The sequence below is a fragment of the Cyprinus carpio genome, chromosome B5, assembly GCF_018340385.1.
Source record: "Cyprinus carpio isolate SPL01 chromosome B5, ASM1834038v1, whole genome shotgun sequence".
Classification (NCBI taxonomy): Eukaryota; Metazoa; Chordata; class Actinopteri; order Cypriniformes; family Cyprinidae; genus Cyprinus; species Cyprinus carpio.
In genome coordinates, this window is record NC_056601.1 from 19,060,367 (window position 1) to 19,310,379 (window position 250,013).

Consider the following 250,013-nt stretch of genomic DNA (forward strand, 5'->3'; position numbering starts at 1 on the left):
CGTCCCACATCTCAGTTTGTGTCACTGATCACACACTCATTCAGTCATATACTGGAAGCCAAGTCCACGATTCCACTGACATTTGGACTAAATCCGTTTTTTTTTAAGTGCGTATTTTATATGGTAGGCTAATAACAATTTTATAGGTGGCAAATATGAATTTGAACTTTCATCTAACAGCTGCACTGGATTATGTAAGAATTATTTGATTGTGTAAGATTAGTATTTTATTAGTGGAGAAAATATCTTTAAAATCTGTACTACTTTTTAATTTTTTTTCTATATAATTTTATTCAGATGCCCTCTTAAGATCTAATTTTGACAGACACTGTAGCTAAACAGTGGCATCATAAGTTATTACAGTGATTCTAGCATGATTCAAGCTGTGTGCAAAGTGTAAAAAATGTAGTTCATTTTTATAAGTTAATTGCAAGTGACCTAAAAAGATTATTTCTGCAAGATGTGCAGCTACTCCCTCTTTCTGTCTCTCTCTCTCTCAAACACACACACACACACACACACACACACACACACACACACACACACACACACACACACACACACACACACACACACACACACACCATTCACTTATACTTTTAGTCCCACTTTAAACTCTTTCTTCCCGTTCCTCCTGTTGGACCACTTTGAGTGCTGCTAAGAGGAGATAGTTGGAAAAGTGGAGAAAAACATATCTTAGTATATGAAATATTAAACTTTCAAATATTAAAGGAGGCTGAGATTCCAGTGTATTGTACAGAAATGGTCATGATAAATTTATAAGTAAGATGCAGTGTAAGGCAAGGTTATTTTTCTCTGTTCCCTCTCTTCTTTTTCCTCTGTCAAAAGCTGCTCTCAGAATTCCCATCGGAGCATCTATGCCTTTCTGTCCACTGGAATATTTGGGGTAAAAGGTTGACAAAACTGACTGCATTAATACAGGTTACACAGAGTGTGTAAGTTTGTATTGACATGTATATAAAGTGACACAACAGTTTATTTCAATTGTTTATTTGTTGTATAACAAATATCATTGTATGGAAGACAAAATTGGATGATATTACAAATGGGACATCTATCACTGCCAGATTGATCAGACACCATAACGGATGTTAGAATGTCAGTGTCTCAGTCTCAATGTAGTCAAAACTCAAGCGTGTTCTTCAGTACATGTCAAGCTGATTGAATTAACTGTATGAGCCAGAGGGACGCAGAGCCCCACTGCTCAGAGAAACACAGTCAGAATGTGACTCAAGTTACATGAAAAGTAGAGAAAAGCAGTTTAGATAATGAATAATAATAATGATGCTGCTTAAAAATAAAATTTCTTCATGTAGGTTTGTCAAGGGCTTTTATATGAATGGAATCAGCGGTAGTTAATACATTTCATTAATGTAAACAAGATAATACACTCAGCATTTAGAGGATCTGTCATGTACACAATGTCTGTTGTGATTATATGAAAAACATAATTTTCATGGTCATTAATGAAATGCTGACATCATCTTTGAGATGGAAAAGGGAGAAAAACTGTTGTAAGGATCTGTGCTTTATGACTGAAACATTTCATTAAATCGCTTTATGCCTAGTGAGCTTCAGGACATCCTTCAGGAAGAAGAACAGCGAGAGAATTTTGAAACATGATGTGCTTTCCTGGTAAAACTGAGTGATGTCATTTGCTCTGGCAGCTGAGCAAATTCTGTGGGACAGGGATTATGCGGTCCGCTCATTTTGACTGCCCCCCAAGAACACAAATGGACAGAGAAAGGTATTTTTGCGGCTTCACTATGCAAATGTGTTAGAAGACAAAGTGCATGTATATTTGATGAGGAACAAGGCAGCCTTGTCACATTTCGGTGTGAGAGACAGAGCTTGAAGTGCAGTGAAGAAGAAGAACCGACCTCCAGCCACACTGAAAGTAATACGGCATGTCTGCAGACAGAGTTTTTGGAGTTGAGATCAAATCTTCTTGTTATTCCAAAATTCATGAATTAAATACTGGGCCTAATTGTAATCTTAGGGCAACTCAATTCTTTATCACTTGATACTGTGACAGTGTAATAAATGGTCAGGTGTTTACTTATACTATAAGGCCATGCCTGCCCTGGATGGCCACTGCCCCGGGGAATTTACTTCCATCATGAATCATCGCAAAAAACACACCTGTCTGTAACCATGAAGACCTTGATTAAATAGTTCAGATAAAGTTCCAATGTAATTCGAGCAGCTGAGTCTTTAGCCATTTTAAAAAAATGTAAAGACACATCTTTTTCGTGAGTACCTGACCAAGTAAAACTAGCACACCTATTATTTGAATAGCTATTCTATTCAAAATGTGAAAAAAATAAATAAATTAGCTATGTGTACTGTGCTACTAAACCTAATAATAATTTCCCTGCCCACCTTGTTTAACTTGTGGGGTTCCTGGTCAAAAATGACCGGCCTACAAAAACCTGAGTATCAATTTGCTATGCTATAGACAGAGCTGGGCAGATTACTTATGAATTGTAATCAGTTACTGATTACAGATTACATGACAAAATTTGTAGTCAGTAATATAATCTCTTAGATTACACATTTTTGGTAACGTAATCTGATTACTTTGGATTACATTTAGATTACATTTGTGCTAACCCTTATTTGATATCATATATATTGAATTAGTCTAATCTTGTACTATTTTGACATATACAAAAAAAAAATATATATATTCCACAAAATATATTTAATTCACCAACAAGGGCCTCAATAGCTTCTTTTTCAAATGCAATGTATGGACAGTTAATATTTAAAAAATACTAACACTAATGTACCTTGCTGTTAGTGTTTGCTAGTAACACTGAATAAAACAAAATCACATCTAATGATTTTAAAGGAATTTACTTATAATTAAGTAAATTTAGAAAACAGCTACATTACAAAAACCAATATTGAAAAACATGAAATTCACAGCAATAACACTGCCAGGTCAAATATTTAATCTAATAAAACACTAGAAGTGTATATGAATGTATCAATTAAAAACATAAAAAAATAGCTACATTGCAAACATGAATTTTGAAAAAGACTAAATTCACACAGCAATGGATTTTCTATCCATCTCAAAACATTTTAAGTGCAAAGTAACAATGAGGAAAAGACAAACAATATTACAAAAATGAATATTAAAGAACATGAAACTCACAACAATAACATTGCTTATATATATATATATATATATATATATATATATATATTAAGACCATATCGAAGTTAAATATTTCATCTCAAAAACACTTGACGTGCATAAGGTAGTAATAATAAAGAAAAATCAACATTACAAAAAATATATTAAAGAAAATATTAAAGGCTGTGTTCCCCTCCATTTTCCATTATCTTGTTACTGATTTCTTTTGAGCGCGATTCTGACATCCCTCCCCCTCTCCGCCGGAAAAACTTGAAGAATCACGAACGTATATATGTTTAATAGGAAAAAATATAAACATTAAAAAATGAGGAAATTTAGGAGAATCAGTGAATTGTGAACAACTTATTACCATTGTGTAAATTAAATGTAATCATGTAATCCATAAAAAAGTAACTGTAGTCTGATTACGAGTATTTTAAAAAGTAGTTTACTCTAATTACAAGTACTTGAGTTTTGGAATCTGATTACGTAATCCAGATTACATGTAATCAGTTACTACCCAGCTCTGGCTATAGACCTTTTGTAGTTCCGCTCCTTTTCAGAGCTGTGCTTGTTGTCTTCAATTGTATTTCCACAGCTACCACTAGTTTAAAATCTTCCCGCTCTACTGACATTTGTTTTGACAAACACTTGTTTCTCTGGAGCATTAGGTCTAAACTATTACTAAATATTGGTAACCTAATTTTTGACCGGGAACATTAGGATTTTCAGCACAACACAAAAAAATCTAGAAAATATTTTTTGCTTCATGGGCATAATTATTAGATTTGATTTCATTGTTTAATCAGCATATAAATGTGACTCATAAGACTCATAAACATTAGCCCATAGTACCTATAGCTACAGTATGATACTGAGTTCAGATAAGAGAGGAGGAGAGTGTAACTGAGCACACCTTTACCATTATTCCACATGAGGGACAATTTACTGAGGCATTTCATATCTGTAAGAAGCATAAGACCCATCTTTTATTTATTTTGTCAGAAACACTGCAGGTATAGCATCATTTGCTGAAAAAGCACTCATGGCTTTTCATCTCATCTCAGTGACCAGATCATCCATCAGCCATACAGTAGTACTTAAAACATCTCTTAATGCTCAGTAGGTCAGGATGAGTTTCTATATATGACATTGAGACAGGAGCATAGTATCTGGGTATGCAGGGCATACAGGACCAGGCTGATTGGGGGCCCGCGGAGGGGGTGGAAAGGTATTCTTAATTTGTGGCCACAATATATTGTCTGCATGTCATGTGCAGGTAATTGGTAATTGTTCATTTCTTGTGTGCATTTGTTATATTGCTGCCGTTAAAAAAAAATATCTATATATATCTAAGTGCAAACGGTGCATTGCCATGGCCAAATAAAATAATAAAATAATAATCATTAATTAATAATAATAAAAAAAAAAAACCTGTGTGAGGTTGGTAGCCAGCTAGTTGGAAAGACTGTATCACATCTAGCTTCAGCAACACCTGCACCATTTTGATTCTCTTTCTTTCATTTTAATTCTCTTTTGTTGAAAGTCATTCTTTCCATAAAGAATACACAAAGTCTTAAATTAAATACCAAGGACACTGTGGATGAATTTGCCGAAAAGAAGGCCCAGAGAGTTAAATTAAACATTTATTGTTTGTATTTCATGATAAAATTGACAGAATTTAAAGGATATTATTTGTGTTATATTGAAAGTAACAAAACGCTTATTGTGATTATTTTGTTGCTAGCATGCTACAAATAATGAATAGACTTTAAAATGTTAAATATCATATCCATGCATTTATTTGTCAATAAAACAGCTTGTGAATAGTCATGTAATGTGATTTATTTTGAAAAGACAACAATAAGGAGCCTTGGAGCCCACATTAACTTTTTGCAGATGACAAAAGATTGTTCTGGTCATTTTGAATGCAGCTCAGTCACATTAAGTTGCTCAGGAAAGGAAAAAATAGGACTGTTAGTGGTGTTCTGAATTTTGTTATGTCTCATTAACTGAGCTCTGTGTTCTTGGGAAACTGGGTTACAGGCTCTAGTATCCCTCTTTTTCTCTGATTCATGGTCTCTTTATTCCCAGTGGCTTTTTTGAAGCTTTCAAGCTTCCAAAAGGACACAAACCATAAATGTATCATAAAAATAGTCTGTCTGAACCCTGGCCTTCCTCTGCCATATGATAGTTTTGTGTAAGGAGTCGCCATTTAAGTCATTATTCACCGAGAATCTTGACATCCACTCGAGCTCTCCTTGGCACAGTTATATCAACTATAAGAGGAGCTGATGTCTGATTCATGAATGACATTACTTTGAGTCAGATCTTTGAAATAAATCTGTGGGTCTGATTCACTGTAAATACATGGAAACAGTGTCCATGATCCAGCTTTAATGTTTCAAATAAATATGAACAACATGAGGTAAATAAAGGCAGAATGGTCACATCTAGCAATTCTCATCCACACTACTGCTAGGCTAATAATCTGATATGACTTGTGTATTAGGCTATATGTGTTTTATATCATGATTTTGCTATCATTTAGTCATTTCAGCTCTACATAACTGCAGTGAAAGCCACTTTATAATATAGCTGAAAGCATGAAACATAATAGAGGTATGCAAAATGCAGAACACCAGGCCATATTTAGGTGCTTTGGGTCTTTATTTACCTTAAACCACACACAGCATTAATATTTTGTGTTTAAAATTGAGCTTCAAACTTGAGTTCAATGTGGAATTTCGCGATCGCACTCTGTTGATGAGATGAGATACTAATGAACGTGCTGGCTATTTAAGTGATTAGCATTACATAGGCTATAAAAAGCCTTTCACAGATCTTCAAATGAAAGGTGGTAACAAGGCTTCAGTCTTCAAGACAAATTTGATTTATTTATTTATTAGGTTTTTGGTGTAATTTATACAATAATCCTTTTAAAAAAGATAATAGATACATTGCAGGTACACTATACTATCATCCCATCATTACACAATACACTAGCTTACAGTACATTAATAAAAAAAAATAATTATTTTGAAGTTTTTTTCCTGTTTGATGTGTAATTGTGTACATACTGGCACAGTTAATGTTATGTTTATTTGCAGTACTTCATTGCCTGCATTAAGTAGCTGTTCATTGGTCATTGCCATGTGACTTCACGCCAGACGATGGCGCCATCCTCCATAAATCCATATCTGCTAGCACCAGCCTGATGTATGTTCACTGCAAACTCACCTACGCACTCAAACTTCACGGTTTAATTTTGAGTTTAAAACCGGAAATTACATTTTAGCTGCATAGTATGACAATCACTTATATTTAATAGACTAACTGTAAGTACGGCCTGTAATGGTGTATGATAACGACGATGTAAAAAAAATATAGGCCTAATCATTCTAAAGCTCCGAGTCATTAGGATTTTTTATGTATTTGATATTTTATGTATGTTTCTTATTTTCACGAAGGCTGCATTTATTTGAGATACAATACAGCCTAAAATTGCAAAATATTATAACAAGTTATTTTTTTTTTTAAATATAACAAAGATGATTTTCCCGGTCTTCAGTGTCAACATGATCCTTCAGAAATCCTTCTAATATACTGATTTGGTGCTCAGTAAACATTTCTTCTTTTTCTTAATGTTAACAGTTTAGCTGTTTTTTTTTTTTTTTTTTTTTTGTGAAAACCATGATACCTTTCATCCCATTATTCTTTAATAAACAGAAAGTTCATAAGGAATGTATTATTTGAAATATGAAATCTACTATCACTTTTGATTCATCTGATGCATCATTGCTGAATAAAATACATTCATGACCCCATTCTTTTGAAAGAGTAGTGTAATTATCAAAAGCCAGTTGCCATAATATTTATTTTCATTAAACAGCTTAATAAAAACAGACCAAAAATATAGGTTCACTATATCACTTTGTGTCACTGAACCATTAAAAAAAAAAAAAAAGTCAAACACTCTCACTTAATACCTCAGAGAAGATACAAACTCTGTGAGCCAGAGAGACATGTTTTACCATTAAGAGCAATATGGAGCACGAGTGAAGGCCTGTCCCAACCTGCACTGAGCTCCCCGCAGCCTTAACTCAGCTAGCATGTAAGAACAGGTCTCAGGGCCTGCCTGAGGTGAGAAGTAAAGGGTGCACATGGGACTCCTCCTTCATCTCTTGCCATACGGCATATCTGTTATTACTATGCGTTCTGGCAGGCAGCTCATACTATCTTAACAGTTAATCATTCGCACTATCCTGTCCACCCGTCTCCTTATGCAAACACATGCAAACTACCAGCAGATTCCATCTGCAGTGAATCATAACTGTTCCTGAAGGGTAAATCTAGTTCCTCTGTGATTTTGGCCTGTTTCAGACATTTCCTGGTTGATCAGAATGGAGTTTTGTCTGCAAAAATCAACCCAAATATTGTTATTATGACCCTGATGAAGGGCATGTAAACACAAGTATAAGTGATAATCACTTGAACGTGAAGTTACCACCTCTGGGATTTGCTTGTAGTGTGTGAGGTAAATATTGACTTAAGGGACTGAATGGCTTGTCCAACTCCTGGGCACCAGTCTTCCTTTGTGTGCTTGTCTCATTTTGGCCGAGATAAGGGACAACCGATCTGTAAATATATCCCAGCAGACCATTTGGTCTCATCATGTTACTGTAAAACCCTCATTTTCCCATCACACACACTGTAAATTGACATAAATCTGGCAATTGTACTGCAAAAGAGCCTTCTCAATCAGTATGTTTGAGTATGTATTTGCAAAAATCTGGGTCACACTTTATTTTAAGGTCCAATTCTCGCTTTTAACAAACCATTAACTACAACTTTTGTCTCAGTAAACTCCTAATTTGCTGCTTATTAGTTAGTAATTTAGTTGTTAAGTTTAGGTATTGGATAGGATTAGGGATGTAGAATATGGTCATGCAAAATATGTGCTTTAATTATAATAAAAAGCCAATATGTTAATAATAGGCATGCTAGTAAGCAACTAACAGTGAGAGTTTCTCCATATACTAAAGTGTTATCAAAAACTGTGAAATTATTATTATTATTATGACATTTCTGAAATACCTAAATCAATAGTTGAAAAATAATAAAGCCAAATAATAAGCCATAAATAAATAAATAAATAAATAAATAAATAAATAAATAAATAAATAAATAAATAAATAAATAAGTAAGTAAGTAAGTAAGTAAGTAAGTAAGTAAGTAAGTAAATAAATAAATAAATAAAATAATTACAATTGTAATTCATAAAGAAAATATAAAAGAAGAATAATCCAACCTATATATCTCCAACCAATATATGTGCAGCCTAACTATATTGCTTGCTATATATTAGTAAAAAGTGTGTGTTCTTTATTTTATTTTATTATTTTATTTATTTATTTATTTATTTATTTATTTATTTTTACAGCATATAAAAACATAAAATGAAGGACTTGTACAGTGATGATGAAACAGGTCACTTGGTTTCGGTCTCTGACTTATTAGTGAACCGATTTTCGCTAACAGACTCCTTATTCTGAGCCCATTTCATTCTGGTGAACTGATTCTTTGGGACAGTTCACCAGTATCTGACTCCATTATATTATGTATCTACTGTATGCATGTATATACTTATTAGTTTTTAGTTAAAATTTATAATTTCAAGTTTAATGTTGTCATTCTAAATGCAGTTGTCTATTCATTCAAAAACCAATTAATATACAGTGACAAATTAGGATGGCCCTGTTGATAGAATTGTAAATAATGCACAGATTCCCTCACCACTGGTACAGAATATGGTGCACAAGCTGCATAGACCACTGTTGTGGACTTTTTAAAATCATTTTTCAGAGCTCGACTTCCTTTATATGGACAATAACAGTGTGAACATTCCATAGTATTTCGTTTTGTGTTCAATGGAATGAAAACATACTGTATGGGTTATAACAACATGAGGGTAAGAAAATGATGGTAAACCATTCCCTATCTGAAAAGCATAACTGTGTCAAAAGAATTTTCAAAAAGTTGTTTATTTTTTTTTTACTGTATGAAATGATTTATTTACTAATGCTATGTTTAGCAAATCCCAAACAGATTGTCAAAAAAAGAACCACATTATGAAACTTCTTCTTTGCACAGTTACCCAAATGTTCTCTCTCTCTCTCTCTCTCTCTCTCTCTCTCTCTCTCTCTCTCTCTCTCTCTCTTCTATGTCTGTGAGTAAGAGGGGAAATCGATCCTCTGACATTAGAGGCCGTCTAACAAGGATAAGAAATATCTTAATAAAGAATCATAATCCCTCCCTAATCCCTCATTACAGCAGGAGCAGCATTCACGACTCCTGCCTCCATCATGACAGCAGCTTCTCTCACTCTCTCGCCATTGTTCGGATTCCTAAGCTCATCTCTCCATGGCTCCAAGCTCTTTGTCTTTCCTCACTGTCAGCTTTATTTCATCTGCTCAATGCTCTTTGAGACCAGATATACATTTAGAGGGAAATATTGAGCTTTTGTGTTGAATTGGGTATAAGATGATTAAAATGAAGCATAAGACATATGTTTAATGACTGCTCACCAGTAGGGATCTTTCAAAATGTCTGGCTATAATGGCGAGTGTATTGAGTTTGGTTTTAGGGTGAGAATGGTTAAACCCTTAAAGAGAGGGTTAAAAAAATGTCTTCTGAAAGTGAAAGTGCACAATTAGCTAGTTAACCATTGTTCTTTCCCAATGAAACAGATTATGAAGAGTTGGTGTCTAATCACTGCTATTGCTCTCAGATGCATACAGCATCTGGGTTTCTTTGATTTATTATTTGGTAAGAGTTTTAAGTGTAGCACATTTTCTCTGTTTTATATGAAATGAGAAACAATGAATGAATGAATGAATGAATGAATGTAAACCAGATATTTAAGCCTGATAAACCAGACACAATATTTTAATTAAACTAAATAAATAAGAAATAATTACAGAAGAATAAATACAAAAAGTATCTAAATTAATAAAATAAAATAAATTTTTTTTTGAATAAATGGAATGACACTACAGATGCATTTGGGAAAAAAAGTGTTTTTGCCTGGGTTTACACTGGTCTCTCTTTATCTCAATGTAGAGCATACAAATAAACCATTGAACATTTCTCAGTATGGAGGCCCGCTGAACTTTCAATATAAAAGATAAAATCTGAGTAAAGCCAGAAATATACCTTAGTTAATTATAAGAAGAGTGATTATTGCTGGAACAGACAACGGAAAAGAGCTTATGAAAAGAAAGTTAGAATTATTACTGCTGAACAAAGGTTTGGAAAATTGCCTCTATTCTTGAATTTAAAGAAAAAAAATGAGTGGAGGAGTTAGTAAACAGTCCATTGGGAAACCACTCAACCCAAGCATATGCATAGCCAAGCGTTTAATTAAGATTAGTCAATAAGTATCTTGTGTTTCATCTTCCTCCCTCCTTCTGAGTGTGTATTCATGTGTAATATCAAAAAGAGCTGAATGGATTCAGACCTTGGGAAATCTAAAATATCCTTTGAGAAAATTTTATTTGTTTTGTGTCTAATGTTATGCTTTGTCAGCCAGCTTTCATTCAGAAAACTATTCAGAAGCCTACTTTGTTATGTATTAAATGTATGAAATTAAATGTTTTCAGATTTACATGTCATGAACAGTCTTATGGACTGATATTGTCACTCAAGTATTATATTATTAATTCAAACGGACTCGTTTGAATCAGCAAAGTCATCATTTACTCACCCTCATTTCATTCCAAATGTGATTTTCCTCAAAAATAGGATATTTTGCAGAAGTTCCTGAGTGTATTATCCATTTAATGTCATCACATTGAGAGCCAATATAAAAACTGCATGACTGCATTTTTTAAAAATCCTCTCCCACCACCCAAACAGTGTTAAGTCACAATTAATCTTTACCCTTATGTCTTAAATTCCATTCTTTTGGCCATATAATCATCAACTGGTCTTGTCAAAATATGGTGTTGTCAATTAAGACAACTAATCTTCAGTCTGTGTGTTAGAGCGCAGCAGATCTGACAGATGTTGTTTGACATTTACTGAACAGTTAAAGCTAATGTGACAGTTGCCTCTGAGGCATATGCTGAAGCCGCTGTAACCATGCCTTCAAAAGAGAGTAGAGAATTGATTATAGATAGCAGAGGGCCATAACCGTCTAAGACAGTCTGGTTGAGTGAGATCTGTTCAAGCACCGTTGACTCTCCAATAACACCAAACACAGCCATTAGAAACTAAATTTCAACAGCAAAACTATGTGAAAATCACAGCTAGTGGAGTTCAGAAGGATAGTTAGAAAGTGTGTGACAGCCCACGTCACACCTGTCTTTATCTCTCTGCACTGGTGACCGGTTACAGTTCGCATCAAGTTCAAGACATTGATGCTTGTATAGTGTAGTTGTGTACACACACTGCCAACACACATTTATGTTCAAACACCATGTAAAAGTAATAATAGTAATAAAAGACATTCACCACAACATTTTATAATTATTAATAGGCCTATTAAAAGCCAAACCATTGTTCTTTTTTTGTCTATTCTTTTTCACATTCCACAGCTGCAGACTAAAAAAATGACTAAAAATCAATCACTAGTCAGTCATATCATTGCATTGTCCATTTAACCAGGTGTATTGAATTAAGGGAAAGTAACCCTCCTCCTTGATACTCTTTCTATTCATCCGTATCTCCTGAACTCTCCAACCTCCTGTCCTCCCGTAGGTGTTTGCCTTGGGTAAAGAGAAGAGCAGGTGCAGATCAGGCTCCTTTAGGCTATTTGTGTGTGTAACCGTGAAGAGTTAACTGCAATCACCGTCTGCATGTGGCAGGGAACTCTGTGTAGTCTAATCAGAGATGATAGCGGCGGCAGCAGACGCCAGGCGCACGTTACACCCCGAGGCTTTGATTATTCTTGTAATGAGACGTGGCGAAGAAACCTCACTGAGTTATGCCTTGCATTTTCTGTCTTCTGAAGGAAGAAAGGAAGCAGTGTGTACAGATACAATAAACTTTGCTCTGTTTAAATTATGTCAAAGATTGTTTTTGTTTTTTAATTTCAGTAGCTCAAGGTTATTTGATTGAAATCAAGTACAGACCAAGTAAATCAAGTAAATGTCTGAATGAATGTGTGGCATTTGGTTCCAGTTCTGCACATATCAAATGTGAAGAGGGTTAGACCTTGAAAACAAGCCAGACCAAAACATCCAATACAATTGCATCATCCAATTGTTTGGTGTTCATCAGCACAGTTTTACTTTCACCATCTTTGTTCCTCCTGTTGATTAATATCCCACATCTTGCTCAACAAAATAACTTTACAAAGCAAAACCCCTTTTGCTTCTCTTACTGGAAAGCGTTTCTGCTGATTTTGATGGTTTTCAATGATTCATTTTTCTTGGTTATCAAGATTATTATAGGAATCTGTGTTCTGCGGTTTAACCTTTTCCACTGCAGATGTAAATGAAAGGCTGAACATCCTGCACAGTGTGTCCATTACAATTAAACTTTCTCACTAACTGATTGTATCATTTTAAAGATAAAATATAAGTGATTTCATAACCTGTAACACTAGAATACTTTTTTTTGACACTTTTTATGGTTCAAACCCATCAAATGTAAAGACACCAAGTCAAGCTTATTACTGTATCTAGTTGAACTACTCAGCATAACCAAAAACAGTTTCTTGATGTTGAAATCATTCTAAATTCTTCTTTGTTTCATCATGGCAGTGGGTTCGTGTTAACTTGTGCCTCAATGATCTAAATACACTGTATGACAGTTTCTTGTCAAAATGCTGCTCCTCCACATATTACACAACTTTCTTCAGAAATCATCAGTTTTTGATTTCCTATAATAAAGCAAAAGAAAAACACAGTGAAATCGATTATTTTATATCTTTACAATGATACCAACATCATGCAGTGAGAAAGTCTGTCTAAAGGTTAAAGGTCTGGGTTAAGATGAAATGGATTGATCAACAGTGTAATTATTAATGTAATTACAGAAATTAATTACAGATGTAATTACATGCAGGCATTTTTAAAAAAAAAAATATATATATAAACAATGTAAAAACATGTATGTACACAATTAGTGCATTGTACCAAGCAATTAATTTAAATGTAAGTACATAGTAGGCCACTTAATATTTTAAGCATATGATTTGGGATGCAGCAAGTTTTTGTTTTCCACTGTGCTGCTTTTTTATTGGTTTTCGATGCAAACTTACACTTGAGTGCCAAAAACCTGGTAAAACTGGTAAAATTGAAAGTGCTTCTATTCTTTGTAATTTCTTTCCTCTAGAAACTCAAACTGAAAATGGCATTTAAAACATGAATTCTGTAACACCTGGTAGAGTTACCATGTAATATTACTCTTGCTGCTATTGTGTATGTTGCTTTGTTCAGTGTTCCTATAGTGAAGAGAAGTGTAATGTGGTTGTAGAAAGTAGCTGACTGAGTCAGAAATCCTCTCCCGGTATATACAGAATATTAACATCACATTGAGCTACATTTCCTCACCCAAAAGTTTAGCTGTCTTTGACTGGAGTAGGGTGCAGTGCTGCAACCTCCAACATTAGCCACTGCCTGTCCTCAGGAGCAGCCAAGGTCTATAATACCCAGAGGAAGTTATCCATTAGCATTCCCATTTGTCTCAATGAAGTAAATGATTTGATATCTGACATCTTTGCTCATGAGAACACAGAACATTTTGAGCCAATCACACAATCCATAAAAATCTTGTAGCTAAAAATCTGCTTCTGTTTCTACTATCAGCGGGGTGGAGTAAAGTCAAGGAAACTCAATCTCACTGGTTTACTAAAGGATAGAGGTCTGGTGGAAGTCTCTTTGTCTCTGTGAGTTTTGCCTGACGATTCTTCTTTGCCAAAAAAACAATAGCGTCAGATTGCAGAGTGTAACTCGCCCTTTGATAAACCATTTTCAACTTGTATGTGCCCCAAATGTTCTTCTCCGAAGGCATTGGTGGCTGTCTGAGGAAGAATGAAAACTGGAGTGACTTCCACTTAATTCAGAGGTGTTGCTGCTTTTTTTCCCAGTTGGATTTACTGAGAATGAATCCCACATTGGTGGGATTTACCAATTCCCTCACAGAAGACTGTAGGCCATAGTTCTTACCTGCTGAACACTCGCTAAAACCATATTTATTTCAAAGGCATCTTGTGAAATCGGCTCACTCAAGTGTTCAGCTATTTTTTGTTTGACTATATTGTAAGCCTCTTTAAGCCATTCAGTAAAGGTCTGATGTCTAGCAAGTTAAAAGAAAGAGAAAGGAAAGGGACAATAGCCTGAAAGGTGACACTGTAACAGAAGCTTAGGAATTTATTTAATAATTCACAGAAGTCCATAACAATAACCACAGTGTTTTTTTGTTTGCAGTTGATTTCAAGTATTTATGAGTTTATATGAGTTCAACAAAGATCTGTCACCAAGATGTCATAATTCCAAGTGGAGTTTTCTTTAAGTACCAATTTTTAAAAAATCTTTAAAGATGCTAATTGGTTGTAATTCTAAGTAGCACACACGACAAAGAACAAAAATCATGGCATAACATTAAAATATTAATGTTTACACATAAATATAGCCATCCCAGGCTCATTTGAGAGATGTGCCTGTGGCAACATTTCTGCTAAACAATATTATGTTGCTTCCTGCACGATTTGTGACACTTTTAAAGTGAAATGTATAGGGAGTGATACTAAATGCTCATTCTGTTTTATCCACGACAGATGAATGTGAATCAGGCAAAGCTTTAGTATGTTGGTTGCTGTATGTAACGTGGCAATTCGCAAGTTGAAATGTCAAGAGTGGTGCTGAAAAGTTAATGGTTCATCACAACTGAAAATAATGTACCACTCACACTAAACCTAACTGATAATGTTAACAAAAGTAAACGTTGGATAAAAACATTTTCTAAAGCAGCCGTTTAGCTTGCTTCTACAAGTCTTTCAGCTCTTGTGATTCAGGTTTCATTGAATTCTGAAAACCTGACCCCCTGCAGTTTGCTTACAGAGCAAACAGGTCCGTGGATGATGCAATCAACATGAGATTGCACTTCATCCTGCAACATCTGAACAAAACAGGGACTTATGTGATGATCCTGTTTGTGGACATTAGTTCGGCTTTCAACACCATCATCCCGACAGCCCTCCAGACCAAACTGACCCTGCTCTCTGTTCCTAGCTCTATCTGTCAGTGGATCACCAGCTTTCTGACAGATAGGCAACAGCTAGTGCGACTGGGGAAATTCATGTTAAACAGCCACTCCACCAACACTGGTGCCCCTCAGGGATGTGTTCTCTCCCCACTGCTCTTCTCACTGTACACCATCGACTGCACCTCTAAAGACCCTTCTGTCAAGCTCCTGAAGTTTGCAGACGACACTACAGTCATCGGCCTCATCCAGGACAGTGACGAGTCTGCTTACAGACAAGAGGTTGAGCAGCTGGCCGTCTGGTGCAGTCTTAACAACCTGGAGCTGAACATGCTCAAAACAGTGGAGATGATCGTGGACTTCAGAAGAAACCCCCCTGCACTCCCCCCACTCACCATAATGAACAGCACTGTGGCTGCAGTGGTTCAGTCATTGCAGTCATCAGGTGCAAAATTCAGATTCCTGGGAACCACCATCTCTCAGGACCTGAAGTGGGACAATCACATTGACTCCATTGTGAAAAAGGCCCAACAAAGGTTGTACTTCCTTCGCCAGCTGAGGAAGTTTAACCTGCTACAGGAGCTGCTGAAACAGTTCTACTCAGCCGTCATTGAGTCTGTACTGTGCACTTCAATAACTGTCTGGTTTGGGTCAGCTACAAAATCAGACATCAGAAGACTACAGGGAACGGTTCAGACTGCTGAAAGGATTATTGGTACTCCCCTGCCCACCCTTCAAGAACTGTATATATCCAGAGCGAGGAAAAGGGCTCAGAAAGTCACTCTGGATCCCTCACATTCAAGTTACCCCATCTTTGAACTTTTGCCATCTGGCCAGCGCTTCAGAGCCGCAAATACCGGGACAGTCAGGCACAAGAACAGTTTCTTCCCCCAGGCAATCTACCTAATAAAGAGTTAAATGTTCCCCACTTATGCAATATCCTTATGTTTATTTCCAAGTACATACTTACTCAATCCTATTCCATTATGATTTATAGCACAAATGTTTATACACATTTATTTGCAAAGGTTTTTTTTTTTTTCCTTTTGGACTGTGTGTTGTTGTCTCTGTGTACTGGAAGCTTATGTCACTAAAACAAATTCCTTGTATGCGCAAGCATACTTGGCAATAAAGCTCTTTCTGATTCTGATTCTGAATTCAGACACATCACGAGTAACATGCTGTGATCAAACTACTTTTTCCACCATTCTTCTAGGTAGCATGAGAATGATAAAATACATAGATAAAACATTCATTTTCCATAGACCTATACTATATATTCTTCTCTCTTAATTTTGGTGAAATGGCACTAAAAAGAACCAGTGTTTTTCAGGAAGTGGAAAAAAGCAAGATCAAAATTAATATATTGCAATTAATTCGGAACCTTTACATAAGAAACTAAAAAAGACTTATAAGTATTGATTTGTAAATAAATTTCAAACACAATCTCCATTTTCTTTTTTTCCCACTTTCTCACAAGCATTTCTGATCTCCCAACTCCAGAGTCTGCTTCCTATGACACCATGGAAAATGTCTGGGTTGCAGTTTTTTTGACCTCTCATAGATTCCACACACTTATAGTTCAGTGACACACTTATTAGATTCAGAGGTTTATTACTCAATCCCTGTTTGTCAATCAGCCCATCACCTATGGATATACATTGTAAGGCCTTGGCCTGGCATCTCAGCAGACATGCAGTCTGATAGTGTTTGATGACTGTCAAAAGCTTCTCTCAGGCTTCAAAGGAAATGTGATGGCTAAAGATGTGTGACTGCACACAACACGATCTGTTTAAAGAAAGAGCCAGTCCAAATCTTTTTCATCCACCCTCGCAGGAATGAAGCATTTTCCAAGGACTCTGTAATATAGTGCATTAGAAGATAAAGGCTTTTTCTACACAGCTGCATTATGCTGACAGCTTCTTGGAAAACTTTTCTCCCACTCTTTCCATCTGTCATTCTCTCTTGCCTTAAAACTTAAAATAATAGTGCACTCAAAAATGATGTGCTCAGTCTAATGTCATTCCAATCCCATATGATATATTTGTTTCTGTTCAGCACAAAATAAGATGTTTAGCAAAATGTTAAAGGGGTCATGAGAAATCAAAATTCCCTTGATCTTTTGACATATAAGAGGTCATCATACTATAAAAACATCCTGTAAGTTTCAGAGCTCCAAACTCTCTCGTTAGTCTAAAAACAGCTTATATTGAAGACAATCTGCCAAAACGACAGGTTGTGGAATGTGCCAATAGTGTGGATAAGCACCACCTCCTCAGAAGAAGATCAACGCCTGCTTCTACATCACTGCCTGTTTAGCCCCGCCCACCGATTCATGCATGTAGTGTAAATAACAAGAGAGGCAAACGCAGGTCTACACAGAAATCAAATAAATCAAATAAACGTGGCTCCGAAGACAACAAGACACTGTTCATTGCCAAGTTGTGGAAAAACACAGTCTTTGCATCACCTTTCTTCCGATCCAAACATTAGGAAAGAGTGGATCAACTTCATTTAGAATGAAGTGCCAGACCATGTCAGTAAGAACTTGATTCTTTGTACACTTCAATTTACTGTGGATTCATTTGTAAACATGACACAATTCGACAGGATTTTCAGAAAGATTGAAACTAAAAGACGATGCTGTGTTGATTATATTGGATCCAACAGTAAAGTCGCACAACACAAGTGTGAGTAACTGTCTTTATTATGCTGTCACTATTGCTTTGTCTGTTATTACAGATCGCTTGATATGTACTGAGTATTTATTCACAGTATTCACAGCAGTGTCCATCTAAGAAGGATGTATGCTGTCAAACATGCTAACAACTGCTCTACAATCCACCACACCTTTTCAAACCGAGTGTTCTGATGAGGGGACCCAAAAACAGGACAGAAAACAGCCTATTACTTCTAAATTATGTTTCTTGATGTAGAACTCTGGTTAACATTATAAGGGGACCCCAGAGAACAGTACAAAATAATAAAAAAGGCAGTTTATGAGCCTTTTAATGCTGCTCTTTTCCATACAGTGAAAGTGGAAGAAGGCTGTGCCTGGTAAGGCTTCTGAAGTCATATAATGGCACACGGTGACAAACGGGCTTGAATTTAAGCATTTATTTCAGCAAACAAAATCTGTCAGTGAAGCCAAACATTATTTCACATCCCATTTTGTGATGCGATTAATTTAAATGTTTTACATGAGGTTTGAAGCCTACATTGTATTGTATGAGCATGGTTTTCAGTAAAAAAAGAAAAAAAAAAAAAAAAAAAAAAAAGACTTTGGATCTTTAGAAATTTATAACTATTTTTAACACAAAGCTATTATAAGACTTAGTGCATAAATCTTACAAAATACTTTTATTGTATTTTTATAGTGTGTTTTTCTTCTTTTTGGAGCTTGGCGATCTCACTGACCATGTATTTTCATTGTATGAAAAGAGCAGCTTGGACATTATGCTAAATTTCTTTTTTGTGTTTCACTCAATAAAGTAAGTCATAGATATTTGGAACAAAATGAGGGCAAATAGTTGAAAGAATTGACAATAACGTAAATACTGACCAGATCTATTGTAGATTGCTGTGGGTGTTGCATGTGCAATGTTAAGCTGAGAATAAAATACTTTTGTTTTCATAGACTCACTGCATGGATATTCATTTGATCATAAATTTGATAAAGCATGAAATCTTTTCTATGGTTTGGAGTCAAATGGGCACAAGTGTATCAAAACACATTTGCTCTTATGCCCTTTTGGCTCTAAACTCTTGATCTGATACTTTCAACCTGAACTTTTCACCTTTTCATGTTTTTTCCACCCCCAAATTCCCAGAATTGTGGGTTCTAAACATAGATGGGTCTTTTTATGGTATGTTTATGCTCTGAGATGATAACGGGACTTTTTATTTGTATATGTGTGTAGATTTAACTGTTGATTTGTTGGACCCGTGGTTGATGGATAATGTCTTTTCCATACTGGTCCTTGCAGGATGGGGACCCAGACGTCACATCTGCCATTGCTGCTCTCAAGAGGCCCCCAGGGCATGGGAACCTCCGTCCTCCCTGTGTTCTGGGTCCCTGCTCTGTCCCTCCCACCCGCACTAACTCAACATGTTTCTCTCTTTCTCAGTCTTCCTGTCTTTGCCACCACATTGCTCTGCCATTCCTACATCATTCACTCTTCTCTCTCTCACTATTCATCGCTCCTCCTTTTCCCTCTTCTGCTCTCTTTCCCACCCTCTACCCCCACGATGGTTATTTTATAAACATTTATTTGAGGCTGTGAAGTGAAAAATTGGCATGAGAAAGACAAGGGTTGCTGTGGGGCAGTGATGATTCTCTCACAGGCTCCATGATGACTACAGGTGAAAATTGTTTTGTAAATTGCCCTATTTCAATGACGAGTGTCAACACCTGGGCAAAGAAAACCAACATCCTGTTGAATACAATAACCATGCAACTTCCACTTAATGCTCTTCTGTTCCCTGTCACATTTCTCTTCCTGCATTTGACCAGGCAAACAGAAGGGCAAATAAATGTATACACAGAGTCCAAAATTAACACTCGGCAAACTAAAAACAAATCCAGCCTTTGCTGAATAAATAAATTGGAATAACCTTTATAATAAGTTAATAAGTTTTATTTCATTTATTTTTTTAAAGTTGCAATCATTTTATTTATTTATTTATTTATTTATTTATTCATTTATGTTTGTAATTTCTTAAATTATAATTATGAACATATTTTTTAAACCAATAGAAAATAACATCTAACAATTACATACATCACTCCTCCAAAGATTCTTCAAACCTGTCCTTTATGCTTTCTCTGTACTTTTCTTTCACTTTTAAATTTGCATTACCTGCTTTAGTAATAACCACACACTTCTCTTTCAGCAACTGCAGGGAATTTGTTCTTCTCTATTTCTCAGAAATCTTGCAACATATTTCTTCCTCAGATTGATTATTCAGGTCATTATTAGTGGTTCAGGTCCTTTTTTCATTATGGCATTTTTTATTATTATTATTATTATTATTTTTTTTTATTATTATACTTTTTATTAGGCAGATATTGTATTGAGTAGCAGAGAACTATTGAGGAAAAGTGGGAAAATTATATTTATAATTATAATTACATTTTGGCTTATGTTTAAAGAAAATATACTAATAACATATATCTTTAAAGGGGTCGTATGATGTTGCTACAAAGAACATTATTTTGTATATTCGGTGTAATGAAATGTGTCTATGCGGTTTAAGGTAAAAAAAAAAACACATTATTTCCCACATAATGTACATTATTGTTGCTCCTCTATGCTTCACCTTTCTGAAATGCATTAATTTTTAAAAAGCTCATCGGTCTGAAAAGCTAGGTGTGCTCTGATTGGCCAGCTATTCAGTGCATTGTGATTGGCTGAATACCTCAAGTGTGTGACGGAAATGTTATGCCCCTTAACATACTGTGATGCCGTGTGTCCTGGCACGACAAGACAAAAACAATAAAACCCATTATAAACAATTCATTCATCCAATCCAGACATAATAAAATAACATAATAAAATGACTAATACGGTCTTTTTATGCATTGCATTGCGTATCACACTGCATAAACATAAAATCATGTCTGGAGTAACGAAAAAAACAATAAGCGCTACTCTACATTACTCAAAACTCGCATTTGAATCATCAGTGGCAAATTCTTTAAATGTGAAAATGTACTTACAGGCTGTGAGTCAGAAGCGCCAGACTGTCCTTGCAAAGTTGGAATTGCCCCACAGACACCGGCATTGTAGGCTACTCTCACAGGAAACAATCCTCGTCCTCCGTAAAATGCGCTGCATGCATCTGAATATTTGAGTTCTAGAACAGTGTTGTAAATTCAACTTAACCACTGATTTCTAGTTGTGTCCTCATTTGGAAGTCCAAACAAAGTAGTTTTGCTTTCACAACGAAACACATAGTGTTTCCACGACAAGGCGGCGGCTGCAACAGCGAGAATAAAAGTTATGCCTTGTTTCTTTTTGCAACAATTGGGGCGGTGTTATGCAAATCTTACCACATCCTGACAGAGATGTGGGGGTGTGTTAGAACGAACCATTTTAGGTAGGAGTGGTTGACTCTTAACTTTTATCAAGAATATTTATTTGGATTTGAATCTTTGCAACTTTACAGATCTTTATGCACTAAGAGCTTGTAGCTCTCCAAAGAGAAAGGAAAAACTGAAATTGCATCATATGACACCTTTAAAATAAATAACATTTGTACTTTTTAATTGTTTTTGGGAAAAATATTCTTTATTAATATTAAATTAAAATCATGAATGACATAAATATAATTGGAGAAAAACTATCTATATATCTATATACACATACACACACACACACAGACTTGCATTTGTGGTTTACACCCACCTACTCCCATTCTAATGCTTGGAAGAGCAAGGAAATTTTTTAATATAACTCCGATTGGATTTGTCCGAAAGAAGAAAGTCACATACACATATGATGCTTTGATAGTGAGTAAAACATGGCTAATTTACATTTTTGGGTGAACTAACCCTTTAAACAGAGCAGGCAGTGGACTCCACCACAATAAATGCCTTTAGGAGACACTGTGCCCTCAAATTAGTAGATAATGCACATTCTTGGGGACAGAGGGGTTGAAGCTTTTACCAGAAATGTGACCCTTCAGTTCCTGCCTTTAGTTTTATTCATGACTAGTGTGTCATGCAATTTTGTATGAGTTAATTCTCCTGTTACCATGTTGTATTTCCCAGACATCCTTTGTGATTTCCTTTTGGACAGATGGAAAACAATAAAACATTAGTCTAAGTTTTAAAATTTAAATGTCAATGCACTATACTCAAGCCACTTCCAGCTTATCATTGAAGAGAACAATATGCTTATTCAGGAGCAATTCATCCGGTGAACAAAAACAAGCAGGAAATCAGCCTAGTACAGACGAGAATACAAGATCCAGACCTCTGTCTGTCACGCCAAAAACTTTCATTCATTCATTAATTAGTAAATAAAAAAATAATAACTGAATTAAGTAAATGAATTTCCCTGAGTCCCCTGCCTGTATTTCATGTAAATTATCTCAAAGTAAACACCTGATACTCTTTTTATTAGGCCATAGAAAGATGCTTGACTTTAAGTGACGCACTAAAGCTCCCAGCTCAAGCCCTGCTCACCTGGCTCTCATATGTTAAAGACAACAACTGGATGTTCATCTAAGGGCACAACAATCTCTCACAGTCTGTCAAGACTGCTCCTCAAGGGCCTCTGAATGAGGTTAAACACATGGCCCTCCATGCACAACCACCCTTATCTGTCAGCAAACACATACATGGCTTAGCCTGTGCTTTTATCCAAAGCTTCTACAGATGCTGTCATCTAACAAAATATCCTTCCCCGGCCTTTTAAACTCTACAGGCGCAGAAGCATGAAGAGACAGTAAACATTATGAAAACTTGAATAGTTACTGATTGCAATTCCTTAACTAATAAAATGAATGTTCAAAGTTAAATAGAAGTTATAGAATATAACTGTTCATCAGTAATTGCTACTGGCTTTTATATTGCCATTTTACGGAAGCCAAAGCAGATTCAATTTAATGTAGAAATACATATATATAAAAATGAAATATCTATCAAGAAAAGATTTACTATATTACGTTGGCACCCACTATTAGAGTACAGTAAGTTAAATATAAATTTTGCAAGATCGTAAGAAAAATGGTTTCAGTTCAGTTGATATTTTAATGCTTTATGTGTACATATATATATATATATATATATATATATATATATATATATAAAATAGTACTATTCTTTCAGGTATCTACAGATGCATATAATCCAATGTCGAGAAATAACATCCCTTGAAAGATACAACAAAACAATTAAAAATATATAAATTTTCCACAAGATTTATTATTAAAAACTCTGACTGCCAATAGAGAAATAGGTAAATGTGTTCAGATCATTAGTCCCTGTGTGACACATTACATGAGATTTTATTTGATAAACAAATGTGTTTCTGATTATTTCTTATATTTTTGTTTCTTATCAATAACACAAAACACTTTAATATAGATTACACAAGGGTGTTTTGTGTTGCAAATTTGGTAATTTAGTAAATGTTCATTGCATTAATTTAGTGTTGTGTGTGTCACCCTGATGGTGTTTTGTCATGTCTGTATGACCTGTGCAGCAGCATCTACATACAGTACATAATTATATTCATATGTATGAATATAGGCTATGTTTTATGGTGCGCCGGTAACTCTTTCTGCATTGACACCATGATTATCATTACACTTTAAATTAAAAAGCAGATTTGGTTGCTTGAAATATTGATATATTAACATCATACAGGCACCAATAATATAAAGTCATCAACATGCCATCCTGTAACACCTAAAACATTGCCGCTGTATTTTTTACTGTTAATTTTTGGCAACCACAACAGCTTTTTTAACCATATATTTAACCATTTTTTCCAGTGATATGTACGTTAACATGTAAACAATGCAAAATATAAATGTGTGAATTCTCTGCAGACGCTTAGCATTCCACTGCTAATGTTCATAAAAGCCTCAGAATTAATATTCAGAAATGCCACCAGCAATTTTTCATACAAAAGTTGCTGCAGCATAAGGCACTCTAACTTCCCTGGTACATGTTTTTCTCCATGAATTTGCATTTCACAAGGTCCGTTCCGATGAGACCGTTTTTAACCACAAACAGAGTTTTACATATAGTTTGACACTTGACTTTTGAAACCACAACATGCATTCACAGAAAATACATCTCCGGGCTTCTGGGTGTTTACTGTAAATAGAAAGGTTTGGCTAGTTGTAATTTTCCGCTAATGCCTATTAGTTCCCAGGCTCTGGAGGAATTTGGCTCAGTTGCAGAACTAGTTGAACTAAGCTGGGAAAAGAGATATCAAGTTGGATAATAAACACTGTTTGCTGCCTCTAGCTTGCTTTCTTTCTTTGTTTCACAGGCCAGCCGTTTGCTGTAATGATGTATGTGGGCAGGTGACAGGTGAGGAAAATCTGAGAGCAGTTCACACACACACACACACACACACACACACACACACACACACACACACACACACACACACACACACACACACACACACACACACACACACTCACTCACATCTGCTAATGCAGATGTCGTTTCTCTCTATTAGTAACGTCATTACAATTATGCTCAGGTTATTAAGATTATGTTACCTGAAAGGAGCTGATATGTCACACATTAGGAATTTTCTATTAAATCTTTAAAATTTGGATCCAAAAGTGACTTAAACTGATTAGACTGGATGTGTTTTTTCTTTCTTTCTTCAAATTATATTATCAGCATAACAATCTGAGTGAAAAGTGGAACTGAAAAAACAACATGAACATCATGATTTCTTAGTACTTGATTTATCTATCTTTTGCTTTAATAACAGCAGCATTCAAGCAGAAACTCCACAGATTTGTTTTTTAAACTTGATGATCAGGTTCCCCGGCATAATTTGAGATACTCAAAAGAGTATATTGAGCTTTAATTAAAGAATATTTGAACATCTGTACAAAGAGTCACATGAGCAATATATTTTAATTAGGAATCTAGAAATACAGTAGTCCAGAATTTGGAATCCTTCATGTTAATCCTACATAATATATACATTTTGTTTATATTTATTTGTTTACAAATTTTTGTCTATTTCACTGTTTAAATAATAATAAAATGTATAAGACATTTTTAATAGAACCTATTCTTTTATGCGTTATTAAAAAAAAAATATATATATATATATGTTATTAAAAAAAAAATATATATATATATATACAGTATATATACTGTATGTATATATATTATATATGATACATATATATATATATATATATTGTTTCAGTTAAATAATATTTAATAGATATTAATAATTAATATCAATAGATATTTTATAATTAATTAATGTAACATTTTGAGAACTCTTTTATACAGATAAGCTTCTTTTATTTTTATATAGAACTTTGTGGCATAAAGAATTCTCCTTGAGTTGAGCAAAGGACCCTAATAAACTTTTTTCCTAAGGGGGACTGTATGTATAATGAGAAAGTGAAAGACAATCGCAAACAGAGGAGTCTCTTTACGGACAGCTAACAGAAGATTTGTAAAACAGAATGATTACACAGGATTAGCGAACGTAAATTAGCCTTTGTCTCTGTCCACCATTCTCACAGTCACACTTCCTCCCTCTTTCTTTATTAAAGATTTTCCTTTGTGGTTTCCCATCTCAACGACATTTCCTTCACAAGACTTCACACCACTCCCCGGCTGAACAAGAACTGGCCTGAAAGGTGTCAGAAAATAAAACTGACATTGTTTGTCCAGCATCTTCATGGACATTTGAGGAGCCTGTGAAAACTGCTGCACCACCTTTCGAATATCTGAGAAAGGTGGCTCACGTGCGATAAGACCAATTAGATAACATGGACTTAAGTAAACAGAGAAGACTTCAAAGAAAATTCAACAAGAACATTTAACGTACGCTGTGCTTTTTTTGAACCATGACATCAGTCTTATCATCTAGTGAGATATGGGCATCTTTGATCCCGCCACACTGACTGATAATAGTCTCTAGAGAAAGAAAGAAGTGGAAGTTATGTCATTGATTCCTCATGGACCAGTGAAATGTTTTAAACAAAACAGATATGATTGATCCTGTTCAGCTAGGCTAACATAGAGGCTAAATTCATTAAACTAACACCTCATATTCCCTGCCCAAACCTCTGGAGAACCATGACCTCAGATGTCAACAGCGAAGTACATCAACTACATTTGAATTGCAGTAACATTATCTTGCATAATAACACACAGAGGTCGGCAAAGTTTATAGACAACTGTGTATGCTGACATCTGTTATTTGTTATTTATACAAAAAGAGCAATAAATCAGACTGCATAAATTACAGTGAAATCAAATTCAGCAGAAGTCAATAGGGAAAAGAAGCTAAAGATAGGGTCATATGAATATCATCTCTCTTATGGGGCCATGTGTCACAGTCCCAGCGGTGGAACTTTATTCCCATGAATGAACTTTGGTTATTTACCCAGAGTTCCAGACTGTATGGAGCCAATGTGTTTTCTCTGATCAGTGGTCCTTCAGGCTGACATACAAACATCAGACTGACTTGCCACTTAATTCAGTTCTAAAATTATGTAGAATTTACGATGTCCAGGGAATTTAAAAAAGTAATGAAGAATTTGGGTATAATTGTAAACTGGATTATTATATATTAATTGTCTCTAATGACAGTGAACTAACATTTAAAATAATTAAATACAATATGTTTATTGTGTACGTTTTTACATTGTACTTACATTTAAAATTATCTCCATGTAATTACAATATCTACATCTGTATTTAATTTCTATAATTATACAGACTGTTGACTCACCCCTACAATTCAAATTTGCTGAAAACCTGGACCCTGCCTGATCCTGGACAACAAGATGTAGATCAGTTTGTTTCTCTATCATAATAGATTTAGAGAAACTACATGCATTACAAGCATCACTTGCTCACCAATGGTTCCTCTGCAGTGAATGGGTGCCGTCAGAATGAGAGTCCAAACAGCTGATAAAAACATCATCATAATACATTTTTTGCTTGTAAATGGTGCTTGATTTGTGTCTATTTCTTTCCAGATTCAGACGAGATGACTTTTGCACTGGAGAAAGCAATATTAAAATTAGAGGACTCATATGTTAGCAAGAGGCAACATTTGAAGTTAAAAACATCTTAATTATGGATTTGTTTATTAATGCAATTCACCACGTTCTCCCAGCTGGTTCGGTGCCAAGACCTTTATTTATTCAAACATACCAAAATTTGGTCTGCACTCTAAAATCTTTTATTTGAATTAAAGCAGGGGATAAAAGACATCTGCCTTACTCAGTGACACAGTGACAAATAAAAGATTTTAGAGTGCAGACCAAACCATGTTTGGATTTATTTATTACAAACACACCACTTTTCACTTCACAAGATGTTAACTGATGGACTGGAGTCATTTGAATTACTTGTGGATTATTGTGATGTTTTTATCAGCTGTTTGAACTTTCATTCTGACGGCACCCATTCACTGCAGAGGATGCATTGGTGAGCAAGTGATATAATGCTAAATTTCTCCCAATCTGTTTTAGTGAAGAAGCAAACTCATCTACACATTGGATGGCCTAATGGTGAGTAAATTTTCAGAAAATTCTAATTTTTGGGTGGACTATTATTTTAATCTACCCTTATACCACAAAGCCTGGCCTTAACTTTATCAATATCCCACCTCAATAGCAGCAAAAGTGTTTAGCAATACAACATAAATACAATAACTACACTGTATTATTACCTAAAGACACAGTATAAAGTGTGACCTCACTGCTTGTTTTAAGTTTTAAGAAACAACAAGCTGTGTGTGTGTGTGCATTTGACATTTCATGTTGTCTTCTCAGGACTTGGCAGGGAATAAGTTGACAGAGAAATGTTTTCTTTTTAACTGCTTCTTTCTCTATTATAATTTATAGTTAAGCAGATGTTTTGGTTTCAGTTTACATCAGAGCCAGAGTGATTTTAATTCTCCCGAGTTACTGCACCCATCATTTCTGTGCTGCTCCTGGAGATCTACCTGCCTGCAGGCTTAAGATCTCTAATCAAACACACCTGAGTCAGATCATAAGGGTTTTGGAGTTTATCTGATACAGCAGGCAGAACATTACCAGTACTTTCTTAAAGGAACAGCTCACCTGAAAATGAAAATTAGCTAAAATTGTATTGAACCTCAGGTCATCCGAGATGTAGATGAGTTTGTTAGTTCATTTGAAACAGATTTGGAGAAATTTAGCATTACATCATTTGCTCACAAGTGGATGCTCTGCAGTGAATGGGTGCCGTCAGAATGAGAGTCCAAACAGCTGATAAACACATTACAATAATTCATAAGTAATTGAAATGACTCCAGTCCATCGATTAATGTCTTGTGAAGTGATAATATGTGTTTGTAAGAAACAAATCCATCATTAAAAGACTCAAGAAGCAAATCTGTCAAAACCTACAAATATACTGCAAATATCCAACAAATAAACTGCAGAAAAAAACAATACAATGTGCATAATGAAAGAAAGAAGAAAACTTTTTAAGTTCAGGAAGAAACTTTTAAAAATAAAATATGAACAAATTCGATGCTTTCACATAAGTTGTCATTTTAACGATATTTTCCTCTATATAAACATACTAATTAAATGTAATTCTCCTAAATTGTAAGGCAATTAATATATTTTACTTCTACAAATATTTTTTTAGAATATTTGTCATAAAAATACGTGTTGTCTTTTAAAATATAATATCATTATTTATATGGTATTATTTGTTTAATGGTTAAACATTAAACAAAAGAGGCTTTTAATGTAGCATTTATTCCATTATTTTTTGTTAAAATAAATAACTGTATACTGTATTTTTTACAATTTATTTTGTGTAATAGTAGACATCATTGTAGCTTGACCACAGTCATAATACACTTGTCTCGTGGTGTTAGCATTAAAACAGACAGTCTAAACAGATTTCTCAGAATATGCTGGTTTTACATGCAATCAGGTCGGTCTTATAACAAAAGAAAAAGCTTATCCAAGCCATGTATAGTGTTCACAGTCAAGAAACAGTTAAAACCAATCTTCTGAACTACTGATAGTGAACTACTGGCAACAGGTTTAAATCTAACAGAAAAGATTACCATTGGACATTTACAGATCAAATGTGAGACACATTGGCTTCACATTTGGGTCTTTAAATGATCAAGGATGCACACAGAGATTGTTGAGAATTAAGAGAAATGGGGCGACATGGGGTCTGTACCACAAACTTTCACACAACCTCCAACAAACAAAAGGGGGAAGTACCTCTGTGTGACTGGCCCAAAGAAACTTCCTGTTTGTGATTATGTAGCCAAAAACAAAGCCTGTAAGGGAACTGTCCTGCAGTTACAGCTCTATGGTGCATTACATGCGCGCTGGGTGTCTGTCCACATGCTGTATCTCTGTACAATGCTGGGAAGCAGCTGTGGACTTGCTAAAACAGACAAGATAACAGACAGCCAGTCAGTAAACATGTCATGAAATTTTTAGCTTTTGTATTCTAAATTAGAATTTTACCATTTACTTCACTCATATTTTGCCCTTTGCAACACATGAGCTCAATATCTACAAGAAGCCAATGTCTTAAAATGTTCTCATATTTCAAACAGTAAGAAGGCAGACATCTATTGTTAGAAGAATCCGCAGGAGCAGGATGCATAAATCAATCGCTGATTCACTAAGGAAGCTATTAGACTACAATAGAACCACAATAGGACATTGTAGTAATTTTTGGTGGGCTGTCCTCCAGCAACACGAAATCCTCATATGCAGATCCCACAGACAGCCTTGAAGTTACAATGGCAGGATTCATTCAGTAAAACAGGAGACATCAGATAATAAACATCAGCCATAAACCACTAATCTCACACACTACTACTAACAAGCTGCTGAACTGAATCAGGTGTGCTAGAGCTTCAGGAATGCACAAGACCAAACACTAAATCCTTTCTAGTCTGTTTATGGGGTTTACTTCTAATCACCCACTGCAGCTACAGCATGCACATGTACAAGCATGTCTGCTAAAAATAAACAATTATCAGTTTATCCATGAAAGTATAGAGGTGACATGAATTGTAAACTGGTATGATATTTTTATCCCTGTGTTTTCTTTATGCAGGACATTCACACTTTCAGTCTTGGTCTTTTACCATTTCAGTGGCTTCCCAGCAACACTTTTGCCTCCTTAGTGCTTAAGTTCATAGTGTTTGCCTCCTCAGTGCTTAAGTTCATAGACATTCAAGTGTTTTACAGTTTTATGTCTATTTCTAGTTTGCTATATCTTCCATTAAATAATTTCAAATGTGTCAGTAAACAATAAACTTATTTTTGAAGATTTTTTTTTCTGTGCTATTAATAGCCTATATGAAAATATTCAGTAACAGTTTAGTATGGGACCAATTCTCACTATAAACTTATTATTAATATATTGGCTGTTCATTAGTACTTACAATGCACATATTCTGCATGACTATATTCTACAACCGTAATTCTACCCAATACCTAAATTTAATAATGACCTTAATAACTGTTAATATGCAGCAAATTAGGAGTTTACTGAGGCAAAGTCATATTAATGCTTTGTTAATAGCGAGAATTGGACCTTAAAATAAAGTGTGACAAAATTCTCACAATCAGCCTAATGTTGCTCCAAACCTGTATGGATTGTGGAACACAAAAGAGAATATTTAAAAGAATGCTGGTAAACAAACCGTTTTTGTTACTACTGACTTCAATTGCATAGTACATTTTTTTTAATAACTTTTCCTTCAATACCATTATTTGCATGGTTAAGGCATAGCATTGTTTATCAACACAACAATACGTGTTTTCACAGATTTTTAGATGATAGATTTTTAAACAATCAAGTTTATACATCAAAGGGACAGAAAAAAGGTACAACATCTGTCACTGGGGCGGTACCTCTTCAGTAGGTACACATTTGTACCTAAAAAGTCCATATTGGTACTTTAAAGGTACATATTAGTACCTAAAGTGTACATATTAGTATCTAAAAGGTACAAAAGTCACAGTGAGAGATTTTGTACCTTTTTTCTGCGAGTGTATTACCTCTAACATTACTTTTATTGTATAAAACTTGTCAGATTGTCAAATGTTTTTATTATTGATATATCATTGTTGCTAATAAACCATATGAGTCCCAAAACAATTGTGGGAAACAATGATTTCTATCTCTGATGTGCCTCTTATGAACTGTACTCCACACAAGAGTTTTCTTTCCATTACAATACGATAATTACTTTGCAGTATGTTACTTCCATGTTCACTTGTTCATTAATAAAGACCAGTAGTGTGAATAAGAATGTACATCCATAGAATAAAACCTGTACTGGTTAAGGGGTGCGTGCTGATACATATCTTCATATGTTTACAAATAATTATTCTAAGTCGTGAAGTATGCTGTCAGATATTTATGGAGTTCTGTTGTGAGGGAAAATATTTTGAATGTTTTCAAGTGGGCCATTTAGTACTATTTGAGCTGCTTGCTAGTGTCACTTTCACATCTAAAAGCCTTGATTTTATCCTGACACATAACACCTCTATAAATATCCAGTTAGAGGGTCTTTAGTCATAGAAAACTGTAGTAGCACACAGTGCCTCCTGGAATGTTGTGGTTTGTGGGTTCCACTCGATCCCCCACAGATATGCACAGAAGTCCACAATAAGAGCCTCTACTCACAAACCCACTGTTCTTTTTAGTGTGACATACCTGTTGTGAAAAACACCACAAATGCACAATTTTTTTAATGGAAAATTCTGTTTTCATGCACTACTCAACCTCAAGTTGTTCCAAAGCTGTATGAATATCTTACTTCTGCTGAACACAAAATAAAATATTTTGAATAATGTTGATGATAGTCATTGTTTTCCACAGTATGGAAGTCAATAGCTACTATTAATTGTTACCAAATGTTTTTATTTGTGTCAAACTCATACAGGTTTGGAACAACTTGTGGGTGAGTAAATGATGACAGAATTTAATTTTTTGGGTGAATTATGTCCTTTAACTGTTCACCGAATTCATTTCACCATGTCAGGCTTGTCTCCGTTCTCTAAAGTGATTCATCAAATTTCACTTATGAAATGGATTCTTTGGCTGGTGTAGGAGTCATGGTGTAGAAACACATGGAATTAAGACAAGCTGCTTACTTGACCAAACAGAATACACAAACTGAAATGCAAACAAAGGTCAAACATTGCAAGCACATGCAGGTGCCGGATAGGATGTCAGTTCTCACGCTTCTGATGCCAGCTTTGAGTGTGGGAAGTGTTTCTGCATGTCCACACACAACTCCAATTATCTCCTTATCGTGAACACCTCCTCTACAGTCTCTTAGTTTTCCCTGGCCCTCAGGTCACAGTACATCTTGAGACATTGCCTGCACACCCTCACCTTACCTGAAGCCTTTTGACTTACAGACACAAATATGCAAACACACACATACAAAGGTTTATAGGATACCGTAAGGATTTGAAACACAAAACTCTGCCTGCGGGTGCTAAAATATACAAGTCACACCCTTTGCTTACTAATTCCCCTTACCAAAAAGTAGTATACTTCAAGTTTATTTTACTAAGTATACTTAAGTAAAGTTCAAGTATATTTTTAAGTAAACTTTATGTAGCAAGTATAAAAATATCAGTGTTCTAGTAGTATACTTGTAAGTGTACTTAGTCCTTGGGACTAAACTGGCCCACTTTTTAGTATATAAAAGTATACTTTTAAGTATACCTTAAGTATAACTGTAGCAAATTTTTGAGTACACAACTAGTTTACCTCTATGTTTGTAGTTTGTACTGCAATTATACTAAAAGTGAACTTATAGGTATACTGATAGTTACTAAATAAATACTTTGTACACTTTGAAGTATAGTCTCAGTAAACTACTAGTTTAGTAGTTTTATACTGCAAGTATACTCATGAGTTTTCTTTAAGTGAACTTTACATCATACTTTAAGTATACTACTATGTCCCTATTTAGGTTTGAATTTGTATATATTTTGTTATATGAATATCTGAACATACAAAACATCCAAAGAACAGGGTATCTGCTTGTTAACAAAAACATTTTATTCTAGCTTCATGCATTCTTTTTTAAAACACTTTAATGAGGGTAAGTTTCATAAAAAATTAAGAAATAACATTTTGAACAGAAAGCGGAAAAAAGAATGATAATCAAAACGTAGATGGAGTTGATCAACACCCCAAAGCTTGACTTTAATATTACCTCTTCATCGGTCGACGTTTTATTCCATAACGTTACAGTTTTGATGTGGTTTCATGTCAGATGATTCTGTTAGATTACATGTGTCAGTATCTGTTGTTTCTTTTTTTCTTCTTCACTTGTGTTTTTTTTTTTACAATTCTGTGCAGAAGATGTGTACCAGCACCCTCTACCATATAATAATGAAAACGTGGATTCTAGGAGTATAGCTCAAATAATATTTAGAATTTTTGCAAGTATAAGTCAAGTATACTTAAATGTCATTTTAAGTATATTTCTGAGGAGTACATACAGTAAAACCCATTTCTGAGAAGTACATAAAAAGTAAACCAAAAGCATACTTTCCTATTTTTAGTTTAAAAGAAGTATACTAATAGCACACTTGAATAAACTTCTTTTTCGAAAGGGTCTACAAATACATCAGTCCTTTTGTGTGTGATTACACCCAGGTAGGCACAATTATTAAAAAAAAAATTCTTAATACAACTTTAGAACAATTTATGAGTCTTTCATGCCAGTGATTTCTTTATGCAGGTCATTCACAATAAGTGGCTTTTCTATTATCTGTCTTTGACCATTACAATGGCTTTCCAACCACACTAGTTTTGTGTCCTTAGTGCTTAAGTTTCCTAAAAAGTTTGAAGCGATTTACAATTTTATTTGTCTATCTCTACTTTTACTGTGCTATTAATAAGCCAACAGTTCACACAAAAATAAATATAGGGTCAAAATATACTCACTGTTATGTTGTTCTTTCTTCTGCGTAACACCTAAGATTGGTGATTTCAGTGTAAATGTATGCATTCTTCCATCAAAACTCCTGCTTCTAGTGTCTTTTCCCAAGATTAAATGTAGTTAACTCAGATGTGCTTAATACTGTATGTGGTCTCAAGCAGGCTTACTACAAGCCTAGATCATTCACTGTCTAAATAGTGTTGCTTTCATCACTGTCAGGATATGATTCTGTCACATATAATTGCAGCCTAACTTCAAAGCATGTCTGTTTTCTCTGCCTGATACTCCAAAGATCTGCTATATTCCTCTTGTGGTTCACAGCTATGGAGCACAGGGACTTTCCAGTTGTGTTCAGAGAAAGTGAGAACGTGAATAACCTCTGTGTGATTCATCACTGCATGTTCTGACTTTGCATTGCACAATTCCATAAAAAATAGATAGCAGCTGCCTAATTTTGTAGGTCTGTGGAGATGTAATTAGGACCTGACTAGAATTCTCACCTCTTAATGAAATTAAGAACTTTTCCCTTTTGAGTTTTGCTGTTTTTTTTTTTCATGTTTACAATACTGGACAGTGTCAAAAACTAACTTTATTTTTATTTTTAGGGGCATTATTTGAGCCATGAACTGATATTCACAAGCATTTATACTTGTAATAAGGGCATGTAAACCATGGCACACTGCATTTATGTTAAACACTTTAACTGAAGAAGTTCAATCAGTAGAATTATTGCTGTTATTAATAACATAATAACGGGTAACTAGGTTATTTTATATACATTTTAAACCATTGGAGCATTTTTGACCCTAAATTAAATAATAACTTTATGAACATAACAGTCTGACTCAAAATAGAATAAAATGTACAGTTTGAGAATTAAAAATGTCAACCCCCAAACCACAGCATGCTGCATATTGTATATGTAACTATTTTCAACCCCTAAGCACACTTTATCAGCAACCAGCATCACTCATGCAAATCAGAGAAAATTTGTAGCCTTAAACTGTATCTGCACTTGATAATAATTATGTTATGCATGTTACTGTGGAAACTGTTACTGTTTTATACTAAAAGTCAAAATGATATTATCTTAAAAAAGCACTTGAACTTTTTTGCATTTACTTTGCACTATTGATAAATCAAGCAGAAAAAAATCTCTGGTGTATATGGAGGAAAAAAATCACCCATAATAATAATAATAATAAATAATTACAAGAATAATAATGCTTAAATAATAATTGGCATAAACAAATAAATAAATTATGTGAAAAAATGAATTAGCATAATCTTTTTATTCATTTATTTGTCTTTATTTTGGCAGATTGGTTCCCCTTGTGTACATTGTAAAAAATCCAATTAACAAAATGTTGGAAGGGCTAGTTTATTTGCTTGGGCTTAGCTGAGACAAATTATATTATGTCTGCACAAATATATTTTAAACACATTAGATGAAGGGTTATTTTCAAATCCAGTCAAGATTTCAGAATATCAATTACTTAACTTAGACTGAATTTATCAAAACATATAGAGTATATTGAAAAGGTATAAACGTTATCACTGGTATTTATCAACAACAGGCAGGACCGTTTTATTTAAAACATATGTATTTATACACAAACATTGGGGACAAGACCACGAGTACCAGACGAGTCCTCTGCTCAATCTGACCCGTGTTGCAGCCTGTAATTAAACCACATCATGCTGGTTTCTGTTAAACTATAAAAATACGTGACCTTGGACCACAAAACCAGTCTTAAGTCGCTGGGGTATATTTGTGGCAATAGCCATAAAATGCATTGTATGGGTTAAAATTATTGATTTTTCTTTTATGCCAAAACTCATTTGGACATTAAGTAAAGATCATGTTCCATGAAGATATTTTGTAAATTTCCCACTGTAAATATATCAAAACTTAATATTTTATTAGTAATATGCATTGCTAAGAACTTCATTTGGACAACTTTAAAGGTGATTTTCTAAAAACTTTGATTTTTTTGCACCCTCAGATTCCAGATATTCAAACAGTTGTATCTCAGCCAAATATTATTCTATCCTAACAAACCATACATCAATGAAAGGCTTATTCATTCAAATCTCAATTTCAAAAAATGTGGTCCAGGGTCATATATATAAAATGTAATAACTAGTTCAACAGCAACTTCTTATGATGCCCAAATAATAAATCTTAGTTGAGTCAATGGTTACATTTTAATTGACATAACTTGTTGTAGTTTTCTAAATGATTGACCAATTTAAACATTTTAGCTTAATGGAGTATAACAGTAAAGATTGAGCCTACAAAACAGGCTTACTACAAAACAACAGCAACAAAAACTACTAAATAACAATTCAGATAACACTTGAAGAGAGAAATTGATTGAACTTAAAATTAATGTGGATCTAGTTACTAAATAATTAGTTGAAGCAGCTTGAAAATTTTACAGTGTAGGCTTTAAGCAGGATCCATATAAAACTTGACGTCACGTGTCGTCTTTCGATAATGATTTATTAAAAAAAAGTATGAGTTTAAACAGCATCGAGTGATTTGGCTCTGAGATTTTCCCGCTTACATGTTTTGAAATCCCCAACCGAGTTTAAGGGAGGGCGTGTTTTTCCCACTGCCATTTCAGAACGTTTGTCAAGTAAATGAATAGCTAAGGCTACAGCTCGTGAAGTGGTGCGGCGGAAGGAGCCTCTGGATGAGAGCAGGGGAATGAAGCCTTGAATACATGATCTCTCTCATTCACTCAGCTCAGACTGCACGAGCACGAGCAGCACCGGAGTTCGCGAGCACAAGCCACAAGTGCTGTTTTTGGATCTATTTTTTATACATACGTGATTCATTTCCTTTTCTTGAACATACCAATGTTGGATATAAGTTAAGCCTGCGTGGAATCCCACAACTATCCATAAGAAGGAATGCATCTTTTCCTCGTGAAACTTATTCTTCTGATATCACTCTTTACTTTGACGCATGGTACGTTGCATAAGATGCTTTCTTCATTAGCCGCCAGTCGCAATTTCTATTCTTACATTATGCTTAACATGATTTCTAATAAATAGTCTACGTTTATTTCTGACATTTGTAAAATTAAACACCTTGTCCGAGAAGAATTCACTTGTTGCGCACTGATGTCAGTACTCAGCCTATTCACTTGTTTCAGACGGCATAAAGAGCAGACATGATAAATCGTTTGATATTCTGTAGACTGAACTTTAACTTTGTTACCTGTAACGGTATTAATTAGTATCTATCAAAACTATGTTGGACTAACACTGCTAACTTGTCGCTAGTTTTTCTCTAACGCAAAATACACATATCCAACTTTTTAGTTGCCTATATTAAAAGTTTCGTACGCCGTAATGATACAGATTTGAACGCATTCAAATGTGTTTTTGAATCAGTTACATCACATGGCGGTTTCGATACTACAGTTCATACTGCACTAGCGCAGTTTGAAGTTTCAACACTTTTGGACTTAGATGCAACCCAACGTATATTATGGCAAGCCATTTGTATTGCTTGCAGCTATTATCTATTTTTATGTTACTAGTAGCCTGATTATTTTTTATTATTTTCTTATTAAATATTAATAAGAAATGTTGATATAATTAGGCTAAGCAGTGTATTTTGTAATTTCTTTAGTTACTACTGATAGGTAAAAGTATATAGGTTACTTATTCAGTTGCTTTTAGTCACATTTCATTAATTTCATTTTTACTCACAACTATTCACTTCTTACTAGTTTGCATTCCAACCGTTTCTAGTACCTACATATTTTATTCTAGTATCTATTCAAGTAGCTATATATTGAAGTTTCCCAATATATTCAGTAAAATCAATTTATTAGAATTAGTATATTCCAGCCATACTAGTATATATTTTTTTTAAAATCTTCATGATAAGTCCTGATTAGGCATTGTATGTTACACATAAAAAAGCTAACATAAAAAAAAAGTTATAGTGGCCAATTAAATAGACAGTCACTGTAGGAACATATACTAGCATATAATGAATAGGTATTAGTGGAAAAAAGATACTAGTCACTTTGGATTGCTTACTTGTAATTAAATACAAGTACTAGTATAGGCAATAAGTAAAAGTAACAGATATTAATTGGTTTTAAAGAATAAATGTTAAAACAGCTTGCCATAATACATTCCCCAGAACAGCTGCAGAATGAAGAATGCTCACAGTAGTGTGCTGTCAAGTCCCTCTGTCCACAAACATCACTTTAAGGTGTTAGGAGTCACACTTTCTTTTGGGTTTTTTCCCAGTATTTTACCAACTTTTGCATAGTTTGGAACCAAACTTAAAATTTAAGAACGTGTAATAAATATTCTTATTAATATTAAAAAAATTAAGGATGATACCACCTTTGGCAGTATATATGGATTGAATCATGCAATACTCAATAGAAATTTATAACCCTGTTTCTATATTTTCAGGCCTGGAATGCTCAGAAAAATGCCAAAATGGTGGTACATGTGGACCTACTGCAGACGGAAGGGGAGAATGCAAGTAAGTAATTGAACTCAATTACATAAAATTACAGTTTCTGAACCACATCAATACCCTGTGGAAGAATTTAATACATTGTTTTAGAATTGCACACATCACTGATATGAAATTTCATTGTGATCCGGTTCCAAAAGTTTACAATTTTCAGCGAAGCATTAAAAACTGTTGTATACCAGAACACAAGAGATCAATTTGAATCCCAAACTTCTAAACAAAAGCAAAGTGTGCTTCTCTCCTTGAAAAACATGGCCTCAGCTAATGAACGACATACACAACCTCTGATGAAGAGGGCCTAGGGCATCACCCCCCTCCGGCTGGTCGTGAGTACGGGCCACTTCTTCAGCCCAAGTCTCGGAGACACCCAGAGCCCTAAATCTTATTTCGCTTTTCTTTTATGGAATGACAGCTGGGGTTTGCTAGAAGCTCGGCGACCATTGTTCTCCAGTCTAGATTAATTCTGTGTGACTAATCTGTTTGAGGCTTCCCAGAATGCCTGAGGCCCCCCCTTGCGCACCCTGCCTCTGCTCGGGTGTTTTGTCCTATTTTGAATACCCATTCACTCTCTGTGATTTACATTAGAAGGACAGATGGCAGTAGAGTGTAATTGGACTGGATGTTTTCATAATTGGTAGCATTGCACCACTGGAAAATCAAGAGCAAACAGGTCGCCTCAGCTCGCATAGCATCACATAACTCTCATTTCTCTACTGCGACCGAACACAACGGTCGACTGCTTCTTTGCATTAATTGCGTTGGTCGATTTTCTAATAGGGTTAACTCTCTTTGGCCCTCTGTACTTTTTACTTCAGCAGTGATGTGAATGCAGGATCGGGTTGCAAGCATTTGGCCATGGTTACATTGTCTTTCTCCGGCTATCAATGAGTTTATCAGGGCTCATCTGAAGCGGGATGGTGGCGGCTTTGTTTTTGGCCTCCCTCAGTGGACTGTGAGCACATGGAGCCATGCTGGCGGTGGGCCACATCTTAATTCTGTCTGGCAGCCTCCCTGCCTCAGTCGGGCCACAAAGCCACCATTGTGCCCTATCATACTCAGACTCCTCTAATTAAACATGGAGATACAAACGAAGGCTGCTCTCCCGCTCAGGATGGCACGTTACTATGTCTAGTACCTTTTATCTATTGTTCAAATGCAACTGGTGGATAAACAAATGTAGACTGGTGGTCCTGCAAAATGTCTGACAAACTTTGGCAAAAAGTGAGTTCGTAGGTCAGTTTTGGCCATGCTGTCCCTCTAATCAAACGGATCCATTGTGAATGTCCTCAAATGCTTTGTGAGATATTTTTCGCTTTCAGTCGCCGCACTGTAAATACTGAAAATGTGCAGTTGTTTTCTTAAAGAGGTAGCTCTTCCAAAAAATTTTGTTCTGTCATTATTTATTCCCCCTCATGTTGTTCCAAACCTGTATGACTTTTTGATATTTTGAAAAATGTCTCAATGTTTGTTTGTGCATAAATGAAAGTCAGAGGGGTTTGCAAACCTTTTGACTTTGAGTTGAAATATTCTTCAAAACATCTTCTTAAAATTGACTGAATGTGGTTTCAGCTGATTCAGTCATATTAAATAACATTTATAAATAACATAAAAAGATACACATTATTTTTTAATAATTAATAATAGTATTAAATATGTTTTACATAACATGTAACTAGTTAATTGTTTCATAAGAGACACATTTTTTTATATTACCTGACCAAATATTATTAACTGTGAACGCAAGGCTCCTAAAACACACTTGTTAAACTTTAAAATGTTTAGTTCACCCCATTTTATCCAGACAAAAATAAAGTAAGAAAATAAGTAAAAACAAACACATTATAAAAAGTGAAAATGTACAACTTTATTTAATTTATATTTATTTATTTTAAATTTGAACCCTAAAATTAATTCAGTTGGTTTGATTTAGTCAGGCTGAATATTTTTTTTTTTTTTACTTTATTAAAAGAAGTTCATTTAAATATAAAGTATATTGTATTCACTGACAAAACATTCACATTGCATTAATTTAATATGTCACATGAAGAGTAAAATCTATGTAGAAACATATAAAATGTAACTGCAGGTAGATCATTTTAAATCAAGTTTTATTCAGCTAGTCTTATATTGTTTTAGGAAGATGTGTTGAATCTACTTGACATTCCATGCCAGGAATACCTAACACTCATATCTGGCACTCTGACAGGCTCATAAAGGAATGAGTGAGTCGTTATCTTTGACGCTTTGGCAAGGCCAGAAGACCAACTGACAGTAATACAAACCAGCTTCCACATCTGAATTCCTTGTATGTATGAGGGACGGCAGATTTGAATCAAAAGGATTAGTGTTCAACAAGGAGATGAGAGATGCAAGACTGGAGGGAGATGAGGAGAAGTTCACATGCGAACTTCAGACCTTCCGACTATGTCTTTGATGGGTGGCTGTTGATGTAATGTGCAAAAAGAGCTCAGCGTCTTCCGATTGGGTCCCAGTAGATTCATAAAGATTTGAATACAGAGCTGACAAACTGATGTCGGTGGGATAAACCTTGCTTTAATTCATCACTAACATGTATCCATCTAATTATTCATAAAAACGGTAATATTGTAAAATATTACAACAATTTAACATTTTTCTATATTAATACATTTTTAAATTATTGTTATAAGCAATGTATAAAACAGTTGCTTCTTAATATTTTTGTGGAAACAGTGATACATTCTTTAATAAATAAAAAGTAAAAAAAAAAACAACAGCATTTATTTGAAGTAGAAATCTTTTGTAGCATCATAAATGTATTTACTACCACTGATCAGTTATTCAGTTTAATGCATACTTGCTGGATGAAAGTATTGATATATTAAAAAAAAAGACTTGTTATTGACATACGAGTTTGAATAATCTCTTATATATATTTAAAGTCAGTTTATGCAGGATACATTTTAATTTGCGTTTGTATTAATACAGAGTGTCACTGTATATTTATGATCCCTAGTTTGTAAATTTGAGACAAAATGGTTGTAATTCACACCCTGGGCCATGTGTGGTGTTTCTAAAGCAGTAATCCAGAATGACCACTTGATTGTGTGGGACAGTTTCAGTAAAAGCTCAGTTTGCTTTCTAGAGATGAGTTCCTTGCTGTATTTTGATACAGGAAATGGACACCAGTGCCAAAGGAGGAGAAGTTGTAGTCTTTTATCTTATTATCATATCACCGCAGATGCTGAGTGTCCAATTCTCGGCAGCTTTATGGTACAGCATAATGTCTTGAGTGACCAAAGTGACTTGTGTTGGGTTGAAATCTGATTCTGCCCTATTTCTATCAGGAATTCAGCAAACTTTGATTGTCCATTCTGTTATTGCCAGATTGTGTTCTGTATGTACAGCTGGCCAAGTACAAAAAAAAAAAAAAAAAAAAGCCAGCAAAACACACCAGGCGTGTGTTGTTTTTGTTTGATGCTTTTGACCTGAACCATCTGCCTGTGGAACACAGCATTACAAGTGATCAGTATCAAGGTAAATAATTCACAATGTACAATGGCTGCTACTTACAGCATAATACCAGCTAATGCCGGTGGTTTTTCTATTCAGCCGTGGCAGTGGCAGATATTTAAAAGTTTCCTCTCACATTGTCACACTGTCAGAGGGGTTGACAAGGATATCTTTAATGAATAAATCCTCTTCCTGTTAAGTGTCCGGCGTCATACCACTCAATAATGATTATTTATTTAGTGACGTGAAGGACATCTGAAAACATGAACCTTCTCCCTAGCCTCATAAAACCACCAGGAGCAACACATTAGAAAAGTACTGGGTCTGTTAATAGCTGCTCCCTGTCCCTCAGCGGAACTATCGTTCCCATAGGGTCCCTCAGTACTAGGGACAAATAAACACAAGCGTAATGAACACTAACAGATGTGGGCCTGGAGGATCATGTCTCCTCTGGTGATTACAGAGAGAGTGCGAAGAGCCCAGGTCCATTGTTTCATAAAGAACAGACAAGACTGCAAAGACTCCTTAGAGTTAAACTCCCGACTCCAGGATATTAGGGTTTAAAAGTGAGTAGATTTTGCATCATTGTCGCACTGCCCAAGGGGATAAAACAGGCCAGTGGTGCAACGACCTTCTTAACAAAACCTAACAACTATCTTACAGATAGCCTCATCACTCAAACAACTAATGCTAGATAATTTCCTTTAGGAATGTTCTGGGCAACTAATTAACTAAGCTCTATTAAAGGCATTCAAGACATAATGCTGACAAGAAAGTAAGTCATTTCAGCTTGTCAAATTCACAGCAAAATCACAGTTAGTAAGTTACTTATAATACAAATAAACAGGCCACAAAATATTAAAATAAACTTAATATTAAATAATATTTTAAATATATGTTAAGTAAATATGGTTTGAACTATAGTTTAAAATAAAATTGTTTCAATAATGTACTGGTTGTAATAGGACACAAACGCACCATAAATGTATCATAAAAATGGTCCATACAGCTTGTGTTGTCTTCTGAAGTCATATGATAGCTTTGCATTAAATTGTTACCGATAATCTTCCCCTCCAGTGAGCTGTTAACTCGAGAAGCTTTGCAATCGGATCAGTCTGATTTATGAAAGAATCATTCAGGCCAGTTTTGTGAACTGGATCATGGCTATTTGCATGGCTATGAGCTAGGGCAGATGTTAAGATTTTCTGTGAATAACGTGTGTAATTTTTGTAAAATTGTGCAAAAATGGTATCAATTAAATTACCATCACTTTTGATCAATTTAATGTGTCCTTGCTGGATAAAAAGTATTTATTTGTTCAAAAGAAATGGCTCTTATGCTTATCAAAGATGCATTTATTTGATCAAAGATACAGTAAAAACGGTAACATTTTAAAATATTACTGTAAAATATTACTGTAAAATATTACTGTTAACATGAGAAGCTCTGCAACCGGGTCAGTCTGATTTATGAAAGAATCATTTAGGCCAGATTTTTTTAACTGAATCATGGCTATTAGCATGGCTCTGAACTAGGGCAGACGTTAAGATTTTTTGTGAATAAAGTGTGTAATTTTTGTAAACTTTTGCAAAAATGATATCAACTTCAGATAGACATGGGATCTATTGCATGAGTAATATGGATTAACTTTATATTTTATACATTATACATTTATGGGGTTTTTGTGTCCTTTTTGAATAAATTGAAATGACTTTATATAGGGAAAACTTAGCAGTATCCCCACCCAAATTGTTTGCTTAAATAATAAACATTTAAGCAAGAATTAATGTAAGTGCTTTAAGAAAAACACTAGCTTAATTTCTAGTTGCCCTACTTTAATTGTGGTATTTGCTTTTTGTAAGAAAGAAAGAAGGAATAATAGATCTGTGGTAATTAACGTTGTGCACAAACACTGTAGTAATAAAATATTATTTAATTACACGTAGAATGATGTTCAAAGAACTTCAAACGTCACAGTGCTGTTTTGGACGTTAATTCATTGTCTTTACAGCCACTATTTACAGTATTCTGTATTCAGTCCTGTAGTTCAACCATGAAAGGGCTTTCAAGTTAGACTTTAACTTTTTGTTGTGAGAGACAACCCCCTTCACTTTGTGACCTTTCAATGGCAGATGGCAGATTGGAGCGCAGTGGGTGGAAACCCCCTGTGTTTCATCTGGCTGAGGGTCAGGTGTCAACAAAACATCTGCTCTGGCCTTTGCCAGCATTGCAGTGCTAGTAAAATCCTGTTGTTATGGGCTACTGGTGGCCACAGAATGAATCCCATCACTTTTGGAGGACAAAGGGATTTCTGAGAGGATGGTGAAGGTAGAATAACAGTATGGGGTCATTCTCTGGTCACAGAATCAAACACGAACTAGGTATGTTTACAGAACCTGTGATTTATTTTTATGGGAATTTTCTGTCTGAGTTAAGGATGGAGATTTGTAAATGGAGATTGTTTTTTTTAACTTAAAAGGATTTGGGGAATTCTGTAGTTTTTAATATGCATAATTATAAATTTGGCAAGAAATGTCAAGAAATGCACTGATGGTTTTATAGGACACAAGCAAAACAACAAAACGTTTTTTTTTTTCGTTCATTTTCTGTTTGGGCAAGAGATTTGAGATGAGAAGGTTAAATACACTTTTTAATCATCATATTTTATAGATTTGTAGAGATTTGGACAATACACTGAAATATTTTTCAGTTAATTAAAAAGGAACAGCAAGCAACACATGGAAAATTTAAATTAAAAGCCTCATTCCTTTTGTTCTCTTTAATGTATTTTTATCTTAGTAGGCTACCTCTTTGTGGCCTAATGCCACTTTAAGTAGCTTGATTGCTAACGTGACAAGCATTTGCCAAGTTAAAGAGCAAACTGGCAGATTTTCCTGTGGGGGTCCACAGTGTACTCACTGTAATTCCCTAGTGTGTGCTTTACTAGCAGGAGCCAAGGCTGACTAAGTCCCCTATGTATTTACCCCCTCAAAAAGTGGGACTGTTTGCCAGGACGGGCAGGTCTAGTAGACTTTCAAAGGGTGCCGTTAAGTGCGGCTGCCAGGCCTCTCCATTGAGGAGTGCTTTCAGGGATGGGGACACAGAATGGGGTGAATTTTTAATGTAAACGATTACATTCCAGCAAGGCCATGGATTCCTCCCTCAGGCAATGCAAAAATCCTGTAAACCAGGTTCATATTCTTTGTCTCAGAAAGCTTGCGAGTTAAAGGTCCATCCATCATGGAATCCTACTAGATATGTTTTGGGAAATTAAACTGAAGAACAACACAAGAATTTGGGTTTTTAGTGAGCCAGTCTTGTCAGACTGCTGTGTACTTTTGAAAGTGTTTGGAAAATTTTCTTCATTCCACATAATATAGGGACTGGGCTAGATAGATGTTTGTAGTTATGTTAAACATCTCTTCCCCAAAGATAGTAACCACTTACTCTAAATATTATATCCGCCAATGAAAATAGTGTTGTTGGTTGAAAAGATATATGCTATTACTTTTCCAACTCATCCAAATACTGATTTTTGTCTACCACACAATAAAACAGAAAACGGGTCAATTTCTTCAGGAAATGTACAAATCTTGTAGACTGTTGCTCTACTGTTGTCCACTGCTAAAAGGACATGCTATCATAAAATTAACAATTTGTCTAACTCTCACAAGCTCTCTAAAACATTTTCCTCCCTCCTTTGTCCTCCTCCTCCCCCTCCTTCATCAACTCTAACAGCTGACAGCTTTTGACACGGTTAACCACCAGATCCTCCTGTCAACCCTATTGGCAAAGGGCATCTCAGGAACTGCACTCCAGTGGTTTGAGTCTTACCTCTCAGATAGGTCCTTCAAGGTATCCTGGATCCTCACAACACAAAAGTCGCAATATCTAACTACTGGGGTGCCTCAGGGCTCAGTTCTTGGACCATTTCTCTTCTCTGTCTACATGGCATCACTAGGTTCTGTCATTCAGAAACATGGCTTTTCATATCACTGATGTGATAACTCAACCTCTCATTCCATCCTGATGATCCGATGATAGCTGCTCGCATCTTAGCTTGTCTAACAGACATTTCTTGCTGGATGAAGGACCATCACCTTCAGCTCAACCTTAACAAGATTGTACCAATACTAATACTGATTTTGTATATTTCTGTAGTATTTTACTGAATGTAAAATAATTTGTAGTTTAATTTCAGCAATGTTATTTATGTCTCATTGGCCTTCACAAAAACATTGTTTATGTAATATCATATATATTATATTTTACTGACACTACAGTTTTATAACGAACTTTTGAACTGTGGTGTATATGTATATTTTATATAATATATAAAATATTATAATCTAAGTAGTATGCAAATAGATATCAACACAGGCCATTAAAGAACCCTTAAACCCTTTATAACTTTTAAAAGCAGGAAAGGGAGTTGTTTGTGCTGATGTGTATGATTCAAAAATGACCTCATCATCCAGATATACCAGGAACTGCTGAAGATGAGAGGAGAAGGTGAAAGGCAAACATGGAGGAGTGTGAATACAGCTCTAGCCCAGCCAAGTAGGAAGGAAGTGAAGAGGAGGCTGGAAAATTAAAAAGGGAGGCCATGATGAGAACAAGAGGGATAGCGAGGTGACCGAGGGATGGGATGGAAGGGAGGGGAAAGAAGAGGAGGTTTAACAGCTGAATGCACTCTCAGAGGGGTTAGGGGCACCCAGACTGCGGTCAGCTCTGCTCTGAATGGCGGCAGGAACAATGGGCCTTCTCATGGAGCCTGTCTGCTCTGCTCTGTGGTGGGCAAACCATTCAACTGCCTGCTGCCTTGGCCCTCTTATTCTCTTTGGGAAAGTGTGAGGGGAGTTTATGAGTAGGGAGTCGGGTGCACTGTGACCAGCAGCTGCTGCTCCCTCATTAGCATGCGCACCTGCTCCCTGAGGCCTTTCTGGAAGGCCGACACAGGCCCTCATAACTGCACACAGTGATGTGTTGTCTGGGTTAAATCAGCGTAATTTTTCTGTATCAGATCTCAATTCTCATTGAAGGCGTGATATCATCTTTTTTTTAACGTTTTGGATACAAGAGCATTATAAACTAAAAAACCAACTACAGCCAAATACATAACTTCCTCTCTACATTTATTTCAAAAAACATTTATTACAACCAAGCTGTAAAAGACTTGGGGAAAAATAACAATATCATGAGAAAACTATTAAGATAAGTCATTATAAGTTAATTCTTCTGTTCCTGGCTGTTTGGCACCTGCTGCTCTGCATTTCCTTCTGAGAGAAGTTAGAAATTATAAAAGTTAGAAATGACAGAAGTTAGAAAGTTTATTTTAACAATGTCCCTGATCATTTCAATCTGACTTTCAGCAGCACATTCAGCACACACCGAATCTGTCATTTTGCAATGAGGCTGTATTGGAAAGATGGGGATGTCAAACGTAATCAGATTCCAAAAATTAAGTACTTGTTAATGGATTTCATTACATTGTAAAATGCTTCTATTTATATTACAGTTACTTATTTATAGATTACATGGTTACATATTATTCATACATTACTTTATTCTAAAATATTCTCTTGAAAACCTCTCAAGATTTTAAGTAAATTTTTTAATAAATTGACAACACATTCGCATGTTTACGGTAATCTGATATCGGTTAATGGTCATGCAGGTCAACAAGGTCAACAAGTAAAATATTTCTGTTTATAATGTTCAAGTATTGTTTTTATTTTAAAAGTATTTACTTTTTAAGTTTACATTTTTATGTTTTTTTTTTTTTTTGCATTTGCATTTGCTTTTCATTAACTCACAAACCCCAAATTACAGTTTTTTTCCTCCAAATTACAGTTTTTTTTTCTTAGATAATCTGTCTAATTTAGATGTACAGAAGAAAGGATTTTTTTTTTTTTTTTTTTTTTTTTTGCTGCTTACATTTCAGTGCAACTTTAAAGTCATAGCAGCAAAAAACAGACTATTTAATTCTCAGGGTCAGGTGGAAATCAAAAATATGCAGGTTGCTGGTGCAAAACATTTAATAAATGGACCCCAGTGAAGAGAATTAAACAATAAAAATGTACGCTACATGCTGGAAACCTTCTCTTCTATGGAATTCTTTTACAATGTCAAGCTTGATGACACTTACATAACTTCAGAGTTTGACGTTGTGCTAGTGATGCATAAGATGTTTGTGTAATAATCACAAAACCCTAAACAAACCTCCAGAAATGTGCCAGGGTGGCCATAGGACAATGGGAGGAAAGGTAGCATTGTGGGCAACAGTGCAGTTCCCACCGTGCACTTAATGGTTTTGTCGTGCCTGGCTCTCAGTCCCCTGTGTTTTCTTTTCTTGGTTGAAGTTATTGGCCATCATAATCCTGGGAGAGACACAGTAAAAACATCCAACCCACCGAGGGGGGCCCTGTTTGGATCAGAGAACAGTGCACTGGGAATGTGTTGAGATATTCCGGCTGCCCCCCGAGGCCAAAAACATGGCTTCGGTATTCCAAAGGCTCTGGATGGCTTTAGCTTTTTGCAAAAGGTTATTTCAGCATAGTCATGTTGAGGGAGGGCCCCTTTTGTGTCGCCGAGTAAAATCGGCAAAAGATTACTTTCAAGCCAACCCAGGAAAAACCTGTTATGAGGTCTGTACGGCTCTTTTACAAAGTTTTTGCTGTGGCATCTCTGTATTCCCAAGGTCCTGATTGATGCTGTGGAGACTCTGTACTGTAGAAGAATAGCAGGCATTGAGGTGGAGGAAGACAGCTTTGAAGTCCTGATAATGTTAGGCCTGGGTTCAAAGACCCTTGTATAGACACTGCTTTGTCTTTGGAGTGAATGAATTCAGATTCATTCAGAAAGGCTGAGGTGCTTGTTTTTTTCTCCTAAGATCCGCTGATGGAAGGCTGACTTTCATAAATCCGTTTGAAACAGGATTAAACCTGTGAAGCACAACCTCAATCTGTGAGAATACCTTAAACATTCAAAAAAGCACCACCAGTAATAAAGCACATATGATCATATTCTACATCCCTAATCGTACCCAATACCTAAACTTGATAACTTCCTTACTAACTATTAATAAGCAGCTAATTAGACGTTTACTGAGGCAAAAGTCATAGTTATTGGTTTGTTAATAGTGAGAAGTGGACCTTACAATAAAGTGTGACTGCACAATCTTTTTACATTTTGTATTTCTTACACTTTTGGCTTAGCTGTGTATGTCTGGATTTCTCAGGCATACATTATATGTTAGTATGCATGATGTTAAAATTCTGGCCATTACAGATAAGGTGATAATTATTTTCATTTTATGTCTGATAATGATAACTGATAAATGGCCAATATTAAAACTGTATACTAGTTTATCTAAATAATGTAAAAATAAAAACTAACATCAATCATTGCAGAAATAGTGCAGAGCCAGCAAAGTTATACGTATATCCCATATATATATATATATAAAACTGTAATAGATAACTAATATGTTACCTATATTCCATATTCGTAATTATATGATGGTTCAGTTGTGGACTAAATTTTACTATAGTTGTAAACCTATAAAACCTGTGAGGTCATCATACAGAACCCGTTTTTGCATTCCACTGTGCTGCTGTTCCATTGTTTTTCTATGTAAACATGCTCTGTATTGATACAGTATGTTTGACTGTTAAATTTGTGACAGTAACTCGAACGTGACAGCTAAGTTAACAGTGCTCAAGGTAAAATAAGTTAAACTTTAAAAATGCTTGTTTTCCCATTCCATTACCCTCCGTCTCAATCTCGAACGCATTCAGTGTTAAAAGCTGTTTTGTGTAATAGTTTTGGCATTAAAATGTTTACTCCTATACCAGATTTTTATGCAACTATTAACAAGCTGTTTGTAGGCTGATTTGGACAAAAAAAGAAAAGACTTACACTTTATCCATTTGTATGAGCAACAAATCTGACACAGTAAAATTACTATTACTAGTTTGTTAAAGGGGCATAACACACACAGTTTCACCCAATCTCAGGTTAATCTTGAGTACCTATAGAGTAGTATTGCATCCTTTATATCTTCAAAAAGTCTTTAGTTTTATCATATTTATAAAAGAAAGATACAGCTTTACAATTCTCTCTGGAAAAAGCCAAGCTCCTGGAGGCGCGCCGTGGGCAGAGCTAAAGAGCAGTTGAGTGCCGAATACCAACAAAACAGACATTTGATGCCGTTTCACTTACCGTCTGCAGTTCTGAATCATGACCGGGATCTTTTATTGCTGGGACCGCTCCATCTTTCAGTATCAATTGATGTGCAAATCCAGCGTCGAACTGGGCCTTGTTTATAAACCGTCTGTTGACAAACACACTTGTGAAACTCTGTTGCTGCCCTGGAAAAACAAACTGCATCCACTGTTTACATAACGCTGGGTTCTTTAGGAAGCTGAACAAAGTTATTTTTCCCTTATAAGGAGTTTCACCCTCGTCTACATCATCAAGAGCCACGATTGAAAAAAAAAATCCGAAACTTGTATGAACCCGGAAGTAAGATTTTTGGCACAGAAATACTCCGTCATACATCCAAACAGTTTTTTTAAACTTTGTCCATGCTTAGCATGAGAATCCAACTCTTTAAAAGTGTAAACAGCTCTGCATGCATGAAACAGCATTGTACCCCCCCCACCCCCTTAAGAGAAGTTGAAAACTTAATAACAATGCAGTGGTTTCATTACAGTCCAGTTACATTGATTTATACTGACATTTTATCCAGTGCTAGGCTAATGCCATTGAAAGTGGCTTTATGACTATGAAGCCTAAATCATATACTAAGTGCAGTATATACAGTACTAATTCTCCCTGTGCTTGCTTTCCACTCTACAGGTGTCCTGAGCCATTTGCCGGCACAGCGTGCCAGTTCCGCAACCCTTGCTTCCAGTCCCCGTGCAGAAATGGCGGTGTGTGCCGTTTGATTACTTCTGTCAATACGGTGGACTTTGTGTGCAACTGCAGCCTGGGATACTCGGACCGACTGTGTCTCACTCCCACCAATAATGTGTGCCTTAGCTCTCCTTGTCGAAATGGAGGCACGTGTGAACTCACCAGCATTCACAGTTACAAGTGTAAATGCCCACCAGGCTGGTCAGGTAAGACCACAATCCAGTTAGAAACTATGTATATGAGGAGTATGAACTAACATCTCAAATCCAGACAGTGGTGAGCATATTCTGATTGTAAACATTCTTTATCACTAGGTAAGAACTGCCATCAAGCTGATCCTTGTGCCTCAAATCCATGTGCCAATGGCGGTAAGTGTAGTCCCTTTGATTCCGACTACATCTGCCACTGCACGCCCTTCTTCTCAGGCCAAACCTGCAAACAAGACGTCAACGAGTGTGCACAGAGTCCCTCTCCATGCAAGAACGGTGGCGTGTGTGAGAATGAGGTGGGCACGTATCACTGCAACTGCCCTGCAGAGTACACTGGGAGACAATGCGAGACCCTCTATCAGCCCTGTAACCCTTCACCATGCTACCACGGAGGCACCTGCGTACAGAAGGGAGAGACGAGCTATGAGTGCTCCTGTTTGCCAGGTAGGCATCCTTAACCTGTTAACCTGCACGAGGACTAAAGGTTTCTTTGTTTGCATAAGTTCAAAGTTACTGTTCACTGCTATACAGTAAAACAATTACCATTACCAACAAACACCATAACTGTTAAAATTGTTACACTGAACTATGCTGAACTAAGTCTTGTGTAAAATCCTGTATTTGATTAAAATGATTTCTTGATTTTTTTTATCCTTATTAGAGCAAAATAGCTGAAAAATCTTAGTATTCCTCAGTCTTTTGATTATATTCATTTTTTAATACTACATGCTCTGAAATCATTTAATTCAAGATGTAAATTACTGTAGCAAAATTTAGTTCAACATGTTAAAGATTTGTACTAAATGTTTATATATACATACTGTACATATATACATGTGTATGTGTAAGTATGTAAGTACAGTACATATATATATATATATATATATCATAAGTGGGGGAAAAATCTATTCACCCAACTATCGCTATTCTTTTAAAAACAATTTATACTGTATATATAGACATGCATAAACTAAGCACCAAACTATCTGGCAATACAATACAATTACAGAATTATAAATAAAATCACAAATACGTAGAGTAATAGTTTCATTGATTGAAATTGACAGATTGAACTGATTTTTGGAAATGAATAAACCCTACCAAATCTAAAACAGTTTGGATCAAGACAAAAAGTAGTCATGAAAAACTTTCAAATCAACACACTATTCACAATGCTGCCATAATTTAGCCAGCTAAATCACCATGAATATGTGAATATCTGATATATTGCCTGTGTCTGAAGCTTATGTGATTATGTACTTTGCTGACTTGTTCAAACATATACCCTTTCCTGGCTTGAGAGCTGTTAAGCATGCTAACATTCAAAGACTTGTCTTAAATACCCCTCATGATTATGGGGTCTATGACTCTTTTTAATCATGATGAGGGCTTTAACTGACATTAGTTACGTAACAAATTAGTTCATTAAATGACGGATCAATGGCAGCCTCTTAACTTTGATCACTCAGAGGAAATCCACTCGGCTTATTTTGACTCACAAGTGTCCTGTTGACGACATCGGTTCCAGCAGTAAGACAAATGATATCGGCCCTCTATCCGGGTCAACACTGAATGTAGAGATTTCAGATGAGCTCAGTGAGTTTGCAATAACAATGCAGTATCAGTGTTTCCCACAACTTTGGAACATGGGATAGGCTACCTCTCCCACAATGCCCTTCTAACAGCCTCATTTAATCCCGGCCTAGTCATAGTATCTGCGCTCCCGCTGCAGCTCTGTCTGTGTGTATGTGTGTGTGTGTGTGTGTGAACATGCCGGCAGGAAAATATTTGCGCTTATCATGAGGAAATGTCTGAACGACAACATCCTTATGCTGGTGTCCCTAGGTTAGAGTCAGTGTTGGGAGAATGAGAATGTGTGTGTGTGTGTCTGTGTGTTCGCCACCTAAACCTCTGCACTGAGGAAACATCACTAAAGTTATTTCTTTCACTTGTATTCTGTGCATTCATGGACTTTGAAGAAAGAATTAATAATATATGATGTGATCAGTTATGAAATATACCATAACTGCATTTTTTGGAGTTAAATTGTAGGAAATTGTGGTTAGTCAGTTGAGTCGTTGTCGTTGGTGCCTCTAACAGAATCCTGTTACTGCCAGTCTTCTCAGAAAAGCAAGACTGTTGACCGCAACAAAAGTAACGACTTTTTTCAAATATTTCAGAACATTCTATCCCTCTGTTTATACCGGGAATTTGCATGTATGTGGTAAAGGATCTGTGCTGTGCAATCTGATATAAATATTTAGTACTTGAAAAAACATGAATTCTGTCAGCAAACAGTTGCTCAAATATTTATCCATGTCTAGAAAATTTGATATTATGGGTAATGTATTAAGTGCTGATTTTTTTTATTTCACACTGCTCAAAAGATACAGGATATGTTTATGTTTTTTGGATGAACAGCAGAAATCTAAAATTTATGGAAATACTTTGGACAGGTACACTACAATTCAAGGTTTGAAATCATGAAGATTTTTAAATATGTTTTTGAAAGTAAGGCTATATTGATTATATATGATCAAATATACAGCAAAAAGTTACACAATTGAAAAAAACTGTTTTCTTTTTCAATATATTTTAAAATGTGTTGGCAAAGCTGAATTCTCAGCAGTTATTACTACAGTCTTCAGTGTCACATGACCCCTCAGAAATTATTCTGTTAGGCTGTTTTGGTGCTTTTCTTATTATTATCAGTGTTATCAACAGTTGTACTGCTTAATATTTTTGGGAACTGTGAGCCATTTCTTTCCATATTCTTTGATAGATTTTGAATTTGATTTGAATAGAAAGTTCTAAGGAACAGCATTTATCTGAAATAGAAATCTTTTGTAACAATGTAAAAGTCTTTACTGTCACTTTTGATCACTTCAATGCATTCTTCCTGAATAAAAGTATTCATTTTGTAAAAATAAATAAATAATAAAAATGACCCCAAACTTTTGAGCAGTTTTTAGGAGTGTAATCTTGAACAGGCAGTGTCTGAAATGGGTATGTGAACAATCTTGTTGTTTTTTAGACTTTTTAAGAATTTTTTTTTCTTTTCAGGCTTCAGTGGTCAGAACTGCGAAGAGAACATTGATGACTGTCCAGACCACCGTTGCCTTAATGGAGGAACCTGTGTGGATGGAGTAAACACCTACAATTGCCAATGCAAGCCAGAGTGGACAGGTACCAACTGCCTACTCAAACCCCACATTTCACTTATAGATACAAAAAAAAAACAAATTGAATCAGTAAGACTAACTGGACTTCAATGAGTAAAAAATGTTTTTGGCATTTCATCTGTGTCTGGAAAATAAATGTGTAGAAATTAATGCGTATATACATCGATGACTGTGCAAATTCAAAATCTATAAATATAAATATATATTAATTCCTCAGGTCAGTTCTGTACCGAAGACGTCAATGAGTGTGATTTGATGCCCAATTCCTGCCAGAATGGTGGTACATGCTTGAACACACAGGGTGGATACAACTGTGTGTGTGTAAATGGCTGGACAGGGGACGACTGCAGCGAAAACATCGATGACTGCGCAGATGCAGCCTGCCACGCAGGAGCCACATGCCATGATCGGGTGGCCTCCTTCCTCTGTGAATGCCCTCATGGGCGCACAGGTGTGCATTTTTTTTTTCTCGTGAATCATGCATCATGGTTTGAAACACTCATTCTGTTATTTGAGCATTAGGTTTTTAGTGAGTTTTGAGCAAATCCACTGAAGAAAATCTCCCATTTTCTTCTGGATTTTTTACACTATTTAGGAGAACTGAGTGGCATAAAACACGTTTTGATTTCATAGGGTCTATAAAATCTGCCATACTGTTTAAAAAGGAGATGTTCAATAAAGTTAATTCTCATTGTGTGTCTCTATGTTTTAGGTCTGCTGTGTCACCTGGATGATGCTTGTATTAGTAACCCATGCCAGAAAGGCTCCAACTGTGACACCAATCCAGTCAATGGCAAGGCCATCTGTACCTGTCCTCTGGGTTATGTTGGCCCATCCTGTGACCAAGACGTTGACGAATGTTCCCTGGGTAAAGAATGGCTGTATTGTGTTGAATACATAAATACATACTGATGGTGCTTGATAAGCACACTAGTCATGTTTAAAAAGGTAGCTATTACAATAAAATATTTTAATTATAAATAAATGTTTAAAAGGTGTTTTTTGTACCCTTTTAGGTGCAAACCCCTGCGAACATGCTGGAAAGTGTATAAACACAAAAGGTTCCTTCCAGTGTAAATGTCTGCGGGGATATTTGGGAGCTCGATGTGAACTGGACATTAACGAATGCATGTCCAACCCATGCCATAATGACGCTACCTGTTTGGATCAAATCGGAGGCTTCCATTGCATCTGTATGCCAGGTAACCAAAAGATCTGCAGCACTTGGTTTAAATGCTCTCTACAGGTGCATCTCAATAAATTAGAATGTCGTGGAAAAGTTAATTTATTTCAGTAATTCAACTCAAATTGTGAAACTTGTGTATTAAATAAATTCAATGCACACAGACTGAAGTAGTTTAAGTCTTTGGTTCTTTTGATTGTGATGGTTTTGGCTCACATTTAACAAAAACCCACCAATTCACTCAAACAATAAGAATACTTCATAAGACCAATAAAAAGAAAAAAAATTTTTTGTGAATTGTTGGCCTTCTGGAAAGTATGTTCATTTACTGTACATGTACTCAATACTTGGTAGGGGCTCCTTTTGCTTTAATTACTGCCTCAATTTCGGCGTGGCATAGAGGTGATCGGTTTGTGGCACTGCTGAGGTGGTATGGAAGCCCAGGTTTCTTTGACACTGGCCTTCAGCTCATCTGCATTTTTTGGTCTCTTGTTTCCTAATTTTCCTCTTGACAATACCCCATAGATTCTCTATGGGGTTCAGGTCTGGTGAGTTTGCTGGCCAGTCAGTACACCAAAACCATGGTCATTTAACCAACTTTTGGTGCCTTTGGCAGTGTGGGCAGGTGCCAAATCCTGCTGGAAAATGAAATCAGCATCTTCAAAAAGCTGGTCAGCAGAAGGAAGCATGAAGTGCTCCAATATTTCTTGGTAAACGGGTGCATTGACTTTGGTTTTCAAAAAACACAATGACCAACACCAGCAGATGACATTGCACCCCAAATCATCACAGACTGTGGAAACTTAACACTAGACTTCAAGCATCTTGGGCTATGAGCTTCTCCACCCTTCCTCCAGACTCTAGGACCGTGATTTCAAAATGAAATACAAAACTTGCTCTCATCTGAAAAGAGGACTTTGGACCACTGGGCAACAGTCCAGTTCTTCTTCACCTTTAGCCCAGGTAAGACGCCTTTGACGTTGTCTGTGGTTCAGGAGTGGCTTATGAGGAATACGACAACTGTAGCCAAACTCCTCGACACGTCTGTGTGTGGTGGCGTCTTGATGCCTTGACCCCAGCCTCAGTCCATTCCTTGTGAAGTTCACTCAAATTCTTGAATTGATTTGCTTGACAATCCTCATAAGGCTGTGGTTCTCTCGGTTGGTTGTGCATCTTTTTCTTCCACACTTTTTCCTTCCACTCAACTTTCTGTTAACATGCTTGGATACAGCACTCTGTGAACAGCCAGCTTCTTTGGCAATGAATGTTTGTGGCTTACCCTCCTTGTGGAGGGTATCAATGATTGTCCTCTGGACAACTGTCAGATCAGAAGTCTTCCCCATGATTGTGTAGCCTAGTTAACCAAACTGTGAGACCATTTTGAAGGCTCAGGAAACCTTTCAAGGTGTTTTGAGTTGATTAGCTGACTGGCATGTCACCATATTCTAATTTGTTGAGATAGTGAATTGGTGGGTTTTTGTTAAATGTGAACCAAAATCATCACAATTAAAAGAACCAAAGACTTAAACTACTTTAGTCTGTGTGCACTGAAATCATTTAATACACGAGTTTCACAATTTGAGTTGAATTGCTGAAATAAATTAACTTTTCCATGACATTTCTAATTTATTGAGATGCACCTGTATATATCACCCCCCACACTGGTGATGTCATTACCTCACATGACCAATCTGTGATCCAATAATTGCTTCTTTTGGCAGTAAACACAAATGATACTGATGCCTGACTACACCCAATTAATATATTTTGTTTATTACACACAAAAGAATCACTAAAAGCATTGTTAACACTTGCTAAGTCTGAAGCTTACTCCCCTATGTTAATTGGCAGGGTACGAGGGACTCTTCTGTCAGATCAATACTAATGAGTGCGACAGCATGCCTTGCCTCAACAATGGGAAGTGCATCGACAAGATCAACAACTACCAATGCGAGTGCCCTACAGGTGAGCGTGCAGGGGTCAATCACCTCCCAGGACAGAACAGAGTGGAGAACACTAATCCCTGCCCTGAGGCAGGCTTACACAGCCCGGCTAAAATGCTTCAAATAATCCATATGAAAGCTTCTGGAAAGTTACGATTTCAGACAGTTTTTGCTTGAGTAAGATGATGCATATCATTTATGCACAGCAAAAACTTGTTAGTGTTTTTAACCAAAAATAATATTTTTTCTAGTGCACAAATATTTCTGTTAAAGAATATTTTAAATAAATATTTATACAATTTATATTATAATATTATATAATATTCTATTATACATTATATATGATTGATGATGGTATATAATGGTAATTTAAATTAATTATTGTTTACCTAAGAAATTTTTTGTTTAGAAATTCTAAGTATATTTTAATACATATTCAAATGTTTAGTAGAGATCTAACATTTTTATTGTAAGAATACTTTTTGACCCTACTTTGATCCTTTGACATGAAACTAAATTTGTTGAAAATGCAAGTTTGTGAAAGGCTCTTTTTGTTGAAAAACAGCACTTCTAGGATGCAGAGGAATTCATGCATAAGTGAAGGAGGGTAGAGCGAAGGTACAATATTAGGCATGATGAGGTTGTGTAAGGAGAAGGGCCTACGGGGATCCCCAAGAGTGGTGTAAAGGAGTTTTGGGAGATAGTTAGGCGAAGAAGTGGAAGCTAGGTGCCTTCACTGTTTCAGATGGAAATCAGAGCTCCCTTTTCAGCATGCGGCACAGGGATCCTTTTCAGGTTTGGTAGGGGCTCCTTTTGCTTTAATTACTGCCTCAATTCGGCGTGGCATAGAGGTGATCGGTTTGTGGCACTGCTGAGGTGGTATGGAAGCCCAGGTTTCTTTGACACTGGCCTTCAGCTCATCTGCATTTTTTGGTCTCTTGTTTCTCATTTTCCTCTTGACAATACCCCATAGATTCTCTATGGCGTTCATGTCTGGTGAGTTTGCTGGCCAGTCAAGCACACCAACACCATGGTCATTTAACCAACTTTTGGTGCCTTTTGGCAGTGTGGGCAGGTGCCAAATCCTGCTGGAAAATGAAATCAGCATCTTCAAAAAGCTGGTCAGCAGAAGGAAGCATGAAGTGCTCCAATATTTCTTGGTAAACGGGTGCATTGACTTTGGTTTTCAAAAAAACACAATGACCAACACCAGCAGATGACATTGCACCCCAAATCATCACAGACTGTGGAAACTTAACACTAGACTTCAAGCATCTTGGGCTATGAGCTTCTCCCCCCTTCCTCCAGACTGTAGGACCGTGATTTCAAAATGAAATACAAAACTTGCTCTCATCTGAAAAGAGGACTTTGGACCACTGGGCAACAGTCCAGTTCTTCTTCTCCTTAGCCCAGGTAAGACGCCTTTGACGTTGTCTGTGGTTCAGGAGTGGCTTATGAGGAATACGACAACTGTAGCCAAATTCCTTGACACGTCTGTGTGTGGTGGCTCTTGATGCCTTGACCCCAGCCTCAGTCCATTCCTTGTGAAGTTCACTCAAATTCTTGAATTGATTTGCTTGACAATCCTCATAAGGCTGTGGTTCTCTCGGTTGGTTTGTGCATCTGTGAACAGCCAGCTTCTTTGGCAATGAATGTTTGTGGCTTACCCTCCTGGTTACAGCACTCTGTGAACAGCCAGCTTCTTTGGCAATGAATGTTTGTGGCTTACCCTCCTTGTGGAGGGTATCAATGATTGTCCTCTGGACAACTGTCAGATCAGAAGTCTTCCCCATGATTGTGTAGCCTAGTTAACCAAACTGTGAGACCATTTTGAACGCTCAGGAAACCTTTGCAGGTGTTTTGAGTTGATTAGCTGACTGGCATGTCACCATATTCTAATTTGTTGAGATAGTGAATTGGTGGGTTTTTGTTAAATGTGAACCAAAATCATCATCACAATTAAAAGAACCAAATACTTAAACTACTTTAGTCTGTGTGCACTGAAATCATTTAATACACGAGTTTCACAATTTGAGTTGAATTGCTGAAATAAATTAACTTTTCCATGACATTTCTAATTTATTGAGATGCACCTGTATATATCACCCCCACACTGGTGATGTCATTACCTCACATGACCAATCTGTGATCCAATAAATTGCTTCTTTTGGCAGTAACACAAATGATACTGATGCCTGACTACACCCAATTAATATATTTTGTTTATTACACACAAAAGAATCACTAAAAGCATTGTTAACACTTGCTAAGTCTGAAGCTTACTCCCCTATGTTAATTGGCAGGGTACGAGGGACTCTTCTGTCAGATCAATACTAATGAGTGCGACAGCATGCCTTGCCTCAACAATGGGAAGTGCATCGACAAGATCAACAACTACCAATGCGAGTGCCCTACAGGTGAGCGTGCAGAGGTCAATCACCTCCCAGGACAGAACAGAGTGGAGAACACTAATCCCTGCCCTGAGGCAGGCTTACACAGCCCGGCTAAAATGCTTCAAATAATCCATATGAAAGCTTCTGGAAAGTTACGATTTCAGACAGTTTTTGCTTGAGTAAGATGATGCATATCATTTATGCACAGCAAAAACTTGTTAGTGTTTTTAACCAAAAAATAATATTTTTTCTAGTGCACAAATATTTCTGTTAAAGAATATTTTAAATAAATATTTATACAATTTATATTATAATATTATATAATATTCTATTATACATTATATATAATTGATGATGGTATATAATGGTAATTTAATTAATTATTGTTTACCTAAGAAATTATTGTTTAGAAATTCTAAATATATTTTAATACATATTCAAATGTTTAGTAGAGATCTAACATTTTTATTGTAAGAATACTTTTTGACCCTACTTTGATCCTTTGACATGAAACTAAATTTGTTGAAAATGCAAGTTTGTGAAAGGCTCTTTTTGTTGAAAAACAGCACTTCTAGGATGCAGAGGAATTCATGCATAAGTGAAGGAGGGTAGAGCGAAGGTACAATATTAGGCATGATGAGGTTGTGTAAGGAGAAGGGCCTACGGGGATCCCCAAGAGTGGTGTAAAGGAGTTTTGGGAGATAGTTAGGCGAAGAAGTGGAAGCTAGGTGCCTTCACTGTTTCAGATGGAAATCAGAGCTCCTTTTCAGCATGCGGCACAGGGATCCTTTTCAGTAGTGTACACACTGAATCCATAGCAACCACAATAGGCGCTTTTTAAAATGTGGCATTTTAGAGGCTCAGAAGAAATTCCTGTTCTGAAGATGCATGGGACACTCCTTGTTTTCCGATGCCAGCGGCTCTCAGGGAATGGCATAAGCAAGTTTGGAATTTGTTATCAGGATTATCACTGTAATAATACAAGATGTGTAATTACTTTTCTAAGTGATCAGACTTGATGATTAAAAAGGACAGAAAAATCCCATAGATTTACACTAAAGCCATATCTAGAGACCAGATTGTCATAGAGTCTGAAGGTAGGCTATGAAGACTAACACACAGCACCTTAAGAACTGCATACCAACAATTTTGTTTTAGTGTTGCTTTTACTATGATAAATGTCCCATAAATCTCCACACTGATGGATTTGTAGCCCTTGATGTGTTCAGACTGTATATTTGAACAGCAGACGTCTCTAGCGAAGGATTAAAATAACTGAGGGAGAAAGCACAAATGTTGGGGGTTGCTGAATAGCATGAGGTCAGGGGTTGCGTGGGGCTCTTTTGGTGAGACAGACTCAGAGACGGGGGCAAAGGCTGGATGGGAGAATGCACATTGTGATGGAAAACTTCTACGGGACAAAGGAGGCAACTGGCATGGCTTGGCGTGCCACTGAATAGACAGTTCCTCTTTGTCTGGTGCCCTTGGTCAGGAGGCCTTGGAAGGTTTTTACCGCCATTTTACACCCTTCTCCCCCTCTCACTCTGATGGTTGGTTGAAAAGCAGCTTGAAAACCTGAGAGAGAGGGGGAAAGCTTGCAGCCGAGTATTAATGAATGCTGGCCATGTTGTATAGACGGGTGTGGAGGAATGAAGCGGGTGCAAACCAGAGGAATCTTTGTATTTACCCCCTCCCCTTTCCTCTGGTCTCCCTCTCAGGATTCTCGGGGAGTCAGTGCCAGTTCGACATCGATGAGTGCGCTAGCACCCCCTGTAAAAATGGGGCCAAGTGTATCGATGGGCCCAACATGTACACCTGCCAGTGTGCTGAAGGTATGAAGACGCCGCCTGCTTGTTTCAGCTTTAATAAAAGTCACAAAAATACATAAAACATGATATTTCTGTTATGAATATACATTTTTACAGCTCTAAAATATTTATTTGGCTATACATTTCTCTCTGAGTCATGGAAAAACATGGAAATCCAGGGCGGGCATACCTGTACATGTGAGGAAATGTGTGTCATAATAAATATAATAAATTAATCTTTTTCCTTTTTAGGATACACAGGGCAGCATTGTGAAACAGATGTAGATGAGTGTCTATCCAACCCGTGTCACTACGGCACTTGTAAAGACGGCCTGGCGTCCTTCACCTGTATGTGCCGTGCTGGTTTTACAGGCCGTCTGTGTGAGATCAACATTAATGAGTGTCTCAGTCAGCCGTGCCAGAATGGAGCCACCTGCCAGGACCGTGAGAATGCCTACTTATGCATCTGCCCTAAAGGAACCGCAGGTGCCACTTTTACTGTTATGGTCAAAAATGTGAACTGCTTGTCAAAAGCTCTATTCTAAGTTCTATTTTGTGTTAACAGGTGCTAACTGTGAGGTTAACCTAGACGACTGTCAAAGCAATCCCTGCGATTTTGGAAGATGCATTGACAAGATAAATGGTTACGAGTGTGCCTGTGAGCCGGGATATACAGGTTGGTGGTCTTAGATCATGTGCTTTATATGTTGATAAATAGCAACTGCTCTGAAATATAAAATAGTCTCATTCATTTGAAATGAGAATTCAATTTGATAGTTCGCCCAGCAAAAAAAAATTGGTCATTATTTCCTCACCCTCTTGTCATTCCAAACCCATATGATGTTTAGTTTTCAAGATCTTAACAAGACAAAAATCTTTACAAATATCTTTTCCATACAACAACAGTTAATAGTTTTCATGAGCTGTCAAGCGTCAAAAAAATCTATAAAATATAAAAGAACCATAAAAAGTGTGTAAAACAGACTGAAATTTGCATCATTCATTGCTAATATTTTTGTGTGTGTGTTCTGTGTATGTGGGTTTTCTACCTTAGTAGCTATTGATTACAGGTACACACTTTACTATTAAATAAAGAGATAAATGTGAAAAACTGCTAATTCTGATGTTTATTTTTACTGCTAAGAGAGACAAAAAAAAACTATTTTCTTATATACAGCAATATACATCACTTGTGCCTATTTTTTTTTTTTTATATCAGTTAATCACAAACCCCACCCCGCAAGCTATTTTTATAGATCAGCTTTGTCACCTGTCAAGAAAAGCTTAGAATTTATGGAGTAAGAGTTCAGAAAAGTCACATATGGATCTGATCGGGACAGTCATGCTGTCTATCAGGATATGCTACCAACTCTATACTCAGGTTAAGTTTAGGGTTAAGGGTAAGTATTTGTTTCAGGGTTGTGTAAGCAATAAACACCATGACTATGTATTGCGCTTAACTGGTTTAGCCACTAAAATAGGTGTCCTGAGAAATTCTCTCGACTCTACAAGTAAAATTGTCAGGGTGGCTGCCTGTGTCTTGGGAGGTCATGGCTTTGGAGAGTGGATGTGTGGTCTAGCATGAAGTCTTGCATAGGTTAGCAAATTGAGAGGTTTTCTAAAGTTATTTGTACTCAATTTCTTGCACTCAAATTCCTCTAGTATTTCATAAGAGATCTAAACAATGTCTCAGACTGTGCTCTGATTTGCCAAGATGACTGTTTTCAATATGAACTCAAACATATTTTTTTTCCCCAAGACTAAACTAACCACATTTACTGTGTAGTTCTTACTGCATTTCAACAAGTCTTATTTTTTAGATTTTTAATAGAGACATCTGGGAAAAAGTTGATACTTAAATGAAACATACTCCACTAGGTTATTTAAGCTTTGGAAAAGCCACTGTGTTTGTGGTTTTATCAAGGCAGTCTAGGTGGTATACTAAGCCCAGGTCTTTATCAATGTAGAAGAGATGGGGAGTCAATAAAGAGTTCAGCAGGTGAGACAGGCAACAAAGCAGGGTGGGGAGAGACAGCTGGCCAGCGAGCACACATTTGGTCTGGGCCGTGGTGTTGGCTTACAGTCTCGCCCAATCCCCTGCCTGCCGAGCAGACACGCAAGCCAGCCTGCACCCTCATTCAGCCAGAGATCTCCAGGACATCAGAGAGTTTGAAAGGAGAAAAGATTTGTGAAAGTCGATCTTTTAAAAGGGGGAAGTTGGCCAGTGCTTTAAAGACAAGTGACAAATGAAACCTCTGCCTTTGTGCTGGCATTGCGTTCAGTAAATAGTGGTGCTGCTTGAAGTGGAGTCTAAAAGCTAGGCCTTAAGCTTAGGATTTCAAGAAAAACAAGGAACGGCTAAATGAATGCAGTTGATTCAGAAGTTATTTGGACTACTATACGGCATGTGCCACTCTTTAACCATTTTCATAATTCTTTCATGTTCTTTTTTTTGTGTAGGGAAAATGTGTAACATCAACATTGATGAATGTGCCATCAACCCATGTCACAATGGTGGAACCTGCGTTGATGGAGTCAATGGCTTTAAATGTCTGTGCAGAGAGGGGTATCATGACACAACCTGCCAATCACAGCTCAACGAATGCTTTAGCAACCCCTGCATTCATGGACACTGCGAAGACAAAGTCAATGGGTGTGTATTATTTACACACATACACTGCCATATGAAAAGTTTGGGGACAGTAAGATTTTTTGTTAAGAAATTAATACTTTTATTTGGCAAGGATGCATTAAATTGATCAATTTACAATGTTACAAAGCATCTTTATTTTGAATACATGCTGTTCTTTTGAACTTTATTTATTAAAGAATCTCTGCTTTGAACACTGATAATTACAAAAAGTCTCTTAAGCAGCAAATCAGCATGATATCCGGAGGTTCTGAAGATAATATAAACATAAATTATGTCACCCTGCTGGAAATACTAAGTACCAATACCAGTTTAAAATTGTTTTTTGCATGATTGCATCCACCCCCCCCCGAAAACAAACAAACAAAAAAAGCTTAAACCAGCTTATGCTGATCTGGTTGTCTTTTGGCTAGTTTTAGAATAGATTTGGCATTTTGGAGACCAGTCTGCTAACCAGCTAAAACAGCTGAACACTGTCTTGGCAAGACATGAGACCTTATACCAGCAAACCAGCTCAATTCAGCTTAAGATCTGATGTTTTGTTCTAGACTAGCTAGGACCAGCCAGAAACCATGTAAAACAGATCTTGTTTCTTACAGATATAACTGTATTTGTGACTCTGGCTGGAGTGGTGTCAACTGTGACATCAATAACAATGAGTGTGATTCCAACCCCTGTATGAATGGAGGCACCTGTAAGGACATGACCAGCGGCTACGTCTGCACATGCCGTGCTGGCTTCAGCGGTTCGTATCATTTATTCTGCAAATGTACTGTAACTTTGTGGTATGCCCTCTTGACCCCCACTCAAACACACCATGTCTTTCTAACATTTAATTATAGGTCCCAACTGCCAAACAAATATCAACGAATGCGCCTCCAACCCTTGCTTGAATCAAGGAACCTGTATCGATGACGTGGCCGGATACAAATGCAACTGTTTGCTGCCTTACACTGGTATGAGTTTAGTTTATTCATGACATTTTGAGATTGTTATTTGTGGATTATAATACTTTTCACCAGCATGTAGTATGTGACTGTTTAGCTGTAAGTTTGGGCATTGATGAAACGCTAATAATCAACCTAATCATAAAAAAAGTTAAGTTATTTTATTTGATCAGTTTTATTATTTTATTAGTTTACCTGTATTTTATCAGTTTACATCAGAGAGCTGCGAACATGCAAATGGTTTGTTAAACTATTGAAATATTAACTCAAAATCTCAGGGGGATTTCAAGAACAAATTTGACTTCAAAGGGATTTGAGTGACAGAAATGCTTGAGAATGTCTGTTGTAAACTTTTTTAAGTACTGATAGAGAAAAGATCTCTTCTGGTTACATATAAGATATATTTTTAAGTGAGTGTTTCATTTTTTTCAAGACCATGATGACTTTATGACAGTTATCTTTCTTTCCTGTGTTGATGTATTTCCCATTGAAACAGGAAGTTGTGATGGTCTATTTCTTGTAAATAGCCAATACCCTTTAGTTTAAGACATAAACATTCAATGATTTGCTAATTAAAGGAAGGATTCTCATTCTAAATACGCCTGAAAGTGCAATATGATTTATCAATATTTTTAGTGCACTTTCATGAAGAAAACCTTTTGAAGTTTTTTTTAATCTGTAGAATATTCTAAAGTAAATTTTGACAAATTAAAAAAAAATAAATAAATACATAATCCCTATTTATTAGCTGAATAATAAAAAGCCTGAAGAATGATGGGGTCTTTAAATAGCTTTAGTGTGGCTATTACTTTTTGTTAGATTTTGCTAGTTTTACTATACTTAAACCACTTTAAATTATGAGTAGTTTGTATTGCATTTTCAAAGTCAGGAACAACAGACCTTCCTCCATCAATCTAGTCCCAGACTTTTGACAAAGGCCCCTCAAGAGCCATACAAGTATCTCTGTTGACAATACAGGAAAATGTTTTCAACAGACGACACATTTTTTCCTCTCAGTGTGTTATTTGACAAAACAGATAATGATGTTCTGCTTCTGGAACAGAAATCATGTTAATTCCCAGTGACTATCTTTTTGGAAAAATCCACACAGCGTTATATCAAGAATAACAAAAATCTTGTCGTACCAGGGTGGGAACAGTAGACTGTCATGTTTCCTGTTTGCCCTACTTCCTCTCTCACAGAAACGCAAATGGCCAGACAATGGCAGGAAAACCTGCTGGCTTCCTGCAGGGGCCGGCCGTCGTGGAAACAGATAGGCCAAATGTGCTTTGCTTTGCTAGGACTGACATTCTAATCTCCAACAGAGAAAAGAGGAATCTGTACAGAACCTGTACTGAAACATAGTGTCACCTTCTAAATTTAGGCCTTCATAGAGGAAGAATGTCTCTTAAGAACATCTTAAATGCAAAACATACTGAATGGCAAAACAATGTGGAGATTTTCTAATGCTTCAGGTTTTTTAATATATTTTATTTTCCAGGTGAGAACTGTGAAACCCTGTTGGCCCCATGTAGCCCTAAACCCTGTAAGAATGGAGGCGTGTGTAAGGAGTCCGAAGACTATGAGAGCTTCTCTTGTGTGTGTCCTGAAGGATGGCAAGGTACAAAATTCACAAAACTAACAAGAAATTCTATCCTAGTATTAACATTATGCATAACTACATTGATACTTTATTCTTTCCCTCAACTGTAGGCCAAACATGTGAGGTGGATATCAACGAATGTGTCAAAAACCCTTGTCGAAATGACGCCATCTGTCAAAACTCTATTGGCAGCTACAAATGCAGTTGTAAATCAGGCTACACAGGCCGCAACTGTGAAACAGACATTGACGATTGCAAGCCCAGTGAGTGTCCCATTTCAGCCTTATTTCAGTCTAGTTGATCTTGTCTTGATGTCTAACCCCGTCCCTTTCCTGTAGACCCTTGCAGTAACGGGGGCTTCTGCAAAGACGCTGTGAACGTCTTCACTTGCACCTGCCTACCAGGTTTCCGAGGAAGCAGATGTGAGGAGGACATTAATGAATGTGACAGTAACCCATGTAAAAACGGCGCCAACTGCACGGATTGTGTGAACAGTTACACCTGTACCTGTCCACCTGGATTCAGTGGGATTCACTGTGAGAACAACACACCTGACTGTACTGAGAGGTAACAACAGCACTCTTATTTGAATCAGTTCTTATGTTTAAAAAAAAAAGTCACTGTTTTAGCTGCAACAGAAAACTCTTACAATCAAGAGGCAACAAGACAAATACATATCGACGAAGCAGTAACGGATATGTACCACAAAACAATTGCCCAACCTAAAAATTCTATCCCTATATGACATTTCTGCACAACAGTAAAAAAAAAGCCTCTAGCATTTTTTCCTCCTCTGTTGTCCATTAGTGCCCCCTCTGGTGAACAAAGGACAATGCAACTATACAGTCATCACACACCTTTATATGTGATTTAAAAAACTACATGATGTTAAATAATGTAGTAAATAAGACTGATAATCATCATTATTTTTTCAAACAGCTCTTGTTTTAATGGCGGCACATGTGTGGATGGCATCAACAGCTTCTCGTGCCTGTGCCCAACGGGGTTCACTGGAAACTACTGCCAGCATGACATCAACGAGTGCGACTCCAGACCCTGCATGAATGGAGGCACCTGTCAGGACAGCTACGGCACATACAAGTGCACCTGCCCTCAGGGATACCATGGCCTTAACTGCCAGGTAACAAATCAAAGATTTAGACAGCATGTGACATGGACAAAACTAAGCATGCATCCATCATACATTCATTGCTTATAGTGTTTCCTTGTTGATTCTGTAGTATATATCTAAAATTGGCTGAAAAGTTCTCAAATTAAATGAATATTTAGTTATCACAGTATTCCCTAAAAGATATATACTAACATTTTTTTGAATACATTTCTGTTAATTTCCACTTCTTTTAAGTAGTCGATGCCAATAATTTAAAAATGTAGTCCTGTTACTTTATATATTGATCTGTCCCTAATTCACATCAGCATTTATTTTAGAAAATGGACAGGAACAGTGTTATATTTTACAGTTTCACAAAATTAAAGTTACCTGTCCTTTTTCTTTGTTTGTAGCTCTATGATTTTAAGGCATCAAAGGAGCACTCTTGATGTGAGAGAAATGTCAATATAAATATATATAGAAGTTAATTTTCTAACATTTATAAATAAAATGCATGAATTTAAATTGTAATTTTAATATTTAATTTTTATCATATAGACACGTTTCCTTTATTTCACTTTTTTCTCATTTTCGAAAACCAGTCTAATTAGAAAAGAAATTTTTTTGTTATCTCTGCATTTTTATACTTTAGAGTATCACATTGTTAGCTCACAGTAGCAAGAAACTAACATCAAACACTGTTATAGTCAATACATAGTGTAATTTAGCCTGGACACTTTTTCTGTAGCCTTAGTTGGAGAAGTATTTTTGCCATTGAGATTTTGTTAGTCTTTCCTAAACAATTAAAAGCTATGAGCAAAACTCTGTTTTGAATATTTTTATAGATTATTTTATTTTATAATATATTATATAATTTTTAATATATATTTATTTTTTCAATTGTTTTAAGGATCTATCCCTAATTCATGTCAGCACTTTATGTCAAATACAATAAAATAAAATGAAATATTTATTATGACTCATGGATGCATGAGTTAAAATGTGAACATTAGATGAATTCTTGTCTTGCAGGAGCTGGTGAACTGGTGTAAGCCGTCTCCCTGTAAGAATGAAGGTATCTGCAGACAGAGCGGCACTAGGTACAGCTGCCAGTGTCAGACAGGCTGGACTGGTTTATACTGCGATGTCCCCAGCGTTTCTTGCGAGGTGGCCGCCAAACAGCAAGGTAGGTTTGTGTGTATGTATGTGCCTAAAATATGTTTGCAGTTCGGGGCAGTTCAGTGTTTCACAAATGTGCTGTGTCTGCTGTTTCACTTTTAGGTGTAGAGGTGGCCCGGCTGTGTCGTAACTCTGGCCAGTGTCTGGATGCTGGAAACACACACTATTGTCACTGTCAGGCCGGATACACGGGCAGCTACTGTGAGGAGCAGGTGGATGAATGCATTCCCAATCCTTGCCAGAACGGAGCAACCTGCACTGACTACTTGGGTGGCTATTCCTGTGAAGTAAGTCAAGAAAACCTGGTGGTTAGGGACAGAAGTGACTGTAGAAAAAGGCAATTTAGGTTAATGCCTGCTAAATCTCCCTTCTTTGTAACAGAATTGCTTGTTTGGCAAAGAAGGAAGAAACCGCCAAGTAAACAGAAACAGGCTTGTTTTATGTTTGGCATTAATTCGCCTCGCTCCTTCTCTCGTTTCTTGAAGTGCGTGCGGTTATCATGGAGTGAACTGCTCTGATGAGATCAATGAGTGTCTGTCTCAGCCCTGCCAGAACGGAGGCACATGCATCGACCTGATCAATACCTACATGCTCCTGTCCTCGGGGAACACAAGGTCAGCTATCACTTCCTCCTCTGTTTTGCTCTTTTTGCCCATTCCACACTTCATTAATTAGGTCTTAACTGTTATCAGCAGGCTTAGACGTTTCTCTCTGATTGATGTAGTCATGCTTAATTACAGCTCATAGATGGACTTTTATTTTATAAAATGGATAGAAACATTGAGTGTGTTGTATTACCCAGTTGTATTAAATGTAACTGTGCTTTCTCTTTGTCTGTATCTATGATTTTAAGGCATCATGGAAGCATATGAGAAATGTCAAAATATATTGATTTCAATTTATTTAATTTTAACTTTATTTATATTAAAATAGTTATACTAATAACATTTAGCAAAATGTTTTATTACATTTTTACTTAAAGTAATTTGTTATATTTCATTTTCTTGATATTATAATGTATATTTATATTATAGTATAGAATTATAGTTTTAATTTATATAATTATATAGACACATTTCTCATGTAATTAATCATGAATCATCTACACTGAATCTAATTAAAACAGAAAGGTTTATGTTTGCTGTGTATTTTTATGTTTAGAATATCTCATTGTTAGTTTTGGAACATGTTAACATCCATCTCTATTATAGTCAATAGAGTGCTTTTTCAGGGGCCTTGGTTCTGGAAGTATTTTTTCATAGGGCTTTAAAAAAAAGTCTTAGTTAAACAGTTAAAGCCATAAACCAAACAAACCAGCTACAGGATGAATCACTATATATACATATAGAATATATATAGAATCATGGGTAATGCAGTATTATTATTTTTTTACTAGGAATTCCACTATTAAACATGATTATATTAAAAAATAAGTTGCAATAATGCATGCAGAAGGCTACAACAAAAGCATAAATCCTTGATTAACATCCACATAGCTCATAGCTCAAGTCATTTTTTAAAGGTTTATAAAGTTATTGTTCATTCTATTATGCAGAAAATGAAAGGTAATTTTATTCTAATTTTACAGTAATCCAACTGTTGCACTCTATTTTATTTAAGTCATGTTTCTTCATTCCAAATTAGTCAGTAATGACTATTATGCTGTCTTAGAGGACAGCTAGGCAGTATTCAAGCAAGGCAGCTCACTAGGTTTTGTAACAGAGCCTATATTTACTCTTTTACTTCTGCAATAAGGTTGGCTTTTATGAGACCTTTTCTCTCTGCTTCCATCTCAGGTGTGCACTGCGAGATCAACATTGACGACTGCACACCCTTCACTGACCCCATCACCCAGGAGCCCAAATGCTTTAACAAGGGCCGCTGTGTGGACCGTGTGGGTGGATACCACTGCATCTGCTTGGCCGGATATGTGGGGGAACGCTGTGAGGGTGATGTCAATGAATGCTTGTCCAACCCTTGTGACCCCCGTGGCACACACAGCTGCATCCAGCTCACAAACAACTACCGCTGCGAGTGTCGCACAGGATACACAGGTACAGCACAAGCTACTGGACCAGTTTGCTTTGATTTTGAGAGTAACGCTACATTCTGATCATATAATAACCTTGTTTGTGGGCCACTACAGGTCAGCGCTGTGACAAAGTGTTTGATGGCTGTAAGGGGAAACCTTGCCGTAATGGAGGCACCTGTGCTGTGGCTAGTAACACTCCTCATGGCTTCATCTGCAAATGTCCACCGGTTAGTCATATTCCCTGATACATTTAGCCATGGTTTTCTGAACCTGCTTTGCATCATTTTGCAATCCTGTTCTTACTACTTCTGTCTTATTATTTCATATCGATCACATAGGATATGAACTAATCGGCCTGATCCTATACAGATAGAGAATATAAACATACATGTGGCAAAAAAATACTTTAATGTGGCAAAATTAATTATAAATGATATATAACTTATATCAATAAAAATTTTTGTTATGTTATTTCTATCGTGAAAAAGTTACATTTTCCACAAATATTAGGCAGTCTTCAAGATTGACAATAATAAGAAACATTTCTTGAGCAGCAAATCAGTATATTAGACTGATTTCTGAAGGATCATGTGACGCTGAAGACTGGAATAATGGCTGCTGAAAATTCAGCTCTGCCATCACAGGAAAAAATGACATTTTAAATTCATTAAAATACAAAACAGTTATTTTAAATTGTAATAATAGGTCAAAATATTATTGTTTTACTCTATTATTTAATAAATAACTGCAGCCTGAGTCTTTCAAAAGCATTTAAAAAAAACTTTTAACATACCTTTGGAACGATACTGTATAGATTTGCTATAAAAAAAAATCAGTATACTATAGTACAGACATTTTACAACTTGTGTATGTCTCATTTAGAGTTTTACAGGCTCAACCTGCGAGAATGACGCTCATGCCTGTGGGACTCTCCAGTGTAAAAATGGTGGTACATGCGTTTCTGGTCACAAGAGCCCCAAATGCCTGTGCACCCCTGCCTTCACTGGTCCTGAGTGCCAGCATCCCACTGAGGGTCACTGCACCACCAATCCATGCTACAACGGAGGCACGTGCGAGTATATCTCAGAGGCCCCATACTACCACTGTATCTGTCCTACCAGCTTCAATGGCCTCTTCTGCCACATCCTGGACTTCAGCTTCTCAGGTGGCCCTGCTCGAGATATCACACCTGCTCCAGAAGTGACAGTGACATGCGAGATAGCAGAGTGTGAGAATAAGAAAGGCAATAAGATCTGTGACAGCGCATGTAATAATTACGCCTGCGACTGGGATGGAGGGGACTGCTCGCTGAACTTCAATGACCCGTGGAAGAACTGTTCGGGTGCGCTGCAGTGCTGGCGCTATTTTAATAACGGGAAGTGTGATGAACAGTGTCACAATGCTGGATGCCTCTACGATGGATTTGACTGCAAGAAACTGGAGGGCCAGTGCAAGTGAGTGCTATTTGAGAATTTTTACACGAGTTTCAGGGAAAGGTACATTTGTTATCATAGCTAACAGTTTTAAGCTAAAATGATCATGCTTAAGATAAATTATCAGGAAGCTTTAATTGGAAATCAGAATTTTTAAACTCCCAGGCAGTGTCTCTTCTGGAGCTCTGAAAGAGTCATGGAAATAATAATAATAAAAAAATCTTTAACTTATGCAACATTTTCTATTGAAAATCAGCTCTTAATTAAAGGGGTCATATGATTCTGCTTAAAAGAACATTATTTTGTGTATTTGGTGTAATGAAATGTGGTTTAAGGTTCAAAAAACACATTATTTTCCACATAATGTACATTATTGTTGCTCCTCTATGCCCCACCTTCTTCTTGTGTTTGGCTGAATACCTCAAGCATGTGATGGAAATGTTATGCCCCTTAACATACTGTGATTCCGTCTCCCGGTGTTCTAACAAATAATGCTACCTATCAGATTATGCTACCAACACTGTATTTATTCTACTGTAAGGGTAGGTTTAGGGTTGGGATAGGTCAGCGGTTCTCAATTCCAGTCCTCGCGCCCCCTGCTCTGCACATTTTCTATGTTTCTCTTCTGGCTTCAGACGTTTGTTCTATTCGAATGTAAGTGCCCTGTGAAGTGGACATCACAGGATTCCAGTTTGACGCGAACGTACAGTACAGACCAAAAGTTTGGAAACATTACTATGTTTAATGTTTCTGAAAGAAGTCTCTTCTGCTCATCAAGCCTGCATTTATTTGATCAAAAATACAGAAAAAACAGTAATATTGTGAAATATTATTACAACTTAAAAAATAGTTTTCTATTTGAATATACTTTAAAAAAATAATTTATTCCTGTGATGCAAAGCTAAATTTTCAGCATCATTACTCCAGCCTTCAGTGTCACATGTAACATCCAGTCTATCACATGATCATTTAGAAATCATTCTAATATTCTGATTTATTATGAGTGTTGGAAACAGTTCTGCTGTCTAATATATTTGATGAATAAAAGGTTAAAAAGAACTGCATTTATTCAAAAAAAAAAAAAAAAATTCTAATAATATATATTCTAATAATATATTTTCTTTACTATCACTTTTTATCAATTTAACACATCCTTGCTGAAAAAAAGTATTGATTTTATTTTAAAAAAAAAGAAAGAAAAAAAAATTACTGACCCCAAATTATTGACCAGTAGTGGATATTGTTATTACAAAATATTTATATTTTAAAAAACATAGCTTCTTTTTTTTTATTTTTTTTACTTTTTATTCATCAAAGTATCCTAAAAAAGTATCACATGTTCTGAAAAAATATTAAGCAGCAGAACTGTTTCCAACTTTGATAATGAATCATCATATTAGAATGATTTCTAAAGGATCATGTGATAATGATCCTAAAAATTCAGCTTTGCATCACAGAAATAAATGATAATTTAAAGTATAATAAATTTAAAAACAATTATTTTAAATTGTAATAATATATCACAATATAACATTTTTTTGTATTTTTGATAAAATAAATGCAGGCTTGATGAGCAGAAGAAACTTCTTTCAAAAACATTAAAAATAGTAATGTTTCCAAACTTTTGGTCTGTACTGTATATGTTCCATTCAAAGTGCATTGAAGTGTGCTAGATGTGAATTTAAATTGTATTTATTTACCGAGGTATATGATGTCACACTTGTCCGTGTGTGAAGACGTTGCACAGTGCAAATCCATGAATGAATGTTCCGAAGTGAAGTAAACTTTAACAAATTTCCCCTGCTCAGGGAGTAGGGAGCAGTGAACACTGTGTAGAGACCATGTCAATGAGAACACAGTTCATGCATGGAGCTCACTTATAACGAGCTGATTATCTGAATCAGGTGTGTTAACCAAGAGAGACGTGCAAAATATGCAGAGCTGGGGGGCGCAAAGATTTTGCTTCTGAATTATTGAAATAACATTTACTGAAATAAAGTTATATATATATATAATTTTTTTTTATTTTATTTTTTTCAGGAAACCTTTCATTTTTTACAATTTAAATAAAAACAGACATATTTAAAGAAAATAACAAAAACACTCAACAAAATTATTAAAACTTGAACTAAAATGGAAATAAAAATAGAAAATATAAAAATAAATACTAATGTATAATATTAATAAAAACTGTAATAGTATCTAAATCATACACCATTTGAGAATGAAAACTAAGACTAACTGATTATCTTTTAGCTAAATGCTAGTTGGTCAAACTAGTTCTCAATACACATAATAGCTGTTTATGCAGCCTTTCCTTGGTCTTAAAGGCACAGTATGTAAGATTTTTTTTATTAAAATATCCAAAAACCACTAGAACAGTGTTATATATTTTGCTGACTTGCGTACTTACATTATCCCAAATGTTTTGAAGAATGTTTAAATCCAGAGAAATAAGCTATTTTAACTAGTGACACAGACCGTGTCCATAGTGTCATTGTGTCGCCTGCCAATGACATCATAACGCCTTGATTTACAGTTTTGTTTTACATAAAGAAACACCAGAGACGCTTTAATATGTTGTAAGTTTTAATAGACCAGTGATGACCGCACAGAGTAACAGGACTCTCAAAAGTATCTAGTATGATAAAACAGCACTGCCTTACAAATACGCACATCCGGAAGGAGCGGAAGCGGTCGACTGTGGCATAATAAAAGCTCTGCTGCTTTCGAGCCGTGTGTCACGCTCGTTCAGCGGCCTTGTTTCGCTTTAATGGCTTTCAGCCTCACCCTGCTTCATTCTACTATGTTAATAAGTCAATAGCTCATCCATAAACATGATTTCTGCCCGAGTCCCGTCGGATTGCATCGGCTGTGGGGATGAAGACCACAACTCCCATGATTCCACACTCAGTCACGGCGTCATCAAACTTCTTTGTTTGTTTTGAATACATCCTCTAGCGGCGAAAAATTACATATTGTGCCTTTAAATCACTCACTTTTTGTTAGATGGTAGCTTGGCCAAGTTGGTTTAAAGATTCTGTAAAACCAGAATCAGAAGCTTTTTAGCTCTGTTTTCAAGAATGAATGCTATTTCTAAACTCTGCTCTCCTCTCTCACAGTCCACTCTATGACCAGTATTGCAAAGACCACTATGCAGATGGCCACTGTGACCAGGGCTGCAATAACGCAGAGTGTGAATGGGACGGGCTGGACTGTGCCAGCAACGTACCCGAGAAGTTAGCTGCTGGACTCCTAGTTGTGGTGGTCCACATATTACCCGACCAGCTCCGAAACAACTCCTTTGGATTTCTGCGTGAGCTCAGCCGAGTCCTCCACACCAACGTTGTTTTCCGGCGCAACAGCAAGGGAGAGGAAATGGTCTACCCTTATTACGGCAACGAGCAGGAGCTGAGAAAGCACAACATCAAACGATCACTAGATGACTGGAACGATGCTTCCAGCAATGTCTTGAGCTCCGTACAAAGCAGCATTTACAATATAGTGGTGGAAGGAGGGAGAAAACGCAGAGAACTGGACGAGATGCAGATCAAAGGGTACGTTTGTGACAGTCGAGGCCTCGTATGCTTTAAGAATGTGTTTTAATAAAAATCATGCTTTTGATTTCCATCAGCTCCGTGGTATATCTGGAGATTGACAACCGCCAATGCTACCAACAAACCTCCGAGTGCTTCCAGAGCGCAAACGACGTGGCGGCTTTCCTCGGAGCCCTGGCTTCCAGCGGCAATCTGAATATGCCTTACGTCATCGAGGCCGTCACAAGTGAGTGTTTGGCACGAGCATTGCCGTGTGCCTCATGTCTTCCCATAATGCCCTTAATCAAGACTAGGCCTCTCATCTTACTCCATGTATTCAGCACCCCCTCCCCAACCTTTAACCCCACCACCTCCTACCGCGGATTACAGGGATCACTTTGAAGTTTGTACGTTTCTTCCTTATAACAATGAAGCAAATGTTCTTTGTGCATTAGACAGACTAAACAATCAATGCGGCAGTCTGAGGGCAGGTCCGCTGGCTCCAGGCACCAAAAATAGTTAATTGATGCAAATCATGTCAACTCATTTGGCCCAACAAGACACTCTCACAAATGCTCATAAGCCCAATCATGGTTTGAATCTAAAATGATGGGGGCTGCTGCAACCATAACCTAGTTGAATGTACCAGGACTTAATGCATCTCCAAGGGTTAAGGTGAGCAGAGTTTATCATTTCAAAATCGTTAGTGGAGAGAGCGTGAAAAAAGAGAGGAGAAAAATTGATCGGGAGTGTGCTAGAAGTTGGGAGTCTTTGTTATCTCGAAAATCCTAATAAATCCTTCGTCTTTACAGCTTAAAGTGTGCGCGGTAATTTGAAGTTCATTAATCCCTCCCTTTTTTTCCCTTAAAGAAGAACTGGTAAAGTTGTCTCCTGGTACCCTGGGATGAGAAAGGGGAGAGGAGGTGTTCTTTCTTTTCTCTTTTTTCTGTCCTCCTCCTTTTCTTATTTGCCAGCTCCTTCTTTTTGATGAGAAGCGGTTAACAATTCTGATGACTACGAACGCGTGTCTTGCCGTAATTTGTCCGCCTAATCGTCTTCCAATTTGTGCCTCATCGTTGCGTGAGGAACACATTCTTGTCTCTTCTGTGGGTTTGACATGTCAACTGTGCTTCCTGTGGCAGGTAAGATTGATGGACCGTCGTCTGTAGAGCTCTATCCAGTCTACGTGGTTCTGGCAGGACTGGCGCTGCTGGCCTTTGTCGCCGTGGGAATGGTCGCGTCCCGTAAACGCCGCCGGGAACATGGTCAGCTCTGGTTTCCGGAAGGTTTCAAGACCAGCGAGCCCAGCAAGAAGAAGAGGAGGGAGCCGGTTGGTGAAGACTCTGTCGGTCTGAGGTCAGTTGCGTTATCTTTGGGGACAAACTATTATGGAGGGAAAGTTTTTAATTTTTAGTAATGATCATCTGTTGAGTTTAATTTAATTAACTAAGTTGTTTTAGAAAGAAGGTGGAGGTTGATTACCAATAACGGCTTTTGGTGTTGGAAAACAGTCTTTAAAGTATCAAAGTAAAGTGTTTTAAAGTAATGAATTATTTTTCTAAAAACAGGCCACTTAAGAACTGTTCAGATATTTCATTAATGGATGACAGCCAGAATGAATGGGGAGAAGAGGAACCGTCAGACACCAAACGCTTCAGGGTGAGCAGAGCAGCACATTCTCTCTGACAAGATATTCACATGGAAGAATATCTGTCTTACAATTAGTACTCTTGCATTAATTAATAATATTAATTCAAATGTTTGTTTTTCATTTGTTAATGTCTCATTCTCCTATTTTAGTCTGAGGAGCAGGCGATGCTGGATTTAGACCATAAGCCAGATCACCGGCAGTGGACGCAGCAGCACTTGGATGCAGCCGATCTACGCATCCCATCCATCGCTCCCACACCCCCTCAGGGCGAGATAGAGAATGACTGCATGGATGTCAATGCCCGAGGACCAGGTTAGGCATTGTTGTATATGTCATTTTTTTCCCTATGTAATAATGGTTTTGTTATTTGGTATGAAGGACTTATACAATAATTAAAAATATTTAAATGTAATTGTAATAAAATGGGATTCATGCAAATTGAAATTCTATTTATAATAATATAATTTGATTATAATTAAATTAAAATATTGATAATAAAAAATAATAAAATAATTAATTCTATTCATTAGAAATTCTAACTTTATTATATTTGCTTTATATTTAAATTATTTATATATATATATATATATATATACATAGGAAAAAATTAAAAATGTGGCTTCATTGACTAGGTCATTTTTAGGTAGATAAATAGAATATTTTGGCTGATTATATTTTTGCTGGGAAATCATTTTACTTGTCTAGTTCTAATTCTTTGCTTATGGATTACACCTGTTCTCTGGTTTACACTCGATGTGTGTGCGCACGCTGTCGAGTGCTGGGAGGAGGAACTGAATTGAGTTCTAAGTAGGAGTTAATGCTCAGGGCCCTTTGGGGAAAAGAATCCACTTCAAAGGCTCTGACTGAAAGCTGTAAACCCTGGGGACTGAGCACATTTTTACCAGCCGTACCGATTCTTCCTGTGATATCATTCTGCTGACATGTGTTTTGTTAATTAAACTCTTTATGATATGCCCATCCTCTCTTTCTATAAACACCAGAAAGCACTTCCTGACAACACTTTAAGATTGTCAAAGGCAACATTATTTTGATATCTCTTTGCGAGCTGTTTTTCCTTTTTTTTTTCTTTCTCTTTGTGTGGATTGATGTTTTTAAATCGACCAAATCAAGCCTGATCTGGGAATAGCTATTCTTTTGAAGCCGAGAAGCCCCTGTCGAAGTCAGCAAAGAAAGCAGCTTCTCAGAGGTGATAATGCTCTGTTTTACCAGCGGTTGAAATTTCAAAGCGTGGCCCTCGTCCCTGAGATTTACCAAACTCCCACGCTTGATTACAATCCGTTATCAAAGCCATCTGGGGCGATTCAGAAAGAGAGTGCGTCCAATCCAACTTCGATTTGTTTGTTTCTTTGCCGTTACTTTGGTCCAGGAAAACATTTCTTTAGGTTGGTCTCAGACTAGTCCTACTCAAAGGAAAATGTTTGCTATTCCATTGGACTTTCAGTGTTTTCTCTTCAAATTGTATAGCAGAAATAACAATAAAAACCTGAAATATGGAAGAAGAAAAAAATCTCCTGATTGGTCATAATGGAATTTAGAATTTGAAAAATGAATGTCTCCTTAGTATAAAGCTTCTGCTACCTAAATACATGTTAACATAACATCTTCACTTTATTTTTCCTTTCTAGATGGCTTTACACCTCTCATGATCGCATCTTGTAGTGGAGGAGGGCTAGAAACAGGAAACAGCGAGGAAGAGGAAGATGCCTCGGCCAACGTCATCAATGATTTCATCTACCAAGGTGCCAACCTTCACAACCAGACAGACCGTACGGGTGAGACAGCCCTACATCTGGCTGCCCGTTATGCCCGCTCAGATGCTGCAAAAAGGCTCCTGGAGGCCAGTGCAGATGCCAACATCCAGGACAATATGGGACGGACTCCATTACATGCTGCTGTGGCTGCAGATGCACAAGGGGTTTTCCAGGTATGTGAGCCACTATTTCATAAGGGAATACAGAATAATACTAAGGATGTTTAATGTTGTATATATCCACTGATTTCTGCATCATTATCTCTTTTTTTCTGAAACATGTTAACTTTTGTCCTTATGCAGATTTTGATACGTAACCGTGCCACAGACCTGGATGCCCGCATGCATGATGGCACTACACCTCTGATACTGGCAGCAAGACTTGCGGTCGAGGGCATGGTGGAGGAACTCATCAACTGCCATGCTGATGTCAATGCCATTGATGATTCTGGTATGACTAATACACTGCCATACTCAAACACTGTCAGACATATTATTGTTATTAATTATTATTACATCTACAAGTTAAATCAGAAAACATTGAACCATGTTTATAATAATGAATAATAAATAAATGTTTAGATTTATTACTATTTTATCTTAATTACATATATTTCTATGTATTACTATTGTTGGTTTCTTAGTAAATGTAACTGAGCACATGCTGAAGTGGTTTCTGTTTGTGCTACAGGTAAATCTGCACTTCACTGGGCAGCCGCTGTTAACAACGTAGATGCAGCGATGGTATTGCTTAAGAACGGGGCAAATAAAGATATGCAAAACAATAAGGTAAGCAGCTCTTTGTTAGTTTGTATCACAAATAATGCTATGATATTTTTTAAATAACATGCTTCACATAATATTTGTGACCATGGACCACAAAACCAGTCAAAAGGGTCAATTTTTTGAAATTAAGATTTATCTGAATAAATAAGCTTTCCATTGATGTATGGTTTATTAGGATAGGTCAATATTTGGCCGAGATACAACTATTTGAAAATCTGTGATTCTGAAGGTGCAAAAAAATCTAAATACTGAGAAAATCGCCTTTAACTTTGTCCACATGAAGTTCTTAGTAATGCATATTACTAATCAAATATTAAGTTTTGATATATTTACAGTAGGAAATTTACAAAATATCTTAATGGAACATGATCTTTACTTAATGTCCTAATGATTTTTGGCATAAAAGAAAAATCAATAATTTTGACCCATACAATGTATTTTTGGTATTGCTACAGATATATCCCAGCGACTTTGTGGTCCAGGGCAGTGCTGGGTGTAACGCGTTACTGTAATTAAATTGCTTATTCACTGAAAAAGTAAAGTAAGGGATTACTTCTCATTTTTAGGTAATTTAATTACAGTTACTTATAAAGTACTTGCATTACATACAGTAAATCATTTCAACCGTTCTAAAATCAATATTGAATTTGAAATCTAAATTTACCGTCTAAAGATCAGTGAATGCAGGGTCTTTAACCCTCTGCGTGCCAGTGCATTCACTTTCAGTTTTTCCTGATTCACAGAGAAAACTTAAATACTGAGATACAGATAAGAATAAAATCAATCGAATCTAAAAAGGGCCTACTTTTATTTGTGTACACTGACAATAATAACAAAACATTGTGCTTTTGCAAAATAAACAAAACAAACAGGGTGCACTTTCTGCAGTCTAGGTCTCCATGAGCAACTTTCTACACATCACAAACTCAGCGAATATTTGATACCGAGACCTGAGAAATATGTCTATTGTGTCTACTTTTAAATGTACGAATTCAAATCGAAAACGAATATTCTCTGATTATGTAATCCGTATGAAACTAAAGCGAGGTAGTCTTTCCCGTATCTGAAACCTTGATGTGTCTACTTTTAAATTAACGAATTCAAATCGAAAATTAATATTCTCTGATTATGTAATCCGTATGAAACTAAAGCGAGGCAAAGTCTTTCCCATATCTGAGCTCATTATATGCAGTCACCTGCCCCCAAACACCCTCATCTAGATACAAAAATAGATAAAAAAAAAAAATTCAGGATTCGTCTAATTATCGTTTTTGAAAGAAGTCATGCTATGAGGAATTTACTCAGAAGAACAGTGCGATCTGACACGGCTTTATTCAGCAGAGAAGATAATTTATGTAATTTATACTTACCTACATTAGTTAACGTGTTAATTTTACATAAACCTGTACGGATTTTACTAGTCGGGGTTTTCCTGAACATCTTGTCAAACTGAAATGTATTGTTTAACTTTTCTTAAGCTTTTCTGTTATTCAGATGTTATTATTTAGAGTATTTCTATTTGTTAACTAAATCATTTTTTTTATAAAAATGTTTAAGTATTACAGTTGTTTTAAAGCTAAAAGGCTAAACTATTCTATGTTTGACTCAAATTGAAATAATAAAGTGTTTAATTTCTATTAAGGTTTATAGGGATTTTAAGATGTAGCCTAATTAGCGATTTGAATAATTAAGTTACTTATTGAGTAACTAAGTTACTTTTCAGACAGAGTTATTATTAAAGTAATTTAAATACAATATTTGTATTTTCAGATAGTATAAAAACTAAAAATGCTTTCGGCTTACCAATTATTTTCCCACATTCAGGAGGAGACTCCTCTATTCTTGGCGGCAAGAGAAGGAAGTTACGAGACTGCTAAAGTTCTTCTCGAGCATTTCGCTAATCGAGAGATCACGGACCACATGGATCGACTCCCACGGGATATCGCTCAGGACAGAATGCATCATGACATTGTGCGACTCATCGACGAATACAACCTGGTCCGCAGCCCTCCCATGCACAGCGCCCCTCTCTGCACCACCCTCTCCCCGCCTCTCTGCTCACCCAATGGCTTCATGGGTAGTATGAAGCCCTCCATACAAAGTAAAAAACCCCGCAAGCCAAGCCAGAAAGGCATCGGTTGCAAAGATGGCAAAGATATGAAAGTCAAGAAGAAGAAGGCACAGGATGGAAAGGGAAACTTACTAGACAGCTCAGCTGTGCTCTCCCCGGTCGATTCCTTGGAGTCGCCCCACGGGTACATATCTGACGTCGCCTCCCCACCCTTGATGACGTCACCCTTTCAGCAATCACCCTCCATGTCGCTTAATCACTTACAGGGTATCTCAGACACCCACATGGGCGTCAACCATCTGGGAATGGGCAACAAGCAAGACCTGGCCCATATTCAGTTTGATCCATTACCCCCACGTCTCACCCATCTTCCAGTGGCCGGATCTAATGGCTCAAACATCATGAACGGCCAATGCGAATGGCTCGGGCGGATGCACAATAGCATGGGTCCGCAAAATCAATTCGGAGCCATGAGGAACGCCTCAGGTCAGGCCAGCCTTCACCAAACCAGCCTGATGACGTCTCTTCACAATGGCCGTCCCGCCACGCTGTCTCAGATGATGAACTATCAAAGCCTGCAGAACACACACCTCAGCACACAGCCACATATAATGCAGCAGATGCAGCAGAACATGCAACAGAGACCTCAGCAGACAAACATCCAGCTGCAGCACCAGAGCTCCAATCAACCCAGCGGCGTGAGCCAGAACTTACTCGGCGGTGAGTTGGTTGGACCGGACAACATGCCCATCCACACCATCATCCCCCAGGAGACCCAGCTGTTGAACCCGTCTTCTCTGGGTACCAGTATGGCGGGAACGCAGTTCCTGACGCCACCTTCCCAGCATAGTTACTCAGCCCCATTGGACACCAACACCCCCAGCCACCAGCTCCAAGTGCCTGACCACCCTTTCCTCACGCCGTCTCCGGGTTCACCGGACCAGTGGTCCAGCTCGTCGCCCCATTCCAACATGTCTGACTGGTCGGAGGGCATTTCTAGTCCTCCCACTAGCATGCAGTCTCAAATCGGACACATACCGGAGCAGTTCAAATAAAAAACAAAAAAATTGAAGGCACTATAAGCCTGCTCACTGAAGGTCTTTTACATGCCTCTTGTACTAACCATATTTTTTTTAATTTATTGATATTTTGTTATTTATACTTCTTTCACCATTTATTTTTAAATTGGGGCACAAGAAATGATCTTAAAAATAATGAAGAAGTATTTTTTTTTATGTAATACTATTGACCGCAATACACTGTACTCAAATGTACACACTGGGTATTTATTGGTCTTAAAATATGCCTGTTTTTTATTTCGGTTAATCTGCCTTCATTTTTGTTTGATTAATTATACCTAATATTGTATATATATGTAAAAACGCAAAGTTCCTGTACGGGCATTTTAGTGAGCATGTTTTTATACAACAAACTTCAGTGTTAAAGTAGATTTATGTTGTTTGAAACAAGCTGCTTTTCCGTTACTAGAAGATGAATGATTAAATTTGTTTTGTGTTATTTCTTATATTTGTTATGATTAGGTTCTCATCTTTTTTCATGCTACAAGGTTTATACTACGAATAAGTAGTGGTATTATAATTGAACATTTGTATAGTTCAAAGTGATTTGCTTTCTCTTTTTTCCTTTCTTGTATATTAATTTCCTGCATAAGCAGATTTCTAAACGTCCACTGTGAGTGTGGATGTAAAAGTGAGGATCTGAGCTTCTTACAGGAAATACTTGATATTGACTTGTATAAAACAGGTTCCAGTATCAAGTGCTCTGTATCTTTTTCCTCCAATTTTGTAGAACTGGTCATGTGGCCAAAAGTGTCTGGGGTTTTCTGGAGGTGTTTCAAATTGAACTGCTCTTTACTGTACTTCAGTTTTGTAACTTCGTTTGAGCCTATGGCTAATGTAAATAGATATGTTGTATGCGTTTGTCATGTAAACAGGATTTTGTTTCAGAAATCTTAAGTGTGCCTGTGCCATGGAAATTCTAAATATTTTAATGCTACGTAGTTATGTTTTCTATCATAAGCAGAACATATATTTTTTTCTCAGTATCACTGGGGTAGAGATAAATACAGTATAAAAATGTATACACACAAATGATTAGAGGATATGACATTCAGAATAACATAATTCAATGATTTATGACTCACTATTTATTAATCACCAATAGTTTTCCACAAAATCACAAAAATAAATTAAAAGGTCCCCATAAAGGGACGTGGTGGTATCATATGTCCTCTTTAAGCCTTCAGTACTTCCGAGTTCATAAGATTTGAACAGCACTGAGTATATAAATGTCTGTAAATGTTACCTGCAAATGTGTAGTTTACATGCAGAGTATTTTCTGTCAGTTCTACTGTCTGTACAAGTTTCTTTGATTAATAAAAAATACCAATGTGTATTAAAATTTCAGTCTGCTGTAACACTTTATTTATGGCCTGTCTATCCTATTTCTTACACACCTCATTTTAAATGATATCAAATCAACTAAAATCAGATACATCATTGACGTAGCTAACATTAAAACGGTTTGCTTTTGGCCCCTTATTCTATGCCAAGCTGGGTTTGAATATCAAATATATATATATATATATATATATATATATATATATATATATATATATATATATATATATATATATTGTGATATATTGTGAAATTATTTACGGCATGTAAACTTAACATGAGCATATCAAAAGCTGGTAATGGATTTATTGCATTAGCCTGCAGCGCTATCTGCTGAAATGCTTATGAATGACAACCGCGCCCTCTCCTGCTGAGAGAGGACCAACGCAGTAAAAGCAGGACTATCACTCACTCATAACTACAGCGGGGGACACACACAGCCTTCAAATGTCCACTTCACCAAAAAAAATCACCACATTAGACATGCACACACATTTTTAGGGGACGGGACAAAAAAAGAAAATAGTTCTGGCCCCCCCACTCTGCTACTACTGATAATTAATCACACAGACCTTCAAAACGATTGGCTTGTTGTGATCTCACAAGACTTAGCTAAATATTAATGAAAAGACATTGATAGTAATTCATTCTGGTGCAGCTAAATAACCTCTGACCATCCTTTTAATAATTATGGTAATAGTAGGGTTTCAATATTTGTTTTTGAATAGCAGTAGAACAATGTCTGTATTTCAGTAATTCAAGCTCTTTGATTATTAATTATATAATGATTCATGTGCACTGAACTGTTCACCGCTGTGTTACTTGTATGTGACACTGCACATAAGTGTTGAAACATGGTGCTTATTTCAGACAATTTTCAATTTACCGTTCACCATCTTTCAAGTTGCAGCTAATAGAAAATTAACAAATATGGAATAGAAACTTGTAGATTGTAGATACTCTAGATGCAGTGATTTACACAAAATTACGTCAAAGGCATATCATGACATTCTAGTAAAACATTATATAATTTTTCTGCAAATCTATCTGATGTAGGCCTACATGTCAAAAGCAAATGCCACCTAATGCAATTACCTTCCACATGTTCACTGTTTTTTTGTCAGACACTATTCTTTCTTTCTTTCTTTCTTTCTTTCTTTCTTTCTTTTTTTCTTTATGTGCATCCATTATGACACCACTTTATTAATTAATTAAAAACACACACAAACTCCGCACGTGATTTAAAGCAGTAACTAATCTCAGCTAAAACTAAAAGTAAACCCACCTCACAACAACAGTAGTTCCATGAAAAAAGTAGAACTCTAAACCATATTTGAAAATAAAAGTGTATTATTGGTAAATAATTATATGGGTCAAAGGTGAGATGTCCCAATATGGTGTTAGCATCAAGTTAAATTTGATTTTGTATACATAAAAAGTGTATTAAATGCAAGTAAAGTGTATACTTTAATGTTTCAAATAACTTTTGGGAAAATAAAAAAATCAAAATATGGGTGAAATATAATGTTCCATCGTCATTCAGCATAACAGATATATCCTCCTGACTACCAGCTATGGAGTTTTGTCCACTTTAGAGGACATTAAATTTTAGCAATTTCTATGAGACGTTACATGTCACAGTTTTAAGTCTGGATGTCAAAAATCTGGCTTTTCAGAGATTTTAATGATTGGAGGTTTGACTATGACCACTCCCTCTCCTTGGTCTTTGAAATGGCTGATATTAATTTAGTGATCAAGTGTAGCACCTTTATGGAAATATGATAATATTTTGCAATTATTACTTAAATCTGACTAATTTTCCAATTGTTTGTCATAAATCAACATCAAAGCTCTAAAAACCTTACTGACTGATGTTTTAGTGCACATTCTGCAAATATGACAAAAAGGTTGTCTTAATTAAATATGTGCAGTTTCACATGGTTGGTGCAAATTGTCACATGACCAGAGCAGTTTATTTCCTTTTTGCACCTTGAGAAGATGATGCTGCATCAAAGCTCCAAAACGAAAGGCTAGTAAAGTACAAACCCGATTCCAAAAAATTTGGGACACTGTACAAATTGTGAATAAAAACAGAATGCAATGATGTGGAAGTTTCAAATATCAATATTTTATTCAGAATACAACATAGATGACATATCAAATGTTTAAACTGAGAAAATGTGTAATTTTAAGGGAAAAATAAGTTGATTTTAAATGTCATGGCATCAACACATCTCAAAAAAGTTGGGACAAGGCCAATGTTTACCACTGTGTGGCATCCCCTCTTCTTTTTATAACAGTCTGCAAACGTCTGGGGACTGAGGAGACAAGTTGCTCAAGTTTAGGAATAGGAATGTTGTCCCATTCTTGTCTAATACAGGCTTCTAGTTGCTCAACAGTCTTAGGTCTTTGTCGCATCTTCCTCTTTATGATGCACCAAATGTTTTCTATGGGTGAAAGATCTGGACTGCAGGCTGGCCGTTTCAGTACCCGGATCCTTCTTCTACGCAGCCATGATGTTGTAATTGATGCAGTATGTGGTCTGGCATTGTCATGTTGGAAAATGCAAGGTCTTCCCTGAAAGAGACGACGTCTGGGTGGAAGCATATGTTGTTCTAGAACTTGGATATACCTTTCAGCATTGATGGTGCCTTTCCAGATGTGTAAGCTGCCCATGCCAAACACACTCATGCAACCCCATACCATCAGAGATGCAGGCTTCTGAACTGAGCACTGATAACAACTTGGATTGTCCTTGTCCTCTTTAGTCCGGATGACATGGCATCCCAGTTTTCCAAAAAGAACTTCAAATTTTGATTCGTCTGACCACAGAACAGTTTTCCACTTTGCTACAGTCCATTTTAAATGAGCCTTGACCCAGAGAAAACACCTGCGCTTCTGGATCATGTTTAGATATGGCTTCTTTTTTGACCTATAGAGTTTAGCCAGCAACGGTGAATGGCACGGTGGATTGTGTTCACCGACAATGTTTTCTGGAAGTATTCTTGAGCCCATGTTGTGGTTTCCATTACAGTAGCAATTCTGTATGTGATGCAGTGCCGTCTAAGGGCCCGAAGATCACGGGCATCCAGTATGGTTTTCAGGCCTTGACCCTTACGCACAGATATTGTTCTAGATTCTCTGAATCTTTGGATGATATTATGCACTGTAGATGATGATAGCTTCAAACTCTTTGCAATTTTTCTCTGAGAAACTCCTTTCTGATATTGCTCCACTATTTTGCTGCAGCATTGAGGGAATTGGTGATCCTCTGCCCATCTTGACTTCTGAGAGCCACTTCCACTCTGAGAGGCTCTTTTTATACCCAATCATGTTGCCAGTTGACCTAATAAGTTGCAAATTGGTCCTCCAGCTGTTCCTCATATGTACATTTAACTTTTCCGGCCTCTTATTGCTACCTGTCCCGACTTTTTTGGAATGTGTAGCTCTCATGAAATCCCAAATGAGCCAATATTTGGCATGACATTTCAAAATGTCTCACTTTCAACATTTGATATGTTATCTATTCTATTGTGAATAAAATATAAGTTTATGAGATTTGTAAATTATTCCATTCCTTTTTTAATCACAATTTGTACAGTGTCCCAACTTTTTTGGAATCGGGTTTGTATGTTAACATAAAATTATGACAAAGATTTTTGGTACATTTTTGATATATAATAATTTTTATGACTGCAGAAATATGTTAATTCAGTACACACATATCCCACCAGTCACAGTTGTGACAGGCCATAAAACACAATTTTTCATTCACTTAAAAAAAAAAAAAATACATACATCTATATATAATTGATTATTTCAAAGGGTTACTAATGACACGTCATTTGGATATTTGGATATTTTCATGTCTGGGAAAAATTTGGGATTAAATGGGTTAATATGCAAATTAGATACAGTTTATAGATACATTGTATATAATGGAAAAACTCATTTATGGCAATTTCACACATTTTGCCTAAATAATTTTTTATTTTTTTTAATCTTTCATAACATAGTTGAGAATCATCTTTATATAAAGTTTGGTATAAAAAAATAAAAATTAATTTGTGATTAAAACAAAAATCCCACTGACTTTTTAAAGTCCTGATGTCCTCTACAGAAGACATGGCATAACATATGAATAAAATATTATTTTTCATAAATGTTATTTAAAAAAAAGAAATATTGTGCTCTAAACAATGTAATTACATGACAAAATACTAAATTCACAAAACTGTTTTTTTCCTGGTAGTCAGGAGGATATTTATGTAAAAATGATACTTATTCATACTTATTCTGACCTTATTGAAATATATAAAAGAAAAAGTGATCATACTAAATTTTATTATACTTTAAATGATTAAAAACTGCTGACAAATGTGTAAAACCTAGTGGTCTGAAGGCACAGATTTGTAAATCGTTAATGACAATTAAGTATTTTAATTATATAATGACTTAAAATATCTACTTTAAGTCATCTAATGACTCTTGTTCTAAATCTTGTAAATATGCTTGACAACATTTTGGAATAAAAACTATTGTTAAACTGAATGACATTTTAGTTGGTGTCCTCTGTAAAAATGTATGATTGTCATTATTTTTTTTACTCAGAATGAATGAATGAATGAATAAATGAAACAGGACACATATTGTGCAGAAAAATATAATTATGCTGTATTGTACATTTATTCTTTTGATGCTAGAAAACCCCTTTTATTATTTGATCCATATTCAAATTGGAAACTTGATACCACACTCCCTTTTATATCCCTGTTACTACCTACCTTTGTATATTTTACATTACTTCATAAATTCACCAGGAATCTGCAAATAATAAATTGGCTATCCATCACAACTAACAGACAGGACAATAAATACCCGTAAACAACACACTGTATTATCATTGCTCTTATGTGTAACTTCATCCATAAACATCATCAAAAATAAGTTATCTTTTAAAAACACAGGTAAAACAGGTGCGTGCTTTTCTCAACAAAACACAACATCAGGCCTAATAACAATATCTGTAATAATTCTCATTCACAACAGCACATCGCCAATAATTCGCATCTTAAACTGTATTTGCAGTGTGTGTGTTTGTTGCTGTTATTTTGAAGTGTGGTAGAAGTGAAGGCTGTAACGCACTTTCAGCTCAGGGGTTTGTCATTCATCCACCGACACTCTCTCGTATCTGTTCGGACTAAACGTGGCCTCATGATTCCCGCCGGAGGCTTTTACCCCTTTCTCTCATTTTTCTCCCACAGATTTGCCAGAGTGGATTGTTGATATTTTAATATCTGGAAGGTACGTTGCGGTAAATGTGGCTGTTTTCATTAATTGCTGACAAAGGGGCTGTTGTTTAGCTGCGGGTTGCTAGTCCTCCTCTCATTAAGCAGCGTTAGCTGTTAGCTGCTTGTAACTGTATTTCAGTCAAAACATGCAAACCAGTTTACGCTCAGGACAGCAGCTCTCACAGATGGTTAAATCTACCTCTCCATGTGAGTGTTTGAACATTTAATATATTGTTTTGGTGTTTGTTAGCTACCTGGGCGACGGCTAGCTAGTTACTTTCTATATAAACTAATCACAGGCTAGCTTATCTTATCTTGTCAGGATCCAGGCGATCAGGTTTGTTTTGTTCAGTAGCTGTTTGTAACAAATGTACATGTCGTTTGTGTCTGGGATTTTATTGTTATTTTAATTTCAGTGGGTAATGTTGGAATAAAAGCTGCTCATGTGTTAGTTAGCTTGGACGCTAAAGGAGTTATTGCTCCAAAGCCTCCGACTCCCCAATGCTTAACATGCAGCTTATGGAACGCCGCATGTCCTCAAAAGAGAGCCGTTAAGGTTGTTTGAAAGTGCTTTTGGTTGTGTGTTTGCAGACGGTGGTTGCAGGATGGACGCGGAGCTGGGTGCTGACAGCGCCCGCAGAAAGATGGAGGCGGCGGGCGAGGCGCTGGAGATCGTGCCGCTGGAAATGTATGATTCAGCCCGAGCCAAAATAGCCGCGAATCTGCGATGGCTGTTTGCCAAAGCCTTCGGTATCGGTGAGGTGGTTTGATTGTGTTTATGAATGAGAACAGAGAAATACTCTTTATTATTATTGTTATTATTATTATTATTATTATTAACCGACTCTGTGTGATATGTAATCAAAGACAGCTGGCTAGACAGACAGATGTGTGGTGTGCTGCTCCCCTGTCGTATTACCATCTGATATCATATCTGTACTATGGTACTGAGCAATGATTTATGGGAATGATTGATTACCATATTCATAGTTAGTTAGGCGTTCTCGTGTTACATGTCCAAAATGGTATTTCCATACTACCTGAACATGTACTATGGTATTTTATGTAGTACTTAAAGGATACTGTGGTATGTATGTACAAACTGATATTTTAATAAAACCGTGATATATTCACTCTGCCTAACCTTACAAAAAGCACAGGGACCTTAAACTGCACTGCTATCAGATGATAATACCAAGTAATTGTGATGGATGCTGCTGAAAGTCATTTACCAGTGTATTTAAATAAAAAGTTTTCAAGTTGGTCTATCTAACAGTAGTATTCAAGAAATACTATGTAAATTGAAAATAGTAATCAAATGTAAAATAAAACACTGCATTCGTCTTCACTGTAAGTATTAAATAAATAAACAGTGATTCTAATTAAGGCTCCTAATTAAGCTGCTACTTTTTTCGTAAGTATTTATTTACATACAATATCAAGGTCTTGACATGATACTCCAAGCTACATAAAATACCTAAACATCAAGGTGTTGCTATGGTACAGAAATGATATTGCTGGTATTTTACTCTGTTATCCATTCAGAGGGCACTGATTTAGGGTGAGGGTAATTTTTTTAAGTAGTGCACAAAACAAATACCGCTCAACACCTTGCGAGGTCAAGAAGTATTGCATATGTATCAGTTGCATATTGCCTACAAGTGTAATGCCTGAAAAGGCCTAATCTCCCCAATTCTTTGTTGATTTTTCTAGTTGAATAATGTAAATATCTTTGAAGTAGCAGTCTGGGATTTACTGGGGAGTGTAGTTGTTTTGGGATGGGAGGGCAGCAGTCTGAGTCCACTGTTGTGGTATTATAGTCAGGATCACAAGCATTTGTCCCATCTGCAGTGCTTGCACTATTCAAATGTTGTGGATGAACAGGAAGGGTTTTCCTAATGCTAGTGACTCCCTGTCAGCAGATATATGCAGGGCACCTAGAGTCTGTTTTGTTAATTCTATCCAAAGAAATATATTATGTATCAGGGCTCCAGACTAACATTTGAGAGCAGTGGCACCAGCGCCACTAAGCTCTACAGATGGTGGCGCCAGGAGCAGATTTGATAGTGCTGGGGTGGTGTGCGGGAGTATTAATATATAGATAATTTTATCATAAAATTACTATTGTTTTGCAATAATAAGTGCAGTTACTTATAATATTACATGTTAATTTCTTGATTTTTTTTCTTTTGTTTATTGTTTATACAGATTTGACAGTAAAGCACTAAGCTTAATTTAATACATACAAAATTTACTTTTATTAACAACAGTAACAGGTGCAAAATCTAATTTTTATATAGAAAATTTATATATTCCACTCTTATTAAATGTACCAATATTCTTTTAGTATATGGAACTGACCGACTTCAGGGATTGTTTAATTTAGTAGCAAATTGAAGAAAAGTTTGTTTTTCAAGGCACTGTGACTTTTCTTACTTCATACACAAAAAAAGTGTAAAATTCTGACACAATCTGATGATTTGATATTTTATAATAGTGATTTTATCATTTTAAAATATAGAGAAAAAGTAGAAATGACTGATTTATAAGCCAGTAAGTAATCTTCTGCTGCTGTTGACTGCTTATAATTGGTTTTGATGTACTTTTTAAAATTTTACATAAGTGTTTGTTTAAAAGTATATTTTGATCATCTCATTAAAAATAACTTTCAAACTAGACCATTTTAGAGATTTAAAGAACTGGAAATAGTTGTGTGAAATGATTGAAAATCACTGAAAAGAGCTTGAATTGCTTGCTCAAAAGGTTGTACAAACACTGAAATGAGTGATGTAATGCATTCGACTATTTCTACCACAACACCATGGTTACAGTTAGCGTAACCGCTTCTGGTTTCCTGACGCATGTCAGTGGTGTTCATGACAGAGAATTCTTTGCAGAATTTGAATGATTCTCACTTACTTAGATCTCGCAGCAACCTTGTCATTGTGCGGCGAATTCATACGCTTCTCACTGGATCTCGCAGCACTGTTGCATCTGTGCAGTAACAGTGTCACAAAATCAACTTTGGCTCCAGAGTAAAGCTCTTCTGAGCTCAGACAAGTTTGTTTGCATCACGGTCCAAGCTGAAAAACGGTCCGCGTAGCGCAGCTGAAACATAGCGTGGTTTAGTCTGCTTTCGTTTCATTTGCCGTTTGATGTTTCTCAAATGCAACAAAAATGGCAGCACTTATACGTTGGACTTGGACAACGCGGTGGTCGCGCCAGTGCGACCGTTCACAAAAATTAGTTGCACCGGCAACTTGGTCGCAGTCTGGAGCTCTGTGTATACGTTAAATAAAAAAATATCTGTTGAATTAATAATTCCTCCAAAATTGAGGATTGGCATCATTTAGTTGCCCTTACGTTGTTCGAGACTTTTTTTCTACTTCTGTGGAGCACAATTGGAGAAGTTCAGCATAATATCCAGGCTGCTCTTTTGCATATGAAAGTGAATGGGGAGAATGCCTGTTTACTTTCAGTACATTCAGTTATGGCACAAAGACATCAAACAAGTGCAAGTGCAACTCGTCTTTGCTGCATATATTATACATAAAAGTAGGAAGCTTTTCTGTTTATTTGAAGTGGGCATAATTAACAAATATGCACAATAGTAGTGTTTAGGGATGCCTTTAACTTGTGGTCATGCACAGTTGATAACTCATCACTAATGAGACATAATTATTCATTCTGCACTCAGTCAGGGTTAACAGTGTGAGTACCTGCATATGCAGGGCTCTAGAGTGCGACCAATTTTCACGTCATAGTTCAGACACAGGCCGGGCCTCCCACCTGTTTCAGACTTCTCCTTACTTTTATATTTTAGACATCCACCAATTAGTGATGAAAAAAAAATTGCCGCGCTGGTGGAAACAACATGAGACCGTGCTACTGCGACTGTCAAGAGCGACTCGATGGTGTTTATTGTCCCACAGCAGCAGCACAGCTGAACAGTTCTACGTTCAAATACACGCAATAGGCTCAAGCTTGCTGCAAAGCACCGGCAAAAGTTATTACCATAAATGTGACAGGGGGAAATAGTAAGGAGATATTTGAATTATTTACTAATAAACAAGTGTTTTCTGAGTCTGTGTCGCAAGGATGAAGTTGCCGAACCTGACTCGCCAGCTCATTAGACGCGCCTTTAGAGGCGCACCAGTGCAAAAAGTTAGTCTAGAGCCCTGATATGGAAAAAGCAGTGACCAGAAGCCATAGTTGCTCCAGGTATATTTTTAGCCTATGCTCTAGTATCAGTCACTAATGACTGTTACATATGAACAGTGCTGTGTTTGGCCAAATGACATCAAACTTCTAATGGATGGAACATTTTCACTTTTTCATTTTATGTACAGTTGTGCAGTTAAAGCATTTATTTTGTCATTCATTTTGCTCTTCATTTTTAGACTTGTTCAGTATTGATTCATGGTGGTACCCAGAAGAGCTGCACACAAGATCTGTTTGAGCATATGGCTCCTGTTAAATAACCTCATAAGACTGGCACAGTGGAATGCTCTCTTATTGGAGGATGTATTCACGCATGTACTGATATGTAGCCTGTAACCCCTCTCACAAAAAGGCACCCAGGTCTGCCATCATGAGTGAATGAAACAGAAATGTGGTGTATAAGCCTCCTGACCTCGTTTGCTGAGGAAACTCTCTCTCTGCTGTTGAATGTTTAATTTTCTGAACAGTCTATGCAGGGTGTGTCAGTTTGCCATAATACTAATTGGTAATAATTATAACATGGATATCAATGTATTATGTAAACATGGGAGGTAATTCATTGCATTTCTTGGAGGGTCAGATATGTGCTTGTTTGTGTGTTGAGGTTCAAGTACAGTTTATCCCACCGTTATTCAGGACTTTGTCCTTTTTCCCCCATTCTGGCTCATCTGTTATTCAGGATGTTCCCTTCAGTGAAGCTGCAGTTAAAGTGGAGTTGTTTCGGCCCAGTAATTGGCCTGAATGGCGATGAAGGCCATGTGTCTCTTTACTGGCAGAAGTGGCCCAGATTTGGAGGGCTTCTTTGCATTCTGCTAATCACTGATTTGAATGTCATTTGAATGTCCATCAGTTTATTTTTTTTTAAATCTGAGATGTAGTATAAATGCAAATGATTGCAACTGCGACTGTTTTCTGCATCTTGCCCTTTGGTGTAAATTTGTGAATTTTTCATGTATAATCCAGTTAACACATACACTAAGATGACATTCTGCTAACGCTTTACAAAAAGTTACATCCAATTAATATTAGTTAACTACAGTAGTTAACATGAACTAGCAATGAAAAATACTTCTGAAGCATTTATTAATCTTGGTTAATGTTAATTCCAACATTTACTAATACAGTTTTATAATCAAAAGTTGTGTCTGTTAATATTATTCAATGCACCTGAGCTAATATGAACTAAAAATTAACAGTTTGATTCATAGATACTGTAACAAGTGTATTGCTCATTGTTAGTAATGTTAGTTAATACATATTGTGAAGTGTTCGAAATTCTTAACTATTATGCCTCCTGGTTTATGACATCATAAGAATTGACAGATTCCCTTTTTTTTTTTTCACTTACTATTGAGTACCATTCTTTAAACAACGCCTGCTTGCTGCAGACACACTGGTTTGGAACAAAGCAGACAGCTCCACGTGGTATATCAGAGGGGGCAGGTGTGTGCATAAATGCATGCTGGATGATTGCACCCAGTGCCTTCACATTAATGATATGCTTCTCCTGGGGGATACCGGTGCAGAGGGTGTGGATGTATGAGAGCTGGGTGTGGACGGACGGAGCAAAGGCTGCCCAGACTAGGACACGTCTGGCCGTGCTCCCCTCTGTTTGAGCTTTTTGGTTGCAGCCAAACCCCAGCTGCCACAACTCATCTGCTTCTGCACAGGAGATCTTGTGAAGAGGGTAGCGCCCTATGGCTGGCTTTTCACACCATCATGCTATTGTCTAGCACGTAGTGCATTAGTTGGCAACAAAGCAAGGGATTGCTGGCAGATTGCATCTGATGCCAGACGCAGCAGAGTTGTAGCAAGAATAACAGTTGAAAATGTCCTCGGTAGGCCTATTTCATCAGGGTCTTAATTTCTTTATATCCTAATTTATTGTTTTCTCCTCCTGTCAGATCACATCCCAGAGGACCTGCGAGACCCGTTCTACACAGACCAGTATGACCAGGAGCACATTAAGCCCCCGGTGATCCGGTTACTGCTGTCCTGTGAGCTGTACTGTCGCGTGTGTGCCCTCATTCTCAAAGGAGACCAGGTGGCCTCTCTGCAGTCCCACCAGTCAGTCATCCAGGCTTTGTCTCGCAAAGGCATCTATGTCATGGAGGGCGACGACACGCCAGTCTCTGACTCAGATCTGACCTGCCAGCCAATTAAAATGGTGCGTCAATGTTGCATTCAAACCGTATTATTTAATTTTGTACCTTTGGATATGTTTGGAACACTACTCGTACTATTTTTGTATATGTGTATATATGTGGTTATTTATTAATATGTGATTTACATGTATTAACGAATATAATATACGTTTATATACTAGCATGTTACCATTCAAAAGTTTGGCATCAGTAAGAAAAATAAGAACAAAGAAACTAATGCTTTTATTCAGCAAGAACACATGAAAGTGCCCATATAAAAACTCTTCATGGATTCATGAACAGCTGTAAACAGTATTATATCTATTATAAGTACGGCATCAGTATTGGAGGTTGATACAGTGTGTTAACTCACAGAACCAACTTATAATAATAATAATAATAATAATAATAAACAAATAATATTTCACAATAATACTGTTTTTACTGTATTTTTGATCAAATAAATACAGCCTTGTTGCATGTAAAAGATGTCCTTCAAAAACATTTAAAACATCTCAGTGACCCAAAGCGTTTGATGTTTGAAATAATTTTTGTGCACTGCCATGGGTCAGAAGATCCCTACCCCCATATCTCTGATATTCTGCTGCCAAGATACAACAGGGGTCCCGTATGGACCTTAGTACTCAGCCCCTGGTCAAAAGAGCCCGTTTCCAACTCTCTATGATGTTCTGTTGCCAAGATATGGTCAAGTCATATTACTGTGTGTTTTCTAGGGTGGTTTAGGTGGCTGCTAGGGTGTTCTGGGAGGTTTGAAGGTAGTTGCTTACAGCCCAAGTTCTAAAGGCATTATTAGATACAAAAACTGGTAATAGCATGCAGCCCTCTCCTCAATAAGCTACATGATTTGAGGCATCATTCGCATGCATAGCAGAAGCACCAGCGTTTTATCTGGAGGAAGAAATGATAATAGTGATGGTTGTCATAGCAAGCACTAATTACAGTCCAAACTCGGACAAAGAAAAAAGCAAGTGTGACATGGAATCTGTGGTTTGCAGAGCTTTTCCTGTTGCAGATATCTACTGCACTGACAGGAGAAGGCTGCTATTGTTGGCATATCCAGTGTGTTTTTTGCCCTCCATGTATAACCACTACAATCACCTGTCCAAACAATAAGTGAGATCAGTGCTTGAGCTAAAGTAGCACAGAGTGGTGTGGATTTCATTGATTCACAGCCGTGTTATTTCAGCCAGTGATCTGCTTTCTCCATTGAATGGCAATCACTGATGTTTGTGAATCAGCACTGTACACTCAATCGTGCTGTTATCACTTCAAATGCAAATCTTTGTGGTCGAGCCCACACCCTGTACAGTGCTTAGCACGGTCTGATCCACACAAACCTGTTAGACTGAACAGAATGGCTTTGTGAGGTGTGTAGGTACAGCTTAATGACTTTAAAAGGTAGAGGTGTCGTTTGTTTGCTTTGAACCAGTCTAAAGACATCAGCGCTACATGCATGCATGAAGTTTTTTGATGTGGAGTACTAAGGAAAGTCAAAACGGGTTTACGCCTTTGACACGAAGTGCTATTTTTAATATTGTTTAATTTATTGTGTGTTATGTGAAGGATTTGTATATACTGTACAATGAAAATAAATGTTTAGCATCCTATTTAGTTGGCCCCTGGCATAGAAGCTACTGTTTATTTGGACTTTAGGGGTCCGTACTATTTTAAAGTCTCATGGCAGTCTCTTTATTCTCTGCTATATCTCGTGACGTGAATGTTTCATGCCATTTTGAATGACCACTAAATTTGGTTGACCACTAAATCCTATTGTGTAACTGCACACATAGGCAAAGTTTGGAATGGAATACTAACTTCATTGTACCCTAACACTAATAAGTTTGGAGTCAGTTTTTTTTTATTATTTATTTATTTTTATTTTTTGGGGGAAAAAAAAAACTTTTTTCATCAGGGATACATTTAATAAATCAAAAGTGAAAGTAAAGACTAATCAAAGAATCCTGAAAAAATGGATTAAATGTTTCCTCAAAAATACTAAGCAGCACAACTGTTTTCAACCTTTATAATAACATGTTTCTTGAAGCATATTAGCATGATTTCTAAAGGATCATGTGACACTGTAGACTGGAGTCATGGCTGCTGAAAATTAAGCTTTGCCATTACAGGAATAAATAACATTTTAAAATATATTCATATTGAAAATGGCAGTATTTTTGCTAATAAATGCAGCTTTAGTGAGCACAAAATATGTCTTTCAAAAGCATTAAAAGAAGTCTTCCCAACACCAAACCTTTGAATGGTAGTGTAATTGCCTTCTATTTTAAAATAGTGTGAGACAGAACACATTATGCAGTAATAAACATTTCAAACATATGTATACTAGATGACCTGCTTATATTGCATGTAATTCAGCAAGGTGTAGTTGCATTTGTAGGTATTTTAATCAGAAAATTAGGATTAAAAAAAAAAAACAATCATGGCTGATATTACCTTTGTTCAGTTGTAAGATACCCATTTATTGGTCAAGTTGAGAGTATTGCATTGTGGGGCAAAGTATGTTTTTGTTTTCCACCTTTTTCCTACTCCCCATGATGCTTTGTAGCAGTATTTTCTATTACTATATATTAGGGGTGTAACGGTACAAAAATATGACGGTTCGGTACGTACCTCGGTTTTAACGTCACGGTTCGGTATGATTTCGGTACAGCAGGGGGAAAAACATTTTTTTTTTTTTTTTTTAATGGTTTACTGAACAAGTTGCTCTTTCTTGAAACATATTCAGTTATACTTTCAATTTTCTTAGTGATGCAAATCTACCTCAGCTTATGCTTAAAACTTTAGGAAGCACTTTTACATTATAAGATTACAATTAGGCCTAACAACTTAACCCAAACATAAAGCCACAAGGATGCACTGTTTTATTTCAAATCAAAGCTAAATACACGTAGAAACAGCACATTCTTGTGGCGTGGATGACACAGAAGAGCACACACAGCATACGGTGATATGGAGAGACACAGAGGAGACTGTTGACAAAGGAATTATTGAATAAATCGTTATTTTAGTTTTCTTTGCTTACAAAAAGTTTTCCCATTGCTTCATGTAACCCAGATTGCACGTCTAATGGCAGATGGAGTATTCTGACGATGCTTTTCATACTTTCCTGGACCTTGACACTGTTATTTATTTGGCAGTCTATGGGACAGTCTCAAGCCTCCAGGTTTTCATCCAAAATATCTTAAATTGTGTTCTGAAGACGAACGGAGCTTTCACGGCTTTGGAACAAAATGGGGGTAAGTGATTAATGACAAAATTTTCAATTTGGGGTGGAGTATCCCTTTAATGCACACGAACGCAACATACACGTGTATGTGACTCAAAAGTTAAATGTGTATTTACAACACACTTTTCCAAGCGAGGTCCTTTTTATTCCTGTCTCTATAGAAATATGAACTTTTGTCATATAGCTCCGGTTGACTGCTCACTGACAATATCAGTCGTTCCTCCATGTTGAATGAGTGACTCCTGAGCAGGCTTCTGATTGGTTAATGCGGCGCGAATTGACACCAAAGTTCAAATTCTTCAACTCGGGCGTCAGACGCGAATTCGCGTAAAACGCGTAAATGCACAAAAAGCACCATTCGCGCGTAACGAGTGTATCGCGCCATACGCGCGTTAACGTGTCTTTACATTGACTTAACATTGAAATCATTTGCGCCACCAGACGCTCTGTTCGCGTTTGGCGTGAACGCAGCATTATGATCGCGTTCACAAGCCCACATCCCTCAACAAATCATCGAAGCCTCAACCCTCAGACAGGGAACCGGTGTTGTGCCGAATTCTTCACCCCTGCCAGATTCTGCATCCCCTCATTGAAGTCGCTACCTGATTGCCTAATCCCAACCCCACCCCTAATCCTAACCCCTCCCCCACACCTACTCCTAAACCTACCAATACCAGGGGGTGCATAATCTGGCAGGGTGCAAATTTCGGCACTACACCGGAGCTGATTGCGGCCCCTCTAGTCAGTACTTGTGTTGGGATTATACCAGCACATTTCTGAACCGCCCCAGAAGCGGCTCTCCAAGGCGTTTATAAGGCGATCTGTCATGCCACATCAAAGACTGTCAAAACGGCATTTATTATTTGAATTTCCTGAGGAAAAACAACAACAAAAAACTGTATTAGTTCGGTACACATACGTACCAAACCGAAAGACCCATACCGTAACGGTTCAGTGCGAATACGTGTACCGTTAAATCCCTAATATATATATATATATATAAAAGTGAGGTTCACTGCATAAACGCAATAATAATTTTCAAAAATTCAAAAACAATCACCAAATTACAATTAGGTGAAATTATTGTACTCACCCTTCAACCATTGGACATTAAAAGGAAATTTAAAAATGTAAAAGCATTAACAGGACTTAACTGTTTGCAGCAATATTACGGACATGTTAAATATAACTGTAGTAATAGATGTCTGTATTATGTTTTACAGTATCCATGCAAAAACAAATCTATGAAAAGATGTGAGGATTTGGGGGGGGATTAGAGATTCCCAGTACATTCCATCGGCAGAGCAGACTGCAGATGCACTGTGTTTGTCTTTTTTCATATAGTTACAGCAGAATGAAGGAAAATACAAAGTAATCAGCATTAAAAGAATGCAGCAGACTGAAAAGAGCTCTTGCCATAGATGTTCTTGTTATACCAGGTCACATTAAAGGGATAGTTCACCCAAAAATGAAATTTTGTCATTAATTACTCACCCTCGTGTCATTCCAAACCCGTAAGACTTTCGTTCATCTTCAGATAACAAAAATAATGGCTTAATTCCGTCTATACTGCGTCATGGCAGTACCATGATGCGAGCGTGTGGCGGCGCCGACCCAGATCGGGCGTGACGACGTTGAACGTTCAACGTCATCATGCCGGATCTGGGTCAGCGCCAGCACCGACACACGCTTGCGTCATGGTACTGTCATGAGGGTGAGTAATTAATAGGGGTGGCATGGTTCGCAAAAAAAAAAAAAAAAAAAAAACAAACGAACCGTTTGGTTCTCCGCACACGCTAGGACCGCGGTTTAACTTCAATCTGGCAACGCATCTGTAATATGGTTTCACATATATAACACTTAAAAAAAAAAACAGGGTTTGGCTAATGTATGTTTCTGTAGATGGATGCGCATTCTGGCTTCCCAGTACATTACAACAACAGCGATGAGGGAAAAGAAAAACGCGGACAAACTATTCACTCTGTTCAATGCGAATGCTGGAATAGGAGCAGTCATTTATTTTCTTTATCACCCGGGCACACAGGAGAGACCTGAACAGACACGTTGATTTCTGTGTTGAAACTAAACTCATTTAAGCTTTGTCAGGTTAATCATTTAAGAGCCAGAGGACGCGAGCTTGCGCGAGCAGTGAGAAGATTTGTGCATGCACTCATCCGAAGCGCGCAAACCCGCGTCTCAGAACACACGCAAATATTAAGCTCTCTCTGAAGTATTGTTTGAATGGACAAATTCACACAAAAATTATGTCAAAATGTCCGTCTTGGTAAGTATCCTATAGCAGACATAGCCGGCTGAACGTACTGTATCAGTGCACTGTATCAGTGCATTCTCTTAAAGTGACAGTCTTAATATTAATCGAACAGCAACAACAAAAAAATCATTTACTGCTTTTGATTGGATAGCTTTTGTGACTTGGATAAAGATTAATCTTTAATTTATACAGTCAAATATGCAATGCTGTAATACATTTGATTACTTTATTCAATTTCTGTACCTAAAAACTAATGCTAGTGATTTAAATTATTGTTTTGGTTTGTGAAATATATAAATTATTGTCTCTTTGAGTGGAACTTCTGCAAACTGGAAATGCCTCCCATAATTTAAAATGCAGTCGACTCGTCAGGAAAAAGGTGGGTAATCCACATATTGGCAAATGTAGTAGGTCATCTGTTTATTTCATGCAGGCTGCATACTGTGTACCGTACACATACTGCAGAAATGGTAGAAGTGTGATAGTGTGCTTTTTTGCTTTAGTCCTATGTTTATCTGAGTCCAAAGCTCTTCACGTTCCAGTCTTCTGGTTTATGCTTGTCAGACATCTTGCATGCATATCTGAGAAAACACTCTGTGGAAGTTTGCTGACACTATTGCCTTGAGTCAGGGATCAGTCTGCTGAGATTGTGCTGATGTGTACTGTGAGCCCGTATGAACAAGTCACTGGTCGACTGGTGTTAGGACTGGCTTTGTATAACCGTTCATAGTCTCAGACTAGGACTCAAAGTTGAAATGCTTGGTGTACTTTGTAATAGATTTAAATCATGAGGTAGTGTTCAGGATTGTAGCTAGCATGAGGAGAGTTACATAAAGGGTTTTACATTTCATGACAAATGTGAAATATTGTGTTACTTCATCTTGACTGTGCTTTGTTTTGGCAGATTTACTGAGCTCAGTGCTGTGTTATTAAGAGCAGTATGACCTTCTTTGGGCTAAATAGGATGGAATTATTCCCACAGAGTTGTGTGCACATTTTTACCTTTCTTGGTGAGGAAAAGCAGCTCCTTGAAACATTAGGACTATCTGAGTATAAGGACGTTACTTTTACAAACTTATAAAGTACAATTTTTGTTGAGGCATTGTTAAAAAAGATAGTGAATTAAAGTTATTAGATATATAGATAAAAATATAGATTTCTTGATTTTAAATGTGCAGTAGGAGACCTTGGAAAATGCTAACTTTAGCCTGATATCACTGAAAGCAAATGTATCTTCATTCACCAACTTGCAACACAGACCGCCTTGCTAAAACACAGAATGGATAAAAATAACTCAAAAAAATAAGGACTTGAATAAGCCCATTAATGGCATGTTTGAGTCATGTGCTTAACAAACATTTTATTTCCTTTTTCCATATTGTAAACAATAAATGTGTATCATTTTAATTTGTATGTTACACATTGGAGCCTAACTTATTGTAATAATTATTTGACGTAGCCTTCTTTTACACTCCACTTCCTTGGCATCCTTACATACTAAACTGCATTTTTTTAAATTGTTTGCAGGCTGGAGGTATGCTATTACGTCAAGTGCAGAGTGATGTTAACATTTAAGCTAGCTGGTGAGAGAAAAATATCAAAGAATCTAAAGAGGAACATTGTCAGCGAAAATAGGGCATACAAAGAATAGAAAGACAACTAATGCATTCACCCTACCTAGTTTTGTGAATGCAAAGCTGGTGTGTCTTATCAAACGATAAAATGTAATTAAAAGCTCTCAATCTCAAAATAAAACATAGCTGCAAAAAAGTGCTCATACTTTTATTTTGAAATCAAATTGTAATCGAATATGTGAATCAAATTCGGATTGAGTTGTGAAATTTGTCAAAATCAATCCCTCGATATTATAACTGGTAACAATAATAATAATAGTTTCATTTATTTGTAGTATTTATTAAAAAAAGTAAAATACAATTACAACATATGCTGCTTGTGGTGATATAATGTTTAGTGTCACAATAGTACATTTTCATCAAATTTATTTGTGAAAGTTGCTTTTTAAAATGTAAACTTTTTTTTGTTTTTGTTTATTATGATGCATTTAATAGAGCAGTGTGGCATTTCTTTCTTTGTTGTGGCACAGAGTTCCCACATCCCCATGATTGATGCTTTGATGATGGCCTACACCGTGGAGATGATCAGCATTGAGAAGGTTGTGACCTGCGTGAAGCGTTTCTCCACATTCAGTGCCTCCAAGGAGCTCCCCTTTGACCTTGAAGATGCTATGGTCTTCTGGATCAACAAGGTGCGTGTCTTTCGAACAGTACACTTGTGAAGGTTATGTTTGAATAAACATTGCGTGTTAGATGATGTACTAATAGCTTACTTGCATTTGTCTAGTCCTGTAGGGGACTTTCAGTGCTTGGCAAGAGCATGCCTATTCATGCTGGCATGGAGACTTCTGCCAGCACTTTCAAAAGAAAACTGTATAAACCTCATATGTTCATTATGAATTCTTTATGTGTGTCATAATCCCTTCTTTGTGTTGCAGGTGAACCTGAAAATGAGGGAGATCACAGAGAAGGAACACAAATCAAAGCAGCATCTGCTGGAATCTCCAAGTCATCAGAAGGTACCAGACATCCCAGCACAAGAGTTTCACACATGCATTGTAAAACTCTGATTCTCGGTGCTGTTTAGACCTGGTTTTTCACATCTGTCTCCTGTAAATGGAGCTGTATCTGTCAAGAAAACATAATTCATACTGCACTGGAGGAAAAAAGCTTTATTTGGGCATTTACAGAAACTTTGTAATAATAATAATTTTTTTTTATATGTTGATATATAATTGCAAAATTTGGGCCAAATTGTACTGCCCTGCAAACAAGCACAGCAAACCTGTATTTTTTTTCTCGGTCACATTTGAAATTGCAGTCACAATTTTTATTCCAAAAAAACACAATTTGATATTTTTACCATCGCAAAATTGTGCAGTCCTTGTCTTTGCTTTTTAAGTATTCACCAAGACTTGATGGGATCAAATGCAACAGTTGTTAATACCAGGTGTAAACAGGTGTGAACTGAAATAGCAAGACCCACATCTGAATAGATGGTACTAATGTAACAACAGTCTTATGGAAATGATCTAATATCTTCAGTGGCATCACTCCTTCTGTTTCTCCTCTAACCTCATAGCAGGGTCACAACTGTCTGCTCTTTTCTCCCCTGACCTTACATCCTCTCTGCTCCTCTTCCCATCTCTTTCCCTTTAACCTCCTCCCTCGCTACTGGGATAGTCTCCCTCAAAATGGTATTGGAAACTAGTACCTGTAAGTTGGCTGTGAGTGCTTCCTCTCCACTGCACGAGTAGTATATGTCAGTCGCAACGTACGCCATCACCACTCAGGCCACGCTTTTATCTAATCCGTGCACACTGGGAGACCCTTCTGTCCAGTGGCTAATGCTGCAGTCGCACAAAATGATCTTCCTTTCACCATTTGAGCACATGCAGTTATGAGCTAACACATGCCGCTGCGTGTACTTGTGTGTGTGTGTGAGTGTCTGTGTGTGTTTGAGTCTCTAACTTCAGCTTTCATCTTCTGATTTCTTGCGGTTATTTCCATCTTCATTAGTCTCTTTGTTGTTCTGTTTGTCTCTCTGACATGTAGTCCTTCAGCCTGATGTTTTGTTTGTACTGGCCCATTGCATGCTGGAGCCTGTTGGGGTTTCACAAATGGCACAGAGAACTTCTTTCTCCATTCTGCTGCTTCTTTACCTTTAGATCTGCTTTCTAACTTTCACTGTGTCTGTCTGAAACCTAGACTTGGTGACTGTTAGGACTGCAAAATTGATTGAGTATATTCACAAGATTATGATTATGGCTGCCATAGTCAATGTGTAGAGGGCTTTTGTGTAGTGGTTGACTGGTATATATAGGCCAATATTTAAATTTTTTTTTTTTGGCATTGCCAGATACCTTTTTTTCCCCTCTGGCTGATAAAGAGTTGAAAACGGGACTTTTATTTTGCCAGGGCCTAAGCGCAGATGCATAGGAGCACCCATTCTCTGTTTACATTAGTGTGCTGCCATTGTTTTGCCTAGTCATACAAACTGAAGTGCTGTAATACTTTTTTCATACATATACCGCATATGGGTGCATATAGCCCAGCTAGATTTATAATGTTTCCCTTTATTTGCTCGGTATTTCTAAATTTAATAAAATGCAACTTACTGTTGTTGTTGTTTTTTGCTCAAAAAAATTTTTTTTATTTTTTATATGTATAGCATATGTTTAACCATGCAGCAAACATCATTTAAATTTCATTGCAGAAATTGTTATGCATCTTATTTAGATATTCATTGACTTTATATTGGCCATCGGATACTCTGCTTTAAGATATCAACATTGGCCATCAATAAATCTGTATCAGTCAACCACTACTTTTGCGAATTGTATGTTCATTAGGTTCCTGTTTTTCTTTTTCTTTTCTTTTTTATGTTTATGCAGGTTTATTATGCAACAGTGTTGCATATATTCATAAAAATGTAAAATTGTAGTCCTTTTACTCCCTTGTGAGTTATTTGTGTTGTGGCTAATCACTGTTCTCCTGTGTTGTTGCTGAAAGGAGCGGTTCACCCAAACATAAAAACTTTATATTTTTATCCCCATGATTTTGTTCCAAACTCATATAATTGCTTTTTCTATTGAACACACGGAGTAGTTGTAAAGAATTTTCAAGCTGCTCTTGACTGCACAACAAAAGTGAATAAGAACTGGGCCTGGACTTATTAGAGTTACTGTGGAGCAGATGATTTTAGCAACTAACTAATTTTGTTTTGGTGCATAAGTTGTGTTGACTTGATTTTTTTTTGCCTTGACAGCTCTGGTCCCTATTCTCTTTTATTATTTAAAAAATGAGCAACTAGAACATTCTGCTAAACATCTCTTTTTGTATTCCTTGGAACAATATGAGGATTATTAAATAAGGCCAATTTAGTTTTTTGGGTGAACTATTCCTTTTAGTTGTCTTATAGTCTAATTCGGCTATGTTATATTCCTTTAAAGTTTATTTAGATCAGCAAATATTCTTACAAATGCAAAGTCTTAATGATAAAATATATTTATCTTGCAAAACTTGCCTACACAATGCCAGTACCATATACCAAAGGTCACTTTGTTAAATACAGCCTGTGGTTGTAGATGGTTTTGACAGTTTGGCTTCCTCTCATGTCACCTGCAGGTACGGTATCGGCGGGATCATGCCTCAGGTAGACAGCTGCCCTACTTCCCCCTGCTGGAGGACCTGATCAGGGATGTGTGTGACGGTGCTGCACTGCTGACCGTGGTCCATTACTACTGCCCAGACCTGATGAAGCTTGATGGTAGAGTGAAATAACACTAGGGTTACTATACTAGTTAGCTAGTCTAAAGAAAGCCATGTGTGTAATCTCTTCACGGCTTGTAGCACCAAACCTAATCAGGTTTCCCAAACACTCCTACTGCCTCCTTCACCCCACCCCAGAGTTACATCATTGCTTCAGACGGTTGTTGCTATGTCAGGCAGCTCAAACAAACAAGACATGTTTTGAAGGCGCCACAGTGCTTACATTCTTTGGAAAATCATACGAATGGTTTGCTTACAATTGTTTGCTGCAAATTTAGCTGGGAAAAGAGAAAGTATTTTAACACACTTCCCCTTTAAACTGGATGCTTTACTTCATTTTAATCCTGTTAATCCTACAATAAAGCATAAAAATCAAATTTGTTTGAAATGGAACATTTTATTGAACCTTTAGACAAAATATATTTTAAAAATATGAAGAAAAGTGTTTTTTTTATATATAGGCATCAGGCAGTTATGGCTCACATAGTATGATGTAGGAGAATATATAGTTCATACTTGAGTAGGAAGAAAAAACTTTTAGACATGTTGAGCAAACTGAGAAAAAATATGCATTTTGGTGCAGTATCTCACAATGTTTCTTTGTAAGATGATATTTAATTGCTTAGTTTTTAATGATCAACGCTCTATCGTTGTCATCTTGAAATAATACTAACACTGAAAAAGTTATACTTATGTTTACTTTATAAAAATCTGTAAAAATTTCAGAGTTCCACAACATTGATCATGTTTATAATTTAGAGGAAATGTGCATATCATATATATAATACACTAGGTATGGTTCATTTCTAGAGTTTTGTTGGTTTGCTTTCTTATACTTTTGATTGATTGTAGTTTTATTCCCTTGGTGCTTCACTGCGCGTTGCCTCTTGAGCTAAGTAAATATTCTGTGAAATGTTCTTTTCTGATATTTCAACTCCCAAGCAAATATTGACCTCGTTTGGATTCAGCCCTTGATTTAGCGTTCATGAATGTCAGAGGCTGTAAGCCTCAGGAAAGCTTATTTGCTAACTTTGTGTTTTCTGTTATCTGCAGATATCTGCTTGAAAGAGGTGACCTCAATAGCAGACAGCCTTTATAATATCCAGCTGCTGAAAGAGTTTGCCAATGAGTACCTTAACAAAAGCTTTTATTTGACTCTAGAGGACATGTTGTATGCACCTCCTGTTCTCAAGGTAAGTTATTCAGTCATGTATAATGTGTCTTGTCATTAACAGGATGTTTCATTTCCGCATGGGTCTGTTCTTGATTCTCTCATTGTTTGATTTCTTCTGCAGCACAATGTCATGGTATTTATAGCAGAGCTCTTCTGGTGGTTTGAGATCGTCAAGCCTGAATTTGTCCAGCCGAGAGATGTTCAGGAATTTAAAGATGGTGAAGAAGTTTTTTTTTTTTTTTTTTTGCGGTAAATTTGTCATACTGTTGAGTGAAGGGGCTTAAATGTGTTAATTTTGCATTTTTTAAGTTTTATTGGTTTAAAATACAAAATTTTAAACAAAGTTTGCATGAAGATTCAACCAAAATCCTTATATTTTGCCTGTTGTTCTGCTAATTTGAGTTAATAATTAAAATTTGTATTATAGCAAGAGCAATGACTCAGCCCAAGAGTGCCAGGCCTACTGTGCCCATCTCCAATGCCACCAAACGGAGCTTCCTGGTGTCTCCTGGTGTGGCTGATCCAGCACTTCCTGTTCAGAACAGCCCGGATGTTTGTAACAGGTACTTCCTGCACCCTGAAGAATCTGAGCCTCTGTAAGTGCTTCATGGTTTTGTCTCTTCCATGTGTTGCTTTGGGTGTAAATGTCAGTGATCTTTGTCAATGTGAAAGTATGCTTTGGACAATATCCTTAGATTTATTTTGAAGCAAACTGTCTAATAATTAATATTCCCTCTAATTTGTATTCTTGCTTAGCCAAACCTTTTCTACTGGGCAAACCGTTGGGCCACCAGAGTAGAAAAAACATGTACCAACAAATATAATGCAATACACAGACAAAAATAATGTGGGCTTCCATATGCTTGAAAATTTTGTTTTGCAATTCACAAAATTCACTTTGCTTGTGTGATTATGATTCACGCCTGAATCATATTGTCTCATCATATCTTTGCTTTGTCATGTTGTGCCTGTGTCTTTCTGACATGCTGAGACGGAACTGCACTGCCCTGCCTTACTTAAAAGAGCTTTAACTTTACTGTGGATCTTATTTGACACTGGCATTAAAAAATAGTTAATTGGACATAAAAGGCATTTTAATGTTATGCTAGAGCTTTTAATACAACTCTGTAACTATAGTATTCAGACTGTTTTCGATTAAGTTTATCTTTTTAAAGGGTTAGTTCACCCAAATATTAAAATTATGTCATTAATGACTCACCCTCATGTCGTTCCAAACCCGTAAGACCTCCGTTCATCTTCGGAACACAGTATAAGATATTTTAGATTTAGTCCAAGAGCTTTCTGTCCCTCCATTGAGAATGTATGTACGGTATACTGTCCACGTCCAGAAAGGTAATAAATACATCTTCAAAGTAGTCCATGTGACATCAGAGGGTCCGTTAGAATTTTTTGAAACATCGAAAATACATTTTGGTCCAAGAATATCAAAAACTACTACTTTATTCAGCATTGACTTCTCTCCCGGGTCTGTTATGAGCACGTTCACCTCACATCCGGTTCACGAACGAATCACTCGATGTAACCGGATCTTCTTGAACCAGTTCACCAAATCGAACTGAATCGTTTGAAACGGTTCGCGTCAACAATAAGCATTAATCCACAAATGACTTAAGCTGTTTACTTTTTTAACATGGCTGACACTCCCTCTGAGTTCAAATAAACCAATATCCCGGAGTAATTCATTTACTCAAACAGTACACTGACTGAACCGAGCCAGATAACGAACGAAACATTGACTCGTTCTCGAGTCAAGAACCGTTTCTGTCGGACGCGTCCGATTCGAGAACCGAGATGCTGATGATACTGCGCATGGGTGATTCAGACTGACACACAGCGCATCTGAACTGAACTGGTTCTTTTGGTGATTGATTCTGAACCGATTCTGTGCTAATGTTATGAGCGCGGGTAAACCGAAGGCTTCAATCAAGGGCAATCATCGCCAATGAAGTCATTACGTCGAGCGCAAAAGAACTGGTGAACCGTTTTCGGCAACCGGTTTATTGAATCAAACTGTCCGAAAAGAACCAGTTCGCGGAGAAGAACAGAACTTCCCATCACTACCGGTGATCCGAAAACCGATGCAACCGGTTCTTGACTCGAGAACGAGTCAATGTTTCGTTTGTTATCTGGCTCGGTTCAGTCAGTGTACTGTTTGAGTAAATTAATTACTCCGGGATATTGGTTTATTTTAACTCAGAGGGAGTGTCAGCCATGTTAAAAAAGTTAACAGCTTAAGTCATTGGTGGATTAATGCTTATTGTTGACGCGAACCGTTTCAAACGATTCAGTTCAATTTGGTGAACTGGTTCAAGAAGATCCGGTTACATCGAGTGATTCGTTCGTGAACCGGATGTTGAGGTGAACGTGCTCATAACAGACCCGGGAGAGAAGTCAATGCTGAATAAAGTCGTAGTTTTTGATATTTTTGGACCAAAATGTATTTTCGATGCTTCAAAAAATTCTAACGGACCCTCTGATGTCACATGGACTACTTTGAAGATGTATTTATTACCCTTTTGGACGTGGACAGTATACCGTACATACATTCTCAATGGAGGGACTGAAAGCTCTCGGACTAAATCTAAAATATCTTAAACTGTGTTCCGAAGATGAACGGAGGTCTTACGGGTTTGGAACGACATGAGGGTGAGTCATTAATGACATAATTTTAATATTTGGGTGAACTAACCCTTTAAGGTTTTAAGCAGAGCAGTGCTGCTTGTCTATATTTGTCCATCCACATGGAAAATGCGTAGTGTCCGTTCTGATTAGATTTTGGCTCGATAGGCCTGGAGACCATTTGTCCTAATTTTTTGTGCTGGTGGTTTGCCAACTGTGCCCTCTGCTCGCTGTTTCAGTAATAAGGGGAGTTCCAGCTTCAGCCCCTCCCACCCACTACTGCCACTGAGACAAAGACAGAAGAAGGCTCAGCCAGGAGAGGAAAGCACGGGTATGGCATTAAGTTTCTAATGCCATTCAAATTAAAATATTACTTTTCATGCTCACATGAAAGGGATTCCCAGAAATGTCGAGTCTCAGAAATAGAAATGATTTTTAGCACCTTTGGTTATTTATTGATTTATTTTTATTGCAATCTTAAACTTTCACAAAAATGTGAAGTTAGCAAATCATCAACAAAGTTTGTATAGAGTCTGTAAAAGAATGTAATCCTAATGATTTGGATTAGTGGTATAGAACGAATCCCTAACCAGAACTTTTAAGGAAAAAAAATATTTGGCTAACAGATAAACATTGTTTTATCCCCATAACAATATTTTTGTATTGTAACTTTGACAGTTAAGGCACTTCTGCCTTATGGTAATTTGAATGAATGCTTCAATTGTGAAGTATATTTAAAATTAATTTTTATTACTCTATCAAGTAATCATGTTCCTTTTTACAGTTTGAGTTAGAATGTGACTTGAGTGTAATAGAGTCTGGTAATCAAATGTTTGTGCTTTTCTTACCAGCCTGTCGAAATCGTTCCAATTCTTTTACGCAAGAAGGTCACTCCAGAGGATCAGTGGCTTGGTCAGATAAACGGCAGAGGTACCAACACTGTTAATAAATATGAATACTTAACATATCTTTTCAGATATTACATAAAATCTGTATTTTGTTTGGTCATGATTCTCTTACTATTATTATAATCAGGCCACTGTCTCAGCTGAATCGGTATGTTCTCCACTCTGCTATGGACAGTGATGCAGATTTGGCATCGGGCGACAGCGTTAGTCTGACTTGCTCCATCAGTGAGGACAGCCTGGCCTCCACTGTAACACCCAAGCACCAGAGCCATCCGGGTCAGGGCAACGTTAGGCGGGTCAATGGCCACGGTCTGCTGGGCAATGTTAACATGGATGAGGAGGATGAGCTTGTAACTATTGTCAGGCCAGATTCATCCAAGAATGAGACCACCCTGTTAGACTCTGAGGATGCAGAGCGACAGAGTGCTACCCCTGGTGCTAAAACAGGCATTTGGGGAAGACAGGAGGAAGCATCCTCAGATTCCCGAACAGCCAGTTTCTTTCTGGAACCTCTGATGCCTGCAGTTCTCAGGCCAGCCAAAGAGAAGTCAGTATGCCTAAATAAGGAAGAAGAGTCGGGAGAGGGAAGGCAGCGTGGATCAGCACGGAGAGTAGCAGGAGCAGAAGGTGCTGTGTCATCTTCCAGACGGAGACCTCCATCCACCCTTAACCGGACCTTTACCCCCAACACTAGCTCTGAGTTTGAGACCACTATTGAGCCTAAATCCAGTGAATTTGTGCCTCCAGCCCCTGGGCAGACGCAAGCTTTCAGACCATTGGCAACAAGTAGTGTTGAGCCATCTTCTGCTGAGTGGTCACCTGGGTTTTACCTTCATTCATCAGTGCCTGAGGACAAGAGGCCTGTCCAAGCATGGGACATCCATCCAGGCTCTGATATAGAGACTGTGGAGACCATTGAGGAACAGGATGCAGAGCTCACCAAAGAGCTCCATCCAGACAAGAAACAGTTCTATGAGGAGCATGAAGAGTCAGCAAAGTTGCAGGAAGACATGAATGTAAAGGAACATGAGGACAAGGATGGTGGGAGCAGGTGCTCAAGCCCTGGTCAGTCCCAGGTCAGCAGTGTAGCTAGCGGGAGCGTGCGCATGACCAGTTTTGCTGAACGGAAGATGCAGAGGTTTGGTAGCAATCAAGATATCCACTCCAGCACAAGCAGCTCACAGCGGACTACACCAGATGGCTCGGAGAGTTGCCCCCTTCCTCTAACCTCCTGGAGGATGAAAAGGGACCAGAGTCCCACACCACAGAACAAGGATAGTGCCAACATGCTGGCCTCCGAACTTGTTCAACTCCACATGCAACTTGAAGAAAAGCGACGTGCAATTGAATCCCAAAAGAAGAAGATGGAGGTCTTGACAGCAAGACAAAGGCTTAAGCTTGGAAAAGCAGCCTTCCTGCACATAGTAAAGAAAGGGAAGAGTGATACTCTCCCTCAGCCTATGAAGTCTGAGTACTACTTGAAAGATGGCCAAAAACTCAATCAAGAAAAAGAGAAATCGTCGAAAGACGACACCTCTGTTGGTGCTCTGAGAGATGGGCCGAAAGAGGCCGAAGAGTTGGAGAAGGCATCTCTTGAGTGGGCAGGTGGGGGGACTGTGTCCCCTAGTGCCTTAGATATGGACGAGGAGATTGATCTTAATGAATGCAACCGCTCCATTGAATTGTTGAACGAGGCTATTGGAAACATTCAGCAGCAGATGATGCAACTTTCGCTCCAGCAGGAAATGCTCATGAAGCAAAATCTTCAGTCTCCAACAGGTGCTGCTTCACCACCTAGCAGTGACCAAAGTAATGCATCTGAACCCAGGGTAAGAGCTTCGATACATTTTGTTGAAGCAAGTGGCAGCCCTGTGGTACGAAAACCACCCAAACTAAGTTCAGCACGGCCTCGTTCCAAACCTTCAGAGCTGTTGCTAGTTAAGGAGCAAGGCAAAGGACAAAAGAGCTCAACTCCTACACCTACTGACAGCACCTCTGCCAAGTCCATTCATGGGGGCAGGACCCCCAAACCAGAGCCGGAAGACTTTGTGCAGAACTCCACAAGATCAGACTCATTCAACAAAGACAAAGGGAACTCAAAAAGCACTACATTCCACCTTAATGATGAAGCTAACTTGAGGATGGTCTCAAGGGAACCAAGTTCTGTGGCCCTTGGTGTCACTTTCCAAGAATCTATGTCCACTACCTTACAGGATGCTGAGGGTACATTTGATGATGAGCCAGCAATGGATAATGTCTCCTCAGAGGATATTTCTAGAGGAAAAGTCAATCTTATTGAGGTAGACTTGTCTGATTTGGCTGCCAATCCAGATGAAGAAAGCGCCAATGTATTGGATGTAACCACTGATGGGAGCGATGGGGAAAAGAAGTCTGGCATGGGCTTCTTTTTCAAGGTAAAAAAAAAAAAAAAACTCACTTTGTGGCCAAGAAACCCCTATATATGACAAAAATAGCAACTACAAACAACCACTCAGACACAAGTTTCTAGTTTTACTTTTCCTACCTATTTTGTTGTTTTATGTCTGCAGGACGAGCAAAAAGCAGAGGATGAATTGGCCAAAAAGCGAGCAGCGTTTCTGCTAAAACAACAGAGGAAGGCAGAGGAGGCTCGGCTCCGCAAGCAACAGCTGGAGGCTGAAAGTGAGCTGAAAAGAGATGAAGCCAGGTATTGACTACCTTTGAAGTGTCATCTTCCATGAATATAGATATGATAAAGAGATGCTTTGTAACTTTTTCATGAAGTTTGTATGTTTAAAGCCTCTTTTCTTTTCCAATTCTAGGAGGAAAGCTGAAGAGGAAAGACTCAGAAAAGAGGAGGAGAAGGCCAGGAGAGAGTTGATAAAGCAGGAATACCTTAGAAGAAAACAGCAGGAGATGTGTGAGGAGCAAGAGCAGCCCCAGCCCAAACCCAAATCCAAGCCCAAAAAACAAAGGCCGAAGTCTGTGCTGAAGGAAGAACTCTCAGCTGATACACTTCACAAATGTCCTGCTACCAGTAAGTATTAAACTGTGCCTTCTATTGTTGCATTATTACGGAGTTAACAGCAGACATGTTTGATGACACTTAAACTAAAATAATGAAACCATGTTTCTCACCAGATGAGAATCTCATCAGTGCCCAGTCTGGCTCTAGTCTGTCACTGGCCTCTGTGGCCACCACTGAACCAGACAGTGTCAACTCAGGAGGGGCGGGATCTCATCGGTAAGTCCTTCCAATGTCCTACAGGCTGTGTGCAGATGCGTGCTTGCATTTTATTAATTCGTTTCAGAATCAATCGACCGTATTCAGACTGTGACCCCCAAAGCACTTTAATGTTGCTGTTTGTTTCTTCCATTAACAGAGGAGAATCAGTAGAGTCAATTCCAGGCCTCAGTCGCAATTCCAGTCGGACTACAGAGAGAGACTGGGACAACGGTTCCACCGCTTCTTCCATTACATCAACATCCATGGCGGAATACACTGGTGAGTTTTCACTTTCCATTCTGTAGGATCCAAGTGGTTTATATTTGTGATGATGCTCTGTAAGTGTGGGTACCACATGCTGATCTGGAGTATTAAATCATTTATACTGTTTTAGATTCCTCAACATCAGGACAGCATCCTGTGTTAAAAACAGCAGCATGCTGATCTTGACCATGCATCAGGCAATATGTTTGTCTGTGTGCTTGAGTGCATAAGCACACATCAGTTTTTTGTTTGGATATATATTAGTGGATAAATTTGTTCTTTAAAGGTGTTGTATGTAGGATTGACGCCGAGTGGTTGAACTAGGTATTGCAGTCCAAATTCAAAATATTGGAGAGGGTTTTTTTTCCACTCGGCCCCTCCTCCTCAGACGTGACGCACATGCAGGTTACCAGATTGCGACACCAATAGGAACGAGTGCACATGACAATGAACGAAATGAAATACGCTTTGTTTTCCGCCAACTAGCAACCCGGGGTTGGGTAATTGGGTAAACTGGCAGTGGGCAGGTTTCACAAACCAAAACAACGACAGACATTCCGGCCCGGAACGCACATTTTCAAAGGAGAATAACTGACTGTTACATTGTTTTTCAGATAAACAAGTATGTTAACTTAGCATTTTTTCTTAAATGTCTGCAAACATATTAAGGTATTTTTATGCTTTAGTAGAGTCAAAAACTTACATACAGTACCTTTAAGCCTAAACTCTCTGAAGTGTTTCACTTGTTTGTTCTTTAATTAGCTAACATGTTGACTAATGCATTTTACAGGGCAAATACATCCTTTTTTGTTCTGTTGCTTATGTTTGTAGAATAAATACAGGCATTGCTTTGCTTGAAGCTGAAATAAGTTTGTATTCAAAAATCAGTGCAAAAATACTTGGGTTTATGTAAATTATTTGGGTGCTCAGAATGGCATGGTTACATTAGCATTGATCAACTTTATCTTGTTAGCGTTCTCCTCAGGGACCCTTTAAATTGTTTAGGAGGAGAATAGGAAGGTTTGTGTCATTTGTTGGGTGTCAGAGTGATGGATGAGTTAGTTTAGCTTTTAATCATGGAGACTGAGAAGCTCTAGTACGCATCAGCGAGAGCTGTATAGGGCTCTGAGAGGCATATCATGACCTTACCTGGTGAAACGACAAATTGGCAAGTGATAAATCGAAGGGGAAAAAATGTTGTTGCCGTAACCAGCCATGAGAGCAAGACAGCGTATTATTGGTCAGTTGTTTTCTATTTATGTCACACTTGGTAGTCCCGCCCACAGTGAAATCCCATTGGTCCAAATTCCTGCTTCATGTGATTGCATTTTAAACATCAATATGTATGTTTTTTTTTTCCATATCACACAGTGTTTCACAGTGAACAGAAAGGAAAAAAAACAAAAACATTTTTGAGCAACAAATCAGCATATTAAAATGATTTCTATATCACAGAAATCATCACAAGAATAAATTACGTTTTAAAATATATTTAAAAAGAAAATTGTAGCTATATTTAACAATAATAATTTCTTTTAAGTGGTTTCTTTCAAAAACATAAAAAAAACTACCAAATGATAATGTATATGTGAAAAAAATGTAAAATGAATCATTATGTAATGAGTAAAAAAAATCCATGATCTTATAGGACATTGTTTCTTCTCATGTCCTCTGTTGATGTTTTTGTTGTTGTCACTGTAGGACCCAAGCTTTTCAAAGAGCCAAGTGCGAAGTCCAACAAGCCTATAATCCACAACGCCATCGCTCATTGCTGCTTAGCGGGAAAAGTAAATGAGCCGCAGAAGAACTCCATTCTTGAGGTGTGTGTGAACAGTTTGCAGATTCATGGCATGCAGATAGCATGCTGTGATGTAACCAATTAGTTTTGATGATAAATTACAGTGAAAAAAATATATATATATTTTTTTTTGACTGGTAGGAGCTGGAGAAGTGCGAATCCAACCACTTGATGATTCTCTTCCGGGACAGTGGCTGTCAGTTCAGAGCCCTTTACTCCTACTTCCCCGACACAGAGGAGATCCACAAGCTCACCGGCACAGGGCCCAAGAGCATCACTAAGAAGATGATTGACAAACTCTACAAGTACAGCTCAGACCGCAAGCAGTTCACTGTAATCCCTGCCAAGACTGTGTCTGTTAGTGTAGATGCACTGACTATCCATAACCACCTGTGGCAAGCCAAAAGACCCGCAGGGCCAAAAAAGAGCGGAAAGTGAAGTTCGATGGCACTTTCGCAACGAGGCCCGTAATCACTTATCTGCTTCCATCAGAGTTTGGATGGAAGAGGCTCGCTGGACAAACAAACAGGCATGAACGAACATGCACTTCATTTGAATGTGTTTTGGGTTGAAGTAATCATTTACCCACAATCCTGTGGTCTTTTTACATGATACATTTTTTTGTTACTTGAAGTATTTATTAGTTTGGCACTGATTAGCTCGTTTAAACAAAGCACTTCCCCCATGATTGTTTTTGTTTGATTCGTTTTCCCCTTTTTTGCAAGGGATACACATTTGCCTCTTAATGTCTTCAAAACATGTCTGCTGGCTCTAAGGACTGCCAGAACTCAAATTCATGTAAAAAATAGCTGACTTGGTTCTCAGCAAAGCTTTTTTGCCTCCAAAACATGCTGCTCCTTTGTTGTCACTGGGAAAATCCCAGGTCTGCATACTTTTGGCCTTCATGCATTGTGGTACTATGTCTGTTTATTCAGCGCTTTAAAAAATCAGCTCAGCTGTAGCTCGTTTTTTGGAAACTCGGTGGTCCTTTCAATAGGGAATCAAACAGACCTTGATACGTGTCAAATGCAGTTCTCTTCTCTTCTGTTCTACTCTGCAGCGGCCTCTCCTCTGGACAGTCTGTACTATGGTGCACTTATGATCATGTTTTAGTAATATTATCATGCAATGTAATCATGTTGATGTGGCACTGGAGCTTTTTCTCATGCAGAAGAGCAGCATGCTCTGTTATGAAGAGTGTCGCTGTAAACGATTTGAATGACAGTATTTAATATATTCGTAATCGGTTACTTCCCTTGCCGTCGCTGTCTAATTATTTACCAAGGTTGAAAACATTCCTCAGTGAAAGAAGTGTCAACACTGCCGACATCCTCATGTTTAGACGTTGGAGAACACTCATAAAAGCCTCGTGTTTGGTGTCGAGATCAATTGAGTGTTGCACATGCACTTTATTTGTTTGCTCATGAAGGTGTATAGTGGGGTAGATTTTCAAAGGGCTTACTAAACCATTTTTGCTTTTAAAGCTAGTTGTTGAAAGGTGAAGGTACTTTGTTATACACCGAGAAACATCTCTCAAACACTATTAACATGGAAAAGAGCACACTGACAGCCCCTTAATGACTCTTAAACTACTGTTTCCAAATAATAGTTGTTAGACTTGTCTTTACATCGTTGCAATGTTTAATTTTAAATTGCAATTTTTCATATGTGTTTTTATATCAACTAAAAGATTGTATTGATGTTGATCACCTGTTTTCTTTTTGTTTGTTTGTTTTAAACACTACTATTCATTCTTGATCATTTTGCTTCTTTTACCATATTATTATTTATTTTAAATAAGACAGAGAATTAATAAATATTTCAAGTCAAATTCATTCTCATTATTTTTTTTTCCATTTAATTATTGACATTGTCTTCTTCCACTTTATTTTATAACACCTCTTGCATTATACAGTAAGTGAGCTTACCTCATAGTAATGAATATTAGTACCAACTAAGTATTGTGCAAAATTGACTATGTGACTTTTCATGTCGGCAATTGATAAACTTTTGTATTAATAGCTTTACTGTTGTTGGGTGATTGGAAGAAATGATGACAGTCTAATTATTTGTGGTCTTGTGATGGGCGTCCCAACTTCTGTCAACTGGAACACCACAACCTCATCGACAAGCACTGTATCCTCAACAGTCCACTGAAGACACATTTGTATCCTGGCAACTGACGGTTTATCCTCAGCGGGGGGCACAACAGGTCAGGCAATCGGTGGATGGATGGTCATTGGACAAGAACTCAGAAGACATTGTTATTTGATGTTTGTCAGGATGTGGGGTGAGTACTATTGCACTCTGATTTGATGTTGGCTTTAAAATCAAGTAATTGTGACGAATGTTTCTTTTTTTCTGCCTAGCTCTTTTTATTTTTGTGGTGTTCCAGTATATACATGAGGCATGGTTTCAGTCCTGTATATATACAGAAACGGACTATGTTTGCAAAGAGATACCGAAAGGTAGGATGGTCTGAAGTCACTTGATAGTCACAAAAAGTATGTGCATGTTATCTGCCAGAGAAGTTGGTCAGATAAATGTCAGCTATGTATTGTAAAAATGCAGTTAACCAATAAAAATTGGGAATACAAATGTTTGGATAATTGCATTTTAGCTAAGAGATCACTCAAAAGATTGTTGTCATGGTTTACTTTCATGTCATTCTAACTCCTATGGCTTAATAAAATAAGTTTTGAAGAATGTTATTGCTGCACTTTTACAAACGGTGAAAGTGAATGGTGACCAGTGGATGTCAAGCTACTGAAAGGACAAAGAACTATTGCTGTCAAATGATTAATCGCAATATAAATACACATGAGTAAAGTATATATATTGAAAATATTTACATGTGCTTACATGTCTATGTTCATATAATTTATATTATAAATGTATGTAATATATAAACATTTTTCCGAAATATATGCATGCATGTGTATTTATATATACATACATTTACACAGTACACAAACATATATTATGTAAACAAAACCTTTTATTTTGGATGTGATTAATCGCGATTAATCGTTTGATAGCACTAAAAAAATAAATTAAAAAAAAACATGATCTCTACAACTCATGCACTATATTCCAAGTCTTCTGATGCTATACAGCTGCTTCATGTGCAAAACTGACTGAAATGTAATTTATTCACTGGAAATCTTGCCTGAGCCTGGTCACCATTGACTTTAATTATTTGGAAAAGTGTAGCTTGAACATTCTGCCCAACATCTCCTTATGTGTTCTATAGAGGGAAGTCATAAAGGCTTTGAATGATGTGTTAAGTTATTTTTAGATGAACTTTTCCTCTTTTCTCTATAGATTATCCTGCTGGTTTGACCTCTGTGATTATCTTTGTGAGTGGTTTAGGAGAAATCCGCTTGTCTATGTTTAACAGCACCAGTCTGACCTCTGTGAACAGTCTGATTATGGCACACCAAGGTATCACAGCAATAGGACTGCAGACCTTTGATATGTTTCAAAACCTCAAAACTCTCAATTTGGACAATAATGGTCTCTCCCAAGTCTCATCAAACTGGTTCAGCCATCAGGGTACACTTGAGACACTCAGACTCTCATATAATAAAATCACTACACTGGATCATAGTTCTCTTGATGGGATGTCAAACCTGCTCAACCTAAACTTGTCTTGGAACCAGGTTCACACTATAACCCCAAGCAGTTTTCTTGGTCTCCGTAAACTGAGGCAGTTAGACCTGTCCAACAACAAACTGACACATTTGAGTACAGATGTGTTTCTTCCACTTAACGGCACAAAGATCTGCTTGGATGGAAATCCCTGGGACTGCTCCTGCTCTGTGAACGATTTTGCCAAATACCTGAGAGGTATGCATTTGTTTCCATTTTGTACTTATCTAATGCTGTTGAAATATTCATTTTTGACTGATAAATGTTTGCAGGTCTGCAGAATGCCTCTCTTCTGGAGAATGAGATGCTGGTGTGCTGCAATAGCCCTCCTGATTTGAAAGGTGTACCAGTATGGCAGGTACCAGAGTGTAAAACCCTCACATCCATGAGCCCTACCACTACAAGTATTGCCACTATGGGTCTTACCACTGGAAGTCCTGGCACCGGGAACCCTGCCACTGTATTAATAACCAAACCTCTTACAATTGGTCACTCGACTTTAATCGGTTTTATTGGTAGGTGGAACTAATTCATGGCATTAATTCAACCCTCAGCTGGGTAACTTTCATATCCGGTAGCTTGCGTTGTGGATGACTAATCTTTTATTATGTAACCAGTGGTACTTTGTGCCCTGGTACTTGTCATCTGTGTCCTTTCAGCATTGTATCACAGGAAACGAGAGAGGAAACATCTACAGACTGTAAAACCTGCTTCAGAGAAATCCGAAATGATTCGAACCAGTGAATCAACTGCAAAAAGCAATGGAGAAGAAAACAGAAAAGTGAAATCTGAAATCGCTGATAAAACCCAAATTGCCACAACAGAAGTGTTATTGAGGGCAAACCAGATGGTGGTTGGAGATGAGAAGATATCACAAATTTACCATATTTATTCATCAGGGCCATATGACACCAGAGAACCCATTAAACGAGTGAGATCTGCCGGGCCGGTCTTGTGCAGGATGGAGATGTTTTCTAAACCGACAGAAGCTGATGAAGTTGGGGTAAGGAATGATGAGTACTACAATGGATGGATGATCTCAGAAAGAACAAAAGACAATGTGTGTGTTAATACTGAGGAGGTGGAGAAGTTGGAGGATGGAAAACGCATAGCAGATGAGGAGAACGAGGGATCCACTGAGGTAAGTAACACCACTGACGCACTGGAATCACATGAAGATACTGATGAGAGTGTTCGAGCTGGAGCAAGTGTAGATGAAGACGTTCTTCACCATAGAGTGGAGAACAATGTGTTGGATCACCTGAACGAGTTGGCCGTTGGAGCAGGAAGCAGTCAAGATGTTCTCCAGATAAAACACGTCATGTCCCGGTCTGAGGAGCCTGATGAAAAGCTGCCGTACTTCACGATCGGTGCTGATCCAGAAAAGCAGACCACTGGGCTTGATCAGAATACTGCTAAAGGAACATCTGGATCTTTAAGACCTATTCGGCGGGTACTGACCTGGCCTCCGACTGCGGCCCAGTGGAAGAAGCAGTGGGCTCAAAATCAACAAGTCCTAAATGTGTTCCCACAACTAATATTTGTAACTGGTTGCAGGCATGAAATCAGACCATTTCCACCCAACATTTCTCCTGCAGTCTTCCCAACTGCCCCACAGTTCACTGCAATAGAGTTTCTGCCTGAAATCACGTCCCCAGTGGAAGTCGCTATTGATGAGGACATTTACAGGGCAAGTCTTGAGTCATCCAATCAAAGAGTCCTGCATTTCAGCGCAAAGGAGTGCTTCTCTAATATATCACCAAGGGAGGATGGCAGAATTATTACAAATGGGGAAACTTGGATGTCAGGTCTCGAGTCGACCATCTTTTCCGACTTGTCCTCCAAGAACTCGCCAGTTGATGAAAGTGAGGTCTGCTCTGAATTCAGCATTTTTAATCCATCATTTGGTGGCAGCAAGTCAAAGCCTGCTTTTGGAGAGGAGATAAACAACAAAGACGATGTTGAGCAAATACAGAGCGGGAAAACAAAAGCACATCGAGTTCACCAAAGTGAGCAGGTTGCGTCAGAATTGCAGAAGCAGTCCAAGAGAGCAGGGAAAGCTGCACAGAGAGACCTACAGCAAGGTCAGATGTGTGAAGGGTCTGACTCAAGAGCGCCCCCTGCGGGAGGTTCTCCAAAAGATGACAGCCTGTTGCTGGGCAATGAGTACAACTTTATAGATCTGCTACATGAGGTGGTGGAAAATCACGGGCGCTGGACCCGAGACAGGTGGAGACAAACACAAAAAAACAAACACAAACTCAAACAGAGTCGTTAGGTACTGGAAGTAAGTTTCTAAATATACAATTGATGAAAAATGACATATAAAAAAGATATCAAAATAATCAGTTCTTCTGCTCTGTAAGGTGAAACCTGCAAAACACACTGTAAAATGTACAAAATCTAATAATGGATATGGTATGAAAAATTGCACCTGGTATGTACAGACATTTGGATTTATTTTACTGCATTATTAAATGCAAAAATAAAAAATTTGTGAATCTATGCATCAACAAAGTCGAAGTATCTACTGGTAGGAAATTAATGCCACATTTCTCTGGCTGCATGCAGCATTTATTGATTCATTCTTACATGTAAGTACAGACTTCATTTAAGAAATTGTACAAAATTTAGAAGTTCATATATTGTTCAGCACAATCCAAAAACAGGAGCCAGCAAATGTAAACATGGGTCTCTGACACATTTGGCAAGAATAGGACATGCATGGTCCATGTTTTTCTAAAACTACTGGAAAAATAACACAAAGAAATGTTTGTAAATTACAACAGCTGTGATCAGCCGATCAGATTTTAATCTCAGGGAACTAGTAAAAAATAAGGAATCCGCAGGCTATTTTTAACATGCACATTATGCATATGCTTTCCAATTATGGCTGGACATTTAAGAAAACATTATTTAAAAAACATTCCAAAAGCAATCTGCATGACAAAACTGACCAATGGACAGAATGTAGGTGACAACATCTTTACACAAGCAAAAAACATGAATATAGTCTGATGAACTGTACAGTGTTCTGCTCGACATGTCAAGGGTTGACATTCACTTATTACTGACAGTCTTGGAGCTAAGCAGTAAATAAACTGATATGCCAGATCAGTAGAAGCAAAATAAGGCAGAAAACATCTTAAATACACAATAAACATGAATAATGCAGATTTATAAAATAAATATTTGAAACATAATAGCTACAAGGATTCCCGTTTCATTGCTTTTACTGTCTTCAATCACATTTCTTCATGGAGACAAACAGGTAAGAATGATACGAGAGGTATACAACTTTAGCACATTCACATTTTCTGTTCAGTGAAAGATGAATACATCTGTTAAAAGAATAGAAACCGTAAAAACAAAAGCAGCTTTCCATGATGGCTTTAAATGTCAGCTCCATATACTGATGGAAATGACAATGAACCATGGAATGTCTTAATACAGAAGGCAAAAACTAATGTATTGTGAAATGTGAAACTGGAATTTGTAATGTTTTCTTTATGTAGTTTAAAGGGTTACTATGTACTGCTCAGCAGAGCTTAGTGCAATAAAATCAGCAATTCAAATGTATACTCTCCCTCGTGCTCTCTCTCTCTCTAAATATATAGCTATACCTTTTTATCCTAAATGAGCAGTAATACAGTATGTACATTGTACACAACGAAATAAAAATATTAAAATAACCGATTATTTTTAGAAGTACAAAATGCTGAATGCTGTTGTAAAGAGAAAACAAACAAAAAACACATTATAATATCACTGAAAAACAATGGTTACCAACAGTATGTACTACATCTAATATTTTCTAATGTATAACCCGAACATAATTTCAATATTGATCTTATGTACTGTATATTACCATTTGGTATCTCGTCAATGACACCTAATCAAGATCTATGAAATACTTGTGACGCACCCGAAGCACATTTCTGCTGGTGCAGTACAGTTCCTGTCAGTCTTCAGAAGGACCATGTGTTTGCTGTAGAATATGTTCCATTTTTTGCTTTAAATTTGAAATTGTATGGCAATTGATCTAGCTTCTGTTCTCGGCAGATGTAAACCGGCATATGATAACATTTATAGTGATAATTGGCAGCGATTTATATTAAATCATCATGGTGTTCAATAACATGTAGAAGTTTCATCTTGGGATTAGCAGTTTCAAACATAAAACCCTTTGTGCTTTGAGGACGAAACCACAATAAAATACTGTGAATACTATGGTCACTGAGCATGTAAAGAATATTTGGCTAACTTATGGTATATATGTACAAATATACACATATATATATATATATATTTATATACTATATTTGTGCATAAATATGTACAAAATATAGCACTGATGTAAACTAATTCTGTTCAATATCATACTGAAACACCTTGCATGTATGACAGGGCACTATCCAGTGTTAGGTCAGCTTATTGGCGTAATAGTTGTTTCTTCCTTCTGTCCTGAGCTGCCCTCTTGAATACTGCTTTACTATTTCTGATATATACTGCCCTATAAATCCAAAGTGCTGGACAGCTTGTTTGGTCCAAAGTGATTCAACACCCCACACTTGCACTGAGCCAAGTCTTAAAATACAAAAATGTAATGACCAGCCACATTTAGAGAAGTCTGAAATGTGCCATGAGATTCTATATATCTGTGTCGTAAAAAAGAGACATCTATAAAGTGTTTCAGTAGTACAGTTCTAGCCGTTGGGCAGCTTGGGTAGTGAATGTGTTGGCACATGGGTCGTGTCTGTGTGGTCGGTTGGTTGGTTGTGTGTCCTGTCACTCTTCATGCAGACTGTAGCAGCTCAAGGCAGAGGAGGGAGGGAAGGAGGGTTAACAAGAACCTCCAGTTCTTACAGATGGGTCTCATCCCTGGTCTCAGGTCCATAGTCTTGTCGTAGCTTGGCTCCGGCCGGAGCCCCTGGGAGATTCTCAGGGACGTGTGCCAGCGGATCAGAGCGGATGATGTAGCTACAGAAAGGTAGAAAACAGGTTGAATGGTTAAAAACCAGCTGGCTGAACTAAGCACAGTGTTTAAGGTGATCAAATATTGATCTTTTAATGAAAGCCGGATCAGATAAATCATAAAATGTAAAAAAAAATAAAAAAAATAATTTCAAACCAAATGTATTTGCAAAACATCGCAAACTGTATATTTGTACAACCCTTAGTTCATATTGTTCATGTTTTGTAGCATAACCCAAATGTGGTAGCATATAAGCTGTTTATTGGTACTTATTTCCTTATTCTGCATGACCATATTTTAGATCCCTTAACCCCCATACTTAAACTTAACTACCTTAATATTAATAAGCAGCAAACTAGGAGTTTATTGAGGCAAAAGTTGTAGTTAAAAGTTTGTTAGTAGTGGGGTATTCCCACCCCAAATGCACACCATTGGTTGAGTGTGGTTGAGTCAGACAAAATTGACCTGACCGATCTGAGCTTCAGTCTGCCAGATGAATCTCCAGTCACATTCATCTTGTTCTCATCACAAATCATTTTGGACAACGGTTATTAATCCTGGTCCTCATGACCACTCGCTCTGCACATTTTGTATGTTTCTCTTATCGCTTTAGAGGTTTGTTCCTTTAAACCGTAAGTGCCAGTGCCCTGCGAGGTGGACATCACAGGATATGCTGCCATGATTCCATGATTCCATTAAAATGCATGAGACATTACTACAATGCAAATCTCATGATTACGGTTAAATAACACTTCACACTTCAGTAGAAAGTTTTGTCTGTGTGTGTGCAGGCAGTGGTGTAGTGCAAATCTGTGTTCTTAAATGAAGTAAACTTCAGCCAATTTGCTGTGTGCAGGGAGTAGTGAACACTGTGTAGGGACCATGTCAGTTGGAACACAATTCATTCATGGAGCTCTCTTTTTAAACAAGACTGATCTGAATCAGGTGTGTTAAACGAAAGACATGCAAAATATGCAGAGCGGGCATCGCGAGGACCAAGATTAAGAACCGCTGATTTTTGCATTGGCCTTTAATTGGAATAAACCTCACACTGATTGATTGGTCAGGCTGGCAACATTTGTGGCTTATGAAAATGTTTTTATAACTGCATACTGTTTTATATTGTATGTACAGTATTTGCCACTATTTACAAATATACAGTAAATAGCATCTAACACCATTTACACTAAATAAATAGCACAAATTAAGTAGCATTTAACAGAATTTGCACTTAAAGGCAAATAGCATTAGCCGAATAAATAATTAAAAATTTTATAAATATTTTATTTATAGTTTCCCTTTCTTCATACTACATCTAAAGAGTTATAAATTGTTTACTTGTCACATTTAACTGGAAAATAATTTTCACGACATTAATAAAACTGCACACTTCCCTCTTAAAATATGCCACTTACACAATGTCGTTGAGCTCTAGAATGGTGTCCGGAGGAGGGTTTATCAGCACATATGACAACGTGTTCTGATTATCATTCATTTCATCTGCAAGAGAAAAAAAAAACAGTATCACTATCATACTTATCCCATATCAGTTCTTAATAATCCAAAACATTTATACTGAGAAATTATCCATAACATTTATCTCCGTTCCTACTACAAATAAAACTAAGCTGTTGACTGAGTCAGAATAGCCCCCCCCCCAAAAAAACCTGGCAAAATTGGAACATATATTAAATCAAAATGTCCAAAAAAATATGGAAGCTGTTGTGTAACCCCACTGTGTTTGGATTTTGTTGGCTGGGTTTCTGAGGCTTTGTTGTATTTTACCTGCTTGTAAATGACTGAGAAGTGTGAACCTTTGCAGGTCTGGAAATAAGGGATTCAAGACTGGGACAAAGTGCCTCTGATTCTCCAAACCCACCTGTTTGAGCCACTTAGCGCCAAGCCAGGTAAAAGAGAGAGAAGGGCTAACCGTTACTGACAGGGCATGGCTGCATTTACGGAATGCCCATGCAACCGCAAGCGCTCCCCATGCGCGGACGCATGCAGACAGGGTCCGCATCCACCCTCGCATTCAGTCTCTCAATCCATCCGTCTACTGCATCATAACCACAGCTGACCCATTGAAAGTTGCTCGTTGCCATGCCAACATACAGCCCAAAGTCAGCAAACAGTAAGACCGACACACACAGATATAAGCATGCTTAGAGGATCTGTCAGGCCCACCAAGCCAAGGCTCGACCAATCAGAGTGAAGCAAAAAACATTAGTAGTGTGGGATTGGGAGGAGTCAATGGCCAAATGCTAATTAACCAATTACACCACTGGAAAACCAAAATACTTCTCCCAGTATCACCCAATTAAAAAGAATAAAAAAAGCTGTAAATCAATACAAGCTGACTTACAAGTGTATGCCTAAATACCTGCTCTAGATGGACCCTTCCAACAAAGACTGAATGCTTTCTACTTCACTCTGTCCAAACATCCTGGAATCAAAAGCCCTCACTCATCATAACTTATATCAATGCTCAGATGCCAGTGAGTACCTGCAGTACCCTCTGTCATGTAAGTACCCTCTAGTTCGTACCAAAGGAGAAAAAGACAACTTCATCACTAATTTAACTATAAAATCAGACTTCATTATTTCAGAAACAGGTCAGCACTGCTGTCAAATGACACTGTTGCTCAGAAGCATGTTTTTGCAAACATAATGATACAGAATCTTAGGTGTAATACTGCTGACTAGGTCAAAAAAAAAAAAAAAGACTAAATAATAATATTAAATAAATACTGCATTCACATAAAAAAAAAAAAAAAACGTGGCTATGTAAAAAATACAAAGTCTGCATATACTGTATATTACACCCACACAGTCTATGCAGAATAAACTTGTAGACTTTTTCCATTATTGTATTTAATTCATTTTAAAATGCTATACATTTTCTTTACTTTTTGCATTTATGTACAGTATAAGTATGGAATAAGGTACAGTCATCACTGCTAAACAAATCCTGACAGGGTGATCAAAAAGCTGAAGGTTTTTAATTTGCAATTATGACTGGCTGACTGTGCATTATAACGATTAGTACACAGCTATTTAAAAAATGGATGTTAAATATTAATTTGAGTTGAAATGACTCAAATAGGACAACATTAAGTTAAATAGCTTAGTGGTCATTATATAAGACTGGTGAATGCTGCAGTTGAGCAACCAGAATCAAGTATTCCAGTGAGCTGTGTAATAATGAATTATACATAAATGCAAATTTGATTATAATGATATCAGGTGGCTTTACAGATAAGCACAGAGGCTGTTCAACCATGTTTCTAAATCATACTCTTTTGTCCAGCGTCATCATAATGTCAATGGCCAGCAGTTTCCTGCGGTCTGTTTTTAATAAGATAAGAGGAAAGCTCATTGAACACTGACTAGCCTAATGATGATGTCACCTGGAAAAAATGTTGCAGGCAGCAGACTTTAGATATTTTCATGTACTGTAGTTTTAGAAAGAAACTGTCAGCCAGGAAAAATGTAAGAATCAGGTACATTTAAAACAAAAAACAAAACAAACACTGAATTGCCCAGAATTTTCAATGTGAAAGAAAATAAATTAATAAAGGCCTGTTAAAGGATTAGTTTACCCACAACTGAACATTTCCTCTAAATGTACTCACCCTCAGGCCATTCAAGATGTAGATGAGTTTGTTTCTTCATCAGAACAGATTTGGAGAAATCCAACATTAAGACGTTTTATACCAGTGCTTCTGGCCAACATATCAGTCCATAATCCACAATCCATAATAACACTTTCTCCAGGGAAAAAGTCCAACCTCTGTTGTCTTCTTACAACAAAATCCACTGACATATTTGTTTAGAACTATTTTGGACTGTTTTCGCTTGTAAACAGTGCTTGATCTGTGCATATTTCACTCCCGATTCAGACAAGATGGCTTTTTCGCTGGAGAAAGCAATATTACAATATTAGCAGGAAGCTTTTCACTTCACAAGACGTAAATTGATGAACTGGAATGCTTGTGGATTATTGTGATGTTTTTATCAGCTGTTTGGACTCTCATTCTGACGGCACCCATTCACTGCATAATTCACTGGTGAACAAATGATGGTCTGAGGGTGAGTACATTTTCAGCATATTTTCATGTTTTGGGTGAACTATTCTTTTAAAATGTCACAAAGTCTTTTCCTTTGGCTATCAGTGCTTATTATCCTACTAAACACATCTGATGCCATTCCAATTAACGTTACTGGACAAATTGAGCAGTGCAGTTTCCAACTGACATCCGTCTCCAGAGCATCTGGTTTCATTCATCTGATTACTCCAGTGACTTGATCCACTGGAACAATCCTATACTACAGGACCAGTGATGTTGGGTGGATTTACCTTGCAGATATCCTAGATTTACTCGGTTCATCACATCACTTGCTGTTAAATTAGCTACGTCCTCTACAGCGTGCGGAGAAAAGGCCAAAGTGGAAAGAGATAAGAAAGAAAAGGTCAAGCAAGCAACAGAGGAAGCAGTTTTTAAAGAGAAAGATCAAGAAAAAATCACCATGCAAAAAACACATTCTCAAAATACTTTACACTATTACGACTGCTAAGGTTTATATCTGTTATAGTTATTTAAAATGGCATCAATAACAGAACACTATGGTTTACATCTCATTTTTAAAGATAAAGTGCATACATGTCTGTGTAAGATGAGTCAGGAAGTAGTTTTGACATGAAAAAATACACTTCATCTTCAGTTTTCAACAGTATTTCTCAGGGCTTTTTTTGCAACATAGAGAATAGAAAGTGAGCAAAGTTTCTAGAAAAGTGAATAGAATAAACAACAATGCAAGGCACACAAAACATCCTTCAACAATAAAAGGTATTCATTATGACACTATAAACCCACCTGTTATAATACAGGAAATCTTTCTTCTTAAGAACATCTATGATATACAGTAAGGTCCAAAGGTTTAAGAGTATTAAGAAATCTTTGTTAATCTCTGAAAATAAGTTTTGGAATATTGGTCAATTAAATAAAAACAAAATATAACAAATAAATAGTATGATGCAAAATTAAGATAGAATGTAAGATTCTACATGTTTTTGGATTACTGATAATGTTAAGTAGATACATTTGTGATTATGTGACTCTTCATACATAAGGTCAGATGTTCTTGCTTCCTCTGGAGTTGAAGATGTTGTTTGTATCATCTCAAATCATACTGGAGAACATGATCAGTAGCTTTGACCCAAACTTATGGATTTCATGGAGCTTGAACAATTTAAGATAACAGTATGTCAGTTACATAATTTGGATGTAAAGATGGTTTAGAATTAGAAAATAATGCATAATATAAGTACCTTTGGACCCCAGTGTAGATCTATAAAACAAAACAAATATTTTTCCTAAAGAAACATTAAAAATATGTTATATAAAAATATAGAATAATCTATATTTCGGTTTCCTGTGACCCCTGATAAAGGACTTTTTTTTTTTTTAGATAAATACTTATTGATGCAGGGGACACAAGGGGACGGTATTATATGATTTACAAAGAGAAACACTGTGAAAACTGATCTCCAGCTGAGTACATTTATAATAACGAACTATAGCAAAAAGACATCAATGTAAGGGGTTCTGTAGCTTCAGTATTTTCATAGGTACGAATAGAAATACTCACTTCCCCTTGTCAAACTCACCGTATCCCACAGTGGGCAACCCTAAGTGCTTCATGCGGTTCTTCACCAGCTCTGACAGCTCCTGTCTCTCTGAGCGTCGGTACAGGTTCAGCCGCTGTTGATTGATGCGTTCAGCTCGACTGGGCATTTTGGTGCTTTTTCTGCTCAGCCGTCTCGCCCACTGCATGCTCTTCTTCCGCAGAAGTGGGTGCTCTGATTGGTCGCTCCCTGTGGAGTTTCTGTGGGCGGTTTTCTCTTTCCAGGATTCCCTGCGCTCCCGCGGGTCCTCACTGTCCTCCACAGACACCTGAGACTGCTCAGCATGGAAACAGGTTGTCAATAGGTTAACAGTGTTTAAGTGGCACGCCGACATTTCATTGTCTGCTGGCTGAAGACATTATATTTTACCTTTTTATGTACCAGTTTATTAGCAGCTGAACAACTTTACTCTGAAGTAATTACACACATATTTTTAGCTGACTCTAATTCATCTACTGACAGTATGCCATTAGCCTTGTCTACATTTAATTTAATATTTATGTAATCGACCAGTCGTGGTGCGTGAGAAGGTGGGATCTACAGAGAACAGTCAAAGCAATGCAAATACGTGTACATATTTGTATTGGACTTGAAGCAGCACTGAGCATACCTATCAGTGTATGACATCGAAGTACCATGAGAGCGATTCAAAAGCACAAGAAGCCGTCTGCTCTCTAGAGCTCTCACGGTACTTTGTCATACAACAATTGGTCTGCACAGCGCAAACAAAGCCAAAACGTGGTTATTTTAGGCAATATAGAAATCCTGGCCAGGACGTGTCCTGGGAAAATGGCACGTTTGGTCACCCTAACATAGTATTTATTAACAAATTATACAGATCAGCAGCACAAGACTGAGTGAAAGTAATGGATGTTGGACAGAAAACAAACAGCTGAAACAGCACCATTACATTAACATATGACAATGTAGTTGAGGAATGGGGAGAAGTATTCTTACCTGCTTGCAAACCTCCTTAATGTGCCCCTATTATGGATTTTTTTAAATTACCTTTCATGCAGTGTGTAATACAGCTCTAAGTGAATGAAAACATCATGCAAAGTTTTAAATCTGAAAGTGCACCGTGTATAAAGTTATTGTCTCTCAAGAAAGAGTCGACTCTGAATCATTAAAATGAGTCGTTTTTAAAACAAATCCCAAGCTGAAGTCAACATGAAACATTAGCATATTGCCCGCCCACTTGTTCTTTTTGCATTGGTCTGAATGAAAATGCAAATTCATTCTTTGCCACTAGGTACCGCTTTTGGAGCAGTAAAATAGCTGTTTCCCTGGAAACGCTGTACACAAAGCAGCACTCCGCTCACAAACTCTGCTTTATCAGGCATTACAGGCAAGATGAAATGAAAATGAAATTGACCAATCAGACCAATCACGCAGATTAGCATCTGAGGGGTTTGGAAAAATGAAGCATTGAGCAATCATTTGGGAGTTGTTGAGCAAGTAAGGTAAAAATAAATGCATATTATAAGAAAATGAAAGTGTTTTTGACTTTGCATGCATGTCAACCTATTATTGGGGACTCCCAAAACCAAAATATGAACCTTTCATTGCCCATAATAAGGTCACTTTAAGTAAAGGCACAGTTACAGATCGTATCTGCTGTGCAAGCATCTGGAGCTGGATGAAGTGTTTAAAATGAGTGTATTCAGCCGTGTCTGAACTCTCTGATCTCTTCCTCTTTATCTCATCTTACCCCTGAGGAGCAGAAAATGTGAGATTCAGTGCGGTATATCCCAATGGGAATTTCTGAGCTGGATGAACACAGCTTCTGGAATAGTCTTCCGTACGTCCGGATCCATAAGTCCTCTTCCGTTACCTTCATCTGTTTCAAAAGTGAAGGGTGAAGATTATTAAGAAACATTCAGGCCATATTTTACTAAACTAAACTAAATTCAAAAACCAGTAATGAGTAATTATGTATAGCTTTTTTATATCTATTAAAGTGCCCCATTATGGATTTTTGAAAATTACCTTTCATTTAGCGTGTAACACAGCTCCAAGTGAATAAAAACATCCTGCAAAGTTTTAAATCTGAAGGTGCACCGTGTATAAAATTATTGTCTCTCAAAAGAAAGAGTCGACTCTGAATCATTTAAACGAGTTGTTTTTAAAATGAATCCCAATTTACTGCCTAAGGATGAGGCTGTGAAGAATCAATGGTTAAAGTTATTTATTTTATTTTTTTAAGTTCATTACAGTAATACCACAGCAATACAGCCCCAACCTTGTGTTGTGTCCCCGTCATTACTGAAGACTGCTACAACAACCCACAGACTCTCTATTTGTGGCGGGGCTTCCCCCGTGGGATATATATACCGGTTCACTCTGCATGTTTGCTGCATAAAACCATAAAAAAGCAGCACTGTGCTCACAAATGCTGATTTATTAGGAATTACAGGCAAGATTAAATGAAAATCAAATTGACCAATCAGACCAATCACCACAGATTAGCATCACGCAAAGGAGGGGTTTGGAAAAATGAATCGTTGGGCGAATCGTTTGGGAGTCTTTGAGCAATTAAAGTAAAAATAAATGCATATTATAATACAACAAAAAAGTGTTTTTTTGACCTTGCATGCATGCAAAACCAAAATATGAACCTTTCATAACCCATAATGGGGCACATTAAATATTAATAATTTTAAATAAAGAAAATAAAAAGCGGTGAAAAATCATATCACCCATATTGCCCATCATATCATACAACTGAGCCTTTAAAACTTAATGATATTTTTACACCATCTGCCTCATTTTAACACCACTGACAGCAGCAACAGATTTGTGGGTGGACAAGGTCAAATAACCAGCTTTATGCATTTTAACTGAAACAATTGCTTGCATAATGTATGCAAAACAATGGCATGCAATAATGCCAGACATACTGGCTGCTGTGGGTGTGTGGGTGTGTTTTTGATTGTGTTTACACTTACAGCACAGAGGTAGCCGGAGCCCGGGGTGGAGTCTAGACCGAGCAGGAGTCTTGCAATGAGAATCATATAGTCCTTCACAAAAGACTAGAGGATAAACAGAAACTACATAAACACAGAAACAGTCCCCAGAAAGCACACAGATGATCTTCAGACCTCACACTCACAATCACAATCAATAAAGACTCAACAGAGACTCAGTGCCTGAGGGGAGCAAAGCAGAATCACAGTCTACTGCAAATGCCACTCAAGGTACTCTGTTTCTATCTACTGCACAGAGAGGTGAAAATCTGCCTTTAGTTTTGAGCATCAAATGTGTGGAGAAACAAAAAATGCACTACACATAACATACATACATACATACACACACACATACACACACACAAATACATATTACATTTATTTTAATGCAGGAGGGACAATGACACATCAAGCTGAACCTGAGTTTATCTTTAACATTGGCTGAATTTATCTTAATGATTTTGATTGACAAATACTGTAATTTTCAGCCCTCCTTTTGAATCAATATGAATCAATTATGCCATATACATACTGTTCATACATACACTACTGTTCACAAGTTTGGGGTTGAAAAGACTTTTTTTTTTCCCTTAAGAAATATATTATCAGTGTTAAATGATCATGTCACATGATCCTTCAGAAATCATACTTAGATGCTGATTTTGTGCTCAAGAAATATATTTAGCATTATCAATGCTAAAAACTGTTATTCTGCAAACTAAAATTTGATGCATTATTAGATGAATAGTTCAAAAGAACAACATTTATTTTAAATACAAATCATATATGTTATTGTCACGTTTGATCAATTTAATTGGTCCTTGCTGAATAATAGGATTCAATTCTTTAAAAATAAAAACTTACTAACACCCAAATGTTTTGAACTGTAGTGTACTGTATATAATATATATTCATAGATATTAGAGTGCCACAAGGTGGCGCCATATTTTTCATATCTTGGTGGAGGATTAGCAGAAGTTGCATCTGATCTATTTATTTCTCACCTGGTAAAGAAGAGTATCCAGCATACTAATACTGAACACTCTGCCTGCGGCGAATGGGAGGCGGAACATGAATGCCAGATTAGAGCCCTTATCTCTCTCTATCTGGAGGAAAGGGAAAAAGAGCACAACAAAAGATTAATGGCTCGTTTCACTGCTGATGATTTAGAGGTTTTGAGACCATCTGGCAATCACTCAGAAAGATTCCTAATGCATCATGTCATAATAAACCTGTAGCATTCAAGCGAAGTTATTTCATATCATAGAAAAGTCTGAAATGTAGTATGCTAATGTTATGCCTGGTTAGAGTAGTTAAATTGTTTACTTGCAAGAAAGAATAATTATAAATTATAATTGGAATCCAAAAGTCTGAAACTCAAAATCAAATTTAAACCTGGAAATAAAAAATATAAAAAAAATTAAACAAAGAAATGAACAACAAATAATTTAAATTATTTATTATTATTATATCTGTCCTATTTCTAGATCATTTGATATAAGGCTTTACACAAACTAATGGAGTCCATGGGGCTTGAATCATTCTCAAATTCATTATATTTTTTTATTCAACTTTACACACTGTTATCATCAATATAATTTACAATGACTGAAATAATAAATCCTAAAAATTCAAAACATCTCAGACTTTTGGACCTAGATGTTAAGTGAAATGGTGTGGTTGTTAAGATATGACACCTTTTCAAGTTTGGAGAGAGCCAAGGAGTAGCAGTCTTTGGCACGAAACTGCATGAATCTCATATTAGAAGGATGGGTTAGCTCAGTGATTATGCTGAGACTAGGAAACAACCTAGTAGAGGACACAACAACAGGAGAACAAAGACGGAAATGAAGTTTTGCAGGAAAAACTCGGCCAACAAAGTAATTAGTACCTAATGCCATTTTCAGCTAATGTAGAGAAAGACATCAGCTTGAAGATAAATGCACACGATTTGCTGTTAGAGGATAAAACGTACCTGAACATGGTCTGCACGTTGACTATGGTTTTAGCATCTGCCATGTAGTCTTCCTCTGCACTCATCGTGCTCTCCTTATCCACCACCACCAGGTTATCAGCGTAGATGATGCCACACTGCAGCAGGTTATCTAAACTATGACAGAAACCAGCACAAATGGACCATTCAGACCAGACTAAAACCCATTTCGGGTTGTGTTTGTGCAGTGAAATGTTTAAAGACCTACTTGTCAATGGTACCAGCCATGTAGTACACCATAGGGAAACAGCAGATGGCTTCAAGAAAATGATTATCAGGCCTGGAAATGGAGGGGAAGAGCAGTTTGAAAGTGCTAATCCACTCACAGCTGCAGTTATAAAGTTCTTAAAGGTTTGGCACTGGCAAACAACCTTATAAAAATGTATTCTCAGGGTAAAAGCTTGCGCAAAATACATAAGCAGGTAATTGCAAAAAGGATTTTGACACATCTCAGAGTTGCCATGGAAACTCTGAGGAAGATTCTACAATGTGACGACAACTGTACACTATTTTGCATTACTGAAAGGAAGAATACACTTTTGAAAGCATTTAGCATTAGAGAGCAATATAATACATAAGGATTTCCATCTAATACATGACAGAGTGTGAACTGAGATTTGTTTTTTATGCAAATATGCCTGGAAGTATTTTTAAGTTGTAAAGTCGGGTTAAGCAATGCTTTCGACTGGCTTTCGAAGTCTAAAGTCATCACCATGAATAGTAACATGGGTTGAAAAACTGATGAGGCAGCTCGCTCACGGATTATCCAGCAGCAGCACAATGGGATTCAGCTCCTTCCGGGGTCGGTAATAGGCACGCAGCGGCACTATGAAGTTGTACAGGCCATTTCCCGCTGTCTCAGCAGAAACGATAATCAACTTGTTTTTGAAACCATATGCCTTGGCATCTTCAAAGCTACTGTGCTGACAACCCTGCAATCAAAAACAAGTCGAATGTTTAATGGACCGAAATAAATGATACAGATATCAGCTCTAAATGTATGAAGGCATTATATGTAAATGCACACACACACACACACACACACACACACACACACACACACACACACACACACACACACACACACACACAAATGTTCTTAAATGCATCATAGAATGTTGCAATAAATAAATAATGCATGGAATACATATTTTTTTCACGTAAAATGTAAAGACAATATGCCACAAAATGAAAAACTTCAGGAAATATGATTTGAAATACATGATATAAAAAATTAAATACAGTGGACAACATCATTATATCATTAAATTGAAAACATCATGACGTCATCATACATTCAGTAAATACTGTATAAGCATAATGAAAAGTGAGTTCAAATAAATATGGTGTGTGAAATGTTTTTATGTAAAATGAAAAGTGACCTGAAAAATTACATGATACCCAGTTCTTTGTACTTTTATGTATTTATTGCTAAAATGCATGACAAATTAATAAATTCAGACTGTTAAATCCCTCCATATAAATATACTAGCATTCCTAATAAGTCAGTAAAAACTTCACAATTTCACTTTCATCAAACTATGCCACAGCAATGGATTGAGCTGAATCGCTTTCAGTATTTAAGGGTGAATTAAGAGTTAGACACTCACCTTGTCAAGTCGTAGGCAACAAAATGGCGCCTTTTGTTGCAAAAGGTGACAAAGAGTTGGGGAGCTTCCAATGTAAGGGGAGTTTGGAGGATAGCCTTTAATACACTGAAAAAGGATATAAAATGTAACAAGTATGAGTATTAATTACAATGAATAATTCTATTTATTAATGCATATACAGCACATGGACTATTGACTGACATCAATCAGTCTACAAAGGCTTTATTTTTGAAAGCATTGCATGTAAATGATCAGTAGATGGCACTGTGAGAGCACTGAAGAATCAGCAGCTCAGTACAGCAGAGCACTCTGCTCACCAGAGAAAGCATTAGAAAATACAGGAGTCCTGCGGCGACTCAGGGCTGTTCTGTAAGAGATTTAGTCTTTATCAATAGTGTGTGTGTGTGTGTGTGTGTGTGTGTGTGTGCGTGTGAGAGAGAGACAGAGAGAGAGAATCAGTCCATGTCTCCTCCGGCTCTGACTGACATAAGCAAACGCTGTAATTATTCTGCAGAATGACCGCTGAAATGCTGATAGCAACTAATACATTTAAGGTTCATCTGATCTTCCTGAAAGCTATAAAATGTAATTCAACAATCTCACTAGAGAGAGCGCACAGTTAAGAAATAACTAGAAGTCATAGAGGTAACATAAAAAAATTAAGTTTTATTCAGCAAGGATGCATTAAATTGATGTCAGTAGAAGTGTCAGTAAAGACATTTATAACTTAATAAAATTTCTATTTGACTTATATGCTGTTCTTTGTCATTTTCTTTTCATCAAAGAATCCTGAAAAAAATGTATAACAGTTTCACAACATTAAGAAGCACAACTGTTTTTAACACTGACAATAATAAATGTTTCTTAAGCAGCTGATCAGAATGATTTCTGAAGGACCATGTGACACTGAAAAGTGGAGTAATGACTGCTGAAAATTCAGCTTTGCCATCACAGGAATAAATTACATTTTAAATACATTCAAATTGAAAACAGTCATTTTAAATTGTAATAATATTTCTTTTTTTCCCTTGGTAAGCAGAAAAGACCTTTAACTTTTAAAACAATCTTAGCGACCCCAAACTTTTGAACAGAAGTGTAAGTGTACAGGGTTTTCCTGGTGCTGTACATGAATATTTTATTTATCATTTTATTGTCTTCCAGTTAAAAATGGGCTGCTTAGGAAAGCAGTAGCACAGCTATCCACATGAGACTTGATTTAAGGCTCATGTGTTTCACATTTGCTGGCTCTTTAAAAAGTCAAAGACAAATGATTCTATCATGGTTTCTCTGAGAAATCACAGCGATTTTGTACTTTTAAAATGGTATTTACTCTAAGGCTGGTGCTCCTTCCTCATCCAATTGGATGGTCTCATCTTCTGAGGGGTCACTGAGAAGATCACAAGGCAGGATTGCAGAGGAATCAGCGATCTCCAGCACAGGGGCAATGCTGGGTCTACGACTCCCAGCTCCGTTCTCGGTGGGCAGGGCCAGTTTACTGCTGTCAGCCGGGGGATCTGGGTTCTGCAGGTCAATGGCCACAGTTCCTGTAATGCAAAACAAATGAGCCTAGAGAGCTGGGATTTTCCTCTTTGGGCAAGCTTTGGGAAAGTGTGGTGTGAGAAAACTGATGTGTCCACCGATGACACAATCCAAAAACTGTCTGATCTGAAATGTCAATTGCTTTTGTGCTATTTTCAGTGCAATGAAAGTGGCCAAAGAAATACTGAGTGATGAACATCAATTTTTGATGACTCAGAATGGAGGTCAATTCCAGTTCATTTCCATCAGCACAATGAATAAAATGAAAAATCATGAGTAAATTACTAGGCAAATTAGCCTACCTATACAGTAGATGGTATAAATATTTAAATATTTTTATATAAATATAAATATTTCTTAAACACACTGATGTTGACCTCAACCCTGATTTATTGCTTTTTATGAATGAAGACTGATTTGCACATTTCAAATCAGTGCTTTGCAACCAAAATCTTTAAGCACCGTGAGGTTTCATTTAAAAATGCTGAAGGGAAGAAAATGTTCTGAAGGGAAATTCTGCTATTATGCAGAAAACTGTTCCTTTGCAAAATATAAAGAGCAGTTGTGAAAACAAATCAGTGAAGAAACATAATGAACTAATTCCATATATATAAATAATTACAGTAGAGAGTAGGCCAGGGATATTTTACACATGCAAAAGCAGTTTTTAAGCCCAATCGAGGAAAAAACTTCATTGTCTAGGTAAAAAGCTTGCAGGACAAAAGCCTTGAGCTTTTGAGTTCCACAGAATAACAGGAATGAAGGAGAGAGGTTTCTGTAAATGTTAACATTTACACAGACATCCACGAATGATGTCTTATGTGTCTCTAAACCACATGCTCCGACTTACCATATGAAGTAGACTGATCAACTTCAACAAAGGAAAAACAATGAAAGAAAGTATATTTTATCATGAGCATGACTTCAAACTTCTTTATTTTGATAAATTCACCCTGACAATGTTGTTTCTGAATGTTACACTCATACCACTAACTGGCATATGGCATCCATATGGAAACCAACCCTCGGGCTGCACTGATGTAAACAAATTAAAACTTGTGCTCCATTTGTTTAGACTGTGTTATGTAACAATAACAACACCACTAATGTTTAAATCAGTCATCATTTTTGGATTTCCGCTTGGTGCTGCTAGTGGCACAGAAATTACACAGCGCAAGAAACTCATTAGGCTCATTAAGATTTCTTTTAGTTACATCACTTCATCAGGTAGACACTACTATCTGTTCCCTCACCCATGCTTGCGATGATGCTCTGCACCGGGAGGCGAGAGGGGGCGTCATACACGCCGGTGGCCGACAGCCCTTTGCTGTGCTTCTCCTCCTGTTTGAAGATGAAGGCAGAGTTCTCCTCTTTAGTGATGTTGATGTAGTAGCAGGTGTCTGTGGCAGACATGATGTGGCGAGGGCCTGGGTTCAGAAGTATGCTCTTATTGTCTTCTCTCTTTGTGCCGATTAGGCAAACGCCATACCTAAGGAACAGATGATTTTGGTGTGTTTAACTTGGTGTTTTAAGAGAGAAAGGAATTGCAGTAGGGTTGTGCCAGATAGACAATAGTTTGTTCCATCATATTTCTTGTTGCGCGTTATAACCAATCACACACAATTCTGTTCACTTTATGAATGGCCAATCCGAGGCATTCAGATGAGTCATCGCTAAAACACCCGAGTTTTGTTGTTCAGTGCAAGTGCATGCAGACTGAATCCTGCTCTCGTGAATTGCAAACAAAGTGCAGATGTACCTAAGTATAAGGGATTCATTTGTCATACATCAAAGTGCATAAACTCGCGCTAGACTGAAGTCAGTGATGTTCTTTGATAATGTAAATGTTCTTTGCTCATTTTCTGTAACTGCTGTTTGAATAACTGAGTTTGAATAAATAATCATGTTAAATACAAATTCAGTCATATTAAAAATATTTTATAACATGACATCCCTATGGTACTTGACAAGAAGATGTGAACTTAATAGATTCCACTAACATTAGGGCTGCGTTTAGCATTACGCTGGAATTGCTTCACTCTCCGGCAATGAAGCTAAGTAAATAATTAAATTAGCACAATAATACTGTGTATCAGAGATCTCACAGGCGGACGATATGACTATGGATCATATCGCCCACACTAGATTGCAGTGCTAACTGATCTTTATTTGGGAGGATCTACACCCTTATGCTATACTTTGAGGATCTTGAATATATTATATTCAGTTTTATTGAAATTCTGTAGAGTACAAGTACAGAGCCAGTGAAATGCATATAGTAATATATCACGTGAAGTAAAACATTATGATGCAATGGAAGTACACGTGGTAATAAAGTGCAATTGACCATTATTATGCAAATGAAATTAAGCCATAACAGGCTGAGCAAAGTGGTGAATAGACTGTGAACTACCTGATATATACACTACTGTTTAAAAGTATGGGGTCAGTAAATTTATTTTTCTTTCTTTTTTTAAGACATAAAGGGCCAGATTTACTAAACAGGACATACTAGCATTTCCATAATGACCAGCACAATCTACCAAGAGCAGCGCAAATTACCGCCTGCTTTAAGACATGCTTTTTGGGGCGTTAAATAATGGCACAAATCTTAGTAAATTGTGTGATTCATTTAAATACTCTCCTCCCATAAATTTACCAATCAAAAGGGAAACCCCCACAAACGCATATTCAATAAGGTGATTCACAAAAATAACTGTCCACATCTTTTCAGAACTAATTTCTCATTGCGTGTCTTTAGTAAATCCTGACAGTTTTCTAACACCAAATTACGGTTTGCGCTGGCGCAAGCTGATAGTAAATCTGCCCCAAATAGTTCTATTAAGCAAGGATGTATTAAATTAATCAAAAGTGACAGTAAAGACTTTTACATTGTAACAAAAGATTTCTATTTCCACTAAATGCGGTTCTTTTAAACTTTCTATTCATGAAAGAATTCTGGGGAAAAAAGTATCAGTTTTCACAAAAATATTAAACAAAACAAAAGCTGCTGAAAATTCAGCTTTGCATCACAGGAGTAAATTACATTTAAAAATACATTAAAATATTTTACAATATTACAGTTTTTAATATTTTTTAATCAAATAAATGCAGCTTTGGTCAGCATAAGAGACTTAAAATATTAAAAAATCTTACCCACCCCAAACTTTTGAACAGTAGAGTATATATGGAGTGTGGTTTAAAGTTATCATTAAAAGGGTGTAAAATGAAAACAGCGGTTTGCAGAGTGGCAACAGTATTACAGTAATAAAAAAAAAAATCACGAAAATGCACAAAATACCAGCATGCTCAGTCAGCTGACAGCTGAGGTTTTTTTTTTTAAGGAGGGTTTATAAATAAATCACTTCACATGCATCCCAATAGTAAATTGTGCAGCTCGAAGTAAATGTTCCACAGTCACTCACTTTTTATGTGCATGGAAGGAGGCATAAGTAAAACTCTTCCCGTCATATTCGCCAAAGAACTTGCTGTCCATCAGACGAATGTGGTAAACTTCATTCCCAGAACAACGGCCATAAGTCCTCTGCCACTGTTCTGGAGACATCTGTCCCTCCCTGAAACCCCAAGCAGACAGGTCAAACACAAGCACAAAGATCACACTCCAAACCTTGTTTCAGCAAATGTGATATTACTGTTATTGTGAGAATATTTGAGTTTTCTTTATACATATATTATATATATAAAATCTCAGCAAATTCAGGTGAATCCATGGTCAGTCTTCCTCTGGGAAATGATCACAGGAAGTTTAATGGCATTGATCGGCTCTCCTCACAAATCTGCCCTGAGTAATTATTTGTGACACTATTAATTGTTAAGGATCACAGAACTGGAAAGGTTATGTGAGGTGCCATTATTCATTATTAAATCCTTCAATAAAACAAACAGCATTTGAGAAAACGCTTCTCTTTGATCAGTGTCAGGGAAAAAAGGGAGACATCAATACTCACTGTCCACGAGACGTGTGCACCAGGAGTGTGACCAGTGTGGAAGTGGCTGGACACACACAGTTGAGGGCCAGCATGGCATACTTGAACTCCTCCTCACACACCACATGATCTAACAAACAAAATACCGACACATCATTTGTGTGAGAATTTATAATGTAATGTAATCTAATATAGTCATGCACTGGTTGTTATGACTTTGACCAAATATTCATTTCATACTTATCAAATCAAACTGGATCACAACCGTGAATGAACAAATATTAAATATTGATGTTCCCTTAAAAAGGAATGTATTTCAAAGAAACAGCTCTCAAATGATAAAGCACCAGGCACAGATGGACTCCCTGCTGAATTCTATAAACACTTCTACGACAACGTCATTCTTGTGAAATTTGGAGACACTATGACACTAAAACCACCTCAGTTTCACCACACAAGTGAACTGCCCTAATCTCAGTACTTAAAAAAAACTAACATAAATCCAACTTTACCACTCCAGATCACTAATCAACATAACGTCAACTTCATCACACAGCTTTGGCACCCAGAGTTGATTCGGTTATCTTATTCATTCAGCTCAAATTGGTTTCATTACAAGCAGACACTTTTGAAATTAAGGCTGGAATACACTACATAACTTTTAAAAACTGAACAGATCTTAAAATACTGGGCATCATACAGTGACTGAGGAGGATCACACACTACCAGACTTTAAAGTCAAAAATCATGCAGAGTTTGCATGTTTTGCTTGGAGACACGTGACAAATGAAAACAATGCGTGTTCTTAAATCGACTCAAAATATCAAACATGTCTGATATCCTCCAGCTGGATGGAATCAGAGTCTGAAGCTAAAAAATTAGAGTCTGTGACCATGATACACTACATGATTTTCTATGAAATCTGTCAACTCAATTGTACATTTAGTGACAAAATATATGCAAAATAGATGTTGTGTTTTTGTCGTTTTTAGTATATATAAATATAAATATATATATATATATATATATATATATATATATATATATATATATATATAATATTATATTATATTATATTATATTATATTATATTATATTATATATATATATATATATATATATATATATATATATATATATATATATATATATATATAGATATATACACATATACAGGTCCTTCTCAAAAAATTAGCATATTGTGAAAAAGTTCATTATTTTTCATAATGTAATGATAAAAATTAAACTTTCATATATTTTAGATTCATTGCACACCAACTGAAATATTTCAGGTCTTTTATTGTTTTAATACTGATGATTTTGGCATACAGCTCATGAAAACCCAAAATTCCTATCTCAAAAAATTAGCATATCATGAAAAGGTTCTCTAAACGAGCTATTAACCTAATCATTTGAATCAACTAATTAACACTAAACACCTGCAAAAGATTCCTGAGGCTTTTAAAAACTCCCAGCCTGGTTCATTACTCAAAACCGCAATCATGGGTAAGACTGCCGACCTGACTGCTGTCCAGAAGGCCATCATTGACACCCTCAAGCGAGAGGGTAAGACACAGAAAGAAATTTCTGAATGAATAGGCTGTTCCCAGAGTGCTGTATCAAGGCACCTCAGTGGGAAGTCTGTGGGAAGGAAAAAGTGTGGCAAAAAACGCTGCACAACGAGAAGAGGTGACCAGACCCTGAGGAAGATTGTGGAGAAGGACCGATTCCAGACCTTCGGAAGCAGTGGACTGAGTCTGGAGTAGAAACATCCAGAGCCACCGTGCACAGGCGTGTGCTTTTGAACCAGAAACAGCGGCAGAAGCGCCTGACCTGGGCTACAGAGAAGCAGCACTGGACTGTTGCTCAGTGGTCCAAAGTACTTTTTTCGGATGAAAGCAAATTTTGCATGTCATTCGGAAATCAAGGTGCCAGAGTCTGGAGGAAGACTGGGGAGAAGGAAATGCCAAAACGCCTGAAGTCCAGTGTCAAGTACCCACAGTCAGTGATGGTCTGGGGTGCCATGTCAGCTGCTGGTGTTGGTCCACTGTGTTTTATCAAGGGCAGGGTCAATGCAGCTAGCTATCAGGAAATTTTGGAGCACTTCATGCTTCCATCTGCTGAAAAGCTTTATGGAGATGAAGATTTCGTTTTTTCAGCACGACCTGGCACCTGCTCACAGTGCCAAAACCACTGGTAAATGGTTTACTGACCATGGTATTACTGTGCTCAATTGGCCTGCCATCTCTCCTGACCTGAACCCCATAGAGAATCTGTGGGATATTGTGAAGAGAAAGTTGAGAGACGCAAGACCCAACACTCTGGATGAGCTTAAGGCCGCTATCGAAGCATCCTGGGCCTCCATAACACCTCAGCAGTGCCACAGGCTGATTGCCTCCATGCCACGCCGCATTGAAGCAGTCATTTCTGCAAAAGGATTCCCGACCAAGTATTGAGTGCACAACTGAACATAATTATTTGAAGGTTGACTTTTTTTTGTATTAAAAACACTTTTCTTTTATTGGTCGGATGAAATATGCTAATTTTTTGAGATAGGAATTTGGGGTTTTCATGAGCTGTATGCCAAAATCATCAGTATTAAAACAATAAAAGACCTGAAATATTTCAGTTGGTGTGCAATGAATCTAAAATATATGAAAGTTTAATTTTTATCATTACATTATGGAAAATAATGAACTTTTTCACAATATGCTAATTTCTTGAGAAGGACCTGTATATATATATATATATAGTATGTCTACGTAGCTTTTATTAATTTTTTCATTTAATTTTACATTTAGTTATTTTACTACAAGTTAAAATTATTTAAAATAAAAAAAAGAAAATGTTGCCTTGGGACTTAGCTAAAATACAAAGTTTTTATTTATTGCTTACAATATTTTATTTCAATTGATGTAAATGTTTTAGTTCATTTTAGTTAACCTTGATATATTTACAGTATGTGTAACCCTTTCACTTTAAATGCAATGATATAATACTGCTTTTACAGAACCCCAAAAGATCATTTGATAGCATATTCAACATTTAATAAATAGTTGAAAGACCTTAACACAACCTAAAACTAGTCAACTTTTAGTCAGTACTTTTAATCAATAATTTTAGCCAAACTGTAGTTGCCAAAATTGATTTTGGTAGCTATTTTATATGTAGTCTTAAAACTAAAATAATCATTAATTCTTCTCTCTTTAGACCAAATCAATTAAGCTTATTAGAAATTTGAATCAAAGACTGAATTTGGAAAAACTTGAATAAATTATGACAATTTTTATCTTTGGGTAAACTATCCCTTGTGAAAAAGGAGCAACTTATAAAAATATTATTATTATATACAATTATTATAAAAAAAAATAAGAAAAAAAAATAAAAAAAAAAAGACAAACAAAATAAACAAACAAATTAAACTATTTTTTTCATTTTTTTTACTTAACATATACATTTTTTAACATCTTTTGTTGGTTAACATTAATGACAGATAGGTATTTAATTTGGAATGCTGTCCTTTTTAGACAGAAGGCATGCATGTAATACTGACACACGTTCAGTTTTCACGCACCTTTTCTCGTTCACTTAATCCATAACCTACTGTATTTACGTGAGATACTCTACACCATGGGTGTCAAACTCGATTCCTGGAGGGCTGGAGCCCTGCAGAGTTTTGTTCCAACCCCGCTTCAACACACAAACCATGTAGCTTTTAAATAAGCCTGAACGACTTAATTAGTTGGATCAGGTGTGTTTAATTAGGGTTGAATCTAAACTATGCAGGGCTCCGGCCCTCCAGGATCTGAGTTTGACACCCCTGCTCTACACGATAAACATTTGGACTGCTGTGTGTGTATTTGAGTGCTGAGAACTGATCGCGCGCGAGAGAGAACACTTCTATCAGCACGATTCTGCCTATCCTGCCTTCTCTAACTTTAAGCTAATCGACAACAAATTGTGACTCCCGGGAAAAATGGGACGTCTGGTTACCTTATCCATACCCCTTCGGGTGCTGAGGCCATTGTTTCAGATCGCTAGTTCACATTTTATTAGCCTATTCATCAACTGCGGCTGCTATACTGACTAGATATGCAAACGGCCCTTATCCGATCGCAATCCAATGACAGGGACGCACATTTTGAAGGACAATAGCCTATAGCATGCATTTTGAATGTCCGGTAGTCCTCAAATAGCATTATAGTCCAGTCTCGTCTAGTTAACGAAGACACGGCATAAATTTCGTCATCAGATATTATTTTTAGCTCGTCAACGTCTCATCTTAGTCACAGAAAAAATGTTCATTAACAAATATTTTTCGACTTCGTCTTCGTTAACGAAATTAACACTGGGAGACAGAGGGTGTAGAATCCAGGTGGATCTATATTTATTATTCAAACAACTACAGGAAACACACACACACACACACACACCATCTATAGTACACACTGTACAATAAGTTATAAGCTGCTAACAGATTGCCCTTACAATATGACCATGTCTAATTGTCAGGAAAGATTTCACATTTCACACTTTTAATGTTGTATTTTATGTTTATATATCAAAAGATATAAAAAATGTTAGATTTTTTGTTGACTTGCTGTTGTATCTAAAATAATGGACTATATAAATTACATAAACTTTGGTCAAAAGACCAAAATTTATGACTATGTAAATAAACACATGTCTGTTAAAATTTGAACATGGACAGATAAATATTTACTGATTGCATATAAAATGAGTCAACCTGAAGAAGGAAAATAAATAAATAAACTAACCTGCAAATTTGACATGGAATTTGTTCTCAGGTTTAAGAATCTGGACATATAGAGGGCAGTTTGGAGCAAAGTCCTTCACAGCCCACGCTCGCAGAATGGTTTGATGATCCTGTAAGATCAAACGTCATTCTTACTATATGATATGCACACTTCATTTCGCCATTAAATACAGTTTTAGTGAGAAAATCACTCACTGTATTTGTGAAGTGAATCACATGTACAAAAAAAAACAACAACTGAAAGTCATTCTGAAATACATGCAATAAGTGTCAATTATAACTTAGAGCTGCAACTGACAACTACTGTGACAATCAGATTATCTGTTGATTATTTCTTTGATTAACTGGTTAAACAAAACCATTTGAAATGGATAGGCCTACAATATATAGTGATAAAACTTCACAGTCATCATAGTTTTAAAGATGAAAACTAAATAATCAAAGTATGAATAATATTACAATATATGTTCAAATTTCCCACTAGCTTTAAGTTACTGTTCATTTAAAAAATATAATTACTTGCATTCCATACTAGAGTTTAATAAAGTAAACTTGATGTGAAACAGTAAAAATTGTTTTGATCAAAATAATTAGGTTATAATTAGGTATTTTTTTGCTGCACTCAATTCGATTTATTTAAAAAAGTTCCTGTGCTTGGGAAAACATTTGTTGTATATTCATCTGCTGCAGCTCACATTTTAAAAATGTTTGCTTTTTATTTTTAATAAATTTGAAGTGGCTTCACTGAAAAAAAACATTCTCTATACACAGCTCCCGACCAATCGATAATGAGATAGGATTTAGGATCATTTTCCTTTTCAGTTATTTACAGACTTGCTGTTGCAGCCCTAATAACTTTTACTTTTGGCAAGGAACTATATTATGAGGCTATATTTACAGCTGCGGTGCGGTCCACTTCATTTCTGCTGCTGAGGATGAAGCACGCCTCGGCATCGTCCATCCTGCAGGACACAGAACATCATTCTCATGTGAAGTGAATTCCTCCTGAAGGCCTGCACATGTGTGTATGCATTAATGTGATGCTGATCAGTATTGAGGGTCAATTTCATGGTATACTAGCCTCACGTCCAGCAAAACACTATAGATTTAAGATGTTTCTTCACATTGAAAATGCTGCCATTAATATTCAGATGGTTTACACACTCTTAATGCTTTCTGGATATGTTTCAGGTTCCTGTTAAACTCTGTCAACAGCATCTGTGACATGCTGTCAGTTACCACAGTAAATCATTTTTACTCTTCCCTCAGTTTGTAAAAACAATTAAAAATTGAGTCTAATGCTTTTACAATGGAAGCCTTTGGTGTAGGACACTGCAAGATAAATGTCACAAAATACACACTGCATCTTCAAAAAAACAACAACAAAAAAAAAAACATCCACAATACACTGGTAAACCCAGCAACACAAACACTATCTATTCTTTCTGTGACTGTAAACAGACATGACCACGTACATTTGCAAATTCACATTATGGAATAAAGGTCTATAAATCTAACAGTCTCTAAATCTCTAAAGTCATTAAAAATGCAAAAGCACACATTCACGTAGAGTGCTAATATAACCGCTTATTTGTGCATTAAATTACAGATAAAAAATTACTTGTGTTGTACAGTATTGTGAGTGTACTAAAATATGTATTTGCACAGTTTTGTGTGTGAACTGCAGCATTTGTGAGAACATACTGAGAGAGATACTGTTAAAAATTTCAATAATTTTTCTGGAGATGCAGGGAAATTGTATAATGACATTTTTTTTTAACCTGCTGGTGTAGTTACAGCATCTAGCAGCAGGGGCAAACTGAATTATACTAACCAGCTTAACAATAACTTCTTGGTGAAAAGTGACCTGTGCTGAAATGGCACAATTCATGACACTTTAATAGAAGTGAGCTGCAGTGCACAATTCTGCATTTAAACCCTGAAAAATGCCTGGTCGCATAGATTTCCAATGACACTGAATTACTGCAGACAACAAATCAACATCATGTCACAGATGCTTTCGACAGAGCCTGTTTTACACCCAAAACATTCTCTAAATCTAAAAGTGTGAGATGTTACTACTGGAAAAAAATAAGGTAACATTATTTTAAGGACCAATTCTCAGTATTAACTAGTTGCTTTTTTAGCATGCATATTACTAGCATATTGGCTGCCTATAAAAAACATATTAATGTCTTATTCTGCAAGACCATATTTCAGATCCCTTAATCCTACATCATACCTAAACTTAACCACTACCTTACTAACTATTAATAAGCAGCAAATTAAGAGTTTGTTCACGGAAAACTTTTAACAGTGAATATGTGTTCCCTATTCTAAAGTGTTACCAAAAGTAAAGTGCTCACAACATGCATAATTCATCCAGTAATATGCAGCAGCAATGAACACATCTTAATAATTAGAAAATTTTTTTTTTTTCCCACATAGAGACTTTTAACAACAAAGTTATTTAAATTCCAGCCTTCCCATTACAATACACAGATTACACGTCTGGCCAGGAAACCAACTGAGTTTTATGAGAAAATCATGCACTAGAATATGAAGTGGGCATATTGAGACACATTCGCTGCATTTATAATGAAGGAATATAGTAGGATTATAAGTGCAGTTACATTGCAGGAAGAAGCAGATATATTGTCCTTAAATTTCAGAGCTGCTTTAATAAGAAACAGATGGTCTTGAGACTGGTGTCAGGTTTGGCACTGGCAGTGGAGCTTGCAGGTTGACTCTTCAAATTTCCTCTCAGACTAATTTTTTTTTTTTTTTTTTTTTTTTTGGGAGCCTTTCCAAAGCATCCATTTGGAAACAGTTTATCAGTAAGCCTATGCAAGTTTAAATTATAGAAATGCCACACTGATGTACTTGTACATAGCTGTGAAAAAGTGACTTATGACTGAAGTTTACTAACAGTTCTTTCACTCTCAGACTCTAAAAGCCAGAAACACACATTGTCTTTCACAGAGAATAATGAGATTATGCTAATTTAATTAGCTAAACGGCTTAGCCTGCCATTACTTTAACAGTGGAGCATTGCTGTGCACTTTATAGTGAGCCATAAATCATCTAACACATTTGCTGCTTTAAGTACCGTTCTTGCAAATTGTACTATTGATGTCTACACTTCATAGACACTGAAGTCACCTTACTCAATATAAAAACAGTTCAGTTATAAAGAACTGTACTCCATATCGTCTGTCCTTAAATGTTTTTTGGTGAATGTTCTGTAACTCTTAATCCACTGTAGAATGCACAAGAGCTCTCGCTGACAGGCTACATGGTAAATGGAAATCTCTACATGACCATATTAATCTCATTCTGAGGTCAATTCTCAAATGTTCTCAATAATCTAGAGATAGTATAAATGTATTTAAAAAGGACTTGATGAAATCACTTGCAGTAACAGATAAGTTTGCTGATCCATTGTACTGATGTCTGTATCAGTCTAATGGCTCTCTCATAGACTCAAACACAGAGTCAGAACCTCAATAGACAAGAACCAAAATTTTCAAACTTACTTGGCTCTCATCAGGTCTTGATCCTTCAATGCAGATCCTTGGAGGTAGATGACCCGTTGAGACCACAACGGGATCTGCAGTATACGCCGCACCTGGATGTCCATCTCAGAAGGACAGAGTATCACCACATAATAATCCTACAAGACATTTGAGAATTAATGATACTGCTATCACATACTGAGCTAGATTCTAATACAGATTATTGGAATACACAGAGCAAAAATAAACACTTGCATATATGGGATGATGTATGTACCTGTAGTCTCGGGTGGGCATAGAACTCATTGAGGAAATCCATGAGCAGGTCTATTTTGAGTGAAGTGACACAGAGAACCACATGCTTCTCTGTCTGAGCACGATGTCTGCTGTAGTTTCCACCTGACTTCTGCCTCTCCATCCAAAGATACGCCAACTCTTCAAACTGGTGTTGAAATGAGAGACAGAGAGTAAGTACTGTGTAAATGCAGTATATTATTAACTATTCCACTTATTGCTGCTTTAATCATCTAAAAAATTAAATGTAAAAAGTGCTCAGTGAGGTAGATCTCCCGTTGTTAAGCTGTGTAAATTTAATCATGGCAGGGCATTAAAGGAACAGTTCACACAAAAATGAAAATTTGCTGAATATTAAAGGGTTACTCCATCCCAAAAATGAAAATTTTGTCAATATTCACTTACCCCCATGTAGTTCCAAACCCGTAAAAGCTTCGTTCGTCTTCGGAACACAGAATTAAGCTCTTCTGTGTCAGCCGCACCACAAGGATATGCTTTTAATGTGTATTTACGCTTTGGTTTGAAAGCAAACAACGCATCGGCGCCGCGTGGCTGACACAGAAGAGCGTACATCATCTGCATACAGTTCAGAATTGCCAAAATGGTGCCATGCTGATTTGGAGAGACGCAGATGAGAGGAATTGTTGAATAAAGTCATTATTTTTGTCTTTGTGTATAAAAAGTATTCTCGGCGCTTTATAACATTACGGTTGAATCACTGATGGCAGATGGACTATTCTAACAATGCTTTTCATACTCTCCTGGACCTTGACACTGTTATTTATTTGGCAGTCTATGGGACAGTCTCAAGCCTACCTGTTTTCATCCAAAATATCTTAAATTTTGTTCCGAAGACGAACAAAGCTTTTACAGGTTTGGAACAACATGGGGGTAAGTGAATAATGACAAAATTTTGTAGATGTAGATGAGTTTGTTTCCCCATCAGATTTGGAGAAATTTAGCATCACACTACTTGCTCACCAATGGATCCTCTGCAGTGAATGGGTGCCGTCAGAATGAGAGCCCAAATATCATTAAAAACATCAAAATAATTCATGCGACACCAGTCCAGCAATTAACATCTTGTGAAGTGAAGTTGCATGTTTTTAAGAAACAAATCCATCATTTAGATGTTTTAAATTTGAACCGTCTTTTCTGACTTTTTTCACTTGTAAATTGTGCTTGATCTATGCATATTTCTCTCTTGATTCAAGTAAGAAGACTTTCACTAGAGAAAACAATACTATGGATAAAGGACTTTTATTTTGGACAGAAGCAATGGTTTAAGGTTTAAAACATCTTAATGGATTTCTCTTTATTACAAACATGCAGCATTTCACTATACAATATGTTAATTGATTGTTTTTATCAGCTGTTGACTCATTCTGACAGCACCTACAGTATTCATTGCAGAAAATCCATTGGTGAGAAAGTGATGTAATGGTAATTTTTCCAAATCTGTTCCAATGAAGAAACAAATTCATCTGCATCTTGGATGGCCTAACAATTCTTTTAATACTGAAGGCTAGTGATTGTGCTGGTTGTGGTCGTATCACCTGTAATGGCAGCACCACCAGAGCCACACAGATCATGATGACCACGAGTAGCTGAGAGGGCCAGATTCTGGGTGTGACATCTCCATAACCAACAGTTGAGAAGGTGACGATGCAGAAATATAAAGCGTCGAAAAGGGTGAGACTCTTCCCTGCCCGCTCGAGGTGCTGAATCCCACAAGCCCTAAGGAGCATTAGAAAAGAACTTGAGGAAACAATTTTGAAAATAGAGATTATATCTAATAAATTTAGCATCATGGTATTGTTATAGTTTCATTAGAAATACATTTCAAGGCTCTTGAATGAATAGGGTTCAATAGAGCTGCTCAGTCATGATGGCAATTTGTAGGCTTGCCCAGAAGGAATGTCCCTCAGGAGTTTCAAATGGGTTTTTAAAATAGCGGTTTTCGATATTGAGTTAACAAAAAGGTCTGTGGTTAGCATTATTTCAAGACTTTCACATTTTGCTCTACAACGTATAACATGTCATGTCTAAAATGGGAATTTTAAAACCACTGTGTGGTTTACATTATAACATCAATTTAAATTATAATGTAAATACATACGGACTATAACAGTTATAACATATATGCAAATATATGCAAATACAAAATAAAACATATGGGCTAATAATTACTGTAATTTGACCACCTAAGAATAATAAAATTAAACTACCTTCTGCTACTGACACTTCAACTTTGTTGAAAAACAACAAAATTTTACTTTATGATTTACATACATTTACATCCTCCAGAGAGAAACTGTTTTTTTTTAGCAGTTAAAGTATAATTTACAGCTCAAGACAGACTTATAAATGCAGCAAAAATAGTAACATACAGTGAATTTTTATTACATTCTAAATGTACTGTTTTCTATTTGAAAATATTTAAAAAATTTAATTTATTCTTGTGTTGACGGCTAATTTTTTCTTCTTCATGTGCTACGTGACCTACACTGTTTAATAAAAGGCATTAAGTTCACAGTCTTATACCTTTGTCTTTTTCTCAGATTTTCAAAGACTTTTTTGCTTTGAAACAAAGTTTGTAATAAGATTCATGTCAGAGCTGGGTGGTTCAGTTTATGGCTTACAGCTCCTTACTAAGGATTTATTTTTCAATCCCTTCAGAGAAAATGAATGGGGAAATACTTCCAGAACCCAGACTGCAGAAAAAAGTGAGCTGTGACTGCTGTACTCTATTAACAACTGAGTAGATTTTGTTTAAGAATTTCTAATAAAACAGTAGCATCTTGTTTGACACTGCAGGGGTAAAAAATATTTTGGGATGATTTGATGCATTAATGATCAGGACAGTTAATTCATCTGAGTATGGATGTTTCAGATTAGCAGCATTAGATCCAGGCCTGTAAAAGGCTGAAGCCCCATCAGAGTTGTAAGAGATCAAAAAGCTTTACCCAGTAAAGACCAGACAGAGCAGTGTACAGATCAGAATGAGGACCTGGTTGAACATGGCAGAGTGTGTGCGCTGAATGGCACGATGGAGATCATTCTAGAAAGGAACAGAGATAGGTGAAAGCGATCTCATCCCTTAGAGAATAAACCAAGACAAGTACAAGAATAAAACACATATTGCAGGCAAAAGCCCTGTTCTGAAAGAAAGACTGCCCATTTAAGTACCTGCTTTAAAGAGAACTTAATAACCTTCATTATCTTTCATTCATTGTATAGTGAAGGTCTAGTGCTCCTCGAATAACTAATTCTTCTATTCCGCTGAATGTAATAGTGCAAAATATACAGTAGTAAGAAAAATGTGAATACTCTTTAATAACTGTACTGCTCAGTTATATATGAGATACACATGTATGTTAACTAAAATGTTATGCCCAAGAGATCATGCCTTAAATGACTGCCTTTTCGTAATATACACCTCACTAGGAAAATATATTTTAAGAAAACTTTGGTGTAAAATAGAGAAATATTTCTTCCATGTCACATTTTGGTTATGGCTAGTATTTCTCTTTTACCAATATCTTTGCTTAAAGCATTTGTAAAAGGACATTCCCCCTGCCAGGTTCTCTCTGGCCATTTGACCCGACCATCTGGCAGGGAAGAGAACGCTGGCACCCTCTCAGATTTTTGCTCATTGATGATGCATTTTCATTTGTCAAATGCATAATGAAGTAAAGCTTCCCAACAAAGCAATATTATCAAACACCACCCATGTTATTCTGCTAAAACATTCAACGTGATTTCCCATAGGCATGTAAAATACACTGCGGATCTGCAAAATCTACTTACAATCATGTTCTCCAGTGCTGATTTGGCAAGCCAACAGTTAAGAAACACGGGAACAAATATGTTCCTCAGCGGAGGCCAAAAGATCTAGAAAAGAAGACACTCATAGAATTAAGGATGACTGTATCAGACATATTTCAATCTAGTTTAAGAAAGTAAAAACATTCAAAACATTTCTAACAAAAAAGCACATCTGTGTTGTGTTCCACTCCGTAGCTTTTACATCTGTCATGGCATTAGCAGAAAGTAATTAAAAATCCTATAATTTGCTCCCACTGAATGCAGGTCAAAAAATTATTATTTGTTACTTGGCTAATTGTTGCATTTCAGTAATAATCATTCCCTATGACAACTGGCTTTCAAATGTCAATTGGTACTCATATAATTACCATCAATCACAACAATATCCCAACAGTACTCAACAATTTCTATTAACAATGTCTGTTTGACGGCAGCAACTGGATATGTGCTTCTGTGTCCACCAGATATCTTCATAACTTACTGTAATTATGAATGGCACTGTATTGATCATCTCAATGATGAAGGAGATTTGGAAAATCTGCTCCCAAATGTTCCCCTAGAAATGAAATAAATGTTTAACTGCAGAAGCATACAAGAAGCACATTTAATGCAAATTTATTGCACAAAAATTAAATATATAAATAAATAAAACATCCTAATTCATATAATGTAAAAATCTAAAATAATCTGTCCTAAATAGTGACATGGGAATTATTGCATCCAATTTACAGTGTGGAAATAGCATGTAGTTTGTAATATTTTGTACGGAAGCCCGTTTCCACAACAGAATAGCAAAATAAAAAAGGTATTTGCGACTTTTAATCTTATAATTTTGAGATAAACTGATAAACCTTCAATTCGGAGAAGGAAAGTCAGTTGAGAGATAAATGTCACAATGACCCTTTCCATGGCTGAAACAAAAAACTGAATTACAAGATACAAACAACAAAAAAAAAGTCAGAAAATATGAGATGTAAACTCAGAATTCTGAGAAAATGTCGGAAAATTATAGAATTCTGAAAAAAAGTCAAAGTTGCAATGACATTTTCTGTTTATTTTGTGGTGGAAACAGGCTTTGTTGATTTTCACAGATTTTAAAATTATGACAAATGGGAAGTACACTACAAATCTTGCATAGTGTACTGTAAGTGTGCAAATTGGGATGCACCCTTTAATTACAACAAAGATTAAGCTCCCAGCAGCAGAAAATTCAGCTTTATCTTGTTAAATCAATAAAGAAACAACTTGGAGAAGGTTTTTTTTTTTTTTTTTTTCTGTCAAAAGTGAAGACTGCTTCACATTATTGGGGAACTAAAGATGCAAAGTGGCCCTTAAGCAACTCAAGAGAAGCTGAAATAGTCCGATTTAATTTAGATCAGTGGTTAGAAAGCTCACAAGGAATAACAATGACAATAAGCTTACCTTGTAGCTGAGATACACCAGGAGCATTGCTTGCAAGAAGCTAATTAAGGCCACTGTCACCTGTGGTGCAGGAAACATTATAATTTTGATTAGTGGAGTATCAATAACAGAATAATGAGATTTCAGGAAATAATGTCAAATCCTATCAGAGTCTGAGTACTGTGTGAGAGTGAGAAACAATTAGTTGTCATAAAGACATGCGAACAGTGATGCACACTCTTAAAAAATAAAAAGGTTACGCAATGCAAAACCCTCCTGGGGTCTGTCCTGTGCACCTCTTTTGTTGTCTGGTTAAGTTCAGACAGCAAACAGGACAAAAGAAAATTGCATCTGACAGTCAGGACTACTGAGAGGATAATTGGTGCGCTGTTTTTCACTGTTTATATCACTCAGTTTGTCTGTCTTCCAGACAGACTGTCATTTAATACAGTAGGGGGTATTTTTCATTAAGGCTTTCTGCAGGTTACATCATTACGCCAGTTGATGGTAATAAAAGACCATCTTGATGAGAGAAACACTCAACTGATTTGTTTAAAGCACACTGATTAATAAAGGAACCAAAGAATTGACAGATTTTATGATTTTATAGTCTTTTAATCATTCACTCAGCTGATTCACTCAAAATGAAAAGTGAATTTGAGTGAGTCATTGGTTCATTCGCTTAACTGATTTGTTCAAAGCACTTTGATTTCTTGAGGAACCACACAAGTGTCTGATTTTGTAGTCTTTGATTCATTCAGTTAACCAATTTGTTCAAAGCACACTGATTTATTCAGGAATGAAACAAGTTACTGTTTTTATAAATGTATCACTGAATTATTCGCTCAAACAGTGCATTTAAAAAACTCATTCAATCAGGAATAAAAACACCTCTACAGTTGTTTTGGCATAGTGGCTTAGAACAAATTAGTTTGGCGGACCAAAACCAGACAAAGTATCTGATTTTCAATATATTTTAATAGTATATCTGTAACTTGTTTATTGAAGTGTTGTACAACTGTATGTGTACTTGCAAGTGCAGTGGTCTGAATTCCAGCAGGGTATTCATATTATTTCAGATATTTAAATATATTGACATTGAGCCAATCTGCACAATAAAATCAATAAATTATTTAGGTAACACTTTATAATAACTGCATGCTATTAATCATTAGTTAAGCATTAGGAAACAGTTAATTCATCATTTATAAAGCATTAATAGACATTAATAAGCAGTTTATAAATACAGATATAAATGCTTTATACTTGATTTAAAAGCATATCTATAATGTATTTAATAATTGTTTTTTCATACTTTATTAATGGTCAATTTATCATTTCTAACGAAAGTATAGCATTACTTACACACCAGTTATTAAGGAGTTGTCAGTGGTTCATAAGATCACTAAGAAATTGTAAGTAAATGATTAATAAACTATTTAAATGTGCATTCATACATCTTATTATTCAGACATATAGTAATAGTTACTTAGAGTATTAATAAATGGTTTATTAACATGTATTTCTACTGTAATTCAGGGTTAATTCAGGTAGTTATAAAACATATGTAGTTGTTAGTTAACTATTTTTATGAGGTCATCTAAAGTGAGGACTATTTATGCCTTATAAAGCTTTTACAAATGAGATTTAAAGGCTGTTAATATTCCTATGTTCTGTATCACTGTGTTGTGTTTGTTTCCTTTTTCTGTTTAGACGATAACTGAGCCTTTAAATATCCTTTATAAATGCTTTACACGGCATAACTAGTCCTCACTTTAGATGAGCTCACATAAATAGTTAACTAACCACCACTAAATGCTTTATAAATACCTGAATTTACTACATTTACTTACAATTTCTTGTGATCTTATGAATCACTGGCAACTCCTAAATAACTGGTCTGTAAATAATGCTATACTTCATTGAGAAATGATAAATTGATCATGAATAAAGTATGACAATAAAATTATTAAACACATTGTAGACATGCTTTTGAATCAAGAATAAAGCATTTATATCTGTATTTATGAACTGCTTATTAATGTCTATTAATGCTTTATAAATTATGAATTATCTGTTTACTAATGGTTAATTAATGATTAATAGTGTGCAGTTATTATAAAGTGTTACCGCTTTTTATATTTCCATTTACTCTGCCTAGGTGTTTATTCTTGTAATGTTGTATATTTAATCTATGAAAGTGGTTAGCACAAAAACATCCAATAAAGCCAATAAAGCTTTTTTAGATTAAGATTCTAAACCACAAAATAGAGATTTTTTTTAAAGAAATATTTTGTAAAAGGTTCTTTCCAGGAATCACAAAAAAAACCTACCTGTATCGCCCATACAGGAACTCTCCTATTCACCCAAAATATTAACTCCCTTCAAAAATACGTCACAAGAAACACAAACACATAAGAAAATATTCAAAAAGAAACTAATTATTTAACAAGTTTGATTTATGATTACAATATCAAATATGCAGACAGGTCTCACCAGTTTATTTGTGTGGGATCTGCGGTCAGGTTTGTTGTGTAGTTGCCACAGGCTTTGCTGCAAAGAGCATCTGTGATGTTTGTGCAATGTTTCCTATAATCACGATAACAGGCAGTTAGTACATAACACACATAAAAGTGAAAGGCATCAGGATTGAAACACTGAGGGATCATGCCTGCATGGCTCTGACATAAACGACAGCATGAGATGGCCTCTCTTGTTTCATTACTGCTCGTAGGGCACCCTCTCCTCGCCCAGCATGCCTACACACAAGTACACACTGCTCTCTCTTTCTGTCAGTTACTAACACACTTTGTCCCTGAATGGTTTTTGTGGCTGGTATTAAAAGCGACTCTAATGGACACTTCAGACTGATGAGTCTTGGCTGATCCCAAGAGTCGGTCTAAAGCAATTTAAGTGGTGCTTTCGAGACGTACTATAATGTGTTTTGTTTTGGTGTGCCGTTGTTGTCATGTCACGAAAGAGTTGAAGTAAAATCATTATACAGCAGTTAGTACCGGTCCTCTGAGATTACTGCGGATACTTTGCATGTAATGTTGCCAGAGGTTTTGTTGTTCATATCATTCTGCTGTTGTGTGTTAATGTTCCAGACCAGAGTATGTGAGTGGAAGTGAAGTTGTCTGATTTTGCACAGAACAAGGAGCATTTTTTTTCTCATCATCTCATCAGTGAGGAAAAAACCCAAAGTGGAGCTGAAATGAACTGTTGTATAAAAGGAGGATCACACAAGCAAGAGTGCTTTTGTGTTATGATCTTTGGGTTGCATGAAGGAAAAGATTACCATTCAAAAGTTTGGGTCATTATATATTTTTTTAAATAAATGAATACTTTATTCACCAATGATGCATAAAAATGATCAAAAGTGACACTAAACATTTATAATGTTACAAAAAAAAATCAGCTTTGCCATTACAGGAATAAATGACACTATAAAATATAATAAAATAGAAAACAGTAGTTTAAAATTCTAACAATATTTCAAAATATTACTGTCTTTTTTTTTTTTTTTTTTTTTACTTTAAGAAATTAGGCATAAGGGACTTGTATCGAAAACATAATAAAATCATACTAACCTCAAACTTTTAAATGGTAGTGTATATATGAAGATAAATAAATGACAGAATTTTCATATTATATTTATCCCTTTAAAGATCATGCTTACTCACCGTGCACATGTGACCTGGTTAGTTGGATCATCTAGTGAGACTCTGACTATATAAAGGAGGCATGTTAACAACTTCAAGGAGAAGTTGAAGAGGCGTATTCTGAGACCTGCAATACAGTAAATTATGAAGTGGAGCTTCATACCATAGAAAACCCATTTGGAAAATATGTTAGAAATAATTCAGCAGTCTGGCAATCCTGCAAACTTAGAGTACCATCATAAATTCACAAACACTTAAAACAAAGTCACCTTCGCTGTTATGATGGTATAATGATATTGAGATCATAAACAACTGAGTATTGTTTATGCTTGCAGTTTTTGGATTCTGTTTTGCTGGCTGTAAATGGCTCAAAGGGTCAAAAGATTTTACTTACTTGACCTTTGGTTTTTGATGAAAAAAAGCTTCAGCCTCTCCTTGAATGTGTTTTCATTTACATAAAATTCCACCTGAACCCTGTGGAAAGGAAATAAAATGTTTTAATACAATATTTTAAAACTCATTTACATGCAGTGGTAGTAAATGTATGATATAGTTATGCCCAAAATATTTGGACACAATATTTTGTAATCACACTTTATAATGATAATCCCACATTTTAAAATGTCCAATTCATTCTTCTGTAAAATAAAAAAAAGAAAGAAAAAAAAAATATTAACAGCAGCTTACAAAACTGTCCAGAGTGTAAATAACTTCTTTTAATCTCCAGATTCATCTTTAAGATGTACGAGAGCGTTTCAAATCTTTTAGGACATCTGACAAGTAACATTAGCAACGGTGGTGCTTCAGATAAACTCTCAGCAGACATCAGTCTCTCCCATGAGTCCCATCTATGCATGAATGTTTCCCTAAGTACTGTTTCAGTGTCTGTTAGTTTGAATTCGTATATAATATCATCATATTGTGGCAACATCCTTTATGATCCAAAATACAGCATATTTGAATCTAGCCCAAAACACACAACACTTGTAGCTTCACGAAATCTGCAGTGTCACCACCCACACAATGCTGTAAAATGATTAATCACATTGATGCTCATCATGCATATCAGTAACGAGATGCTTTTGGGTGAATTTTGGGGAAAAACTCAAAATAAAAAGAAAGTCATATTTGCATACAGAAAATAATTTCACACACACAAAATATATTTGTTGTATTCTGCAACAATAACTGAAACTGAAAAAAAAAAAATCTGACCATATAGAGTAAATTTTTTTGTTGTTGTTTTTTTTTAAACCAACATTTTTTAAGCAAGCTGTAGAGAATATGAGTGTGTACTTGGTGGTGCTATAAGTGATTTCATCCATTTTGATAATTTCCATCATTTTGTTTTTGTCTGTCATCCAACTACACTCCATCCAGACCCCCCGTTTTCAATTGATCAGAAAGCCAAAGTCCAGGAATCCCAAAAACAAAACATCACAACATCTATCTATTTGAGCATCACAGCCTACTTCCTTACTACACTACTGGTCAAAATAATGCTTAATAATTAAGAATTTTTTAATATTTGCTCACCAAAGCTGCAATTAAAAGATCAAAAACACAGTAAAACAGTAATATTGTGAAATATTACCATTTAAAATAACTGTTTTCTATTTTAATATATTTTAAAATGTAATTTATTCTTGTGATAGAAATGTGAAATTACAATATATTTTGATGATTAAAAAAATCTTAATTAATAAAATCATAATTATTCAAAACTAATAGATTTCAAAAATCCTAATGAAAAAGAAAAATCATAATTATTCCAAACCTTTGACCCGTAGTGTATATAGTATACAATAACCCCAACAACAAAAAAGTAGTAATTCAAATACCATCATAAAACACAAGGTGAAATTCCCACTGCTTCCAAAGAGATTCTGAAATCTACATGACATGCACAGAATATTTTTTATAGTTGAGAAGTTATTTGTACATTTGACAGTATGTGATTTTGGATGCAGCTAATGATTCGCAGCAGAGAGCGAAAATACAGCGCTCACGGCTGTGACAGAGACATGCAATTTCCCAGGACACCTACTGATATTTCAGTCATATCTGTCAGCCATAGAGACATTTTATGCATGGTCTTAAAAGGAACACACATACACATGTTTGTTTCTGTGAATTGTGGGGACTTTCCTTTACAGAAAACCTGTTTGCATTGTTACACATTCAGATAAAAATCATTTACTATTTTTATACATTTTTTCCCCACAATTTATGTCTTTGTGGGGAAATTTGGTCCCCACAATATAGCATAAATAAATACACACACCTTGAATAATTTACAGCATCTTTAATAATAAAAAAATAATTAAAAAAACTACACTTTGTACTTTTTAATGCACATATTTTTTTTTTTATTTTGATTTTGGGACACAATATAAAATATAAATTCCTTTGGTAAAACCCTTTTGCTTTTTCCATATAACCATTCTTGCTTCTAATTACTCCACTAATGCACATTTCTTGGTGATAATGCATATTATGTCATAAAGCTTGAATAATACATGATTTTTACACTTTCAGTTGACCTTGAAAACTGAAAACACTGTGGTACATGTTCACTATGGGAATAATTATACTGAGTATGTTTGCTATTTGTGATGTCACAAGCATCATAATAATGGTAGGCTAGAGCTTCCCAAAGCCCTTTACATTTGTCGAGGGCATGATGTGATGTATATTGCAGGTAGTAATTATGAGCACCATATCCAGCAGAGAAAGAGAGAGATATCCTAGAGAACAGCCATTGTTTCCTGCTTCCCCTGCTCTGTCTCCATGGCAATGCCGTTAAAACAGGCTGTGGTGACACACAAACTGTAAGGCAGATGTTTACTGAGCTGAGGACTTATAAAACAATGACCGGTGTAATGCATTAGAAAAAAACAAACAATACCAGCTTCTTGAAATAGGACTGAATTTCACATATACACAAGAACGGATCAACAGGCACACACACACGCACACACAAAACTTGTCTGCAAGTCTTCACTGTGCCAGAAATAATTGCTTTGCCTTACTGTCAAACTGTTTCTCACATTAGAAAAGACTGACATTATAATTGCAAGGAAATCCGTAACATGTCGTGGCAAGGTGGAACAATAGGGCTGGTCAGTAATACCTGAACTGATAGTAATATAGTCTCTGTAAAAATCTTTATACTTTTGATTTGAGCGGCCCAAAATATACCTTCAATCCACCCACGTACGCTAGCTCTCCGACTGACAGATACTGCGTTAGCTCTATTTATAGTGTGAGGAGCATAAATATTGAAGATGCCAGCATACTTTACAAAGCATTCCAAGGGAAATAACACTAGAAGTTAGAATGGGGACATTCCCATCATTTTGTAAAGCAAGATTTTCTTAGCATGGGAGTAAGAAAATCAAAATATTTATTTTGTAAGTTTAGAAATTAACCATAACTGGTAACTGGTCTCTTCTTATGTGATATAGTTACACAATATAGTTAAACATATTCTGTGAGTGCTTGTTCATTTATGAGTGTTATGAACATAGAATGACTAATTGCATCTTGGAGAGTTTTGCCATGCTACTTACACCACTGGCTTGATTGTTTGGATCTTGGGGCTCTATATTTTGTATACAAATTAAATAATATATTCATTTAAGGGGAATTTGAATCCTATACAATACATAGCAAACATAAAAGTACATACCATGTGTGACTCCACGAGTCAACAATTGATTTCCTAATATGAAACAAAATATAAAACTACAGAAATAAGGGTTATACTACATTTTATATTATGTTCACTTACAGCAAAGGGTAAGGTTACTCCCAATGACATCCCAGTGACACCCATTTTTTTTTTCTGAGAGTATAACATAACATTTTGGATAAAGGAATACTTAACACACACAAAAAAAACTTGTGCATATTAAATCTTGGTGGATCAATGGTGCCTTGTGGGCAGTGTGCCGACATACAGTGGTGTTGTGCTCTAGGCGTCCTGAGTTAGAGTCCTGGCTCAAGGACCTTCAAACCTGTCCCCCAGCTCTCTCTGTCCCACTTTGCCTCCTGTCATTACTTTACTATCTTATCAAAATAAAGGCAAAAATGGTTTGGCGCCCCTGGCTCATGGTCTAAAAGGGTTGTCTCTATTCTCTTAATGAGTAATGGGTGTGTTTTGGGCATAACGTGCAATAAACCAATCAGAGTCTCATCTCCCATTTCCTTTAAGAGCCGGTTGTGTTCACGCCATGGCGATTTGCGATTTACATGGCGGAATTTGCAAGCGCAAGGACAGAACGCATCTCCAGAGAGGAAACAGATCTAAATATATGCAATGACTATTCATTATGACATGTAGGCATTCTTATATTAATGTAGCCTACACAATAATAATCTTTTACATTTTAATCCTTTAATTAGTCATTTTTAAAAATGTTTGTAATGTGTGTAATAAGCAAAGCTTATGCGCATTGAGCACTCGCCTATAGGCGCATATTATGCTCTTTAAATAAAAATAAAATATTGGGCCAGACTTTAGTCCAGATTTTTGTTGGTCAATGGCCCAGTCTATTTCAGTTGCCTCAAAATAGCAACGTGCCAGTAATGTGCCTGAACACACCTCGTTTTCAGACCAGCATGCCCATGGGCGCCTGGTGACGCATTGCAGCAGGTGTATGATAGGGCCCATTGTCTCTCAGAGAGTGCGCATTACTTTATGGGTTAAAATAGCTTGAATGTTTAAAGGGGTCATATGATGCTGCTAAAAAGATCATTATTTTGTGTATTTGGTGTAATGAAATGTGTTTATGCAGTAAAAAACACATTATTTTCCACATACTGTACATTATTGTTTCTCCTCTATGCCCCGCCTTGTGTCGATTTTCACAAGGCTCATCGCTCTGAATAGCGAGGTGTGCTGTGATTGGCCAGCTATCCAGCGCATTGTGATTGGCCAAATGCCTCAAGTGTGAGACGGAAATGTCACGCCTCTTAACATATTGTGAAGCCTTGTCTGGCCGAAGCGATGAGACAAAAACATAAAACCCATTATAAACATGATATAAACATGATTTCTAGTCGTGTTTTCTTTTGGAAGGTAAAAACAAAGTAGTTTCGCTTTCTCCAGCAGAGGCTGGAGGCCTAGAGTGAGCCACAGTCTAGAGAGAGCCGCGGCCGGCTTGAATGAGCAGAGACAGGTGGCTTGAGAACGGTGCGGCAGGCGGATTCTATGAAGGAGCGTACCTTGGTCTTGCAGCAACCACATGTGACGACCCCGGGAACATCTGTGCGGCATTATGCAAATCTTCCCACATACTGACATAGATATGTGGGAGCGTTTTAGAACGAGCCGTTTCAGGGGGCGTGGATGATTGTTAACTTTTATAAAGAATATCTCTTTGGATTTGAGACTTTAGTCTTTGCAACTTCAAAGATCTTCTTTATTCACCAAGAGCTTGTAACACTCCAAAGAGAAAGGAAAATTTGAAATCACATCATATGACCCCTTTAAATTGGCATGACTTAAAATGATGTGCAAGTTACAATTCTGTCAACTGTCCAAAATGCATGCTAGTCTTGTATTGCAGCAACTCAATCTGGATATTATGGATGTGAGGCCATTTGTGCATTTTGAGAGAGTGGGAGAAGACACGGTACCACTAAATCCCAATCACTCACACTGTTTGTGGAATTCTGTTTCATAGAATGTTTTAAAATGACTGATCTGCTCTGATAATCTGTTAAAAAAAAATTCAGTTTGAATATAGTTACTGCTAGTTGGATGTTAATTGTATGATGATATATGTGGTACAATATAAAGTATCTATTGATGGAGATTTTACTAGATTGTGTATATTGCGATGTGTAAATACTGTATACCCACGTAGTGCAGGACTGTTTAAAGTTACTGACATGTAAGAGCAATAAATAAACATGCATAAATGAGAAAAGTTATTTAGCACAATAAGCCAACTCATTGTGGTACTCAAGCTGACTGAGACACACCTGGTGTGCACATTCAAAAAGCCACCTGTCAGATAGCATGCAATCCCGAAATTCAGACCTCTTTCATGGCTTACTGCATTTAAACGGTCAAACAAACACGTTTGTGCTCTTCTGAAGAAAGAAAGTGCATGTAAAATGGCCTAAAAATAAACAATGATAGTAACAACATATTCAATATATTTCATGAAATAATTTTTGGGCCTTTGTTTCCCAGAATATTCTTTCACATTTTTTTTTATCTTAAACATTGACCTATATCAAATTACCTTGTCTGTAAAGTGTTACATGTAAAATACAGATAATACCAAGTTACAGGTATTTCTAACATTTGTGCAGCTTAAATGTCAAAAGGAACTCCATTACTGAAAAAAAAAAAAATACCATTACACTCATTCTGCACTGGACTCAAAGATGTTACTGACAAAGAGCAAGTCATGAGTCACTGCTCGAAAAGTGGCATGACTTTTTAGAGGCTGGAGATGTGTTGTGTAACAAATGCACTCTAAAAGAGCACCTATGCCTTCATTTGAACATCTTCCTTTTTATGGGTCATAGAGCAACACACAACATAAATTTCAATATACCAACATTCAACAAACTGGCAATGTCATCAAAAACAACAACCACATTTACATATTTTTAATTTGAGTCAGAAAGACATTTGAGACAGGAAGCCTAAAACTAGATTTGACGTATGCAGCCTGCATACTAACCACAAGCAAGGCATGTACTTGCACAACATCCGCCAAACTCAAAAGTTTTCACCAGGGCAGCAAGTCAGAGTCTGGCATGGGTGCTATTCTACTGTGGACTTGACTACTGCAAATCTTGAAATTGCACTGTCCTTACACTCAAATTGTGGAATCTGCTTCCACTACTTCAACTTCCACTTTTGCATGCATTTTTTGTTGAGAATCACATTTGATACATTAGGTATTTATGGCTCATATAGTATGATATAGGAGAATATGGAGCTCATACCCAAAAAGAAAAAAAAAAAAAGACCTCAATTATGCAATTCAGTCCAGATGCTGATATTTACTGCATATGGCCAGAAAGTAAGATGAAATTCTGATAGCTTTTAATTTAAATCAGTGAGATCTTGATAACAGTATATCAAACTATACTTACAATAAAATGCACATCATTTCCAGTTGTCACTCTATATCTCTCAATATGTCTTGGTAAGATCTTTAAATAGTTTTCTGTTCAAAGCTCTATAGTTTCAATTGTGGGGGCAAAACATAATGCAATGCAAACATGATTGAGAGCTGTACACATAATAATTGCTCAGAAGCCTAATGTATAATATATTTTTTTTTTTTTCTAAAGAAATTATGCATGGGTAATCAGTAAACCTAAGTTGCTTGGTGTTCATCTTGAAATATAACTAACAAGATGAACACCATATTTTTGAAAATTAGCCTATTTTCAAAAATAGTGGAGTGTTCCTTTAAAAACATCCTGTAGGTTTCAGTACTTGTTAGTCTAAAAACAGCTTATATTGAAGCCAATCTGCCAAAACGAAAGGTTGTGGAATGTGCCACTTTACGAGGTAATAGTGTGGCTATACACCACCTCTGCAAAAGATCATCAACGCTTGCTTCTACATAACTGCCTGTTTAGCCCCGCCCACTGATTCGTGCATGTAGTGTAAATAACGAGAGAGGTAACCACAAGTCTACACAGAAACCAAACGATAAAGATGACTCCGAAGACAAGACGCTATGCAGTGCCAAGTTGCATTGCCTTCCTTCTTATCCTAACATTAAGAAAGAGTGGATGGGCTTTATTATTAATTAAGTTCCAGACCCTTTCAGTAAAAACTTGGTCCAAAGATGATGCTGTGCCAACTATATTGGACAGTAATACTTAACATAACACACAAGTGTGAATAACTGTTTTTATTGCGTGATCTTTATTGCTTCGTCTGTTGTTACAGATTGTTTGATATTTATGCATTTTTATCTATGAAAAGTGTAGGCTATCAAACATCCACACAAGTGTTAGACAATCATAGCAGTGGGCATTTATTTATCGTCTGCAATCCATCACACCTATTCAAATGGAGAATTCTAATAAGGAGGGTTAAAAACAGGACAGAAAATAAAATGATGTAAATATCTTGATAACATTATAAGGGGACCTCAGAGAACAGAAGAAAAATATAAAAAACAAAGGCAGTTCACAACACCTTTAACACTAGAACTACTGGAATTTTATAACTGCTAGAATGGCCATAGCGGTCATTCTGACCATTCATACTAGACTGAACTAAATGCCATTTTTGTCATATCATATTAACATTAGAAGCTTCTTTTGAGGTTTTACAATGAAACTTTGAATGTCTGTTGTCATATTTTATAACGTCATCACCCATCAAAAAAAAAACAATATTTTTTGTAATAATTAAAAGAGCTACGTAGACCGCTCCCCAATGTACATGTCTCGCTTTGTGTCCGGCAAGCGGGAGAGCAAAAGTTTTTCACTGCAGTGAAAATGTTGTAGCCTATCTTAAAGTCTAAATGTCATCAAATATGAACTGACCCAGAATATTTCTGTAGATAAAATGTTGTGAACTTATTTTTTCAATACATTTTTACTTTCGTACATTACAACACTCTGGAGTTATTGGAAATGTTTGGATCAGATGAACTGGAAACAATTTTATGCAGCCACCACTGGGATCATGATCCATAAATAAATGGCTCCATTATGATAGTATAGGTAATAATAAACATCATCACTGTTGCTAAAAAAAATAAATAAATAAAAAATCCTAATTAGTTTGTTTTATTTCACAATATAAGTCTAGTCAGGGCTAAAATTAACCTATATGCATTAGCTATAGCATTACACTAGCATAAAAATAATAATAGACATTATGGTTTTTATTATTATTATTATTATTATGGCTATTTTATCATAACATTGAAGTAGGCTACAACTGATAACAGCCAGGCTATAGTCTTCCAGCCTAACATAGCCTACCTGGAACTGTGGCAGACTGAATGATGTATTGGAGGTGTCCACCTGGCTTTTTTTTTACGAAACATGAATTTTAGCTTAGCAACAGAATATAAAAACAACTAGAACAAAAGTTGCTAGGCAACATTGACGTGCATCTTCAACCGCGGGAAAAAATATACACAAATTTAGGAAAAGTCAGGGTATTATAGTTATATGGGTTTTATTTGTTAGAGTGAATTGGTGGGTTTTTGTTAAATGTGAGCCAAAATCATCACAATTAAAAGAACCAAAGATTTAAACTACTTCAGTCTGTGTGCAGTGAATTTATTTAATACACAAGTTTCAGAATTTGAGTTGAATTACTGAAACAAATTAACTTTTCCACTACATTCTAATTTATTGAGATGTACCTGTAAATGAGTCAAGACTTTCCAGTCTAAACAGAGGTGACTACACCTAATAAGACAGATTTCACTCATCACAAAGGTTAGACGGTACCACGCTTCTGCTCTGACTTACTGTGCATTGGTTGAATCCATACTGTATTCCTCTGTGTACCTGGACAGAGCAGACATGGTTGACATAGAAGGGGAGAGAGTTTTCAATAAAAGACATGCAAATTACAAACATGCAAATACATGCTGGAAAAATCAGGGTTGATCACAGTCCTTGTGAAGAGCACTGCAACAGAACATTTGACACACAGCTTTGTCATTGTGCTGTGACACACTGCATTTTTACAATGTGTTTAGCGTGTGACATTTGAAGTGCCATTTGAAAGCTTTGAGCACTGAGCCGGATCCACAGTCTGGCTGCAAACCTCAGGAGAATAGAGATTTCACAGCCCAAGGGTTGCTCTTTGTGGCCATTTAGTCGACACAACAATGGATGATCATGATGTGGACTGCATGGTGGTTAGATAATGACTGCATTATAAAAAACAACTTGTACAGATGTAAAAGAATATTGCACCAAATATTAATGTGTACAACTGTCAAATAGTAACAACTGTAAAACAACAGAAAATGGTGAAACAAAATCTTATACTAAGCAAAGAAATTGTGCATTCCTGAAGGAATATGAACTGCATATTCCCGCTGAATTTATGGGCTAAATATTCTCTGTGAATGTATTGCATTAAATATTCCCTCTGTGTGGTGTGGTGTGGTGAGCAGTGCAGTATTTCAGCCCAACAACCACAGGGCTGTGAATGGTTCATCATGCTGTTACACCATCTCACTGACAAACAATACAGTAGCTGATCAATTTTGCTGGTAGAAAATTATATTAAGAGTCCAAAAGCAAGAGCCCATAACCCTGAATAACCCCAAATTACAAAAGACTGCAGTGCAAGTTTTCTCATGGGACAACATCTTCTGCATTAACTGTATACTTATTCATCGCAAATTCAAGAACCTTTTATCCTATACTTCATAATGTCTTTATCATCTAACTACATGGTTAAGGTCAATGACGTAACAGCAGTCATTCCATTACTGATTGTACTCTTCCTCATCACTTTATTTTTTACTCAATCAAACGATATAAATGTATTTGCTCTATTCCAGTAAAGTACAGTAAGTGCTCTGCTTATATTATCAGTGTTATGTTCTTGCCCTATAATGTATAAGTGCACAAAGTTAAGTACATAAAAGATATACCGAAACACCTATATACAACATTCATTAAATTTACAGTAAAAACTAGCACTTATGGTTGCTGGAAATTTACCATAAAAAATACGTTAGCACCATTTTCCATTTTATTTATTTATTTATTGCTTTACTTGAACTTAAACTTGCAATAAAACCATATATATTTTATTGACTGATATATTGTAGATATACCAACTTATTGAAGTATTAAAATCTGTATTTTTGTATTTATAAATTACAAGATGACTTGTTCTTTTTCAATCCAAAAACTGTGACTGTGATAAAAACTAAAATTTTACTGTAAAATAACATTACATTTACATTAGGGATTCACTGAATATTCGGCAACCGAAATCATTCAGCCGAAAATAACAAAACAATCGCTTTTGGTGTTCGGCCGAATAAGCAAAAAGGCATAATATGTACCGAACAATGACTAACGCGATCAAAAAGAGGCACGAACTAATGCAGCAAACATGTCGGCAGTGTGAAAGTATTTAAAACTATCAGAGAAAGACACAAAAATCATTACAAGCATGAGGCACTAACAGCGAGAGACTGTTTAGTGCTGCATCACGTCTCCGATGAGAAGAAGAGGTGGCTGATGTTGGTGGTTAGGTTACTGTATGATGATTGAAATCGCAAAATTTCCTCAAACGATTAGTAAATAAACTACAGAATGTTATATTTTCTAATGCATGCATGAATTGCATGTATTCTGACAGCGCTGCACGAGCTTGCGGCGCCATTGTTCAAAGTCCAAAGCGTGAGGAAAATCTGCGCTCAACTTGTTACTCGTCAGTTGTTCAGTAACATTTTTGTGAATTTTTTTAAGGGCATGTGACAATGTGATACATGCGACAAACATCTTCCCAAATTCGTAATGACAATAATTTATAAATCTACATGCTGTAGTCAACAAAAAGAAGCACTGAGATCTTCATGTGGGTTTCTGCCAAAAGAAGCAGAGAAAAAGCAGCAACTCCATCAACATTCATAAAGGATAGTTTTGCAATTTTAAATTCCATGCATAATTCGCAAAATAGGCCTACATTGGGGAAAAAAATGTGAAAAACTGTGTTCGGTATTCGGCCTTTGGCCCAGTGTTTCATTTTGTTCGACTTCGGCCAAGAATTTTCATTTTGGTGCATCCCTAATTTACATTTAGTCATATAGCAGACAATTTTATCCAAAGTGACTTACAAATGAGGACAACCCTTACCAAAAAGTAGTATACTTCAAGTTTATTTTATTAAGTATACTTAAGTAAAGTTCAAGTATATTTAGACTTTTTGTAAGTATAAGTCAAGTATACTTAAATGTCATTTTAAGTATATTTCTGAGGAGTACATAAAGCCCATTTCTGAGAAGTACATAAAAAGTAAACTAAAAGCATACTTTCCTATTTTTAGTTTAAAAGAAGTATACTAATAGCACACTTGAATAAACTTCTTTTTCGTAAGGGAATGGAAGCAATCAAGATCAACAAAGGGCAATGATACGCAAGTGCTATAACAAGTTGCAAGCAATTATATGATAAATAAAAAGAAAACAGACAGAATAGAAAAAGAATATAGTAAGCTTGTGTTAGAGGCCTTTTTTGCTTTTGTTAATAGTATAATATATAAAGAATAAATAAAAAGATAGAATACAACCCCCCCCTCCCAAAGAATCTATTGTTATTTTATTTTTTTAAGAAAATAAAGAGTTAGTAAATGAATAGAGTGCAAGTCTAAAAGAGGCAAGTTTTTTTTAAAGAATAGAATTAGAATAGAGAGTGCTAGAAGTTAGAGAGATGGAAAGAGATGTGTTTTTAGCCTTTTCTTGAAGGTGGCTTATACCTGACCTTTAAAGATTCAGCTGCTCTGATTGAGTTGGGCAGGTCATTCCACCAGGAGGGAACATTTAATTTAAAAGTCTGTGAAAGTGATTTTTGCCTCTTTGAGATGGCACAATAAAGCAATGTTTACTTGCAGAACGCAAGCTTCTAGAGGCACATAAGTCTGAAGTAATGAATTTAGGTAAAAGGGTGCAGAGCCAGTGGTGGTTTTGTATGCAAACATCAATGCCTTGAATTTTATGTGAGCAGCTATTGGTAGCCAGTGCAAATTGATAAACAGATGTGTGATGGGCATTCTTTTTGGCTCATTAAAAATAAATCTTGCTGGCGCGTTCTGGATTAATTGTAAAGGTTTGATAGAACTGGCTGGAAGACCTGCTAAGAGAGCACTGCAATAGTCCAGCCTGGACAGAACAAGAGCTTGAACAAGGAGTGGTGCAGCATGTTCCGAAAGAAAGGGCCTGTCCTAGTTGATGTTGAATAAAGCAAATCTGCAGGACTGGACATTTTTAGCAATGTGGTCTGAGAAAGTCAGCTGATCATCAATCACAACTCCAAGGTTTTTGGCTGCTTTTGAAGGGGTTATGGTTGATGTGCCTAACTGGATGGTGAAACTGTGATGAAATGATGGGTTTGCTGGAACCACAAGCAGCTCTGTCATGGCAAGGCTGAGTTGAAGGTGATGGTCCTTCATCCAGCAAGAAATGTCTGTTAGACAAGCTGAGATGTGAGCAGGTATCGTCGGATAATCAGGATGGAATGAGAGGTAGAGTTGAGTTTCATCAGCATAGCATGATATGAAAAGCCATGTTTCTGAATGACAGAGACTAGTAATGCCATGTAGACAGATTCCAAGATTTGGAATCTGCTCTTGCCAGTCTTAGGGCTTCAACAACTGAGAGCAAGACAGTCACGGTTGATTGTCCACTTCTGAAACCAGACTGGTTGCTGTCGAGGAGGTTGTTATGTGTGAGAAAAGCAGAGACTTGGTTGAACACAGCTCGTTCAAGTGTTTTTGCAATGAAAAGAAGAAGGGAAACCAGTCTGTAGCTCTCTAAAAGAGATGGGTTAAGGGTGGGTTTCTTAAGTAGTGGGGTTATACAAGCCTGTCAAAATGCTGAGGGAAAAACACCAGTGTGAAGGGATGCGTTAATGATGAGTGAGTGCAGGTACAACTGAAGGAGAAATGGCTTGAAGGAGATTAGATGGAATAGGATCAAGCGGACAAGTAGTAGGATGATTAGAAAAGATGAATTCAAATTACTGTTAAACAATTAATAGGTTTTTACTATAGAATTTTTAGTCTTTTACGTTCTGCTTGCTAATGCAAATATCTAATCTAATAATATCTAACTACATGGCAGCAACTAATTTGGGAATGCATCAGAATAGGGGAAGTGACTTTTAATGTGGCATGGTTGTTGGTGTCAGACAGCCTGGTCTGAGTATTTTAGAAACTGCTCATCTACTGGGATTTTCACGTAAAACCATCACTAGAGTTCACAGAGAATGGACCAAAAAAGAGAAAATATCCAATGAGAGGCTGTTCTGTGGCAAAAATGCCTTGTTGTTTGACCAATTAGAATAGAGTATTCCGGAGAGCTGTCTAATGTACTGTGCAGGTGACAGGAGCTTAAATGTTATTCCAGAGCAGTCAATTTTCCAGAATGCCTGCATATCTATTTAAAAGGCATCCAATCACAGATGCAGCTTCTAAAATCATGAGTGGAATTATAGCTCAACCTTTATGAGTATGACTTCCTTTTTTTTGTATGTTACAGAAAATAGTTTTTTTCTTAATGCACTGGCTGCTCCTTTCCATGGAATTACAGTCAATAGGGTCTGAAGCTGAAGCTTTAAAAAGTAAGAAAAAAAGAAAAAGGAAAACCTCTAAAATTAACAATAAAAACCAAGTAAATAAATAAATAAATAATAAGCATTATGTATTTACAGCAATAGAAATTTAGAATAATTACAAACATATTTGTATAGTTATGTTTTTACATTTTTATAGCTATATTTTTTTATCAGTTAACCCAGAGGTGCAAAACGCAGTCCCTGGAGGGCCACAGCCCTGCAGAATTTAGTTCCTACCCTGCTCCAACACACATACCATGTAGTTTTTAAATGAGCCTGAGGAACTTGATTAGCTGGAACAGGTACATTTAATTAAAACCATTAAAGTATCGTAAGTGGTCCACATGACATGACTTGTGCTACAATCCAAGCATTTAATGAAGGTTTCTGTCATTCTGGGCTTGGCCATCCCAGTCCTTATTCACTTTTATGACACTGAAAAATGCAATCAGTGACCTTTTGTATTCTGCAGAAGCAATACAGTCACAGAGGACTAGAACAACATCAGGGTAAGTGAATGACAAGACAGTTTTACTCCAAACTATCCCTTTAATGGGTTGAAAATTGAGTGAAACATCTGTTCTAAGTTCACATAAATCAAAGCAGCAAATTAGCAAATACAGTTAAAGCAGCAGACTGCAGCTCTACGGATCCCTGAGACCAAATAATTGGCTGAAAAACCTTTTACTGTTGCTCCATCCAAGAAACTGTCACAACTTTAGTCTTCAAACGACCACGTTTTATTCTACAGGGAACTGCTCCCACTTACCTCCCCAGAAAATCAGATAGAAACCACATGACCAAATAAAATAAGTGACACAGAGAGACACATACAGTAGTACAATACTGAGGTATAGGAATTATTTTAACAGTCTTCCAAAAGCTGAGAGGATGAACCCGACCCCCATCCCAACAAACACACTCCCATTATACTGATTGCTGCGAGTCTGGCCAGGTGGCAGATTTTCAAACTTTTTTTAGCACTAAAAGCACTTGTGTTCAAAGTTACCACAATATCATCTGGGGCAGCTTTATAAAGCTTCACACAACCATTATCCAAGTAGCATATCTAACACTTTGTTTCAAATGTATGCTTTGATAAAAAGGTAAAATTAGATACTGGATGATTTCTATCATGTTTTCCAAAATCTGGCGAGCTCTTTTGAACAACGGAAGAGTATTTTAAGTTCAAGCTAAAACCATTTACAGTATAGTGGTGCTTAATCTTATTGCTGGAACTCAACTTTCCTGCAGAACTGATTTCAAACCACACACAAAAATACTTTTCTGTATGTTTGGATAAATACTGAAACATACAATATGAATGTACTAACAACATCTAAAATGGAAACATTACGTATTTACAGCAATAGAAATTTAAAATATTTACCAATATATTTGTATAGTTATGTTTTTATGTTTTTTTAAATAGTTTTTTTTTTTTGTCCTAGAGGTTCACAGCCCTGTAAAGTTTAATTCCAACCCTGCAGTTTTCAAATAAGCTTGAAGGATTTGATTAGCAGAAACATTTAATTTAGACTTAAGCTAAAATCCTCAGGGCTGTGGCCCTACGGGAGTTTTACACCCCTGCCTTGAAGGGTTAGTTCACCCAAAAATGAAAATTCTGTCATAAATTTCTCACCCTCATGTCGTTCCAAACCTGTAAGACCTTCATTCATCTTTGGAACACAAATTAGATTTCTGACCCTCCACAGACAGCAACACAACTGAAATGTTCCTAGGTCCAGAAATGTAGCAGAAAAGAAAAATGACTTTATACAGTAAATTTTGTCCTCCTCATCCCGTCTGTGGCAGCGTGACGCCATTGTGGAGAGTATCACGACGTATGCGCTTACTCTCCTCTGAATGTAAACAGAAAGCTCCTGGATTTTATCAAAAATATCTTAATTTGTGTTCAGAAGATGAACAAAGGACTTACAGGTTTGGAACAACATGAGGGTGAGAAATTAATGACAGAATTTTCATTTCTGGGTGAATTAACTCTTTAGTCCTACCTTCAAACCTTATCATAACCACTTTTATAGAGAGTATAAAAGGAATATAAATATGTAAAGGATAGAATGATGTAAAATGATAAATTTTAGTTTCAATATACTGAATAAATTGACATTTTTGATCTGATAATCCAACTCCCACTTCTAAATATACTTTTTAGTGACAAATGTAATGGCTAGTTGAGTGTAAAAAAAAAAATCACTTTAACTGTACGAAACAAATATTATCAGATACTGTAAATCTTATCTGTTGTAGTTAACTACTAGCTAAGTAGCTAACAACAGCAAAAAATAAAAAATGATTTACATTTTACATGTCTGTATTGTAAGTATTATTGTCTATGCAAACATAAGAAAATGTACGTGTAGTAGAACCACACTTTATGTAAAATACATAAGAATACTAATATAATTATATACAGTAATACTAAGAATACAATATATTAAAATAATCTAAAATTAACATGTAAAAAAAAAAAAAAAAAAAAAAAAAAAATCAAGATACCAAATCACTCATATTTCTGTTTCCCTCCTCTATAAGTATAGTTTTTACTAGGGGTGTGACGAGATCTTGTGGCACGAGATCTCGCAAGATCTGACTGGTCTCGCGAGAAGGTAACGATATCCTCGTGCAGACCTTTCAGATATATTTGCATTACACTGGCCCTTTCACCAGTGGTATGTAATGTAAGGTATGTAAGATATTATAGTTCACATCAGGCAAGTGGCCGCATGATAAGCGGGAAAATTACGCAGTAAAGTCTTTATCCAGTCACAAAAACAGAATTCACTGTTTAACAGGTAATGTCACGGAATTTCTCAAATTTTGAATTAACCAAAAGTAGGTCATTAAACTTAAATCAAATCACGATATGGACAAGTATCTGTAAATATAAAGCCGCAAAAGTCAATTTACATATGAATCCCACATGTTCTGTTTCTCTGTTAATGAATGCCGCATATGCGCGGTTTACGTACACACACACACACACACACACACACACACATATGGAAGTGCGTGTGATGCTCGCAGTGATTTCAGCGTCTGCCGTCTCACTAAATGAGTAAACACATGAACAACATCTCCACTTCATGAGCATTTTACTGTTTGATTTGAGTAAAACTAGCATCATATCACATACACAGTACTGTAAAGGTATTCATGGCAACCCGTCAAAATAAAAGTCCGGTTTGAAATAACGACAATGGAATGTACACAGCCTACTACTACTAGTACTACTAGTACTACTAGTACTATTACTAAAATGAAACAAACATTATTTTAAAGGAATAATCACACAACATTTCTTCCATGTTTTAATTTTAATAGTAAATCCCCTTTGTTCGGCAAAATTTTTTTCTGCTTAGTTTTCAATGATTAAATGATAAATGATGAAATTAATGTTTTATGCCTTCATTTGATAACCAGAAAAATTTAAATACACAACATAGAATTTCTGAGGGAAAAAAAGGCTACTTTAAGAAAAAATTAAATGAATAAATTAAGTTGTTTTATGCATTCAAATAGTTAGACATGCTAAAACACAGAATCTGGTAACAATAAAAAATAAATATAATATGGTGAGAAAAAATAAAACATTTCATAGGGCCCTAAACATGTATTTTTTGTTAAACTTTTAATAAGTTGATGTGAAAATGTATATACTATTAAAAACTTTTTTTTATTATTAAAGTGGGAATTAGTTTACTAAATAATAAACTTGACTGACTGCTACTTTAAATGGATATTATTTGTGTTTATTATTTATTTTAATGTATACTATATAATTTTGTGCAATTACTTGCCTGTCAGTTGAGTTTTTAGCAAAACCTTTTTACAGTGTTTACGTTGTTTATACCTGCAGAAAAATTATTAAAATAGATATTTAATTTCATAAAGTACAATTTGATTTCAAAATGCACCTACATTTTTTTTTGCATTTTTTGTTTTTCAGTTGAATAAAAGACCATTTTCCCCTATATATTTCATCATTGAGGATTTCTTTAAAAAAGTCTTAATCTCATCTCGTCTCGTGAACCCAGTCTCATGTCTCGTCTCATGGGATAAGTGTCTCGTCAGACCCCTAGTTTTTACTGAAGAACAAACAATTCATGAAACTTCTGGAATCACAAAATTGTCACTATTTTAAATCATTAAATAAATGGATATATCCAGTTTCTGTTGATAAATTAGTTTAAAACAAGCAGCTTTGTCATAATTATAGAAATATCAAAAATATCTTAAACAGAACCACTGATTTAGTATATCTACCTACTTATAAAAACAAAATTTCTAGGCTGATGAAATAGAGTGTATAAGGATGGAACATGATGCCGGTTCTGATTTCAGTCTGTTGAGTCCCTACTGTCAGACTGGATGATTTTTCGCTTGTCTAAAGCTACACCTACATACATTACAAATACAAACCCTGCACTGCACCACAACATTTCACAGCACCCTCAGAAACATTTCACTCTCACTGCAAGCTGCTCTGAAGCTCCAGCTCTTTTACAAAGCTGATCTATGCAAAGCTCAGAAAGAGAGTTGTTGATAGCACAATCACAGACGATTCATTTACATTTTCATTATATGTAACTGGTGTCAGTCCCCTCATATTCTGGCTTACAATACACTGTGTACTACACTTATGTAACACTCATTTCCCAGAAATCTTTTCACTCCTTCACTCATGGTGGTCTTCACTAAGTGCTCAAAAAAGAAATGGAAAGAGCTGACAGGGCAGAGAAATGCCCTTCGGGTATAGTCAAAACATGTCACAAAGTGGTCTAAAAGTAGCTTTGAAATCAACTCAGTGTAGATCATTCAGATTTTTTTTTTAAAAATGTGTCATAGTACATTTTGCATTAGTCACCATCAAAGGTGCAGTTTTTGAAACACTTTTTTTTTTTTTTTTTAACAAATCTTTTGAAAGACCAGTCATCAACTAATTTAGGCACAACTCTCATACCCAGTATGTCAGATTATGTTCAATGGAAGTGTGGGTGATACAATTAACTCCACAAAAACTTTAAAATCTACAATATAAAAATAGGCTAACATACAGCCAAAGTGGTGAGTATAAACCACCTATAGCCCTGTTCGGAAAATAATTGTTTTTCATGTGGACGTCTGTAAAAATAAATTTACATGGCATCTCGGTTATAACATTTGGAAGGCGATTTATTCATGGTGGAGGAGTGAGTTTTGTGATCCTATGAACCCAAGAACACGCTGTGTGGCCAGTCGCAAGATTGTATGCTGTAAATGCTTGGAATAAGAATAAATTCACATTTAATGTAATAATAGGAAAACAATATACTATTTATTATTAGATTATTTAAATTGCCTGTTTAAAAATAGGAAAATAGATGCAATGTATTTGAAATGGTTTCGTCTTGCATTTTACCTCAAAATGATGTATGTCATTAAAAACTAGTAATGAGGAAATTAGCAGAATTAAAGTTAATATATATATATATTTCAAAATACGTATTGAATAGTGTACCTGTTGATGCCAATGGTCCATTACAAATATTTACCAATTATTGTTCTTGCAAACATTTAAATAATAAAAGTGTACATCTTTAAAAAGCCTGCAGCACAGCACAGCAGTTACCATACGCTGCTCGGCAGTGGTCAAGAAGGATTTAAACAGTGAATTCTGAATCAAATTCTTCCTGTAAACTCAGAGATGTTGATTTAGACAGCAATTAAAATAAATCACAACCTTGGTGTTTGTCAAAAAAAAAAAAGTAGGTAAAAGTACATAAAAGTAGGTAATTTGGTCAGGGATTTTTATGCAGTTGGTAAGAGAAAAATACCAACATTCTGGATTCGAACAGTATTAAAATCACAGACTAACCCCTGCAAATGCTGAAAATTCCTTACATCCACATTAGAAACAACTACCATCTGTACAGGGCTTTTGAGACATTTGAAATGTATTTGCCAATTTCTCAGCAATTTTGTGTGTTCTAGACCATGATGCTTTGTGTTCTGATTGATATGTATCTAGATCTACACTCTACAGTGTGCATCACTGCATCAAAAATGTGCCTTTTTCACTCTGTCAAACCTGGGAAAATATTTATTTATTTATTTATTTAGTTACTATCAAGTGTCATAAAACTGTTTGCTAATTTGTTATAAAACAAGTATTTTTATCATCTAATAATATGTATAAAATAAACTTATATTAGGTATTTCCACCCTACAAAGGCTTATTCATGAGATAATAAGAAGGGGTTTAATAATATGAATATGATAATATTAAGCAATGTTAAGACTTAAGTGTTTGAACGTTGGTCGAAATATAATATCTAGTGCTGTCAAACAATTAATCGTGATTAATTGCATCCAAAATAAAAGTTTTTGTTTACATAATATATGTATGTGTACTGTGTATATTTATTATGTATATATATATATATATAAAAATACACACATACAGTATATATTTTCAAAATATTTCCATGTACAGGTCCTTCTCAAAAAAATAGCATATTGTGAAAAAGTTCATTATTTTCCATAATGTAATGATAAAAATTAAACTTTCATATATTTTAGATTCATTGCACACCAACTGAAATATTTCAGGTCTTTTATTGTTTTAATACTGATGATTTTGGCATACAGCTCATGAAAACCCCAAATTCCTATCTCAAAAAAATTAGCATATTTAATCCGACCAATAAAAGAAAAGTGTTTTTAATACAAAAAAAGTCAACCTTCAAATAATTATGTTCAGTTATGCACTCAATACTTGGTCGGGAATCCTTTTGCAGAAATGACTGCTTCAATGCGGCGTGGCATGGAGGCAATCAGCCTGTGGCACTGCTGAGGTGTTATGGAGGCCCAGGATGCTTCGATAGCGGCCTTAAGCTCATCCAGAGTGTTGGGTCTTGCGTCTCTCAACTTTCTCTTCACAATATCCCACAGATTCTCTATGGGGTTCAGGTCAGGAGAGTTGGCAGGCCAATTGAGCACAGTAATACCATGGTCAGTAAACCATTTACCAGTGGTTTTGGCACTGTGAGCAGGTGCCAGGTCGTGCTGAAAAAACGAAATCTTCATCTCTCCATAAAGCTTTTCAGCAGATGGAAGCATGAAGTGCTCCAAAATCTCCTGATAGCTAGCTGCATTGACCCTGCCCTTGATAAAAACACAGTGGACCAACACCAGCAGCTGACATGGCACCCCAGACCATCACTGACTGTGGGGTACTTGACACTGGACTTCAGGCATTTTTGGCATTTCCTTCTCCCCAGTCTTCCTCCAGACTCTGGCACCTTGATTTCCGAATGACATGCAAAATTTGCTTTCATCCGAAAAAAAAGTACTTTGGACCACTGAGCAACAGTCCAGTGCTGCTTCTCTGTAGCCCAGGTCAGGCGCTTCTGCCGCTGTTTCTGGTTCAAAAGCACACGCCTGTGCACGGTGGCTCTGGATGTTTCTACTCCAGACTCAGTCCACTGCTTCCGCAGGTCCCCCAAGGTCTGGAATCGGTCCTTCTCCACAATCTTCCTCAGGGTCCGGTCACCTCTTCTCGTTGTGCAGCGTTTTTTGCCACACTTTTTCCTTCCCACAGACTTCCCACTGAGGTGCCTTGATACAGCACTCTGGGAACAGCCTATTCGTTCAGAAATTTCTTTCTGTGTCTTACCCTCTCGCTTGAGGGTGTCAATGATGGCCTTCTGGTCGGCAGTCAGTCTTACCCATGATTGCGGTTTTGAGTAATGAACCAGGCTGGGAGTTTTTAAAAGCCTCAGGAATCTTTTGCAGGTGTTTAGAGTTAATTAGTTGATTCAGATGATTAGGTTAATAGCTCGTTTAGAGAACCTTTTCATGATATGCTAATTTTTTGAGATAGGAATTTTGGGTTTTGATGAGCTGTATACCAAAATCATCAGTATTAAAACAATAAAAGACCTGAAATATTTCAGTTGGTGTGCAATGAATCTAAAATATATGAAAGTTAAATTTTTATCATTACATTATGGAAAATAATGAACTTTTTCACAATATGCTAATTTTTTGAGAAGGACCTGTATATACATTTATATATTTATATTCTTATATTTTATATTATATATAAATATATTGAATATATAAACATAACATTTTTCTTAAATATATACATGCATGTGTTTGTATTTACATAAATATACACAGTATACACACATATATTATGTAAACAAAAACTTTTATTTTGGATGCGATTAATCGTTTGACAGCACTAATAATACCACATCAATAAAGTGCCAGTGCAGTTGGGTTTTTACAGCTTGCTTTACACCTTCAGGTAATATTAATAAAGGAAAAAAGCTATTTCAATTTCACCCTGATGTTGAAAATTTGAATGACAACACACTGCATTTTTTCCATTTTAATTTGTCTTTTTTTTTTTTTTTTACCATTGCTTTCCTCCTTACTGCAATTACTGGACATGACGACGGTATGAAAGACAGTTAATTAAGATTCCTATTCATCCTTGTGTAAGCTTGTGTCCTATTTATAGTTTGCTCTTGGCAACTAATGCCAAGATAGACTTGCCTATTATAAATTGTTGTTAAGGCATCCACTGGGCAGATCAATAGAGGGACTGAGGGGTTGACAGATTTCCATGTTTAAAGCCCAGAAGGACTCAAAAGATATTTAGTCGTTTGCCACCAGATGCCACTAAAACCTTTCACCTTCAGGTTTATGTGTTTAGACAGCACAACACAAGTCTGAAATTAAAAGCCTCCATCTCCATTATTTAAAGAGTTTTACAAAGATACTACTACAGCTAAGGTCTAGAAGAGAGGTTTACTGCAGCAGGTAAAATGCCATAAACACTTATGAGTTTTATCTTTGCCAAACTATTTTGCCAATGGGAATTACATGAAATGTGCGCTCCAACCAGAAGATAAATGCATATATTTAAATATACTTAGAGCAATTAGACCATATAAAATACATAACACATAATAACATGTAATGCATAAGTGCTATTACAGTGGACTTTAATGTCATAAAAATCCAGAGCATCCATTTCTCGCTCGATGCTCTTTATAAAAAAATTATTTTGACATTTTTACACAACTCTACAGCCCTACCTTTGCTCATCTCTCTTATTCAGCTCAACTGCAAACACAAGTGCCTTTGTGCACCATTATCGCAGTACACAATAGGGCAATAGGCTGAATGGGCATTTGGAGTGGATTACATTAGAGGACATCAATGAACAGATATGAAACCAATTCTGCAGGAACCTGCATTAGGTCCAGAGAGCTTCAGCTCACATTAAAAGAACTGCTTTAAAGTGAGATAAGAGCTGGGTGAGGACTAAGAATAAAGAAAAACATCGTGGATGATCATTTTGCCTAACCAAACCATGATGAAATAATCATATATTATGTGATTTGCATATAGACTGAAATTGGTTTATATCACCTTATAATAAGTGACAGTATGCTTTACAGGTGCCTGTTCAGCTTCAGTCAACAATCATATCCAAATAACATAACCATGAGGTTGTATTATTTTAAACTCATTAATAAATGTAAACTCATCTGTCAGTTGGATCCAATAACATTCGACAATGAGATGGAAAATAAAACATGCATTCAAAATTAATGACTGAGGTGTACTGATCAAATAAATACACATATGAATATGATATAAAGGCCACACAGAGCAAATGTGAAAATGAAAATACATCTGTTTACTAGTACACCAGCACTTTAAAAGTAATTTGTTTATAAGGGAACAAAGTGATTTGCACAAAGCATCGTATTTGACTGTCAAATGATTATTTGACACCAAATTAGTAGAGGTTTCTACAAGTCAAGCCTTCTGAATTGCAGTTTGCATTAGACTACAACATAAAATCAGTATACACAACTAACGAAGTTTCATTTCTCAATGTAATAAAGAGCTATTAGGTGACTGGATGAGTAAAGATAAAAGACTTAGAGAAAGAAAAAGAGATGCAGCACCCTCCTGTCAGTCATATTCAATTATAAACGTTTTAGGTGTCTTTTATGTAATCTTTGTGGCAGATTAATATTGCCACAGCATTATCAGGCAGACCTGGCATTCCTGTATTAGATCGTATGCCAGTGATCAAAACGAATAGAATTTCAGATCACTGATGTGATTCACTCAAGACTACTTCAACAAAATCGCCACCCATTTACATGCAAGCTCCACTAAACACGAAATATATGATTTCGTGATCGTTTCATCCATCATCGACATTAGCGCATCAGTTTTGAGTTATTCCCAGTAAATGTGGCGCGTGCTGGAGGATGCTGCAGTTTTGTTATCAAACAGTGTTCACACACACATGCTGCTTGAAACGGGACTGCGGTACCTTTGGCCACCATCGCTCTCAAAAGAACCCATCGTCCGAACCGGCATCGCCGAATTGAGCCAAATGTGCTCGAAGGATTTCCTGGCTTCGGTCTTCACGTCCGGGTCGATTTCGGACGGCGATTCGGTTCTTTTGGCACCTGCCATTCTTCAGGCTCACAGTCACAAGTTACCACCAGTAGAGATGGACGGGGCTGTCAGCGCGTGCTCATGCTTCACTTTACCGCGCGTCGCATCCGTAAATACACCTGCTGCTGGACGCGCTCACTACGCCGATGAGGGTAATCACACTCTCTCACGACTGAAGAACTGAGGCGCGTGGAGTCTTCAGTGCTCAATATAATCTGAAGATTCTCCAGCCTACAGCCTCAACTGCGCAAGTGTATCTGAACCGAATCATATTACCACATCAAAATCAAGACATCAAGCTGGCCCACACATTTTAATAAGGCTGAATAATACAGCCTATCAATGGGGAGATGAAAGGTGAAGATAATGGGCTGTATATGATATGCATTTAAAAAAAAAAAAAAACACAACAACATCATTATCAGCACTTGTAAATATTTCATTAAATAGTGAGGGCAGAAAGAAAACGCTTTTTAAACGAATTCAACCAAACACATATAACAATAGTCTTCGGATTAAATAAATAACGTGAATAATATTGCCTAATAGAGTGCAGACATAGTTCAATATTTTGTAGCTTTGTATTTATTTAAGGCAGTTAGATGCGATTTACACTAAATGCAAATAGCTATACAGGTCCTTCTCAAAAAATTAGCATATTGTGAAAAAGTTCATTATTTTCCATAATGTAATGATAAAAATTAAACTTTCATATATTTTAGATCCATTGCACACCAACTGAAATATTTCAGGTCTTTTATTGTTTTAATACTGATGATTTTGGCATACAGCTCATCAAAACCCAAAATTCCTATCTCAAAAAATTAGCATATCATGAAAAGGTTCTCTAAACGAGCTATTAACCTAATCATCTGAATCAACTAATTAACTCTAAACACCTGCAAAAGATTCCTGAGGCTTTTAAAAACTCCCAGCCTGGTTCATTACTCAAAACCGCAATCATGGGTAAGACTGCCGACCTGACTGCTGTCCAGAAGGCCATCATTGACACCCTCAAGCGAGAGGGTAAGACACAGAAAAAAATTTCTGAATGAATAGGCTGTTCCCAGAGTGCTTTATCAAGGCACCTCAGTGGGAAGTCTGTGGGAAGGAAAAAGTGTGGCAAAAAACGCTGCACAACGAGAAGAGGTGACCGGACCCTGAGGAAGATTGTGGAGAAGGACCGATTCCAGACCTTGGGGGACCTGCGGAAAGCAGTGGACTGAGTCTGGAGTAGAAACATCCAGAGCCACCATGCACAGGCGTGTGCTTTTGAACCAGAAACAGCGGCAGAAGCGCCTGACCTGGGCTACAGAGAAGCAGCACTGGACTGTTGCTCAGTGGTCCAAAGTACTTTTTTCGGATGAAAAAGCAAATTTTGCATGTCATTCGGAAATCAAGGTGCCAGAGTCTGGAGGAAGACTGGGGAGAAGGAAATGCCAAAATGCCTGAAGTCTCAGTGTCAAGTACCCACAGTCAGTGATGGTCTGGGGTGCCATGTCAGCTGCTGGTGTTGGTCCACTGTGTTTTATCAAGGGCAGGGTCAATGCAGCAAGCTATCAGGAGATTTTGGAGCACTTCATGCTTCCATCTGCTGAAAAGCTTTATGGAGATGAAGATTTAGTTTTTCAGCACGACCTGGCACCTGCTCACAGTGCCAAAACCACTGGTAAATGGTTTACTAACCATGGTATTACTGTGCTCAATTGGCCTGCCAACTCTCCTGACCTGAACCCCTTAGAGAATCTGTGGGATATTGTGAAGAGAAAGTTGAGAGACGCAAGACCCAACACTCTGGATGAGCTTAAGGCCGCTATCGAAGCATCCTGGGCCTCCATAACACCTCAGCAGTGCCACAGGCTGATTGCCTCCATGCCACGCCGCATTGAAGCAGTCATTTCTGCAAAAGGATTCCCGACCAAGTATTGAGTGCATAACTGAACATAATTATTTGAAGGTTGACTTTTTTTGTATTAAAAACACTTTTCTTTTATTGGTCGGATGAAATATGCTAATTTTTTGAGATAGGAATTTTGGGTTTTCATGAGCTGTATGCCAAAAATCATCAGTATTAAAACAATAAAAGACCTGAAATATTTCAGTTGGTGTGCAATGAATCTAAAATATATGAAAGTTTAATTTTTATCATTACATTATGGAAAATAATGAACTTTTTCACAATATGCTAATTTTTTGAGAAGGACCTGTATATTCTATTTACACTATGTTAAAATAGCACCTTTCTGCTTTTTATACTACTTATTGCAAATAGTGGCATTTATCTGCTTCTCAGTATTGTAGTACATTATAAAACTTATGCAATAGTAATGTATAGAGTGTAAATTATAATTTTAATTCAAATTAGTAAATGGATGCTGGCTTATTGGGACAATAAAGCCCTCCATACACATACCTCTTACTCTACCTAATACTTTATTTCAGCTATTTGATTGTTTCCTTAATTTTTGTTGAAAATAAATGCCTTTCTGATGTGATATGGGATTTTAACAAAGGAAAGAGTTCAGCAAAAGGTGGATTCGAACTTGGGACGATCATGTCAAAAACACTATGGTATGAGCTGTACCATCTACGCCGATAATCGACTTTAGTAGTGTTGACTATAGCCCAATCAAACGTTGGTGGGTGGTTAGTGTAAATAGCTTCTGCCAACAAGGCGGGCTATTTGCACTTAGTAAACAGACACTCAGTTTATGTAAAGTTTAGGCTAAATACATTTTTAAAAAAATAAATAAATAAAAAAAAGTTAAAAATAGCAAGAATTTAAAATTTTCTTAAGAAAATGATGACGCAACTTGCCTCCAGGATGCAGTGTTTTGGATGGTTTCTAGGGTGTTGCTATGCAGTTGCTAAAGTGTTCTGTCGGTTGTTAGCACCTTGCTATGTGGTTGCTAAGGCATTACTGGTTTTGTGTAGTTTCTGGTCTGGTCTCCAGAGTGTTGTTATGCAGTTGCTATTGTTCCGGGTGGTTGTTTGCTTGGGTGCTCTGTGTAGTTGCTGATCACCTGGGTGTTGCTATGCAGTCGCTCAGTATTCTGAGTGGTTGTTAGTGTGATGCTATGTGGTTGCTATAGAAACTGGATGGTTGCTGGTACACTGCAAGGGTGTAAAATCGATGGGATTTTATCCCATATGGTCCGCCAAGTGAAAATTGTAAGCAAAAGTGTCTAGAAACATAATATCACACCTTTTCTCAAGTCAAGTCAAGCCATGCTTATTTGTATATCTGTTGTGGGGTGTACTGATTACGCTGTTAAACTGATAAAGTGAGACACATTTCAATTACAGTTCAATACTATATTGTCCTTTTTCACTATGACACACAATATGTGTTCTGGCCAAAAGTAGAATTTACCCTTAAGAAACTGTACAGGCTTAATAACATTCAAGTACTTACTGTATAGTATACCTCCAGAGACCAAACACCTTTTATATAAATGATAACAGCACATGCACCAGAAAGCAAACATCAACACGCCGCTGTGAGCATTAAATCTTCAGGAATAGAGAGAACTGGCTGAGTGGGAGTCTCAGTTCTCTCTCAGTCTCTGCACTGAGGATGATGATTATGTAACAGTAGATTATGAGAACAGCAGACAGGGGATTCCACCAAAGAAACATCACAGTGACACCCTGTGGTCAGAGGAAGAGCCGTACTCATCTTTCCCAATCCTCCCTGAGACAGTCTTATTGTTATGGTCGAAGAATTATTGATTTTTATGAGCTCAGGAGGCCTGAGAAGAAATCTCAATGAAATCTGAATCAACTAGACATTCACACCAACAACCAGCTTTTATTTCTTTTCTTTTTTTTCTTCTTTTTATAAGGATTTTTAACTAATCAAGTTACAATGTTAAATATATGATATCATGGAAATATAAATATCATGACAACAAGATAAATTTACTTGTGAAGCTTAACTGTAAACATAAATAATTCATTTTAAATGTTTTCTCCTCCCATTTAAACCTTTAATTTTTTAAAAATATACAGGTGCATCTCAATAAATTAGAATGTCGTGGAAAAGTTCATTTATTTCAGTAATTCAACTAAATTTGTGAAACTCGTGTATTAAATAAATTCAATGCACACAGACTGAAGTAGTTTAAGTCTTTGGTTCTTCTAATTGTGATGATTTTGGCTCACATTTAACAAAAACCTACCAATCAACCATCTCGACAAATTAGAATACTTCATAAGACCAAAAAAATAAACATTTTTAGTGAATTGTTGGCCTTCTGGAAAGTATATTCATTTACTGTACATGTACTCAATACTTGGTAGGGGCTCCTTTTTCTTTAATTACTGCCTCAATTCGGCGTGGCATGGAGGTGATCAGTTTGTGGCACTGCTGAGGTGGTATGGAAGCCCAGGTTTCTTTGACAGAGGCCTTCAGCTCATCTGCATTTTTTGGTCTCTTGTTTCTCATTTTCCTCTTGACAACACCCCATAGATTCTCTCTGGGGTCCAGGTCTGGAGAGTTTGCTGGCCAGTCAAGCACACCAACACCATGGTCATTTAACCAACTTTTGGTGCTTCTGGCAGTGTGGGCAGGAGCCAAATCCTGCTGGAAAATGAAATCAGCATCTTCAAAAAGCTGGTCAGCAGAAGGAAGCATGAAGTGCTCCAAAATTTCTTGGTAAATGGCTGCAGTGACTTTGGTTTTCAAAAAACACAATGGACCAACACCAGCAGATGACATTGCACCCCAAATCATCACAGACTGTGGAAACTTAACACTGGACTTCAAGCATCTTGGGCTATAAGCTTCTCCACCCTTCCTCTAGACTCTAGGACCTTGGTTTCCAAATGAAGTACAAAACTTTCTCTCATCTGAAAAGAGGACTTTGGACCACTGGGCAATAGTCCTGTTCTTCTCCTCAGCCCAGGTAAGACGCCTCTGACGTTGTCTGTGGTTCAGGAGTGGCTTAACAAGAGGAATACAACAACTGTAGCCAAATTCCTTGACACATCTGTGTGTGGAGGCTCTTGATTCCTTGACCCCAGCCTCAGTCCATTCCTTGTGAAGTTCACTCAAATTCTTGAATTGATTTTGCTTGACAATCCTCACAAGGTTGCGGTTCTCTCGGTTGGTTGTGCATCTTTTTCTTCCACACTTTTTCCTTCCACTCAACTCTCTGTTAACATGCTTGGATACAGCACTCTGTGAACAGCCAGCTTCTTTGGCAATGAATGTTTGTGGCTTACCCTCCGTGTGAAGGGTGTCAATTATTGTCTTCTGGACAACTGTCAGATCAGCAGTCTTCCCCATGATTGTGTAGCCTAGTGAACCAAACTGAGAGACCATTTTGAAGGATCAGGAAACCTTTGCAGGTGTTTTGAGTCGATTAGCTGATTGGCATGTCACCATATTCTAATTTGTTGAGAGGTATTTGTTAAACGTGAGCTAAAATCATCACAGTTAAAAGAACCAAAGACTTAAACTACTTCAGTCTGTGTGCAACTTTTCCATGACATTCTAATTTATTGAGATGCACCTGTATGTCAGTTAGCCAAATCAATTAGCCATTTGGCAAGAAATGTAATTCACAATGTATTTTCCTATGTCTCACAGTTTTATTTTATTTTATTTTATTTTTTAACAACTGGTTGTGTGCATTCTTTTGCTATAAGGTAGGAAACATTTTCACCCATTAATATGATAAATACCTTAAAGGGATAGTTCACCCAAAAAAATGAAAATTATGTCATTAATTATATAGAAACAGAACTACCACACTCAAGGCCCAGAAAGGTAGTAAGGACACATTGCTAAAATTGCCCATGTGACATCAGTGGTTCATCAGAAATTGCTAAATAAAGCTGTTATTTTTGTTTTCTTTTGGGCACAAATAGTATTCCTGTAGCTTCATTAAAATTAAGGTTGAACAACTGATGTCACATGGACTGTTAACAATGTCTTTACTACCTTTCTGGGATTTGAACATGGTAGTGGTATTGCTATTTATGGAGGGCAAAAAAGCTCTCGGAATTTAATAAAAAAATCTTCATTTGTGTTCCGAAGATGAATGAAGGTATTACAGGTTCGGAACGACATGAGGGTGAGTAATTAATGACAGAATTATTATTTTTGGGTGTACTATCCCTTTAATTTAACAATTAACTTAAAAACTCAACATGCTGGTAGCACTACAAATATCTCTTTTTAATGGAGTACTGCAGTAGAAGTTACTAGAATAAACAAAGCATTTTACACTGTTTATTTTTTTAGATTTTACATGCCCTTTCATATGTACTCTAATAACCTCTAACTCTATACATATTATCTCATCAACATCACACTGTTTTTGTCTTCATTGATACATTGTGATTGTGATAAATTGATATTAATAGAATAGTTCACCCAAACAATGAAAATTCCGTAATCATCTACTCACCTTCATAATGTTTCAAATCTGTATGACTTTCTTTCTTCTGCTGAAGCCAAAGGAAGTAGGAAGCAACCAAACAGTTTTGGTGACCACTTTCTTCCATTGGAAAAAACAATATAAAAAAAAATAACACTTCATATCTTTTTAGATTTGTAATATTCTTGAATATGGGATTAATGTTACAAAGCACTAATAAAGCACATTGGTGTGTAATTAAGATTAATTATATGTTTTCAAACATGAATTTAAATGTGTTGAAATTGTGAAAATTAGATGTACAGTGGATACATAAAGTTTTGCTAATGCTAAATTTGAATTCAATTTGTACATAACCAGACGTAATTTGTCAAATCTGTATTATCATGCTGATAGTATTTAAAAATCTGTAAATTATGTCCATAGTACTGCCTTATCATTTGTAACATATTGTAGACACTGTATATCCTGTACTTACTGCTTATTGCACTTCTGGTTAGATGCTTACTGCATTCCGTTACCTTACATGTGCAATGGCAGTAAAGTTGAATCTAATCAAAGTAATTTGACTGAACAAGCTAAAGACTGATCAAATATAAAGAGCTCCTTAAGGTAATAACTACACATTTACATCGTAAAGAAATGACACAACTAATTAAACCCGTTCTTTGATGAAGGTTTAATTAGAAAACATAATACTGGGTATGAAGTGTGGTGGCTTATCTTATGCATGTGGTAAAAATGCTATAAACCTCTTTATGCTGTATGTCTACAGGTGGATTATTTTTTTTTTGCTGTTAATCACAAATTATCCAAAGTCAAGCAAACAAATGTTCCAAAAATGAACGCCACAGTCAGAGAAATCACAGTTCAGCCTCTGACAGAATAGATCACTAATCACTAAACCATTTCCCCGTTCAGAACAGCAGATGGAAGTCTTGAGTGTAGAGATGATTTCATGTCACTACACATTAGCACAGAGCTGAGAGCTCCAGATTCCTCCAGCAGCTGCCTGAATCAGTGTGAGAGCCCCACTGGGCACAGTCAGCACGGCATCAGCCAAAACAGCAGCAAACACGCATGTGAGAAACAACACATGCTGCAATGCCTTAAATGCTCTTCTACAGATATTATATTCCACAAAGTATTCAATTCTTCATGCCTTCAGGCATAATGACATCCTTATTCAGTCTTGATACAGCATGTGCAAGATACTCTTGTCTGGGAGTCTGGTGGGAGAATCACGTGGAGAAAGCCAATGGATTTTACAGATGGATGATTCAGAACATGGCTCTATGCGCTACACAAGTTCCACTTATTGCATTTTATTAAAGGGAAGCAGAGATAGAACGACCATGACAAAGACTGTCCAAAAGACATCTAAATGGGAGGAACCATAGCTGGCTGTGATTCTGAGATTTCATGGCACATTTCACAAGAAAATTGACCATCTTAGTGGGGGACAGAAGCACTACAAAAGGAAAAGCATAAATAATTGAGATTCATAAGAATCAGCTGTGCAGTAGACAAGAAAAGAAAAACTGTGTGCAAATAACGAAACGAAATAAAGAAAATGTTTAAAAAAAAATAAATGTGTTATTTCTGTAATTAATCACAATTAATCATAACATTTAAATTTGTAATAATAAATATATCTGAATCCCCAAATTATTGTGGAAATTACATAAAGACTGCATTTTAAATATTTGATATGTTAAATTTTTGTTTAATGGCATATTTTTACTAAGTACTGCAAATACATGCTTATTTGTATATCTGTTGTGGGGTGTACTGATCACGCTGTTAAACTGATAAAGTGAGACACATTTCAATTACAGTTCAACACTATATTGTCCTTTTTCACTATGACACTCAATATGTGTTCTGGCCAAAAGTAGCATTTACCCTTAAGAAACTGTTCAGGCTTACTAACATTCAAGTACCTACTGTATAGTATACCTCCAGAGACCAAACACCTTTTATATAAATGATAACAGCACATGCGCCAGAAAGCAAACATCAACACGCCGCTGTGAGCATTAAATCTTATATCTAAATTTTTGTTTAATGACATATTTTTACTAAGTACTATGAGCAAGTATTAATTGAGGAAACGTTATTTTTCCAGCCCAGTATTTAAAACAATTAGAAAAGTTTAATTCCATAACCAGAGAATTCACTCTGAGATTATTTCATTTATTTTTTATTCAACAAACCCTCATGGAGAATGAAAGAATACAAAGACTGAGCATAAAATGAATATTAAACAACCGTGTTATTACTGAAATGTTATTTAGCAGGGAACTGTCTGCATATAATTACTATGCAATCATCACAATATTCCAAAAATACCTATGAGATTTCTTGGTTAATCTCTTAATAGGCTGGCATTCTTCAGTAAGGGGGATTGAATAATTAATCAGGGAGATGATATTGTACTGTCGTCTTTTGCATCTTTTTTTAAAATGAACAGCAATTTGAAATGAACACATGTACACAATCAGAGAAGGATTTAGTCTCACTGTCACATTGATCACAGTCTTTGTATACAATTCAAATGGTATACGAGGCAGACGGCCTGTTTAAACTGAGATAACGGGTATAATGGTGGTTCTCACTAATATAAGTAATCATGGCCACAACACACACTCTGTGAACATAACACTGTTAATTCATGGTCATGAAATGTGATGTGCACATTAAAGGGATAGTTCACCCCAAAATGAAAAATCTGTTATCTTTTTTTCACCCTCACGTTATTCCAAACAAGTATGATTGACTTCCTTCTTTGGAGCAAGTCTGTTGAAAAACGTCTCAGTGTTGGTTGCAACCTAGGCTCATTTAAAAAGTATGCCTAATTTTTTTGACAAACACTTCTGCTGAAATAAACACTAGAAAAAAAAATGTTTATGGGGCAGAATGTCAATTTAAAAAAGACTTACACAACAATATTTTATAACCTTAAAACAATTTTACCATGGTCCGTGGTTTATAAACTATTACATTTTTAATTTGCATTGCATTACCAGCTACATATGTATGGTTTTTCTGACATTGTAAACTTGCTCAGTAGCTCACCTGGTACAACACTGTACTTGCAATGTGAAGCACAAGATTTGACAAAAAACTCAAAGACAATTGTAAGTAAGCTAAAATGGCGTGGTTGCTTCAGCTAATGCATTTCAGTCTCACATTTGCTTTTGGTAAACATTATCGCTTAGGTCTAGTGTAGGTGGTTCATTATCAAATGCTACAGAACATTAACCTTTTAGATATTTAAGTTATGAACTGCAAGTGATACGTACAAAACTTTCCTCTGTTTCGGATAAAATCGAAAGCACTTTTAGCATTATTGTGAAGAAATGTCACCACAGGCAATGATAACCAAAATCTGAAAAACATATTTTATATTCTTAAGAAAAAGTTAAAAGTTAAAAACTTAATCTATTTGGTTCTACATGAGGGTGATAAAATGACAGAATTTTCATTTTTAGGTAAAGTTAATTTTCACACAATTTCAATCAAATCTCAACACCAGCATCATTTTGTTACGGTTTCCTTGTTTTTTTTTTGTTTTTGTTTTTTTGGTGCTGTTTATGGTACAGAAAAAACTGTTGCCTTAATAGCTATTTTGCTAATTCTAATCTGACGAACCAATTTAATATGTTCCACAGAAACTAGATTCAAATGAGCATAAAAATCACCTTTCAGCACTGTGTAATATGAGACAGCAGTATAAAGTGAGATTAAATGCAAGCCGTTTTATTTTCTGGTCTTGGGGCTCTAATGAGAGGATTGAAATCTCCACCTCCACTAAGCAGCATGTCTCCCCCTCCGCTGAATGGCTCCTATGGCTAACCTCTGAGACATCTCTTTACACTCGCTGAGCAGCGTGACACACACATACCCACGTGTTCTCTCGCTCCTGCGCTCTCTTTTGCCACCTTAATTAGACCAACTTATCACTTTCGACAGCCAGGGCTTCAACAATGTCATCTAATTCACGGCAATTGTCAAGCCAAAGGTCGCATTGGCAGCTCTGCCACGATCTTTTATTTGGGAAGTGTAATGTCAACATATCAGAAAGGATCCTTTGGAAAACAAAACGTTTTTTCCCCATCAGGTTTTTACAAGTATTAGAAGGTTTTATCTGTTTACTAGCAAAAAGCAGTTTGTCAAAATACTATAAAATACTATTTCAGTTTTTCTTCAAAATGGCATGTTTAGATAAATGCATCACTTGCCATTTCTTTGTAATTGTTTGTAAAATTGGAAATTTCTGAGTGAAAATTGCTTCTACACCAAATTATTTTCAGTGTCTTTCATTGTGTATCAGTGCATCTATTTTTTTGTTGTTGTTGTTGTTGCTTGCTCTTTGTTTTGATTTCTTTGGGATCGTCTTCTTTTAATAAATACTGCAGACTAATCCACAACTTAAACTCTCTTCCCTAAGTGACTGTGACTTTATTGTTAGGAAATCAATTCTGGGAATGCAACGTTAAATGGGAATGCATTCGCCCACTCACTGTGATGCAGAGGCTACTTTGGCCTTTAGTCTAGACTGCATCACAGGAGGAACAGCTGTAGAACAGCCCTAAAGCACCTTCACCTTTCATACTCATGACAGCACAAACTCAGATTAGCACATTGGAAAAACACCTCCACACTCACGCAGTCTGATTGACGTCATTTGATTGCCTCCAGACTGATTACATTATACCTAAAGATCATTATAAATTATATACAGCAATATATTTATACTGTCAGAAAGTCTGACTGATATATATAGACACCGCATTGAAACAAATCCAACAAGTAGCTGTTGTGCTCATGGGCTTTTTGGAATTAGTTTTATGTAATATTATAAAATAAGGTACTTCAACTTACAGCTGCTAGTTTAGCTAAAATGTTTACCCATATGTTTAGACTAACAAACTTTTTGATCACAAAACAAGCCTTTGGATATTGAGACAATTTGACAAAGTCAAAGTTATAAATATATATGTATATATTTTATCTGTCTATCTATGCATCTATCTATACATGACACACACACATGAAATATGCATTTTCATATTTCATATATTACTACTCTTTATTATTACTTTTTTCCCAGCTATAGGATGCATTAATGCATTGATTTAAAGTGATAGTTTTATTTATAGGCATTTCAAATTTTCCACAAATTATTGTCAATATTGATAATAACTTAATGTTTCTTGAGCAGCAAATCGGCATTTTAGAAAGCTAGTAAAATTAAGGATTTGCTACCAGAGAATAAAAAAAAATTATTATTATTAAAACAGAAAAACAGTTATTGCTTTCAAAAACATTAAAAAATATATTTTTGACCCTAAACTTCTTAATGGTGGTGTGTATATGTATATGTTTAAGTTGTAAATAAATCTCTGAAAGATTACTGGAGTATGTTTCAGTTGTTCTACTTCAAAATTTTAATGCGTCACACATGCCATTTCTTTGAAATTCACCAGCACTTTTGAATGAAAGTTTTCTGCACCATTTTTTTTCCAGTGTACAGACATAAAGCCATCTGTAGAAAACACAAAAATATTTTGTATGAAGATTGTTTAGACCAGAATAATGCTGCTGTTGATGAGGATACAATAGCTTTCACTGATGCAACCACAAAAAGGCGAGATTGATGTGATTGGCTGGAACAAAGTCACCTCTGACTGTCTAATGAGACTGACAAACCACTGCTGATGCATTGTACTGTCATTTTGGCATGAGAAAATGTCCGCTATCCTCTCCAACTCCCACACAGTATATAGGTGCATATATACACACACACATAAACAGTGAAAAATGGGATGGATAGAAAGTGAAATGGAAGCAACAGTGATGCAACTGAGAAAGAGAGAATAGCAAAATGAAAAGCTGGATAACCTTAGAGATAATCACAGGACATACAAGCACACACACACATACACTCAAACAGCCTTCAAGCTCTGTGTTCAGAAAAGACACAAACACACATTCCCACACAATATCATAATTGAAATGACTGCAGCATTTGGAGATTCCTGACTTCACACCATGCTAAAGCATTAGTCTTTGACTCAACACACACACACACACACACACACACACACACACACACACACACACACACACACACACACACACACACACACACTAATCTTTCATGATCAAAATTGCTCTTTTGCACAGACAGCATGCATTTCATGAACTTAAATGCAGTGTAAAACATTTTAGTCTGAATTTATAATATTCCTGCCTCCTAGTTGCATTTATATCCCTTTTACAATAGTACCTCATAATAATGAAATGACAGTTGGCAGAGAGAAATTTAATTAAGTAAGGGATAATGTACAGCCTGTCATTCTGGCAAAGTGGCTTTTATTTTTACATTTACATTATACCTACTTACCAAATCCAAAATATTGGCATGAATTATCCAATTTAATTGTACTTGTAGAGACTGCAGAGACACAAGACAAAGTACAGGTTTCCGGAATGAGTGGCTGTTATAAAATGTGTTGTCCTTGACAATGGCTATTATTGGTCATTATTTAGAAATATCTGACCACTCAGAGCTGCGACTGATGCATTCCAGATAAGTTCATAAAACAAAGGGTCATACATAAGCATAATTAATAACTACATACCTTTAACTGAATTACTGAATTTACCTTTTTATTCACCAAGGATGAATTAAAAAATTTTAATTAAATGCTGTTCTTTTAAACTTTATATTCATCAAATAATCCTGAAAAAAGTATCACAGTTTCAACAAACATTGATGAAAAGAAAAATAAATCTTTCTTGAAGAGCAAATCAGCATATTAAAATGATTTCTGAAGGATCATGTGACACTGAAGACGGGAGTAATGACAGCTTTACCATCACAGGAATAAACTACATGATCAAATCACATATATTTACAAAATATATTCAAATAGCAAACAATATTTTTAAACTGCAATATTATTGTTTTACCATGTGCCTATTTTTGATTCGATAAATCAAAGATCCTGTTGAGCTATCTGTTAAAGATTAGGTTTCTATAGTAAGAAATGACTTCTTACAACCCTGCCAATTTGTCCAGTGTAAAATCAAGTCTTATCTTCACAGAGGACAGGTTAGTGAAAGAAGCCATCAGTGATTGAATGAGCCCATGATTACAGCACACACACAGCAGGATATTGCTTTCTGAGTGCTTCGTTTCTAAAGGAGCTTGAGTCACAGTTGAGATTTAGTGGGAAGATAAATAATGTAGTGTCCTCATTAAATTGGCCTGGCCTGAAAAAGACAAACTTAGAAAGGAAAAAGTTTGAAGGTTAGCAGAATCCCCTGAGATATATGGACCACTTACAACTTGCCAGAGAGAGCTCAAATAATAGCGTGCAATAGTTGCCATAAGCATTGCAAGGCAAATAAAACAAACCAGTAAATTTTGTGACTACCTGTTTTGGCTAGCAGAGATATGCCACAGAAATAAGAAGTAATAGAAGAACAAAAGCAGATGGATTTCAAATAAACAGATCAATGATTTGTGGCTTACACCACAGCAGGGTAATAGAGCACAAATTTCCTTCACCAGTGGGAAAACCAATACTGTGGCACTAAGGAATACACAAAGAAAGCCACAGCAGACTGAGAGCAGCCATGATGTCTGTTATTGTTAGCTAAATGAAGCAGAAATAATGTATTTCTTGTGTAAATCCTTGTAAAACAGCATTCACTAAAATGTAAAGGTTGCCCTGAATTTCACCTCTGTTTTTTTTTTTTTGTTCTGTATGCATGATCACAGCTATTTAAATAAGTTACAATGACTCCTGCATTTCAGCCTCTATTTAACTTCAGCACCACAGTGAAGGACAGCTCCCTATAACCCAACACACACTTCATCTTATTCTTACACAAGCACAACGTTTACAAATGCAGTGTACATATACAGAAAATCTCCATAAAGCAAACAAAGAACACACACATCACGTGTACATAAACAATTTGGCAAGTTGCATTTTATGTATGATATTATATAACAGTTAGTTACCGTCCACTGATTTGATTGCATGCTTGCTCTGAAAAGCTTTGATTGCATCGCATGCTTATTGTTATACTGAAATACTTAATTTTGAAACAAATTGTGAAATGTGGTCTCTTTCCTACAATGATGGGGTAGCAAAGATTTTTTTATTTATTATTTTATTCATTCATTTCTAGTTTAATTTAAGCCACAGATTAATTACATTTATAATTTAAATGTGCACTTAGTAATTTTTTCCTCATTAAAAACATTGTATACATAAAAACAAATCTTAAAAAATATATTTTTTTAATAATCTAAAGATATAAAGAACGTTTTATGGAATGGAAAGGTTCCATGGGTGTTCATGGAACTATAGATGCCAATAAGTAACCTTTATTTTTAAGACTGTAAAAGTGAGATGAGTTAGTTTTATGTTTTTACTTCTTACAGAGCAATAATAACTGGCTGTGTTACATTTTGCAGTGCTGCAATATGTTTATTTTAATAATTCAGCTCTTAGTTAAAAAGCAATGCCAAGAAAAACCCTACAAGTGGACTGCAGTGCCAGCTTTTAAGAATGCTTATGAGAGTGACCCGCTGTGGACACACAGTAGGGAGTTTACCTGTCATCATTCTGAAAAGATTGATCCCCGAGCAGCAGATCTCGAAAGCGGTATCGTGGAGGTAGAGGAGGGACCCCAGAGTCCACGTCGGCCATTTTCAAGGTGGAAATGTCCAGAATAACACCAGTATTACTGCTGTTATTCCTCTGAACAGTCTCCATAGGCAACCTGAAGAAACAGACGTAAATCTTACAGTAAATACAATCACATAACATACATTATGCATCTGTACACAAAATATATATTATTCATGAATTGTGTCAGGACTGCAGCTAAGCACTTGTAGTTTGGACACAATTTGCATGTTTAGCATAGTTGTAAGTCTACACTGTAAAAAAAAAGTTTGTAGAAACTAGTTTTACTGTAGGAAATTTAACAAGCAATTACAAATAAACAGCAACACACTGCATTAACTGTGAAATTTTGGAGTTAAAAAAACTGCAATTTTGTTTTCTTGTAAAATGTATTCCAGTAATCTTTTTTTTATAACTTTGGTTTGGTTTACCTGTCAGCAGCGGTGGATGAGCGTCGTGGCGGAGTCATGCTTGGCTCTGACAATATGGAGAGAAAGGGGAAGGAGTATTGCTAAACATTATGGTCACATGCATGAAGAACACCAATAATGTATGCATATAAAATTAATCCATGTTGTTATAGGCTAATGCAGGGTTACAGAAAAAAATACATTACTGTAGGCTTACTCATCTGTCCTGTAACTGTATAAATAACTTCTAAGCTAGAAAGCTTTAACTGTCTCTATTATAAGAGACAGTTTCCAGTAACAAGGCATCTTTCACAGATAGTTCACCAGTACCCTTGGCCATAATTATACCCTTGAGGAACTACAATCCACAGACTGACGTTCACCTTTTATGTCATTCTTGTCACATTTTGCACACTGTGAAAACAATCATCTAGAATGTTGCCAGTATGGTTTCTATTAGCGCTCTCAGGGATACATAAGTGTGTAATGACAGTAGTGAGCGACTGCATTAGTGTGCAAATCGCTGATGAGTGGGTTGAGGGTGATTTGGTTGGCCAAGGGGTACAGTGAAGTACAGTGCATAAAACTCAGACTAAAATGTGCCTTTGCTCAAGGGTTATACAGTGCTCAGACGCTAATAAAAAGAACACTGCTGAGGATGTAAAAAATGGGCATACCTTAGGGAGAAAATGGAACGGACACAAGAAACTGCATCTGTGTGCACTTGCAGACACAGTATGAATGTTTTGACAAGGAACCAATAATATGTAGCCCATAAAGTAACATCTCAACTAATTGGTGTTTGTCAATAAATAGAAAAATTATAATACTAATAATAATTTAATGAATCTGACTACAGTACATAAATCACAAATATATTACAGTATTTTCTGGGTCAAATCAGGTACAAATAGCTCCTTAAGTGTTAAACCAATAATCATTTCAATATTTTTTACTGATATTCACACTTAATTAGGTACTAGATGTTTACTATCTGGTTTAGAAATAACTAGAACCATTTAGTGGAGCTATGCAGAGTAACATCCAACAAAGATATCCAAAATGTAACAAATTTAATAATAATGTTTGGATAATTACTCACTCTTTACATAACAGTAATTTATTCTGAAGTGAGAAATGCATAGCTCATTTAATAAATTATACAACTCATTAACAAATATGACAATACATAGCATTTAATGAAAATATGTGTATATAAAACCAACACTGCATAATTAGCAAAAATATTATTAATACCACCATTAATAAAAATGATAATAATAATAATAGTTATTGTTGTTACGTAAAATGCTAAAATTTTGAGAATGTTAATCGGTTCTGCATATCAGTTATCAGGCACATAGTTAAAACAAAAACAACAACAACAACAACAACACTCAATATCTATCAAGTCAATATGAGCTCCACTTTATACCTAAGGTGACAACTACATTTTTACATTTTTTTATAGTGTTGTTTGGATTTCTTTTTCTTTCTTTCTTTCTTCTTTTTTTTTTAAAATACGTTTTCAAAAATAATTCAAATATAAAACAATTCTAAAACAGATGTGTTGCTGGTAATGTATTATTTCCACTAGCAAATCTACAGCACTAATAGGCTACTCATGCCCAAAAGCAAAGCCATCTTCACAAAACAACATGATAAATGTAAAAAGTACAAAACACGAACACGAATTAGTCATTCGTGACATGACATGATGTTCTCACCTGCCTGAGACTGGCTGCGCGGTCCCATCATTGTAAATAACCGTGTTACTGGCGACCCAAACGCCGCACATTTTTAACTGAAGCCACTGCGAAGTGTCCGTGAAGGACTTCCGATGGTAATGTCCTCCAGATAGATCCGTCCTCCATGGACACTTGCATTAAAGGGGCGGATAACGACCCTGATTAAACCCTCCTCTTACAGAAGAGCACCGCTGGGCGCCTTCAACATCTCTTTTCTGTTTGTCGCGTGCAATTTAACTTTGCATCCATGAGATACTGGTGATGTTTTTCATTAATTAAAGAATGATTAAATGTTGTCCTCCTTCAATTCACATGTTCAGTCTCTCTGTATTCAGTAAGCCCAAAGAGCCCTTGTTTGACGAGAAGAAAACGGCAACTGCTGCGCGTCAGAAGAGATGCTCAAACATAATGTTTGAGACGCGGTCACCTCTGCATCTGTTAGGTAAAGCCACTATAAGTCGTCCTTACAGCCTATCTTCTCTCTCCTTCAAAGCTTACATCGCCATCTCCTGGACCACCTGAAATCCTCAACAACACGGACATGACTAAAGAGACAGCTACGCGCGTGCAATCCAAATCAAATGAAACCATGCTCCATAAAGATTCACATCGACGTCAATCATTTCATGCTATGTGCTGCTTGCTTACAATGAGCTGCTCACCAATCAAAATCAAGACCCTGATTAAGTCATTAAGTTTTAGGTGTAATTAATTTTATTGGCTGGTTTAATTTCAGTCATATACAAAGGCAAGGAATTCGTTCTCTTTCCCATAAAACCATTCACGCAGAATTAGAGCGTAACTTTTGCTATTATGAAACAGTAGTAATTCTTTACCAACAAACTGACATAAAAAAAATAAGCATAGATCAAGAATAAACTAATCTTGTCATATTAACTTCCACTGAGAATATATTCACGTAAGAATTACAATATTCCTTTGTTTCAATGCTGAATAAATAAGGTAATAAAAATAAAATAAGCAAATTACCTCATCCTTAAAGGTTAAAGTAATAAGAAGGTTAATCTTGAAATGCTCATGGACCTTGAATACATAAAGGATTCATTCATTCATTCATTCATTCATTCATTTCAGAATTCAGAATTCAGAATGAGCTTTATTGCCAGGTATGTTCACTCATACAAGGAATTTGTTTTCGTGACAGAAGCTCCGCAGTGCAACAGAATGACAGCGACAGAACAAAAAACACATAATAAAGAATAAAAAAATACAAAAAAAATACAAATAAGTAGGAAGGAATGACAATATACAAATTGACAATTGTATGGCAGGTATATTACAATGAGCAGTTGTGTAAGTACAGGTATATTATGTGCAAAAAATTTAAGGTACACTAAGTATGTGTGTTAGATAAATAGGTGTATGTAAATATAAATAGTGTAGTGAGTTCCACAGTTATTATCAAGTGTTCATTAGATGGATTGCCTAAGGGAAGAAACTGTTCCTGTGTCTGGTCGTTCTGGTGCTCAGTGCTCTGTAGCGTCGACCAGATGGCAACAGTTCAAAGAGGAAGTGTGCTGGGTGTGAGGGGTCCAGAGTGATTTTGCCAGCCTTTTTGCTCACTCTGGATAAGTACAGTTCTTGAATAGACAGGAGGGTTGTACCGATGATTCTCTCAGCAGTCCGGACTACCCTCTGTAGTCTTCTGATGTCAGATTTAGAAGCTGAGCTGAACCAGACAGTTACTGAAGTGCAGAGGATGGATTCAATGATGGTGGAGTGGAACTGTTTCAGCAGCTCTTGTGGTAGGTTGAATTTCCTCAGCTGGTCGAAGGAAGTACAACCTCTGCTGGGCCTTTTTCACAATGGAGTCAATGTGAATGTCCCACTTCAGGTCCTGAGATATGGTGGTTCCCAGGAACCTGAATGACTCCACTGCAGTCACAGTTCTGTTAATGATGGTGAGTGGGGGGAGAGCAGGGGGGTTTCTCCTAAAGTCCACGATCATCTCCACTGTTTTGAGCGTGTTAAGCTCCAGGCTGTTGAGAGTGCACCAGACAGCCAGCTCTTTAACCTCCTGTCTGTAAGCAGACTCGTCACCGTCCTGGATGAGGTCAATGAGTGTGGTGCTTGACAGAGGGGTCCTTAGATGTGCAATCATTGGTGTACAGGGAGAAGAGCAGTGGGGAGAGAACGCAGCCCTGGGGAGCTCCGGTGCTGATTATACGGGTGCTGGATGTGTATTTTCCCAGCCTCACTAGCTGCTGCCTGTCTGTCAGGAAGCTGTTGATCCACTGACAGACAGAGGTGGGCACGGAGAGTTGAGTTAGTTTGGGCAGGAGGAGGTTTGGGATGATTGTGTTAAAGGCCGAGCTGAAGTCCACAAACAGGATCCTCCCAGGGTCAAACTGAGAGTCTGGGACCAAAATACAAATTTGTAAATAGATGTATGGATTGTTTTTTTTTTTTTACTCAGTCTCATGCTTAAAACCTTTGTGCTTTGTCAAGTTCTAGTTCTTGCATGAGGAAGATGTTGAAACACATATAGGCTGGTTGTACGACTGAGATCTGAGATGGAAACCCAAAGGCCTGAGGTTTATACTCTGAAAGAGGTCAAATAAAGAAGCACTAGAATCTGCTTTCATTACAGTGTCACTGACCAATGCGTGTAACTCCAGATTGCTCCAGGGGACTATCCATCAGTAAGTGTCCATAACAAGGCACTTTCAGTAAGTGTTCAGTCATTTTCCATGACAGTCTTTCTGTCTGTAAATAAAACCTTCCCAGAGAGATCCATGTAATGTAATGGATGGTTGATATTAAAATATTTTTCTGCTTTCGTATTTTCATTACTTACCTCTAACCTAACATATTAGCTCCACCAATCATAAAACTAATATAGCACATTTTATTACCATCACAGATATATCAAATACATTTCACTTAGAGAGCAAACTAAGAGTTTAGCAAACAAAGCACAAATTTAGTGTGTTTTTAGCAAGACAACTCCACCACCTGGGTGTTTAGTCTTCATACATCCAAAGTGTCTGTCAAGAGAAAAAAGAGAAGAAATGTTATCTAAGGAAGAGAAGAGTAGACTTGATGGATGTGTAAGAGTATAATTCACACTTCCAAGTGTTTGAGTCGGGGTTATAAGTCTCAACCGATGTAAGAGTTGAAATCCCATCTGAGCCTCCTCTTGCCAGCAGCATCCCACCAAACACAATCAGGGAACCCTCCAAACTGCAAGCATGACAAGAGATGGAACAAAACATTAAGAACTGTAACTTCATTTTACTCCATAAGCCAGGAGGCAAGATTATATTGTCAATAAAGTGTCAGCTGTTGTTGTGATGTACTTCAGGATGAAAGTCAAAAAAGTCAATAGGTGTGTACTAAAATGTCAATAGGCATGGGAGAATAGAAAACAGGTTACTGTGAGGATAATAGGCTCACTCGAAAGTGTTTGTGTCTCATTGGATTGACAGGGGTCCACTTCTGGTTGTCAGGGTCAAACAGCTCCAAACGCATTTCATCTCTGCCGGCTGCCACACAGATACGTCCTAAGTATACAGCACAGCCTGGCTGCTCTCTGGCAGTGCACATGGGGGGAAACGGCCGCCATATTCCTTCCAGTTGGTTAAAAGTGTTCAACTGGTCAGGAAAGTACAGTCAGATCTGTTATGCATACTTACCATTTAAAAGTGTGCATCATATTCTTACAAACCTGTATGACTTACTTTTTGTAGAACACAAAAGGAGATATTTAGAAGAATTTCCAAGCTGCTCATTTTCTATACAGTATATTAGCTTGAATCATGAATCTGAATGTAGTGTTTACATGAACTTCAAATCAGAATTGATTTTTTTTTTTTTTTTACGTGCACAATGCAAAAATATGGAATTTCCCACTGTTTGCACATTTCAGACAGGACCACTTTGGCAATTTACTTGAGTTTATTAAAACACAATTTATCTTTGGTGGTATGGTTCCTTATGGGGGTTCTTCCTCCAAAATTAATTGAACATACAAGAGCTTTAACATTAACCCCCGGAACCATCAGCTTGGAAATAACATAGACAATTAAGACACTTAGTAATGTCTTTAAAAGCGAACAGTGGTAATCGTGTAGATGTGGCAATGGGACGTCTATACTGTAGCTTGGTTATGAGGATGAGTGACTCTGAGGTCCATGCCAGCTGGAACTTGAAAGCCTTAGTTATCTGAAACAAAAGAAGATGTCTGAAGGTGCACAGTAATATGCTCATGCTTATAATGGGGAGGGAAGGGAGGGTTGCGAGCAGTTTGAGCATATTTACCGAGCAGTAATGCCACATATATATGTCCCGTGTCTAATAGGAGAATGGTAGTGATTGGAGCGATTTGACAGCTGACCGCATCAGCTGGTCGCAGCACTATGCCTACATGGCCTGACTGAACTAATGCTGCGCTCGATATAACCATTCATTTCATTTCATTAATTGTTTTAAACAGCAGAATTAATATTTATCCATTTCTGGATATTTAGCCTTTAACATATAAATCACTGTGCCATGCTGCTTATACTGTTTTTATCACACAGTAAAAATGTGTGTCCCTGTGCCCAAACCAGTTGTCTGTGGATGAGAATCCGAAACAAGGACTGGTGGGATATTGTCCTACTCCACTTCACAGACTCTGTGTGAAAGGAGAGTTTTATAATGACAGTACAACATTTTATTCAATTGAAAGAACAGCTCGTTCCGTAAGTCATAGCCTATGTCATTACTCGATTTCTACATCATTTCACATGCACAGTCCTTTCAGTTTCGGTTTTCAATCTGATCAAGTCTTTACATGCACTCTTGATGCACTCTTGATTGTAACATTTTGTTAGATATCTATTTTCTGTTCTGTGAAAAAAAGAATGTCAAATGTGGTTGAAACAACATGAGTTTATTATACCAGAATTTTTAGTTTGGTAATGATTTTTTTTAATGCCCATCTTCATCTTGATATTTATACTGACACATATAAGTGTGAATACATACAGTGCCCTCCATAAGTATTGGAACAGTAAAGACAAAATTGCTTTGTTTGCTGTAGAGTCAAGAAATCTGTAAATATGATTAAAAGATTAATATGAGACAAAACTACAGAATGTCACATTTTATTATTGGGTGATTCAACACAAAGATGTTTTACCAGCTAAGAAGATCAGCACTTTTAGAGTTTCATCCCACTATCTGATGTGAGCATGAGTATTGGAACAGTTGCCTCACAGGTCTTTCTAAGTGTTCAGCTGTGTCCTGTTTGCATTAATTCTTCAGATATTAAAAGCAGGGAATGTGTCTTATCAGTTATATCCATTGCTTCTGCATTCTTAGTCTTGCATTTGATGATGACACACACAAACCAGGATGAAGAGGAAGCTGACTCTGAAAGAAAAGCAAGCAATTTGGATGCTAAAAGAAAAGAGGAAGTCAATTAGAACTATAGGAAAAACAAAGGGCATGGAGAAATCATGAGTTTGGAAACTACCGGCGACATCAGCAACCAACGACGACCTGATCGGCTGAGAAAAACAACAGTAGTTGATGACAGACAAATCATAAAAGCTCGATTTCTACATCATTGCACATGCACAGTCCTTTCAGTTTTCGGTATTTTATTTACATGAACATGTCTGTTTGTTTGTTTTCTCACTGAAAAGGCTGTTTCATTGCTCAAGTGCACTGATAAGTAAATATCCAGAGAAAGGTTGTGGGAGGTCTCTCGACCCTTACTTCTCACAGACAGAAATAGGCATTAATACTTTCAAGTGTAGTACTTATATTTGCCCCGTTCTCCGGAAATATTTTTATAGCTATGACCAGTTTTTCTATGTTTGTGTGAGTGTCTGCGAGTTTGCAGCAGAGGCTTTTGGGTCACTACTGGTGTAAAAACATTACCAGATTCTGGCCTGTTATTATTAAATGGAGAATGACAGCATTATGTAATGTATTTCATTAAAATAAAAAGTTGTTTAGTCTTTTTAAAGTGCTGAATAACTTTCACAATAGACATTGGTGGGCTTTGTGGAGCAGCCCTTTAGAAAATAACTAACTGTAAGAGATGTGGTCTAGATGTTATCATACACACTCTGACACACTAAGCTCTGCTTCCCATGGGGGTGATGCAAGTTCAAAGTTGGTGAACTTTCCCAATCCTATTCTCGTCTCTTCTCCCTGCCATTTCCCCTCCCACTAAATAACAGATTGAATAATATGCTTTTTAAACCAATAATAAAAAAAGACATCTCTTTGGAGAGAAGCCAAAATTGTTTGTAGCTAGGGTTGCAAAGGGGTGGAAAATTTCAGAGAACTTTCCATTGGAACCAAATCTGTGGAATTTTCGGAAATATTCCAAGTTGGAAATTTAACAGGAATTTATGTGAATTTACAGGAATTTATGGTAATGAATTGTACATTTGGGGAAATTTATAGAAACTGTGTCTATACATAAATATAAACTTTTTTGTGGTCATAAGCTGACATGCATGCAAACTAATAAAAATTTTAAAAATGATATTTTTGGATTTTTTTTCCTTTTTTTGGAAACTGCTATTTTTCAAGGTTTCATGAATAATTAAAAAAACAGCATTTATTCAAAATAGAATTGGCTAACAATATTTATATCTTTACAATCACTTTTTTTAATCAATTTAACATATCCTTGCTGAATAAAAGTATTAATTTCTTTCAAAAAAAGAAAGAAAGAATATTAATAATATAATGATTTCTGAAGGATCATGTGATACCGAAGACCGGAGAAATGACTGATGAATATTCAGCTTTGCATCACAGTAATACTACCATAATATTACTGTTTTGTTCTGTATTTTTGATCAAATTGATTTGGGTTAATTCCCATATATTCCCTTAATTGGTTAATTCCCATATATTCCCATCAATTCCCAAGGAAACTGTCCAGTCTTGAAAATTCCTGAATTTTGCAACCCTATTTACAGTACCTTTAAATATCAGGTGTTTACCAGCTTGCATACCTATGTACTATTCTATACCAATTTGTAGTATAATCAGTGTGAGTTAAGTGTTCAAATGACTCTGAAAATTCCAACAAGAAAAAGTGCACTTCAAAAACTTGGATGATGCAATTATTCAACTGATAAAAGTATTGATAAAGTGTTGAAAGTTGGACACTTCATGCACTTAAAGATTGCAGCATATTAAAAGTGAAAAGTGCATAGTGTATAGCACACCATTTGGGACACACCTATTAAAAATAAACCAACACAGGCTTATTTGTAAAAAAAATCTTTATCTATATTTTTGCTAAATTCCGAAAACATACATACAGTTTACTGCTATTTTACACCTAAAAGTAAAAACTTTTATTTCTCATCACACACACAAAAAAATATATGATTACAGGGCAGATTATTGATGAATATAATACTCTTACAATTCTATGGCCTCAAAATATTTTTACCATAGTGCATGATTTGTAAATTAATATGTTTTGATGTTTGCAGCACATATCCAGCTCAATATGTATGATTTGCTGATGTAGTAAACTTGCATGATAGCTCACCCGGTACTACATTGTACTTGTGATCCTGAGTGTTCAGGTACAAGTCCAGTGAAACTTGAGTCATGATAAAAGACCTTAAAGACTTGTAGAAGCTAGCTATAATTGCATAGTTGCCTCAGCAAATGTGTTTTTATCTTTTATTTGCTTTTGTTAATAAAACGTTGCCAGATTCACGATCAACTGAATAAAACTAAAGCCGCTTTCAGTGCTACCCTCTTACGTGTGCAAGAAGCAACGTAATATTACATTTTAGCCATCTTGGTCCAAGTGTTCAGCACAGGATCATACCTGAATAAAATATTTAGACGTATCACAGAGGCTTTCACAATGTCATATATTCCATATGATGATATCGAACAAAATATATTACACCAGTTGTAGTTTTGCAAATATTTAAAACTTATTTTTGTCTACACAATTTATAATTCACAGTCCTGTTACAGCATGTTGTATAACAATCATCAACTGTTGCCTGACACATGTCTATATGCAGTATGTGTAAAGTACTTCTCTACAATGAAGGTACAGAATGCTCCATCAAATCCCCCCAGGGCAAACATGAACCTATCCATCTCTACCATACACACACCGCTGCTAAGGGATGCCACCTCGCTGCTCCACACATCCATGCTGGAGTCATACCTGAAGAAGAATCAGAATGCCATGTTTTAACAGAATCAGAATGCCATCATTCTCTGTTTTAACATGTTTCTAGTGTTGCTGAGTGTGAGATGAGTCAGACTGCAGAAAAGGAAGAGACATTATGCCCATGTTTTGCAGTGACATCAGGTCTCAGCTAAAAAGATCAAATGGCAAAGTAAATCTCATACAGACTGAATAATATCACTGAATGATGATTTCTAATACGAATGTAGTGTAGAATTGGTATCTGCTAAATGAATCTGTCCCCAGAGCTGCTGTGCTGTGAGACAGAGGAAGAGGATATTTATAAAGGAGACGTGCAGGATGTCATTATCACATAATTTGATCACTCACTCATCAAGCCAAATGCACAGTGGAAAAAAAGAAATAAAATTTCTCTGTCTTAAGTGCCTGTGTGGTTGCCAGGGATATCAGCATTGTTTGAACATTTTAATAATGTTTGTGTGTGTTTTTATAGAGACTGTGAGGTATGAGTGTGTATGTGTGTTTGTTGGTGGAACTGCTAAGTGAACTATATAAGCTGTCATGTGCTCTCAGCTTTTGGCTTTAGGTTGCTGATTGGAGCCCATTTCCATATGTCAGGGCAGTGTCATAATTACACACACATGTAAACATTATATTAGGGAGTGCATCTCATATTTGCAATGGTTTTCATACAGAAGTGATGGTTTTTGCTAAATCTCAAAGGGATAATCCACCCAAAAACTGAAAATTCTGTTATACTCACCTTCATGTAATTTCCATAAGTCAAAGAAAGATTAAAGAATTAAAAAAAGAAAAAGATTAAGAATAAAAACCTAAATTCAATCTGTTCATCATATAAACTGATTGTGTCTCTTCAGAAGACCTGGATTAAACTGCTTAATTCATATGAATTATTTTTACAATGTCTTTTTGAACTTTTAAAAACTTTTGGTTACATGGACATTTAATGAATAGAAAAATGATGAGAGAATATTAAAAATGTCATAATTTGTGTTCTAATGATGAAGTCTTATAGGTTTGGAATGACATGAGGGTGAGTACACAGAATTTTCATTTTTGGGTGAAATAACCTTTTAACAACCCTGACAGAAACCTGCTGATATCAGAAAAACTCAAGCAAAACATAATTTGGCTGATTTATGAGCTTTTCAAACAGTGAGGGCCACATCAAATGTCTTCACAAGTATATTTTTGACTTATACTTGGACCTATATTTTCAAAAACTTGGCCTTCAAAACTGCAGCCAGTCCTGCACACACACACACACACACACACACACACACACACACACACACACACACATGCATGCACACATTTGTAGCAGAAGGAAAACAGAAGGATTGAGTTTTAAGGAAATCAAATCAATTATGTTTGAACAGATTAGACTGTCAACCCCTTTGTATATTTTGCAATGCTTCATTTTTACCTTAATGAAAGGTGAATGGAATACATCACTGACCGAATAGGAGTAAAACAAAACTTATCATATGGGTTTAACAACAATACTCTCTGAATGTTCGACTTGAATTCAAACTTAATTACGATGCAACAGATAATTAGATTTATGAGACTAACCTAAAATAGGTCATGATATATCAAAAAGTAAAAATACTTCACCTTCACACCTGTGTTACAGTGTATAATAATCAGCACATTTGTCTTTTTGTCACATTTGCATCATGGTGGAGATATTTACAGGCTGAAGAGAGCTTCTGCACTGACCTTCTTTTTTAAAAAATCTAAATGTTAATAATTATTTTGCCCTTTACAGTGTGCTCTTGATGGGCTCAGATCAGCAAAAAGATAAAAATAACTGGGACTTTTGCCTTTCATTTAGGCATTTTTCACGTTTATGTTCCTGTTGGGTTCCTGTTTTTCCTTATTTGGTCATGTTTCTGTGTTCCCTGAGTAGTTCATTAGTCTCCACCTGTGTTAATTAATCTTCTCTTTAGTTCCCTTTGTTTGGTTCTTGTTTATAAGTCCTGAGTTTCCCTGAGTCTTTGTCCGTTCTCTTTCATGTTAAGCTGCATTATCACCATCTCCTAGTTCCTGTGGTTTTAATTAAAGTGTTCTGTGTTTGAATCGCACTCTGATTCTCCAGTCCCTTTCCTGATACACATTGTATGCTGACAGAAGAGCAGACCAAACAAGATGACTGGAGCTGAGGATCGGCTGTGGTGCCTGCAACAGGGTGGCCGGCCTTTGCAGAGGTATGTGGAGGATTTCCACAATCTCTCCAACTAGGTGAGCTGGCACGACACCGCACTCGGTGCCTGTTTTCAGCTGGGGCTGGATGAAGAAACAATCCACTGCAATCTCCCCACATGTGATTTTTCCCTTGATCAAGCTCATTAATCTTGTACTCTATTTAAATGGTTCTGATTTAGAGGTAGAAAAAATGAGTCACCCTCATCCAGCCCCCTTCTGAAAACCACAGTGCCTTTCCAGCTCACCCCATGCCAGGACCCGCCACATACCAACGGCTCCGACCACACATCTCTGCCTGTGCTGAGTTTTTACAGCGCTCACCTGGGGGCCAAAGTTAAAATCCACATCACTCCCACTATCTCCAGCCCCAAGATTGGTCCCAGTCCTCCACCCAGAAATGCCAGCCGATCCATTGTCGAGCCCGCTGTCCGATCCACCATGATGTCTGGACCCAACAGGAACATAAATGTGACATTTCACCCCAGGAGAAAACAGCAGAAAGAGGTTGTTACAAAACAAGAAGTGCTTTATCTCATTGCTTTTATAAACAACATCACCAACTAAAGAATGTATTTTAGACGACTATGTTCCAAAGCTGAGAAACAAGATGATCACAAACTGGCTTATTTGATTGGTGAAGAAAACTCTGTATTTTTCAAGTCATTTTTCATTTATTGATTGAATTTTTGTATTATATTATATATTTCAGATTGGCAGTGTGCTCTCAGACTTTTGAACCTCACAGTAGACAGATGAACAGTGCTTGAATGTGAGTCAGTGGCCATTTCTCATAAATGAGAAAATGTTTTCTGTTGCTGGCTCCTCATCAGCAATAGTGTCTTTTGAACTGTTTCATTTACCCACCTTCATGTCATTCCAAACCTGAATGATTTTCTTTCTTGTGGTACATAAGATATTTTGAGAAGATAAGACACTGAGAAGTGTCTTAGTGTGTTTTTTCTTCTTCTTGAAAGTCAAAGGTCACCAAAACTGTCTGGTCACCAACATTCTTCAAAATATTTTCTTTTGTGATCTACTGGTTTGGAAAGACATAATGGCATCTTGATACTATGATTTAGCAATATAGAGAAATAGACTTCCAATAACAAAACAGAATAGGAAGACTGAAGAAATCTAGTCATCCTGACCAATGAACATTCTGTCCATGAGCTGCTTTTGAGGAGAGTGTTTGGAAGAACGGACACAGGTAATGTGTGGGCTGAGAGGACAGCGGCTCCCTTAGGGGCTTTTCTGACCAGATTTGACTGTCCCTCTGACAGCTGCCCTGAGGGATAAAAAGCACCCATGTTACATTTTGATTTTTAGAGCTGTTAAGTGACTTCAATAAAATATCAAAACTTTTATAATATAGATAACATTTTGCTTATTAGAAAGTTTCCTAAATGAGTTTATCATTCAAATAAACCATAACAACAATATAATTGTATCCATGGTCATAAGTGCACTTTCAGTTACTGTCAGAGGAATCATTTTCTTCATTAACAGCAATTCATCTTAATCGTTTCATAATATTAGATTTAAATCAGCATTAGCCACAGAGACAACCACATATCCTAATTGTCCCTTTACATAACCAACCACAGCTTTCATAAAGAGTAGTAATTACCCATGCTCATTGAGTATCCTCATGTTCTCTGTGTTTCTGTTCACTGACTACTGTGAGGCAGTGGATGTGGCTGTAATCTGTCATCTAGTGAGGCAGTGCGTAGATATGCTGATGTACATCAGTTGTTTCGAGTAGATGGTGTTCTTTTCTTGCCCCCCCCCACAGATGATGTTTTGGCCTTTGGATGAGCTGGAGAAATCCTAGACATACATTTCCTGTGTGGTTTAGCAGTCTGTAACCATAAAAACTCAAGCCATATATATGTCATATGGAATGGAATACGTTCCAGAGAGTGGGCCAGGCACATAAAGAATCACAAATTACTACACTTAGAATGTAATGGAAATTTTTTTTTACTAATAATGAATAACATTGAAAATGGCATGCATATGATTAGGAATTAACAGCACAACCAATACATTTTTAGTATCTTTTTGTTTTTAATGTCATTCAAATATCTGTCATACAAAATCACTTTTATATTCAGATATAATATTCAGAGCTAAATGAATTGATAAATCAATTAAAAAAATATTATTTAAAGTTAAATCAGTTAAATTAAACACAAGTTCACAATACATATAAAGTTTATAATTGCTATATCACTCTAATAAATACTGGTTTTCATTTCTCATGTCTCAGGTTTCATATATTATATATTTTTACTCATTACACTATTTCATTATGTTGAGGGTTAAAACATTTTTCTTATATTTCATTATACTTATTTATTAATGTCTTGCTCTGCAATATCCTACAGTATTATAAATAATAAAGCATTTTCATTACTTGTCAACCTCAACTAATATATCATCCAACAGTGCAAATCAAGAGTTAATTAACATAATTTCTCCTTAAAACTTATGACAATATCACAAATATATTCTTCCAAAATGTTTAGTTTCTAGTGTAGTTTGGTGTCCAAGAATAAAGTGTGTGCAAAATCACAGCACACAGTGCTGACATTTGTTATCACTGTTTTGTTGTGCCTTGGGCCTTTTGTTGATTTGTCATTTTTTGTTCTGACAGCATCACAACATGTTTATCTGCACTTTCACTGCAGACAAACCCCTTCAGTTGTTTCAATTTTATGCTGACAATCCTAAAAGTTTTAGTTTGTGATGTATATCGCAACCTTGAATGTCCAAAGATTGTCTCTGTCAGTCCACACAGAGGGTTACCACATATCAGACAAACAACAAACACACCATGTACTGGAATGAACAGAGCAAGAAAACCCCTTGTGATAGTGTTGCTCATTTATGATATTGCTAATATAAATCAACAGATTTACAACCAGGACAGAGAACATGGCCTGTAGTGTTTAGAATTCATGGCCTATTGAATTGCATAACCAGATTCCCCAGCCACACTACACTACAACACACGAGGCAGCTGTATATTTGCGTATCAATCCTACAGGTCCTAAAAGAGAAGCAATCAGTATGCTCAAAATAAATATCTATTACTATGAAAATGAATCCATCCAAGACATTTAATGTATACAATTTAAATATTTTTCCCAAAGTAATTTCCGTCATGATCAAGCGAGTCTCTAGAGTGTAAACTCCAAATGGCTTTCATTAAATTATTGTCCTGCATGCTACATTTGGCCGATCTGCTTTTAGGTGTTTGATTGAACTGGGTGTATATATATATATATGTATAATCCTGTCACATAAACTGTGTTTACTAAAACATAATCTAATCCCATTATTCAAAAATTATGCAATGCCTTTATTCCAAAAATAATTACGTCTAAAAATTGCAAAATTGTTTGGCAGATGAGTGACCTGCGATTTCCTGACTCTTATTTACTATTTATGTGGTTGGCTCTTGATGGATTTGATAGAAAGGAATGTGCCGCTTGCTTTTACACACGCATTTGATGTATGTTTAGGAGACATTTCAATAACAAATGTGCATCCATTGGAAGGACTCACTAGGGGTTGGTTTATGATATTAATAAAAACAAGGGTGGTCTTATATAAGACACAGAATGTCAGGACAATTTAAAACCAGACTGAATGAGTTGTCCTCAATTTTGAACACAGCAGGACTTAGAAGGTTCAGAACAGGTTTAAGAACAAAAGGTTTGTGTTCTTTTAAAGACTGCATGAAGGAGCAATACCAAAGAAGCAGGAGAAATGTCATCTTGTTATTGCAAAACGAGAGCTCATGGTGTTTTTTTATAGGAACGTTAATAGAGAGCAACGGGGAAGGCGGCCATAAGAATTTAATGTGCCATTTTGATGTGATGTCAAATTTATTGGGTGATCCTGTGATGAGAGCACATGACTGTACAAATTTAACTACAGATAATCCTCCTTTGACCGCAGAGGTGGTTGCCTTTCATTTTTTGGTTCAGCCCTGATCAGATTATTAGCACCTCATAAGGATTCTGTGCTAATCATCATTTGATAAAGGTCAAGCCAAATTATGAAATCATCAACCTCAGTTCTGAAGAACTAAAATGTTCCACATTTGTTTATCATTAAATAGCAATTAGTTACGGTCCTCAAATTTAATATGCAGTCCAACAGCACTGGGGCTTCTCACAGTTTGTATCACTCTTCTTTTACGTGTTTACACGTTCCAGAAAAGCTGCCCATCTGTGCATTAGTAGTAGGGTTTTTTGATTCAGCAACAGGTGGCAACAAGTGCTTGCATTTATTCATTCCGAATCAAAACTCAAAGGAACCGTTAATGTGTCAATGTAAGTGTTAGATCACCCAAAAATGTAAATAATAATTATAATAATAATAATTCCTATTAGGTATTTATGTCACTTACAGACACTTATGTTTTTCCAAACTACTAAGATTCATGTTTATGTGAATTTATGTGAATAAAACTCAAAATTAAATCTGCAATATATGGGGTTAATATATAATATACATTATATAAAGCAACTGTTCCTCTTCAGAAGACTGGGATTTAACCATTTGATTCATATGGATTACTTTTACAGTTTTGGTTCCATTCACTTTCAGTGGAAGAACAGAAATCTCTCAGGTTTTATTATACAGTATATCTTCATTTGTTTTTAAAATGAATGGAAGTCTTATGGGCTTGGAACAACATAAGGGAGAGTAAATGATGACAAAAGTTTTATTTTTGGGAGAATTAACACTTTATAGGGTTAGTTCACCCAAAAATTCTGTCATTAATTACTCACCCTCATGTTGTTCAAAACCTGTAAGACCTCCGTTCCTCTTCGGAACACAAATTAAGATATTTTTGATGAAATTGGAGCTTTCTGACCCTTCATAGACAACAAAGTAACTACCACATAACTACCAAGGCCCAGAAATGTAGTAAAAACATAATTAAAATAGTCCACATGACATCAGTGGTTCATCCCTAATTGTATGAAGCTATGAGAATACTTTTTGAATACTTGAATATGGTAGTTATGTTGCTGTCTATGGAGGGTCAAAAAGCTTTTGGATTTCATCAAGAATATCTTAATTTGTGTTCTGAAGATGAACGAAAGTCTTACAGGTTTGGAACGATGTGAGAGTGAGTAATTAATGACAGAATTTTCATTTTTGGGTGAACTATCCCTTTAATGCTAATTTCTTGTTTCTTGAATATAAAAGTAATATGATGCAATTATACTTGGTTTAAATATCAGCACATCGGTCATAACCTGTGGCTTCGAACTTTTGTCTGACCACCAGGAACACCCTATTAACTGTATAGCAACACACTAAAAATTACTATGATGTAGCATCTCACAGCATATGCCAGAACATTGCATCTTTATGTGAGATACTGTATGTTCTGTCTAATGAATTTTATCCTAGTGGGACAACCGACACACCATACTGAAGCATGCGGGATGTCTAAAATACTGAAGCACTGCTGGCAATGCTAAAGACCTCAGCAGCTGTCTCAGTCTCTCACATCTCAGGCAGATGATTACATAAACACATGCCAAAAGACCCTGCGGTTGGATTTTTACCTCCTGGGCAGCAGTAATAGGGCCCGAATTGTCTTCATTATTATTGTTAGATGTACGTGTTATGGAGAAACTGGTAATGATTTCACATGTTTGTTGCAAGTGGATAAAATCTTTTTGGATAAATGCAGAAAAAAACATTGAGATGCTTTCAAAATGTATCTCCAATTAATGTGAATGCACCCTAAAGCTAGTGGACCATAATGTCTTGTCAACATAGGCTGAAACATTCAGAGTTGTGACAGAATCAGATATAAACAAGGCAATATAACTCGAAGCAGGCAGTGACCGTATCAAGAAATGGGGGCTAGTCTGTGAGATTGCATGAGTCATAATAACAGAGTGATTCATAGAAGCATCCATCAAGTCAACCAGACGTTAATCATCAGCTGGCCCTTCTAGAAGACCTGAGGCTGGAAATGTCAACACGCAGCTATTTTCACAATCAGTCTGTCAAACAGACCAACTGATGAGTGTTGTTGAGTGCTTGAATTTATTAGTATAATCAAAAGGCCATTGTCAAGCCAAATGTAGATTAAAGAAGAATAGAGCCATAAAGAACAGATCAAAATTAGTACAGTTTCTTGTGAAGTAATTTTTTGCTAAAAAAAAAATGATGAAAAAAATAAAACTAATTTGAAAATTTGAAACAGTTGAACAGTTTTTTTCTACTACAGTGTAATAAAAAATAAATGAAAAAATTATACATTTAATAAAAGTTGTTAATAAATGTCTTCAACACTACTTTGTAATCAGATCTCCCATTAAGCAAATACATTCTGCTTGTGAAACAAACAACTAGAAACAATTGATGTCATAAGTTCAATATTCATTATATAGTTAATACAAAGTCTTGTGATTTCTGCCTCAGAAAAACAGAAGAGTTTATTCTGTTAGAAACAATTTCTGTTTCTTTTCTGCAAAAAGTCCTTAACATCTCACACACAAACCTCAAAAGCAGTGACAAACATTAAGTAAAAAAAGGATTTGCACACAACAAATGACAAAAGAAGAGCAACAACATAAGCCAACAAATGGTAAAACAAAAAGTCTATAACCCTAAGCACATAATTTATCCAAGCTGCAATGCAAGCTGGGAGCTTGAAAATCAAATCAGTATTACTGCTCAGTATGAAAATGTTCAGAGAGCTTTGTTGCTAGTTGGGAGAACATTTGGAGGAATACTGTTGGTTTAACACTTGTTTTTTTTTTTTTTCTTATAGAATGATCTTACATTTCTCGGTTTGTGTGACTCAGAAAGCCCTGTATCCTGGATAAAATGTGATTCCGTTTTTATAGCGCAGTTTAAACTGAATCATTTCTATTAGTTAAGTTCTTTGATAGCTATAGAAAAAGTGTCTTTCCTTGAAATGTGTTACATAATTGATGGGATATTTCATGAGGTCATTAAACACAATAGAATCCACTTACATTTATGCAACTATCTATATTGAGCAATACAGAACAGGAAGTTCCCTGGCATATGATGACCAGCAAATGCTTGCCCAATCACATGGGACAAACGTGCATGATGTGGCAGGCCTGCCCTGTTCCATCTTAAATGATATTCTGGGAAAAGTGAATCCCTCACCTCATAAAGTCCATTTTGGTCTACTGTCATTTTACATATGATTATGATCACGTCCTTGAATTCCCAGGCCAGTTCCCCAAAGTACAACACGAATACCAGGATATTTTAGTCAGCCAAAATAAACCTTGATGACCTAAATTATTTTCTGGAAGTAGGTCTGCCTCCTGAGATTTCTAAAAATGTTAGAAGGTTTGGTATGGTAGCACTTTAGATTATGGAACACATATTCACTATCAACTCAAACTTTCTTGCACAGAACAGACACTGTTTTCTTTTTAAAATAGGCTACTTTGTCAGTGATGTGTCGAGTCAGACAATTCCATTTGCACTGCAATACATATAGGCTAAAAATAGCTAAAAGATGTTCAACTTATCAGCAAAACTGCATAAATTAAATTTTGTTTAAAACAATTGAAATACTATTTGGCTAGTAGAAAAGAATGAGACCAACTCTATTCTAAAATATTTATCTGAGAACTATTTTAAACAGTTTTGTTTTTATGGATTTTTATATATATATATATTTATGCTTAAACATAACAAGGATACTGGACGATTTTTAGCAATAAAAATAGTGTATGGCACAAATTACATTTATAGTCCTTATCTCATATTTCCTTAATGTCTTGTTCCTTTAACTGTGTTAAATATGGTGTCACATGGATGTGAATATGCATGGAAGTGATATGCAGGTGAGGTTATGCATAGTAAAACTAGGCATTGTAAGCTCCATATATGGTGATTTCAGGGAAGAGTCGGCTTGGAGATGCACATACGCAAAATCTTCCCCTGACTGGGATTTATAAAGGGATTTTTGCGCAGGTTCTGCCATACGCATGGTTTTATAAATCTGAAAACTTTTTTGCAGATGCAAAATCTAGCTTTTGTGCATACGTACACTTTTAGGATGAAATCTACAGAGAGTTGTATACTGAAAATGAGACCCCAGGTCCAATTGGTTGCGCCTTACTGGCCCACCCGGACCTGGTTTTCGGAACTCATGCTCATCGTGACAACCCCTCCCTGGCACATCCCCCTGAGGAGGGACTTCCTTTTTCAGGGGCTGGGCACCATATGGCACCCGGGTCCAGATCTCTGGAACCTCCCTGTGTGACTTCTGGATGGGACGCAGCAGACCTATGTGACCTAACACCAGCGGTAGTAGACACTATAACTCAGGCTAGAGCTCCCTCTATGAGGCCTGCCTATGCTTTGAAGTGGATTGTGTTCATGAATAAGTGTTCTTCTCACTGAGAAGACCCCCGGAGATGCTTGATTAGAGTCGTGCTTTCTTTCCTGCAAGAAAGGTTGGAGCGTAGGCTGTCACCCTCCACTTTGAAAGTGTATGTCGCTGCTATCACAGCACATCACAATGCAGTGGACAGCTGGTCCCTGGAAAAGCATGACCTGATCGTTAGGTTCCTGACGGGTGCCAGAATCCTCCTAGGACACCCCTGATACCCTCCTGGGATCTCTCTGGCTGGACTCCAGAGGGGCCCCTTTCAGCTGCTTGATTCAGTCGAACTGAAGTTCCTGTCTCTTAAGACAACACTCCTGATCGTGATCCCATCCATCAAGAGGGTCAGGGAACTCAAAGCATTTTCATGGTGAACCTGCAAATGCTGCCCCCGGGGGATGCAGATCCAGCCTTGGCATTGCTGTATCCCATAAGAGTGCTACGCATATACGTGGACCACACCCAGAGTTTCAGAAGCTCTGAGCCACTCCTTGTCTGCCTTGGAGGTCAGCAGAAAGGGAAGGCTTGCTTCAAGCAGAGGTTGGCCCACTGGATAGTGAATGCCATCCCCTTGGCGTATCAATCCCAAGGTGAGCCGTGCCGCCTGAGAGTGAGAGCCCACTCCACTCGGAGTGTTGCCTCCTCCTGGGCGCTGGGGCACGCCGCCTCTCTGGCAGACATTTGTCGAGCTGCGGGCTGGGCGACACCTACACCTTCGCGAAGTTTTACAACCTTCCTGTAGAGCCAGTTTCGTGTGTTGGGCAAGAGATAATTGGCCGGAAAGTCTGGCTCATTGTCACGCTTGCTGCGCCATTCCCCCTTCACTTCTCCTAGTAGAGTTCCCCAGTTGGTGAACCCTGGTAGAGCATCCTCCAGTACCCTTTGCAGTCAGAGTTGGTGGAGCAGTCTGACGACAGGCCCAGTGCTGGTGTTAGCATGCCTGGAGTCCCGGTCAGCCCCTGTACTGGGCTAGGTGTCCATACAGCTTGATTCCCTATAGGTAATCCCATATGTGTATTCTTCCACTGTAAGGTTTCCATCTCTGTAAACCCGTGTCTTCGCTTGATAGACCCACTCTGTCAATCTCTTCTGGCAGTTGTTCCATCACTACTTTAAGGCAGGACCTGCCTCTGAGACCCATTCCATATGTAGTACTGCTCCCTAGTTCAGTCCATATCAGTATTTCCACATGTCACCTCCCCACAGGTAGGATGTGGTCTCTGTAGCGACCTTTTCCCTTGAGGCTCACTTCACTATCATTCTGCCAGGCTGAAGAAAGAAATAGGAAAGATTTGAAGCAATCTTTCCCTGAAGGTTGAAATCCCTTCCAAAAAACTATTTTGTGGGCAGAACAGCAGTCAATGCAATCAATGCCATAATTCATATTTAAATCAGAGACCACAAAATTTGATTTTGTCAGATCTTTTGCTGGTATCCATCTGTGGATATCTCACACTTATTGCATCCATTCCCTTAATATGCAGGTACAATAAACCTAGTCTGATATTCCAAACTAATGGGTTTAAACCAATGACTGCCCTGTGAAATCATCAAGATGATAACATACTTAATAGCATTATCCTATTAAAAAAAATCTATGAAAGGTGACATTCTCACTTAGAGCAGTCACTGAGAATAATTTAACAATTAGATCAGTGTTATATTACAATTTTGAAAGCTGATGGCAATGAAATTGGATCTTGGACCTGCAGTAACAAAGCAAATGATAAGTTAGACTGCAGATTTTATCTGAATCCTTCCCAACTTATTGTCCATTTACAGCAATTGTTAACAAGCTGGGTCAATAATTGCCCTCTATACCCTTATATAGTGCACTATTTAAGGGGACAGCCATTTAAAGTGGTATCCAAAACCAAACCATATATTATCAAGTGCACTCTCTATAGCCCATAATGCACCACAATAATGAGTGTAAACTGGAGAATGCCTATAATGCAGTAGATGGTGTGCATAGTGGTTAATTGTTTAATTAAGGTTTATACTAGCAATTCTACATGACAGATTTCAATATAAAACATTTTGATGCTACTGGAGCTTGCCAGTTACCTAAGACAGTGTTAAGTACAGTAGAAGCTAGCTAAGTAGCAAGTGCAAACTTTGCAGAAGTGTCCACACCCTGTTATTTAATTTATTTATTTGTTTGTTCGTTTGTTTATTATTTAGTATTTTTTTCTTAAACTATAAAACTACAAAGAGGCAGCACAATTACTTTTCACTTTTCTCCAAGGAAAACACAACAACAAAAGACACTAACTCGTTTTCATTCACTCATTCATAAGTGGACTATGTTTGAGGACAAACAAAGGGAATAGTAAATAAGGGTATAGAAGGCAATTTGGGGTACAGTCATAGATTTTAGATACCTATTTGCAAAAACCTATAAAACTGAACTGTTTTATGAATTAAAATAATATTTTGTATAGCATTTCACCAGTTTTTGAACACAATGCACAACGGATGCATGCAATAGTGCCTAAGAAGTTGGCCAAAAAACAAGGCAGCATGATTAATTTTTACTTTTTTCCAAGGAAAACACAACAACAAAAGGAATTCCTTCCTGTTTTCTCAGCCAGCCAAACCAACGTCAAGGTAAATCAACAACAACAAAAATGATCGCATATTTGTTAGACCACTTTAGTGGAAGCTATTGTGTCTGTTTTTTTACTCCCAGTAACAACTGTTAAAAAGGGAGTTATTGTAGCAATGGTCATATTAATCATATTCAAGATAACCAAATGATATCCAGTAGAATAAGAGTTCAAAGAAACACATTTCTGGTTTAGTGTCAGTGAACGGGTACTTAATCTGAACTGATGAGACGAGAGGGAATTACATAGGCCAAAAAATGTTTGGAAACACTAGCAATGACATGACCCATTAGACACTTCAGTTAAAAAAAAAAGAAAAACCGTGAACACATTTCAGCTCAGGACACGTGAATAACTCATCACCTCATTTCTCTGTGAAAGAAGTAAGCTATGTGCCATGTGTTGTGAGCAGCAGGAGACATGAGCACCTGAAGGGCAGCCAGGTCCTCACTCTCCTGACTGTGCTCTCTGCTGAGGTCTCCATCATATGCACACTAGCAATTCACTCAAAGACATATTAGTCAGATCTTTTCACCTCCAAGGGCTGCTTCACATTACAAAATGTTTTTAGTGTTAATTCAGCACCTATTGTTGCAGATAAAAAAAAAAAAAAAACTGGAAAAAAAACACTGGATATGACCGCAGACTGGACTGTACATCATCTAAGCCTTTGAGCTCTTCCTGTTTTGAATATTTCCCCATTAAACAGATCTTATTTCATTCCCTTAGCAGAAATGAAAATGTGATACAGCACGATCAGGCCAGGAAAATTAGCAGAAAAGCCAGTAATGGCCAACAGCACAGAGAGTCGATTCTCTAGCAGACTCTAGTGGTTACATTTGTTATTGCTATATTTCCAAACAAACGAGAAGCACAGATCCCTCATCGCCATCACCATCTATGAACACTCCTGCCTGCCTGATGGTACTCCAAACAAAATGACTACCACATGTGAATGTTCTCATATCTGCAAATCCTCCTGACACTCACTCTGACAGCTCCAGGACATTTCTTTGCCTAAAGCGAAAGAGGAAATTTAGACACTCTAAACTCTAAAAGAAATTGCAAACCAAAATGCATAACTTCTCATCGTTAGGCAAGACAGTCCGGCTCCTTCACTGACTGATATCTTGCTTTAGTGGGACTGGCAGGGAGCGAGACGAGATCTGCCAAGCACAACAAGAAATCAAGGCCTGTTTATGGACATAACGAGCGCAGCGGGGAGCCAGCAGCTGCCCGATCCAGAGGCTCTCCGAGGCTAATAGAGCAGATCCATTCAGTCCATCCACAGCAACTGCATGAGGGCCTGCGGTGACTTTACAGAAACAAAGCACTGATAGGGGGCATGTTTGAAGGGAGAACACAGATGAATAGCTTTAAAAGAATAGTCTTACTAACAAACGAAAATTACTTTTTAAAATTTTGACATTAGGTAACAAAAAAATCACTTCTGACTGAGACATTATTAAAAATTTTCCAAGAAAGAAATTTAATAAAAATAAAAATAGAGACTTTTGCTTTTCCTAGATTTTTCTCCTGATAACAAAATAAAAATAATAAAAAAAAACAGAGGGACTGGGGGCTCAATGGGGGGCTCAGCAAAACTCTAAAAAGGCCTCAAATTGGCTTAAAGTATGCAAAACAAGCAATAAAATAAGCCAAAACAACTAAAAAAACATGATGTCTTATTTTAACTACCTCAACAATTGTTTTTATTTTTCCCAGTAGAATCCAGTTGTGCTGAAAAATCTGGATATATGAGGAATACTATTTTTGTGTAAGTGTGACCTCTAGAACTGGAAAAGTAATGTGATTTTTTCTTTATTTTATAATGAATTTTAAATGCGAATGCCAACTACCCTGAGAGGGGCAAGGGCAGCCTCAGTGATCTTTCTAAAGACAGGGATAGCCCGAAGGGAATAACTTTGTACTGATATGCCCGTCCTTCGAAGGCAAACCAAAGAATTGGCCTGTGCTTTGGTAGGATTGAGACATGGAAGTAGGCATCCTTTAGGTCTACTGCCACAAACCAGTCCTGATCTCTGACACATGTTAATATGTGCTTGAGGGATAACATTCTGAACAGAAGCTTGTGAAGGCCTGGTTCAGAGTTTTCAAATCCAGGACTGGTCTGAGCCCCCCCCCCCCCTGGGCTGGGCGACACCTACACCTTCGCGAAGTTTTACAACCTTCCTGTAGAGCCAGTTTCGTGTGTTGGGCAAGAGATAATTGGCCGGAAAGTCTGGCTCATTGTCACGCTTGCTGCGCCATTCCCCCTTCACTTCTCCTAGTAGAGTTCCCCAGTTGGTGAACCCTGGTAGAGCATCCTCCAGTACCCTTTGCAGTCAGAGTTGGTGGAGCAGTCTGACGACAGGCCCAGTGCTGGTGTTAGCATGCCTGGAGTCCCGGTCAGCCCCTGTACTGGGCTAGGTGTCCATACAGCTTGATTCCCTATAGGTAATCCCATATGTGTATTCTTCCACTGTAAGGTTTCCATCTCTGTAAACCCGTGTCTTCGCTTGATAGACCCACTCTGTCAATCTCTTCTGGCAGTTGTTCCATCACTACTTTAAGGCAGGACCTGCCTCTGAGACCCATTCCATATGTAGTACTGCTCCCTAGTTCAGTCCATATCAGTATTTCCACATGTCACCTCCCCACAGGTAGGATGTGGTCTCTGTAGCGACCTTTTCCCTTGAGGCTCACTTCACTATCATTCTGCCAGGCTGAAGAAAGAAATAGGAAAGATTTGAAGCAATCTTTCCCTGAAGGTTGAAATCCCTTCCAAAAACTATTTTGTGGGCAGAACAGCAGTCAATGCAATCAATGCCATAATTCATATTTAAATCAGAGACCACAAAATTTGATTTTGTCAGATCTTTTGCTGGTATCCATCTGTGGATATCTCACACTTATTGCATCCATTCCCTTAATATGCAGGTACAATAAACCTAGTCTGATATTCCAAACTAATGGGTTTAACCAATGACTGCCCTGTGAAATCATCAAGATGATAACATACTTAATAGCATTATCCTATTAAAAAAATCTATGAAAGGTGACATTCTCACTTAGAGCAGTCACTGAGAATAATTTAACAATTAGATCAGTGTTATATTACAATTTTGAAAGCTGATGGCAATGAAATTGGATCTTGGACCTGCAGTAACAAAGCAAATGATAAGATAGACTGCAGATTTTATCTGAATCCTTCCCAACTTATTGTCCATTTACAGCAATTGTTAACAAGCTGGGTCAATAATTGCCCTCTATACCCTTATATAGTGCACTATTTAAGGGGACAGCCATTTAAAGTGGTATCCAAAACCAAACCATATATTATCAAGTGCACTCTCTATAGCCCATAATGCACCACAATAATGAGTGTACACTGGAGAATGCCTATAATGCAGTAGATGGTGTGCATAGTGGTTAATTGTTTAATTAAGGTTTATACTAGCAATTCTACATGACAGATTTCAATATAAAACATTTTGATGCTACTGGAGCTTGCCAGTTACCTAAGACAGTGTTAAGTACAGTAGAAGCTAGCTAAGTAGCAAGTGCAAACTTTGCAGAAGTGTCCACACCCTGTTATTTAATTTATTTATTTGTTTGTTCGTTTGTTTATTATTTAGTATTTTTTTTCTTAAACTATAAAACTACAAAGAGGCAGCACAATTACTTTTCACTTTTCTCCAAGGAAAACACAACAACAAAAGACACTAACTCGTTTTCATTCACTCATTCATAAGTGGACTATGTTTGAGGACAAACAAAGGGAATAGTAAATAAGGGTATAGAAGGCAATTTGGGGTACAGTCATAGATTTTAGATACCTATTTGCAAAAACCTATAAAACTGAACTGTTTTATGAATTAAAATAATATTTTGTATAGCATTTCACCAGTTTTTGAACACAATGCACAACGGATGCATGCAATAGTGCCTAAGAAGTTGGCCAAAAAACAAGGCAGCATGATTAATTTTTACTTTTTTCCAAGGAAAACACAACAACAAAAGGAATTCCTTCCTGTTTTCTCAGCCAGCCAAACCAACGTCAAGGTAAATCAACAACAACAAAAATGATCGCATATTTGTTAGAACACTTTAGTGGAAGCTATTGTGTCTGTTTTTTTTACTCCCAGTAACAACTGTTAAAAAGGGAGTTATTGTAGCAATGGTCATATTAATCATATTCAAGATAACCAAATGATATCCAGTAGAATAAGAGTTCAAAGAAACACATTTCTGGTTTAGTGTCAGTGAACGGGTACTTAATCTGAACTGATGAGACGAGAGGGAATTACATAGGCCAAAAAATGTTTGGAAACACTAGCCATGACATGACCCATTAGACACTTCAGTTAAAAAAAAAAGAAAAACCGTGAACACATTTCAGCTCAGGACACGTGAATAACTCATCACCTCATTTCTCTGTGAAAGAAGTAAGCTATGTGCCATGTGTTGTGAGCAGCAGGAGACATGAGCACCTGAAGGGCAGCCAGGTCCTCACTCTCCTGACTGTGCTCTCTGCTGAGGTCTCCATCATATGCACACTAGCAATTCACTCAAAGACATATTAGTCAGATCTTTCACCTCCAAGGGCTGCTTCACATTACAAAATGTTTTTAGTGTTAATTCAGCACCTATTGTTGCAGATAAAAAAAAAAAAAAAAAAAAAAACTGGAAAAAAAACACTGGATATGACCGCAGACTGGACTGTACATCATCTAAGCCTTTGAGCTCTTCCTGTTTTGAATATTTCCCCATTAAACAGATCTTATTTCATTCCCTTAGCAGAAATGAAAATGTGATACAGCACGATCAGGCCAGGAAAATTAGCAGAAAAGCCAGTAATGGCCAACAGCACAGAGAGTCGATTCTCTAGCAGACTCTAGTGGTTACATTTGTTATTGCTATATTTCCAAACAAACGAGAAGCACAGATCCCTCATCGCCATCACCATCTATGAACACTCCTGCCTGCCTGATGGTACTCCAAACAAAATGACTACCACATGTGAATGTTCTCATATCTGCAAATCCTCCTGACACTCACTCTGACAGCTCCAGGACATTTCTTTGCCTAAAGCGAAAGAGGAAATTTAGACACTCTAAACTCTAAAAGAAATTGCAAACCAAAATGCATAACTTCTCATCGTTAGGCAAGACAGTCCGGCTCCTTCACTGACTGATATCTTGCTTTAGTGGGACTGGCAGGGAGCGAGACGAGATCTGCCAAGCACAACAAGAAATCAAGGCCTGTTTATGGACATAACGAGCGCAGCGGGGAGCCAGCAGCTGCCCGATCCAGAGGCTCTCCGAGGCTAATAGAGCAGATCCATTCAGTCCATCCACAGCAACTGCATGAGGGCCTGCGGTGACTTTACAGAAACAAAGCACTGATAGGGGGCATGTTTGAAGGGAGAACACAGATGAATAGCTTTAAAAGAATAGTCTTACTAACAAACGAAAATTACTTTTTAAAATTTTGACATTAGGTAACAAAAAAATCACTTCTGACTGAGACATTATTAAAAATTTTCCAAGAAAGAAATTTAATAAAAATAAAAATAGAGACTTTTGCTTTTCCTAGATTTTTCTCCTGATAACAAAATAAAAATAATAAAAAAAAACAGAGGACTGGGGGCTCAATGGGGGGCTCAGCAAAACTCTAAAAAGGCCTCAAATTGGCTTAAAGTATGCAAAACAAGCAATAAAATAAGCCAAAACAACTAAAAAACATGATGTCTTATTTTAACTACCTCAACAATTGTTTTTATTTTTCCCAGTAGAATCCAGTTGTGCTGAAAAATCTGGATATATGAGGAATACTATTTTTGTGTAAGTGTGACCTCTAGAACTGGAAAAGTAATGTGATTTTTTCTTTATTTTATAATGAATTTTAAATGCGAATGCCAACTACCCTGAGAGGGGCAAGGGCAGCCTCAGTGATCTTTCTAAAGACAGGGATAGCCCGAAGGGAATAACTTTGTACTGATATGCCCGTCCTTCGAAGGCAAACCAAAGAATTGGCCTGTGCTTTGGTAGGATTGAGACATGGAAGTAGGCATCCTTTAGGTCTACTGCCACAAACCAGTCCTGATCTCTGACACATGTTAATATGTGCTTGAGGGATAACATTCTGAACAGAAGCTTGTGAAGGCCTGGTTCAGAGTTTTCAAATCCAGGACTGGTCTGAGCCCCCCCCCCCCCCCCCCCCCTTCTTAGGTACAATGAAGTACAAGCTGTAAAACCCCTTGTTAGATTATTGATGCCGTTTGTCTGGACCGGAAGAAGGCCACAGTCTGAAAAACTGAAAAAGCAAAGAACTCTTACAAGAACTGACACCTGAACTCTGTTTCACAAGCCTAAGATCTTCACTCAAGACAACACACCCAACTGAGAGAAACTAAAGTTTCACACCTTTGTATGATTCTCCACATCCACTTCCTTTACTCACTATCCCACTCTCTCCCCTCATTTCCATCTAAACACAGGACACTATAAAAATCATTGAAACTCTTAATCAGAGTTTATTACAATGCAACTATTCACATTCGATGTTGTTTGAAAGGTCTCTGTGTGTCTTAGCTCATTCTTATAACAATAAAACAGATGGCCATTAAGATTAGAAAACACTGAAGACAGACAACTCCCATGTTTTTCGCACAAATTACCTTCTGTATGTACTGTAAATCTTCACACAGAAATCAAAAGTTACCCACATGAAACACCTAAAAGTGATATGCTAAAACCCCTGCAATAAACAAACAATACCATTTGGTAACTTTGGGGTTCTTCTGGATATTTAAAGGGGTCCTATAATGCTCTTTTACAAAGACCTGATTTTGTTTTAGGGGCGTACTAGAACATGCTCTCATGCTTGGTGGGAAAAAAACTTTTTTTTTTCACATAATTTACATTATTACAAAACCTTCTCCCCAGCCAGGCACAAATGGCTGGATTAGGTCCAGGTTTGATGAAGGCCCGCCTTCCAAAAAATGAAATGTGTTGTGAAGCCAAACGCTGGTAATCTGTGGATGTTTGAAGTGAGACTAAATTGTCGTGGTCAGGTCCAATGCTTTGTTTTGCTACTCTCAGCTTGTTTTATTTCTATGTTATGTACAGTTATTTTGAGCATTTTTGTTGGTTTATATTTGTTTATTTCAAAATTTGGTTGGAGCACGTGTTACGTGACAGCTGTCGGAAATAAAATCACTTGGACTTTAATGATTGCCTATGTTGTACTCAACTCATTTGGTCTCTTGCCGGGCCCTATGGCAAAAATACACGACACAACTCAGCCATCTGGTGGCAGACAACCAGCCATCTGGTGGCAGTGACTTTCCGACCATGTGCTCCAACCAAATTTCTAAATAAACTATTTTTTTTTTATGATATTCTAATGGGCAGCTTTGTGACATCACAAAACCTGGAAAAAAACACTAGTACAAACGAGCTGTTTGTTGTACTTCATGATGCTGTCAAAAAGAATCCTTCTGTCTCACCACTGGCTGCTGTCATTGGACCAGTGTGCGGACCTTCTTCATTTCGGCCAGGGGGACAGGCTCGATTGCACCCTTTTCGAGAAGGGTTGCAACCTCCGCTCAACGAACAGCCACATTCTCGCTTCATACTAAGGTACACAGAATGCCCCTGAACTTGGGCGGGTGCCTGGCAACTGAATCGCATAGCCGAGCAGAATGGATCTGAGGGGCCATTGGGAGGGATTGGAGAGGCTTAACCAAGCATCCAGATAGCCTGCCAAAGGTCTCAAAGGAACCATGTTTGAGATACCTCAGGCAAGGTTCCTGTGGCTGAGCAGAGTGAAAACGCTGTTGTAGGAGGTGAAACATCCTGTAAAACACACCGTGCCTTGTCCGCAGGGTATGCCACACGTGTCACCGATGGATGAGGGAACATGAGTTTGCCACCATGAGTTGTGTTGGCTGAGTGATAGACCCTTTGTATCTGAATGTGAGGAGAAAGAGTTTCTGTGTCCAAACAGGTTCTGATGCATGGTTTCAGCATCTGGTCATCGCAAATAGGATGTGTGTGACCCAGAGAAGAAGGAAATTGCATTTTATTAACTAGGTGGTGGCTATCTGCCAGGTAGCAGACAGCCGCAATGGAGCCGAATCCACTTTACAGCCCCCGTAGGAAGTGGATCCAGGCTGGCCAGATGGTCCCTCCTCCCTTGGTCGCCCATCTCAGGAATGCTTTGAAGCCTTGTGAGGGTTCCTGGTCCCCTGATGACTAACTGGCAGTGCCACCTTCCTGCCAGTGGTGGTCCATTGGTCAGGCTTGACTCAAGGTCCAGGCTGTTGCTCCGTCCCCGGAGACGAGAAGACAGGGACTGCTGACTTGGGGTGCAGGAGCAGGACCTGACCCACGCCGATGCAGGAAGTGTTTGATGGCCTCCGTTTGCTTCTTCACCGTAGAGAACTGCTGCGCAAATTCTTCCATGGTGTTGCCAAATAGACAAACCACACAAACTCAGCCATCAAGAAACAAAACTTTCATTCCTTCACTAATCTCAGCCAGGTTGAGCCACAGGTGGCATTCCTGGACCAATAAAGGGCATCGCCCTCCCCAGAGCCTGCCCTGTGACCTTCGTAGCCCAGAGGGCATAGACCCAGGGATGGGCTCTCAAACTCATCCGGAAACTTGACCGGTGATTACGAAACAAGGGAAGAACGGGAAGCTCGTGGGGATTGACCACTGAATGTGCCTTAGATCCAATGATGAGGAATTCAGAGGTGAATGATCGCAACTTCTCTGTGACAGATGCTGTTTTTCGTCTCCGAAAAACAGAACAAGTAAGCAGATGCCACACTGGTCTATTTATAGCTGGATGTCCGGGGTGTGGCCTGCTATGCAAATTCTGTACAGCCAGTTTCATTGACCTTTTCTCAAAGATGTCAGATGTGTTTGGGCTCCTAAGATCAAAACCTAGTGTCTTACACTCGACACAACGTCGGAGTGAATGACAGAAAGGGAAATATACTTTCTGCCTTATTCTGTGATAAAAAAGTGTTTTTTGTATGTAAACCATAAATCATAAAGTTAACATTAGGGGAAAAAAATATGGAATACAAATTATTGGTTATTGTCCAGCACAGTATATTTGATTTCTTAGACAATTGAAGGTATAAGAATAAATAAATAAATTAATTAATTAATTAATAAATAAAACCTGTCAATTAGACGGGTAGTGGGGGTGGGGGGGGATTCGGGGTTTACATTTGACACTCTGTCCCCTAACTATTGAAATAATGGCTATTCAGTGCTATTCAGTAAAACATCTCGATAGTCATGGGGTCTTTGAAAACTGTTGTGGACAATGGGTGGCCTTGGAGTCAAAACAGTTCATTACTGCTTGATACTATAAATATGTGCCAACAGTTGCCTCATTTGTGTATCCTCAGGAATTTTATAAAAATCAGCTAAACAAAAAGTAACTGAGAATTCAATTCCCGTTTCCTCAGCATCAAAAAAAAAAAAAAAAAAAAAAAATATCTGAGCAATAAAATTTTCATTTGCATTTGATTAAAACACATGCCTCTAATAGAACTCCAGGCGTTTGGCTGAAATAAATTGCAATTATGTACCTTTTTTTATTTATCGCCACCACAGGCCTTGACAAACTAAGCCTTTCTCTCTGTTCTGCATATGGCCCTTGTTGAAGACAGCCGATTAAACATGCATGAGACGCTAGTGTAGAGTGTTAGACCTGGGTGTCAAAGCCATCCAGGTATCAGATGACTCCTTGACGACAGAGATAGAAACAACAGGTAAAACCACAATATTGCTGCTTTACCCAGATGAAGCTGTGAAGAAAAGCCTGGTAAGTTTGCTAGCCTAACTAAAAAAAAAAAAAAAAACTAAGCATGTAATCATAATCTAGTGGTTAGAGAGTTTGACTCCTAACCCTAAGGTTGTGGGTTCGAGTCTCGGGCTGGCAATACCAAGACTGAGCTGCCCTTGAGCAAGGCACCGAACCCCCAACTTCTTCCCAGGCACCGCAGCATAAATGGCTGCCCACTGCTCCGGGTGTGTGTTCATGGTGTGTGTGTGCACTTTGGATGGGTTAAATGCAGAGCATGAATTCTGAGTATGGGTCACCATACTTGGCTGTACAGTATGTCACGTCACTTACTCACTTACAAATATATATTCTTGGTTGTGTTTTGTGGTCTGAAAAATTTACGCTCTATAATTAAATTTTTTTGAGGTGGATGACTGTTGCCTATTTTCCATACAAATCTTCACATCTAATGTCTTTCTGTCAAAATTGAGTACAATAAAGCTATTTTTCAAATAATCAAGCATTTTTAGTAATATGTATCAACAACAGTATACAATTCCAGAAGTGAATCAACAGTTACAAACTAGATTTAAGTGTCCTTCTAGGCAGATGACTGTTATCTCTCTAAAACACATGTACAGTTTTCATCAGGCATTCTAGATGTTCATGCATTATTTAATCATCTGTCTGTGCCTTGGCTGTTTTCCTGCCTTCTGCCGCTGTCACTGAACACCTGATGAAAACACTCAAGACTCTATCGCATGTCACATGCATCTTATTGTACAGGAGTTGAACAGGTATTTTTTTAAAACAAAATGTTTACTTCATTAGCAGCTGTAAGGTATGGATAAAATGCTCATTTAAAATAAAATGACCCTTATTTGTGTTTAAGAGAGAGCAAGGATGGAAACATATCAGAAAGATTCCATGAAGCGCATCCGCAGGCACAGTCAGAGTGTCCTTCAAGACCTGCTCATCAAAGGATTCAAAGATGAAGTCAAAGATGTAAGTAATAAGACAATTTCAGCTATTGTGTAAGAAAAGATAAAAGATAAAAAAATCATATAAAAAATATTTTCCTTGGCCTCACAAAAACAACATCTGAGTAAAAAAACTTTCTCTGTGTTTGATTAAAACAATCGAAAGTGCCTCTGATACACCAGGTGTTTGGCTGGAATAAAGTAGCAATTATGTGACTTTTTTAGATTTGTTGATGCCACAGGCTTTTATCGAACCTTTCATAAAAGTTTTAAATGTGGAAAAGTAGAACAGAGCTATTTCAGACCTGCTGCTGACACTGAGCACGTACCTGATGAAATCGCTCAAGACCATACTGCATGTTACATGTATCTTCCTGAACAATGAGTTGGAGCTAATTTTAGTTCTATTTTTTTATGAAATGTTTACTTAATTACCAACTGTGAAGTGTGGATACACAGAGTGATAATTTAAAATAACATTACATCTATTTGCATATCAGAAAGTGTCCATCACATTTTACTGGTCCTCACTAGTTAAAAAGGCTTATAAATCAGACAAAACATGTTTTTGTTTAAGTGTAGTGTTTTGCACAGGTTTCTGTGAGGGGAAGGTTTAGGGGTAGGGGTTGAATTAGGGGATAAAAAAATCAATGGAAGTCCTTATAGTAAAACAAAGAGATGTGTGTACATATCAAAATATATTCAGACACCTTCAACATTTCTCACATTATCACAGTTTATTCGCTACAGTTTAGAAAATGGTATTAAAATATGATAAGAACTCATTAGCAATTAAAGAAAAACATTTAAGCAAAACATGGTCAGTTCAAAGAGTCTGAATAATTTTTGGTTCCAAATTTCTATCAATTTTTCTGGTAGTCCACTGTATGAAGAATCTTTGGGTATAATATGTCACAGTTTACTTTATTTAGCTATTCTCACTTACATAAATGAGCTATAGTGTCCTGCACCCACTAGTAAAAAAATATAAAAAATTATATCTGGTGTCTGAATAATTTTTGGTTTGACGGTATATGTATAATTAAAGGTTTTAGTTGCTTCTATTTCTTTATATATTTTTTGTCCATTTGCTTTTAGCAAAGCTAAAATTGACTCAAAATGTATTTTCAGATTAAATATGTACATTTTATATTCATGTTTTTGCATTGGAAGGTTTGATGTTTAATCTATACATATTTTAAAATTGAAAAATATATTTCTTTAAGCTGCACTGGTTGTGACATACAGTACTTTAGCATAATATACCTGAAATATACTTTGGCCAGAAGTCATATGGGATGTTTTCTGTTTATTCTTACAAATAAAAAAAAAATATTCTTGGGCATAACTAATGTTTCAAAACTCAATGTTCTTGTATTTGACAGCAGACTTGTCCTCGGGGTCGTAGAGGCGAGAGACCACTGACTCCCAAGTGGCACAGTTCTCTGGATAGTGTTTTCACACGTAAAGGCAGCCTGATTCTGCTGGATGGAAACAATTCTGTGGAAATCTATAAAGTAACGCAACAGATACGGCACTTGCATGTTGGGATTCACACTGACAGTGAAATTTATTTGACAAGTGACAAGTGAACAAAATAATTCTTCTTTGCTTCCTCTAATGTTGAAATTCTTTGCTTTAATCTGTGCAGTCCTACAAGTCAAGCCAGCCAGCGATCAGAGGACGGTTGAGTGACTTGTACCTTCCTGCTATCACAGGAACAATGTCAAACCTGCAGACAGCAAGGGCCAGACTCAGTCACTCATGTCCTTATCTCAGCACCAGCAGACGCCGTGGCTCCACCTCCTCCATCAACTCACAGAGAGCTCCTGATTTCAACAGCAAGCAGGTGAGTCGGCTCTGACTCTGTTGACAGATTACACTGCAGCTTTGAACCAGTCTGAAGTGCTGAGTTGTAAGTTTTAATTTGTCTCTCTGATTGACAGTCTCTATGCTTTGGGGAAAAATTGTTTTAGATCCTCACTGCCATATTTGTTAGAAATGTGCCTTCTTTGTCACCTAAATGGTTTCTGAAAGTGTTGCTGACTTATGTCTTTCAGAGTTACCTCAAAGCACAGAAAGAGTCCAAGAAGTCAAATGTGATTGTGACGATGATGTACCTGGGTCAGGGGCTTTCTGGCAGCACTCAGGATGAGATGAAAGTGCTTCAACAGATCTGTGGAGGGGAGAACATCTGTGTGTTTAAAGGATTTGTCCAACCTGGAGGTAAAGCTCATTATCCTGTTACACTGCTTAAGATGTTCTGCCAATCTTTTTTTTTTATCTTTTTTTTTTTTTTTGTATATAATCTTTATTTTAAACAAATCTAGAGTTTGGCCACATAAAACTAGCAAGTAACTGTTTTACATGTTCTACCTAACCAAAGGAAAGATATAGATAAAAGAAGTACAGATATAAAGAAAGCATTGTGTATTTTTAACATTACGTACAGTATAATCAGCATTTTCATTATGCTGAACAGAGTAGAAATACAAAATATTATCAGTGTAATTAATAAAATATGAAAAATAGCAAACATAATGCTACAATGTAAAAAAGCATAAAATTACAGTTATTTTAAGTTTCTGCAATGACATGAAAATAATAAAATAATCATGTAATAAAACAATAAATGTATCGAAATGAAACAATATGATATAAGATGAATAAGATTATAAAGGAAATACAGATGTTTCTACAATTCATTTAAACAATTTAAAGCTAAAAATAAATATAAGATACGAAAGTATTCTGCATTTTAAAAAAATCATTTTTCATTTAACTTAATAGATCTAAAATATTTGTTTTTAAGATAATATATTACTAAAAAAACAAAACAAATAAATAATAAAAAGTTACAAATATTTTAAAGGTAAAATAAATAGTGTAGTTAAATACATTTTAAAGTAAAAAAAAAAAATTGTTGGATAAATAAATAAATAAGATGTTAAACAAAATGTTAGAATAAATAAGTACATTTTAAAAAGTTAAAATAAAAAAAATAATACAATACTTTTCCCCAATAGAGCAGTTTCAGTTCACATCCCAGAGACACCTGGGCTTCCCCTTCAGTGCTACTATCTTTGTGAATGGAATCATAGCAGCCAGGATCAGTTCCTGCTGTGAGTACAGATACACCCCTGGCTTTCAGCAAGGCCGCAGAAGCTGCTTCAGACTGACCCGTCTAAATGGAGGAAAACCCTGCTACAAGTGAGATATGATGACAAGATCAAGAAAAGATTTAAAGCAGAGGTTTCTTCTCAAGACAAAATGGGTTGCCACTGTAAACATTTTCTCCTTTTTCAGATGTGTGAATTCAAGGCACGGTATTGGCACCCCAGCGATTGATAGTCCAGCTCCAGCCTTGCAACAAGCCATCAATTCTAATGAAGGTTGGTGTTAATGCGACTGCTGTAAGACTTTCCCACTGGCATTCTTCAAAGTAATGATCTACAAGGGCACATTATTTCCAGAATGCCTCACGGTAATCATGCCTTCTGTGCAGGTGTTATGGAGTCGTGCCCTTCTTCCCCTTTGTTTGTCCCTCTTGGAATGGAAAAATCGGTGCAGAAGACCAGAAAGCTCTCTAAAGATGGAGGTGCTTTGTCAACAGACAGTGAAGACGTAAATGGCAGTGCAAAAGAAAGAAAACGTCACAAACGCCATCAAAGACCACTCAGTCAGCGAGGAGAGGGCAAAAGTTTAGAAGAATCGCAAGCACATAAAAAGGAAAACAAACCACCTTCCAACACCAAAGAACAGCTGCAAACATCAGCAAAAGAACATGCGCCTGACAAGGAGAATTCAGTGACTGAAAATAAAACTAAAGTGCCAGGTGAGTGCAAATCTTTTCCAGCGACGTGGTGTCGCACTCTCAAGGCCGTTGGATGGAGTCGCTTGCCAGCGCAATGAAGCTTTGTTGTAAATCACTAGGTTGTATTTTATTTTATAGACAGCACTATCAGGACAGTTGTATTTCTCGATTCATTGCAGGAAGGAAAAACCTTGACTAAGCGCGACGGCGAGAAAACGATGGATGCTTCGCAATCGAATGGAAAAAGCAGCAACAGGGGAAGACTGAGGGACTTCTATGAAGAATGTGTTGAAATGAGCACTGGTTTGGAATCAGGCCTAGACCAACAGAGGTGGTTCAAAGTAAACAGTGAGTCAAGAACTGTGGCTCATTGCTCACAGACAGGGTTTCCCCTGAGTCTTTTAGCCTGATTTAGTGGGAGTCAATCATTTTACCATAAAGGTTATGACAAAAAGTAGTTTCAAATTCAAACATATACTAAGGTTAGTGTGAAGTTTTAAGGCCATGAGAATTGGTCCCATTACTCTTCCTATGGGCTTCTCAACAGGGGCCACAGAGAAAGACCACTTTTGCCTCAAGATCTGAACTTCTAATTTTTTTTTAGTTATACTTCTCTTATATTAATGATCAGAATATTCCAGTGTATACTCTATGCTATGCAGTATGGCAAAAGTTATCACAATATTGAATACATGTGTATTATAGTTAAGGGCAATATAGAATAAAAGATTATTGCCTGAAAAATCTTATTGCACACACACACACACACACACACACACACACACACACATCTATCTATATATATATACTGCTATATATAACAACTGCTTCACATATTTAAAAGAATAAATATAATAAAATTAAAAAACCCAAAACATTTTTATTGAGGGTACCAGTTGTAACCATGTAATAGCAGGAATATATAGACATCTTTTTCCCATTTCTGAAAACCTGAATTGTGATGTTATCATGATGAGACATATGATGAAAAGTGAAACAGATATGTATTTTTTATCATCTGTTAGAGTCTGAGAGGAACAAAATCAAAGAGCGACTCACTACAGGACTCACTGTCAATAGCTCGGCATCAGAAGTGGAACTTAGTGAGGAAAGTGACAGCAGTTTTACAGAAGCAAGGAAACCTAAAATGAATAACAACCAAGGTTGGTATAACTGATACGATCAAGCTCTGCTGTATGTCCCATTGATTTAGGATCAATACCTCTTTTATATCTCTGTGTGATATATACACACACACGCACAGTATGTAAATGTGTAAAGTCGTGTGTTAAGACTCTCATCTTTTTTTCATGAAGGTACAGAGGATGCCTTACAAGACTTACAAAAACAGGTAATCTTAACTCTAAAAATGAAGTGCTAAAATGCCTACAAAATTAGATCCAAAGATATTTCTACAGATACATCTATGATGTATCATAAACCCTGTCTTACTGTGCACTGCTTTTGTTCTGCACAATTAAGCAAAGGATGTTGCATGATTTTACACAAAGAGAGAAAATGGTCACACTCAGTCTGGCTTTACTCAAACATTCCTATATCTTACCAGTAGCTTATAGCCTCTCTATAAAACATACAGTCTTCACAGCCAGTAAGTTCAGAGATAGCATGCTGGATTAAGTTAATATTCCAGTAATTCAGTTTTAGAAATCAAGATGGGAAATTGAATGAGCAGAAAGCCACAGTATTAAATAAAACAATTAGTCCTGGTCTATGAGTTTGATTTGAGTGGCTTTCTGAGCGTAAGAAGGATTTAGAGTACCATGTTAATAAATACATGCAAACTTTATTTTTATATGGGAAACTGATGCATTTATTGACATTTACCAACAATATTATTAATAGAATCTGCTGTCGTTGCTTTAGATGGATGCCATGACAGAAGTGCTGAGCAATTCTGATGAAGTGGATCAACTAATACTGAGAAACACAGGTCTGACTGATGAACTGCTCAAGAGTTTGGCAATGGCGCTCAAGAGAAGCCCATCCGAAGTCACAGTGATTAACCTTAATCTGAACCAAATCGGACCCCCTGGAGTCAATGTTTTACTAGACCTTCTACAAGCCAAACCACAGATCAAAGAACTACTGTAGGTTTCATGCAGACCTTCTAAATATGTCCAAAAATAAGCTGACTTTTCAAAACAGCTCTAATAAAAGAAACTCTTGAAGGTAGTTATAAATCATTATGAATAATGAAGGTCATTTTTTTCCTTCTTTAGATTGTTTGGAAACCAACTTGGCGATCTTGGAGTACAGACCCTGCTTAGTGGATTGGCTGAACTTCAAGATAAAACAGCAGCGCTGCGTGGAAACTCTGAACCGATCCACTTCTCTCCAGTTAGCATTGTGATCAAAGAGTTAGACCTAGGTGGAAACGGCATTGGCAGCGAGGGCCTGAGGGTGCTGGCCACTTTCATGAGGTATCATTCCCATCTTCAGTATCTGGGCCTGGCACAGACATCATGTTCTGACATGGATGCTTGGATAGTCTTGTTTGAAAGCCTGAAAGTGAACACTACGCTGACACACATCATCTTAGATGAAAGCAACCTTGGGGACAATGGTATCAAGCTGTTTGCTGAGGCACTGAGATCAAATAAGACCCTGAGGAAGGCAGACTTGGATAATAACAGTTTCGGCGAGGTTGGAGGACATTATCTCCTGGAGGCTCTACGCTCTGGGGGAAAACGTTCCCTTGAGAACCTCAGCCTGGAGGGGAACTACATCAGCACCGCACTGATGGCCAACATACAGCAGGAGCTCGAATCTAACAGACCAGCTCTGTAAACAGATGTATCATCAATTAACTTGTGCTTTACAACTCAAACTTCTGGCGGGATGTACAGTAAATAAGCCTGATGTCTTCAGTACAGGACAGAGGGAAAAACTTTGTGGCCAGCACATGGGTGGCTTCCAGTAACTCTAAATGAATTGCTTTATTCTGTGATCCATCTATTTGGGAGTTTAAACAGTAGAGGCAAAACTTTAGAGAAATATTTGCTTGGGCTCTTGAACCGGTCTTTACGCCACAAACCAACAGATGCTCCCACTCATGTCTTTGAAGCTTGTGAATTGTCCATGCATCTGGAAGGTGAGATGTTCATTTTGGTTTGGGGAAATTTGAGAAAGACCTTTTTTTGAATGATATGTAGAAGGAGTTACACCGCACTCACGATCACCAAGGTGCCAGACAAACAAGACTGAAAATCTCAAAAAATAAACTGTCTGCACACTTGAATCCTTGTCACAAATTTAATTACCAAGCTTTCGGTCAAACGACTATCCTCAGGGCATACAGACAATAAATGTAGCAATCAACTTAACTGTGTTCAAACACATCAGGACAATCAACAGTGATTACCGCACCTGTGAAGGCCAGGTAGGAGAGTTGTAGTCCAATGGTGGGAGTTGTAGTTTTTCTTTAACCTACCCAACATACTGAGTTATCTAGGTAATTTATACCTTTAGTGAAAATCCGCACTACAAAAAACAGACATAATTACAAATATACAAAAATACATACATGCTGCATAAGTACATGGAGACTGCAAGAACATCAGTAAAACCTTCATAGACTGCAGTATTCAAGACTTATAAAAACAGTATTCAAGACTTATACAAATGGTACAGTTGTGACTATAGCATGACACTTATGTCGAAGTCCACATTTAAACCTTTGGGATGTAAGGCATCCAAAGTATGAATCCAGTACAGTTCCCTTTGACATAGCACTTTATCAATGTTGCCACCTCTAGGTAATTTAATCTGCTCAATTCCCTGGAAACGGAGAGAAGAGACTGAATGAGCACACTCTGTAAAGTGACAGGCCACAGGGTAGTTAGGGTCGGCATGTCTAATAGAGCTTTTATGCTCACTAATCCTCTGTTTTAAACAACGTGTGGTCTTACCCACATACACCATGTCACAAGGACATCTTAAAATGTAGATAACATTCTTAGTTTTACATGTAATCATGCCCTTCACATTGTAACTCTTACCGATCTGGGGTGTTTAAAATTATAGGTCTTGTGTGTATTATTACATTGGGCACAATTGCCACAGGGATTACCTAGATAACTCAGTATGTTGGGTAGGTTAACCCTCTGGAGTCTAAGGGTATTTTTGGGGCCTGGAGAAGTTTTGTCATGCCCTGACATTTGTGCTTTTTTCAGTTTCTTATAAATATCTAAATGGCTGAAGTCTAATCTCACTGTAATCAGCACAAACTAGGCTATAATAATATGTGAGCCATGTATGTACATGATTGTGTTTTTGAGAGAAAAAAAATGTATGCGTGGTTAGTGAAAAAAACTAAAAATGTTAAATCACTTGAATAAGGCAATAAAACACATACAGAAAAATTGGTTCCCAGATATTTTGAGAACTGGAGCTTGTAGCCTAGAATTTTTTTTTTCTAAATGATGTGAAAATCATCTTGTTTACTCACTTACAGAAAACAATATATTGATTTAAATTTTCTAAGACACTTTTTTTTGGTAAAAGTCATATGCGAGTAGGCGTCAACTATCATGAATTCACACCTGAGAAGACAAAGGCCTGCATAATGAGCTGCATAATGAGCCATTCAGTCAGCTGTGTCACTGAGAGGGGATGAGTTACAAGAACGAATGTGAGCGACAAAATAAATCTATATAATTTTATGTTTGTAGGTTTATTTAGAATATATTTAATTATCCCACAACATAATTTAATATTCACTTGTGAGTGCAGTTAAACAGTTTTATTAGGAACAATCAAAGCTGACTTTCAAACTGAATTTTTTGCATCATTACTCCAGTCACACAATCCTTCAGAAATCCTTTTAACAATCTTATTTTCTACTAAAGAAACATTTATTGTTATTATTATCATTATTATTTATTATTATAATTATTATTATTATTATTAATGTTGAAAAGAGCTGAGAATATTTTTTTTTAGGTTTTTTAGGGGGGATAAATTGAAAGAACAGCAATGATTGTTACATTTGTTACAGTTACATTTATTGGTACATTTATATTATTTACATCAAGCTTTTGAATGGTATAGTAGTGTATATTGTTATTGAAACTTCATAATATTTTTCACTTGATTATACATTTAGTCAGGAATTATAGTTTGGAAAAAGTATTTGGAAAAAGTCTAACTAGTAAATATGTTTACACGTTATGTGAAAACTAGTACAAGTATATAAATCAATAAAAAGAGACTTACTCATGTTTATGATCTCTGCTGAATAAAGTGCTTCATTCTTTTTTCTGAGGAAATCCAAATCTCAAATCCTCAACCACATCACATCTTTTTGGGGTGAATTATGTCTTATTCCTCCCATCGCGAAGCAAACAGTAAAATAATAAAAACTATGAAGAACAGTCTCGCTGCGTTGTCTTCTGTTGTGTGGGCGTATTCAAAAGCCGCGCGCTTCAGTGAAACATTTGAATCTCAAAAGCGCGCTCGGCGCGGGGGGCGTGGTCGCATTAGAAGATAATGAAGTGAGACGTGAAAAACGGACATCGCGTTGTTTTCATATGGATTACTTTATCACAGAATATTTGTTTTCAGCAGCACTTGTATAGTTTAAAAGTAGACATGTCAGGCTTTCTATAGATATCTCTCTCATGTCTCTTCGTTGAGTATTCACTGAGTTACAGTTCATTTTAATGATGCATTTGTATCTGAAGATCAGCGCAGACAAAGGCTGCAGACAGCACTCCTTGTTTTGTTATCTTTATTTTATAAGTGCACAAAGTTTTGTTGTTATTATGTCTGTATACAAAAAAAAGTAGACCCTTTACAGATTCGATTGATGTATTGCACTTATCTGTACGATCAAAACTGAAAGTGTAATTTAAGTTCTTTTCGGGGTTATCAGGAGAAAATACCCCAAAACGCGTATACGCGTTAATCGACTCCAGAGGGTTAAAGAAAAACTACAACTCCCACCATTGGACTACAACTCTCCTACCTGGCCTTCACAGGTGTGGTAATCACTGTTGATTGTCCTGATGTGTTTGAACACAGTTAAGTTGATTGCTACATTTATTGTCTGTATGCCCTGAGGATAGTCGTTTGACCGAAAGCTTGGTAATTAAATTTGTGACAAGGATTCAAGTGTGCAGACAGTTTATTTTTTGAGATTTTTGGATGATATGTAAAATGAGCTGACCAGAAATACAGTTCTTGATCAGAATTTGCCTTAAGATCTCATTGAAACGTGTTGCAGTGGACTGTAAGTCTGTTATATTCATTAGGTTAATATCATTAAAAAACTCTTTCCTGTTGCTTCTGGTTTAAAAGATAAGAACAGACCTCTAGATATACGATGTTATTTTTGCACATTCAGTGTATCCACACTACCAAAGAAAGGATTCAAAATAAACTGAGGGAATTTAATGTCTGCCCTCAGTATCTATTATTATTATTATTATTTATTTATTTATTTATTTATTTATTTTCATTTTACAGATCTATTGATCATGAATTTTGTATTCATAAATGATGAGGTGGATGAAAAGTTGATGAAAACCACTTTTGTATTTAAAAATAACTTAAGAAACATTATTTGTTTCATGTGCTTTCACCCCCTGACCCACATCCATAAAAGCTGACAGTAAAAAAAAAAAGCATAAAAGTGTCATTTTTGGGACAAATATTCACAGTGTGATATCAGAGGTATTTTTGGTGGAACAATGTGGAACCTTTTTTCACATGAAATATGCACATAATGACTATTTTGTGTGATTTCAACCTTAACTGAAATAAAATTTATGCAAATGAAAATGTTCCATGAACATATAACTCATAAGCAAGCTGGGGTCTTTTGTTGAAATCTTGAGTACAATGCCTTGATTCATAGTCAGCTAAATGAGTCTCAGACATTCACGTTACAGTGGCATGACATTGTTCCATCAGCAAGAACATTTGTGAAAACCTTGATCAAAGCTTTTCACAGAAGTAATTTCTGCTGGAGGTTGTAGCTGTGCCAGCAAGAAACACCAGCATACTCTTTGTGTTTTGTTTGATAAGTTTCAGTGTCATGAATCTGCTGATAAGTTTCCATGTCATGTCTTACTCAGCTGAGAGATGGAAAACTCTTATGACATTTTTCCTATAATGGCATAATGGAATGTTTTTTATCCATTTATGTCTGGACATTTTCACAATAATACTCACGGTTAGTGTCAATTCCAGCCTAGTCTCAGCCTCACACGCCATGCTCATAGACCATTGGCTGAACGTATGACGCATAAGGCACACAAAATGGGAAACACTTCAAAGTCGTCATCTGATTGGTTGAATTTTACAGGATTCTTTAATTCTCTGGAAACAAAGCAGTCATGATGACAAAGCCTCTTATGGAAGAAGAAAGCCTTTGTGTTTACAACTGTGACAACGAGAGCTCTTTTTTTTTTTTTTTTTTTGAATAAACTAAGCACTGGATTTTCAAAAGTATGTGTTCACAGCACCTATGTTGCAGCATTTTTGCAGGAAACTTGCATGACTTTCTTGATTAAACTGTGCGCCAATCTGGCATTATATAGAGACTTTATATTTCCACGCCCCTAAATATGATGATGAAATTAACTATGATTTGTTGCTTTGCCTGTCGGTAAGATGTCCTCTTTAGCAGTCCTTGGCCAATGAAAGCTGCTTTAGATTCCAGACCTTCTGCTGTCAGTTTGAAGCTCTGGCTAGTAGAAACTGTGGTCATTAAGGTGTGAATATTCAGTCGTATCATGTGACTGCTAAGGATTTGCAAAATAACTTAGATAAATCACCAATGATATGGGAAAAATCCAATGTGCCACTTAAGTATAAATAATCCAATTAACAATGTCAAGTCAAAAAAAATATTTCATTAATCTCAACAAGAACTTTTTTTTTTTTTTGAAATAAGATCCCAACTTCTGAAGCATTCCTGGATTCAAAGCTCTGATCCTAATGCCTTTAAAAAAAATAATCTGCTTTGAAGAGAAAGCCTTTTCAACTTCTGTGCCAAGAGACAGTACACTCTGTTCATCCATGGCCTTCATGGGTATGCAAAGGTTTTGCTAGTTTAAGCAAAATGCTCTGGCAATTATATTCAAAAACAAATTGACAAATGAAGTCTGGTGGAAAAGAAAACTGCAAAAAATGTGCATCTGTTTAAAAATATATCTATATAAAAACAAAAATGTGAAGAAAAAAACAGATGATTTTTTCCCCTCATGGATCTGTACTAAATAGGTTGGGCGGAAGCTGTAAGCAATGTGGTTCAGAAAGACTTTCGGTATTTCAAAACATTTGTTTGCATCATTCCTCTCCATGGTAGTGATGTGCAAGAACATGGAAAGTGGATCCAACCATTTTCAATGGACAGTTGTTTGAAAAGCAAGGTGAGTGAGCTAGTATAAATGCATTTCTTTTATGGTAACAGACAAACAGAGTCTTGGTGTGGAGGGTGTGTTTGTGTACAGTAATTTCGGCTGGCATGTGTTTTTGTTTGCTAAGACAGCAGACAGCAGAGTCTCTGTTTGCTTCCTCAGTTTACTCAATGCCTTTGATTCATGTAGAAGCTCTTCTGTTTTATCTATTTTTTGTGAATTGTGAATTTCATGCTCCTAGACATACATTTCTAAGAGAGCCTGCAGAGCTAATTTTCAACTCCAAATATAGTCCTTGTATGCGTGTTAAATGCAATGCAAGTGTGAGCTTTAGAGATTTATCACTGCCTGATACAAAAAAAACTTTTTTAACTTGTGAAAAATAATGATATTTTACATTAGCAACATTATGCTATATTTTACATTACTTTCCAAAGGTTACAATAAGGTTGGTTAAAGTCATAATTCACCAAAAAATTAACATGCTCACCCTAATGTTTTTCTAAATCCATCTTTCTTTAGTGGAACAAAAAAGATGTTTTGAAGACATAAAATTACTAGAATGTGAACTGAAGTTTTCAAGCTTAAAAATAAATTAAAGCACCAAATAGGCTCCAATATATTATACTGCATGCAAACTTAACTTCTTATGCCACAGGGTCATTAGAAATTTATTTGACAGTATTTGGTCTCATAAACAGACACAAATATGTAATATTTTAACCACAAACATCTTTCAAAATCCTATGGGAACTGTATGAAGCAGCATGTATTTCTTCAAAATCTTAATGCTCTTTTCACTCTTGGTATGTTGTTGAAATGCACAGGCCAGAATACTGACTGAAGCAAGTGCAGGTCTCACAAGGGTTCTGTGAGCATTTTCAAGGCATGTGGTTAACTGCATATCACCTCAGCCAATTCCAAACAAGACACTTGTTGTTTAGGGCTGGTCACTGCCAACAGTGCCAAGTAACTGATGTCCTAATAAGCCAGGAAGTGCTCTGCAACAAGATGAAACACTCCTCTGAATCCTCTTAAACCCAAGTGGTTCCCAAGGAACCTATTGCTGTCTTTTCTGTAAACTCATCAATCAGAATGTTTTTATATTGAATATTTCTGTTGTAGCGATAGAAAGATGCCTAATGAAAAACACACCTCTCAGGTAGGATTCAGTGTGGGTTTGGGTGAAAATGAGAGAGGCGGTTTATCTGTGAGATTTATCAGCATGGTTTTACTGGCATGAGTTCAAGTGGCTGCTAACTCAAAATCTCTAAAATAGGAAGTCCTATAATGGATTTCTCGAACTCTTTGATTTTTGATAGAGGGGGCTTAATTTCTTTCCAGCTACCAGACAGCTAATCTGAAATTGAATTTCCTGCCAAAGAATTCCAATTAGCTTCAGATCAATGTACTGGGAAAAAGATATGATGTCCTCATCTGTTTGTTTGGTTTGAGTTATGCCTGGGTGATTAGATTGAATTGAAGAAATATTGAAATGGCTGAGAATATCTAATCAATGATGAAGTGCATTTTTCTATATTGCATCACTGAATAGAGATGATCAACTATTACAATTGAAATCCGAATATGTAAATCCATGTTAAATTTACATTTGAAATCTTTCATATGCAGTGTTTCCTGGAGTGGTATTGATTTGAGCCAGAAACAGGTTTATATGAATTTTAAATGTTGACCTGCCATTTCTGCAGACAATGCTACATTTATTTCAAACACAGGTCCCACTTTATATTAGGTGGCCTTAACTACTATGTTCTTACACCATAAAAATATGTACAATATACATATTGTCTGCATACTGTATTGTAAAACACTTTTGCTGCTATTGAGGTGGGATGCGGGTAAGGTTAGAGAAGAGAGGTCACAGAAACTAATAGATGTAATTACATGCAGGTATTTTTTTAAATATAAGTACAATGTAAAAATATGCATAAGTGCACTGATTTGACTGTACTTCAAATCTAGAGCATAGTACTTAAGGCCACCAAATATACAATGTGACCCAAACACAATTATTGGGCTGCCAAAAAACCAACTGATAATTATAGACAATAAAGTCTGGTTGATCTATGAAGCTGTTTATGTTCTGAAAATGTTGACATTTTTAGAGACTTAGCTAGAATTTGCCTACGGAAAAGCAAGAAACTTTTTCTTCCTGCAACAATGTCTCATGGGTCTTCACTGGTTTTTGACATTTTCCAAAAAGTCTTCTTTCCATTTTATTCATTCACTGCTGCTTGATCTTTCTGTAAAGTGTCATGG

At 36.7% G+C, this 250,013-nt stretch overlaps 7 protein-coding genes across 23 annotated transcripts in view; 5 read left to right on the forward strand and 2 right to left on the reverse strand.

Annotated features, from left to right (window-relative positions):
• The window catches only part of LOC109054024 (protein FAM163B-like), a 3,303-nt gene extending 3,288 nt beyond the window's left edge, over positions 1-15 (reverse strand). The window contains exon 1 of the mRNA XM_042723417.1: positions 1-15. This exon is cut by the window's left edge and continues 252 nt beyond it. The gene's annotated coding sequence lies outside the window, so the exon portion shown is untranslated.
• Positions 16-36,694: 36,679 nt separating this feature from the next.
• On the forward strand, positions 36,695-84,888 carry LOC109062452 (neurogenic locus notch homolog protein 1-like). Its single transcript, XM_042724727.1, is given in 36 exon segments — positions 36,695-37,024; positions 38,497-38,569; positions 50,918-51,180; positions 51,289-51,627; positions 54,247-54,369; positions 54,583-54,816; positions 55,078-55,233; positions 55,382-55,567; positions 57,400-57,513; positions 61,603-61,716; positions 61,945-62,178; positions 62,258-62,368; positions 64,153-64,345; positions 64,942-65,087; positions 65,185-65,298; positions 66,791-66,910; positions 67,003-67,155; positions 67,231-67,459; positions 67,832-68,033; positions 69,036-69,189; positions 69,285-69,469; positions 69,668-69,672; positions 69,674-69,769; positions 69,771-69,796; positions 70,979-71,236; positions 71,329-71,441; positions 72,097-72,668; positions 75,770-76,204; positions 76,282-76,430; positions 77,326-77,539; positions 77,752-77,842; positions 77,984-78,146; positions 79,481-79,779; positions 79,909-80,056; positions 80,297-80,394; positions 82,216-84,888. Coding segments are annotated over 36 exon segments (7,470 nt in total). The 5' UTR covers positions 36,695-36,966; the 3' UTR covers positions 83,518-84,888.
• Positions 84,889-89,932: 5,044 nt separating this feature from the next.
• On the forward strand, positions 89,933-119,240 carry LOC109062457 (calmodulin-regulated spectrin-associated protein 1-B). 6 transcript variants are annotated; one of them, XM_042724733.1, is made up of 20 exons: positions 89,933-90,040; positions 90,147-90,186; positions 90,765-90,929; positions 96,299-96,561; positions 104,180-104,341; positions 104,588-104,668; positions 105,333-105,365; positions 107,277-107,418; positions 108,474-108,613; positions 108,716-108,812; positions 109,022-109,190; positions 111,474-111,565; positions 112,086-112,164; positions 112,270-114,556; positions 114,692-114,828; positions 114,944-115,158; positions 115,263-115,365; positions 115,505-115,626; positions 117,313-117,431; positions 117,551-119,240. In XM_042724733.1, the coding sequence occupies exons 3-20, from the start codon at positions 90,779-90,781 to the stop codon at positions 117,845-117,847; spliced, it is 4,689 nt and encodes a 1,562-aa protein (XP_042580667.1). In that variant the 5' UTR covers positions 89,933-90,040; positions 90,147-90,186; positions 90,765-90,778; the 3' UTR covers positions 117,848-119,240. The 6 variants fall into 6 exon arrangements, with proteins under 6 accessions (XP_042580667.1, XP_042580662.1, XP_042580666.1 ...); XM_042724728.1 differs by lacking the exons at positions 89,933-90,040; positions 90,147-90,186 and adding an exon at positions 90,220-90,380; XM_042724732.1 differs by lacking the exons at positions 89,933-90,040; positions 90,147-90,186 and adding an exon at positions 90,220-90,380 and having other exon boundaries at positions 112,318-114,556.
• A 155-nt stretch (positions 119,241-119,395) lies between these two features.
• LOC109062454 lies at positions 119,396-123,811 on the forward strand. Its single transcript, XM_019079543.2, has 5 exons — positions 119,396-119,699; positions 119,779-119,877; positions 120,734-121,258; positions 121,333-121,575; positions 121,678-123,811. The coding sequence occupies exons 1-5, from the start codon at positions 119,642-119,644 to the stop codon at positions 123,336-123,338; spliced, it is 2,586 nt and encodes an 861-aa protein (XP_018935088.2). The 5' UTR covers positions 119,396-119,641; the 3' UTR covers positions 123,339-123,811.
• On the reverse strand, positions 123,608-203,931 carry LOC109062459 (potassium channel subfamily T member 1-like). Of its 11 annotated transcripts, none has more exons than XM_042724736.1 (35): positions 203,304-203,930; positions 201,598-201,643; positions 201,093-201,260; positions 161,648-161,727; positions 161,275-161,380; positions 160,088-160,180; positions 159,925-159,973; positions 157,613-157,672; positions 156,672-156,746; positions 156,173-156,256; positions 155,329-155,423; positions 153,919-154,099; positions 152,346-152,510; positions 152,090-152,226; positions 149,452-149,515; positions 148,555-148,663; positions 143,798-143,906; positions 143,255-143,404; positions 141,083-141,318; positions 140,680-140,700; positions 139,619-139,834; positions 138,291-138,394; positions 137,440-137,612; positions 136,889-136,960; positions 136,663-136,797; positions 136,385-136,496; positions 135,692-135,793; positions 134,670-134,753; positions 133,433-133,561; positions 131,704-131,995; positions 130,393-130,455; positions 128,539-128,568; positions 127,915-127,926; positions 127,451-127,535; positions 123,608-126,040 (listed from the first exon to the last, which is right to left on the reverse strand). In XM_042724736.1, the coding sequence occupies exons 1-35, from the start codon at positions 203,332-203,334 to the stop codon at positions 125,923-125,925; spliced, it is 3,786 nt and encodes a 1,261-aa protein (XP_042580670.1). In that variant the 5' UTR covers positions 203,335-203,930; the 3' UTR covers positions 123,608-125,922. The 11 variants fall into 11 exon arrangements, 10 of the variants coding, with proteins under 10 accessions (XP_042580670.1, XP_042580669.1, XP_042580671.1 ...); XM_042724735.1 differs by having other exon boundaries at positions 138,291-138,397; positions 139,622-139,834; positions 203,304-203,929; XM_042724737.1 differs by lacking the exon at positions 140,680-140,700 and having other exon boundaries at positions 138,291-138,397; positions 139,622-139,834; positions 203,304-203,929.
• Positions 203,932-236,962: 33,031 nt separating this feature from the next.
• LOC122137373 (glutamate-rich protein 3) lies at positions 236,963-240,506 on the forward strand. Of its 2 annotated transcripts, XR_006154804.1 has the most exons (6): positions 236,963-237,384; positions 237,596-237,761; positions 238,562-238,745; positions 238,842-238,927; positions 239,041-239,697; positions 240,375-240,506. XR_006154804.1 is itself a non-coding variant. In XM_042723418.1 (5 exons), the coding sequence occupies exons 1-5, from the start codon at positions 237,259-237,261 to the stop codon at positions 239,445-239,447; spliced, it is 969 nt and encodes a 322-aa protein (XP_042579352.1). In that variant the 5' UTR covers positions 236,963-237,258; the 3' UTR covers positions 239,448-240,103. The 2 variants fall into 2 exon arrangements, 1 of the variants encoding a protein (XP_042579352.1); XM_042723418.1 differs by lacking the exon at positions 240,375-240,506 and having other exon boundaries at positions 239,041-240,103.
• Positions 240,507-240,668: 162 nt separating this feature from the next.
• LOC122137477 (ribonuclease inhibitor) lies at positions 240,669-242,341 on the forward strand. Its single transcript, XM_042724745.1, has 3 exons — positions 240,669-240,700; positions 241,234-241,457; positions 241,590-242,341. The coding sequence occupies exons 2-3, from the start codon at positions 241,234-241,236 to the stop codon at positions 242,155-242,157; spliced, it is 792 nt and encodes a 263-aa protein (XP_042580679.1). The 5' UTR covers positions 240,669-240,700; the 3' UTR covers positions 242,158-242,341.
• Positions 242,342-250,013: the final 7,672 nt, after the last annotated feature.

Bases quoted from the DNA above. Each gene is read 5' to 3' on its own strand.
- LOC109062457 (XM_042724728.1), top strand. From the start codon at position 90,320: ATGCAAACCAGTTTACGCTCAGGACAGCAGCTCTCACAGATGGTTAAA. The intron at 96,562-104,179 runs GTGCGTCAATGT...GTTGTGGCACAG, and splicing joins CCTGCCAGCCAATTAAAATG to AGTTCCCACATCCCCATGAT. The intron at 105,366-107,276 runs GTAAGTTGGCTG...TGTCACCTGCAG, and splicing joins GGTATTGGAAACTAGTACCT to GTACGGTATCGGCGGGATCA.
- LOC109062454 (XM_019079543.2), top strand. From the start codon at position 119,642: ATGGTCATTGGACAAGAACTCAGAAGACATTGTTATTTGATGTTTGTC. The intron at 121,259-121,332 runs GTATGCATTTGT...AAATGTTTGCAG, and splicing joins TTTTGCCAAATACCTGAGAG to GTCTGCAGAATGCCTCTCTT. The intron at 121,576-121,677 runs GTAGGTGGAACT...TTATGTAACCAG, and splicing joins GACTTTAATCGGTTTTATTG to TGGTACTTTGTGCCCTGGTA.
- LOC109062459 (XM_042724736.1), bottom strand. From the start codon at position 203,334: ATGATGGGACCGCGCAGCCAGTCTCAGGCAG. The intron at 149,516-152,089 runs GTAAGTTTGAAA...TGTGTCCTGCAG, and splicing joins CAAGACCTGATGAGAGCCAA to GATGGACGATGCCGAGGCGT. The intron at 128,569-130,392 runs GTAAATCCACCC...GGTACGAACTAG, and splicing joins AAATCTAGGATATCTGCAAG to AGGGTACTTACATGACAGAG.
- LOC122137373 (XM_042723418.1), top strand. From the start codon at position 237,259: ATGTCAAACCTGCAGACAGCAAGGGCCAGACTCAGTCACTCATGTCCT. The intron at 237,762-238,561 runs GTAAAGCTCATT...TTTCCCCAATAG, and splicing joins AGGATTTGTCCAACCTGGAG to AGCAGTTTCAGTTCACATCC. The intron at 238,928-239,040 runs GTTGGTGTTAAT...CCTTCTGTGCAG, and splicing joins AGCCATCAATTCTAATGAAG to GTGTTATGGAGTCGTGCCCT.
- LOC122137477 (XM_042724745.1), top strand. From the start codon at position 241,234: ATGGATGCCATGACAGAAGTGCTGAGCAATTCTGATGAAGTGGATCAA. The intron at 241,458-241,589 runs GTAGGTTTCATG...TTCCTTCTTTAG, and splicing joins CCACAGATCAAAGAACTACT to ATTGTTTGGAAACCAACTTG.